The sequence below is a fragment of the Oryctolagus cuniculus genome, chromosome 5 (genome assembly GCF_051225735.1).
Source record: "Oryctolagus cuniculus isolate XC-2025 breed Fujian yellow rabbit chromosome 5, ASM5122573v1, whole genome shotgun sequence".
NCBI classification, from domain to species: domain Eukaryota; kingdom Metazoa; phylum Chordata; class Mammalia; order Lagomorpha; family Leporidae; genus Oryctolagus; species Oryctolagus cuniculus.
The window spans coordinates 17,091,146-17,379,503 of record NC_142871.1 but is presented as its reverse complement, the minus strand read 5'-3'; the positions used below and the strand labels follow the sequence as shown (position 1 = coordinate 17,379,503).

Sequence of the window (288,358 nt, the reverse complement as noted above, 5' to 3'; positions counted from 1 at the left end):
GTCCTCCCAAGAAGAGGACGTTAGGACACAGACAGCATGGGAAAGGCCCAAGAGGACACAGGGAGAGGGCAGCATCTACAGCTTGAACAGAGAGAAACCAACCCTGCCCACACCTTGCTCGCGGACCTCAAGCTGTTGGGTAGGAAGTTAGAAGTTAGCCTGTGTGGGTGAGAGGGGCCTGAGGAAACCGGGCCCTACAGCAGCCCAGCATCTACTCTTCAGAGCCCTGCCCAGACCCTGATAGCCTTCCAGGTGGCCCCAGCCCTTCCCCCATTGGGAAGCTCTCTGCTCTGCACCAAATGGGTCACCTGGCCTGATAACACTGAGCAATAAAACCTCTACATTCTCCTCTGAGCCAGGCGCCCTCGGGGGAAGCCCCTCTGCCCAGCGCCAGCAAACCTGGGGAGGAATTTCCTAACTTACACTCTCAAACCCTTTGTCCTAGAGGAGGAGGAGGTGGAGGGAGAGGAGGGGAAGGAGAAGCCAGGAGCTCTTTCCCCTTATAGGACCGAGTCTAAACAGAGACTGTGCGCTCAGCTGTCTGCTCTCTGCTGAGCTGCCTGCCTGCCCTGCCAGGTGTAGTCTCTCCATTTAACTATGTAACCTCGCTTTGCCCCAGTCTGGGTGACTGGGCACCCTCTCTCTGTCCCTTCCATTCTGATGGATGCCCTGTTCTCAATGAAACCTTGCTACCCTGCTCTCTGTCTCACGCCTGAATTCTTTCTTGTGCAGAGACAAGAACCTCACAGCTTCTCTCCGGTGACAAAGCCTCCAGAAGTGTGAAAAGCAAGTCACTGCTGATTAAGCCCGCAGACTTACGGCAGCCCTAGCAGGCTCCTACCCCGCCTCTGCCCTCACGCACCTGGAAGCGGAGCTTTGTACAGAGCTCCACCCAGAGAAAGGGCTGGTTCCTAGGGGAACACACCAGTGGCCTTGGAGATAGGGAGCTGATGGGATATCCAGGGTGGGCCCTTTGTGCAGAGCCCCTGAGCCCCATCCTGGGCATGGGGAGAGTGTGATCGCCTGTGCCCTGATGGACAGTCAGGTGTGGGGGTCGGGGATGGCACAGCAGGAAGCAGCCTCGGCCCTGTCAGCCTGAACTCAGGGGACAGGGCTTCCAGTGAGACCACGGCTCTAGGGGTGTCTCCAGGAAAACGCCCTCACCCTCCTTGTTGTTTTGCACTAAAATGGCTGATCTTTTAATTCCACTATCCATGCACTTTTTGAAGTTCCCTCCCATGCGTACTGGAGATCCGAATGAGCCACATATTGACAATTCTGTTACCCCTGTTGGGAAGGTCAAATGAGGTAGCCTACAGAAGAGCATAAAATGTATTTAAATGAAAAGTGAGGAAGCAGGCTTTTGTTTCCACTTCACTACTAGGACTATGACTAGCCAGGCTTCTCTCCCATGCAGCTCCGGCCCAGCAATGGCTGGAAGCCAAGAATGGAGTATTTGTCTTGCTCTGCTCAGGCACCTGGTACAAACCCGGGGCCCCCAGACATCCAACCTGGCAGTCACACAGCTGGCAACTTGCCAAGGGGTCCTGTAAATATGTTTGTATTTTTGTAATCTGTTTGTTATGAGACATTTTTATCTCAACTTCAGAGTGTATGAGAGTGTGAGTATATGGGAGAGGAGAGACAGAGGCAGGAGCACGTGTGTGGCTGTGTGTGCACGTGTGTGTATGTGTGGGCGTGTGTGTGGCTGTGTGTGCACAAGTGTATGTGTGTGCACGTGTGTGGATGACTGTGTGTGCATGTGCATGTGTGTGTGTGGATGTGCATGTGTGCACGTGTGTATGTGTGTGACTGTGTGTGCACGTGCGTGTATGTGTGTTTGTGTGCATGTATGTGTGGGCTTGTGTCCTAACTCTGAACAGACCATGTTAATTCATCTATGACTATAATTTGGGCTCCATCTTGCCCGTCTCCTTCATTTAAACCGCCACTTTCCCTCTTACTCTCATTACAGAACGCTGTGCCTTGGATCAATATGGGTATAATTAGAATGAGGACAAAGGCCCCCTTATTTCTGAGTTTAAGACATCAGAACAAAGGAATCACATCAAGAGCTCTGTTCAGCCAGGAAATGCAGCAGATTGAGTGCTAAATGACACCAGACAAAACAAGGGAAGGTTTTTGAGAGATCATTGGTGGAGTTTGGACTCAAAGACTTCTATTTAATTCAAACCACATAACAAATTATGGTGATTTCATTAAAATAAATATCCCACATGGGCCATCTTTTTCCTCCCATATCACAGCACTGACATCATTTTTGCATATGATATCAATGGCATTTTCCATATTCTGCTGAAAGGCCCCAGTTCTATCCATAATGAGACTCAAGCAGCTTCAAGCCACCACCGCCCATTTCCAAAGCCATCGTGAGGGCAGCCGCCCAAAAGTGTGTATTCCAGAGAGCAGATGTCTCCCTGGGTGTGAGCTGCAAGCTGACTTGGGAAAGTTCATTCCAGATTGCTGTGGACATCAGTGCTGTGGCCAGGCCACCTAGCAGAGGATGGGGCTTCCATAAAGCAGGTGGCTGGAAGCCAGAGCGACCCAGGGGCACCATCTCTTGCAGCTGACCCTAAAATCCCCTGGAAGGCAGCCAATGATGAGATAGATGGTCAAATAAATCCCTTAAATGAGACTGGGAAGAATCGTTTGTCTAAAGATTCGGAAATGTTTAGAGTTAAGCAGAACAAGGAGAGAGCCCTGGTTGTGTTGCTTGCATAGCTATGTGGCTTCAGGGACACTGCCTTGCCCTCTCTGAGCCTGTTTTCCCAACTGTGGGCAGGGTGGTAACATTCCTCCCTCCTAGGGTTGTTGTGAGAATTATGAGATAATGCAAACATGAAGGTCTTCAGAAAGTTCACGGAAAATCTGAAAACACTATGCAAAGATTTCAAGATGTGTTTGCACCAAAACAAATGTCCTTTAATACTATTTTCCACAATGGCATGCTGAAGGAGCTCCCACTGGCCAGCCTACTGTTAGCACTCTGTAAATTCTAGCTGTTGCTTTTCTTACTGTAGGTGGGGATCTTAGGGCTGGACTGAACTTGAATTTCTGCTCCAATGGGGACCTGCCACCCTCCCACTCCCTTCTGGGGCTGGAGGAAGGGGGTGTCAGGTGCATATGACATTTTCAGGGTTTGGTGATTCTCAGAAGAGAAGGGGGAGAGGAGCCTGTGTGTGTGTGTGCACGTGTGCGTGCGCACACACTGGCATCCACAGAGGCTATGCAGGGACATGGCCCTTTCTCTGCAAACAATGTGGATCTGTGCCTGAGTCCACTCCTGAGCCCATTCGTGAAGTCAGTAAGATTTGTTTTCACTTCTCACCCTGCTAGGGCTGCACGCTTTTTACATTTATAGCAAGAACCTCCCTTCACTTCCTCCCAGATCCAGTGACTCTCTGGCTCCTGCCCCAGGGAGATAGGAAGCGGTCTATAGATGCTAATCCATTTCAGAGTGGAGTAATGCCCCCTGTTAGCCCTCCCAGGAGCACTTGCCTTTCATAAGAGAACACATGGGAGAGAAACAGGATCTTTCGACTACTGTATCGGGAATGGTATTAGACTATGTGGATTTCAGCAGGGTAATTGACAACGGCTCTCAAAATACCCACGTGGAATAAATGGAGAAATGTGGACCAGAAAAGAGCCCAGTTCTATTTATAACAAGTTCATGTCCCTGATCAGAAGTGCTTATTAATGAAACAAAGGCACAAGAGGGGTGGTGTCCTTGGAGCAGGTCACAGAGCTGTTTCCTGGTTAGCATTTTTATCAATAACTGGAATGAGAGGAGCGAGCTTGCAGAGGGCTGAATTAGGGCTGACACGTTTGGATGATCGTGGCTATGACGTGCTCTTGTTCAGCCTAACAGCCTGGTGAGTCCCAGTGCGTCCTGCTCAGTGCAGGTGATCCGCCAGGGGCTGTGCACACCTGTCCCCACAAGACACAGGTTCTCATCTCCATATTGTTGGGTAAGGAAGCTGTTGCATTGCTATGAATGACACAACTGGGACTTGAATTTGGACCCATACAACTCAAACCCTTGTGCTATTTCATGGCCTCACAGTGTAAGATCCATACTTCCTTTAAAATATAAGTGTCCAGGGCAGGTGTTATGGTTAAGTAGGTTGCGGTAGGCTAACTGCAGCTTGGGGAGCCCACATCTCATAGTAGAATGCCTGGTTTGAGTCTGGGCTACCCTGTATTTCCAATTCAACTTTCTGCTAATGTGCCTAGGAAGTGGTAGGTGATGGCCCAAATACTTGGGTTCCTGTCACCCAGAAGGCTTCAGCCTGGCCTAACCTCAGCTGTTGCAAGCATTTAAGGAGTAAACCAAGAGATGGAGGGTGTATGTATGTGTGTCCCCCTCTGTCACTCTTTCAAATAAATAAATACATCTTTTAAAAAAAGTGTCCAAGTTGGACAATGGGAAAGAAATGTGTGTAGCACAATTTCTGGCACATAAATACAGAAATACTTGTGCAAATTCAAAAAGGAGTGGGAGGGTGGGGAGAGGGAGGGGCCATATCTGCTTTACTCTGTGCCGGTAATCAGTCACTGAGAAACATCTGGAGATACTTAGTTTGGCAAATAGGGACACACTGGTTCTCTCGAAGTAGTTAAAGACGCTAAGTAGAAGCAGCATTAAATGTGATCCAAGAAGGCGAGTTTTAATTCAATGAGTGGAGGTCTCTAAGATAACAAGCATGTTTTGCTCCACGCATCAGGCTACCTCTTGAGGTAGCAACTTGCCCCCAGTGGTCCTTGGGCCATAGTAGATCACCAGTCGTGGATAAGATGGCAACAGGGCCAGGGTGCAGGACCTCTGCTTCCTGAAAACCTCCCAGCCAGATCTCAGCTACTGATGTAGCCTTCAGGTTAGCAAAGCGTTTTGGAGGGGAAGAGATGTTCTCGATCCTTATAGTACAGCACAAAGCTTTCTGCCTCCGTCCTGCACTGGATTTGGGGGGGAAAATTGTACGCATCAACTAGATAAGGTCCCCATCATTCCAAACACCAGCAAAAAAATGGCCTGGTTGAGTTGTTTGTTTGGAAGAAAGGGGCTAAAGATCGCTGGAACAGGCTCCTGGGGAAAAGAGGAACCCTCGAAAGTACAGCAGGGAGTACTTAGAGCAGCACAGACGGGCTTTGTTCTGTAGCTGCAGGCTGGTGCCAGCGAGCAGTGAGCAAATGGAAAACCAGCCGGCACGCCATGTTTCCTACCCATGCCCTCTCGCCTTACAGCTCCAGACACAGACCTTCTTACTGGGAGTCTCAGGATGAATTTGGGATCCATGAAATGTTGGGTGGCTGGTTTATTTATTTATTTACTTTTAATTTTCAAGGCAATAAACCAGGAAGGGCTTGAGACATCCTCCCAGTAACTGGAATACTAACAATGCAACACACCGAGACCACAGGCTGCTTGATTATTTCCTAATATTCTCTTTATGCCGGTTCCAGCCCAGAGACCCTGCCAGACGCAGGCAGCTTCCTTCATGGCGGCGTGCAGAGTTTCCATTTCCCAGCTGAGAGCCAGCATCCAAGAGGATCTTCTGATTGGAAGCTGAATGAAACAAAAGATGGCCCAGAACTTGACTGCGGCCAGGAAACAGAGACTCGCAAGCCAGAAAGCCTCTGCAATATCCCAGAAATCCCCGGGGGGCAGAGGGAGGACACGCTGGCTGCTCTGCAGTAAGCCGGCTTGCAGGGCGGCCTCCCAGCTATTTTTAATCACTGAGTTCTTCAACGTCTTGATGAGGTTTGTAAGAGCACAGCCCGCGTTATACTCTCACCAGTGCGCCCTTGGTCTAGCCCTCTTCCCATTCACCTACACAAGGCTTCATCGGCTCATCCATCCATCTAGTCATTTACTGCTTCGTTTCCTTCTTCACTAATTCGATGAACGCATTTTGAATGTCTTAGTTCGTCTTGTGTTGCTATCACGAAAAATACTCAAAGCTGGGTGATCAGTAAAGAAAGAAGTGTATTTGGCTCATGATTCTGGTGACTGGTGTCCACAAACCTTGGTGCTGGCATCCTGACAAGGGCCCCCTGGCTGCACCACAACGTAGTGCAGAATGGGAGTTTCTGTTAGGACTGCTCCCGAGAGACCTGACCCACTCCTGTGGATTTAATACCTTCCCAGGAGACAACTCTGTGCATTCAAGAGAGTGGAGCCTTCCACTGGGCACCACCTCTTAAAACTTCCCTCACCTCGACACCACTCTGGGGACGCAGCTTCACTCAGCACATGAATCTCTGGGAGACAAACCACGCCCAAACCGTAAAATTTAACATAACTCATTCATTTCTTCAGTATGTTCTAGGCATCCACTACAAACCAGAATAGGGCTGGGCTAAAGAGAGCAATAGAACAGTCTCAGCTCAGCACCATCACCCTTACTCGCTGATCTCTGTGCTTCCTAACAGCTCTGCACTTCCATCTGCATGCTAAGTGCTCTCAATGGCTCCATCTCCACGTCTGCTTCCTGGAACCATGACCCAGATTCTGACATGCCTGCTGGATGCAGCCTGGACAAGAATATCCCACTGCCACCTCAACTTCAGCCTGCTCGGATCTGAACTCACGTCTCACCCTCTGAACCTGCTCTTCAAGACCTCCCATTCCTGCTCCAGACACCATTTTCTCACCCCATGAGTTCACCTCAAAGGTTTATTTGATGATTTTGGCTTCACCCAAGAGTGACTCCCACCTCCAAAATATCTCTCTCAAACACTGGTTTCATTTCCACTGCTACCATTCAAGAGCAAGAGCCCATTGTAGTGGCCTCCTAACTGCTCTTCCACCTGTCTATCTCCGCACTCTGGTCCATCCCGAACTGTGCCATCATACTCTTCTCCCTTATTCACATTCCCGAAATTCACGTGCTGACCCAATACCTCTATGCTGTAACCCTCAGATGGCATTTACAGTCCTCTGCAAGACAACACTGTCTTCCACTGCTTCTCACATGTTCCATGTATGCCTCAAACCTACAAAACACTCTGCCGGACACTTGCTAGGCTTCCCCTCTGATATTAATCCTGTTTAGTGACCCCTCCCAATGTCTTTTTAAAAAGACTTAGTTATTTATTTGAATAAATTAAAGGGAGAGAGAGAGAGAGAGAGAGAGAGAGAGAGAGAGAGAGAATCTTCCATCTTCCATTGGTTCACTTCCCAAATGGCCACAACAGCCAAGGCTGGACCAGGTCAAAGCCTGGAGCCAGGAACTCCATCTAGGTCTCCTGTGTGGGAGGCCGGAGTCCAGGCATTTGGGCCATCATCTACTGCCTTCCCAGGTACATTGGTAGGAACCATTATTTATACCAGAGGTGAAACATCTCTTTTTACTGAGTCCTTGGTGAAGAATGAACTGAGAAGAAGTGTTAAGATGGTGACATGTGTGGTAGACCAGCAAGGAATCAAAAAGGTAACGGTGCTTCTGCTACCCTGAAGAAGGGCATAGCAGAGTTAGTGACTGCCTTACTCTGAACCTTGGGCAAGTCACAGTCCAAGCCTGTTTCCTTTTGTTTGCAAAACTGAGAAAGAGTCATAGCTGGCACATCTGTGGTGAGCAGCCTCGGAAATGACTTCAGTTAAGGGCTTATCAAAGTACCTGGCCCTGTCATATTAACTGATTCCAGTGCTTGCTGCATTGTGACTGCAAAGGGGTGGATCTGAAGTCTTGGTTTCTAGAAATGGCAGAAAGTATAAAAGCTATGTAGGTGACAAGCTGTTGAAATGGTGATAAAATTGAGACAAGCTAAACTCACAAATAGGAGACAGTCTGAGTAGGCAGCAAAGGAAGTGATTCATTAAGAACTCATCCATACCTCTACCAAGGATGTTAAAGGTAGGAACTGGCCATCTGGAGCATTTGAATACAATGATAAAGGTAGTTTGGGCAGGCATTAGTAGGCAATTGGTTATCATAAGAATCTTGTAGGGCGTGACACAAACAGTAGTGAAAAGCTGCTTCTTGGGGCCAGCACCATGGCGAAGTAGGTTAATCCTCCACCTGCAGTGCCAGCATCCCATATGGGTACCGGTTCTAGTCCCAGCTGCTCCTCTTCCAGTCCAGCTCTCTGCTGTGGCCTGGGAGGGCAGTGGAGGATGGCCCAAGTGCTTGGGTCCCTGCACCCGCATGGGAAACCGGGAAGAAACTCCTGGCTCCTGGCTTCAGATTGGCCCAGCTCCGGCTGTTGCAGCCATTTGGGGAGTGAACCAACAGAAGGAAGACCTTTCTCTCTGTCTCTCCCTCTCACTGTCTGTAACTCTACCTTTCAAATAAATAATAAACAAAAAAATTTTTAAAAAAGAAAAGTTGTTTCTCTCCTGAATGCAATTTCCTTCTTTGTATCATCAGTAAACCTCATTTCTTAATTCTTTTCCTCTAGTTTGAATACAATTTGGCCCCCAAACTCATGTAGAGATTTAAACCCCAAATCCATAAGCTAATGATACTAAAGAGGGTATCAGCTTGATTCAGTGATGGGCTCTGAGGATGGGGGCTGTAGGAAGTGTTTGCATTGGGCTGGGTTGTTGCATGGAGCCCGGTGAAGGAATCACGAAGCTTTCATAAGGAGAGACCGCTTAGACACATGGTGGGTGTTCCCCCACCTCTCTGCTTCCTGGCTTGCCAAGTGATCCTTCCTCTGGGCAAGTTCCACCAGCCACCACCCTCATCAGACGCCAGACCAAGAAGTCTGCCCCGTCGAGAACTGTGAATCTCCAAACTGTGAGCCAAAATAAACCTCCTGCTGTGTAGTAGCTTCTCTCCATTCTGCTGGGTACAGGGGTGAAAGGCTGATCGATACCCTCTCCTTTCTGGGGCTCCCCTGTCTCCTCCTCCTCAGCTGTCACAGGGTCTTTATGGTGTGTGATGGACAAACTGCAATGGCCAGAGCTTCCCATGCATCTTCTCCTTCTACCTCAGCTCCAGTGGAGAATTTGCACTTCTCTGTAGCGTGGTGATCTGGGGGAGTAAGGAAAGGAATCAAGGCCCCCTGCCTACCCAGGGAAGACATCCAATCAACCTGTGCTTACAAAGAGGAATTCTAGGGGCCAGCATTACGATGCAGTGGCTCGAGCTGCTGCCTACAAAGCCAGCATCCCGTGTGAGCACTTGTTGGAGTCTGGGCTGCTTCACCTCCAGTCCAGCTCCCTGCTAATATTCCTGGAGAAACAGAGGCAGATGGCCCCCAAGTGCTTAGATCATTGCCACCCATATAGAAGACCTGGATGAGAGTCCAGGCTCCTGGCTTGTGGCTACTTGGGGAGTGAACCAGAAGAGAGATTCTCTCTCTCTCTCTCTATTTCAAAAAAATAAAATAAATCTTTTAAAAAAGCAAGAATAGTTTGAGGTTATCTACATAAACATTCATCAGGTAGTTCTGGAAGAAATTCCTTCCAGTCAACACGACCCTGGTCTCCTTGTTAGAAACATTTTTCAGAGTGTTGGAGTGCTAGAGGCTGAGCAGGTGGTTTTTCAATCTATCTTAGTGCAACTGTTATTATAGATAAGTTCTCTAAGGCCAAGTCTATTCTAGAGACCTTATTAGTGGCTCCGACTGGCTTGATCCATTGGCAATGACCTGAGAAGTCAGCATTCTCAGGACACTCTTTGCCTTGGTAGGTGATTCAATACAGGATGTACTTTATAGAGCTGACTCCCATTCAGAATCAAGAGTAGATAATTAACTCTAGGCAATTAACTCTCCATATGTATTTTGGCTAATTGGCATCTGAGGGTAGACAGATGTCAGGTTTAACTTGGGAATGCCAAAGACAGCACTTTTCAATGAAAGCAGGTGGCTGAATTAGGGTTGCGATTTGCTAAACAGAAGGCGTGGGTTCATTATTTTGGATTTGTATTTAGTTGGATATGGAAGGAATGGTAAATTTCCATACAGTTTAACCCAAAATTTCTATGAGTTGTTGTGAACAGCATTACAGGGTGAATAGCATTACAGGGTGCCACTGGTATGGCCTCATGTAACCTTCATTATTTATTTATTTATTTTATTTATTTTTGAAGATTTATTTATTTATTTGCAAGGCAGAGTTTTACGGGGGGTGGGGGTGGGGTGAGGTCTTCCATCTGCTGATTCATTCCCCAAATGGCCGCAATTGCCAGAGCTGGGCTGGTCCAAAGCCAGGAGCTCAGCTCATGCCATTGTGGCCATCAGGGAAGTGAACCAGCGGAAGACCTCTCTCTCTCTCTCTCTCTCTCTCTCTCTCTCTCTCTCTCTGCCTCTGCCTCTCTGTAGCTCTGGCTTTTGAATAAATAAGTATATCTTTGGAGAAAAAAAAAAAAGAAATGTACTTCTGTGTGTGTACACACTAACACACACACACACACACAGAGTCCACAGAACTAATTTTAAGCAATACTACTTCCTGTTAACCTCCTAGCATATACTAGCTGTAAAATATAGCCATAGGAAGCTAAATAAGTCCATTTTCTGTACATGGATTTTTGGATGGAAGCCAATTAAAACTCCAAGGTCTTTTTCACATAAATTGCACTTAAGTTATTGATTTTTTTAAAAAATCAAACACAGAACTTTACATTTATTCTTGTTTCCACCCAGAGTTCTATTCGATTTCCTGGCCTGAGTCCACAAAATTGGCCTCGTTTGCCCTATACTCTAAACGGCTGAATTCACAAAGGACAGCGCCACATTTCAGCTTGTGGGACATTTATCAAAGTCAATAGATTTTCTTGAATTGACAATGAACAACACATTCTATTTAAAGTTTCCCATTTTCTTACTAACTTTAATTTCTTGTTTGGGTAGTTATGAACTAGAAGTGCCAATCCATGTGTCTTGAAGTCCTTCGGTATCTACAGGGCAATGTCTGTGCTCCATTCACCTTCAGACGTCACCAGCCCTCCCTGAGAGGGCACTGATGCTAAATGAGGGAATGAAGAGTGAGTTCCTATATAGATTGGCTTCAAATTTAAAGACAATTTTCCACATAAACAAGATTATGCCTTATAGTTATCACTTGATAATGCTGGCACCAAAAAAAAAAATTAACCAATTAGTGTAGCGTATAGATCAATTTTTCTCAGATGGGTTTCCTCCCTGCCACCCCCAGCAACAACAAAATGAACTGGAAACTTGCCAGCAGTGTAAATGACAGAGCCTGACCCTAGAGAAACTGAATGGGAAGTTTGGGTTGTGCCCGTGATCTGTGGTTCAACACGCTCTCCAGGTGAGGCTGGTGGCCTCCTGAGAGAACCACTCACAGACAGCATTGCTTCTTCCAAGTCCACACACATGACTGGTGCTTGATAATGTGCCTTGCTCAATACATGTAATCCGCGGTTCCAAAAACTTTCTTGGAGCATTTACTAAGTGCTAGCCACTGGGCTAGACACTTAGGATAAAGATAATAGAGATGAACTCACACTTTACTATCATATTTTCCATATATTTCCATAATATGCATTCACAATAAAAATGTTGAATATTAAAACAGAGTACATTAGCATAAGGGAGAGAAAAAGCATATGATACCACCACCCAAAAGGAATCTCTGTCGTTCCAATGAACTCTAAACAGTGGTCCAGTAGTGATCCTGGGTTTGGTTTGGGAAGACTCCAAAGCTTGAGCAGCCTCTACAAGTTCAGCACAGACAGGCCCTAGAGATGCCAGGAGTTGGATAAACGGTGCATGCTGATCAATTTCCAGCCAATATATAAGTTGACCAGTTATTTCAGTTTTCCCAGGACTGTCCAGGTATTAGCACCACGAAGGCTCAAGTCCTCAGGGACCTAGATTTTATGAGTATGTATTACATGTAAAATATGGAAGTTGGCTTCAATTTTATACCCCAAGCAATCAAACTCATTGCATTATTGGGTTGAAAGAATGACTAAAGTGGGTGGGACCAAGGATGATGATTGAAAGGAAGGGAAGCTACATCTGTGATGCTTAATTCTTCCAAAAATTGAAAAAGAAGAGAAAAAGCAGGAAGCAAAAATATTAAAAATTAAGTTGATAATTCTGAGCGATAAAATATGTGCATAGCATTGTATCAGTCCCTGTTGTTTATTTCAGATCTCAAAAAGGTAGATACTTTCTAAAGGGCAAAATCTTAAAAGTAAGCAGTTGTCGTGTTTGAGGGGAAATAGTCATGTTTCAGAGATGAGCTATAAAGGGAGGCAGTAATTCTTCTGACTCATTTTAATAAGATTGACTTTTCTTTCAAATCTTCATGTAAACTGAACTTGTAGAACAAAATGAAGCAGTCATGTAAGTTTTGTTTTGTTTTGTTTTTTTTGGACAGGCAGAGTTAGACAGTGAGAGAGACAGAGAGAAAGGTCTTCCTTCCGTTGGTTCACCCCCCAAATGGCCACCACGGCTAGTGCACTGCGCTGATCCGAAGCCAGGAGCCAGGTGCTTCCTCCTGGTCTCCCATGCGGGTGCAGGGCCCAAGCACTTGGGCCATCCTCCACTGCCCTCCCAGGCCACAGCAGAGAGCTGGACTGAAAGAGGATTAACCGGGACAGAATCTGGCGCTCCAACTGGGACTAGAACCCGGGGTGCCAGCACTGCAGGCAGAGGATTAACCAAGTGAGCCGCAGCGCCGGCCAGTCATGTAAGTTATTATATCCATCACCCCATCTACCCACTGCTAGGAGATGCCACAACAATTCCCAGGATGTGCACAATGTCGTTTGGTCTATGGCTAGTAACAAAACTGAGTAAATCTTGTTTGCTCTCAGGGATGCAAAAGTGAGCATGTGCTCTGTTCTGGTTGCTAGAGCTGCAGAAATAGGTGCACCATAGGGCTATGGGCCAAGGCAAACTCCACTTTCCCATGTGTAGAAAGAAAATCACAGAAACCTTGTGAACCATCTCAGGCTCTGGGATGTGGACTTTGGGAAAGTTGTGCTGGTCTTGGGCAAACAGTAGAAGAAGTGCCCCCGGAACATCTGGGCTGTTTGCGCCTCTGGCTGAGTTGGCCCCAGGATACCCCAGCCAACACAATTGATTTCCTGGTCTCTGTGCAGAGATAAAACCATCCTCAAGGAAGGATGCCAAAAATAGGAGGTCTTAAAATACAAAGGAAACAAACACTGTTTTTTCCTGACATTGATCCTCCTGGGGTGGGCCACTAGGAGAGAATCCCGCCCCCTTAAGGGAACATGTCCCCCAGCAAAGGGGAGACATTGCAACTATCCCTGTGAGCTGCCTGATTTCGGACTCACCATTTCTGAGCTTCAGAGGCTGCTCTCTGACCAGGGTCAAAAGCTGCCCAACAGCTGGATCCCAAGCTTCAACATCATTTCCAGTCCTTCCAAACATGTCAGTGATTTACCACCAGAAATCAAGCTTTAAACTGTGACTCTTTTCCTGTGTCTGCTTAGAAGTGAAAACTACTCTTTTTGTGCATGTTCAGCCTTGATGGCAGCTGAGCGGATGATGAACCGGCCAGGTCAATCAGGGATGGAATGTATTTTGTTGGCCCATTGTGTGTTTGTTGCCTTACACTTTGTCGGGATCCCTTTCTTCCTGTCTGTCTGCAAGTTGATGTCTTGCACTCAGCACTGTCCTTCTTGATTCTCCAAAGCTTTGATTTCTTGCTCTCAGCCACTCTTATGTACATTTTGGGAAACATGAAAATGTGCCCATCAGTCTGCTTCCAGAAGAATTGCCCCTGGGTGAAGCCAGGCCAGCCCTTGGCTCTGTCCTCTGCATGGACCTCAATTCCACACCAACACTTGCCCAGCCCATTTTGACAGAGTCTCCTACTGGTGTCCAGACAGCTGCCAAGGAGGGAGAGAAGGAGAGAAGAAAAGAAGAAGGGGAGGGAGGGGAGGGAAAGAGGAGCAGGATGGGGTCCCTATGAGTGAAGGAGAGGAAGACCAGAGGAGTATGTCTGTGGCCACAACACAGGAAATTGGTTTCCAGTGTGGCCATAACTGGTTCTGAAGGCAATTCCTAGGGAGAAGTTTGAAAAACTAAACTTATTTGGATTACAAATATGTTTTTTCAATTTGAGAGGTAGAGAGAAAGGGCTTTCCTCTCTCGGGCTAAGGTTGGTGACCAGGGATTCAATCCATGCCTCTCATGTGGGTAGCAGAAACCCAAGTGTTTGAACCACCGTCTGTTGCCTCCTGGGCTTTGCATTAGTGGGCAGCTGGAGTACAGAGAGTACAGTGTTGGTACAGGTACCAAACCCAGGCATTCAGTATGGAAGGTGCATCTTAACCAGTGTCTAGGCCATGTGTCTGACCCTCATTTGGATTTTGAAGTGGTATTTTGGTAAGGAGATAAAAGTGATAACCTAAAAATACTCACAAATGCCTCAGAGTCAATCCTCCCATAAACTTGACGAGGTTGCCAGGAGTCTATAGTGCAGGAGCTGTAGCAGAAACGTATAGACTCTTGATTTTTGTGGCATTGACACACCATGTGTCTTTGACTGTAGCTCCAACTTCAGTCAAATTGTGAAGCCTCTTGACAATGAACATCACAATTGGGGAAAAAGATCAAAAGTTAGACTGTTGCTTAGTTAACAAGAGGGAAGAACCTGAACCAGCCGGCATGAGAGGGAGACTCACCTGAAGACTCTACCTCTTTTTCCTAAAGCATATTTACAACGAGAAAGGCAGGGTAGGAAGCACAGGTCCAACAGAAGACTTCAAAGATGCCTGCCAAAGTCAGTTCAAATCAGCCTCTATGAATTCCCAGTGTCATTGTGTTGTAGATGTCACACACACACACACACACATACACACAGAGTTAGGGTATGTGTGCCTGGTTACCATGTAGCATTTTAAAGCATGTTCTGGAGCAAGAGGGGCAACTGGAAGATGCTGTACCCACAAACAGATTATACTCTTCCCACTCTTGTCAGTGTCTCCCATTGACCAAGCCACATTAGCACCAGGGAACAAGGGATGCCCCTTGGCACAGTCCACAGCATTAACTCTTAAAACACAGACCAGGTAGACAAGAGTGGAGAGTGCACCTAGAAGAGCAAAGGGGGACCATCCAATACCCTGCCCAGCTCTCAGAATTGTGTGAGCCCCCATTAACGCCCTTGGAGGCAGGAAGGATGGCTGTCTTTCTGACCAAGAGCAGGTGGAGATGCCTGGGTAGACGGCAGAACAGGCTCATTCCAACTCATAGCAACACTCATAGCCTGCACTGCTGTCTGAGGGAGCCAGTGATGTCTCTAACAGTCAGCAGAGGACAGGAGGAGACCCCTGTGGGTATCTGAGGGGCCCAGGGTCTTCCAGGGCTACAACACCTGACCTAGAGCCCAGGGGAGGACAGCTGTGCCTCATACTAGTGCCTGTAAAAATCCTAACTCTCAAAACTTCTAACCAAAAGCCTTCCAGGAGCCTTTAAAATCTTGCCCCAGGCTCCAAAAGCAAGTCCCAACCCCGTATTTAAACACAACAATCCTCTCAGAACTTTGTGTCTCACCCAGTCTCTTGCTCTCATGAGTTGACTACACATGGGTGTTTTTCAGTCACCCTCAAGTCTTGCTCAGAAAAGACTTTCGGTTCTGATTCTCTGAACCCCTTCACAGCACATGGGCTGTGCTATGGTTTGGGTATGGCATGAGTGCATCTCTTAAGGGTTCATGTGCTGGAGGCGATGTTGGGAAATGTTACCTAAGAGACAGAGCCCTGTGGGAAGTCCTCAGGTCCCTGGGGAAGCTATCTTGTTTAGATAGCAAGACCATTCTTAGAGGACCCCCGAGTTCTCCTGAAAGCAAGCTGTTATAAGAGCAAATTCAATTCCTGAATAGATGTCTGGCTTCCAGGTTTCCAAGTGTGACTTCTCATGGCCACATGGTGCATTGCCTCCACTGTGACACCACCCACCGTGAGGTCATCATCAGAACCAAGCCAGGGCTGACACCTTGCCCTTGACCTTCTAGAACTGTAAGCCAAATAAACCTTCTCTTTATAAAGGTAGCCTGCCTCTGGGATTTCATCATGGCAATGGAAAATGGCTCAATCCTGCAGGACCCCTGCCCGGTGGGGCCTTTCCTCCCAGCAGCTGTCCCTCTACCCCCATTAGGAAGCTAGAAAGGGCCACCACATCCTCACATCCAGGCTCTTCTCTTCGAGGAGCTACAGATTTGCACAGGGTCACACAGATGACAAGCTGGGCCAGTTCCTCACTCCCGGACCTACGTCCCTGACTCAGAGAGCTTCCTAGTAGGCTGCACAGCCCATAGCTTTTCTAAAGAAAATATCCTTTGATCAAAGTGCTAGCTTTGAGGAGCAGGCATTTGGAACAGAGATTAAGACACTGCTTGGATTACCCAGATCTCTTACTGGAGTACCTGGATTTGCATCCTGGCTCCACTCTTGATTCAAGCTTCTCGCTTGGTGTGCACTTACGGGAGGCAGCAGGGGATGGCTCAAGTAGGTGGATCACTGCCGCCCTGTGCGAGAGACCCAGACTGAGTTCCTGGATTTGCCCTGGCCCAGCCCCAGCTGTTGCAGGCATTTGGGATATGAACAGCAGATGGGAACTAACTCTCTCTCTCTCCTCTCTCTCTCTCTCTCTCTAATAAGTAAAATAAATATTTTTTTCTTTAAAAGCAGTAACTTTGGCCCTCTTTCATGCTTGGCTCATTCGGAGGAGGTCACAGCACTCCGGATATTGCAGCACCTCTCTCTCCTGTTCCCTCCCTCTCCCCGCTGTGTCTCGGCCCCCACCTTCCTCCTCTTTACCCCTCCTTCTCCCGTTTTCATTCCTTGCTGCCTCTCCCTCTCCCTGCTAACTACTTGCAAGAGATTTTGAGGAGTGGGGAGTGACAAAGCACCAAAACGCAGGCAAGACTGGGGAGTGGAGAGAGAGAGGACAGACCCGGAGATGTCCTCCCACTAAGCTGACTTGCACGCCTGTGCTTTTCCTAAATTACCTCATATCCCAGGCAGCCTGTGCAGGGGGCTCGTTCTCTGGAGCAAAGTTCTCCACATCCCCATGACCAGAGGCCATCTGGGTGCTCCCTCCAGTGAAGTTCACTGTGTGTGATCCCCTTGCAGCCTTGGGAAATTCTTCCAGAGTGACTGTATCCCTTTGATGTTCAAGTCTGGAAGGACAGGGTGGGAAGGGAATTGGAAGGAAAGGAAAAGCTAAGCCTCACCCCCAGCCCTTCCCTCCCCACTCCAGGACAACTAGGCTCCCCTAAAGTATGGCCAGGTGCTCAGCCCTGGGGTCCTCTGTTATTCTGTTCACCCAGGCCCCTTTCAGCACTGAAGATGGCCTGTTCCCTGCAAGACTAACCTTTGACCTCTAACCTGTTCACAGATTGCTTTTGTCAATCTCTAAACTCCTTCTAGCTTTAACATTCTCTAAAACAAAAGCAGATTAGCTAAGGGTGCTATTTGCTCACACATCCCCACACATGCACACACACCCCAAGGCCTTCTTCATCAAAGGTGCCCTCATCATTACACTTGTCATATGTGTGTTTGCTTGCCAGACATGCATTTCGTTGTTAACCTAGAGATATGACTCTGGTAGTACTTACCTCAAGCCACATGGCTGGAAACTCACATGGGATGATCAGAAACAAATCTGTCAGGCAGATGAGACCATTCGGTGGCATGTACTGGGCACCATACCACGAACTCATCACAGCCCACGGGGCCAAGGTAGCTTCAGATTCTTTTCTAGAGACCATCTGATATTAATGATTGGTCTGAATGATGAGGTCAGCCAAGGGCCACTCAGTGGCCTCAGGGAATCAAGTTGGCCACCCGTGTTTCTCCTAGGCTAGACCAAAATCGCTCCCTTAGATGCTGCAAGAAGCTCCAGCTTTTTATGGAAGGCTTGATTTCACATCAGGCAGAGTGTCCCTTTGTGGGCAAAGCTGCTTATCGGGCCATTTTAGTTCATTAATTCAATTATTCAACAATTACTGCACATTGACCAAGTGCCAAAACTATCCTCATTTCTAGGCCTGTAGCCGTGAGCAAAGCAGAATTCCTATCTTGATGCTTGCAGAATAACGAAGAAGAGCATCGACTAGTTACCAAAGACTTGTCTAATTGCTCTGAAGGAGATAAACAGGGTCAGGGATGGATAACCACAGAGGAGGGCTGGTTTAGATAGAGTGTTCATTGTTCGTGGGCAATGAAGACCTCAAGAATGAGAAAATGTCAGCCCAGCAGGGGAAGGCGGAATGTTCCAGACAAAGGAAGCAGCCTGCACAATAGGCTGGGGGCCATGAGGGAGACCCCGCTTGCTGAGGACGTGAGGGAAAAGTGTGTGAGCCACCCTGCGGCTGGACTCGGTCCCTGTCACTGTCACTTGTTCCTGCAGCCATGCACGTGGTTTGAGGACTTTTTTGCAAAGAGGGGAGGTTTGGACAGAAAGGAATGCAGAAGAGCCAGCTCCTCCCCCAAGCAGGCCCCGGGTCTGGGTCGAGACGCCCCAGTGTGGATCAGCGTTTTACATTGAATATCAAATTTGGTGTTTGTGAAGTTAGGGCGGTCCCTGCCCACTGCACTAGTGGTGGGTTTCAGTCTCTCTGTGCTGTGCTTCCTTCCACTGTCTTCCAGCCTTCCAGAAGAGCTTGTTGAATATTCATCCAGACCTCAGCTGTCAGTGGGGAATTAGGGCAGGGCCTGCTTTGGAAGGAATTCAAGACAGGGCTGTGTGTCCTCCCTGAGCCAGAGAGGTGGACCCAGCTGCGGTCACCTGCTGGCAACACCTAGCCCATAGGCCACAGAGATCCTTGGTTCTGAGGCAGCCACTTGGCCTGTGGACAAGGCTGGGAGAGAAGACAGGAAGTGCTGCAGCCTGTAGAAGAACTCTTGCAGAGACCGGAGGGAGCGTGCAGAGGGTGATCGCCAGTGGTCTGAGCTGGGCAGTCACGCTGGGTCTCAGCAAATCTGTGAGCAGTGCCATTTGCAAGGCCAGAGGTGCTTGTGTTCCTTCCGTGCATTGTACAGCAAATGTGTTTCTGGCTTTAGCTCTCTTTTCCCAGTTCCTGACCCTCACCATCAACCGTTATCTGAATTAGAGCCCTGTCTGCTTGCTTTCGAGACTTGAAACAGTGTTAAGTTTTCAAAGAATTGGAAATGACAAGATTTCAGACAAAGACTGGGAGCTTTCAGACCTCTTGAAAAATCTAATTCTTTACTAATTTTTAAAAATAGGCTCTTTTGTCCAAGAGTGATTTTAGGTTCACAATAATATGGAGTGGAAAATCCAGAGAGTTCCCACGTAGCCCCCCACCCCTCCAAGCACACGTGACCTCTCCCACCATCAGCTTCTGGAGCAGTGGTACAGGTGCCGCAATCCATCAACCTGCAGCGACACATCATCATCAGTCAATTCCCTGGTCTACCGGTTCACTCTCAGCACGGAACCCTCTGCAGACTTTGACAAGGGTAACAGGTGCATGTGCCACTGCAGTGTCCTTCAGATCCTCTGGGTTCGCCCTGCTCATCCCTCCTTCCTAACGACAACCGCTGATCCCTGCATGGTCTCCATAGTTCTGCTTTCTCCAGGACGTCACGTAGTTGGATTTGTTCAGTAGGTAGCTTTTCAGGATGGCTTCTCTTACAGTGATATGTACTCAAGGTTCCTCTGTGTCTTTTCATGACTTGGTAGCTCATTGCTTTCGCAGTGCTGAATAATATTCCATTGTCTGAGTGTGTTAGTTTATCAATGTGTTCACCAACTAAACGACATCTTTATTGGTTCCAAGGTTGGGCAATTCTGAATAAAGCTGCTATAAATAACTGCATACAGCTTTGTGTGTGTGTGTGAAAATAAGGTTTCAACTCACTTGCATAAACACCAAGGAGTTTGATGCCACGTTATATAATAAGATTATATTTAGTTTTGTAAGAAATTGCCAAACTGTCAAAGTGGAAAATGTACTATTTTGCATTCCCACCAGCAATGAATGAGGTTTCCTGTTGCTAAACATCTTTGCCAGCACTGGGTGTTGTCAGTGTTTTGATTTTGGTCACTCTAATAAGTGTGCACTAATATCTCAGGATGCTTTAGTTTGCACCTCCCTAATGACCTGTCATATGGAACATGCTTTTTTTCCATCTGTATACTTTCTTTGGTGATGTGTTCCGCTCGCTTTGTTAGTTTTAGTATTGTTGGATTTTAAGAGTCTTTGACTATTCTGGATAATAGTTATTTATCAGGTATGTCTTTTGCAAATACTTTCTCCTCATCTAGGGCTTTAGAATTTATTTTGAGAATTCCTTTAGCAAGTAGCTATTTTCAATTACAAAAGGAAAGTGGAGATAGATTTCTCCTTCAATTTTGCATGATAAAAGGCTTAGAGGTGGTTAGTAATTGTGATTCCCAAAAGTGATAGGCAGGCTGCAGTAAAAGTTAAGAAAATTGCGTTTTGGGCAGGTATTGTGGTATAGTGGGTTAAGCCACCACTTACAATGCGGGCATCCCATTCTGGAGGGCCAGTTCAAGGTCTGGCTGCACCAGTTCCAATCCAATTCCCTGCTAATGTGCCTGGGATACAACAGATGGTAGCCCAAGTGCTTGGACTCCTGCCATCCATGTTGGGGACCAGTGCAGCTCCTGGCTCTTGGCTTCAGCCCCATCCAGCGCTGGCAATTGTGCCCATCTGGGGAGTGAAGCAGTTACTGGAAGAATCCCTCCCAGATACTCCCATTGCTCTACTTTTCAAATAAGTAAATCTTTAAAGAAAGTATTTGTCCTATTCTAAAAACTTCTAGCAACTTTAATTTTTTTGGCATATTTAACTTTTATTTATTTTATTTGAAAATCAGAGTTACACAGACAGAGGGAGAGACTTAGAGAAAGAGAGATCTTCCATCCACTGATTCACTCCCCAGATGGCAGCAACAGCTGGGGCTGGGCCACAGCAAAACCAGGAACTAAGAGCCTTCAAGGTCTCCCATGTGAGAGACCAAGTACTTTGGTCATCTTCTGTTGCTTTTATCCGGCCATTAGCAGGGAGCTGAATAGGAAGTGGAACAGCCAGAGCACAAAATTGGTGCCCATATGGGATGGCTGGCATTGTGGGAGGTGAGCTTACCTACTACACAAATGCCAGATCCGTAACTTTTATTTGTAATGTAAAAGTATAATATCATTATCATACTCCCTCCCCCTAAACCTGAGTTCCCCAATGTCATTATTTTGTGTTCAGTATTTTTCTGATTGTCTCAAAACCAGGCAATTTTAAATGTCTGCGCCAGTTCCACTAAAATTTCATTTTTAGGATAACTGTATTCACTTCTGTATAATACTTTAACCTGACCTTTCTTATGATTCATTAGTTATGGTACATCAAAAATCGTTTTTCAGAAGTGTGGTTTTGGGAAAAGTCTACCTCTTGGTAATTGTGTCTTCCTGACCTAGACATTCCAACTGCCCATGAAGCATAGAATAATTCTCAGGTCTATTCTCTTTTGTAAAATGTATTCAAGAGGTAGTGGGGAAACAGATGGAGAGAGAGAAGGAAAGATAGTGATACAGAGATACAGAGAGAGAGAGAGAGCTTCCACCTGCGGGTTCACTGAAGTGGGAACCAGCAACTCAGTCCAGGTCTCCCATGTGGGTGGCAGAGACCCCACAACTTGAACCATCACTGCTGCCTCCCAAGGCATGCATTATCAGGAGGCTGGCACCTGGAGTGTGAGTGGGGAATTGAACCCAGGCACTCCAGTGTGGGACACAGGCATTTTGACTGGCATCTTAACTGCTAGGCCAAATGCCTGCCCCCAGCTCAACACTTGAAACGGCTGCTAGGCAATAGAACTACACAAATAATTCTGAAACAAGCATTGTTCTTACACCAGTGTTATATGGATATAAATACTGACAGATAGATATATAGTTCATCTGAAGCCAACTCAAGTATTTCGATGTGTTTTAAAAATAGAATCTCTCCCAAATAAACACTTCACAGTCAGCAAAATTCCACCACTACAGCCAAATTTACTAATTCATTTTGAATTATTAAAAAGCAAAACTACAAAGATTTTATAAAAGTTTTGATCTTTCAAAATATATAACTCTAAGCAAATATTTCACTGTGCTATTTGTAATTCAAAGCAAACATTTCACACAAGAAGTCCTTCATAAGTAAATAGACATTACATACAAGGAAGCAATACCAATAGTGGCTAACTTCTCACCAAGAACAATGTATATCTGGGCGGCTTGCTACTACTATGAAATACCCGAGACAGCCTATCATATGAGGAAGAGAGGTTTACTTTGGCTCATGATTCTGCAAATTCACAGTCCAAGATTTGCCAGGCCCCGTTGGTTTGTCCTCTTGATGACAGTGTTCTTGCTGGTGGAGTCCCAAGGTGGTACAGGGCATCACATGACAAAAGACAGGGAGTAGGCATGCCCGTATAATTCCATGTGGTCATTCATCTGGCTGCACAGAGCCACCAGAATTCAATCATGGGGGCTCTACCCTGATGCCCTGATCCAATCTAATTGCTACCTAAAGACCTCGCCTCTAGCAACCATGATGGAATTAAGTTTCCACCCTTTCAGCACCACTAGCATATGTCTTTGGGGCCTAAAGTCCTGCGTGAGTTCAGCTACACAAATATTCAAATCTTAGCCAGAAAATAATGTGTAAAGGAGAGGGGAGAGCCTGTTATCTTAAGATGGTATAGTCAAAGAAAATATCCATCAAAAATAAGCAATAAGATATTGTCAGGGAAAAAAAAAAAAACAAAGCTGGCTGAAATTGTGTCTAGCATAGCCCAAGGTAAGAATAGTAAAGGAAATTGTGAGAACAGGAAAATGCCACTGGACAGCCGCTTCAACCTACCTGAAGCAATGATGAACACTGCGAGAGAGATTTGCTCTATTTTTTTTTTCTTTTCTCTATTTCTTAAAAAAAAGAACTAATTAAAGCAAAAGTAATCACGTTGTGTGTTTTATTAAGGGAAGTGTCAGAGAGCAGAATAGAGGATGGAAGCAGATGAAAAACACTTCTTTAAGCTTCTCATAGACATCGTACTGTGATGGTAGATTGTCATAAGTTAGGGATGCCTGCTGAAATCCTTGGAGCATCAACTAAGAATGAAGGATGTATAGCATGTGCTGGCAGATGAACAAAAAATGAAACAGTACAGAATGGGCAACTAATCTAAAGGAAGAGAGGAAAGGAAAAAAACACGGAAGTTGATGTGGTAATAAAACAAATATCAAATTTGTAATCTATATTTCATAGTGAAAACTCATTGAGAATATACGAAAATCAAAAATACATATGTACCTGATAACAGAGTTTCAAAATATAGGACCTAAAACTGACAGAAGTAAAAATTAATTAATTAGTTAACAAACCCAAACCTATAGTTTGAGAATTTCAACACTGTTCCTTCGATTGTTTATAGAATTAGGAGACAGTACTATAAACCAACCTGACCCAATTGATATTTACAGAATATGCCACACAGAGAGTATCCACAGTTCTGCAAATTCTTGTAAAATGTTGCTAGGTAAATCATATGCTGGGCCATAAAAAATTTTATAAATTCAAAATAGCTAAATTACACAAACTATGTTCTCTGAACATAATGAAAGTGAATTATGCTTCAATAGCCAAAAGACATCTGGAGAATCTCCATGTATTTGGGAATTAGACTGTGGGATGTAACTAAAGCAATGAAATAGAAAATAGAGGACCAATAGAGAAGATTAATGAAGTAAAAAATTAGTTCTTTAAAAGATCAATAAAATTGAAATCCTTAAACTATATGGATCCAGAAAAGGAGAATGCAGTTACCAACATGAAGCATAGAGAAGAAACATGACGAATCCTAAAGATATTAAAAGGAAATCAAGTGGCCAGCTCCGCGGCTCACTAGGCTAATCCTCCGCCTTGCAGCGCCAGCACACCGGGTTCTAGTCCCGGTCGGGGTGCTGGATTCTGTCCCCATTGCCCTTCTTCCAGGCCAGCTCTCTGCTGTGGCCAGGGAGTGCAGTGGAGGATGACCCAAGTGCTTGGGCCCTGCACCCCATGGGAGACCAGAAGTACCTGGCTCCTGCCTTCGGATCAGCACGGTGCGCCAGCCACAGCGCGCCGGCCATGGCGGCCATTGGAGGGTGAACCAATGGCAAAGGAAGACCTTTCTCTCTGTCCCTCTCTCTCACTGTCCACTCTGCCTGTCAAAAAATTTAAAAAAAAAAAGAATTAAAAAAAAAGGAAATCAAGTAACATCATGAGCAAGTTTAGCCCATAAATTCTGAATGGACAAATTCCTTGACCTACAAAACTCACTGATACTGAAAGGCTCTATATAAGGAAGCAAGCTGATCTCACACTAAACCTTTCTACAGAGAAAACTTACATCAAACATGTAAGGACAAGGTCTATCTATGTCACACATCTCTTGCAGAAAATTGAAAAATGTTGATCATTTCTTAGCCCATGCTGTGCTGCTACCAAAAAAAAAACCTGATATTGGGTTATTTACAGAGCAGAGAAATTATTTCTCATAGTTCTGGGGGCCAGGAAGTCCACCTTCAAGGCACCGCCAAGTTCTGGTGAGGGTCTGGTCTCTGTTCTCAGCAGGGCATCAGCCAACCCTGATGCGGCAAACCTGTGAACACAGTGGCATGTTGTGTTCCTAATGTTCCTGTCCTTGCTACACAGAAATGGTTAATCATTTCTAAATGCTGGAAGAAGTACAAGTTTTTCTTTTCTTTTTTTTTTTTTTTTTTTTTTTTTGGAGAAAGTATTGGAGGAGAGAAAATCTCCTCCTTGTAAAATATGTGAGTGGTCCCATAAGACATTATTTTCATCTTCTGTGCTCTATAGTTCTAATTTCAACATAAGACTATCTTTATGCATTTTGTTAATGTTGCCCTATTCTCTCAGATTGTCATTTGCAAAAAGGCCTGTTTTTTCCCCCTTCCCTAGCTTTTCTCAGGATATCATGATTTAAAGAACGACGTGGTGAAAGAACTGATTTATCTGCCCCAGGAAATTTGTTTCTCCTGTCTAAAGAATTATCCCCCCTTTTCCCTCCAGAACCTTTTTTTTCCAGGATTTTTAAAAACAAGTTAAAGGCTATAACCAGCTTTTCTATGCTAACTGAGCCCCTCCAGATTCCATTGTCGATATGATCCTTATCAATATGAAGAGTATTTACCATGTAGCAAAGTTCCTACGAAGAGCTGTGCTGATATTCTAGGAGCTGAAACCCTGCGGGCCGTTGCAAGCTGTTCCACAGGCACAGCCCTGGCACTTCATGTACTTCTTTCTTTTCTCAAGACAGAGCTTAAAGGTGGCCCTGAAAAGCATGAAATCGCAACCTTCCCACGCTTCAGTGTGGAAGCCCTATCCTAAAACATCACACATTATCCTTAGAACAAATTTCTCCCTGACTTTGGTGACACTCAAATGGACTGCTAACAATGCTGCTGGCCCACGTCCAGGGTTTCTGGACACTGCCTCTTAACATAAAGTGAGGCCACAGAGGCTGGGGGTTGCATTTGCGAGGATAATGGATACTTTAAATACTGTGCACTTCTATGTCTACACATACAAAGTAGAGCAGTGAATCGGGGCAATTATGCTTGTAATTCTAGCGTGCCCTTTCTTCCCCACATACATATTTTGGCTTCAGCCATCTGAGCAATTCAAACAAAAAGTATCTTTTTCCACCGTTGGATAATCACTTCATTTCTCTATTTTGTATGTGCCAATTCAAGGTATCCCCTAGTCCATAGGAACAGATGAGAGGAACTTTTGCCAGTAGATCATTTTGGAACCAATACTATATCGTTTGTTCTAACAGAGAACTTTGTACTAGGGTGCTTCAAAAAGTTCATGGAAAACGGAATCAAAAGATGTTTATTTTTGGTGAACTTGTTGAACTTCCCATGTGCTACCTCGTCTATGCAGTTCAACAGGCCGTAGACGGTTTTCCCTGGAGGGCAGGCGTCCCAGGCGGGGACGTGGTGTCTGCCCATCCTTGAGAAGGTGGCAGAGGCCGGGCAGCCAAGGATCTGACAGAAGCTGTCATCCCGGAGGCCGGAAGGCAATTCACCTCGGCCTGCTCCTTATCATGGGACGCGTTGACAGGCCCAGGGACTGGGAAGGGGGTGAGGCGCTTCTACGGCAGCCAGCGCTGAAAAGGAGGGCAGCGTCCCTCCCTGACATCCAGCAGGAGAGAGACCCTGCAGGCAGCCTCTTGGCCCCGCTGGGTGAGTCACGCCCAGCAAGTTCCTAGACAAAGTGGGGCCCCCTTGGCAGGCCTCGGTGCTGGGGTGTACACTGCATGTGATCACTTGGGGGCTGGGGGGCCCAGAGGAGTTGCCCATCTTTGTGTTCGCATCAGGTGAAGGACAAAGGTGCTGAGGTTGGTTAGAGGAGTCGGGCAGGCTATCTTGCCGTCGCTGTTTGTCCTTTCCTCTAAGGTAGCAAAGGAATGTTGCGTTACCTTTTAAAGTCATGTAAACATAGATAGGGACTCTGTTTCAGGACCCTTGACTGTCTCTAATTGGGTAAAAGTGAAACAGAGACCCATTAAACCTGACGAAGTTTTCCTGACGGGTAAGAAAGTTCTAGAACCTGGCAGCATTCAGGATCCAAGGTAGATCAGAGTGCACCAGTCCAGCACCTCTCCTGAGGTCATATTTATAGTCAGAGGAAAGGAAGTGACCACAGAAACACGGGTTGGCTGTGGTCAGCATTTGCCTCATATGGTCATCTCTTGGCAATTCTGAGATCCTAATTGGCTGGATGTTCAGCTGCTGTGATTGGCTGAGACTCAGTTGCTTGGTTACCAAGGCATATTCAGGTTATAATCTGTTCACACATCAAGCTAAATTGTAGTTTACTGTGTACGGAAGCTGCTTTGAAGCAAATTTATCACTCAAAGATTGAGCCTGGGTTAGAGCAATTTTATGTCATCAGATTTTATTTTAGAGCATTTTATGTCCATCAGATTATATTTAAAATATTTAGTTCATTCACAGAATGAGTATGGATATGCCAGAACCTCTGAAAACATAGGGCAGGGGAGTGTCCTGAAAGACCTCACATAGCTGAGAGAGAAAACAATAGGGTTCTGATTGCATGGTGGCTACGGTTCCAAGGTTTCAGATGATGAAGGCTCTGAGATGTTCTTGTTTGCCTTGACGCAGAGCAGGAAGTCTTGTTGACACCAACTAAATGCAGAGTGAGTGTGTATGGGTGCTTTTCTGCTCAGGAGTCAACCCGCTGACAATGAGAACAAGATTTCTTGCGTTCAAAAAGGGAAGACCTATGGAGGCAAAAACCAACAGATGCTGTGGGGCTAGGTTCATTAAGCTATGCAGGATGGGACACCTGGTTAGAGCAAGTTGAGGCTGATGGCCTGGAGAAAGGTTTATTCCTAGGTCCTGGGAATTGCCAACAACTTATGTGGCCACTAGGATGAAACAAAGCTTCTTGCGTGATGCTATGGTTTTTGTTTTCTGGTTACAAATCAGTATTCCTTTATGTCAGTTAGCCTTACAATGGGGAGATATGGTGACACAATTCACTACTGTGTGAGATCAAAAGTAGCATGGGACCAGAGATACAGGACTGTGAGGGGATGGGTGTTTGCTTAGAGTTCTGGCGGGGTGATCCAATGCCAGCACCGTCAGCAGCTTGCTGGCCGCCATCAGACATTCCTTCCTTTCCTCCAGGAATTATGTTTAGGGATCCTAGAAACACCACCCGTTGCTTAAACTTCCACCCCAAACTCCTTACCTGCTGTCCAGCTCTGTCATTTTCCTAAGTCTTCAAGCCTGTGTCCAAGGTCACCGCACTTTCACCCATTGGCTCTCTTCTTTAACCCTGAAGCTTCCACCTCTACTCCACGTCCACGTCCTCTACTCCACAGCACAACCTGTGCTTTTGCAGTCCCTTATGATCTCCCTCCTCCCCGTCTCCCTCCTCCTCCTCCACCTCCACCTTTTAGTCTTCTCTTTCTTTCCTCCCCCAACTCTACCCACATACCCCACACCTTCCCTCCCCATTCAGGTTCACTGGGCTGATTAACATCTCATCCTTCCTAACCCTTCTTTGGTCGTTGGTCTTGGACACTTTTTTTGGCCATTAAAAAAAATCCTTTAAAAAGTCATGCCTTTGCCTTCTACATTCTTGTCCCTCCTCTCCGACACTGCCACACTTTTGCAATTCCATTCTGCCCCCGACTCCTTACTGTGGATGCCTCCAAGCCCCACCTGCCTTTAGAGCTGTCCTCATCCTCTTTATAAGACCTTTATAGCTCCATCTAGAATCCTCATTCCAGAACTAATTCTTCATGTGCCTGCAGTCCATTCAACTGAACTCAACGCGTATCAGACAGCATCCTCCGTGTCCAGCTGCCTATGAGGTTGCTCTCACCGTTTGTCCTGATGGTGCTATTGGATGAAAATGTCCAAACTTCCCTCCTAAAACTACCTCCTCCTCCCACCACTGGCCACCTGTCTGTTGCCACTGTCTTCTTCCTGTTTTGAAGCTAAAACCCCTAACATTTAATTTTTTTTTCCAATTCCTCAGTTTTAACATCCAAGCTGCCACGTTTATTACTTAGCAGGGCTCCTCTGTAAAGTCTTTCTTTGGTCCCCTTGTCCTAGCTATGGTTTTTATTTGCTCTCTTACCTCTTTGCAGAGATACCTGTGTCTCTGATTTCTGCATCTCTTCTACTCCTCTTCATAGAACCAATTCTTCTTCCTGCACAGGGAAGCCTTTGATCCCCATAGCTGCCTTCCCCCACCTTGTATTTCCATGGCCCAGCATGATGGCTACAACCTCTACACAAAAACTCGCAATTCTCCCTGTCCAGGCTGCAAGAGACAATGGAGTCTGATTGGCCAGTGTCTGAACTCTGATTCTGTGTCACAGTTCACCAAAGGCTTTCATATCTATTCCTAACATGTCTCCCTCACAGTAACCCTGTGCAGTACACGGAGCAAAGGGACAGGTGGATAAACGACACACGATGAAACTGAAGCTTAGGATGGTGCAATGGTTGCTCAAGACTTCAGAGCTGGTACCTGGTGGAAGCAGGGCTGACGTCACTCAACTCAGGGCCCAGAGCCCTGCAATTCTTTGCAGCTGTCATAAGCTGAGCAGCGATCCTATAGCTTGTCTGCTGAGATCTTCCAATGGCTCCTGCTGTCTACAAAGCAGGATCTAATTTCGTGAACTTGGATTTCAAGGTAGGACTCCCAGGGGCTGGTTCCAAGTTACTTCTCCAGGCTTCAGTCTGGAAAAATAAACCAACTCCATAGTGAACAATATCTGCATTCTATACCCCCGGAAAAGCACCCTGTATAACTCTCCGCGGATCTCCTAGCTCCACGGGCCCAGTCTGCTTTGGAAACTGCTCTCCATGCAGCAGGCAGGGTGGTCCTTCAGAAATGTGCATGAGCTCACGTGGCTGCTATGTATAAAGCACTTGAAATAAAAACCAAGGCATTATCAGGGGGCACACGCGGCCCTGAGGGGTCTGGCCCAGTGCCCTCTTCAACCTCACCTCCTGCAGCTGTGCCCCTTGGATTCGCCAGTGTGTCCCCTCCACAGGGCCTTGGCACTGCCTGCTCCCTATCCCCTGACACCTACAAGGCACCCTCTCTCACAGCCCTCATATTTTTATTAGGAAACTCTCCTGACCACCCTCTCGTCACTCTCGGTCTCTTCTTGCTTTTAATCTTCTGGTCCATGCCTAATACCACCTACCATGTTACCCATGTACTCGCTTAGTGCCTGTCTCCTGGCCTTACATGACAAGGAATGTGAGCTCTGGGACAGCAGGGACTAAGTGTGCTCATTGGATTCCTGGATGCCAGCAGCTAGAACCACGCCTGGCACACAGCTGATGTTCAACAGACATTCACCATCCACGTCGATCGCTCGGTGAACACGGGGCTGCTTGTCATTGTCTGGCTCTGCCTCTTGGGCTGCTCTTTCTGCCTGGCCTTGGTGGAGCGGCCCCTCAGCAGCAGACCCTGTGAGAGAGTCTAACGCTGGGCTCTCCCTGCCCATCAAGACCCCATTCACAGAGCAGCCACCTCGCCTGTCCTCGGGAGCACCCTGATCCCTCCATGCGAAGACGCCTGTTCTCCTTGAGGCTCCAACAGCAATGTCCCTGTGTCCCTGTAGTGACATGTACTCAGCAATGTCCCTGTGTCCCTGTAGTGACATGGACTGCACCCCATCTGGAGGGTGGGAATCCCTGGGCATAGCGCAGTTAGTTGTCTTAGCAGCTCAAACTCCTATTTTAACTGTAACAACCCTGCTACTCAGTATTTGTATAAGTAAAATTGTGCAGGCTGGGCATTCCCACCCTGAAAGTCTGAAATCCAAAACCCTCCAAAATCGGAAACTTTCTGAATGTCACCCTTATGCCACAAGTGGAAAATTCCACACTCTGAAATGCTGTTTCATGCATGGAATTAGTAAAGTTACTGTATAAGATGTCCTGCAGGCTGTGTGTCTAAGGTGTATATGAAACATTAATGAATTTCATCTTTAGACTAAGGTCTCATCCACAAGGCATCTCATTATATAAATGTAAATATTCCAAAAATTGGAAAAAAATTCAAAATTTGAAACACCCTTGGTCTCAAGAATTTTGGTTAAGGGCTAATCAGACTGAACTTATAAATAGATTATAAAAGTATGATTGTGTACTCAATTGAATATGTAAATGGAAAAATAAATATAAATGAATGAGGATTGGGAAGATATCCAGGCTAAGTGTGAAATGGAAGGAAACCAGGAGGAGCAGCAAGTCAAACACACACACCCGTCTTTGGGTTGAACCCTTTCCTTGAGAAAATGACCTGGAGAGACGGCTGGTGGATTCAAGATGACCTCAACTTCCATCTGCTCATTCCGTTGCCAGCAGGTGGAGATAAGCCCAATACCCAGCCCTCTTCCCGTGCGAGGAGCCTGCTCCGCAAGTGCCCACAATTGTCAGCGCTTCCCCTTGCTCTGCTGACATTGTTCTGACAACCAGCGCCCCACCAGAAAGTTCGGTGACCCTTAGCAAGCGGAGGCTGTGGGCCCATTTCCCAGCGTCATTGGGCATCGCTCCAGGCTGTGCACTGACCTGGCTCAGGAGCCAGTGGTAGACAGTGTCAGCCAGGCAGAAGCAGGGTTGGGCTCCAGGCAAGGATACCTAGTCCAGTACAAACCCAACCTTTACCGCATGGTGCTTCCTGGCAGTCTCTGAGGCAAAAACTAAGGAGCAGGAGGAGGGAGCGGCGGTGCAGGGGGCCTCTTGGTGAGGGGCGGCTTTGGCCCCGGCACTACAGTTTGCCATGGTGCTTTGGAACATCAGTTCGCGTGGGATGGATGCTGCCACAGGGGGCAACTGGTTGCAGACCAGGAGGCCAGAGGAGAGCCACCCCGTCTGACCTGTCTGGGAACAGTGGAGATGGTTACAACAGCTTTCTGGTTTTGTTCCCCGCACCCCATGGCCAGCATCTTCTGCATTGACCTCAAGTTCATGTGCACTCATTTGCTCCCCACCATTACCTCCCACCACCTCCCATGAGAAGCAATAGGCACAGACACTAAGTGTGGCCTCTGTGAAAACTCAAGTCGTCAAGAGGACACAGATGTCTCCCTGCACCCCAACATCCCCATCTGTATAATGGGTAGGAGAATACTTATCTACACCGTGCCTTAAACGAAATTCTTTTTTTATTTGACAGGCAGAGTGGACAGTGAGAGAGAGAGAGACAGAAAGAAAGGTCTTCCTTTTCCATTGGTTCACCCCCCAATGGCCGCTGCGGCTGGCGTGCTGCAGCCGGCGCACTGCGCTGATCCGAAGCCAGGAGCCAGGTGCTTCTCCTGGTCTCCCATGCGGGTGCAGGGCCCAAGGACTTGAGCCATCATCCACTGCACTCCCGGGCCATAGCAGAGAGCTGGACTGGAAGAGGGGCAACCGGGACAGAATCAGGCGCCCCGACCGGGACTAGAACCCGGAGTGCCAGCACCGCAGATGGAGGATTAGCCTATTGAGCCGCAGCGCCGGCCTTAAATGAAATTCTTATGAAAAACTGCTGGTAAGCCATCATGTGTGCATATATCCTGATGTTTGCAACCTCCCAGACTACTTATTTGTTATCTTTCTCATCTTTATTTCTTAGTCCCTTCATAATTCTACCCCAATACGAGCAAATCATAATTGTAAAAACACAATTAAAACAAATATAAAGGCACAAACCTCTGAGAGATAGTTTTATACTTATGAGTATAAACTAAAATTAAATTTTATTTTTATTCAAAATTCTAGGATATTACTACTGTGTTTACTGTATGAAAATATCAGTTACTTAAAATTGCTTAAGGCAGATTGAGTTCTTTGTTCCAAATCAGCATTTTTGGGTACAGGATTGACGATTGTTCAGCGAGGCTGATTTTAACACAAGTGGGGGCTCAGGTTATTTGACGGGGGTGATTCTAAGTGCTAGCAAGAGTCAGTTTGGACCAGCTGCAAATCCCTTACCCTAACTTATGACAACAAAAAGAGCACCACTACTTAGGCAAGAGGTCAAGGTTAAAATGAGAAGCTCTATTAGTTCATTGGTGTGATTAGACTCTAGCTTATTTCCAGCTAAGAACAAATTTCAAGGATAAGACAAGTGAGTGCTTCTGTATCTGACATAGAATAGGAAGTTGTTCAAAAAAATGAATCTTTGGAAAGAAAGAAGGAGGAATAAATAGAGGAAGGAAGGAAGGAGGGAGGGAGGAAGGGAGAGAGGGAAGGAGGAAGGGAGGGAGGGAGGGAGTTAGACACTGCATTTATCCTCCAGGAGTTTCTGAGGTTTTAGGAGCTTTGCCGACACCAGGGTCAGCTTCTGTCTGGTATGGGCATCCCTAAATAGATGCCCTGTAGGTACCCAACACAACCAGCCAAGGGGACCACAGCGGGCACTGGATACCAGGTGGGTGTGGGTGTGTGGAGTTTATTGCTGTGGCTGTGTGTGGCTGTGCAGATGAGACAGAAGAGAAGTTCTGTGCAGTCTCTCAGACAGCGTCCTGCTCAAAACAAACAGGTACCGAATCTGGAGAACTCTGTCAGGTGCTATTTGAAGTGCTGTAAGCCTCAGGGCAACTCTCTGATGCCGGGGGGTGGGGGTGGGGGTCCAGTTGCTCTCCCCTTTTCACAGAGGAGAAACTGAAGTTTAGAGTCATTAACTTGGCTGTCACGGGACTCTTGGCCAGCAGATGACGGAGCCAGGATTTGAACCCAGAATCCACTCTCTGGGCCAGATGCCTGTGTCCCCTGGCCAGGAGGTTTCACAAGGCCAACAGAGAGGTTTCCTCTTCTCAAGCGGTAGGCATGGTCAGAACCACGTCCTTGACCTGGCACCCTCACCTGTCAGCTCCCTGGGGTGCAGCACGCCTCCACCTCCCTTCTCTTCCATTCTTCCAAAGACTAAAGATGTCTTCCAGCTGAAGTTTTTCACTTTCTCTCCCTGTCACTGGAGGGGTGGTCCTTAAAGCCAACTGCAGGGAAGGGCCCATGGGACTCAGGGGCCCTGTGGCTAGAGCCAGGCCCATCCTGTCTTCCCAGAGGGACACAAGAATGGAGACTCGGAGCACCATGGGCGTCCAACTACTGCTTCTCTTCTGACGCACACCCATGTGCACCTGCCAGCAGGTGCATGCAGGAAAGAGGCCAGGCCTGCAGGTTCCTACAGAGACCCAAGTGGGAGGAGTCATGTGGGAGCTGCGGCCCGCTGTGCTCATCTAACTTTTTTTCTTTTTTGACAGGCAGAGTGGACAGTGAGAGAGACAGAGAGAAAGGTCTTCCTTTTACCGTTGGTTCACTCTCCAATGGCCGCTGCGGCAGGCACGCTGCGGCAGTGCACCACCCTTATCCGAAGCCAGGAGCTAGGTGCTTCTCCTGGTCTCCCATGCAGGTGCAGGGCCCAAGCACCTGGGCCATCCTCCACTGCACTCCCTGGCCATAGCAGAGGGCTGGCCTGGAAGAGGGGCAACCGGGACAGAATCCGGTGCTCCAACCGGGACTAGAACCCGGTGTGCCGGCGCCGCAGGTGGAGGATTAGCCTATTGAGCCGCAGCGCTGGCCACTCATCTAACTTTGGTCATTCTCTGACTCCGCACACTAGAAACTGCAGGAGAAGGAGGCTGCCTTGTGTGTGTGTAGTTCTCCAAATCCTCGAATAAGGCCTGGTGCATGGGAAGGAAGGAGGGACGGCGGGTGTGAGCCCAGTGCTTCCAGGGGGTTATACTCTTTTATACCAAGTAGAGACCTGCACCCTCCCCACTGGTGGAGGGAGAGCGTCAGGTGGCCAGGGGGCTGGAGGAGACAGAAGTGGCATCTGGTTGGGCAGATGGTGGAAAGCTACATGGAGGCTCTGGCATTGCAGATGGGCCTTGAATTTCAGTAGGCAGAAGGACAGGTGAGAACAAGGCAGAGCCGGGGACAGCACAGGACTACTCAGGCAGCAGGAAGTGGTTTCCTTTAGCCGAGGCACAAAGTGCACACAGAACAGCCAGGCCCAGAGCAAGGGCGGGCACTTGGGCCCGGACAGGGGGTGTCTGCCACGGTACTGGCTGTTTAGGGAAGCAGGAAGGCCTGGGTGAAGGCGGCTGGCTGCTTCTGCCGTTTTCCTGCCTCTACTTCCCATCTGGTTCCAAGAACCAGTTCCTCTGTGTGGAGTGGATGAGGGGACTTTCCTAGCCTCTCTGTGCTTGGAACCAGACTCTGTGGAGCCTGCAACAATGGCTTCAGATTTGGAAACAGAAATCAGGCTCTGGGGTGACCTGCTTCAGAGGGGAGGAAGAGAAGGCATTGTGATTTATTTGTGGAAAGACAAATGCAGAGTGTCACAAGTCTAATTATATCCAACTCCCGTGGGCTACTCTCTTTTGCTGATAGCGTAATATTTTGCTCAGAAAACATTCGTTCCCGCCTCACCAAGTCTGAATGATTCAGCTGGATTTCTCAGTGGGCAGTGCTACGGCGTAAGGATGATTGACAAGCTCTGGGAATAAGGCAAGATGAGTTCAAAATATTCTCCACGGGAAATATGAAGATGCCGCAAACAAGGCTAATGGTCCCTCTGACCAGGCCTGTCCACTCCAGCCTCCAGCCTTCCTCTCCGACTCTTCCTGATCAGTCTCTTGTATACCTCTCCAAAACGTTTTCCTATGTATTTACTCATGCTTTACATTCATGCACCTAAATGCACTGCTTGTGTGGTTTGGATTAGTTTTAAAATGCTGAGGGCACAGCTGAACAGAACACTGAGCGTGCACTGAAGTGGAGACACAAAGCTCTTCCTGTTCTGTAAACACACATATGTGTCTACTTCTATGTGTGGATGAAGTTTGGAATTTTTGTGCCTGTTCAGGAAGACGTGGAAAGATGCTGGTGTTCCTGTGTTCTCCTGCATGGATCCTTAGCCCCTGCTGGAAATCCTGGAGTGCCCACCCCTCACAATTATTTGTGCATCTAATAGTCGTATGCAGATGGAGTCCCTGGGACTGACCTGGCTGTCATCCTATCTGCTCTGGAGAGAGCCCCAGAGGTGGAGAACCCGCCCCTCATCTGCTGCTCGAAGACAATGCCTGACACTAGCACTCACCATTTCAGTGAAGAAAAATGGTCTCTGTTAGCCTCGAGGTGCAGGAGTCCATCCCCAAGGCTCGCTTGGGTCTCTACTAGCGACCCTGAGCAAATGCTCTGGTCTCCTTTCAACTCAAAGTTCTCTTCTTACCCCAGGAGACACGGAGCCTTCCGTCACAAAGCGGGCTGCTCTGATGATGCAGAGATTAGGGAAGTTGAGGTGAGTTAGTCCTAAGTTTGTCAATGCAGCAGATCTCCCCAATCAGATGCTAAGATGCACCTTTTAAGCCTATCTGTCCCTTTGCTTCTCCTGTAACAAATCAGAGTGTTCACCCCCAGAGCAGAAAAACCCAGCAAGGTGGGCTGCATTTACAGAGCACCTGCTGCCGAGGGGCCAATGCATGAACTACTGCTTCCTAAAGTGACACTGCCGGCGAACCTGGGGTGGCTTCATTTTAGAGAACAAGCCAAGGGCGCACCCTCTCCCATGACCATGGTCTCCCTTTACGTTTCCATATGGTACCAGGCGTCCACATGGGTCATCGCCGAGCATCACAAAACCAGCTCCCGCCTTTGCTGTGAAGCCCCGTGATAAATGGCTTTCGGGTCAAGTTTTATGAGGATGATAAAATCCTCTAATGAGTTTCAGGTGCTTCTTTCCCGCTGGTCATGAGGCCATCTTCAGGGCACTGCATGGAGATTATCATAGCTCAGGAATATTGATAGGACAGCTGTGCCCAGTGTTAGTCTTCTAACATCTCTTTGCTTCCAACCTTCAAAGACATGATTTCTGACTTGACTTTGTCATCCTCAAGAGCTGTCTTCCCCACTGTCACTCCTGTGCAAGGAAGTGACACACCTCTGCCTGTCACCTCATCCACACGTGGCTGGAGCCTGGTGATGGAATTCCAGTGACCTCCCAGATGCACCGTTGGATTTGGAGCTCAGGTCGTCCTGGGCCTCTAAGACCTGCTTCTTGTATGGGAGTGAGGGGTGAGGCAGCTCTTAAGGTTTGGGAGTCTTGGAGTGTCAGATCTGATATGGCAGCAGCAAGAAAATACATTTCAAAAGAGAGAATGTGGTGCTACCATAAACTAGCATCGTCTGCTATTCCAGTCTTGCAAAAGAAAATGCACTGGTTATGCACCACTGTAATGTTTGCTTAATTTCTAAAGCTTTATATTAAAGTGTTTAAAAATTATATAAAAGTAGTTCTCTCCAGGGGCTGTGAGCCCCAAGAGTGAAGGGAATGGGGCTGGTGTCCCCTTCACCATGCCTCAGAGTGTCAGGTGCACCACAGAAGGCACAAGCACTAGCAATCTGGTTGATCCCAGCTGTAGTTCTCAGAACACCAAGAATGGGCCATCTTGCAGTGCCTCGTGGAGCAGCAGTTTTCTCTGGAGCCCTGCAGCTCCCTCCAGGCAGAGCAGCCAAGCTCCTGCCCGGCACCACGGCTCTCAACCTCGCCCCTGGACGAAGAGAAGAATGGTCGCTCTGTTCCCAAAGGTTTACCCAAAGTGGCTCTTGACAGCCCCTCTGCCCGCAGCCGGTGGTGACAGGGATCCTGCAGTCACACCCTTCAAGAGCTGGGGCCTCACCAAAGACTCTCTGTGTGTCTCTTGTCCATCGGGGGAGGTTTTCCTCTTCCAAAGAAAAGGCCTTTCAGACCATTCTGTCTGCCCTTGAAGCACAATTTCCTTCCACTGGGGCTGTCCCGTGCCCTGACGGCATGCGCTGGCCCCCAGGACCCGTGCTACAGGCATTACTGCGACATTGCTGAAGACCTCTGCACTCAAATTCTGTCCCAAGCACCTTCCAGCTGAGTGGTGCTAGAAAAACTAATCCAGCCCCTCTACTCCATTTCTTTATCAGCAAGATGGAGCTGACGATGATGATGAAGACATCACGTTCATAAAGTTCCTTTTTGTATTAAATGAAATGACACAAACCACTTAGCGATATCCAGCAATCCAGAAATCTCTCTATAAATAAGAGCTGTTATTAAATTCTTGTCTCTGCCTCCCATGTTCTTTGCGTGTCCTGTAGTGTGTATTTTTGTGCATTTTTCAAAGTATGAAAATATGCAAGCCAGTAGCATTTAGAGCACGTTGGCCATCCTAGATAGAACCCAGTGAAGCCGAGGAACTGTGTGTGAGATAGCAGAAATCAGCCTGCCGAAGACGCAGTGAGCTTTTGTGTAGTTTTTGTGTTGAGACCAGGGTATCAATCCAGTCTAGCCTCAACATGATCTTTCTCAGCATTACACAACAAAAGTCAACATCAGAATTATGAACCTGATCTGCTACAAGGTGGAGATTGATAAGGAAAAGACCCAATTAGTTTTAAAAGGCACAAATGAACCTCAGGATTCTCTCCATAATATATTATGAAGGGAAGAACTTTTGGTGACCCCAACGTTCACTAAGCTGTAATACCCCACTTCAAGAGGTTCTATTTCATCCTGAAGTGAGTGAGGGAAGAACAGCTGGGGTCTGGAAGATTTCTGGCTGTGTGTGGTTGAACCAGCATACATCACAGCTCTGTCTTCTCTATTCTACAGAACCATATCATTAGTCATTATCTATGGTTGAGGCCTCAGGGTAGGGCACATAAAATATATAATCACCAGATACTCTGCTCCACTGAAAGCATTTTCTCATGTTGCTCTATTAACCCTGAAAATACTCCCATGAGACAAATGCGTACTAACTCCTTCCTGGTGCTACAGAATGAGGGCCAGAAAGCAGCTCAGAGGCCACTGAAATTCAAAACAGGAGCTGCGCTTTTCCCTAAGGACCGGTGTTTGGGTCTGCGGCTGCCTGTCACCTCTCCCTTGCCACATCGCCTTTGAAGATTTGCAAAGATCTGCAGTTCTGACTTCCCTGGAGCCTGAACATGGTGGATTTAAGGGAGAATGCCCATTTCAGAGAGGGTGTGCACCATCCCAAGGGAAGCCCAGTCGCCCATTCTCCCATTCATCCAGCTGATCCTGGACTGACTCATCCACAGATACTTAACGTTTACAGCCCACGGAGGGGTTGAAGAGCTGCTGGCTCTTTTGTTGAAATTCATATGTATAAAGACAGGGGCTCCATGACAACCGACTGCTGCACGGAAGGGATCCATGGAGCATCACAGGGTGAGGATCATTGCGACCCCGCAGCTAAAGAAGTAGGTAGAATCATCAGGTGCTGCCATCTGAAAAGCAGTAGGCTTTGGTGGGATCTACTCATACAACTAAACTCCAGCAATTATATTTAAGCCCCTGTTCTCCTCTTACCCACCACTGCTACCAAGAAGTTACTTTCACTGCCAAGGCATCGTGTGTATGTGTGTGTGAGTGGGTGGGTGGGTGTTAAAGATCAGCTGCAAACACTCCCAGACTGAAATCCGTCCCAAGTTACTCTTTTGTCCATGCCCAGATGTAGCATACATCACTTTTCAGCTACTGTGGAGAAATTGAATTCTGATGATGCAATACAGTAGCATAAAACTTTGAAAGAACACCTAAACTTGGAAGGGACAGGCGTTTTTTTAGATCTTTGACATTAGGAGCTAGCTGGGCTGTTATTGCACAAAACTCAATATGAAACACCAAGAAAAGGGCATTTGTGGTCTTTGCCTGTTTGCTATGGGTATTTGCTATGTTTTAGGTATTATGTTTAACTTATTTACTTATTAACACAACGATGCCTTGACGTATGATTTAGGAGGAGACTAAGACCACTAGAGGTTAAGAAACAATCTCTTCAAGGTCACCTTGACCAATAATGGGAGGCAGAATTCTGAAAATGACTCCAAAGATTCCATGGCCTGATCTCTAGAACTCATGAATGTAATGAGATACCAGCCCCGTGATTATTTTTTCACCCTATGGTTCAGTTGACCTTAAAATAAGGAGGTTATCTTGGCCGGCACCGTGGCTCAGTAGGCTAATCCTCCGCCTGCGGCGCCGGCACACCGGGTTCTAGTCCTCGTCGGGGTACCGGATTCTGTCCCGGTTGCCCCTCTTCCAGTCCAGCTCTCTGCTATGGCCCGGGAGTGCAGTGGAGGATGGCCCAGGTGCTTGGGCCCTGCACCCCATGGGAGACCAGGGGAAGCACCTGGCTCCTGGCTTTGGATCAGGGCTGTGCGCTGGCCGCAGCGCGCTGGCCGCAGGGGCCATTGGAGGGTGAACCAACAGTAAAGGAAGACCTTTCTCTCTGTCTCTCTCTCTCTTACTGTCTAACTCTGCCTGTCAAAAAAAATAATAATTAAAAATTTAAAAAAAGAACGAGATGCACCACGTTAGGACTCTAGCCCTTAGCAACTGAGAGACAGCGAGTGAGTGTTCTTTAAGTTGTAAAGAGAAGTTCATTACAGCATACGCATACCTCTATTACGTCACCGGATATTTGCTGAGTCCCACATGAGCCCCTGTTTGCTGGAACCACGTGTGGCACAGTAATGTGGTATGAGGAGAAGGGACTGTAAGAAGTTCTTACAGCTCTGGAAGTTGAGAAGTCCAAGAGCCCGGTGCTGGCACCGGGAGAGGCTCCTCTTGCTGCATCACAATACGACTCTGGCCAACACAGGGTGACAAGGCAGGAGCGTGCGGTGGGTGTCATTTCATGCCACTGGATGTCATGCAGTGGGAGAAAATGAATGCAGTATTTAAGAGCCAGAGCTGACACCCTAACCCAGTTCCATTTGGCTTCAACCAAGTGGATAAGAAAACCGCAACATAGTCACAATACTGACTTAAGGGGGTTAATGCAGAATAAAGAATCAACTCATCCTCAAAGCAGATCAGAAAAATCAGCTCTTGGTTTAGTGTTTGCTTCCACCCTGATCCTTGCCTTGGTCCTGGGGAAGATCACGTTTCTGCAGATGAACCATGCTTAGTGCTACTGGATCCTTGTTGTCATCATTCCCTTCACGATAGCACACCCACTGCCTGGGTTTGCAAAGCACTTTTGCACCTGTTTTCTCATTTTCTGTTCATGACCGCTCCACAGAGCAGACCAAACAGAACAGTTATCCTTGCTGTCCAGATGAAATCGCCAAAGAGCAAGACACAACTACTTTTTCTAATAGTCACCCCTTTAGTAAGTAGGAGGGCCAGAAACCAACCCTGGCTTTTCTCCAAATGCAAGCTTTTCCTCGAGATTAGAAAGGGAAACTCAGAGCCGCAGAGCAACATGCCCTGGGTCACAGGTCTACTGGCCTCATAATTCCTGATTTCCCCAGCGCACTGAACTGGAATTCCTTCTACCTTAGCTATCTGACTCCAGCTGCCGAGTCTCCTGCAGCCAATTACCCAGAGCAATCACCCACAGCCTCCTGGCAAGTGACAGGCTTCTGACCTGGTTCCTTCTCTAGTCAGGGCCCTCAGTCCCAAGGACCTTTTCCCCAGTGCCTCCCTCCTGCCTCAGGGCCTTCGCGCTGGCTGCTCATGTTCTGTCTGAAACACTGCTTTAGGGACAACTCCCCAGATACAGGAGTTCCCTCGTCTACAGTCCCGTAACACAACATCCTTGTACACCTGCACTCTATACTGATGGGGCACGATGTCATTGAGCTCTGTGTGCCCCCGTTATGTGGCAAGTCCACGAGGACTGGAACAGCATCCCTTCTCCTCAAACCACATCACTGTGCCACACATGGTTCCAGTACATACATGGACTCAGCAAATACCCAGTGACCTAACAGATGTATGCATACGCTGGTATCTGGGTGAAACAATGCGGCCTTCTTCAGATAGGAGGGCCATGACCTTGATGGCTTCCTCTCCACAGGGCCAGCCTGTGAGGCCGCTTTTGACAATGCCAAACCATGTCTTTCTACCACCACCACTGCTATGCCAAGCTCAGGAAGTGAGCATAAAACCTTTCTAGTAAACATGTTACATCCCCATCCCCTAAAAAAAAAAAAATCCCGGCCAGCACCACGGCTCACTTGGCTAATCCTCCGCCTGCGGCGCCAGCACCCCAGGTTCTAGTTCCTGTTGGGGCACCGGATTCTGTCCCAGTTGCTCCTCTTCCAGTCCAGCTCTCTGCTGTGGCCCAGGAAGGCAGTGGAGGATGGCCCGAGTGCTTGGGCCCTGCACCCGCATGGGAGACCAGGAGGGCACCTGTCTCCTGGCTTTGGATCGGTGCAGCGCGCTGGCCATAGCACCCATTTGGGGGGTGAACCAACAGAAGGAAGACTCCTCTCACTGTCTAACTCCACCTGTGGGAAAAAAAAATCCCTCCGCAGTCCTGCCTCCCTGGAAAGCACCAGCCACCACAGCGCTTTCCCCCCCTCCACAGGCTGGTGTGGCTGCTGTATCTCACCTCCCCACACTAGCAGCTTTACGGGGAGATGTGCTGAGAACGAGTCCCCTCCCCCTCCCCCAGAGATGCCCACAGGACCTGCTGGGCAGCCCATGGCACCCAGGACCGGGTCTACCTCCTTTCCACGGTGCGATCAGCACTCAAAAACTACTGCACATATTAGCCATTCAGGAGTAACTTGACATTTTCCTTTTCTTGGCGAGAGTCCTTTGGAAAAGTGTTTGAAGAGCAGTGCTACACAGTCTCCAAGCTCCTTTCCGGTTCTGAGAAGTTCTGCCGCTCTGAGATTTATTGCATTTGCACTTGAGACGTGGTGGCCTTAGAGTTACAGCAGCATCTCATTCACTGCACCAAAGCTGACTTGTGCCGGATTCGAGAGAGTTCAAGGGCAACCTCCCGAATGCCCTCTTCTGCAGAGGGCGTAAGTGATGCACTAAAGTTTCTTTTCATCTAGTTTCAGCTCTTTATCCCCTACACTTCTGCCAAGTAGTTAGCAGTCTATTAAAAAATACTTGCGAGGAGAGGCTGTGACATTAGAGAAACCGCCAATGAATCATTTTGTTATATGAAAAGCTACCTTCGATTATATCTATTTTGTTTGCTATGCTTTTTTAAAAACAAAAAATCATGTGCATGCAAGCCTGATCATTATGAAATTAAATGCCTCACCTGCCTTATTCTATCATTGCCAATAACCACACTTGGAGTGCACACGCAGTTAAGTATTATCATCCTGATGGCAGCTTGGAGAGAGGACGATGTGCGGACCATGTGTGGCCTGGATATTCTGACCAAACTTCTCCCGGGGTGTTTGGGCAAAACCTACTACAGGAAGTGGAATGGGAGGTTCTCCTTGGAGGATGGGCACGTTTCCTCAAAACCATGGGGAAATTCACATGACATGTTTGGGGAATATTCCTCAGTGGTAGGTGTGGTTAATTGAAAGCTTGTGGTGGAACAAAAACACTGGTGATAATGATGGTGATAATTATGACAGAGCCGGAGAGTTCCTAATAGGGGCTGGATTAGTAAGCTTTGAGTACTGGATTAAGGAATGTGAACTCGATTCTCCGTTATGGAACCACTGATACATGTTCGAGGGATGGCCGACATGTGTAATTGAGGTACACAGGCCCTCTTCTGTCCAGGGGAGATGTTTCTCATCTTTCCTGTGCCCTTTGAGGATTAAGAGTGCAGTACCCCTGGCTCAAGTCCCTTTCTTTAACAGTCCTGAGGCTTCTTTGAGCACATAGTATGAAATGAAATATGCATAAATGAAAATTCATGCATCCACATTATGGGGATAACCCACATAGAGATGTTTAAAACAATCAGTGTAAGGGCATATCGAACAACAATGTGCCTTAGCATGCACATAGCCCATTAAAGTGTATGAGCCTTTCTTACCAGGAAATCTGTGAAACAAGTAAGACTGGCCAATATCATGATGGCTCACATCCATCACCAACTTCTAGGGAAATGTCTTTGTCCCAAGCCTGTCCTCATTACTCTTCCTGTTTTAGGCTAATTTGACAATCCTTGTAGGTATCTGGCTGGTCCACATTCCATGCTCATCCACAGTGGGTTGATTATTTCCTTGCATCGGAGATGAAACCGGCTGTAATCCAGAGACTCCACTCCCAGCGAAGCGTGCAGTTTCTCAGAGCTGAGTGTCTGAGCACAGTCTTCCTCAGCTATAATCTGGACAAGTCTGGACAACGCTGACATTTCACTGGGTGTGTGCTTCTCCAGTGCACGCTCTGCCAAGCCCCCTGCCCCAGCTCCATGTGACGGTGTGGTCAACAGCTTGCTTTCCTGCCAGGGCCGCAGTAGTGGGCAGGTTATACACCCCCTGACTTGGAAGCACAGTGGCCGGAGCTGACAGCGGAGGGGGAGAATGTGCGGCTGCAGGCCCTAGGGCCAGGCACCCCACTCCTTTGAAGTCTTCATTCTTCACTTGTTTTCTGGCCATACTCCCAGGCCAGCCAGCTGGGTGTTGCTTTTAGCCATTTGAGGGCCCTTTTGTGCTGTTAGCTTTGTTAGTTCAGGTTGTGGCAGCAAGACAGGGCATATGTGGGATTCTGAGAGTGGACATGTCCCTCTGTGGGAGCTGAGTGATGAGGACTTGAACTACAAAGCCAGAGCAGAAGGCCTGGAAGGGAAGACATGGGTGGCAGTGCTCCTAGGAGTTCGAGTTTCCCAACTTCAGGGATTCGAGTTTTCCTTGTCAGACTGCAGGAGATGCTCCATGTAATTAGCCCATATGGAGGTTGACTTCGTTGTTCCTTTTCTTTTAACTTGCTGAGGGTTTTTTAAAAGACCCCTTCTGTTCTTGCAAGTTAGAAGGATCCGTTTCCTAAAAGAAACTGGAGTTCAAAGCATCTTTCTAGGACCGTGGAAGTCAGCTCCCGAGAACGTATCTGGTTGCTGGGAAGTGGCCGTGGAGTTGGGTTCTTCAGAATCCAAGTCCTCCTGTAATTACAGTAAAAGTCGCTTTGAAACCAGTATACTGAGTGTGTCTGAAGTTAATCGCGTTACAAAGGACTCCAGTCTTCCCAGGCAGCAGGGGCTCTGTGATTGGTGGGGTTTCAATCTTTTCTCATATTTCTGTCCAGTTGTCATCTATACGAAAGTCACTTATTCAGTTACAGGGACTATGTTGAAAGAAGTTAACAAGATGAAGAAATCCATTTTTACAAGAATATTTTTGGAGATAACAAATTGGTTTTTAAAAAACTCGTGATGTTTCTTTGGCTTCTTTCACTTGTCCTACCACAGAATTCCAAAGAAAAAGTGGAGCATTCTGGAGTTCATATGTAGTACATGTGATGTTCATAACCAGGCTTTGCAGAATTAGGCTGGAAGGAGAATGCCCGGGGAGCCAGGATTTTGACAGTGTGAATAAAGTTCAGGATTTTGCAGAGAAGGGAGGGCTTAGAAATGAAAAGAAAGGCTGGAAAAGCAGACCTGTACAAAGAGGCAGAAATACACAAGCAAACCAACTGTGATGGAAGTTGGGTTTTATGTTGATCCTAAGACAGTGATACACAAAACAGGAAATTTCACCAGTATTTAGTTGATGCAAAAATGTGGATTCTAAATATTTAGGGTACATCCACTGAGTAGACATTGAACAATTAATAATATATATTAAAATATTTCAATTATTCTCACCAATTCCTTAATTTATCCAGGATACTCTATGTTAATAGAAGCAGACTCAGGTGATGAATAAAGTCTTCCTGAGTTTAGTAACAAAGGAATTTGTAGGAAAAATGAGTTTGAGATATTTTATTACCTGATTTTAGTATTTATTTACTGATTTGAAAGGCAGAGCAATAGAGAGAGGGAGAGAGAGAAAGAGAGATTCCATCCACTGGTTCACTCCCCAGATGCCCACAAACAGGTGGGGCAGGGCCAGGCCAAAGCCAGGAGCCAGGAACTAGTATCTCACGTGGGTGACAGGGAGTCACCACTTGAGCCATCACATGTCGCCTCCAGGTATGAATTAGCAAGCAGCCAAAATCAGGAACCTCTGACATGGGATGCAAATATCTCGAGTGACAGCTTAACCGCTGCCCCACACCCACCCCACAGACTATCAGTCTCGCCTCTCCACTTGCTCTTCCATTCATCCCTCTCCCACATTGTCTTCCTGTTCTTCCAAGACTGAGTTTTATTGCTGCGAAAACTGCCTCCTTCAGTGTTAACCTCTGTCTAAATGACAGGTCTTTACATTTTCAAATATCAGTGTTCCTCCACCCACAATGCATTTCCCTTTTTTTGAACATCTCATGAGATTTCTCTTCTCTTTTCTTAAATTTTGTGTTTGCCTTGCAGGTTTGAATTTCAGTAAACTATCTTTGAAAGTTCATGTTTTGACTTGTTAAACATGTAAAGTGAAAACCCATTCTGGGTCATTTTATTCCTAGTTCCAAACATTGCAAACAACAATTCACAGTTGTCACAAAATCTACCCTTAAAAGCCTGTTTCCCTGGGACACTTTTATCTGGAGTTTTGCTTAAAATAAGACATTTAAATTTTTTTTCATGAGACATATGAGGGTACTTTGAGAGGTTTGTGGGCAATGAGATTAAAATATAAGTTTATTAGATCACAAATCATTTTGAAATCCATGTATAATTTTTTCAATATAAGCATTTTCCATGAACTTTTTGAAGATCTTTCATTGCTGCCATTTAATAATGGAGTAAATATTTTTTATAACTTAAAAAATGTTTTATTTGAAAGGCTGAGAGACAGACAGAAATCTTCCACCTGTCAGTTCATTCCCCAATTGCCTGCAGCAGAGGGGCTGGGCTAGGATGAAGCCAGGAGCCAAGGCCTCCATCCGGGGTCTCCCACATGGGTGGGGGTGTGCACTGGAAGGAAGCTGCATCAGAAGTCAGAGTCAGGACCAGAACTGGAATCAGGCACTCTGATATGGGACGTGGGTGTCCCGAGCAGTGTGTTAACCGCTGTGCCAAATGCCCACACCCTTGTGTCTCCCTTTATAAAGGGATGGTGTCTCTCAGAAAGGAGGAGGAAGCTCACATCTGATTCTTCATCAGAGCTCTTGGAAAACTGAGATTGTGCCCTTTATGGCAGCAGTGGCTTTTGGTTAACTCGGACAGACCCTTCCAGCAATGCCACAGACCTGCGTGTATGGATGCACCGATAACATGCACCTCAAATCAACAGTTTGATTCCCTTTTACCTCCAAATGCCGGACTGCTCCTTGCTAATTACAAATCTCTGGATACGTGACCTCAGCTAAGCCTTCGTTTCTGGATAGGCCTAAATGCACCAAACAAACTTGTTCTGGCACTCTTAAAACTACCCTCAGGGCAAAAAAAACAAACATAAGTGTGAAAAGCGATTTGCTTGTCAGTGAAGTCCCCTCGTCATGTTCTCTTCTCTGCCGTAGACTCTTCCCCAGGTCAGCTGCAGCCCTGGCCCTCCATCCTGCTAGGAGGGGTACAATGGGAAGAGCTCAAGAGGCGACACCTGTATCAGCAGGCTGGGGTGGGAGGAAGGCCCTGCTGTTGAGTTTGTCAATTTCTGTATTGTAGATGTCCCCACCCTGGCTGATCTGAAGCTCCCAGTTTAATGTCAGCTGTTCACAAGAGCCCTGAAATTCTGACAATCAGCTCTGGAAAACTCTACAAGCCAGCTGCAACACACTATCTTCTTACCATGCATAAAACAGCTTTTTGTAGGAATGATTCAACATAGTATGTGCTCTTTCAAACTTCAGATTTTTAAAACTGTATGGTTTTCTTACAAGGAGGATTTATACAGTGTATATGCCATATGTTACACCATAGTCGGCTGGAGTCCAGAGCAGCTCCCCAAAATGAAGCTCTAAGATTTCTATAGTAAAAATGAGTGGGAATACACATTGAAGAGGACTTTCAAAGAAATTACAGGTAATTTCCAATCCATCCAAGTGAGGCTTTATTGCCAAATGAGTTGAGGTCAGGGCAGAGTGCACCACAAATGATTTAAGCAAAGCTTTCCATGTTCAGGGTGGCTGCACTTGAGAACTGAGGCTGGCAGACTGGTCTGTAGTTGTTCAGAGCATCTTCTAATCAGAGTGCCTGTGTGGGTTTCTCCATGAACTGCTGATCAGGAGAACTTTAGGGTTTGTGCAGTCGCAGGAAAAGGTGACCAACGTGGAGAGATGGAGTTGGCTAACTCACGTAGATGTCAATATCTTGGCTGGGGGCCATCACTGTGGTGCAGTAGGCTAATCCCCTGCCTGTGGTACCGGCATCCCTTATGGATGCCAGTTCTAGTCCTGTCTGCTCCTGTTCTGTTCCAGCTCTCTGCTATGATCTGGGAAAGCAGTAGAGGATGGCCCAAGTGCTTCAGCCCCTGCACCCGTGTAGGAGACCTGGAAGAAGCTCCTGGTTCCTGGCTCTGGATTGGCTCAGCTCCAGCCATTGCAGCCCTTTGGGGAGTTTGGGGAGTGAACCAGCGGATGGAAACCTTTCTCTCTGTCTCTTCCTCTTACTATCTGTAACTCTACCTCTCAAATAAATAAATAAATCTTTTTAAAGAAAATGTCCTGTCAAACTGCAATGGCACACAGTTGCTCTCAGGGACAGACGGGTCTGGGGTCGCAGATCTGGCTCCAGCATCCTGCACTGCTCCTTACTCGTTACAAAACATTGGCTGCGTTATGTAAGCTCTCTGAGCCTTAGGGACCTCATTTATAAGATGCAGGAAAGGCACCTAGCTGTGAGGATTAAGTCAGATAATGAATGCAGTTCACTTAATGTAGAGTTCAAACCCCAGGAGCAATGGTTATTGTGTCTATTAACTGAGAAGTATTTGTTTTACATCAGCAGCATTGGAGAAGAGAAGAGAATGAGGGAACAGACTTGAGGTTTTGCCATCCATTTACTGTTTAACTTTTTTTCAGCTAATTTAATTTTTCATGGGTAAACAAACATAGGCATATCCCCCCCCCCCAAGTTATTTTGGTATTTAAATGCTAGCATTCAAGGCATTGAGTTCTTAGGGAGAGGAAAAGTATTTTCTATTGATCTTTGCTCAGGTACTTGATTCTATGTTTTTAAGAGGAGGAGGGGGAGGAAGAAAGAATGAATCTTTCTTTCACTCTTATCTGAAAAGCTACCCAGAAGCAACTGGAAGTGAAAGAGAAACAAACTGGAGATCTATAAGAATTTGGCTTCAGGAAGTGCTTTTGTTTGGCCAATACATCATTAAGAGAATTTGCATTCATCCGCCTGCAGGTATGCACCACACCCTGCCAACTCTGGACTATGAACACATTTTGCGACTGACTGGCCTGGCTTCTGAACACATTTGAGATTCTCCAACTAGAGAGTCGCTCACAGTGTGCACTGAAGGAGAGGCTGATGGTCTTTGGGATGGGACTTGTCTCTGTTGTACAGGACTGTCCCAACATTGCCCACCTTGGCATCCAACCATGAGACACCAGGAGACTTTTTCTTCCATGGTGATGACCAAAAAACACCTCTTACACACACACATTTCCAATGGAGTCTAAAGGGTGTAGTATTATCCAATAAAGAATTTCTAGCATAATTCTTTTTTTTATTTTATTTTTATTTGACAGGCAGAGTTAGACAGTGAGAGAGAGACAGAGAGAGAGAGAGAAAGGTCTTCCTTCCGTTGGTTCATGCCCCAAATGGCCGCTACGGCCAGCACACTGTGCCGATACAAAGCCAGGAGCCAGGTGCTTCCTCCTGGTCTCCCATGCGGGTGCCATCCTCCACTGCCTTCCTGGGCCACAGCAGAGAGCTGGACTGGAAGAGGAGCAACTGAGACTAGAACCTGGCGCCCATGTGGGGTGCCGGTGCCGCAGGTGTAGGGTTAACCAAGTGAGCCACGGCGCTGGCTCTCTAGCATAATTCTTTAGAGGAATATAGTGGGAGGCAGCTTCTGCTCTAACATATCCAACAGAGGAAAGAATAGCTCAAAAACATGTTGCATGTATGCAACGGCCATACATGTCAAATGTATGCCCTGTCAATACTTGGGGGAAAGCTAATTCTGATGCCAAAGCTAAAGTGCTGCTTCATGTTCGTAGACGACAAGTTAGGATGTTCTCCCTTCTGACGCTCAGGCTGTCTTCATGATGAGAGGTTTTGTTTATATCTCCAAGATGTATTGACCTTCAGTAAAAAAGTTTCAAGTTCTAAGTTCTATTTGTGAAGCTGTCAATATTTGTAAAGCACACATCTTACTTGGCTATGTTGGGTAGAATCACAGTAGCAGACAGAGAAACAAGTAAAATCCCGATATGGATCGTGGCCTGCTTACACAGTGTATTCTCCCATGTGTCTGGGATCCGGCTCATTTTTGTTGTCCTTGTGGCAACTCTTAGGGCCCCCTTTGCTGACATCTGGTGATCTTAGCCTGTGCCACAGCCTCCTTTGCAAGCAGGGAAGTGTGCTGTTTATGAAGATCTGATAGGCTCACTACGACTGCCACTAGTCTGCTGAGGGATAGGATAATCCTGCACCCTATCATCCTTGGTAGATAATTAATTTGCTCTTGCCTCCTGGAGACCAGGCCTTCCCTTCCTGGTTAATGGTGTTGGCGAGTTTACCTTCTCCTGTGCAGGCCAGTAACGGAGATATTCTGAAGCATCAGCATTTGCAGGCAACCTCAAATTCCTCTACGTACCTCTTAGGCTCAACTCAGCTAGCTACCAATAACTATGAACATTCCTTAGTTTACCTTCTCTGTTTGATGTTAATATAGTTTCTTTTATTTATTTATTTGAGAGGCAGAGTTGTAGAGAGAGAAAGAGAGACAAAGAGAAAGGTCCTCCATCCACTGGTTCACTCCCCGTATGGCTGCAACGGCCTGAGCTGAGCCTATCTGAAGCCAGGAGCCAGGAGTCTCCTCTGGGTCTCCCATGCGGGTGCAGGGCCCAAGCACTTGGGCTATCCTCCACTGCCTTCCCGGGCCACAGCAGAGAGCTGCATTGGAAGAGGAGCAGCTGGGCCATGAACCAGTGCCCCTATGAGATGTCAGCACCGCAGGCAGAGGCTTAGCCTACAACGCCACAGCCCCAGCCCTCTAGTATAGTATCTTAATTTCTATCTTGTCTTTGGGGTGGGAGAGGGGATAATTAGAGGCATTCAAGAAAGGAGCACCAGCATTGGTCACTCCTAGCTGCAGAGAATTTTAAAACCCATGGGCTCTATACACACTGGCTTCCCTCTTTGGTCTTCCATCTTCCCTACATCAGGCTCTACCATAAGCCCTTTCTCTTACCTCACTTTCTAGAACATGGTTAGGATATTCTAGAATTTGTGTAGTTTTTTTAAAAAAAAGTTTACTTCTTTACTTTCATTTTATTTGAAAGCCACAGAGCCAGAGAGAGAAAGACAGAGAGACAGAGATCATCCATGTACTGGTTCGCTCTCCAATTGACAGTAACAACCAGGGCAGAGATCAGGCTGAAATCTGAAGCCGTAAACCCAATCGAGGTCTCCCATGGGGGTGGCAGAGACCCCCCACCATGGGAGTACTTGAGTACCGGGTACTTGAGCCGTCACCTGCTGTCTCCCAGCTGTGCATAAGTTAGGAAGCTGGATCAGAAGCAGAGGAGCCAGGCCTCAAACCAGGCCCTCCAATATGGGATGTGGCTGTTTCCAGCAGCATCTTGACTGCTGTGCCCCAACACTCGCTCCAAGCTTTTTTTTTTTAAGACTCACAAATCCAAACTTGAAATTGGAATTTGTCCCCAAAAAACAGATCTATGCTACCTGAGTTTTTCCTGAAGTAGTCCTATAATCCAGTAGACATATTTCTGATCTTGTGTAATCAGAAATTTAGTGCAGTCACCAACAACATCATAAAAGTTATCGCAAGTCATAAAATTGAGCAGGGTGTGATGGAGCCATTTAACCCTGCGAACCCTGCAGATGGTAACTCCCATCTGTGCACAGATTGGTGATCCTGAAGTGCAACCCTGGATAAAACTGCAAAACTGGGCCTCCTGTCCCAAAACCAGCTGGGAACTGGAAGGCAGAGCTCTGTGGTTGCAGCAGGCTCTGTGCCCACAGCTGTGTGGCCTGGAGCCCGGCTCTGAACTTCCCTGAGTCTGTAACTGTGTATAGTGTAGGATGTGTAGCATTTGTCTTCCAGGGTCTGTATGAGGAATAAATAAGACGCTATGGGAGATGGTCAGTGATCTCAAAAGGCAACAACATCTCTTCTGGCGACATCTTAAGTGCTGGAGCCAGACTTACAGGAGAGGGAAAAAGGCAAGATCTGGGCTGGGCGAGGCTTGGGCCGGTTGCCCTAGGACCCTTCTTGCCTTTTTCCCACTCAGCATCACAGGATTGCGGGAGTAGGGGTGGGGTGGGGCGGGGGGCACCTCTACAAGCTGGGTCTTCCAAGTTCCTTGGCCAGCTGGGCTCAGTCAGTGGAGGGGCCTGGGTTCGAGGGTGAAGGGAGGGAGAAGTCAGGGTGTTTCTCCTATCTCCAGCAGTACCTACAGCAGCGGCTACTTCTCCGGCTCGCATACGTGGCTGCCATCTGTACACACTCCCTCTCCCTGCCCCTCCAGTCTGGCAGTGGTGGTGGCTTCCTGATGTTAGTTTCCAGGCTGCTTCGCTTTCTGCATGTTTGGTTTATTTCCATCACCTATAGACCCAATTCTCAGAATTAAAGTGATATATATATGTATATATGTTATATATAATTAAAGTTATATATATATATATATATATAGTGAGAGAGAGAGAGAGAGAGAGAGAGAGAGAGAGAGAGAGAGTCTGTGTTTCCCTTTTGTTGACCTTGATTGATACAAGAGTTTTAGGAAGATTCACCAGAATGATTGTCTTGCTACTGGATGGACCATTAGAAAGCCATTGCACTGGACTCATTTCCTGAAAGGGGGAGTAGCATAAAGCTAACAGGGACTGCTGCATGATAGCATTGTCACAGCCTGCAGATCTTACCTTTTTCCCTCTCCTGTAAGACTGGCCCCAGCACTTAGATGTCGCCAGAAGAAATGTCTCCTCAGTGGGCCACACTGCTCCCCCAACTGTGTCACTCCAAGTCATCGGTGCTAAGACAGGGCTGATGGTGGGCAAGGAGTAGAGCAGCAGAGACAGCAGGAAGCCCCAGGTGTCTCCTCTTCCCCCTCAACGTGCTCCCAAGCCCATCCCTCGGCCACAAATGCCCTCATCCAGTAGCTTCTCCGAATCCTGGGTCCTTGAAGTGTCAAGTAAGGACTAGTGCCTGCCTCCCGGGCATATGGAGACCATCACCATGATTTAGTTGTCTCTCCTCATCCATCAGAGATACTCCAAGCCCATACCTGAAACTGCAGCTAGGACCAAACCAAACACTGTGATTTTTCCTCTGTCTGCATACCTATGGCTTATTTTGTAAATCAGCTAGAGTTAGAGAATAATAAAATGGAACAATTATAACAGTAAGCCTTAATAAAAGTTGTGGTCAACACTCCCCTTGGGCCTTGAGGCTTCCCTCCAGTAACAGGAGGGTTACCTGAACAGGAGCACTGCCATACCTTGTTACCTTGGTAGTCATCTGACAATCAACATGATGGCCATAAAGCAACTCACAGGCAGGCAGTGCATACAGTGTGGGTGATGGAGACGCTGGCCAAAGCCGTGACTCACATGCTGCGTGGGAGCGATTGGGACCGCTGGAAACTTTATCATGCTACTCAAACAGCGTGCAACTTAAAACTCATAAGTTGTTTATTTCTGAAATTTTCCACTTAATATTTTTAACTGGGGCAGGCACTTGGCACAGGGGTTAAGATGCCACTTGGGACACCCACATCCCATATCAGAGTGCCTGGGTGAGTCCCAGCTCTGCCCCCAATTCCAGCTGCCTGCCCATGCACACCCTGGGAGGTGATGGCTCAAGGTTGCATCTCTGCTACCCTCGTGGGATACCTGCACTGGATTCCCAGCTCCTGGTTTTGGCCTGGTCTAGTTCCAGCTATTGCAGGCATTTGGGCAACAAACCTGTAGATAGGAGATTCCTCTCTCGCACTCTCTCTCTCCCCTTCTTCCCCTCGGCTTTCTGTCTCCCTGCCTTTCAAATAAATAAACTTAAAAAATACTTTAAAACAGTATCAGACTGTGCTTGGTCTTGGGTGACAGAAATGGTGGAGAGTAAAACTGCAGATAAGGGGGACTACTGTGCTGCTTCACCAAATGCACTGTACATGAGCGAGGGGCTCTGCCCACTGCCACTGCAAACAGCAATGCAGGGAGCCGGCGGGGCATGCATGCATGCGTGTTAACTCCAGGTACTGGGAAGGGCGGTGATTAAGCTTCCAAGCCCCAGTCTCCTGTCTTTGAAAGGAAGCTGCCACCTGTCCTGTCAACCCCACAAGCTTATGGCAAGACCAAGTGTAAGGATGCTTTGAAGATGCCAAATGTCTGTTTCAGTCTCCCCGCAAATCTACTGTGGCCAATGTCTTCTGAGCACCACCCAGTCCCACAGCTCTGTCCCTCATGGAGACCCAAACAAATTCTAACACAGAGCACAAACTCAACATTGCAGAGGATTGAAGCACTGTATGGCCCCCTGCCCGCCTCCTTATTTTATTTCAGATCCTTATAATTTTCACAACCACACAGAAAGGAAAACATCAACAATAGCCAAAATGTATCCAGGTTTCTTCAGGGACAAAGGCCATCTCTGGAGCCTCTCTCACACCTTCTCCCATTTAAATTACACACACAGCAACTCTGTGAAGGAGGCACAGTCATCGCTATGCCCATTTTACAGATGAGAGAGTTGAGGCACAGAGAGGCTAAATAATTCCCTAAAAAGCCATCCAGGTAGCAACTAGCAAACAAGTAGAGCAAGAGCCCTTGAAATCCATCACCCACGGAGCCTGACACCCAGACCGGCCGGTGGGCGGCTGATGGGAGGCTTCGACGTGCCCTCCGCCCGCCCGACCGCCGCAGCGCCTTGATTGAAAGTCACAATCGCACTAGGTAGCTGGTGCCTTTAAGCACCTAATCTGGCCATCGCAAAGTTCTTCTCGCCTCTTTTCTCACTTTTACTTTCTGGAAGTAAAGGTCACCTGGCGCATTCCCCGAGGTGCTTAGGGTAAGGACGCCTGAAAACCCGGCGAGCTCCCCACTGTTGTCAACGTTTTATGGCCCCGGAGCTTCTGCGCCCGAGTGTGGACTTCCACCATCATCGCTGGGATGAGTTTAAAGCGAACACCTGGGAAATGGCCACGTCCAAGAGAGAGCTAAACCCGAAGACGCCGGGGAAAGGAAGAAAAGTGATGCGTCTGCGAAAACAGTAGCAGGGATTTTTTAAAAAAAATTTTCCCCCAGAGGCTGTAATTTGACTGCTCGCTTTGGCAAGGCTCCAGAAAGACAAGGCCAAGTGCTTAGCAAATCTCTGTTTCTCTTTCTCCTGCCCCCTCCTCCTCTCCACCTTGCTGGGCCCCGGGGCCCCGGGGAGGCGGGACGAACGATCCGCTGCTTCGGCCGGAGGAGCCGGCATCTCCGCGCTGGGAGGGGCCGGCCGGGCGCGGCCGAGCCGAGGAAGAGGAAGTCGGAGCCAGCAGCGGCTGCGGGGCGCTCGGGCCGCCCGAGCCGGCGCAGCGCAGCCCGCACAGTCCCCGCCGAGCGGCCAGCGCGGCCCAGCGCCGGGAGCCGCCCCTCTCCGGTAAGCGCCGCCCGGGCCTGGGCACCCCGGGGACTCTTCAGGGATGGGGCCGGGGACCCTGGGACTCCGCAGGTGGGGGCGGGCGGAGCGCGGGGCCGGGGCCCTGTGGACCCCGTGCGCGCCCCCTCCTGGGGTGGAGTCCGAGGGTGTCGGGGAGCCCAGCGCCGCCCGGGTCGAGACGAACCGCGGCGGCCCCCAAGTCCTCGTCCTCCCCGCCCCCGGCCCTCAGCTCAGCCCCTGCGGCTGCACCGAGGAGTTGCTGCGTGGTCCAGGTAGTGTGACGACCCCCTGCCCGGGACCCCGCCGCAGCCACCCCGTGTCAAGTTCCCGCACTGCAGTGCGGGCGCCCCAAGGTGGGAGTTGCGGGGCCCGGGGCTGCGCGAGGCGCACTGGGCAGGAGCAGCCCTGCCTTCCAGAAAACTGCGCGCCCCGGCTCCGCAAGTACGATTTTTAGGGGTGTGTGTGGCTGGGTGGGGGGGTAGGTGTCGGGAGTCCCGGGGGCAAACAGTGACACCCAGTCGGCTGCCGCTTCCATCGTCCCGGGGTGCGAGGACACCCGCGCTCTGCGGGGGATGCCGAGCCCGCCCCCTCTTTTTGTCCTCCGTGGGGTCCTGTCCTTAAACACTTAAGAGAAAGTGGTCCTGCCGGCCCGTCTCGTTCTGTTCCTGGGGAACAATAAGGCGGCGCTTTGCGGCTCACTGCTGCCCGGGTCGTGCGGGGGAAGCCGGTCTTCCCCGCGCTGCGGCCCCTCGCGCTCCCCGGGTACCACCGTCAGGTGGCCGCGGCTACTGCACCTATTTCTGAAATCGTGGAGTGTGAGTCCCGTGGAAGGCCGTGGGATCGGGGGTGAATCTGGGCAGACAGCGTGCGCCCCTGAGAGTGGTGTGGGGGTTTGCAACAGATTGGACCCAGAGCTGTCTCCTGCTTCCAATTTAAGCCAGGAAGGAAACCACCATGTTAACTCTAGGTCAGATCTGCCCCGTCCTAAGAGTAATGCTGTAAAAAAAATAATTCTGCATATATATATATATATATATATATAATATGCAGAGAGCGAGCAGTGTTAAAATCAGCATTCTCTGCTTCTCACTTTCTGTAGCTGGCATGCTGTTAAAGAATTGATAGATTCTGTATTCAAGTGCTGTAAGAACATCTCCAAGCTCACCAGAAAACTGTCCCAACTTTGCCGGTGATCGCTCTATGGGATCTTAGCAAGCTACCCGACCCCTGGTGGCCCAGGCCAGTTGGTTTCTACACCATGTCTGTGCACCGGTTTCTAGAGCCCAGGGCTCGCTGCTCAGCGGGCACCAACCTCCCCCATTTGTTCTGCAACACTCACGGCTTCCATGCCATAGCCTTGGGTTGCGCTTCTACAAAGCTTTGAGTCTGGAGTCCCCACCCCCGAGTTGACTTTTTGTCCTCTTTGAGGGCTAAGCTGCAGCCCCAGCTGAGGAGGTTTTCTTCTTTGGAGTTCTCCCACCTCCCTGGCTTCCTTCTCCAAAGGTCATCAAACGCAATCGCTGCCTGACCTTTTGTAGCTCTCCAGCGCTCTCTGCCCGCTGGCCGAGCAAAGGGAGAGTCGCACAGCCCGAAGTCTGCTATCCCCTGAACCAGCTGTTTTGCTCTGTCTTCCCCATGAGTTCGCTTTTCTTTAGCGCCTTTAGCAGGGGTGATTGTTAGCTAATGCAGGTTCAGACACTTCCCTGGGAGCTGCCAGTTGTAGTTCAAAGAGGCTAAATGATTACTTCTTAACTAATTGATAGGAAGTGGTAACATACTTTCTCAAAAGCCAGGATTGCCTGGGCTGTTCTCCCCCTTTGAGGATATGACTTTGCAGCGATTGCATTGAACTTTAATAATTTACGATGGACACGTAAATATAGGAAATATAGGAAATCCTTACGTTCACCTAGAGCTCTGACTCCTTTGTAAACTCAAAGCAAGCTCTGGGTCTGCACTCTGGCGCTTAATGGACACAGCGCATTCTTGGACAGTTTCTCCCCGCCCCTGCCATGGTTTCTTTGCTGGTGGTTGGTCTTTCATCTCTCTCTCCTCCTGGGGTGGGAAAGCTTAAATGGCTCTTACATGATTTAGCCTAGCCCCCACATCTCCAAGGTTCACAGAGTGTCAGTAGTTAACAAGTGCCCTGGAATTAGCCCACCTGGGTACGGGGCAGACTGCATCTCTCCTCAGTTCTGAGAGCTTTGCTCTTCTAAAGGAATTGGCTAGACATGGATTATACTGTAGTTACGGAAGGTAACAATCAGAGTTGATCACTGCCTCCAGATTTTCCCACCTTTCCCTATTTCTTCCCCTGTACATTTCTGAAGGTGTGGGCCTTAAAGGCTCCCGGGAGCTGCTGAGTTAGAGAGTCCGGGGGCTGTGTTTGGCATATGTGGCGTGCTTTGAAGAGGATTGCTGCCGGTCAACAGTGGCTGCAGGTGTGTGATTCTGCTGGCGCGAGGTCATCCGCAGCTGTTGAGGGGCAGAGCTATGATTTAACCCAGGCCCGCTTCCCCGTGCCCTCCATTGCACTCCTGCAGGGCCACGGTTTTTAAATTAGATGTAGTGGTGCCCTGTAAGAATAGAAGGTCGCTTGTCTCTTTTGACTTGGGAAAGATATAGATTCTAACTCAGAATGTTATATATTCAGGAAAGGATGGGATAGGCAGTGTTTTCCAGGCTCTCCGTGCAGTCTGGTGCTTGTGTGTGGCAGGCATCTCAGATACGAGTGTTTTGTCACAGGCAGGCATCAATCTCGCTTGATGAAATACAAAGCTGACCCTGATCCCCTTGGGCCATGCAGAGCCACGGGCGTCTGTGCCAAGTAGAACTTACTCAAGAGCTGGCTTTCAAGTGATGACTCCGTGCTCAGCTTTCTATTGTTCCTGTTCTTGCGAAGCAACGGGTGCTTTAGCAAGGAAGATGGAAATATAGGGCCAGTCACCCGGGCGATGGGCTTGGCATCCCCGGGGGCTGCAGAACAACTTGGAGCACACCTGAGTGATTCCTGTCCCGGTGACCAGGAGGTGACTGTAGACCTGGAATAGTCCTCATGTTTGACCGTGGGTATCTTTTCAATCTGTGTACATAAGGTTGCACCAAAAAAATGTTTTCTGCTAAGATATGAGTCAAGTAAAATTTTCCAAACCTAAACATCTTCCTTTGGTGGGTACTGAATTCTTGTTTAAGGGAAAGCTAAAACCCACCAGATTCATGGACCCCCAAGTGCACAACTCTTTTTCTTTCCCTCTGCCCCATACAATCTTCAAGGAAAGGTGACTTGGAGAGTGCTAATGTTAGGCTGAATCTAAAAAAGAAGAAGAATTCCAGCTACGCCCACTTGTAATAACTGATAGGAGGAGAGTCAGGGTTTTCGTGGGTCTTTAATTAAGAAAGTTGTTTTGGTAAGCCTTCATAACCAGGATGCTGCGGCGTCTGCGGCAGCCTCCTTGCGCCGGTGTTAGGAAGTTCAGCCTGGTTGGTGCAACACTTGGCCAGAAGCTAACAAGCCCCAGTGTGTGCAGAAGGACAGCTTTTTAAAATGCCAAGGAAAAGCGCTACAGTGGGCACTAAGCTTAAATAATAGCTAAAACTGTAGAATTCTCAGTTATACCCTCAGTTAAATTCCTCTCAGAACTGTTAAATCCATAAATCATCATACTACTAAATGAACTCTGATATTTGAAGTGGTAAATAGATCTAGTGCTGTGTGTGTCTGCTCACCATAAGCACCAACTTCAGTAGTCTGGGACTAAGGAGATGAGAAAGGGACTCATGGAAAGAAGTCCAGGATCCGGGAGGTAGCAGAGGATTTCCTGTAAGAAGCCAGCTGGGGAGGATTCCAGGCTTGGGGGTATGCCTCTGTCATGTGCTCTTCGGTTTGGAGGATTTTTGCTTGTTTGTTTACAAGCCTTGAATCTGTAAATGTGAATATTTGTTTGCAAGCCATACAAAAACAGACTGCAAGCTAGACTTGGCCACCTGCCACAGTTTGCTAACTCTGTCCTAGGTGAACCATTCTGTATTTGTAGTTGCCTTCAGTGTTTTTGTGGAGATCCTGAATAACAGATTTCATAGTGACTGCCCTATATCAGGACTCCTATGTCACTCCTTGTCCTGGTCGTCCTTGTGTGTTTTCTGTTTACATGGGGGCTTCAAGTCTCTGTTAAACAGAGCAGTCCGTTGGCATCAGAATGCGGTGCCTGATTTCAACATTGTGCCTTGAGTTAGATGCTGAGTGGGAGGGAAGCTTGGCTGGCTTCGAATAAAGCCCCCCTTGAAAGTGAAGTGATCATTGGTGACTGCATATGAAGTGATGTGCAGACCCTGAGCATGACGCCTGAGGCTTGTACCTGCTCTTGCACCTGTGCGTATACCCTGTGTCCCTTTTAGAGCCCTAGGTGGGCTGTGCTGTTGGTCCCTGCGATGGGAGCCTCCCACACAATGTGTGAATGCATCTTCCCTGGAGCCTTTCCTCATTGCGTTGGGCAGATGCAGGCACCTCTGTCTTGATGCCTGCATGGAGCTTTATTATTAGTGGAGCCTTCAGAGTTTCAGAGGAAGGTGGTGATCTCCCATCGACAAAGAGTTCCTTTGCATTGTTCCTCTTGGCAGCTTCATCTTGCATAGAAACAGAACCAAGCACAGAACTGGTCCAGGGCCTTGAATGTGATTCACAGTATAACTTGGTGTTTATGGGCTTTGGGGTCAGGCTAAGCCAAAGGTAGTGCTGGCTTCTGCACTCACCTGCTACAAGTTCTCCCATTTTTAAAGTAGCTAAAAAGAAGAATGACCATTTAATTGCTAGGAATAAATAAGGTTTTCCTGTGTCACACATTTAGTTCTGGGTCTGATGAGTAGTAATTGCTCAATACTCATTTGTATTCATTCCAGAGCTGTTTATTGAGATCTTCTTATGCCTAGAATAATGCCTGACCAACACAAGAGAGAGGCCTCCTTAGAGATGTGATCAGCAAGATGGGGGAATCAGAGTAATGGGTGGGTTGCCTTCAACTGGTGGTCCAGGAAGCAACACTTGAACTAAGACTTGAATGATAGTGGTGGGTTCCTGTTTCCTCAGATCTAAGATCCCTTTGAAATGCACCATTTTTAATGTGACACCACATAAAATCTTTGTAGAAAGAGATGCTTTCTACAAAGTTGACACCACTCCCTGTAGGATGGATCCAAAAGTTGTGAAACCTGTGTATCTTGGCATCAGTGAAGTATGTTCCTACTCATGCTCAGTAAGTGCCTGTTGCATACATGAGTGTTACTCTACATTTGCATACAAGACCCTGCCACGATGGTTTACACTGTGGCTGAATTTCTCTCTTCTGTGTCTCAGCTCTGGGATGTTGAATGGGACCTGGCAAAGAGTAGAAAAACACATGGTAAATAGAAGTCTTGTAAGACATGTATGATCTAATGTGTTTTAAAATAAGAAAATAGTTTTAAACATGAAGTGACCAGAGGGCATCAGTCAACCCCGTGTGAGCTCTTGCAGAGGGATAATTCCTTTTGGCAGCTGTCTGCAGAGATGTGTGAATCCTTGATGCACAGAAGTGCCTTCCTCGGGGCACTGAAAGCTCTCAGGGCTGACTTCTTCTGTTTCCTAGATTTAATTTCACATAAACGCTTGCCCTCCCCTGCCTGCCCGGGGGGCTGAAGGTCCTGTGATGGAGCTGATCCTTCCTGGCAGTGGAATGGAAGGGGCTCCGTTTCAGGGCAGCCCCCTGCCTGCTCTGGCAAGCCTCAGGGTTTTCCCATTCTGAGCTGAGTTCTCTTCCAATATTTCCCCTCCTTCCTCTCTGTTGAGAGAGTGAAACACTGTTGAAGTCTTAGCTTTTCTGACCATGCTGTAAACTCTGGGTCCTACTCAAGACCTTTCTTCCATACCCAGTTTGGATCTTCCCCTCTCCCTCTCCCCCGCTCCCCCTCCCCCCCCCTCCATCTCCAGCTCTCCCTCCTTCCCCCCAAGATTCCTTTAACTTCTGTTTCCGGATGACTCAGTGGGAATGTTGACAATGCTTGGCTATTTCTAGCTGCAATGCAGGGTGCCTCCATGCTGTTCTGATTTTCCTTCAACATGTCACCCATGTCCCCACCTGGCACACCAGCCTTCTCCACATGGGGAGCTTGTCCTTCCATCCACTCTTCTGGAATCTGTATCTTCAGGGTGCTTGTCGGCTCCTTCCTGCTCTTCCAACTCTGCTACTGAAGCCAGACCAAAGTCCCCTTCTCGCACGCTGTCCAACAGAGGAGTCAAAGCCCGCATCTTCCTGAGCTACCTCCTTCCTCCCTGCATTGTCCCATGTGGGTGAAGGCCCTCACGTCATTGGAAGGCTTCAGATCAGACACCAACACTGGCCCAAATAGGCATCTCTGGACACAGGTCCATGTAAAGGAAAAGGCATTCTTGGGCATTCCAGGGGATGGTTTAAGGCTGCCTCCTGTCTGGGACCAGCAAGTTGGTTGCAGTGGGAGTGGGGGGGTGGGAAGGAGTGATGAAGAGGTGAGGCCACCAGGAAGCAGGGAAGGGCCCATCCCCAGCCGTCAGCGTTCTGCTCCCCTGGCTGCATGATTACAGACAGTCCTCAAACCCTGACATCTGTGTTTCTCTGCTGTGCTGTGAGTGGGGAAACACTGTAATCTGAGCATAAATATACCGTCCAGCGTTTGTCCCGTTTAACCACGTAAGCCTGTTATTAGTCTAAGCATCTGTGTTGTGCTAACATATTATAGCTGCCTCCAAGGGTGATGTGTTTGCTGCTCTGAAGTAGCTTACCGTTCACATATTTTCAGGTGTCTCACTTTGCAGATTGGAAACAACGCACACACCGATGAAGGAGCGTGAGTGAGTTGTGACGCAGAATCCAAGGGTCACTGAGGGGTGGCGGGGTGGGGGGCGGGATATTAGGAAGATGGAGGCTTTAAAAGTTAAGGAGTCGTGAGGGTGGGGCTGTAGCGAACAGGTGGGGCATGGTGCATGGAAGGCCGACTACACCGGGCTGTCAGGGAAATAGCACCGGGACGCACTGGGAGCTTTTGGAGTGGAGTCAGGGAGGGAAGTCGTGGTGGTCTTGGGTTTTTTTTTTTTTTCCATTTCTCTTTACTCTCCTTAATATAAGTGCTATTTCTTCCTCCTCCTTTAACAATTAAGTGGTCAGATTCAACTCTAAAGAATGCCGTTTAATCTCAGGCCTTAACGGTATCTGACCTTGAAGCCAACACCAAGGAGGTATGTGGAAGTGATGATAGGGTCCTGGTGGAGCCCCTGTAGTCCATAGGTGCACCCCATCACCAGGGAGTGCTACCTCCACAGGGACATTCCATAAAGTGTCACTGGGAAGCTCTCTTGTTTCTTGTTTCTTCTAGAGCTTATCTGAACTGGAGGACAGTATTGTAATTATCTGTATGTTGAGTGTGATGAGTTTCATGATAGCAATGACTTTCAAAATCCAGAATGTTCCTGCGGAGCAAGAGGAGGCTGGTTTTTTTTGTTTTGTTTTTTGTTTTTGTTTGTTTGTTTTTTTATTTTTTTTTATTATTTTTTGACAGGCAGAGTGGACAGTGAGAGAGAGAGACAGAGAGAAAGGTCTTCCTTTGCCGTTGGTTCACCCTCCAATGGCCGCCGCGGCCAGCGCGCTGCGGCCGGCGCACCGCACTGATCCGATGACAGGAGCCAGGAGCCAGGTGCTTTTCCTGGTCTCCCATGGGGTGCAGGGCCCAAGCACCTGGGCCATCCTCCACTGCACTCCCTGGCCACAGCAGAGAGCTGGCCTGGAAGAGGGGCAACCGGGACGGAATCCGGCGCCCCAACTGGGACAAGAACCCGGTGTGCCGGCGCCGCTAGGCGGAGGATTGGCCTAGTGAGCCGCGGCGCCGGCCAAGGAGGCTGGTTTTGCTTTGTGATCTATCACATACCATGGTGCAGTGCTCCTGTAGTTCAAGCAGTATCTGGGTAGGAAGTTCATGGGAGTTTATTCTTAATTTCTTTAGAAATAAAGAAGAACATACATTTTACTACTAGCTGAAGACATAATAGCTAGCAATAGGTATTCTAAGATTCTTTTTGTATTTGTATTATGACTATATGTAGAAAGCATACCTACTCTTTTTTAACAGGTAGAGTTATAGACAGAGAGAGAGAGACAGAGAGACAGAGAGAAAGGTCTTCCTTCTGTTGATTCACTCCCCAAATGGCCTCTATGGCCGGCGCCGCGCTGATCCGAAGCCAGGAGCCAGGTGCTTCCTCCTAGTATCCCATGTGGGTGCAGGAGCCCAAGCACTTGGGCCATCCTCCACTGCCCTCCTGGGCCACAGCAGAGGCTGGACTGGAAGAGGAGCAACCGGGACTAGAACCGGCGCCCATATGGGATGCTGACACCACAGGTGGAGGATTAACCAAGTGAGCCACGGTGCCAGCCCCCATACCTACTCTTTAATGAGAAGATTCATATTTGATACCTTGATTTGCATAATATATATAACAACCAAATTAAGATTTTCTTCCTTTCTTTGCTTATAGCACCAAACCAAGCACTGGTCCTAGGGCATGAATTATGGGAAAAATGGTGTGCTTGGAAAGGATGTTTTTCTTAGCTCTGAATACTCAGATGAAATGTGGGAAGGATAGAATAGAATTAGGCAGTCTGTGTGTCAGTTGGAAGTTATTTGTAAATGCCTTTTAGAGTAGGCTTACAACTGTATAATAAAGATAGTGCACCTCATTCATAATAAGCCCTTGATAAAGAATGGCTATTTTATGTCTGCTGAGTGGCGCATTTAATTTGTTTCTGGTTGACACATAGTATCTGTGCATACTTCTGGGGCACAATGTGATGTTCTTTGGCTGGGTCAGTAAGTAGGTGGGGAAACAGCTGGGAAAAGCCACCTGGGTGCTGGAAGAGCCTTAAGACTCCTGAGGCAAGAGTCCATAGTGGGGAGGAAACACATTTTTTATTTGTTTTGCTATAGTAGGGACCCAGTATTCATTGTACCTGGAAACTCAGATTAGAATTAATCTATTCAACAAATGTACGTAAGCTCTGGAGAAACAGTGATGAACAAACCAGACCAAACGCAGAGTGACCATGTGACCAGGCGTGGGACGGGACGGGGTGGGGTGGGGTGGTCAGAAAGGTCTACCTGAGGGGGTAGTCTTGGGGCCAAGGAGGTGCTGCTCCTGATGGATCTGAGGGAAGAACGGTCTAGGTGGGGAGAGGAGCAAGTGTGGAGGGCCTCAGAGAGACAGCAGCTTCAGGAGTGTAGGTGTGGAGTTGGGGGGACATAGGCGGGGCTGGGTTGTTAGGGCTGTACAACGTGAGCGTTCTTTGCCATCAGCGTGGGATGCCAAGCTGGGAGGGTGTGAGCTGGAGATGAACATCGCCTGAATACTGCCCACTGAACACTCTGGCTGTCGTGCCGAGAACTGTAGCGGAAGGTTCTTAGCTGGAGCTGTTGGGAAGCTATTGCCGTGGTGCAGAGAAGGCAGCTGGCAGAGAGGAGATAGCGCAGCCCGGTGTGATTCAGAACTGGAGCGCCAGCGAAGACACTGCAGCTCGAGGTTTGGCTGGGGGGCAGGGCCGCTGTTTGCTCTGCCCTCCTTGCTGGCTTCTCCGTGCTCACTTGCATCTCTCTTTCTCCTTTGGCATTCCTGTTACCTCTGTCCTAGCACTTAGGTTGCAATACTTTCCCTTCTAATTAAAATGATTTGAGAGGCAGCGAGACAGAGAGAGAGCTTTCATCTGCTGATTCGCTCCACAAATGCCCACAAAGCTGGGGCTGGGCGGGAGCTGAAGCTGGGACTGGGAATTCAATCTACATCTGCCACATGGGTGGCAGGAACCCAGTCACCACAACCATCATCACTGCCCTCCAGAGTTTGCATCGGCAGGAAGCTGGAATCGGAACCAGACACTCCAGTGTGGGATATAGGAGGGTCTTAACAGTGAGGCTAAGCACCCTCCCCTGATGTGATACTTTTGATAGCTATTTCCTTTTTTCTTTTTAAAGATTTATTTATTTATTTGAAAGGCAGTGTTACAGAGAGGAAGAGGGGCGGGGGTCCTCCATCCACAGGTTTACTCCCCAAATGACCATAATGGCCAGAGCTGGGCCAATCCGAAGCCCAGATCTCCCTCTGGGACCCCCACATGGGTGCAGGGGCCCAAGGACTTGGGCCATCCTCTGCTGCTTTCCCAGGACATAACCGAGATTTGGATCAGAAGTGGAGCAGCTGGGATTCGAACTGGCACCCATGTGGGATGCTGGCACTGCAGGCAGCGGCTTCACCGGCTACGCCACAGTGCCGGCCCCAAAAACTATTTCATTGTCAGCCTTCCCTTAGCAGACTTCATACTCCTTGAGAACAAGTGTTTGAACAAAATAGTTTTCCTTCTACTGGTCAAAATGATCTTTAAGAAAGTTAAGCAAAGAGCAGCAAACTCAGTTTTCACCAATTACTTGAACAAAAATCCTAACTAGGAAGGTAAATATTTAAATGAAAAAGAAGATGAGGAAAGGAGATAAAAGGAGACAGAAAGTCCAGAAAACCCACCAGAGAAGTAAAGAAGCTGTTAACACTTCATAAAGGTTTCTTTAGGAAGTGTTTTCTTTCAAATGTAATGAGAATCCAGTAGTTGTATTGGTTTAAAAGTGTTTGGGTCTGGAATTGCAGTGCTCTGTTAGTACGTGTGTCCACGCATCCCTGTCACTGGTTTATAGCAAACTTGCAAACTCAACGGGAGTTGTGTTTATTCTGGAACAGAACTAGCTCTCAACGAGGTCTCTCTAATGTTCCAAACCCTTTGAGCAGCTTGTGCGTTTCTAGGCAGGCTATCAACCCTTGGCCAAGCCCATAAACATGCCTGATTATGTATGGGAGAGCATCTGAGGCCTTGGGGTAAGGAGCGGATCTCCTGGGGCACAGAGATCGGGCCAGAGCCGTCGTTCTGCTGTCCCTCGAGAGCATGGTCCCTGGCACACTGGTGATCTGTAATCAGTTGTTTCACTTGGATTCTGGTCCAAGTCTCTATTTCCACTGTCAAGCGGAGTTCAGAGGTCTGGTGTTCAATGCCGGTGTGCGGCTTCTGGGTAAAAACCTTAATTCTAGGTTGCCAGTTTAGAAATGTGAAGACGAGGTTGAGAAGTCTGTATTTATTATTCTCATATTCAGAATTCTTACTAGGAAGAAAAAAGAATATGGCATAACTACATGGCGGCGGGGGGGTGGTGCTTTAAGAAGTCCTATTACTGCTGTGTGATTTATAAATTCATTTTGTTAAGACAAATCTCCAAAGGAGCAATTCATATTCAAAGAGAATGGATTCTGGCGGCCTTGTTTTAGTTACTGTGCTGTTTAAAAAGTAATCAAATGGTGTTTCCCTTAGAGTATTCTGATTGGAAATTTCTGGCTCAAATAGGCCTTAATGTGTTTCAAAAGAAGGCAAGAGGGAAACTAAGAAACCTGGGATCTATCAATTTGGCTTTCGCACAGCTGACTCGGTCACCCCCTCCCCACAGCGCTGCACTCGTAATCTCTATTTCCAGACCTACCTCTAACTTCCTGGCCTGGTTTTCCCCCCAGCCTTTTCCAACTCTTAGTTAATAGCCCAGCCATTCAATGGTCACAGCAAGCCGTTTTCCTTCCCTTTCCTGCCTCATCCAGTCGGTAGCAATAACTCCTTAAATAGTTCTCAATCCATATTCATTTATTCACACCCCTTCCTGTCCTTTTCGGCTCAGTCTCTTGCCTACAACAGTTTGCTGGGCCAGCATTGATTGATGTTTCCAGAACACAAACCTGACCATTGAATGCATTTTAACATGAGCCTATTCTAATGGCTTAGCTCATAGGCAAGGGTGACAATGGAACTTAAGGCAGAGGTAAAAGTCCTGCTGAGAAAGCCTTAGTGTTTCTCTGGTCCCACCCTCCTGTCAAACTTCAGGTCCCATCCGCAGAGGAAACCGTGTGGCCTTTGTTCCCAACACATCCACCATCTTAGAACCTGTCACGGTCTTCACTGTTTGCTACAGGTCCTCCCACTTTGTTCCCTCCCTGGATGACCAGGGTAGGTTCTATCAGGTCTCCTTGTGTGCACTTTGCCCCCTACTGTCTGTTTGCTACACAGCAGCCAGGTGGTCCTGTTCCTTGTTAGCTCAGCCTCCTCTGAGGGTTTTCCACCTGGCTCAGAGCCAGGAGCATGTCCGTGGGGCAGCCTGTGAGCCCCTTCCAGTCCGGCCCCTGCTCTGTCATCTCGCTCCTGCTGCTCTCCTTACTCACTCAGCATAACCTTGCTGGCCTCCATGTTCCCCACAATTCCACACACCAGCCTCAGATTGTTCCCTTCTGCTTGGGACATTCTTCTCCAGACTTCAGAGCCTGACTGTTCCCCGCTCAAGTGTCCCCTTAGCGAAGAAGGCTTCCTGACCCCACTATACCTTGCAAGCCGCGGCCTTCTGACCATCTGACCACACCTCCTTGTGTGCATAGTGTTTCTCAACTCCTTGCAGAGGGTGTATTTTTGAGCATCTGTCCTGCTGTCCCAGAGACGGGGACCTTGTGTTGCTCACCACTGTATTCCTAGTGCTTTAGAACTGCCCAGCAGAGAGAGCACCTTAAACCTTTGTGACTAAATCAACGTCAGTCCAGCAGTTGCCATCTCTTGGTTCTGAGTCAGTTATGCTATATTCTGAGTGCTGGGTGTCTGATTCAGTTATGCTATATTCTAGAGCAGAGAGCAGCAGCCCAAGGGACCGGGGGTGGATGGGCCGTGGTGGTGGGTGGGAGCAGAAGGGATGGAAAACCTCCCCTAAGACTCCCTCTTCCTCGCTCCTGCCCTCAGACTCCTGGGCTTCTAAGGAAGCTTCTCTAGGCAGTCTACTTACCTCTTGGCTGAAAAGCCAGCTCTTACCCTGTGTTCTCAGTAATGTGGTTTGGTAGGTAAATCTGTAGACCCTGGAACCAGACTACCTGGACTCAAGCTGAGTTTCACCACTTAGCGTTGACATGACCTTGGACAAACTGTTTAGCCTCTTCAAGCCTAGAGCACCATCTTACAGATGATGGAAATAATACTACTTCCTGGGGTTATAATGAGGGCTAAATCATCCTCTAACATGTGTGGGGAACCTAGTCCTGACAGAAAAATTTAGGCTAATGTTAGCTATTATTTCATCAAAATTTCTGTGAAATTCAACATCTTTCAAAAAACCCCAAATCTTCTTTCTCAGAAAACCAAGTGTCTTTCGGTTACCATTTTATTAAGTTCCTTGTGTATTAATTTCCTACCCTAATGTAGGCTATCGGCTTATCCATGTCTCATATGAGAAATAAATTTTGTATGCTTGTACAAAGGAGATTGTATTTATCCACCCATTTCTTACCTCCTATGGCTGGTGTGATTGACACACCGTAAATTACTGTTTGTTGTCTTTCTAAGCTCCTTGGCAGAGGAATTCATCATTTAATTAAGGAGATTCCCAAACAGCCATAAGTAGAGGATATAATATAATGATCCCCCACATACCCATCTGCCAGATTCAGCAAGTATAAGCATTTTGATGATCTTACATCACCTGTTTCCCCTCTTTCCTACATCCCCCACTTTGGAGTAACAAAAGCAAATCTAAGGTTTCATGTTATTTTGCCCACAGATATTTCAATATCTATTTCCAGCTGATAAGGACATTTTTCTTTATAGCCATCACAAAATTAACACACCTAATCAAAGTGGCAGTGGCTCCTTAATATCAACTGGTCAACCGGGACTTTGTCCATAGTCAAATTGCCATGTCAGAACAGGATTTTGTTATTTTATTTTTGGACTTTTTGCCTTTGGTCTCTTTTGTTCACTGCCATGTCCCAGGTACATAATTGACATTATAATGTTTGAATGGATGACTGAGTTGTGTTCTAAAAATTTGTCCTTAGAAGACAGTTCTATAAAAAACATTATAAATTGTGATTGTAATTTTTTAAAGTTTATTTATTTACTTGGTTTATCATTTACTTGAAAGGCAGAGGTACAGAGAAAGAGGGAGAGAAAGCTATCTTCCATCCACTGCTGCACTCCCCAGATGTTCACAATGGTAGGGCTGAGCCTGAAGCTCCATCCCAGTTTCCCACTTGGCATCCAAGTACTTGGGCGACCTTCTGCTGCTTTCCCAAGCACATTAGCAGGAAGCTGGACAGGAAGTGGAACTGGCACCCATATGGGGCCAGCATCACGGGCAGAGGCTTAACCCACTTCACCACAACACCAGTCCCTGGTGGTGACTGTGGTCCTGAGCTAATGTAAGAAAGCCCACTTGACTCATGAAGCAGCTTAGGCATGGCTATGTCTCATGTTTATGAGTGTGTAGGACAAACAGCAGTGCCTTTGAGTGAGCCGCTACCTTCAGAGTTTTAGCTGGGATAGGCTGGAATCTGACTTTCTGTGTCAGATGGGTCTGGAATCCCGCTGCTTCCACCCTTCTTGAACAGGGAATGAAAGTCGCATGGTTCATACTGGTAGAATAGCGTGCACTGTCTTATAACTATGAACAGTACTGTTTGTCAGCTAGTTCTGCATTTGTAAAATGGGAGACAGTGGGGAACTAGAGCATAGGATTGTTATGAATGTATAGCAATGGTAGACAGTGTTATCCTGTGCTTGGCTTTCAGCAGCTACTTACTGGACAACTGTGGTCTTTCCCTTGTCACCGAGCCACTGTTGTTGGTCACCTCCAAGGCCGGAGTGGAAAGGCTCCCAAAGGTAGCTTGGGGGCAAGAGACTATCAAATGGAACCTCATCCTCAACACTGTTACCTCCTAGGCCTCTCTGCCCCTGTATCTAAACTCTTGCTTTCTCTTTAAGGTTTTGTTGTGGTCACTGTGGATTAGCAAAAGCACTGTTGTCATTTTACTTCTGGTCATTACCTTTTGACAGCTAGTTAAGGGTCAGTTTGATGAGGTTCTGAGTGTTAGAACAATTTAGTTTTCTTTTGTGGTATTGAAAGGATCAAAAAGCAATGCCTATAGTTCTGACTTCTTTTTTCTAGTGAACACTGAAGGGGGCAATGAAAAATAGGTTCTATGCTACCCCGGGCATTTGGGGGGTTACTGAAACCCCTAATAAGTGACTGAATTATTTTTAAAGGTTTGCTTATTTATTTTGAAAGATTATAGAGAGAGAGGGAGAGACAGAGATCTTCCATCCACTGACCCACTCACAAGATGACCACAATGGCCAGAGCTACGGTAGGCCAAAGCCAGGAGCTAAGAGCTTCATCCAGGCCTCCTACGTGGATACAGGGGTTCAAGCACTGGGGCCATTTCCCATTGCTTTTCCCAAACCACTAGCAGGAAACTGGATCGGAAGTGGAGCAGCCGGGACTTGAACCAGCGCCCATATGGGGTGCTGGCACTGCAGGCTGAGGTTTTACCTGCTATGCTACAGTGCCAGCCTCTGAATGACGGAATGACGCTTCACTTCGTATTGAAGTAAGGTTGCTGGCAGCCTCAGTGGGCTCCTTCCTATGTGTTGAGGCTGCAGCTAGTCTTGTTGGGAACACACTGGCAAATGACTTCACGTAGCATGTCCAGATGCGAGTTCTGCCTCACTCCCCGACATCCACAAGGAGTGGCTCTGTCTTTCCTAGACCCTGGCTTGCTCAAGGCAGGAGAACTGGTATATTTGAGGTGAAGAAAGCTTACCTACAACCCCAATCCCTCCCCGGGACCGAGGCTGCAGAGTCTCAGCCCAAGCTCTGAGGATCTTGTTGCGGAGTGCGCCCCACTGGGCGCTTCTCTGCTTCAGAGTCTGTGCCCCCCACCCCAAACAGACCCAACAGGTCTCCTTGACCTGGAGATCTCTGCTCACTCTCCCATGGCCTGCATCACCCTCTGAACACTGGCCTCTGCTTTGCCTGTCCTTCTCCTCCCTCACGGCCCCTTCAAAAAGCTTATGGAAAATGAGATTTAAAAATAAAGGGCCAGCCATTGTGGCCTAGCGGGTAAAGCTGCCACCTGCAATGCTGGCATCCCATATGGGTGCCAGTTCAGGTCCTGGCTGCTCCACTTCCAATCCAGCTCCCTGCTAATGACTTGGGAAAGCAGCAGGTGACGGCTCAAGTACCTGGGCCATGCCACCCATTTGAGAGACCTGGAAGAAGCTCTTGGCTTCAGCCTGGCCCAGTGCTGGCTATTGCAGGCATCTGTATAGTGAGCCAGTGGACATAAGAACTCCATCACACACACACACACACTCTCTCTCTCTCCCTCTGTCTCTTTAACTGTAACTTTCAAGTAAATAAATAAATACGTCTTTAAAAAAAAAAAAGTTTAGGGGGAGCAGCTCTTTAGTCTAGTGTTCTACATTGGAGTGCTTTGGTTCATTTTCTGGCTCCGGCTCCTGACTCCAGCTTTCCATCAATGCAGACCCTAGATTGCAGTGGTGGTTGTTCAAGTAATTGGGTTCTTGCTGCCCACGTGGGAGACCTGGATTGAATTCCTGGCTGCAGCCCCAGTCCAATGGGAAATGAACCTGTGTATGACAATGTTCTCTCTCTCTCTCCCTCTCAAATAAATTTTGAAAATTTAAGTTTATTTTGGTGCAACGAATTTTAAATCCATGGATACAAGGGTGTAAGTCCATGGAAAGAAAAGTGAGGAAAGGTAAAACAGTGACTTAAAAGAGGAAGAAATTGGCCTCTTCCTCACAGAGCTGAGTGGAGTCAGGGCTAATAGGTGGCTTTCAGCAACTTGGGATCTAAGCTTCTTCCATTTTAATGTCCTGAGGGCTGTCCTGTTAATTTGGGACAACCCTATACCCAGATAAAACCACAACTTCTGGACTGGCACCGTGGCTCACTAGGCTAATCCTCTGCCTGCGGCGCCAGTACTCTGGGTTCTAGTCCCAGTTGGGGCGCTGGATTCTGTCCTGGTTGCTCCTCTTCCAGTCCAGCTCTTTGCTTTGGCCTGGGAGCGCAGTGGAGGATGGCCCAAGTGCTTGGGCTCTTGTACCCGCATGGGAGACCAGGAGGAAGTGCCTGGCTCCTGGCTTCGGATTTGCACAGCACGCCAGCCATAGCGGCCATTTAGGGGGTGAACCAACAGAAGGAAGACCCTTCTCTCTGTGTCTCTCTCTCTCTCTAACTCTGTCAAAAAAATTTTTTTTAAATTAAAAAAAATCACAGCTTGTGTTGTAAGGAGAGTGGCAACTTGGGGACCCACTCATTCCTGAGAAAAGAGGAAAGGACCATGACAAGATGTGCCAGGCAGAGGTGGAGTGGCTCTGGCCACTCTCTGGGCTGAACTAGACTGCTGGGGGGCCCAGCCCACCTGGGGTTGATTGTGGTTCTGGTTGGATGTCAGGGTGTCTTCTCTAGAGGAAGAAGCCATTTCCAGGTTTAACATGTGGGGGGAGATGTCCCCCACATGCACAGATCAGTATCAGATGCCAGTGTTTAACAACTGGGGATTTCCAACAAACACTTCAGTTTGCCAAGTGTTGTTTCCTGACAAGTTCAAGAGCATTTTTTTTTAAGTACCAATTTATGTATTTTTTGACAGGCAGAGTGGACAGTGAGAGAGAGAGACAGAGAAAGGTCTTCCTTTTCCGTTGGTTCACCCTCCAATGGCCGCTGCAGCCGGCACGCTGTGGCCGGCGCACCGCGCTGATCCGATGGCAGGAGCCAGGTGCTTCCTCCTGGTCTCCCATGGGGTGCAGGGCCCAAGCACTTGGGCCATCCTCCATTGCACTCCCGGGCCACAGCAGAGAGCTGGACTGGAAGAGGAACAACCGGGACAGAATCTGGCGCCCCTACTGGGACTAGAACCCGGTGTGCCGGCGCCGCAGGTGGAGGATTAGCCAAGTGAGCAGCGGCACCTGCAACCAATTTTTTTTTTTTTTAAAGATTTACTTATTTGGCTGGCGTTCTTTAGTCCTGGTTAGGGTGAGGGATTCTGTCTCGGTTGCTCCTCTTCCAGTCCAGCTCTCTGCTGTGGCCCAGGAGTGCAGTGGAGGATGGTCCAAGTGCTTGGGCCCTGCATCTGCATGAGAGATCAGGAGAAGGCACCTGGCTCCTGGCTTCGGATTTGCACAGCACACTGGCTGTGGCGGCCATTGGGGGTGAACCAATGGAAGAAGACCTTTCTCTCTGTCTCTCTCTCTCTCACTGTCTAACTCTGCCTGTCCAAAAAAAAAAAAAAAAGATTTACTTACTTATTTGAAAGTCAGACTTACAGCAAGCGATGGTGAGACAGAGACAGAGAGATCTTCCACCCACTCACCCACTGATTCACCCCCCAGATGGCTACAATGGCCAGGGCTGGGTCAGGCTGAAGCCAGGAGGCTGGTGGTTCTTCTGGTCTCTCATGTGAGTGGCAGAGGCCCAGGCACTTGGGACACACTCCACTACTTTCCCCAGGCCATTAGCTCAGAGCTGGATCAGAATTCAAGCAACCAGGAATCAGAATTCAAACAACTGGTGCCCATATGGGATGCCAGCTTTACCTGCTATGCCATGACACCAGCTCCAGGGGCATTCTTTTCTGGGGAGTAAACTCCTGAAGACCTTGGTCATCTCAGGACGCCAGTCACTCATGGGACATCAGGAAAGACCTGAGCACTGACGGGGAGTGCTTGCCTCCTTTGCATCACATTTTGGAAGAACGTGCTCATTGGACAAGGAGGTGGATGGATGAGACTGGCCGGGAGGACTCCATGTTTGGACTGAATTGATGGCTCCAAGGGTGAGTGAGGTTGCAGTTTTCTCCATCTCCTTTGGTAAATGCAGAAATTCTAAAGACCTAGAGGGAGGAATGATTTAAACATTACTGAGAGGATTACAAAGACATGCAAGAGTCAGAAATAATGATTTTTGCCAAGATTAAGAATTTGAAGTTAAAGTGGGTATTTTCAGAAACTTAAATTCTGTGAGTTTTGTTCTATTGCATATTCCCAGAGAATTACAGGAAATCCTTTGTAACAAGGCATCCTGAGTTTGAGGGATTTGTTCAGTTAAAACAACACTCTTTGGTGGCATGCTTTTGGGGAAGATTATAGAATCCATTATGCTCCGCTGAGTTTGAAGAATAGCAATCACTTTAATCACACTTGTTTTCATGGTGGCCTGGAGAAGAATTAAGAGACTTCCTTTTCTAAACGTTTTTGCTAAGACAGCACTTTTATCCTCCAGTTGAGTCAACACAATTGCTGTTTCTACCGGAATTTCAGAATCAAAATTGATGTCCTTGTGAAATTTACAAGTAAATTGATGAGGAGTAATTAACCAGTTAATTACTCTCGTGCTTTTAAATGTTTCCCACTTTCTCAAATGACTGGGGGCTTTTAGGGAAAGTCTGTTTGTTCATGTGTGAAACCTTTCGAAGCACAGAACTCTGCCTCTCCTTGGCAGTGTTCCCCATTGAATCCGGTGAGGTCTGGGTCTCATTTAAAGGTGTTTGCCTCTTTCTGGGCTGCCTGAGAAAGTGCAGATCCGTGATGCTGATGGTCAGAGGTGAATGCAGCTGCCAGCTGGGCTGAGCCCCTTTGGAAGCGAGGCAGGAGAGCCTACCCAAGGGCTTACAAATGCAACGGATTTCCTTCCATTCTCCCAGCACTGAGACAGACAAACCCTCTGCAGCTGTTGATGGGCATATCAGCAAGCATTGTTTGGTGGGAGACCTGGGGTGTGGGAAGAGGCCACGTAGGGAGAGAGAATGTATCCGAACAGGGAGGGCAGAAAGCGTATAGAGTGTGCTGGTTAATGTTTAACAACCCATTGCATGGAAGGGGGCTGTGTGTATGAGTGTGAGTGTGTGCATATGTACAAGATATGAGTTTATTACACATACTGACAAAAAGGGTGCATGACACACAATTTGGGAATAATAATAATGATGTAAATTCATTCTTGTAGGAGCTTTTGTTAATGATTGCCAAACTTCATTTGACTAACCAACCTATTAATAAATGAATGTAGCTTTGACAGGGATATTGTTTGATTTTTTTTAATATGAGTAAGGCAAAAGGGAAACAATGACAATGTATGTCAGAGCTTCACTCATTCAGCTGCGTGACTCCTGTGTGTCACTGGGTCATTGTTTTGGAATGCCCGAACATGATTGCCTCATTTTTGGGTGCTGTTTCTATAAATAACAGCTACAGACAGAACACACTTTTATGTCTAATCTGTATTGATGCTTTCTCCATCTCTTTCTGAAACATACACAAATCAAGTCTTGATTTGCAGCATTTGCCAATATTCTTGGTGTCAGTATTCCCACTGCAGCTGACATTACCCACACTTGACATTACCAGCTGCAGAGTAGGGAAGAGATGTACAATCACAATGTACAATATCACATTGTAAAATCAAGCAACACTTTTGGAATAAGACTAACTGTTTTGTTTGAAAGTCATAGTTACAGAGAGAGGGAGAGACAGTGAGAAGAGAGGTCTTCTATTCACTGGCTCACTCCCCAGTTGGCTGCAACAGCCAGAGCTGGGCCAGGCTGAAGCCAGGAGCTAGGAGCTTCTTCTGGGTCTCCCATGTGGGTAGTAGGGGCCCATATACTTGAGCTATCTTCTACTGCTTTTCACAGGCCACTAACAGGGAGTTGGACTGGAAATAGAGCATCCAGGACATGGACACAAATCTGTGCCTCTATGGGATGCTGGCCTTGCAGGCAGCAGCTTTATTAGCTACACCACAGTGCCAGCCCCAAAGCTGTGCTTTTTACCATGTAGGCACAACAGCTGTCAATTACCTTAGAGGTGTAGACAGCAACAAAATGCAATAAAACAACTTTAATAAGTGATGTGCTTCTAGCATTCTGTTTTTAATACAATGCATTATTTAATTTTAAGCTTATTATTAACTTTTTCATGATGATTTTGTTTAACAACTGGCTCACAGAATTCCCGGGATTTAACAGTGGGCTTGTGGGAGTCGGGAAGGAAGAGGGGCTTGGGCACTGAGGGTGCTGACTTTCCCAGCACAGGGTGGCCCAATGGAGAGCACTCATGAGGGGACATGGTGACCAAATGAAATGTATTTTGAAAAGCAGTTGCAATTTTCCCTCCAGTGTGGGATAAGTAAATCAAGGTGGCCTTCTGGTAACTACAGCATTTGAAACCCAAGGGTTGAGTGGAGCTCCTGCCTGGCTATTGTGGGAGACCCTGCCTATTGCCTGGACACTTGGGTGAGATCAGGTTAGGGGGAGAGCAGGCAGAGTTTAGCTGGTGAGAATCTGTGTGCAGAAATAACAGGGAAGAGACTATGGAGAAGAAAAAAAATACTGACTTGCTCCAGGGACAGACCCTAGACAGGTTGACTTAAGTGAGGCCCTTTCTCAAAATTCACCAATGAGGCATCTATCCTGGGGGAGGCCAGGGAGTTCAAAGGTCCTCTCTCTTCTGAGCACAGAGCTCCTCTTGTGGGCACCTGCTCTGCAGGGGAGTTTCTCTTCTTTGCTTTCTCTTCCTTGTACCTTACTCATACCCATCATCCAGCTCCTGCATGCTAAAGGGATGGTTGACTGGGGGACGAAAGCAGTTTGGGAGCAGGGAGCTTGTGCAGCCCCAAGGCTGGCTTCTGTGGAGCAGGAGTGACAGGAGGTGGAGAAATAAAAAAGTCAAATGCGTGCACGCTTCTGGATGCTTGCCCTCATCAGCCATTGAAGGGAACGCTCTTGTCTCTTCTCCTGCCACCCTAGGGGGCTCACCAGGACAGCGAGCAGGACCCCGGCCCTGGTGGCATCCTCAGGACCTGGGGCTTTGAGAAGACTGCTTGTTTGCACTTGAACTGCTTATAGTTTGGGGTGTAAATTGATTTCTTCTTCTCAAAGAAGTGTTTTGAGTTACGAAGAGAGTTTTTGTAGATTTTTCGGCATCTCGTTAATAGCAACTGTGATGCTGCTGCCTGTTCCATATTCATGTCAGGTTTCATTTGATCACGAGCACACAGTCGTGTCTTTTACAACTTCATATGTTCATTTTTATTGCTAATTTTATTGTTTACATTCTTGTAGCTCTTTGTTTTAATCTGAAAGGAGATTGTGTGTGTGTGTGTGTAGGGAAAGGAAAATACTGATTCAGGTTTTGTCCTTGGAAGTAATTCTACATTTTAAAATCTATTAGTTATTTTCATTTTATTTGAAAGAGAAACAGAGAAAGCTCTCCCACCCACAGTTCACCCCCCAGATATCTGCCACTGCCAGGGCTGGGCCAGGCTGAAGCCAGGAGCCCTGGAATTCAACCAGGGCCACCCACATAAGGGAGAAGAACCCAGTTACATGAGCCGTCTGCTGCTGCCTTCTAGGGTGCCGTTAGCAGGAAGCTAGAATCCGGAGCAGAGCCAGAAGAACTGCATTCCCAATGGGATGCAGGGATCCCAGGTAGAATGTTCGCTGTGCCAACATCTGTATTCTAACTCTTGATTCATCACAGCCGAGGACTGGCCATGGGCAGGAAACCCCAGACTTGAGGAGAAACCCCTGCAACTCAGGTGTAGCTCAGCTCAGTGACTCCTAGCCACGCCCCACTCAGCCCTGGCAGGTCCTGATTGGGCAGGAGATTGCTGCAGCCACCTGGCCTGTCCTTTGTCCCCCAGACCCCTGCATTATTTGTGCAAGAGGGGAAGGGCTCTGAGTCAACACTGTCACTCCCTCTGTGACCATCGGCACTCCACACCCACTTAACCCAAGTGGAGGGTGAAGGGAGCCAGTTGTGTGTTTCACTTTGCTTGGCTCCTAACTTGCCAAATCTTTTGGACTCAACAGTTTTTTTTTCTTTTTAATTTTATTATTCATTTCACAGGAAGGGGCGGTAACAGAGAGAAAAAGGAAAAAGCCTCCCAGCCGCTGGTTTGCTCCCCGGATGCCCACAATAGTTGGGATTGAGCCAAGGCAGAAGCAGGGAGCTGGGAATGCAATCCCAGCCATCACTGCTGCCTCTTGGGGTCTGCATTAGCAAAAAACTGGAATCAGAAGCCAGAGGCAGATACTGAACCCAGGCACTATGATATGGATGCAGGTTCCTTAATTGCTAGGCCAAATACCCTCCCCTCAACTTGCCTTTTTTTTTTTTTTTTTAAGTTGTTGGGGCAAGTGTTCGGTGTAGATATTAAGATACCTCTTAGGATACCCACATACCACATCAGAATGCCTGGATTCGAGTCCTTGCACCACTTATGATTCTAGTTTTTGCAAATGTGCATCCTGGGAGGCAGCAGGTGATGGCTCAAGGACTCGGGTCCCTACCATCCTGAGCTCCTGGCTTGGGCCTGGCCCCACCGTGGCTGTTTCAGGTGTTTGGGAAGTGAGCAAATCAGTGTTTGGAAGATCTTGGTCTCTCTTTTTCTGTCTCTCTCTGCATCTCTGCTTTTCAAATAAATATAATAAATACATAATTTAAAAATAGTTATCTACCTTCTTTGTACTTGGGGGGAGGAGGGAAAGAAAGAGAGAGAGAAAGAGAGAGAGAGAGAAAGGGGGGGGAATATCCTCTGTCTGCTGGTTCAGTCCCTAAATGGTTGCAACAGAAAGGGCTAGGCCAGGTTGAAGCCAAGAGCCAATAATGCCATCCGGGTCTCCCACATGGGTGGCAGGGGCCCAAGTGTTTGAGCCATCACCTGCTGCTTCCTAGAGCATTAGCAGGGAGCAGGAGTAGAAGTGGAACAGCTGGAATTTACACTGGTGCTTCCATATGGGATGTAGCATCCCAAGCACCGGCTTCACTTTCTATGCTACAACATCCCCACCACGCTACACACCTTGATCTCTTTACCTTAATGCCTGTTGTCACTTAAACACCTTAGAGATCACTACTTGGTCTTTCCATGTTGTGTGCGGCTGTGTTGGTGTGGTTGATCTTGCACTGTAGGTGACAGAGGCATGTTTGAATCCTGCACACATTTCACTCTGTTTCCCTTACTGATTGGTAACATGTGCCCATTCTTAGAGACTTCTACCAATGTCAGGAGCTTCTGGGATGTACCGATACTGTAAGGGGTATCAGGTGTTAGGAGGGAGGAAGGAAACATACTTTGGTTGAATTAGTGCATCTTGGGAAAAGCAAGTGAAAATGTGCTATGGGTGTTTACTGTATATGCATGACACCATTGTAGATGCTGTGCTGGAGTTTGGGCCCAAAGGTAAAGAATGCTCAACTAGTGTGTGTCCTACCTACAGTCACAAAGAGGAAGCATTCCAGTGACAGACTTTTTATTTATATTTTCTGAAATTTGCAGAAATCAAAAGGCTGGAGACACCAGACTATTTCAGTGTGTGGACAGCTCAGTGAGTCACCCATCCTGTCCCCCAGCTCACCTCAGTACCCAGGGGACAGAGTGTGTCAGATGGCACAGGGCTATAGCTCTAGCATTTCCCCACTTGTCTGATCCTTGTGAGAGAAGGGACTGGACTGGGCACAGGAGCCCACCGTGCAGACAGCCCAATGAGACATTGCCCAGAGCCCTGCCCCACCCCGGTCAGCTGTCCCCTCCCCAGCACAGAGTTAGCAAGGGCCTTCCTGGCCCATCCTCAAGGTACCTGCAACGGGTGCTGCTAAAGGAAGACCTCTACCCAGAGAATACGTTGCATGTGGCAGCCTGTGCCTGAAGTTCACTGCGTATTCGACTCCTACAGGAACCTGCATACTTGCCCTTGAAGTTGGAGTAGGAAATGAGCAAGTGTGTGTTTCAAGACCAATGCTGTGCCTGCAACAGTGTGAGGTTCCTTCGGGGGCTGGAAAACAAAGGGGGAGTTGTACAGGAGCAGCTGGGTGCCACCCAGCCTCCACTGCCCTCGGAAGCAGAGAGACTTGGTCCCGCCTTTGTTTGGCCCGACCTATCAGGGAGGAGGTGGCGCTTCCTTTTGTGCCCCACAGATTTGGGCTCTTGATTGGCATCTTGCTGTGGGAGAGGCTTGCTGAAGCCGCTTCTGTTGTTTGTGTCACGTATCCTGTATGTGGAGGACACCGTTTCCAAGTTCCGACTGCTGTACGCTTTGTCACGTGACGCTGAAGTCACAGTCGATGTTATCGCTCCCTCAGCCACACAGGTGCAGCCGGACAGCAAAAACAGATGGGAAGAGCTTTGTTTTTGTTTCTCATTCTGCAAGATAAATAACTGGGGGACAGCACGTGACCTGGTTCTGTGAGTTCTTGTGCTCTTGGGCCCCGTGACAATGCTACTCTGTGGTAAGACTTTGAGAGTGGAGACATAACGGTCCTCCACTTTACACAGAGGGAGCAAGCGCATCACGCATTTAGGAACCATTGCCCGCCCGCCTGTCTCTTTCAGCTTCCCATCATCCAGTGTAGAGGCAGGTAAACCAGCATCTCTGGTTTCCCAGTGGGAAGCTCAACATCTCAAGGTCATTGTCAAGTGGGTGGTGGAAGGAAAATCAGAGCCTCATTCCTTTTGCTTTTAATCCAGAGTTCTGTCCCTGCCTGGCTTGGAAACCCACAGTGCTAGCCCAAGCCTTCCCTATGCATGGAGCAGAGGGTTCTGTTTTCCACACTTCATAGGGGTGTGCTCTCTGCTACCATGGCCCTATCGCCCTCTCTGTCCTCACCCAGGGACCATGCAGGCATCAGATGTGTCTCTGGGTGTCTGAGGCAGTGGTGAGCCCTTTACCATGCCCACGCCCACGCCACTGCACGTGGCATCAGGTTTTTCAAGGTCACTGGGTGTGTACAAAGAACTGTTGCTTAAAAACACCCACACCAGGAGTAAAATCGAATCTTCTATTTCTATCTTTGATCCCCGGTTAAGCTGAATAGATTCATTCACAAAATGGTGTCGCAGTTGAACTGGATGGATAATGAACACCATGTTGGATTCACTGGTTACATTATAGCCTTCTTAAACTTCTGGAACCTAGCGATTTATCATCAGAGTCAATTGCTGCCGCCAGGTACAACCCCCATATGAAACCCTGCCTGAGACCCAGTGCCTGTAGAATCTATTGCAAGTTTCCTTGTTTTCAGCTTCACATCTTATTCTTTGAGATGGCATGCTTTTAATTACATTATAGACAAAGGCTTAATCATGCCATTAAATAAAGAGTTCAACCAGGAGCTTGGATCCTGTGACCAGACCCCAGCCCCTCTTCTTCCAGCTTTCCTACCCAGGCTGGTGCTGCTTAAAGCCCCCCGCTCCAGGCATTCTGGAAGGTTCCTTCACTCAGGCCCCCTCCAACTCCATCCTCCCTGTTCCTTGTCCTCAGGATCATGTTCTCGCCACCTCTTGCCCAAGGGACCCCCACTACCAGAGAATAAAATCCTGCTGCCTCCCACACACTTCACATCTGGGCCTCAGCTGGCCTCTCTGCCGGGTTCTCATAGGGGTGCTGTGGAGAACAAACGGGCTCATTTCCAGAGCACTTGACCCAGGACCTGACACAGATGCCGGCTTCCATTATGAGTACAAAGGACTGAGTCGTGTGACTGTCATCCCCCTTCAGACTGTCCCTCCTGGTGGGTAAAGGACATCTTCGGTATGATGGGGCACCTGTCAGTGTGGCCTCAGTAAGGAAGTCGCTTTGAAGGAACTCAGCCAGCAGAATTTTACTTTGCAAAAGAAAAGAAAGGATACTCTTACTACCATGCTAGTGACTCTTAGCAGGTGCAGTTCTTCATCCTAAGTCAGACAGAAAATTTAGATTTTGGTGTGGATTAAGGAAAGAGAGGGACATCTGCTGAAAACTTTCTGTGCACCCACACATTTGTGGGGTGTGTTGGATCACAGTGGCCCCGCAGTCGGGCTTCCTTCACAGGGTGGGCAGCGTTGGCTGTGGTCTCCGAGGAGGAAATGGAGGCCAGAAAGAAGGAACCCACTTCAAAGCCACCTCACACCTCAAACAGTTGGTCTGAGATAAAAGCCTTGATTTTTCCATCACAACGAAATGTACCGGCTGAGCATTGATTGGAACACAGATTTTGTTTAAACTGTGGCATGATTTCGAACACTGCCTTAGCTTGCCAGGGCTGCCATGGCAAAGTACTGCAGCTTGGTCTGCTCAACCATCACAAATGTGTTTCCTCACAGTTCTGGGGCCGAAGTCCAAGACCAAGGTGTTGGCAGAGTTGGTTTCCTCCAAGACCTCTCTCCTTGGATTGTGGTGGCTGCCTTCTCCCTGTCTTCACATGGTCCTCGCTTGGTGTGTGTCCATGTCCTAATGTCCTCATAAGGGCACAGACTGGATTAGGTGACCACCTTAATGACTTCACTTAGTTACCTCTTTAAACACCCCATCTCCAAAATAGTCCCATTCTGACTTACCAGGGGACAGTGGAGTTTTGAACATGGACTGGATGTTAGATGCTGTTGTGAAGTTATTTTCTTTTTAAATTTGAAAGGCAGAGTAACAGAGGGGTAGAGACAGATAGAGATCTCCCATCCACTGGATCACCTCTCTACATGTTCACAATAGCCTAGGCTGTGCCAGGATGAAACCTGGAGCCAGAAACTCCATCCAAATCTCCCACATGGGTGGCAGCAGCCCATGCACTTGAGCCATCATCTGCTGCCTTCCCAGGAGCATTAGCAGGAAGCTGGATTGGAAGCAGCAGCTGGGACTCTAACTGGCCCTCTGATACAGGATGCTTAACCCACTGTACCACGATGTGTGGCCCCATTGTGGAATTCTTGTTAAGTTCCTTCCATGTAATAATGGGTTATGGTTCTATAGGAAAGTGTCATTTGAGGGGATACATGATGACATATGTTGGGGTGCAGAGTGACAAAGCCCAGCTCCTTCCTTCCAAGAGGTGCCATGACAGCAGAAATGTCTTTGAGGTGATGAGAAAAGAGCAAAGACGCCATAGAGGGAATGCAACAGAGCAGCAGCCTGTGCTGTCTAAATCTGTGCGAACTCCTGCAAGGCGTTAGGCACACGCAGTTGTCGACAGTAAGGAAAGGTGTAGAGAGAGGGGGCAGATTTGCCCAAAGAAGGGGTGTTGGCTTCAGGGGCCTCCAGATATGATTCAGAATTTGTGACCTTGCAGAGTTTCAGTGTGATCTTTCCAGAAGAAGGGTTGCCCACATCAACTCTGACCGGAGTCCTGTTGATGAAGGGAGACATTATGGCTACTGTGACGAGCACCATCTCTGTTCCCTACCTGGGCTTCCCCAGAGCAGGCAAAGCTCCTGCCACTGCAGCACCCGAATTGGCCAACTCTCTTATTCTGACTCCATAGGGCTGCAGGTGGACCCTGTTGAATTTCCCATTTCAGCTATGATATTAGCCAAGCACATGGGATCAGACTAAGATAAGGAAAGCTCTTTGAAGAGGTGCTTAGCCACGACATCTCAAAAGGCTCAAAAACACACAAGTGATTCAAACTCAGTGTTTGGGACCTTGGGGCAACAATATTCTGCCAAGTGTTAGGGTGGTTCCTTGTACATCTGTGTGTGTATATGTGTGTGTGTGTGTGTGGTATTTTACCCCCAACATAGGTCAAGCCATGTACAACTATTTGAAGTTGAATATCTTTGCACTCAATCATTAGTAAACTAAGGAAAGTTTACGAAACAAAATAGCAAACAAATCATTCTTTATAATGAATGGGACACTCTGAGAGGACAGGAAGGTGGAAAAGCCACTGTCTAGACTCTGTGGTGTGTGCATTCCCCAGGAACAGAGCAAGGGAGGCTGTGCTCACAGAGCCTGCCCCTGGAGATGGAGTAGAACATGTTAAGCCAGCAAGTCCCCAACAGACATGTCTAGACCTCATCAGATTCTGGACAAAATATTTATTTGAAAGATGAAAAATATTTAGATCTTACTAGGCATTTTTGTGGCAGTCAGAAATGGAAAGTTTTTAATCACTTTTCTTCCTGAGTTGTATTTATAAGCTATCAAATCTTCTCTTCTTAAATAACTTGTATGTATGAGACATTCAAAAGTATCATTTACCTCTTTTGAGTTTTGCCAACATTGCAACAACCTCTGTTCTGATTGAAAATCTTTGTTCATTGATAAGTTTATCAGGGTGTCTCCCAAGAGGAAGAGTGAACATTTCATAGACCATTATGGTGCCAATGTCAAGGGTGAAGTGAAACTTGAACTTATAAATAACAGTGGCCCTTTTTTTAAAAAAAAAATCAACATTAACATCATTTTTGAGAAGAAAACTTAAACATCTGGTTTCCTTCTGGGAAACTGCACTGTTTTTTTCTTTAGTAAGTTTTTAAGGTTTTTTTTTTTAATCTGCAACTGGAAAGTTAAAAAGGAATTACTACATACCTGAAAAATCTGAACTCAACACAGAGATTTTTGTTTGTTGGGATTGCAGGGTTAACAAAGTTGGACACACATGTGTCCTGCCTGGCAGAATTGCATAGAAATATCTGTGTCAACATATGTTTGCCATAATTTAAAAAGTTTTCCATCACCCTCTTGCCTTGAGCACTGTTGGAGTTCACTGCCATGTGCGATCATTAGAAACTTAAATCCAAGATTACATAGATAATAATAAACAACTGCTGCTTTGTTGCCTTCCAAACATGCAACACGAGGGTGGGTTTATGAAATACAGGCCTTATTCTGTGTCTTCAGGACAGATACAGGTTTCTGTTACATCCTTGGAACCACATAACCGTGGGATTTTTGAAATAGAACCCTTTCTTCTTCAGAATAAATATGACACATTTAACTTTTCTGATATCTGACATATGGGCAACAGATTGAACCCAAAACAAATGTTTGAAAGGTTTGGTAACACTGCAGGCAGTGGCAGAGGAAATGCTGGTGCTATAGTGGAACTGAACAATGAAGAAATGGCTTAGGCATTTGAACTCCCACTTCCAGAGGTTTGAAATGTAATATGTTTCTGGTCGGGATTTTCTGTGTTACTGTAAATTGCCACTGCTGTTTAATATGTGTATATTTTTCTTGGTGTAAATTTCAAAAAGGCTTTTGACCCAGTAGAAAGCCCTTGACTGGAAGAAGGGCGTAGAATAGCAGCTTGTTGTACATAAGACTTTAATCCTTGTTTCTCTTTAGATTCCTTTGAGATCAGTTTTCAAAGAGTCCTCAGCAAATGAACGTTTGTTTGGGGATGGTATGTAGTAGGAAAACACACACACACACACATTCTTGTCCTTGCCCTGCTGTGCTATACCCTCTACATCTGGATTATGTATTAACTGGATTCAACTGGAAAAACTCACGGCTGAATCCATTTAGCTCAATGGAGTTGGTTACTATTCTGCCCCTGCTATTAATGATGCTGTAGTGTATCCCAAAGGATAATATGATTGCACAGATCAGTATGTCACCCTGAAGAAAAGAATCTGCACTGTAACAGTATTTCCAGGTGACTTATAGGCACACTCACCTTAGAGATGATCTGCTGCAGGTGTCCAATCCGGATGTAGTGTTGTCTTCTGTAGACAGGAGCAATGAGGTCTTGAAGGGGGCTGCAAATGGAGCCCTGAATCCAAGAGAAAGTGTATGCTTGATTGCATGATGGAAGGAGAAGGGAACCTGCTGAGAAACTGAAGGAGAAAGAACTAAGGGTGCCAGCTGGAGACTAGACTGCTGCTAGCCACAGTGGACCAATGGCCACGGGAGCCAATTTGCATGTGAAGGGTAGGATGCCCTAAGAGCAGTTTAGGCCTTGTGATGACTTCAGTGCATCCAGGAAGTACACACTCCACCAGTCTGAAATAAAAGGCTGGGCACAGGAACACCTTGCTGCTTGAAGAGTATGCCTCCAAAAGCCAATTGACAAAATGTGTCAAAGTCTAGAAGGTTCCTACCCTTTGACTCAGCAATTCCATTTTTAGGCTATCCCCTAAAGAAACAACTCTTTGTGTACACCTGAGTCTATGAAAGGTTTTGTAATGATGAGACATCTAAACAACCCTAAATTTTAACGCTAGAGGATTGGCTATGTTGTGGTATATTCATCTGAGGGACTGTTACCAGCAACCCATATTTCCCAAGAAATATCAATTATAAAAGGAACATATTAAGACATATGAGAAAGGAAAGGATAAAATCAACATAGAATAAGCTATTTTTAAGAATTCAATACTGCATAGGAAAGAATGGCGGGAAGTTGGACCAAAATAGCAGTGATAATAATAGCTATCTTTGAGCTTTGACAGTTTGACTTTTATTTTACTTATACTTGTATGTATGTGTGATGATTTTTGTAATTCTTCAGGATTTCTGCAACCAGAAAATAATTGCTTCACTTGTTCAGTAAAAATTAAAGAGATTGATCGGAGCAGCCTTTTCCTAATGAGTGGCCATAGGCCATTTGAGGGGGGGATTGGCAATAATAACATTCTTCACCTTTGAGCAGAGCCATCCACAAGGCTCTTCTCAGAGCAATTTCTACCTCGTTCAGCGGGAAGCCAAGGGAAGAGTGGTACTCGGGGAGTAAGTTCTGGATATGATGGGATGCTGCTGGGGGAGTTTCAGCCCAAGGCTGCCATATTTAGCAAGTGAGCAGAATTTCTCTGGCTTCTGTGTAGACAGAATGGGGGCATATGTAGCAGAAGGGAGCTCAGTTAGCGGGAGGTGACCCTAGCCATCCAGTGAGAGATGATGGCGGTGTGGATCAGGGTGTGAGCCATGAAAGTGGTGAACTGTGGTCGAATATATGCTGAGATGGAGCCAACAGGATTTGCAGATAGCTCAGTTATGGGACATTGGAAAGAAAACAATAAGGGCAGCAAAAGGAAGACCTTTCTCTCTGTCTCTCTCACTGTCCACTCTGCCTGTCAAAAAAATAAAAAAATAAAAATAAAACAATAAGGGACAAGGTCCAGGACATTAAATATTTATTTATTTAAAATTCATCACTACACAGAGAGGAGAATACATACAAATGTACACACACACACACACGAGAGAGAGAGAGAGAGAGAGAGAGAGAGATCTTCCATCTGCTGGTTTACTCCCCAGATGACTACAATGGCTGAGGTTGGACCAGGCTGGAGCCAGGAGCCAGGAGCCTCTTCCAGGTCTCCCACATAATTGACAGGGACCCAAGTACCTAGGCCATCCTCCACTGCTTTTCCCAGGACATCGGCAGGGAGCTGGATTGAAAGTGGAGCAGCTGGAACACCAACTGGTATCCTTATAGGATGCTGGTGTCGCAGGTGGTGGCTTTACCTGCTACGCCACAGCACTGGCCCCAAGCCCAGGATATTAGCAGGAACATCTGAGTGAAGCTGACTCCATTGTTAAGGGAGGGGAAAGGCAGGTTAGCAAAGGTGATACATTAGGGTCTGATTTCAGTCATGCCAAGGCTTGAATAGGCATGTCCACTTCTAGTGGTGTTGCCAGGCAGCCACTCAGGTGGGCACATTGGCTTTTCAGGAGAGGTCTTGGGGAAGAAGCACAATGATAGTTGAAAATGTTCATGGGGAAAATTGCAATTAAAAGATATGCTGGGGCTGGCGTTGTGGTGCGGCAGCATAGCAGGTTAACACTCTAGCCTGAGGTGCCCATATGGGCGCCGGTTCAAGTCCCCATGGCTCCACTTCCCATCCAGTTCTCTGCTATGGCCTGGGAAGGCAATAGAAGATGGCCCAAGTCCTTGGGCCCCTGCACCCACGTGGGAGAAGAAGCTCCTGGCTCCTGGCTTCAGATCGGCGCAGCTCCGGCCATTGTGGCCAATTGGGGAGTGAACCATCAGATGGAAGACCTCTCTCTCTGTCTCTTTCTCTCTCTCTCTGCTTCTGCTCTCTGTGTAACTCTGACTTTCAAATAAATAAGTTTATCTTTTTTTAAAAGATTAATTTATTTTGGTTCAAAATAATTGTAACTCGCTGTGTCATAATATGCATTTTCCATGAACTTTTTGAAGACCTCCTTGTCTACACTTAGAAACCATCAGCAAAACAATGGTCTTCCCAGCCTGGGGCTCGATAAGATCTCTGAGCAAGAGAGCACAGAGAAGAGGGGCAGGGCGTGATGCCAGGCTCACCAACAGTGGGTCAGGAAGAGGGAGAAGACCATGCCCATGGTACGGGGAAGGAGCAGCCAGGAAGGAGGGAGCCCAGGGTCTGAAGTCTCCCACAGGTGCAGCCCAAGAGCTGAAAAGTGACGATGCAGAGACGGTCAGTACGGCCCACAGCGAGGTCACTGGTGACCTTGAGAGGCAGTGACCGTGCCCTTGGTCAGAAGAGAGTGTGAGAATGTACAAATTGTATCAAATTCTGTGGGAGAGGAAGAGAGGCAGAGAACCTGTTCTCTGCCCACAGGAAGATGACACTCATAGCCCCTTGGGTCTTTTGTGGCTGTGACACCTCCCACCTTCTGGGACCCGGGTCTTGCTTCAGCTTCCTTGACTCTGCAGCCATTGTTGGTCACATGCTGGCTGACCAGCCACTCTCTCCCTGTCTCTTTGAATTAAAACCAAGGAGCCAATTCCACCTGCCCACTGCCTACTGCCCTGCTTCCCAGGTCTGCCGTCAGGTGATGGCAAGGAGGGATGGTCTGGGGCCACAATCGACACTATTCCCACTGAGAGGCACTCTATCCCCCGTCCCCAGGGGCCTGGTGGGACAGCCATGCCTTGTACCTCGTATAGTCTAGCAAAGATTTGTGGCAAGGACACTCATGCTGGGATGGCAGCATCTTTAGGTCTCCTGGCAAGGTGCCCAAGGTAACTGAATGAGCATGAGCAGTGGGAGTTGTGGGGAGCACGTGCTCTCAGTCCGCCTGTCAGCGCACCTCTTGCCCAGCTACAGTGGGGCCTGGGACTCCCCACTTACAGCTGTTGCACAGCAGGGCTGGAGGGTGATGGAGGGTTGAACAGCGCAGGGGAGACAGGAGGATTGGGCTAGCACAGAGGGTCCTTAGAAGGCGAGAGGCCCCAGGGAGCTGGCAATGGGGCTTTGCCAGAGCCAGCTTCTTGTTGGGGCTTTCCAGCCTGAGATGCCCGGAGTCGGCTGCCAGCTTTCTCTGCTGCCTCCACCAGCCTGGCCGCCAGAGTCTCTGTTCTCTGGTGTTCTGAGAATCAGAAGAAACTTAGAGCTTTTGGGTCTCGTTTCTGAAACAAGTGTGTGGCATTTCTGACATTCTCTGAAGAATTTCTGCTACAAGTAGCAAAAGGTCAACAGCTCGAAGTTCTCTCCTGAAAATGCCTGTGTTCTAATATTCAGCAAAAAATAAATAAATAAATAAAAGGTCAGAGTACACTCAATTGTTTAATCTCCCTTCTCTATTATAAACAAACAAACAGGCAGCACTGAAGGGAAATTAGCAAAAGATTAGCTGTGACTGTCTCCATAATAAGTGATGGTTTTCTTTGGTTTCTTTACTCTGGACTTTTTACACTGTGCTTCTGTTATTTTTTACAATTTCTTTTAAAAGTCCATCTGGACATTTCTTCTGAAGTTTGATTGTCTTTTTGGTTCTCAGATCAGCTCAAGCCATACTCTGAGGGATCCGTTTCTGTTCATTTGAAAGAAAAACATTGAATAAGCAGAAATTCCTCAACTCACACAAAGTCTCACACGAATCCACCTGCTTCCTGCTCCCGAGATTGCCTCCTTCTGAAAGCTCACATGGTAGTTTCTACTCTTTCTACTCTGTGCAACATTTGACGACACTGAACGTGGCTGCTCTCAATGTCTTGGGTGCTGTGACTGACAGCTGGTGGGGACCACGGGCCAAAGTGGGGATGGAGAGCAGAAGGCTGAAGTTGCTGCCTGGGAAGGCCATGCCTCTTGACCCGGCTTCCCTTTCTCCCTCCACGCCTTGTTCCCAGCAGGATAGCAGGGGGCACAGGCCAGTGGGTGGGGAAGGCTGTCCTGGAATCATTATGTAGAGGTCAGGACAAATGTGCATTTTCTCATGTGATTGTCCACTAGCCCAGGGAGGCACACAAGGACACTCTTGCTCCTCATCTAGTTATGACAAGGCTGTTGACTGCCAGGAAGTTCCAAAGCAGGGACCAGGAATTCTGTCACCTTATTTCTTTATACCAGTCAATGATGGGTTTCAGATCTTTTTAAGCCATAAACACTACACTAAAACAAAATCGTATATGGAAAAATATATAAATATGAAAACCAAATTGAGCTTGGAGCAGGACTAGGAAGGGCTCCCCTTTCTCACAGGAAGGAGTTGGAGAGAGGTGGGTACCCTTTATGAATGCACAGCTTCAAGGAGCAAAGATCAACCCATGGGCTCAAGTCACTGTGAGTTGTAAAGAATTGCATGAGTCAAAGTTAGCAAAGGGGGCGGGGGTGGGAAGATGGAGAAGACATCAGAAGCCTGGCAGGTGTCTCAGCCGAGCTCATTATTGGATAATCCCAGTGGAAACTTTCACCAAGTCAAATGTTGTTAAATGTTACGCAGAGGTGGAGCAGAGTAGAAATAGGGATCTGAACTTCCAGCAAGAGGAGGCCAGCATCAGTTCTAGAAGAGTCTCTGTAGGAAGCAATGAGTCTGCTCAGGGAGGTTGATGCGTGAGATGTATGTGGATTGAGAGCCTCTGCTTGTTCGATGTTTTCCTTTGGAAATGAACAGAAAGAAAACTAGGCTTTAAGACAGTATGGCCTGAACTGATTGGAGAAACGCAAAGAAAGAAGTCCGGGAGAAGGCAAGATGAAGGATTGGTGGGAGTGGAAGAGGAGACAGGGAGGGCTGTGGGCTGCAGCGGGGCGTGCTCTCAGAGAGGGAACCCCATCCCCTCAGAGCACGTGTGAGGGCAAGAGGGAAACTGGCCTCAACTGTTTGCTGAGGCAAGGTCCAAGGAGCTCGGCTGATGGTTAATTAGAGGCAGTGCATTCGTGGAGAGTAAGTGTCGAGGTGGAGACATGGCGGTATGGGGTTGGGGTGAGGGATAAGGCTCTGCAGCCTGTTCGGACACTGTGTTAGTCTGCCAGGGCTTCCATAATAAAATGCACTGACTGGTGGCTTCACAGAAATGAATTTTCTCACAGTTCTGCGGGCTGGTGGTCGAAGATCAGGGGCCAGCATGCCAGGTTCTGGCAAGGGCTCTCTTTCTGGCTTGCAGACGGCTGCTTTCTCGCTATGGTCTCCTGTGGCAGAGCAAGAGACCATAAGCAAGCTTTCTCTCTTTCTGGTGCCTCTTCATTTGTTTTAAAGACCACTAAACCCATCATAGACCCCACCCCAATGACCTCTCCTAGACCTGATTATCTCCCTAAGGCCCCCATCTCCAAATACCACCATGCAGGCATTAGGGCCTCTGTGTAGAGATTCTGGGGCACCATGAACAGTCCATAAAGGCATCTCATTTAGCAGCACTTCTCTGCAGCCCAGTGTGACAAAATTTATCCATAACAATTGCAATTTGTCCTTGGTTGAAGCCACTTCCTACCCCTACCCCAAATGGTGTGTCTAGAATCCCTGGAGGGAGAGAGTGTGTGTGCATCATATGTGCACACACCTCAAAGGCCCATCTCAAAGCTTTCTTTTGCATCCTCAACTTATTGAGTTCAGTAGGTTTTGATCAAGTTCCAGGTATCTGTGGAACACTTTACCTGTCCAGCTTCCAAAGCTTTTATCAGTCTTGAAGCTTTCAACGTGACTTTGTGGCTCTCTGACCTGTTTCCTTCCTAGCCCTGAGTTCTGTCAGACAAAGAGGCTTTGGAGTCACTGCTAGTCCCCTGGCCTTGGGCCACAGTGGCCACCATAGCCCCAGTCCCCATCATGACCTGGGCTCTGCTTGCTCAATCCTGACACTGGGTACCTGTAGGAGACAATCTGGGGGCGGCAGGGTGGGGGGACAGTGTGAAGGTGCTGTTCTTGTGTTTCAGGAGAGAGCTGGTGGAGTTTGGTGTGCGTGGGTGGTGTGGGGGGCTAAGCTATGGCTAGGGAATCTACTAAGGATCCCGAGGCTGGAGGTGAAGCCTTGTGGTGAAGCCTGGTTCACTTCTCCTCTCTACTCTGTGCAGGAAACACCTGGGAAGCTGGTGGGAGGGCAGATTCTGAGTCAGTATGTCTGGGGCATGGCTCTTAGACGGTGCCCGTGAGGCTTGCGCCTGGTTGGGGTTGGGGGCACTTTGGGCATCTCAGAGGGCCACCTTGAGCTGTGGCTGGAGGAGGTCTGGGTGCTGAGGAAGGCTGAGTCCCTGAGTAAGGATGTCCTTGACGTGGGAGCTGAAGCTATAGAGAAGAATGGCCCTGCTGTGGAAGGTGCTGTGGCCCACAAAGCCCCTCCCTGGGACCCCAGCCTGAAAACATCACACATGGATCTGACTTGAGAGCTGTGACAAGTCTTTGAAGGTTTTTCTTCTTTCTCCCAGTGCTGACTTTTTTTTTTTTTTTTTTGGACAAAATATCGCCCAGTGAAGCTAGTTGGCTTCTCTGTTGATTCTCCACTATTGTGAATAGTGAAGCTTTTGTCATGGGAGAGACCATTTATGAGTATAAAGAGCTTGTTATTTGCAAGGGAGCAACTTATGCATGCTGGGAAATATTGGCTACAGTGACTGTGAATTTCAGACTACTTAGCTGTGTGTGTTCATACAGTAGGCATTGATTTTTAAAGCAGAGATGTGTGTGTGTGTGTGTGTGTGTGAGAGAGAGAGAGGGAGGGAGGGAGGGAGGGGCATATGAGAGTTAAGTGGCAACTTAATGATTAGTTTGATCTTTTTTTTTTTATATGAACAAGTAAGATGCATAGGGCGATAAATAACTTGGGCTTGTTCAAGTTCAAAGTCGTATTTGGTTCATTTAAGATCTAAAGTACTAATTGAGACCATATTATAAGATTCCGTTATGCATAGCATGAAAGTGGACCAGTTTCACTGTGAAGAAAGAAAATGGAGCTGTGGGTTTCAGAGTAGAGTTTGCTTTTCCGTGGGCATCTCTGTTGGTACAATATCCCATTCCTGAGAAAGATCATCTTTTGCATAAGTAATTCATAGAGGCTACAAATTGTAATTTTTAAAAACCTTTTACTCTTCTTTCCTACAATTGCTTTTGCATAAGGCCTGTCTTCATTATCATGAAACAAAAGAGTCATTTACTTGTGTGCCGAGTGAACATTCGAAGAACTGACGGTTCTGCCAGCCCCGCGGGCTGTGACAGTCACCTGCCCTGAGGAATGTGGCTGGGAACAAGGTCTGTCTTTTGAACAGCCTGCCTCCATTTACTTGCTTTTCAGTGATGGCAACAAGGCCTTTGATGGTTCCAAACACAATGTAAACTTTTTTTCATAAATATATGCAGATCAGCAAAATGACTAAGTGAGAACTCCCAGCCATTTAGCTGGTGGAGATACTGGGAAGGATAAAGAAGACTCCTCCAGGGCAGTAGATCCACCAACACCGAGACGTGAGTTGCCCACAAAGCAGTAGGTACAGACACTGTATAGGACAACAGACAACTCTGTAAGCTGCCAACAGGGGCATCACAGGGCCTATCCTCAGAACGCAGGCTTAGAGGCCGGCAGAGACAGCCTGCTTAGGTACTGAGCAGCCCTTGATCCCGCAGAGCCTGAAGTTGTATCCTTGACTGTGTAAACCACCTTGACCACTCTTCCATGAGCCAGCTGCAGCACAGTGTTTAATAAGCTTTTGACTGTTGGGTTTTAGGCAAGGTTCTTGTTCAGATATGAGGCATCCCAACACACTGGAGTACTGCCATGTAAATGGCACGGTGAGAACACTCTGCCTAAATTAATGGTATAACACTGTTCTCAAGAACAGATCAATGTGCCCATCTACAAAATAGTGTGGAAGTACAGAGAGGGCTACACACGATTCATTGCCAAATACAGAAAGTGAATTCTGAGTGAAATGGCAGGTGAAGTCATTGTTGAGCTGAAGAATGACATTCCCGGAGCCCCAGGGGCTTCATCTGAGATGGAGGGAAGAAATCATGTGTAAGAGCAGAGGAGGAATTAGTACAGGGAGGGCATGGCCTCTACTTTTGTGGATCTTTGTCCCAGACACACCTTGTTTTGTCCTGTCTCTGATCCTTGCTCTCTCTCTCTATTTAGAGTTCTTCCTTCTTTCCATCTGGAAAACCTGCTTGAGCAGCAGGACACAGCCCTCCTGCAGCCTTCCTGGGCTCTCTCATTCTGATTAAAGGGCCCCCAGGCACTTAGTAGGCCTGCCTCTTGGTATTCTATTCTCAGTGCCTCTAGGAAGGCAGAGAGTGTGGCGCACTCATGGTGGAAGGGCAGCCAATACCCAGGAGTCAGTGGAGTTCTCTATACCAAGGGATTCCTTCATTCAGGCTATGCTTGTGGTGCATCTGTTACCATGAGCCAGGGGCTGTCCTGGGAATGCAGATGATGAGAAAGAGAGGATAGCAGTTACCCTCAAGGAGGTGGGAGTCTGGTTGGTACACAGACAGGAATACCAGGTACTACAACCCAGGAGAGTGAAGGCCAGGAGATGGAGGGGGTGTGCAGGCTTTGGGAGCACCTGGAGTCCAACCCAGACTTCCTGGAGCAAGCTGCACATGCACTGGGTTTTGAGGGACTTGGGGTTACATGTGAATGAAAAAAATGTTTATTAAACATGTAAAATACACCTAGAAAGTCTTGTCTGGCATAAGTATACAAATGGCCTGAATTTCAGTCCTTTTCCCGTATTATTAGAGAAAGTCTGTCAGCCCTGAGAAACGCGGTCACCATTGCCTTTCAAAGGCTGATCTTGGGGGCACGGCTGGGACAGAGGCCTCCCCAGGGAGCGCTGGGAAGAAAGCTCAGGGGCAGCAGAGGCCTGAGGTCCACTGCAGAAATGCGCCTCGGTCCATTGTGTGAAACACTTTGAACGGTTATGTAAGTGATCTGACCACGGGGGTTGAGAATGAGCCTAGAAAATATATGAGGAAAAGAGAAACTCCCACCACCTAAGTTCCACCAGCCAGGGGCCATCGCTTAGATCATTTCTCCTGGAAATCCTTCCAGAAGCTTCCCTGCAAAGCATGCCCTTTTCCCTACTCTCCTGTGCCTTCCGGTCTGTAGCCTGCCTTGTGGGCTTGATGTAGTGTGATCACATTGGCTATTTCTCATCGTCTAGACTTCGTAATGAAGCTGATTTCAAGTGTCCCATCCGTCATGATAACTACAGTTCACTTGGTGATCCCAGCTTAGGGACATGGCTTGGCAGTAGGGAAAATTGGGGGTTAAAAGACAAGAAGGGGATGAAATTAAGAATAAGTTTACCAGCCAGCGCCGCAGCTCACTAGGCTAATCCTCCGACTTGCGGCGCTGGCACACCGAGTTCTAGTCTTGGTTGGGGCACCGGATTGTGTCCCGGTTGCCCCTCTTCCAGGCCAGCTCTCTGCTGTGGCCCGGGAGTGCAGTGGAGGATGGCCCAAGTGCTTGGGCCCTGCACCCCATGGGAGACCAGGAGAAGCATCTATAGTTCCTGCCTTCGGATCAGCGCGGTGCGCCGGCCATTGGAGGGTGAACCAATGGCAAAGGAAGACCTTTCTCTCTGTCTGTCTCTCTCACTGTCCACTCTGCCTGTCAAAAAAAAAAAAAAAAAAAAAAAAGAATAAGTTTACCTTCAAGTGATATTTAAAAAATGCAAGGTCGGGACCGGTGCTGTGGTGCAGTAGGTTAAAGCCCTGGCCTGAAGCTCCAGCATCCTATATGGGTGCTGGTTCTAGTCCCGGCTGCTCCACTTCTGATCCAGCTCTCTGCAATGGCCTGGGAAAGCAGTAGAAGATGGCCCAGGTCCTTGGGTTCCTGAGCCTGCATGGGAGACCCGGAAGAAGCTCCTGGCTCCTGGCATCAGATTGGCCCGGCTCCGGCTGATACAGCCATTTGGGAAGTGAACCAGTAGATGGAAGACCTTTCACTCCGTTGCTACCTCTCTCTTTAACTCTGTCTTTCAAATAAATAAAATCTTTAAAAAAATAAAGAATACAAGATATCTTAAAAAATTCCATATAAAATATGTGTCAGAAAAACTGTGACATAAAAATTTTCTTAATCATTTTTGTACCAACATAAACTTTTCCTCAAGGTTTTTGGAGTGCCCTTGTGCTTTATAAGACTTTGTGCCATGAAATTATATATACAACTAATCACTGATTTTATTTACCAAAATGCTTCTGGGGAAAACTATCTGGTTATGAGTTAGAGTAGATTTAAGACTAGAATTTGTACACATTTCTAGTATGATTTCATTTAAATTTCCCTTTTTTTTCACTTAGTTGACATTTTGCTATCTAGGTTTTTAAACTATTCAATGAAAATGCCTGTGCAATGTTTTTCTTTTAAGCTCTATTTACTTTTACTGAGCTGAGAAGCATACTTTTTGTCTGGGAGCAACCACATAACCAATTTGTTCTCCTCGAAGACTCAAAATCCAGTTTAGCATTTTTTAAAAAGATTTATTTTATTTTATTTATTTGAAAGAGTTACAGAGAGAGGTCGAGCCAGAGAGAGAGTGGAAGCATTCTGCTGGTTCACTCCCCCAAATGACTGCAACAGCCAGAGCTGAGCTGATCTGAAGCCAGGAGCCAGGAGCTTCCTCCAGGTCTCCCACATGGGTGTAGGGGCCCAAGGAGTTGGACCATCTTCCACCGCTTTCCCAGGCCATAGCAGAGAGCTGGATGGAAGTGGAGCAGCTGGGACTCGAACCAGGGCCCATATGGGATGCTGGTGCTGCAGGTTGGGGCTTTTTTTTTCCCCCAAATATTTCTTGTTTTTGATTTTGTCCTCTTCTATTTCTTTTTTTCTTAAGATTTATTTATTTATTTGAAAGAGTTACACAGGAAAAGGAGAGGCAGGGAGAGAGAGACAGAGAGAGAGAGGACTTCCATCTGCTGGTTCACTCCCAAGATGGCTACAACAGTCAGAACTGCGCTGATCTGAAGCCAAGAGCTTCTTCTGGGTCTCTCATGCAGGTGCAGGGGCCCAAGGACTTGGGCCATCTTCTATTGCTTGTTCAGGCCATAGAGAGCTGCTGGATGGGAAGTGGAGCAGCCAGGACTTGAACCGGCACCCATATGGGATGCTGGCACTGCAGGCAGTGGCTTTACCCGCTATGCCACAGCACCGGCCCCAGGTTGGGGCTTTAACCCACTGTACACCATGGTGCTGGCCCCCAGTGTAGCATTTTTGAGGAATGACTTTGGGCTTGTGGGTTCAAAGATGAGGCATAGTTTGTGCCCTTGAGGGAGGAGTTCAGGGCTCTAATCCAAGATGCAAGCAATAGTGTTGTCTAGAAGAGCCCTGCCCAAGGCTGCTGCACTGACAGTGGTCATCGACCCTGGAGCTTGCAGGGTGTGAGAGAGATCATCAGCCAGGCAGGAGGGCTGGAAACAGGTGGGAAGGACAGGGTCTGGAGAGCTGAGGGGCACAGTGCGCACACTTGCTTACTGGTCACTGAGCTTTGCCAGCCTGTGCAGCCTGGGGTTTGCTGGAGTCAAAGAGAAAGCTGGCGAGGATCAGGTGGACACAGGGCTGTGTCCTGCTGGGTAGTAAGCCAGGAGCCTGTTGCAGAGCTGTTCTCATTCTGAGAGGGAGGATTTGGATGTAGGGGAAGGGAAGGGCATCTGGTCTCCTCTTCAGTCCTTCCTGACCCTCTCTCCCAGAGCCTTGGAGAAGACACAAGGAAGAGAGCCAAAGGTTGGCTTGGAAATAGAAAGCTCTGAGGGCATTCACTACTGATGGCCTCATTTCCCCCGGCCTAGGACAGTGGGCTGTCTTCAGAGAACAGAGGGATTAGAAGGGTTAGGTGAAAGATACACCTGCTGCAAAGAAAAACAGGAATTGGTCAAAGATAGAGACAGGTACAGTGTCCCTGACACGCTGTGGGTGTTTAGTTACGACTTAGTTTAAAAAAAAAAATGAAGAACTGTTGAAGAGCCATGAGAACCCACCTGAGGTTGGTCACCATGGATCTACCCTGGTTTCATTCCATGTGTGAGTGTTTCTTCCATTTTAGGCTGCTGATATATATCAGTTAAATTAGAAAGGTGGAAAATAACCCAGGATGAGGGTTTTCCTGGACAATTGCAAAGTGCAAGAATGGTAAGGACATTGCTGAGAGAATGGTTATGGGGTCAGGCATGCAAGATCTGACCCACTAGCAAACAGGAAGGCTCCAGCTTTGAGAGAGGGTGGAAGTGGGCAGGGTTGGAAAAGTGACACTGTCCGTTCTTATTATGTCCATGATAAATAGCATAAGCACACCCATTTCATTTTTAAATGATTTTCATGTCTTATTAATTGTAAATTTTTGTAACATTAAAGGAGAAGCAGTCTAAACTTCCAAGAACAGAATATAAACTCAAATTCAAGATGGCACCAAGGAAAGCCATCCATGGGAACTTGTGGTGGTATCACATTTAACCCAGGGAGATATGGTTGGAGAAGGCCCAGTGTCTGGCATAATAGTCACAGTCAGTGCCCCGTCCTTCTCCCTTCTGAGCTGGAGGGCCCTGATCAATGTCACTACAACATGAACTGCCGTGTGCCTGACACAGTGCGAGGAACGGGTTCTATGCTGAGCACCACCAGTAACGAGAGGAGTGGGGGAAACTGCCTGACCATCGGATGGTTTTCAGTTTGGTTTGGGAGAAAAGGTCAGCTGAGCTACATGCCTTTTGTTTTTTCCTAGAAACCTTTTATTTAAGGAATACAAACTTCATGCATTCTGTAAGTTCAACTTTAGGAACACAGTGATTCTTCCCACTGTATCCACACTCCCACCCCTTTTCCTCCTCCCTCTCCTATTCTCATTCTTATTTTTTTACTAAGATCTATTTTCAATTAACTTCATACACATATGATTAACTCTGTGGCCACAGTATTTTTAGCGCACCTATGTTTTGACTGTGACTCATCACTAGAGGTCAGGTGTGGCATTGTTTATTTCTGGTATCATGTTGGTAGGTACTCAGAAAGTTTCAGATTTTTTTGGAACGTTCAAGTGTTTTGGATCATTTTGGATTTTGGCTTTCCAGATCAGGCATGCTCAGCCTGCATAGTAAAAAGTCTAGGAGACCTTGTATGAGCTGGGGAAATTTTAAACGGAAGCTGGAGAGGAAAAAGGTGGACAGTTCAAATGATGGATAGTGTGTGTTATCCTGTGCATGATGTCGTCTGAGATTGAACCACATTCAAGGCTAACTTGAAACATGCATAGAGACTTCTGAAACTTAGCTTTGGGATAGCATTTAAACATTAAATGACTAGAAAGTAAACATTTAAAATATTTTAACTGAAAGAATAAATCAATTTCCCCATCATTAGAGCTGATAGTTTAAATTCAGACATATGGAAAAATTTATCTTTGAATCCTAGACCTAACCCAACTTCTGGGAGAAAATCCATTATGGTTAAAAAAAAAAGTAATGAAATAAGTGGACAGTAAATCTTGATTTTGCAGAGAGTACAGCAGATAGTTGAAGATATGGCTTTTGGACTATTGTAAACACTGGCGTTTTTGCCTGAGACACGAAGCTGTGGTTCACAGCTGACTTCAGGGCAAGGTTGGGTAGGAATTTATAGGACCTTTTCCTTCCAGGACAAGCTAGAAGGGGGAGGGGATCGGAGTATGCAGAAACTTTAAACAATCCAGGTTTTAAAGTAGTTGAGGGACTTTTCCCCTGAAAAAAAATAATTAGTTCTCAATTCTACTTAACTTGAATATCCAGGGGCACTATCATTAAAAATGATAGAAGATGAAAATGAGGGTGGATATGGTTCCTACCCTTAATGGACTGATAACGGAAGACTTTGAATTTCGCACCAGTGGTTTGCATTACTTCATTAAGCTTACTCCAGTACATTCCAATTAGTTTCCTGGAGAGCAACTAAATTGGAGCTTTCACTGCCTTTGTTAATTTTGTTTTTTGGAGTTTGGGAGTCTATGTGCTGTGAATTTTGCTCTTAATAAATGCTATTGAATTTTTCTAATGTCCTGAAATAACTGAAAGGGAACTTCAGTAGTCTTCTAATTAAAAACATTAAAAAGCCATGCATGTGCATTTTAGGGGAGTCCTAGTTTCCTTGTTTCTTCTTTTGGAATTTGTGGAGCAACTATGTACAATTTATAGTTCAAAACAATTGAGAACCAAATGTCTGCTTTGGTCTAATTTTGTCCTTTTCCCTGTTTCTGATCTCAGCTGTCTGCACTTGTAGTTCCAAAATCTCAGCTTGCCCGGAACTACATCATTATTTTAATTCCTTTCTGAGCCCAGATACATGGTTGGTCCTCACCAAACACATTTCCACTGTGCTGTGGATGTGATTTTCTTTCATTCCCTCAGTTACCAGACTGGATTTTCAAGATGCATAATTGATTTAATAGCTTTACAGGAGCACAAGTAAACTCTGCCACATTAAATATTCATGATATTTGCAAGCTACATCTTGATGTCAGGTATTCTTTTAAAACATCAAGTGGTCTTAAAATAAGGACACTTGGCAGATGAGCAGTGATTGGGCAGGGACCCAAGAAAGTGTTAAATGTATTAAGATCCCTGGTTTCACGCACTGTGCAGTACTCATCCCAGGTTTTGATTAGGTGCTTGGTAGTTACTGACTTACAAAAGGCAAGACTTTCAGCTTTTCCTATGTGGGCCTTAAAATAAATGTCCTGTCTTTGGTGTTAACAGAGGGTCTCCTGAAGTTGAAGGGCATGGCACAGTTATTATCTTTATGGTTGAGTTATCATTCGTAGATAAGTTAATGGCTTCCTGTGCAAATAATTGTCAAGTCAGCATAAAGAGTCAGCCCTTTAAAGAAGCAAAAATTCAGGGTTATTAGACACACTTCAAAGTGTTTGTGCTCACTGAAGACCCCTTGTTTTTAAATTTTTTTTTGCATGAATAACAATTTCAGCAGAAAATAGCCAGATTGTGATATGCCATGCATGGCTTTTTGAAAAAGTTAGTGCGACTGTAACCTGCATACACAGTCACACCTGTGGAGTGGGAGCAGCTTCAGTGTGGATAAACTGGTTCTCCAGCATAGCCCTGGTTGCAGTGTCCACTCTAATGGCCCATTGCCGTGACACACATGGCTCAGTGGGGACCCTGTTTTGGTTCACCAGGTCCTCTTCCTCTTGTCCTTTCCTGTGATCATCCATTCTGCACAGAGTACAGGCTCTGCCCCTGACCAGAGCCCTGGATCTTCCTGTCCTTGGTTTTGTTTATAAACTTGCTTCAAATCAGAGTTTAGATAAAAATCCCCTGTTTAATCAGTTTCAGTTAGCCTCACGTGTGTGGAGCTCTAAGTGCTCCTAATTTTGAGATTTTCTCTTTGTTGAAAGTTAGACACCTCGTGAATAGGAGTTGATTTATTCTACTCTAAATGGACGTATTGTTGTACAAGGTTAATTTGGAAAGAGCACCAAACATAGAAACCTCATTCCTCAAGTACAGCACCACTGACAACTGCGGTGTTAGTATTGATTGTCACCAACTGATTGATTTTCTCCAACAGCTGTTGAACCCCTGGCCTGAAAAATGAGGACATTCCCATCCATCATTCATCTCTTCTTCTCTTGACTGAGATGATAACCTGTCCTGGTTTACCCAAAACTTTCCCACTCTTAGCACTGAAAGTCCCATGTCTGGGAACCCCCTTGGTCCCAGAAGGGTTGGGAACCCTCCCTATGACCTCCCAATGTGCTAGACCATGAATTTATGTCACAGTTTAATACACTGATAATTCCTACTGTTATAGTGTAATGATGAATGTCATTTTGTCTAGGTGTTGTGTTTTAAAAATTTATAGCCAATATGCAAATATGATTCATTGTGGAGCCAACTTGATATAATTGAGTTGTAAAGGAAGAACTCCCAACCTGGCTCATCTAAGTTTGTTGCTTGAAGATTTCCCATCAGCTCATTTCCTTGTAGACTTTTCTGCTTTTTTAATTGTATTCAGCTTCTACTGTTTTGTTTTGTTTACTGTGTTAACCACTTCTTTGGATTCCTTTTTTTATTTAGTAATCTATTCCATTTGAGTAACTTTTAAAGTATATATACACACATGCATAGATGAGAAGCTGTTGATACATTGTTTAAAAGTCCGATGTTACCTTCACCCTTGATTGATGATTTCAGTCCAGATTCAAAATTATTTCTTGCTTTTGAAAGTCTTGCACTTCTGATACCTGCCATCTAATGTAGCTAATAAATCTCACTTTAGCCTGAATTGTATAACTTAGTTGATTGTGTGCATGACTGTCTCTTCAAAGCTTTTAGGAGTTTTATTTTATCCTTAGTTCGAAATCACACCGTGTTCTTGTTGTTAATTCTTTTCTGGGCTGAAAAGTCTCATCTAGCTCAGGATATGTTCTCCCTACTAATACGTATGTGACTTTTTCTCGGACCCCAGTAGATGGATTTTGTATACTCTTGGAATTGATTCTCCATGTTGTTCCTATTTTCTTTAAAAAGATTTATTTATTTATTTATTTGAAAGGTAGTTATAGAGAGAGATGGAGAGAGACAGAGACAGAGAGACACTTTCCATCAGCTTATTTACTCCCCAAATGGCCACAATGGCCAGGGTTGGACCAACCTAAATCCAGGAACCAGGAGCTCCATCCAGGTCCCCAGTGGGTGGCAAAGGCCTAAGCACCTGGGCCACCTTCTGCTGCCTTGCCAGGTGCTGTTAGTAGGGAGCTGCATCACAAACAGCAGCTCTGAAGTGGGACGCTGGTCACAGGTGGTGGCTTACGGCTCTGGGCCACAATACCGGCCCCTTGTTTTCCTTTTCTTTGTTTTTTTGCCGTATGTTTTAGAGATTCTTTTGGCTTAAACTTTGAAGCCTACTGGATGAGTCTTTAACAATATAAGTTCTGTTATCTGGGCCTGGAATTTTCTGTTTTGACTTTTATTCATTCCAGAATCTCAGAACTCTCTCAGTCTCTGTCTCTTTCCACGAAAGGAGTGTGAGGATCTATGGATTCCAGCACTTGAGAAGGCATTGATCTTCACAGTTGATCTTGAGTTGCTTCGAATTTCTCTTCTCTGGCTTCAGACACTCACTAATTTTCAGGCAGAATTCCTTTGTGTTTTCCACCAAAACCCCAGCCCACTCTGAGTTAGCCGTCTTAGTGCCTTTGCAATGATTTAGACTTTGCCTCCCAGTGCTCTTCCACTGATTTTGAATGTGTTCCTTCTAACCCTCGCCCTTTCCCTAAAAGCTGTCCTAGCTGTCCCCCCCACCAACCCGTTTACACAGAAGGCTCTAGGACACCTCCCTCAGCCTGAAGCAGTCTCCTCTCAGCGTTCATGGACCCTTGCTGGAACTTTTCTTGTCATGCACCTTCTTTCTTTGGCTGAGGGTCACCCCAGCTCAAAACAGAGTCTTGAAATAAAGGCAAATTAAGGTGTCAAGAGGACAAGCAAATTCCCAGACATGGGAGGAAGATGATGGAGAGTTCTGGTGATGAGGTAGGGATTCCCTCACCAAGTACCTCAGTGTATAAATGGCAGGTCCACCTCTTACCCAGAAACTTAGTTGAACTAAACTTTTTCAAATGATTTTATGTTCCAAAATTCTTCTAAGTAAGAATTGGCCAACAGATGACTGAAAATGTAGCAGGGAATAGAATTCTATAACCTGGGTGCATTCCTGACATTTCTTGTGGTTTGGCTTCAGTAAATTACTACTTTACGTACAGCTTTTAAAATATATTTAGACTTAAGTTTAAAGAGTGAGAACCACATGTGTAAACATTGCCGAATACCATTCTTTTAATGAATGGGTAATATTATTTATATTCTTTCTACACTTCCTCTAGAAAGCTCATTTATTAGGGGAAGGCTTTGACTTGGATTGTATTCACCTTAAAAAGTGAAAGGCATTCACTTAAGTATATTTTAGTTCAGCCACAAAATTCTCATTATTGCTACTGAGGAATACTTGCCCAAATTTCAGAGTACTTGGTTTTTGTATTGAATTTTCTGTCTTAAAATAGCAAATGATAACACATCTACCACTAGAGTAGAGAATAAGTATGCTTAGGGGATTAGAGGAACACATTTTATTTATGCTTTACTACAGGAATTTCTATCTTTCCTTGCTTTTTTTTCTTTTGTAAAACAATTATGTAGTTAATAGTTCCCTGAGACAATGAGCGAGGTAGGCAGGTGGGCAGGAACTGATGACAAAGGATTTCCTGGCCCAGGCTGAGGAGACCGGGTTGAGGCATTGAAGTCATATGATCTCATCTGTCCTGTTGATGGCAGGAGTGAGGAGAATCCGAGGCAGAGCAGAGGGGAGGCCGTGGTCTGATCCATGTCAGAAAGTAAGAGTCATAAACCAAGGCAGTAAAGGCAGTTGCTGTCCGATTCTAAATTTTTATTCTCTGTTAATAGTGCTGCCGTTAGATTATTTTCCTAGTTATTCTTAAAACTTAGCCCTTTTAGAGCTATTTGATGACCTTAAATGTTCTTATGCAACTCTATCATTTTACAAGTGGCATAACCTACAGCTTAAAGAAGTGAAGTGATTCCTCCAAGTTCATTCATTCATTCGTAGCAGAGCTTGGGTTTGAATCCAAGGTTCAGATCCCAAAGCTAAAGCTTTTCTGTGTTGCTGACCGGTTGGTCCTCCCTATTATGTACCAAGTACATGCCCAGGCCAGCATCCCACTTGTAGGATCTTTCACATGTTCACACTGAGTGTGGTATGGACAGGCTTACTACTTTATATTTTTAGTCATCTTATGATTGCTCTTCAAAATGACTTAATTCTCACTTTGCCTCCTCTTCCCAAATACACATTCTTGGCCGTGATATTCAGAAGATGATCTTGTGACTTACTTCTCAAAAGAAACAGAAGTCCCTGGACAGCACGCTGGCCCCTGGGCTGCCATCGAATGTGCTGGTAACTAATGCCTTCCTTCCCTTTGTTGTAGCATCAAAAGTGCCCCCACAGTTCACACTGGGCCCTTGGCCCTGTATCTGTCACCTCCTCTCTTTTTGGGGACGCTTGATTATTTTCTACTTCAAGGATATTTCAAAAGATCCATGAAAATTGGAATGAAAAGGTACATTTATTTTGGCAGCAAAAAAGTTTGAAATCCATGTATATAGGAAGTTCCAAAAAGTTCATGGAAAATGAATATTATGAAAAATCTATGTCCAGATTTTTTAAAAATTTTGCACCAAAATAAACTTATCTTTTCATTCTGATTCTCCATGAACGTCATGAAGTACCCTTGTATTTTCAATTCCTTCTCCCAAAGAACTGTGCATGTCAACATTTACACATCTGGGCTCTCCCACTTAAAACCTGGCTTAGAAAACCTCTTCCTTTAGCTATTTCTACTTCCCTTCTCTCAGGCCTTGTCCAGGATACATGTTCCACTCATCAGCCTGAACTGTTCACATCAGTAGTGATTTCATGCCACTGAATCCAGTGAGTCCGTTTCACTCAGTTTTTCATTTAAGTTATTTACGAGCCACTGTCATGAGCTGGGCATTGGACAGGCCGTGACGAACAAAGAAGCGATCTCATGGGGCCTAACAGATGGTACAGATACTACAGATACTCAACTAGTACCCATAGTGGCTGAGTAGTTAAATCACTAGTACCCATAGTTGCTGAGTAATTAAATCACTAGTACCCATAGTGGCTGAGTAGTTAAATCAGAAAGTGCATCTACATATACTGATTTTATGGTGGTAGAGTCTCTGTTTCAGTTTTTTAGTAGGTGCTATGTTTCAGTTCCATAATGAAACCTGAGGCAGCGTATTTTCCAGTATTTCTAGGCTCCGTGAGAGTCCTGTCCTTTCATCTGGGTTTAGCACTAATATTGAATGACCAAACCTCCATGTTATTATGGGCTGTTTTAGCTTTTCTACGCTCAAATGTCTCTGCTACACATGCAGAGAAGCACAATCAGTGCGTAACTATTACTTGGCTCGTGGAGTTAGAAACTGGAAACCACACATACGCATTCTGAAGAAAGTTTACCCTAAAATAAGGCAACACCATTTAAGGCGGTCTGAACCGGCTAGATAGAACACCCCAGTGGTTTCCTGTGAAGGAAACCAGCAGCATTAGCAAAAGAGATGCTCTGTGAAGTTCAGACTCCCCGAGGCATTTTTGAAATGATAATCACATTAAATTTTGAATCTTTTTTAAGATCAGTAAAATAACTGTAATACCTACTAGATATGCTAATGGAAGTTTAATAGAAAAAGTTTTCTCAAGGACAGATTGAAAGTGACAAGCTGTCTTGGCATATGTCTGTTATCACCCTCCTGCTTCCCTCAGGGGTTACATTATTCAATTTTAACATTTCCCCTCCTTTTAGAAGTAAAAACAGTCCACATTAACAAACCAAAGATTTCCAGGAAGTACTGGTGGCTGCACCGCCAAGGAACGTGTAGATGAATAAATCCTTGCTGAGCTGTGACTCTAAAATGTCTTGTTGGAAGTCAGCCCTCCCAATTCATGCTTCATCCCCCCGAACCAGAAAGTTCATTGAAAATGCCTCAAGATGGATGTTAAATAAAACTCTGTGATACATTTGCTAGTTCGTTTTTTAAAAAACTCATATGTCAAAGCCTGTTTTTCTTGACTGATGGGGAAAGATGGAAAAAAAAAAAAAGCCTTCAGTGAAAGGAAATTACCTTTCTAAATATAACATTTTTAAGCAATGCAACAGTTTTTTCCATATGTTGCCTGAATAAAAGTAGTGTTTTTACAGAAGCCTGGTTTTCAGAAAAAAAAAGTTAATATCCGACCACTAAATAGGTAAGTGAAAATTACGGCGCTTCAAAAGGTTGTGGAAATGCAATTAAAAAGTAAGTTCATTTTGTTGTAAAAGTTTTTAAAATCCAGGCATGCAAGGGATCTTCAAATAGTTTATGGAAAATGCACAATCTGAAAAAAACTATTTATGTCAAAAAATGTACCCAAACTTTTAATTCCATTTTCCACAAACTTCTTTGAGTACCCCCTGAAAGATTCAGATTTCTAAATTATTAGTTCATGAAATGAAAAGCATTAGAAAGCTGATGTCCTCTGTCTCCCTTTATCCGTTCTGTTTTACTTATAAGACATTTCAACTTTTATGACCACAGCCATTGAAATTCTATTCATTTTAAGAGAATTTCACTCTGGTGAAATTTTTCACTGCTTGTTAATGCATTCTGAGTTACATAAAGTTACTGATCTAGATTGAAAGAATTGGCCTACGCCACGGCTCACTAGGCTAATCCTCCGCCTTGCGGCCCCGGCACACCGAGTTCTAGTCCCGGTCGGGGTGCCGGATTCTGTCCAGGTTGTCCCTCTTCCAGGCCAGCTCTCTGCTGTGACCAGGGAGTGCAGTGGAGGATGGCCCAAGTGCTTGGGCCCTGCACCCCATGGGAGACCAGGAGAAGCACCTGGCTCCTGCCATCGGATCAGCGCGGTGCGCCGGCCGCGGCAGCCATTGGAGGGTGAACCAACGGCAAAGGAAAACCTTTCTCTCTGTCTCTCTCTCACTATCCACCCTGCCTGTCAAAAAATAAAAAAAAAAAAAAAATAGATTGAAAGAACCCCTGGAATTCTAGTCCATAAAAGGAGGTGTTTCTAAAATTTTTCTCCTTAAGAAATATTCATCCATTTCTTTTTTTTTTTTTAAGATTTATTTATTTATTTGAAAGTCAGAGTTACACAGAGAGAGTAGGAGAGGCAGAGAGAGAAAGAGGGAGAGAGGTCTTCCATCCACTGGTTCACTCCCCAGTTGGCCACAATAGCCGGAGCTGTGCCAATCTAAAGCCAGGAGCCAGGAGCCTCCTCTGGGTCTCCCATGCGGATGCAGGGGCCCAAGGACTTGGGCCATCTTCTGCTGCTTTCCCAGGCCATAGCAGAGAGCTGGATTGGAAGTGGAGCAGCCGGGACTCGAACCAGTGCCCATATTTATATGCCAGCACTGCAGGAGGTGGCTCTTACCTGCTGCGCCACAAGGCCAGCCCCTCATCCATTTCTGTGGCTTCCTCCATTTTATTATGTGTAGAATCTGCCAAAACCACACTACCTTCCATAGTCACCTTTCTTCTTATTTTTGTTTGCACTTGACCTTTGGATAGCATTTCCCAAGATGTTCCTCCATTGGTGTGCCACCACGCTCCACATTTAAATCCTAGCAATGTATTACTCTATACTTTCAAAGCAAGGTGTGTAATTGTTACTGCCTCTGAGCATTGTCTCTAGCCAGATCCATGATGGCAGGAAGTTCCAGGAGGCCAAGGACCGCACCTGTCCTCAGCACGCTGGGTTCATAGCATCTACACTGGTACAGTTTTGGTGCTAAAGTGTGAGACGTATCTGAGATAGATTAGTAGTAGCCCAGTGGCTTGAGTGATAGGAAACTGAAGTTAGGCAAGTGTTGATAAGTGTGTAATAGCAGGCCTGTCCAGCCCGTTTACCAATATCCCTTAAAACACCTGATGGCTCAGGAAGTAGCTCACTGTTTGCTGTGTACCCCAGTGCCTGCGGTGGCACTTGGAATAGTGAATCCACGCAACTGAAGCTCACTCATTCCAGAAACATTCCCCACTGCACATTTTTTCCCAGTGTCCCCTTGGTCATTGAAAAATAAAGGTAAACGGAATTGGAATTTCCAGCTCTAGTTGACCAGTTTTTCTTACTAAGAGGGCCTCTTTGCTGAAAACGTGAAAAAGGACAAGCAGGGGAACAGGAGAAAGGGCTCATCTGTCGAACACCTGATCTCTGATGAAGGATTAGAATCACCCATCCTTTGTCAGGGAATTATGCCAACAGTTAGTCTTTTTAAAATACATAGGAAGCAGCGAAATCCAAGGTCTGGGCCATCAAAATCTAATGTACAGAGTCCTTGGTTTCCTTTTACAAAAGTTCATGGTTGATTCACAATGAAATATAACCTAGATTTGGGAAGCACCTGGTATCAGAGTAACACATCCTAATAATGTATAGAGAACTTCAGTCAATCCTACTAGTATGAGTGTATGGTCCTGTAGAATCCAGGAATTGATGCAAACTAGAAGCTGAAGTTGTCTTAAAAGTTCAACCCATTTCATAAATTATATGAGTACACAATGCCTAATGAGACATGCAAACTTTGTATATAACATCTGGATTCAGTGGGTAGAACTTGCTTTTTGACAAGTCTTTTCTAAATATAGCCATAAAAACACAAATTAAAACTTTATTTAAAATAAATAATTTTTAAATTTATTTAAATTCTATTTATTTAAATTTATTTAAAACTGGTTGGTATTTGCAGTTTTTCCATGAACAGTGCATTTTGTCAGATGATACATATTCCGTGGAGATTCCCTACTTTTCTCATACAGTAATCCCCGGGACCTAGCATAGTGCATGGCATACATCAGGCAGTCCCTACATAATCCAGTCAAATTGTGGGTAAAATTAGTACATGTATTGTTTGGGAGACCAACAACTATAACTATTATAAGATTCGTACCCTTTCTCCATAGTTTCTGCTTCCAAAATCTAAGTATTCTTTTTCTCTCATTATTTTGTTGTTTTGCTTTTCCATTCATTAGTGGTTGAGATCTGCTGAGTTCTTTCAAAAGTAGGCATGACCAATTAGAGTTAATAAAGTACCAACTTAAAATTGACTTGAGTTTGCAGGGAAAGCTACGATGTGTCTGTCTTTGGTGGTCTCTATGAAAACAGATGTATGTCAGGGCCAGCAATGTGGTGTAGCAGGTAGAGCTGCTGCCTCCATTGCCAGCATCACATATGGGCTCCGATTCAAGTCCCTGCTGCTCCACTTCCTGATCCAGCTCTCTGCTATGGCCTGGGAAAGCAGTAGAGGATGGCCTGAGTCCTTGGACTCCTGTGCCCACGTGGGAGACCAGGAAGAAGCTCCTGGCTCCTGGTTTCAGATTGGTGCAGCTCCAGTCCTGGCTGCTTCACTTCTGATCCAGCTCCCTGCTAATGCACCTGCAAAGAAGAGGAGGATGGCCCAAGTGCCTGAGCCCCAACACCAACATGGTAGACCCTGAGGAAACTTCTGGTTCCTGGCCTTGGATTGGCCCAGCTCCAGCTGTTATGGCCATTTGAGGAGTGAACCAGTGGATGAAAGATATCTTTCTCCCTCTCCCTCTCCCTCTCCCTCTCCCTCTCCCTCTCCCTCTCCCTCTCCCTCTCCCTCTCCCTCTCCCTCTCCCTCTCCCCCCCTCGCCCCCTCTTTCTCCCCCCTCTCTCCATCTCTCTTGTCTCTCCCTCTCTCTGTCTGTAACTCTCTATCTCAAGTGAGTAAATAAATCTTTTTTTAAAAAGTGCCTTCTCCAGTAACAACAAAAATGAGACCCCTAGAAATATATTTGATGAGAGATTTACAAGACTTCTGTGTTGAAAGTGGAATAAAGTAAATTTTTATCAGAAGATGTTTTTAAAGACCCAAATAAATGAAGAGAGTATAACATGTTCACAGCTCATCTCTTTATTGCACAGAAGTCAATTTTCCCAACAATGTATGTTTAGTGCAATCCCAATTAAATCCAGCATGTGTTTGGTTGAACTTAGGTGGACTCTAAAATTTGTAATAGAAGAACAAAGATCCATAAGTAGACAAAACAATCCTGAAAAAGAAACAGATAGAAATATGTAGCAATATTATTTATATTAATATGTCATAATGTTTTGGAAGTGTGATTTTGGTAATAGGGATAAGCAATTATAGACAAGCTCATATTTTAGTAATAGGGATAAGCAATTATAGACAAGCTCACATTGATTTACAAACCTTATAGATAACAGCTGAATTGCAAATCAGTGGAAAGAGTAAAATAATATTTGACTAAATGTTATCCATATGGAAAAAAGTAAAAATGGATCCCTGTCTCACACCATATATAGTAATCAGTTTCAAATGGTTCAAGGACTTAAATGTGAAATGCCACAATTAAAAGCTCTTAAAATAAATACAGAAGAATATCTTCTTGTCCTTGGGATAGGGAAAGAATTTCTTAAGGCACAAAAATCACTATTCATCAGGAGATATATGCATATCATATTTGAGAGCACTCATTTTTCAAGAAAGATAAGATAAATCATAATCCATAGTAGACCTATAGATTTATACATCGAAGAATGTACAGTGAACCCTAATGAATTCATAACACAACTCAATAATTGAGCAAAACACATGAACAAGCTTTTCACAAGGATAGACACATGAATAGCGCACAGCATAATAAAAAAAATACAACCTGGTTTGGAATTAGGAAAATGCAAATTTAAACCACAATATCATTTCACACCTTTAGAATAGCTATAGTTAAAGTTTTATAGTATTAAGAACTGGAGCAAAAGGAACTCCCATAAACTATGGGTGGAGTATAAGTTGGTGTAATTACTCTTTAAAAAATTTGATAGTAACTGTAAAATCCAACATGTGTATGATGAACACACCAGCGGTTTCCGTTAGGTGAGTACAATGTAGAGTCCCCTGCTCATGAATATGAGGGAAATGTATAGCGTTATTTCTAAGGAGAAAAAAAAAAAAAAAACTAGTACAAAGATTTTCAAACATTTGAGCATATTTATACAAGGGGACTTCAAAAGATTCATTGAAAATGGAATTAAAAGATAAGTTATTTTGGTGCAAAAGAATTGAAATTCATGGCCGGTGCTGCGGCTCACTAGGCTAATCCTCCACCTAGCGGTGCCGGCACACCGGGTTCTAGTCCCGGTCGGGGCGCCGGATTCTGTCCCGGTTGCCCCTCTTCCAGGCCAGCTCTCTGCTGTGGCCCGGGAGTGCAGTGGAGGATGGCCCAGGTCCTTGGGCCCTGCACCCGCATGGGAGACCAGGAGAAGCACCTGGCTCCTGGCTTCGGATCAGGGCTGTGCGCCAGCCGCAGTGCGCCAGCCGCAGTGGCCATTGGAGGGTGAACCAACGGCAAAGGAAAACCTTTCTCTCTGTCTCTCTCTCTCACTGTCCACTCTGCCTGTCAAAAAAAAAAAAAATTGAAATTCATACTTAGTTCTATTACAATATGTATTTTCTATGAACTTTTTGAAGCCCCTGACATGTATGGATTTCAAAATTGCTTACCACAGCATAAACTTAGTTTTAGTTCCATTTTCCACAAACTCTCAGATAAAACAAAATCTCCGGTGAAATACTAACTGTAAGTGCAAACAGTTGAACTGTACAGATAGCAGAACAGCATGGAGTGATCTCACAGGCAGAACATTGGGTGGGAGAAAGGAAGTCACATTGGTGCATGCATAAGCCTGGTTCCTAGTTCAAAAGCACACACAGTTTATCAGAAGAGGATTTCTCCATTTAGCTCATTCACAGGCTTCACGTGGCAGGGTGACCACCACTGTCCTAGCCTCTTACACCCTTTTCTCTTCGTGTTTATTCGAAGTGGGGAATAATCTGTTTCCTTTTTAATAAAAGTATATCAGATTCATTCTCATTGGCTCGGATTGGCCTGGTTTGGGCGTGTGTCTATCCATGAACCAATCACAGTCATCAGGAGACAGGTGTCATGAAATGAGTGGCTTAGCCTAATTCACGTGATTCACAGCTTGTGGACTGGGGGTAGGGAACAGGAGAAGAAAGTGCTGATGTGGATGCCAGCAGAGAGTGGATGGACGCTGGGTTTCTAAAACAATAGATGATATTATTCTGCCCTCTCGGTCAAAGCCCAGCCAACTTGTATTACAGTAGTCATTGTTATTTGCTTATGGTCTATGAATGAAGTGCAGCAGTTCGAAGGGCAGGTAGAAGTGAGAAAGGGGTTTTTACGGTGCGGTTACGAGTTACCTACCTAGCAAACTAGAGCGGACGGATGTGGAACAGCACCCCAAGATGGCAGGGATGTGCAGTAGCAGGACTGATCCAAGCAGATTCTTGGGGACTCACGTCACCAACTTCTGTATCTCCTCAACAATGCTTGTTTTGTTTTTGTCTACTTGACTCTCTCTGTTACTGATTTTAAAATTGCTTTCTAGAAACTTTGGGAGGAACACTGCTAGATTTGTTCTGCTTTGGCATTATTACTATTACACACTGATCTAGAGTCCTGAGGTTTCTGGTGGCCTCTTAATGGGGTTTCCACCCTCACTTCATTTCTTTTTTGAATTTCATGTGTTTTACTCAAATTGCAAAGATAAATTTTATGTTTGTGAACAAATCTTTGTGGTTCCTGTGTATGAGACAGTTGACGTTTTAGGGAAAATGTTTATGCTTTGAGTATTTGCATAGTCATTGTCATAAGTGTCGCTCCCCCTCTCGCAGAGGAACGACACTAGACCCTGCGCTGTTCTTTGTCTGCTCGGCCCTTCCCGGGTTAGCTGCCAGCCCCTCCACCTCCGTGGAGGGGCGGCACCCCTGCCACTTTCCCCGCTTCTGCGGAGGAGCAGCACACTGCCGGCCGGCCGGCTCTCTCGGGGGCTGCTCAGGTGTTCCTTCAGATGTTCCCGGTGCATGTTGTCTCTCTCCTCCTTTATAGTCCTCTTCCACCAATCCCAACTCTGCTACCCACACGCCGAGTACGCTGCTCTCCTCCAATCAGGAGCAGGATCAGCTCCTGCAGCTTATCAGTCAAACTGATGAGGCAGCTGCGTAGAGATTGTTTGGTCTCTCTCTCAGCGCCATATTGTGGGAGAGCAGATGCATAGAATAAGTCTTAATTCCAGTAACTTAGTCTAGTCTCAGTTGCTCCCCACAATAAGTACAAGTGTTATCAGTCATGATGTTAAATCGTTCCTTGTCTAAATCACACATAACTCAGGCCATTAGAAGCTACTTTTATGTAGTCACCTAGCATAACAGGCCTTTTCTTTTATCCTACCTGTAAAAAGCAAAGCTGGTCCCTTTCATTGGTAACTTTTGAATGGTCATCCTTGAATAACTGGAAGTGCTCCTATAGTTACTGTCAGTGACATACAGCTTTAAGACTCTGCTCATTCTGATTGTTGTCTAAAATTAAAGGTAAGCTTATTTTAGGCACTGTAGCTAAAAGGACATGGTGATATATTGGACTGGTGTTTCCTTTCCATAAAATCAACCCTGACATTTTATTTATTTTTACACTCAAACTCACATTCGTTGTGCTTTGCCTATATAACTTATTTTAAACATCACCTTGCTTGTACTCCAAACTAAGTATATCATTGTTCTTTGGCCAAAAGCAATAAAACGAGACTGGTTTCTTTAAGATTCAGTGATGTGCCATCTACATTTTCTTTTCAGAAATAAAATACCAATGGCTATTTATAAATTTCCCCAACCTTCAAGAGTATAATGAAGTTTTGTGTTCTTTTTGACATAAAATTCTATTTGTATTTAATGCCCTGAGCACAGCCTATTAGTGGATTTTGCACTTAAGGCCAGATAACCAAAATATTCTTAATGTGTTTTCTTCTAAAAAAATTTCTATTTTGAATTTGTTAAACTGGCTCTGAGGCTCTCAAGTAGTCGCCTGGAAATAAACATTACTGATTATAAAAGCCCTTTTACTGTTCTCATAGTTCTATAATGGCCAAAAATAGAAATTCATTGGTTTACCTCATATTGAATTTCCTGACTAGATAGTGCTTTTTCGTCTTTTTAAAAAGTACTTTGTACTTCTGGTTTCTCATGAGGAAGTCATTGTCCTACCCTGAAGACTCCCTGAACTGTCTCGATGGGTCCTCTGCGAGCGTCATCTTTCGGAACATGTGTCTATTTTCAGGCCGTCTCCATTTTCACTTGTTTGTGACTGGTTATTGCTTTTTCACCTTGTCTTCCAAGTCATGGCATCTTTCCTGCTTGCAATAGGTTTCTGAAAGAGATTTCCCTGTGTTGTCTTGGTCTTCAACCTTGTACCTAATGGGATCTCGTGAAGCATTTCAGTACAGGGATGTGATGTGCGTTGACCTGATGGGGTGATTGGCATAGCTACCACCTCCGATGTTTAACATTCCCTTGTGTTTGAAGCAGCTGAAATGTGCTCCACTAGCTATTTTGAGATACACCATTCCGTGTTGCCCGTCACAGTTCCCCTGCTGGGCACAGAACAGAAGTCATTCCTCCTGTCCACCCAGAACCGTTACCCATCCTCTCTCCATCCCCCCGCTTACCCTCCAACCTTGTGAGCCCCCGTTTACTCTTGCTCCTCTGAGAGCCCTTGTTTAGCTTCTGTACCAAAATGAGAACACTCAGGGTTAGTCTTTCTGTGCCTACATCTTTTTCTTTTATTTCCAACTTTTTAATAAAAATGTAGCCCATGGATTTGGATCTTGTTGAATTCTCCTTCCATTTCTATGTTATGGGTAGATCATTACACATAGGTGCTGAGTTTTCCACATTTATTGTGGTGTCTTTGATGATATGAATATGTGTTAGTCTCTTGTAACCTACTGATAGCGTAATAGATCTACTTATATAATATTCATAGAGTAAATCCTGTTTGTATTAGGTGTGTATATTAGAAACTTAGTTTTCTCAACACTTTATGTAGGGTTCTTATGTCTTAATCTAAGTTAAACAAGCCTCTTAATTTCTGTCTTATTAGATTTGGTTATCAGACTCATGCTAACTTCAACAAATTGAAGAGACTCATTTATTCTGTATCCTGAAAGATTTAAATATATATATTTAAAATATATATATATATATATACACTTGTATGGTTTGGGAATTATCTAATCCTTGAAGTAACCATATGTTATGTTAGCTTCTCAGCTTTTATATTTTTGGTTCAGTTTTGATAATTAAAATGAAACGGATTCCAAAGCTGATTGGTTCACTAATCTTTCCATTTCTGTGATACAGTCCTCAAATAGTTCTATCATGTTGTATGCTAAGACTACACCTTCCAGAAAAATGTCTATGCGGTATCTCATTCTGTAATGCACCGGCTTTTGCTTTTTAAGTACTTCAGTCATGTATTTCTGCTTTTCTTGTTCTGCCTTTCCAATATTTTATTTATTGTTGTTTAGGAACTTAACTGAGCTTAAACATTTAGTTCAGTTCTTTGCTCCAATTTAGAAAAATCACAAGTGTCACAAATGAAACTGCATTGTTTTTTGAGTTTGTACTCTTTGCATTTTTTTTAAGATTTATTTATTTATTTGAAAGGCAGAGTTACAGAGAGGCAGAGGCAGAGAGAGAATCTTCCATCTGCTGGTTCACTCCCCAGATGGCTGCAAGGGCAGAGCTGCGCCGATCCAAAGCCAGGAGCCAGGAGCTTCTTCCGGGTCTCCTATGTAGGTGCAGGAACACAAGGGCTTGGGCAATTTTCCACTGCTTTCCCAGGCCATAGCAGAGAGCTGGATCAGAAGTGGAGCAGCCAAGATTCCAACCAGCATCCACAGGGGATGCCGGCACTGCGGGCAATGGCTTTACCCAATACGCCACAGCGCCGGCCCCTGCATTGTTTTTATTAATGATTTTCATCCTTTGCTCCCCTTTTCCCTGCTTTCAATGCTACTGTGGATCACTTTTTTGCTCTTACTTTTTTATTTTGATTCATCCCTCATTCAAGTAATTTTTTCCTTGAAGATACATGTTTCTTATAAACCCCAAAACACTGATGTGTAATGGTTCTTTGTTTTGAAAAACAGACACCAGAAAAATTGAGACCACCAGATATTACCAGGTATAAACATTGCTCCCAACTTCCTTGGAAAGATGGAGACTGAGAGGTGTTGTAGACATGGTGATCATGCAGAGGAACTCAGGGGTAGAGTGGCTGTGCCTTGGAAAGTGATGCTGTCTTGTGGAGGACTTAGGTTTCAGAAACAAGGGCACCATGCTGGAGATGGGCTGAACTCACCCACGGCTTCTATCCCTGCTTCACGGCCTCAGTGTTCACTGCTCATCCATCCCGGGAAGTTCTTCTTGGCTTCTGGCGAGTTGTTGCCATCTCCTTTGGAATTTTCTGAGCATTTCAAGGGAAAGGGAAACTCCAGGATGATTAGATATCAGGAGCTTTCTGACACTGTATGCTGTACATCTTTTTGTTTTTTAAATTTTTATGCTTATTGCTTTAGGTCTATTATTATAGACCAATAGAGTAGGCATGGCCTTTTCCTGGGAAAAGTCTGGTCTTTTTACATTCAGTCTTTTTATTTTTTGTCCAGTAAAATTCATCCTAATGTTTCCTACATGTTCCATTAAAATAATTCTGAAAAAATAACAGTTAAGTAAGAAAAAACCAATTTTTTTGTTTCAACTACAGGTGAAGACTGACATAGGGGATCTGCAGGTGAAGATACTGGAAAACGGAACTTCAACTATAAAAGTGAGCAGCTTTCATTTTTTTGCCAGTTGGGTATAAAATATATGTTAAAAATTTAATATATTCATAATTTAGGCTTATTACTTTTTATATCAGTATACTCAGTAGGCAAAATTATTATATATTCAATTAGTTTTGCAAAAAAAGTTGATAAAGCTATTTTGCAAATTTTTACTATTTTTTGCAACACAACATAACAAATAATGTTACCAGAGGCTGAAAGATTGGGAGAAAATGCATGTTTCCAAATAACATGCTTCCTGCATGAAAGAGGACTCAGAAAGAGTAAATGGCCCATTTGGGAGTCATGGCTTCCCGCTGGCCTTTAGGTAACATTTGAAATGCTTTAGATAATGTTTGAATGCTTTCCATTGGCCAGAAAATTCTGTCTGTCCTATTTAACTTCTTCTTAAAGATTTAAAATCTGATTCTGATTCTGTGGTGCTGGTGCTTGAAAAGCCACCACGCACAACAAAAGGGAAGGGAAGAACAGGGGTCCCTGTGCCTTTCAGCTGGATGCAGGCAGGGATTGCGCTCTCCTACCCTGACCACATCACAGGCTCTGTCGTGACCTGAGCAGTGCCCAGTGGCCTGTGAACACCGTCTAGAGTGGTAGGAATCCAGGGAGATCATGGAAAGTGAAATTAAAAGGGACATTTCTTTTTATGCAAAAATTTTTGAAATCGGTGCACTATTTTTTTTCATAATATGCATTTTTCACAAACTTTCTGAAAGACATCTCATATGTGAAGAAACCCAATCTGGTGAGCATAGTGTTATCTATAAATGAACTTTATACTTTCAATTTTAAACCAGGTCATTTTTTTTTTTTTTTGCTTTTTACATAGGCAATAAAATAAAAACAGAATTAAAAGTATAAATGCTCAGTGAATTAGAATTGTGTTGCCTTTAATGAGCAAATTTACAAAGTCTCGTTGGAGTCATAAATATTTAATACGTTGAATTGTTCAGACTTCTTGCAAAGGCAGATAATACTTTAATGGAGTAAAGATCATTTTGCTGTGTCAGAGTTCATTAGTGTTTTGTTAACTGGTAAAGGAAAGGTTTTGTCTTGCAGAGCTTCATCGCTGGCCAGAAAGTCCCAGGAATTTTTTGGCCTAACTGTTGACTGGGGTGCTGAGTAGCTTAAGAAACCCCGAGTCTGTGGTTCTGCGTTTACTTACCATTAGGCACGGGGCTCTGGGTCTGTGTGCTTACAGTGGCCCATGAACATTTAATTTCTTTTCAAGACAGACAGTAAAATGGAAATGATAAGAAACATGTACTATTGAACCCAACTCAGGTGATACTTTTCTTTATACCAATGCAGTTATAAAGTAGTCCTATAACTTTTAGTATTTGTTTATGGAGGAAGGAGCCCTCAGTGGCCACAGTGCCCAAGGCACCTAAGAGTCAGCCCTGGGCCCCACACGTAGCTTAGAAAGGCAAAACCCATGTGGCTGAGATTCGGTGAACTGAATGTGTTTGGTCTTTCTTTTTGTAATAAGAATACAAATGTTCCTTTTTTTTTAATAATTGTCTCATCTGTAAATAAGTTCATAGGTATGGCTGTTCATCAGAGAGACACATGGTTTTATCTACCAAGAAATGACATATTATTAGGCTACAGAGCAGAGGTTATCCATTCTGTTTTCCTGACATCAAATACTTTTCTCCTTAAACATCTGTTAATATTCTGCTTTGTAATGCAGTACAGAAAATAAGGGAAAGGGAACAAGCCTGACTTAGGATGCTTCGGCTCTGCTCTGGCCAAGTGTTTGTCCAAGGGGCACATGTTCCCTGAGCGCAGTGGTCATCTCTGCCTACTCCTTACTCTGAGGATCTAGAATTTTAGTTCCTCTGTAGTTGCAGATCTGTATGACTGAGTATCCAACATTTCCAATGACTGTGACTGATCTGATTTTGTTTACTTCCAAAGCCACGATCTAGTTATGGAGAAAACATTTTGTTAGTCTTCAGCTTTGGAGAATGTAGAAACGGTGCACAGAATATCTTCTGAAAGTCACTTGTTGATGTAAAGGAAGTATAGGAAATGTCAGAACTTCTTTTTCTAAACAGGTGCCCATTCAAATGTAAACTCATTAAGCTCAGGCTGTTTCTCTTTGTTTTCTGCTATCTACTGTAGAAAAGGACAGACATGTAAGAGAAGCACAACTGTTTGTTTAAAGAAGTTCCACCTTGACAAAAGTCACGTTGTGCCTCTGAGATGCTTTGCTGGTGATTGGGGTACATCAGAGGACTGCTGAATCATAATTGTCAGATGGCAAGTGTCTTGACATACATGCAGAAATGCGGGCAGCTCCTTGACAGAAAGCAGTCCCCCACCAACAGTTGCACAGAAACTGCTTGCAGGGGCTGGCCTCACTGGGGATAGCACATGAGTATGCTCTGATACCACAAAACCACGGGCACCAGTTCAGCAAACATTCCCATGGACTTACCCCTAAGGGTAAAGCTAAAAACTTGCCATGGGACTCCAAATTCCATTCAGCTGGGTGGTACCAATTCCATCATATGTGATAAAGTGATCATATTAAGTGTGGAATTGATCATATAGATAGGATTCCCAAAAGGATCACATAAATAAGACCAAGTGTCTGTTAATAACAATAGATAGAATTAAAAAGGAAAGTTCCAACATGGGAAGCAGTCCACACAGTAGACTCATAGAATGACAAATGCCCTAAACAGCACTCTGACCTCAGAATCAGCCCCTAAGGCATTCAGATCTGGCTGAAAAGCCCATGAGAGCATTTCAGGCATGGAAAGCCAAGACATAATGGCAAAAAATGTTCTGCATGCAGGATCTCTCTGAGACCCCAGTGGAAAGAAGGGGCCATCAAAGAAGGATGTACTTTTCTCTGAATGGAGGAGAGAATTTCCACTTTGCATATGGCCCTGTCTAAATACCAATGGAGTTTGTGGACTCAGATGGCTTCCATAGCCTTGGCAGTTCATGTCAAGAGCCTCAGATGGTCACTGATGTAAAAAATAAGACTGTTATTAAATCAACAACAGGAGTCACTATGTACTTACTCTCCATGTAGGACCTCTGTCCTTAATGAGTTGTACCATGAGAAATAACTGTAAAACTTGCTTTCAATCTGTAGTTTATACCTGGTATGTGTGTGTGTGTGGGTGCAAACTGTTGAAATCTTTGTTTAGTATGGAGTTGGTCTTCTGTATATAAAGATAACTAAAAATGAACCTTAATGAAGAAGGGGATGGGAAAGAAAGGGAGTAGGAGGTGGGATGGGAGTGGGGGTGGGAGGGCGGGAATGGGGGAAGAACTGCTATATTCCTAAAAGCTGTACCTATGCAATTCATATTGATTAAATAAATGCCTTCTAAAACAAACAAACAAACACACACCACAGGTACCACTTTATCCAAGTCATCCAGGAAAGCAAGGAGATACCCCTGTCTCTAGCTGGTCAGGACCCAAGACTAGGGATGTAAACAGAAAGAATCGTGACCTTAATTAGCTCATTCTAATTTATAGAAACCTTTGAAAGATCAGAGAAGTGTGGGCCAATTTTACACAAACTTGGGCTTTTTGACCTTAGGGAAACTAGAAATACATTATTTATGGTGATATGACTCTGTGTGTGTGTGTGTTTGTGTGTGTACATTCATTCAGCTTCAAAACTCTGCATTTTTCATGTACCACATAAAATGTAGGCAAATATATAGATGACAGAAAGCTTTTTCTCAATAAAACCATTCTGACATTTTATCCTCTGTACTCTCTTGTCCAGGATTTTGCCAATCCAGCTGTTTTTTGGAGGGTGCCATCTGTTTGCAATGCATAGCATAGGGCTGCCTGAGGATACAGAGATGACAATCAAGGGTCTAAGGCACATGCCAGCCACTGGCCTGAGGGTACCCTCACCTTTATTGCTCTTGCTAGCATTTTCTGAGCCCTGTACACTGTGGAGTGGGACAACACGATGGTGAGGAGCTTTAATTGTGTAATTGATTCATTTGGGAGACAGAGAGTTCCTATTTTTTGATTCATTCCCTAAGTGACTGCATCAGCCAGGGCTGGGCAGGGCGGAAGCCAGGAGCTAGGAACTCAATCCAGTCTTCCCCGTGGGTGGCAGGAACCCAGCCACTTTAACCATCACTGCTGCCTGCCAGGGTCTGCGTACTCAGGAAGTGAGACTGAGGAGCTGAAGGCAGCCATCGAACCCAAGCACTCTGCCGTGGGTCGCAGGGGGTGGTGTGCTCCTTGGTCAGGATGTGAGGACTGGGGAATGCTGTGTTTTCCTCCTGGAGTTTGCCGTCCAATAGCACAGCTGTGCATTGTGATCCATGGTGCCTGCAGCCCTCCCCTGTGGCTCTTCTCCCAGAGGTGAGTGGCACTCTCCTGTTTCTTCCTCCTGATCACGGCTAGGACCACACAGAAAACCTGTCTCTTGTCAGGAACTGCTTTTGTGGATCTCTGAAATGTATAGACTCGAAGCTAAAGGCTTCCTGGAATTGGAATACTGTAGCTTTTTGCCCCTAAGACTTACACACACTCAGGGAAGGAATTGACATTGTCCATCCTTTCACTTGCCGTTCAGGTGACCTTGATGCTGGGCCACAGGGCCCGATAAGTGTCTTTTCTCAGTGCTCAAAGATTTGTTGGAAGGCAGCAAATAGAAGAAGAATTATCAGTGGCCATAGCATTAGTGAGTCACGTTGTGAAGTAAGTAACTTGTTGTATTGAGCCAGACATTGCTAATAATATCACCATCGGCAGAGTTCTTGGCAGGGTGCTGGGGGAGACTTGAAGACAGCATGCAGTCTTTCAGAAGTCATTGACATGCTTTCCTTCCATTGCAAAACCCCTGGTTATCACTTAATACGGTAGTGTTGTGACACTGATCTTTTTAAATAAATAAAGATTAAGGACCGGTGCTGTGCCATAGTAGGCTAAGCCTCTGCCTGGAGCACCAGCATCCTATATGGGCACCAGTTTGAGTCCTGGCTGCTGCTCTTCCTATCCAGCTCTCTACTATGGCCTGGGAAAGCAGTGGAAAATAGCCCAAGTACTTGGACTCCTGCACCTGCTTGGGAGACCTGGAAGAAGCTCCTGACTCCTGGTTTCAAATGGGCCCAGCTCTGGCCATTGCAGCCATTTGGGAAGTGAACAAGCAGATGGAAGGTTTCTCTCTTTCTCCCTCTCTCTGTCTATAACTCTACTTCTCAAAATAAATTCTTAAAAAAGCAATAATAAATGAACATACAGAGATTAAAAGTGCCATATAAACTATAGTAGTTATAAAAACTCATCCCAAAATGATGACATTCAGAGAGATGTGCAGACTTGACTCTACCTAAACTTCGGGCATCTCTTTCCGAAAAAAAAAAAAAGTCTCCTAGAAGTTTGCATACTTAAGCCGCCATAGGGACTGGATACCTATTCTTGGGGGGAGACTTCCTTATTTGTCACCCTTTGTTATAGCTGGGGAAGGACCTAAAGGGTCCCTAACCTTGCAAGAGAAAGGATCTAAGTGTTAAAAGGAGCCTTAAAGTTGTGGCTAGTTATTATATTTGTTAGTCCTGTCCTCTCACAGTGGGATGACCTTCCAAACAAGTCACGGTTCTTGTCATGGGCAGTGAGAATTAGGAGATTCTTGGGACAGTGCATCCTCAGTTTTGTGAATTTGTGGTAATCCGTGTCTGTCAAAAACGTGGCAGGGTGGGGAGGAGGGTGCTTCATGGTCAGGTGAGTTTGGGATTTCAGCAGGATTAATCAGTTTCTTTGTATGAAGTTGTTACTGGACCACTCTGACCTGCACAGTTCAGTAAGCAGGTGCTGTAGGCAGGGTTTTCCAAATACATTTATGTGTGGAATACCCCTTCCCCACATCACCCATCCCCATTCCACCTTCCAGTTCTTTAACCTGTTTCTCTTTGGTTCTATGGCAGATAGTTTGTAAATGCAAAGTTTGGGTCAAATGTGGGAAAGAGAAGTGGGCAGCACAAACACAGACTTGGGCTAGAGGAAGAAATGTGGATGAATTGAAGCAAAAAGAGAGACCTGTCCCTGTTGGATGAGCCAGGAGAAAGAACATTTGGAGGATAAAGCTCTCTGCAACAGCTCCATGCACTCGTCTGTGTAACCAGTCATGGAGCCAACCCTTGCACCGCTGGTTCCAGGGTCCCTCCCTTGTTGCTCTACCCTCAGACTGACCTCGCTGTTCTGCGTCTATGTCTTGGGGAGCATCTTGAAGTCGTTAGCAAAGCCACTGGCTCCAGCATCAGAGAAGAATGACGCTTAGTCATCTCAGCTTCTAGCATAGAAGAAAGTTTCCCTAGACCTTTTGCTAGTAAGCTACCTCCAGTGTAATAACGTTTGATGGCTCCTGATGGACTTCTTATGCAGTACATTATTGGACGCCTAAGTTGTTGTTAAAACATCATTGTAAGTGGCCTGTTTGGCGATGTTGCTGAATTCCAACTTGGTACAAAGCACTGAGCTAAGTATGTGAGGGATGCAAAGGCAAGAAGGCAAGGCTGTTCCCCTTGAAGAGTTCATAATATGAGTCAGAGAAGAGGAAACACCTGCAAAGAATCTTTACATGAAGCAGTGTGTGATCGAAGAAGTCATTAATGTAGAGCCCCAAAGGAATGAGAATGGTGAGCACCTGAAATGTGCTAAATGTCTAAGTCACTCCTCTGTGAACTGCCAAGTCTGAAACTAATGCGTATTTCATGTTGGTCAGGTCCAAAGTTATCAATTATATCAAAAGTACTACTTACTATTCACATAGTCTATATCCTTGCTTCTCTTCTTGACCTTTTTCTGAGAGAGCTGTTTTGAGCTTATGCTGTGGGTGAATTGCCAGTTTTTTCCTTTTATTCCATCAGTATTCTCTTAATATGCTTTACAAAACTATCTTCAGTACAATTATCCACTTGGCGTATAGCTAAGTGCAAGGTAATTGTGGCATTTTGGAAACCAGATCCTACCCCTATACAAATTGGGTCGTGGAGATTACTGAAGGGTTCATGTTTTTAACACCTGCAGCTGATGATGAACTTGGATGGGCCCACCTACCCGGGGCTTTCTCAGGGTCCATTCTAATAGTCATGGAAAGGTCACCTAAAATGTAGAAAGAATCAGATGCCCTTGGTGGTGCCAGCTGTAGATAATGGTTCCAGTACCTGGAACAGACAATTAGTTATAATATTTGAAAATCTTGTATGAGCACAGGATCAGAACCCTCAAGCTTCAGACATTGGTAAAACACAATAATGTATCAGATCTGCACAACCAAACCTGCGGTCCTGTTGACCAAGCCACAGCAACACCGCCCTTCCTTGCATGCCAGGTCCCAGCCATCCCTGTCCCAGTGCTTTGAGAAGCCTGGGCTTTGTTGCCTTGCATGCCTTTTCTGTACCATAGAGAATGCCTGTTCTGGAGGAAGATCATATTTGTGATAAAGCCCTTTCAGAGTTCGGTAGATATTAAAATAATTGTTGCATTTTAAAATCAAAAGACATGGAGTTGCAGTTGATCTCAAGTCCTGTGTAAGTTGCGTATTTTCTTTTAATATTCTTTGCCTTAAAAATGTGAAGTTTGGTTTCTTAAACTGTTGTAACTTCATATATCCTCTTTTGATGTGGAAAGTATTGGCATTGAAAAAAAATGGGGCTTAGCAATTCCTCAGGTTCTCGTAAATGGCATATTAAGACAGCCAGGCCCTCAGTCACGTGGTTGCCAAATTGGTTTTCTGTTTCTCACTTTCTTCCTAAGCTCTCTGTCTCATTTCTAACTCTTTGAGTGTTTTCAGGTGGGGATCTCCCGGTCGCCTCTAAGACTGCTTATTCTTAAAATAACATATGCCTTCTAATACTGTTGTTTGAGGAAATGCAATTTTATGCAGCCTCATCACTTCAAGGACAAGTTTAAAATCAATCTTCCGGCCGGCGCCGCGGCTCACTAGGCTAATCCTCCGCCTTGCGGCACCGGCACACCGGGTTCTAGTCCTGGTTGGGGCGCCGGATTCTGTCCTGGTTGCCCCTCTTCCAGTCCAGCTCTCTGCTGTGGCCAGGGAGTGCAGTGGAGGATGGCCCAAGTGCTTGGGCCCTGTACCCCATGGGAGACCAGGATAAGTACCTGGCTCCTGCCATTGGATCAGCGTGGTGCGCCGGCCACGGTGGCCATTGGAGGGTGAACCAACGGCAAAGGAAGACCTTTCTCTCTGTCTCTCTCTCTCACTGTCCACTCTGCCTGTCAAATAAATAAATAATTTAAAAAAATCAATCTTCCTTCCTCCTTCCCATTCCTCATGCCTCCTCAGTACCCAGTTTGTCACCAAATCTTACAAAATTGCTCACCATTGGCATTATCTGTTCATTTCTACTTCCTTTTTTAAAAAATTTATTTATATGACAAAGGTATAGACAGTGAGAGTGAGAGAGACAGAGAGAAAGGTCTTCCTTCCCTTGGTTCACTCCCCAAATGGCTGCTATGGCCAGCACCACGCTGATCCGATGGCAGGAGCCAGGTGCTTCTTCCTGGTCTCCCATGGGGTGCAGGGCCCAAGTACTTGGGCCATCCTCCACTGCCCTCCCGGGCCACAGCAGAGAGCTGGACTGGAAGAGGAACAACCGGGACTAGAACCGGCACCCATATGGGATGCCGGCACCATAGGTGGAAGATTAACCAAGTGAGTCATGGTGCCAGCCCATTTCTACTTCCATTGCTTCATGAAGGAAGCAATGAATGGTCAAGTGTCTACCACAAACTATAGACGGTATTTTTTTAAGTTGTAATTTTATTTACTTCTTAATGCCTTATGCTAATCCAATTCCACAGGTTAGCTGACTGAAGCCCTCAGAAACTTAAGTCCTTGTTGAAGTCACACAGTGAGCAATCTTTAAAACAGTTTAAGGTATAAATGCCCCACTGCAACTCCAAGACCAACATCCTTTTCACGACCGTGATGTGTGCACCTGTGTTAGGGCTGCATTCTCTGTCTCTGGGTCTTCTGAGCTCACGAACCTCCTGTTTGGTCTGCCCGCCCTCCTGGGCCACCCAGAGTGCAGAGGCAGCGGATCTCATGTCTGATCTGAAATTCACAATGATCTGTTGCTTTCTGTAGAAGCTCCTGGACTTTTCTTTCCATCCTTGGGCCAGCTGCTTTTGCTCAAGTGCTTTTGGTGCTGTGAGAAACCTCTCTGCTCCTTGGAGTCAGTGTAAGAGGAGGACAGTGGGCTCTGGGCTCACCTCCTTACTGGGAGGTGACGGGAAGATTACTTGCTTCCTCATCGCCAAAGTCGTGATGGTAAGCTCACGTCTGTTTCAGTAAGGGCAGTAGGGAGTCTGTACGTCTTGCCCACCAGAGTGAGTGCCTGGTCCTTGGCAGGCTGTCGGATGGAGCTAAGGAGGAGCAGCAATAATGATACTATCTTGACCTTATCTATCCTTTTAAACTCAGTTCAAATTCTTTCTTCTTTTTAAATCACTCCAATCTAATTTTATCCGTTTCCTTTTCCTAGTCACTATATCAGTTGGCCTCTCAACAATTCATTTAGTGATAATAATGATGTATTTCCTTTTGATGCTGCTTTTGGGTCTTAAAAAATCCTTTCTGAGGGGCCTACTTGGTCGCCTTTCCTGAGTGCTTATTCATTCCTTCTCTGATGGACTTGAGTAATTCAAAGACAGAGCTGGGTTTCAGGCATGCCACATGGCCTTGAACCTTCTGCATAACCATTCTCACTCATTTTTCACCCCAAATTAAGAAATGCTAGATGCATCCGTAAGAAATCAATAAGCCAAGATGGTTTTAAGTGTAGAGGGTTCCCAGCTAGGGCCTCCATCTAGCATAATTAGCCCTGATTTCCTTGTTCATAATTTTGAACATGAAGAATATAGCAGAGTAAAATTTAAAACCCAAAAAAATTTTGCTATCCAATATTTCTGATAAAACTGTCTTTCAAACTCTGGGCAATCCTGGAACATGGCTGTACACACAATCATGTTTTGTTTCCTTGGAGTGATGCTAAATTAGGGACTATTCTCAGTTTTTTCTTAATATTTTCCAGATTCAATTTTTTTCTGGATATTGCAATGCACAGTTGGTTAAAGCCACAGATGTGGAGCTTGTGAATACAGAGCACTGATTATATTTAGCCAAGGAAGAAAGACATCTCCTTGATCTGCCAGGCTTAGCATTGCTAAATTAAACTGCGCTCTGAGTTCTTCGGGGGTATCCCTTCCTGCGGGAACAGCATTCTTCCTTCTCAGGGTCAAAGTGGGGAATGAGTAGTTGGAAACCAGATCCCCCAGCTGTGGCAAGGTGTCCTCCTGGGGAATGCGTGGCTCCGCAAGTGAACTTGTTGCTTTGGGCCTCCTGTGTCTCTCGCCTTGTCTGTGGGCTAATACTAGGTGGAGCCCAGTGTGCACCCACCATCATTAGAACCCTGTAGGAGGGGCTGGCGCTGTGGCATACTGGGTAAAGCTGCCGCCTGCAGTGCTGGCATCCTGTATGGAAGCTAGTTAGAGTCCCAGATGCTCCACTTCTGATCCAGCTCTCTGCTATGGCCTGGGAAAGCAGTAGAAGATAGCCCAAGACCTCGGGCCCCTGCACCCACATGGGAGACATGAAAGAAGCTCCTGGCTCCTGGCTTCAGATCAGCACAGCTCTGGCTGTTGCAAGCATCTGGGGAGTGAAGCAGCAGATGGAAGACCTCTCTCTGTCTCTGTCTCCCTCTCTGCCTCTCCGTAACTCTGTCTTTCAAATAAATAAATAAATACATAACCTCCCCCTCCCTGCAAAAAAAAGAACCCCATAGGAATAAACAACCATTCACCAAGAGCCTTTTGGGACATGCTCCATTTTAAAATTGGTTATGCCTGTGCTTGTAGGATTGAGCGCGTGCGAGAAGAGAATAGTAAAATACTGGATTCTCAAGAGGGAGTTAGGGCTTTCTTCCTTTGGAACTCAGTGAACTGTTTCATCTACCTAGAAACCATCTTCAACTTTGTGGTTCTTAAGCCAACAAATGCAATTTCAAGGCTTTCCATTTTTTATGATTATTCGTGAACATGAGCTTTCCTATCTGAGAAACTTGAAGCGCTTATGAAAATGATTATGATGCTCACAAGGTCATGTCAGAGCACAAAGAAAACAGCTGGGAAGAGACTCGTTGACATAGCCTGCTGACCTGTGCTGAGATGTTCAACACATTCATTTGTTTGTCTTCCTCCATGATTGCTCTTCTGACCCTCTTGAAAGACGGCCAAGAAAAGGTTTTCTTTTAATTTTTTCCAACAACTTCTCAGAAGTTCATTCAGAATCGTAATTAGACAAATCACCCATGCTTTGGGAGTTGATTTTAAACATCAAATGTTTGAATTTACATAAAGAGAAAATTCTATCCCCAAGCCCATCAGCTTTTAGCCTTAAAGGCAAATATGTGGTTTTTCTAATTTTTGTATACAGTTGGCCCTCTGTACCCTCCGGGTCCATATCTACAGATTCAATCAACTGCCAGGCAAAAATATTTTTAAAAAATTAGGCATGTAGGGACTGACATTGTGATGTAGAGGGTTAAGCTGCCTCTTGCAATGACAGTATCCCATGTGAGAACTTGTTTGAGTCTTTGCTATTTCACTTCCATTTCCCTGCTGGGAAAGCAATGGTGCCCCTGAACCCATGTGGGAAACCCAGATTAAGCTCCTGGATCCTGGCTTCAGCCTGATCCAGTCCTGGCCATTTTTGGTGTGAACCAGTGGATGGAAGATCGATCTCTCTGTCTCCTTGTTCCTTTGTTTCTCTCTAATTCTGCCTTTCAAACAAATAAATAAATCTTTTAAAATATTATCTCTGTACCGAATATATATAGTTTTTTTATTTTGGTATTATTCCATAAACAATGTAGTGTAAAAACCATTTGCAGAGTATTTATACACAGTACTGTGTATGATAAGTAATCTAGGAATGATTGAAAGCAGGAATCTGTAGGTTCTATGCAAATACTGTACCATTTTGCATGAGACTTGAGCATCCTTGGAGTTTGGCATCTGAGGGCAATCTGAGAACTAAGTCCCTATGGATACCAAGAGATGAATGTGCTCAGTAAATGGGCTGAATAGTGGAGTCTCTTGATTCAACAAAATGTGACTTACATGTGAACCATTGAGAGCAAATGACCCACACTCTGTATCTTTGATTGAAGACTGACAGATTAATGCATTTTATTTTAGTTGACTAGTGTATGTTCAGGAAGAAAGAATTAGAGACACCTAAGACACCATCCTAATATTCAAAGCACATTCACATCGATTATATCTTTTATCTCCCCCATTGCAAGATTTCGAACTGTCTTTAGTACTTAATCAGATAGCACACTTTCCATTGGAGTACTGACTCTTACTCAAACTTGGTATAGTACAAAGTCGTCACCAAACCACTCTGGAGGGAGAGCGGCCTTTACGACGTGTTGATCAGTGACCCAGCAACATCCCTAAAGCCTCACTTTCTTCCCATTTTTCTGCCCTGCTCCTTGGGTAGGTGCCACTACATGGTCACTGGCTGGCTGTTACACACAAGTGCAGTAACAATTCCATTGTTTATATGCATGGCGAAAAAGAGCCAAACCTTCTGCCCAGCTAAATATAGTCAGTGCTCTGTATTCACAAGCTCCACATCTGATGAGGCTGCTTACATCATGAGAGCCGTAACAGCACGGAGAATGCCAAGCAGTGACTGGCTTAGATAAATCAGGACCCAGCTGGAGAGCCAGGGACAGGGTCGCCTGCACCTGTACCCCATGGCAGCATGTAGAAGGGATGAGGTGGCTACCCCGACAAAACACATCACTGAGGTCAGAGAAGTGGAAAATCAGTGCCGGGTGAGTCACCAGCTCTGCCCATTGTCCTCACTTATCATCCTTCTTTTATCTTCTAATTAAAACCCACGTCTGAATATAAATTATCAACCCCTGGAGCTCATCTCTGCAGACTTTTCATCATTAGACAACATTCCTCAAGTTACTTCGTGGCACCTTGGTGGAGGGGAAGGGAGTCTTGTGTTGTGGACAGGTGCAATGGCGTCCTCACCTTCTGGTCTAAGTCGCTGAGATCTCCTTGACCAGAAGTCCTGGGAATGCAGCTGACCCTGCCGTCTAGAATCAGTCATGTGCAACACCTGCCCTGGTCCACTGCGCTTTGTTCTTTGGTGTGTGGGAGTCATACTACATTCAGTGTAGACTTGGCGAGATGCTCTATTTTAAGTAAAAATTTCTCAGCTAAAAATGCCTTGTGTTCTTTCCTGTATGTTTAGGATTCAAGTGTGGGCTATAGGGACAAGGCTGGGGGAGACTAAACTGCTAAAGGACTTCCTAAGGGAAGCTTCTGACTTGGATGGTTGGGTGGGACTGGGTTCTAACCAGGAAACCCAGCTCCCTGTGGTATTTGGTGCCCAAGTTAAATGGACCAATGTTGGCAATTTGGGCATCCTTTATAATGCTAGGTCTGTTGGAAAATGTGTTCCTGACTTCAGACTTGAATTTGGGCTCAGAATGATGTAGAATACAATCTGTTTATAGGTTGCAAGTTTCTTGCATAAGCCTTTCCTGCTACTGTCACTGCAGGACAAAATGTCTTTGTTGTTGTCCTTTTGCAACAATACTATGTCATTAGATGAGAAAGCTTTAAGAAAAAAAGGACTTTTGTTCCTGACTGTGTCAAGGCTCTAATGATTTGATTTAATAATTAATGTCAAGGCTGTGTGGGAGCTTTCTTCCTGCTGGATGGTTTTCCTTTCTTTCTTTTTTTTTTTTTAAAAAGATTTATTTATTTATTTGATAGTCAGTTACACAGAGAGATGAGAGGCAGAGAGAGAGAGGTAGAGAGAGAGGTCTTCCATTCCTCTGGTTCACTCCCCAAACAGCCACAACAGCTGGAGCTGCACCGATCTGAAGCCAGGAGCCAGAAGCCTCTTCCAGGTCTCCCACAAGGGTGCAGGGGTCTAAGGACTTGGGCCATCTTCTTCTGCTTTCCCAGGCCATAACAGAGGGCTGGATTAGAAGTGGAGCAGCTGGGACTCAAACTAGTGCTCACATGGGATGCCCGCACTGCAGGTGGCAGCTTTACCCACTACTCCACAGCATCAGCCCCTGATTTTTCTTAATTCTTGAATGTATCAGTGTAAGTCACTGGGAAAAGACTGTTGTTTCTTTTCTAGAAAGTAGGTGATAAAACCCCACTATTGACATTTGTTCCTCTATTCTTTAAGGTTTGACAAACCAGGGAAGTTGATGGAGGTAGAATGGAGGACCCCACTAAGGAGCTCAGATAATAGGAGGAAGGTACAGTTAAGGCTAAAGAGTTTGTAACGCATAATCTTGGCCTCAGTGGTCCTGTGTGCCCCAAGAAGGCCGAACTTCTACATCCCCCTGTAGGATGATTATTCAACAGGTGCAGAAAGAGGGATCTTGCATCCTCTGGTTTGCTCCTGCAATGCCTACAATAGTGAAGGTTGGGCCAGGCCAAAGTCAGGAGCCAGAAACTACATCTGAGTCTCCCACATGGGTGACAGGGACCAAAGTACTTGAGCTATCACCTTCTGCCTCCCAGGGTACACATTAGCAGGAAGCTGGATTGGAAGTCAAGCAATAGTTTAACTCTAAGAAGACTATTTCCATAAGCTGTTCAATTAGTCAAATCCTGCACTTTCAACAAATGTAAAAAAACCAGCATTGTGTTATCTCAGTGCAACTCTAAGACCGGGATTGTACCAGGGGGACTTCTGTCTGTTACATGCACCCCAGTGTTATAAAGTGTCTTGGAAAAGAGTAGACTGAAGCATAGAGCCCAGCGACAGCCTCCCAAAGTCTATGCATTGTTTTTGTTTGTATTAGTCCACACTTTCATTTTTGTAACAGATAGATCTAAGCCTTGTTTTATTAATTTCATCGGAAGTTTTGAATTGAATTTACATTAAAATTACTCAGGAGAAAGTACAACCTGGTTTTCCTCCCACAGCCTCTGCTGCTGGAGAACTTGGATAGAAACTGAATTCAGAAGTCTGGGAAGAAATGAAGTCATGGAAAGCAGAACTGACTCTCCCTTAGAACTACCCAGGATAGTAAATTCACTGACAATAGCAAGCAAAACTACCTACTTATTGTAGAGTACTGCTCCTCCCTTTAAAAGATTTCCCAGTCAGTGGGTATAAAAATGATAAGGTCTCTTGTCTATTTGCAAGGTATGTGTATAGACACAGAAAGCTGAAGTATTTGAAGGTTAACTTGGATGCAGAGGGGCCTGAAATACTTATATACGAGGTTACTTCAAAAAGTGTATAGACAAATGGAACTTAAAATTTATTTTGATACAATTTTTTTAAATCTTTGCATAGTTTTTTGTCAATACTCATTTTCATAAGCTTTTTGAAGACCCTCCATTTGTATGGATTTTAAATTTTTTTCTACCAACATATCTTTTAATTCAATTTTCCGTGAACTTTTTGAAGTAGCCTTGTACAAATAATTCTTTTGAGGACTATAATACTGAAGACTGACTCTGAAAGTTGGTTGAAAGTTCTTTTACATTGGTTGTTTGACGTGGGAGCTTTGTATGAATTACAGAAGGCTCCATGTGCCCAGGTATTCCTATATGTTGCTGCCCGCACAAGCTGAATGAGAACCTCACTGTGGTTTGTGCCTGCCAAGAACAGGCATAAACCATTGGCTACTCTACCTGTAAGATTTGCTAAAAACAAAAATTATGGGAGGCTTCAACAACCAGAACACCTTCCAAACAAAGTCCACAGTGATTTAGGTCTTTATGGTTCTCTTAAATATTTTTCAACTCCTCCTAGTCCAGTTCTGAAAAATGAATTATGGTTTTCTTAGAGAGCCAGCAGTTGTTCAGTTTCTAGGTGCGTGTGTGTGTGTGTGTGTGTGTGTGTGTTGAGTTATTCTATACAATGTAATGGTCCATTTGAGAAATTATATATGAAGCTTATATATTATATAGAAATTATATCTATGAAGCATCATTTCTGTTATTGGGTAGTCTGAAGCGATCTTTGAGCCCTGAACTCTTCCTGATGCATTAGAACATAGTGGTCTCCATGGTTTCTGGCTGGCAGGTGACCAAGTCAAGAGTTCAGCATTCCAGAGAGCTGGGCACAATGTTCCTAACCAGGCCTGACTTGAAATACCAACACAAAGGACTTTCAAATCAAATGCTTCATTTGCAATCACTGAAAATAAGTGGATTCTTTGCAGGGAAAGAGTACAGGTTAAGACATTAGTGCTTCATTTATTTAGGTTTTTGTTTCTGGAAAAATATCTGGTGATGCAAGGTGCAAATTTTTCTCCAATCCCTCTACTTTGTACTATGTAATACAAAACAGAGTTTGTCTTATTTGACTTTAAATGCAAATAAAATGGGAGCCAAATTATTGTGCCCAATATATTTTGTACATCTGGCAATAATCTTAGTATTTTATGGTAGTGATGACTCAAAGCAATTGTTAATCCAGATTTATTTTTAAGCATTTTAATTTGAGCTTTCTGCTCAGGGCTTGTTCCTCCCCCACCTCATTCTGTAGGAAAGTCTAAATTAAGATCATTGTAAACAACCGATGGTCATCTTTGAACTCAGACATTTGCCCTGCTACACTGTGGGTTCAGGGAAGACAAAAAGAGGTTTCTGATTTAGAGTGAACCCTCAAATAAAGAAAGAAGAAAGAGTCAGACTTGTAGATAGCTTGGATGTGTTTTTATTGCACAGAATGAGTAAGAACAAGGAGAAAAGATGATTTTTGTCTAGGTGTAGGGGTGTTGAAGAGACTTCTGGGATGGCTTTCAGTTTCCTATGAGGTCATTCTGTGACCTAGTTTACTGCCTGAATCTTCTCAAATCTGTAAAGCTTTCATCTAAGGGGAGAGGTAACCCATGAGCTGACATGTGAACTCATAAGATGCTCTTTGGGGTTAAATTTTTGCCTAAATTACTTTCAAGACTTTCCTTGTTGTCAAAGATACTTGAACTATTCATTTAATCCTTTTGGCATCATCCTGTGAAGCAATGCAAAGAATGATTCTTAAACTTCAATCAGATTCTAGCGAAAGTGTTCATGTTGACATTGCTCTAACCCAGATTTTGATACTAAGATGTATTTCTAATTTCCTTTTGAAACCATTCCTGGGATAACTAAGGGATTTTTTTGTATTTAAAGAAAACAGTGGCTTTATTAATTTTTCTCGCTGTCCCTCATTGAGATGGTTGCTTATTTTTCTTCATAAGCCACATGAATATTGATAGAAGAAAAAAGATACTGATTTTCACATGTGTTTGTGTTTTCAAAGTAAATAAAAAATGAGAAATCAATTGCAAAAATCAGTAATATTTGTTATTTTTCTAATAAAAAATTGACGTAAGTAGGTCCTTTTTTGATAGCCTCTCACTGACCTTTATCTCATTGCCTTTATAAGGAATATTATTCATTTAATCATTTTTGTGAAGATATGTATAAAATAAATGTGTTCGTAGCACGGAATACGTGTAACAACAGGGCAAAGGACTGGAAGAATAATCCAGAATGACAATAGTGAAGCCCCAGATGGGGCCACCATTTACATCTCCTTAGACCTGCTCCTCAGTCTCTACCCACTGTTGACCACAAATTCCTCCCAGGATGAGCGCCCCCTAGAGTTTTGCCATCATATCAATTCTGAAGCTCAAGGTGATCAAAAAAAAAGTATTTGCATTCACATGTTCATTCAGCAAAACTTTTGGGTATCCTGTGTACCCTAGGGCTGTAAGGAAACCATGGATCCCTTATGCATACATAGCTAAAGGGCGGATTTGCTGTTGATCCCAAATAGTAGCTCATTTGAAGGAAATGGCATGACAGTAGCAGCTCTTACATTGCTTTTTTTCCTCCATTCTAAAGAGAGTTCCTTTCATGAGGACAGGGCAGAGCCGTTATGGGTAAAAGAACCGAAGCCCAAGACCACTTAGGACTTGGTTGAGTGAGGAATCAGACAGTGACTGGCTCGGTCTGTCACACAGCCAGCATGGTGGAAGGACTCCATGTGCCAGGTTGAAAGCTGAAGTACAAGGGTTCGGGTAGAAGTGTGACACCCACAGAGAGCAGAGTCTTGTGGCGCAGGGAGGGGATGGCTTTTAAAACCACAGTAAGTGTCTAATTCTACACCATGGTGAGTGCCATGAAGGAAAAGCAGAGGCACTCTAAGAGAGTGGGTTTGATCAGCGGTGGTTAGGGAAGATCTGAAGTTGGGATGGGAAGGAAAAGAAATAATGAACTGAATTAATGAAAACCAGAGAGGGAGAGCTAATGAGCAACGGAGATCAGGTTGGAGAGAGAGAGATGAGAACTCTGCCATGCACAGCCTTGCTGGCCATGTTTAGGCATTTGGCTTTTGTTGTAAATGCAATGAGAATGTATTTATAGGTTTTAAGCAGGAGAGTGATGTCATCCAGCTAAGCTTTTTGGATATCCACACTCCATCTGTAGAGAATGAATTGCAGACAGTGGAGGGAAAGGGGTAACAAGTAAGAGGCCTCGTGCTTTAGGCCAGTCAATAGACCATGGTTCTTTGCCACAGGAGGTCCTGAGACTGAAGAACTTACTCTCTTGGCCACGTAAAGGATCCTCAGATGGTGTCAAGGAGCCACCATTTGAGTAATAGGAAAAGAAAATGATACCAGAAGTCTCATTTTTCCAGTATTTTCCTCGCTGATCTCATTGTTTATAACTTGTGCAAAGATTCCCTCTGCAGGGGTTACCTCTATACTGTGCAGGCCTTTGGCGCCTAATTGCATGGACATCCACTGAGCACATTAGCTTTACTGGGTGCCTTGATGTTCTGTGGAAATCCTGGCAATGACTCCTATATCCTTTCCCTTCTCTATTGTTCCTTTACGTTTCTGGGGTAAGCCAGAGGAAATTGACATTGCCTGGTGGTGGGGATGAGTGAACATCAAGATTACAGGTGATCTGCTCATTGTCTTAGAAGCTGAATCCTGGGAAAAGATCACATTAGTTGCTCACTGAATCTGTAAACCCGTATTCCATCAATGCCATACTTCACCAGTAGCAGCATATGGGTGAAATATGACAGTACGAAAAATTAGGTGATGATTGAAGGAGAACATAGTTATGTGTTGCTTCTTTTTAGATGTCGATTTCATTTCCACACAGGCAATTTTACAATGACAAGAAAGTGAGAAATCGTAAGTTTTCAAGGTTGGGTGGGAAGAAAGGGCACCGTCTATAGAGACAAAGAAAGGTGAGGCTAAATAAAATAACTAATGCCTCTGATACTCTTCTTTCTCTTGAGGTTTCCACAGGTACACTCCCAGCATGGTGTCTGCCTCTGAGCAGCAGGAAATAAATAATTCAGCATTTTCTGCTATATATCAACTCTCTGCTTATTTTCCCCCTCAAATTACATATTCTGGCAAGGCTTCTCACTTGTTAAAGCGTTTAATTATTGTGTTTGGCAGTCATGGCTGGTTGCATTATATAAACAAATGCCTACTTCAAACATTGAAACTGATTTTTTTTCATAGTCTGCCAGAAAGCGAGACTATTTGATGTGCAGTTCGGATGGTGTCTTTCTGATTATATAATTTAGGTCTGGGAATAGAGTTTTGGCATTTATCTGCAGCCCTTATGCCATAGAAAATTAGCCTGTAGTATCCTCTCCTAAGGGCAAATCATCAAGCATACAATCTCCAAAAACACATTTAAGGTCATCTCTATCCAATTAGAAGACCTTTTTATCTTTGACCATATGCACATGTCTTCGGTACTGAATTATTTTTAACCTTCTGTGTAACTTGTGACCTCTGCAAAGCTGTAGCTCACTTGGCCCCCATGCTGGTCATGGCAGGATCCACTGGGGATCCTACATACTTGCTAGCTGACCCTTCAGTTCAAGAACTATATACACCTGTATTTGAGTAAAATGTTAAGATACCATTTTTTCTCTTTTTAAAGATTTATTTATTTATTCAGAAGGCAGAATTACAGAGACAGAAATCTTCCATCTTCTGGCTCACTCCCCAGTAGCTACAATGGCCAGGACTGAGCCAGGCCAAAGCCAGGATCCAGGAGCTTCATCTGGGTCTCCCACATGGGTCCAGGGGCCCAAACACTTGGGCCATCTTCTGCTGCTTTTCCCAATGCATTAACAGAAAACTGGATCAGAAGTGGAGAAAAATGGGGGCACGAGGCCGGTGCTGTGGTACAGCAGGTTAATTCCCTGGCCTCAAGCACCGGCATCCCATATGGGCGCCAGTTCTAGTCCCGGCTGCTCCACTTCTGATCCGGCTCTCTGCTATGGCCTGGGAAAGCAGTGAAAGATGGCCCAAGTCCTTGGGCCCCTGCACCCACGTGGGAGACCTGGAAGAAGCTCCTGGCTTTGGATTGGTGCAGCTCCGGCCATTGCAGCCAATTGGGGAGCAAACCATGAGATGGAAGATTCTCTCTCTCTCTCTCTCTCTCTCTCTCTCTCTCTGCCTCTCCTCTCTCTGTGTAACTCTTTCAAATAAATAAATAAATATTTTAAAAAAATAATGGGGGCACGAAATGGTGCTCATATGGGATTCTGGCATCACAGACAGTGGCTTAACCTGCTATGCCACAACAGTGGCTCTGAGAACCACTTTTTTCTGAACTCAGTTTACAGAAGGAAGTCTCTCTCCCTCCCCTCCACACACACATAGTATTTAGCCATGAAGATTTATATAAGGAAAATGGAAACCCTCTGGGTGTGTGTCATCTTATCAGTCTTTTTTGTTTTTAAAGATTTGTGTTTATTTATTTGAAAGAGTTACAGAAAGAGATAGAGACACACACACACACACACAGAGAGGTCCTCCGTCCGCTGTTTTGCTCCCTAAATGGCCGCAACGGCCAGAGCTGAGCTGATCTGAAGTCAGAAGCCAGGAGTTTCTTCTGGGTCTCCAAAGGACTTGTGCCATCTTCTACAGCTTTCCCAGGCCATAGCAGAGAGCTGGATCAGAGGTGGAGCAGCTGGGACTAGAACCGGCACCCATTTGGGATGCTGGTGCTTCAGGCAGGGGCTTTAACCCGCTGTGCGGCAGCGCCCACCCCCACCCTGTCAGTCTTCATGCAAGCCTTCCCCACCTGTCTTCAAGGCTGGTCTGTGGAGCTTTTGTTCACAGAGTTGACCCTGAGGCACAGCCAAAGTCTGAATCATCAGAGAAAGTTAAATTACGGTTTAGATGCTATACTTACTAAGGTGGGAACTTGCCTAACTCAGTCTGGAGGGGAGGGGAAATTAACAAGGGTTGAAAGAAGTTTTTATCGTTAACCCTTAAGTCACCAGAAAGTTCACTTCGGCTGACCTTCTCATCTCTTGAGGAATTTGGCTAATTGCTGCTTTACTCTAATAATGATGACGGAATGAGTGAGCTCAGTCTAAGCTCTCTTTGCCCTGCCTCAGAATCAGCAATTATATAACCTCATTTGAGAAATAGTTCTGCCAAAATGAAGACCAGAGACTCAGTTCAAGCTATCATTATCAATCATTGTACATTTATGGCACCTGCATTTCACTTTTATTTCAAGTTGCTCGGTGCCAAATTATATCTTAGACATTTCCTAGAAAAGATGCACACTAATGGGGAACTCTGTTACCTGAAAATATGGTGGCACACACACAACCTCTGTATGAGCTCTTGTAGCCACCCAGGTGAGAAGTATTTAATAACCACAGGCAACATTTGGGGAGCACACCATGTGCCAAGAGTGAGGGGTAAGTTCTTTGCATGGACTTGATCATTTTTCCTCTATCGCCCTGTGATAACACCCCTTGAAGGTCATCTCCCAGCCTTCACCATTTATTGATCCACAAGATTCAGGAGCTGCTGCTGTGGCTTGGGTGTGGCTTGTCCCCTAGGGGTTCACGGGATAGAGGCTTGGTTGTCAGCGTCACAGCTGGGGCCTAGCAGAGGTCTGTAGGACATTAGGGGTGCTGCCCTTGGCAGTGACTGTGGGGCCACAGCTTCTCTGGCTTCCGGTTTTGAGCTGTGCTCTCTGCTCTCACTTGCCTTGCACCACTGCCATCCACCAGTAGGTAATGCAGCTAGGGGGACCCCTTGCAAGAAGCTGTGCCATTGGTGTTTTGACTTTCTGCCTCCCAACTGTGAGCTCAAGAAATCTCTTTCCTTTATAAAGTCAGCCTGTCCTAGGTATTTCATTATAATGACAAAAATCTAATAATACACGTGCCAAAAGTTGCACAGCTCCTAACTAGCAGAAACAATGCGCGTGCTCAGATCTGTCAGACACCAAAGTGTTTGCCTATAGCCAGGTGCTCCATCTCCCTTGCAGGTGGAGTTTTGGCAAAGGGAGCTCCTACAGCCTCCTCTCTGTTTTCCACACTTCCAGTCTATCCGGATCATCTTGAACCTTTTATCCCCTTTCCTGAGATGGTTTTCTTTTGGCCTGTTGTCTTTAATGAGCATGAGGATTATTTACATCTAAAAAGATGAAATTAAATATGAAAAATGAAGCTAGATAAACATTTCAGATATCCTGATCAAATACCGATAAAACTTAGGTGAATCGAGGAAAACACTAGTATAAGTAAAGTTACTAGCACAAGATCAGATAGAAAAGGAAAAATATCCAAGATTCAGGTCACATGCCTCACAGTAGGCCCCACGGTGAATGCCGTGAACTAGAGAATCCTAGATCTAAAGTAGCACAGCTTTTGCTGTGAAGGGGAAAATTTTTTTGAAGGAGAAAAAAAATAAAAAGGGAAAAGATAGACAAATATATAAGAGTTAAGACCTTTTAAAGGCAAAGCAAAATGAAGCAACAATATGGGAAAATATGCATAGCAGAAATTAGAAAATTATACACACATGCATCTATATAAATGTGAGCATATCAGATTCTAATTGGGTAAGTGATCCAAAGATATGAAGAGCTATTTCACATGAAAGAAGACAAATAGAGAACCATATATGAAGATATATTTAACTTAAATAAATTTAAAACTGAAAATATTTTATACCTACAGATGGAACAAAAGTCAAAGGCCACCCCAGACAAGATTGTGTGGGAAAACAGGATGTGCTCGTGTGTCAGTGCCAACAGTGTAAACTCTGTTCAGTCTTTTTGGAGAAAACCTGAGGGTCTGCAATGAGAATGAAATCCCTCTGACTCTGCAGAGCTCTTCCCGGGGATTGATCCCAAAGGAATGGTGGAGACAAGCATTGGGGCAAGGGCAGTGCTACCAGCTGTGAACAATGGGGTTCAAAGCATTTCTTTTTTTTTTTTTTTTTTTTTTGACAGGCAGAGTGGACAGTGAGAGACAGAGAGAAAGGTCTTCCTTTTGCCGTTGGTTCACCCTCCAATGGCCGCTGCGGCTGGAGCACTGCGGCCAGCGCATCACGCTGATCTGAAGGCAAGAGCCAGGTGCTTATCCTGGTCTCCCATGGGGTGCAGGGCCCAAGCACTTGGGCCATCCTCCACTGCACTCCCTGGCCACAGCAGAGAGCTGGCCTGGAAGAGGGGCAACCTGGACAGAATCCGGCGCCCCGACCGGGACTAGAACCAGGGGTTCTGGCGCCGCAGGCGGAGGATTAGCCTATTGAGCCACGGCACCGGCCCAAAAGCATTTCTAACCTCAAGGAGTAGTGCAATTCAAAAACACTAAATAGTACATGTTCAAAAATGTCTTCATAAGTTAATTATAATGGATAAAAGACAGCCTGATCGCTTAAAACTAGAGGATTGGTTACTTTGCTGAATAACCGCAGGACTTTACTGCCCTCCAACTCCTGCCTGTCTTCACAGCCCACCTCTTCCCAAGGGGTCTCATCCCTGCTCCAGCCACCTTCACTTCAGCTGCCATCGTCTCTTCCTTAACTGGTCTCCATTTCCGTCTCCATTTCCATATTGGTCCTCACAAACTCCCATCTATTTCCCAGGCTCATTGAGAGTCTTCTTTTCAACACACAGCTCTGATCGTGGGATTCCTCCATGGAGAACATCCAGTCCAAGCTCTTTTTGCTAGAGGCATACGTAAGGTCCTTTGTGAAACCTGATTCCTGATGACCTCTTATAGTCTTCTTTCTTGTTTCTTTCCTTCCTAACCCTTCCCCTCCTCCCACCACACACACACACAGGGTCTCCCTTAATGCATTGCTTGTAGTTCCCCCAAAAGGGACCCTGTGTCTGCATATGGCACTCCCTCTCTCTCAAATGGTACACCTGCCCCACCCCGCCATCCCACTCGTCTAGATTGGATGGCTCCTTTGTATGCCTATTTGTTCTTCTGGACTCCATTCAAAAATCATCCCACCCAGGGACATTTTCTTGCTACAGGCCCCTTCCCAACACACACAAACACTAGACTAGGTGAGGGGGCCCACCTGTGTTCCCCATAATAGCGCAGACATGGCTGGCCCATAGAATTGTTTTCATTGCAAAAGAAATTCTGAATTCCACAGCCTGTTGTCTGAGCAGTCATTTTCTACTTAACTTGGGTCAAAAAGTATTAGCTTGCTTAATCCCTGACATGTTAATTGTCATACTATCTTTCATACTGTTTTATAATAGTAGCTACCACCGTTTAAGGCTGTGGGTCAGAACTGTATGTCCATGCTTGTTTCCTTGCAGCTGCTGATGCTGGCACCGGTTTGAGGATGGCCCGATTTGTGAGCCTCCAACAGGCATGGTAGAAAAGGAAGGGGGAGGGGAGAGTCCTCCAGTGGCATCAAGAAAGGTCTGGACCACTGAGAGGTAAAAGGGAGGTCACCACGTGTGGGAGTTTACCTGATTAAAGGTACTCCTAGCTGGGATTGCACTAATTTTGTTAAGTAGAAACCCCATTTAGCTGTTTGTTACTTTAAAAGTCTAGTAGCAAATGTTCTCAGTAATAATGAAGAGGGGAGACATAAGGCCTTTTCTTTATTTTTTTTAAAAAAGTATTTGAAAGAGCGAAAAGGAGAGGGAGACGAAGGTGAGGAAGGGGGAGAGAATGACAGGTGCACCAGGAAAGGCTTCTGTGACCATCCATAGAAGGACACACATCCCACACATCTTCCATCTGCTGGTTCACTCCCCTAGTGGCTGCAGGGTAACTGGGACTCTAGCAGAAACTCCAACAGGGGGTGTTGGCATTGCAGGCAGTGACAACCTGCTGTACCAAACACCAGCCCCTATGAGGCCTTTTCCATTTGCTTTCTTGTCTTTAATACAAATAGTAATTTTGATGCCTTACATCTGGGTATGAGTATTACCTGGTGGCCAAACACAAAATATCCATACACGTCCTCCACTTTTTGGAGGAAAGCATTTAAAACCATTCAGTCCCTGACTAAGCTTCAAAATTCTATAAGCTTGGAGAAATCTAGCTCCTTAATAACACTTGATTTGTAAACAACAATTATTAAGAGATCCATGTTCATTTCAGATGCCCTGGTAAACATAATTTTTTTATTAGGTTCAGCCTGAGTTACCCATCTTGACCCAATCTAATTGATGTAAATGGTAGGAATTAATTTTGTGCAAGAGGGATAAAGACTAATCCAAGTCACTCAACGCCTTGTAATTTACCCACCCGTGTACTCTTCAAAAAAGAGGGAGAAATGTTGGCACATTCTCTGACTTCAGGTTCCATATTAATTTAATGGAGGGCTCTAAAATGTAATAGGGTTCAATTTCAGGGTAGAATTACAAGAAACAAAGATTTTGTTAATGCAGATGGTTGTTTCCAATGACCAAGTGTTGATTCTGTTCTAATTATTCACGGGCAAAATGAATGTTGGATTAAAAAGAAAATATTTCTTAGAGGCTTTTAAGTTGAGTTAAAAACCTGGATTTTACCATATTAGGCTATCATTGATGCAGTTTTTAAAGCCCCCTATCTCTGAGTAGCAATTAACTGTAAACCAGTAATCAGCCTAAACTCAATCTACTTTTTTTTTGAGAAAATGAGAAATACAACCATGAAAAAAAATAAAAGGATGCATATGTGAATAATTTTCTACAAAATTAGTATTTTCAACAAACTCCTCTGAAGCCACATAGGTAAATGAAGGCTCCATCCTCTTAGAAGTTCTCCCTGCCTTTCTTTGGTATAAGGAGAAAGTAAATTTTTGCCTTTGTTTGGTATAAGGCGAAAATAAATTTTTTGCAGTGTTTTAAGGGTTAGGTGTGAGAAGACTCCATTGCCTTAAGTTTATTTCTTAAGTTGCTATGTTTTAATGCAAGTTTGAGTTGTTAATATTTGTAAATCCAAGTTTTAATCTTATAATTAATTTGATGCTGCAGAGTTCTTTCATAATTTGTAAATTTTGTGAGTTTTATGGCTATGTGCAGAAATAAGGACCTTCCAGGAGCAGAGGAAATGTGACCATTGAGTTGCAATAGGAGACAGGCATGGGCCACCCATCTTTCGCCAAATTGCTCCCTTTGAAGAATCTGTAAAATAAAGTAATATCATAAAGTGGACAATGTTTTCCCATGGGAATTAGTTGATAATTACAGGTTGCTTTCTTTACCAGAATTTAGTGTCTGATTAGAAACAGCAGTGTGTTTTTGCAAATTACAACATCTGTGCTAGCAATAAAGTCACACGAAGTATACCAAAGTCCCCAGTGCACAATATTTTATCTCATTCATTCAACAAATACTTGATGAACATGCACTAAGTGCTTGGCACTATTCTAGACCCTGGGAATTTGAAATGAGTCAAAAACTCATGCCCCTTCCAGCAATATTATCACACGATACTCATAGGGAGAGGCCTGTAAAGAAACCGTCATTGTAAACTATAAATGCCAGACAGGGAGAAATACAGGTGTTTTCTTGAGGAGGTGATGACTGAATCCAGCTCTGAGAGATTAATAGTAGTTGTGTCAGGAGCTAACAGGCAGTGTGGAGAGGCTGTGAGCCCTGAGGATTGGAGAAGAGCCGTGAGTGTGTAGAGAGAGCCAGTAGGTTAGCAACATGGCAGGGAGTAGGACGTGTGGGGCATCATAGCCCGAGTTAAAGATTTTGATCTCATCCTAGGAGAAGTGGAAAGACATGGAAGAGTTTCCATCTGAAGGGATACGTATGGCATGACATCATGCTTGCAGTCCGGAAGGTTCTGTTTCAATAGTCCCGCCCCATCCAGGAGAACATTCTGAAGAATATAGCAGTACAGGTGGGAAATGACCAGGGCAAGGATTTTTTTTTTTCCAAAAAGCATAGGTACCAAAAATAAATATCTTTTGATTCTTTTCTTTTTCATGAACTGTTTGAAACCCATACATAGTACACAAAAGGCTCCATATCAAAGTCAGTTACCACGTTTTATCTTCTTTCCCCTAGAGCTGTGCACAGCTATTTCCCCTAAATGCAGTTATTTGATCCAAAGGCCATTGCTAAGTCCAGAGCAGACTCTCTGTGGTATCTAAGGGAGAGAGCCCAGTGATCTAGAGCCAACTCGAGACCCTTAGTGTGGGACCCTCAAACCTGGGGATGGGCCCCCGAATCCAAATGTTGCCCTTGTCAGTTTCCTCTTGGCCTTAAGTGCAGGATGGGATTTGGAACACTGGTGCTTTGAGTGCTTGTGCCTTGCAGTAATTGTTTCACTGCTGATGTCCAAAGAGTGAGTGAGCACAAAGGCTCTCCTTTTCCTATAGAGTCTTCCTCAATACACCTGCTTCAAAAACACTGCACCTGTGGGGCTTAGGGGCCAGCCATGGCCGCCTGCCTGCTAATACCCACTCCCCCATGGTTAGGCCACCAAGCTACCTGCTTATGGGGATAAGGCCTGAGCCCCACTTGCACCTGCAGACCCAGCATTTGAGAAAGAATTAACCACCTTGGGCAAAGTCATCTTAATGTGAATTAGCTGCCAAAGTAGAAATGGCACCGCGGCTGCTCGCTGGGCCACAGTCAGAGCCATCTGCAGGGCTGTAAAACTGACCATGGCCCAGCACAACCTGCTGCGAACTGTCCAGGTGAAAACAAACAGCCCACACTTAGAACAGGATCTGCCAGCAGCTTCACTCTTCAGGATTTGCTTTGTTCCTGGAATGCCGTGTGCAGGGACCGTTCTACTAGAGGTTGGGATTTAGGGAAAGAGCAGTAAAGACCCTCTCTTCCTACCCAGGTTCTAAACCAATCTGACATGAAAACGAATGAGTAAGGTGATGGAGACCAGGGTCTCACTTTTTTCAAAAGATTTATTTATTTATTTATCTGAAAGGCAGAATTAGAGAGAGAAAGAGAGAGAGAGAGTTCTTCGATCTTCTGGTTCATTCCCCAAATGGCCACAATGGCCAGGATTGGGTCAGGCTGAAGCCAGGAGCCTGAAACTCCATCTGAGTCTCCAGCAAGAAGGGTTCAGGGCTCCCAGAACGTGGGCCATCTTCTGCTGCTTTGCAGGGCTGACTAGCAGGGAGCTGGATCAGAAGTGGAGCAGCTGGGACACATACTTGAACACTTATGGGATGCCAGTGCCACAGGGACTCAGCCTGCTGCACCACAGTGGCAGCCCCTGGGGTCTCACCTTTTAGGCTGATAAAGCTGACAGGGGAGAGAGTGCGCTAGGCCTGTGAGCAGGGGGACATCCTCACACTAAACTCAAAACTGGAAGACTTCCTGCCCAGCAGGCTGGACTGAAGCAGTCCTCTCCATACTGGAGCAGAGCCCGTACGTGGAAATTTATGTGGCTGAGAAGTGAAACAGGGTGCATGCTTCGTGGCAGCCAGTGCCCTGCCCGAAGAGCAGAAGGGCACAGCTGGATCGGGCCTGCCCGGGGCGGCCTTCTGCTCGGCGCTGATCCCACCCCCATAAGTGTGTGAGAGGCCAGAGCGGGACCGGGAGCTCTTGCAGCACCACCCTGATGGCAGGAAACATCAGGAACAAGGAGGAAATTCTCCCCAGGCAGCCCCGCCCATGCCCCAACAAGTCCTTCCTGAAGTCCTGCCTCATTCTGATGGCTTGGTGCACGTTTTCACAGCAGACAACCAGGTCCTTACAGGCTGGCGTGCAGTACTGTAATCAGCGTTAGCTAAGTACCCTCCGTGTGTCCACATCCGCGCGGCGTCCTAAGAGACTGCAGAGAAGCACACGGCCCAAGCCAGCCCTCACCCACTGTATGGAGTGGGTTGGGACAGCATTTGCATCTGTGAGATTTACAAGACAGTTGGTAACTCCTAACTGCCACAGGAAATTAGGGCCAACACCTCTGAGCTGCAGGCTGTGGTGAGTGCCCCTGGCCTTCACACAGCCTTCAGAGCGATCTCGCTTTCCCAGAGATCCCACCGAAAGAAAAGGCATGTTTCCTTTTAACAAGAGCAGGGGGCGGTTATCTTCTCGGAAGACCGATCTGGGGGAAGATGACCTCACGCACTGGCTGTTAAGCTGTTTCCCTTGGCCTCCTGGGGGAAGAACGTGGGTCGCCTCTCGCGGGTCTCCTTCGGGAAGTGCATTTGTGTGAGCTGGGAAGGGTGGGGTTGACCCCGCAGGCAGGACATCACCCTTCTTCCTCTTCCTGTTCTTGCTTCTCACAGCAGTCATGGTCATTGCTTAGCTTCCTGTCGGGGAAAACCTTGAGTACTGAGCGCCCACCTGCTCCACCAGCAAGTGAAAGATGACAAAGGGTTGGATGCTGCTGTTCGGCTGAACCCTGAGCTGCTCCCAGGCCCCCTCTTAATAGCGTCCAAGGCAGAAGAGACCTGAAGCAGACATGGAGCCACTCTTTGTGGCATGGAAGGAGCAGGAATCTGCTGTCTTGGCGAATTGCATTCTGGTGCAAACCTCACAGGCAAGTTAAAGGCGGGAATTCTGGGCAGCGGTTGGAGAAAAGACGAGGTGGAACTGGGAGATGCCCGTGCAGCCAGGTGGCTGTGGAGGTAGCTGCAAGCAAGGCAGTTTCAAGGAAGGGGGAAAGTGTCTGGCAGGCTGACGGCTGTGGATATGAGGTGTGGGCATGGCTGGGCTCCTGGCTCAGTGTCCGTTCTCCTCACCCAATGAGCTGCGTGCTGGCTGCGTTCACCACACTGGCCACAGAGATATCGCCCTCCGTGATCTCATGCCTGACTTTAAGAAACCCCCAGTCTAGAAAAATTGGCTTCTTCCTGTTATCCTTGGTCTAAAGCCAGGACCAGTGGGGCCGCTGTTTCAGGGAAGTAGGTGGGGTTGGGACAGAGCCGGTGCAGTGAGACAAACAACGGTAGATGTCACCACCAGGTGCGGTAAGGGCTGCGACCAGGCATTCAGGGAAGGATAACAGCGTACGGGGCGCGTGGGGACGTCAGGCGTGGGGTTGGGGAGTTGCCCTGCGGTATCCTGTGGCTCCACCTGCCGTTTCCCTCACGTACTCCCCAGTCCCCGCTGATGGCTGAGTGCGGACAGTTTGCTGTGCTCCAGAATGGCTCTGGCCACAAAGCCCACGCCTCCCACCGGAACTTCTGATTGCTCCCTGGGGAGGGGGATGCAGCTGTGGGGCAGCGGGAGTGACCACGTCCTCCCAGAAGAGCTCTCCTGGGAGAACAGCAGGGGTTCTTTGGGGTCTTAATATCTAATCCTTTGATTTCAGTGTCACTGTGTTTTCTCCACGGATGGGCCAAGCTGGCCTAGGCTTATCCTGATGGAGCCTCTCCCAGAGTCCCTGCTGCTTCCTCATTCCCAGCCCAGTCTAGAACTCCTAGACACTGAGTTCTAGACAGAGATGATTCTAGACTCCTGTATTCCTGCCTCCTGATCCTGCCGCCTGACGGGCGACACAGAACCATCTGCTCGTCTCCTCCTCCACACAGAGATCAGACCCCAAGCTTGAGCACTTGTTCTACTGATCTTTCCCCCTGAGCCCCCTCCCCAGCTCTGCAGGGAGGTAGCATTGCTTCCTGAGCGACTCTGAACTCATCTGAGCTCAGCTAAGTGCTCTGTGGCCGAAGGAGCCCTGGACAAAGGAACGATGCCCCAATGAGGAAGCAGATGCACCTGCAAGGGGAGCAGGAGTTGCACCTGTCATCACGTGCTGCCCTCGCCACGTGGGCTTGCACTGGCTGAATGCTGCCCTGAAGTGTGGTGCTGACGGAGGAGAGCCATCAGCTCTCCACTCTTGTGTTGTCTTAAATCCCCACCCTCTATCCACAGTGACACCAAAGGTTATCTAAATTAGTTATCTGAAATGATGATTAGGGAAATGTGAGCCAAAAGACTATAAAGTTGCATCTGAAAGCACATATCTTTAAAATACTGTTTCTTTAATAAATTACATAAAGTCATTTAAAAAAATATTTCTTTATCTGAAAGGCAGCAACACAGAGACATGGAGATCTTCCATCTGCTGGTTCACTCCCCAGATGGCTGCAATAGCCAGGTCTGAGTCAGGCCAAAACCAGGAGCTTTTTCTGAGTCTCCCATGTGGGTGAGGGGCCCAAACACTTGGGCCATCTTCGGCTGCTTTTCCAGGCACATTAGCAGGGAACTGGGTCAGAAACAGAGCAACCAGAACTTGAACTGGCGTCCATTTGGGAAGCCAGCGTCATAAGCAACAGCTTAACCTATTGAACCAGAACTCCAGCCCCATGAGTAACCATTTTTTTAAAAGTGTCATCTGTCTTGGGGGACTATGGAAATCTTCTGCCTCTTGCAGAAACAATTTGATCTTATTAAATAAGGTGTGACTTGGCGGGGGGGAGAAAGTGAAGTTAGGTATAGATCATTCTGTCTCTGTAATCCACAAAAGTGATGACAGTTAAAAAAAAATTATCAAAACTGCCTCAGGCCACCTACAGTTAATTTAATCTTTTTTTTTAATTTTGACAGGTAGAGTTATAGACAGTGAGAGAGAGAGATAGAAAGACCTTCCTGCTGTTGGTTCACCCCCCAAATGGCTGCCACGGCCGGCGCTGCACCGATCCAAAGCCAGGAGCCAGGAGCCAGGAGCCAGGCACTTCCTCCCGGTCTCCCATGTGGGTGCAGGCGCCCAAGCACTTGGGCCATCCTCCACTGCCTTCCCGGGCCACAGCAAAGAGCTGGACTGGAAGAGGAGCAGCCAGGACTGGAACCCGGTGCTCATACAGGATGCCGGTGCCACAGGTGGAGGATTAGCCAATGAGCCACAGGCGCCGGCCCCCTCAATTTAATCTTTACTACCTATATCGAACGAATAGAGCATAGAGAGATTCTATGGATTCTTAAAGATTCTAGAACATTCTAGAACTACTTGTCCCTCCCGTAGCTGTAATGCAGTCATCAGTCTCAACCAATGTGCAGCTGCCATCCTGACCAGTAGGGGGCAGCTGTGAGCAGCATACTATTTGTATGTAACTCAGAAACTACCTACTCAGTATGAAGCAACTTCAACTAGTTCAACCAGATAATAATTAGGCCATAGGAGTTAATTTGTTTTTTAAGCCATTGCAAGTATACATGATTGTGAATTTTTATTGTTTTTTAGCCAACTCCTCATCCTCAAAAGCCAACATAACTCTGGAAGAACACTCAGAACATAAGAAAAACTTTCCATGTATTGCAAACAAATTCTGTTTATGTAGAAGAATGTTTCAGTTTTGAAAAGCAATTGTCTCAAAGCTGTTCTAATTGAAAATAGGCTGAGAAAAGAGAAATAGGTACCAGGTGCATGGCCTGCCTCGTCCCCTGCACAGGCAGTCATTTCTGAGCAGTGAAGACTTGGCCTTCTGGGAAAGGCATCTAGCTTGGTGGTTAAGGTTCCCGTGTCTCAATTACAGTGATACCAGGCTCTGGCTCCTGACCCCAGCTTCCTCCCAGTGCAGACCCTGAGAGGCAGCAGTGATGGCTGAAGTCATTCGGTTTCTGCCACTCACATGGGAGATCTGGATTGAGTTCCCAGCTCCTGGCTTCCGCCCAGCCCAGTCCTGAGTTATTGCAGGCATTTGGGGAGTGAGCCAGGAGATAGGAACTAGCTCGCTTGCTCTCTCTCTCTCTCCCTCCCTTCCCCCCATCCCTTTATCTCTCTGCCTCTCAAGTGAGTAAATAAAATTTAAAGAGAAAAAAATTGGACTCCTTTAAGTAAAAAGATGCAGAATCAGAAAGTTTTGGCTGAGGAGACCGGTGTTTCTCCTTAATCTCTACTGGCCATTCTCCTTTACTGAGCAAGTCCACTCCTCGTCCTCACTGGTGTCTCTGCTGTTGTGTCTTCTTGTCTGATCTCCCAGACTTTCCCCCGTCTCCCGAGGAGGTCTAACAGAACACAGGGATGAGTCTGTGGGTGGAGGACCAAGGCGAAGGCGGGAGGAACTGCCCGGACCTGTCTGCCTTGGGTGTAGCACCTCCAAGGAGGACAGGATTCCCCTGCGGTGGCAGCCTGGCCAGGCTGCCCACCACCCACTCCCGCAGAACTGCAGCTGCCCGGGGAGCATGCTGTCCACCACCATGGTGGGGGCCCTGGTCAGAGGCTGGAGGAATCGGAGCTCTCCCCGAAGGGCCGCGCCACAGAACCAAGGGGGACTGCGTACTCAGGGTATGTTGCTGCCACCTTGATGTGACTGGATGGCTTTTCTGGAAGGCGTCAGAGAGGTGATTGCCAGCTTGCCTGCTTTTGACCCCCTCCAAATAACTCGGTGAATTAGTCTGGTTTTCTTGAGTTACTGTGGACTGTGGCGGGCTCCCTCGTGGGAGGTCTGTGCTGCTTGCCTCAGAAGCCACACGGTGGTAAGAGATTGTTATCTGCAGTTTCTTTTCCTTCCAAAGCTTCTGTTTTCAGATGGAATCCTTATTCTGTGATATTTGTGTTGGACTGGTAAGACAGAAAAGGTGGACTGACTTTTGACCAGTTAATGTAAATCATATCACTTTATTAACTCTGGTTTGGGAAATGGAAAAAGTGGTTAGCTTCTGGGTTTCTCCATTAATTATTTTTATTTTCTGTTTGGCTACTATTGTCGTGAGGCCACAATAGAAGAAGTGGTGGCAAAAATGTAGCTCTCCTAGTGACTTAGTTCATAAGGGTCTTGTGGCCATCCCTGAAATAAATTTTCATTAGGATGAAATACTTTTGGAATACCTGACCTCATTCTTTTCTGTCTAGACCTGGGACTTCTAACTGCTACTTGCTTAGAAAAAGGGAACTCTTGATCAGCCCATGGGAAAAGCACAAAGCCAGCTGAAGAAGTAGTCAACACCCAGGGGCTCCCTGAGCTGGCTGGCTGCCCCGCAAAATGCTCTTATCTGGCCCAGAGCCCCAAGAATCTCCTAAGCAGTAGGCACCACAACTCTCCTTTCATTTCAACAAATATGTATTGAAAGCCAATATGTGCCAGCCATTGTTGAGGACCACCATGCTCTGATCTATAGCTAACCTACTTTTAAGAGGCATAAAAACTAAATATTGTCATTTGCTTTGTTCTGAAGTTGGCTTCCAACCATACTTTTAGGCCAGCTGACCATATTCAAGAAGATCTGATAAATATTCTTGGCAAGATAATAAATTAGTCATTTAACCAGGTATCCCAAAGGTAGAAGGCTATTCTGTGTTCTAAACTATCAAAGGGTTAGTGATTACTTGTGAAGTCCGAATATTCAGTAAGAAGAATGAGTCATAGGATTTCAAACACTGAACACCTGATTCGGATCCTTTGTTTCACTGATGAGCCTAAGGAAGTTGGTTAGTAGGCTTCAGGTACCATAGCCAGTGAAATGACAAAACAAGATCATATTTCCTAAACTCTCAATCCAGCATGTTCTCCCCAAGCCCCTGCTCTCCTGGCAAATTTGGTAAATTTCTGTAACAATATCCAGGGCCTTATAAGGTAACATAGTAATATGCCAACATGTGAAGAATTTTTTCATTATAGTATTGAGATATAATTCACATGCCACACAATTTGACCCATTTAAAATGTGTAAGTCAGTTGTTTTTGTGAAGTTGTAAAACATAGAATATAAAATTTGCCATTTTAGCTATTTAAGTATATGATTCAGTGGCATTAATTATAAATATATTTGTAATATATATGAATATATCATCAGATATATAATCATATATTATGTATTAAATCATTGTATTATATATATTATAATGTTATACAGCCATCACTACTATTTACAGAATTTGTCATCATCCCACACAGAAATTCTGTAACCATGAAGCAGTGACTCCCTGTTCTCCCTCACCCTGCTTTTGCTGACCTGGAATCTACTTTCTATGTCTGTACATTTGCCTCTCCCAAGATTTCTTGCAAAGGAATTCTACAGTATGTTTCCTTTTCACTCAGCACAATGTTTGTAAATCATCCCTGGCATGGTCAGAAGTTCGTCCCTTTTTATGGCTACCAAAGTGGTCTGTTTTAATTCTCTTTTACTCTGTGCCTTCAATCACCCTTTAATGTCTAGACTGCTTATGAATTCCTTTGAACATATTTTAATCTACAAGTATTTTTAAATCTAAAGCTTCTGAAGTGTGATACAGCTCTTAGAAATGGATTTCATTTCAGTTAGTTCTTTAAAGCAGAGACCATGAATTTATATTTTTTAAAAATCATTTTTAACACCCAGTCCAGGGCCTGGTATACAGTAACTCCTCTGCACCTGAGTGTTGAGATGGACAGATGAGTGGAGTTTAAGATCTTTACATTTAGGTATCAGGAAAGAGGTTTTAAATAAATAAAGGAATATGACCTTAAAGTTTTAGTTCTTTATTTTCTGAAACAATGGTATTTTCTTTTACATAACAATTTACAGTAGCTATTGTTTGACACTAAATAAAAAAAGGCCATGTGTTTTATAATACAAACACACACATAACTCAGGAAATCTGACAATGCCCAGTTCATGCCTGTAGTGAGCGTGTGATGACATGTATCATGGACTGGCTTGGAGTCTCCCCATTGCTAAGCAGTGTGACACAGGACAAATCCTTAAACTCACCGCTGCTCTTGGCCCTATCTGCAGGCTCATTCTTCCTCAGCACCGGGCTGAGGCACTGAGACCAGGCAAGTGTAAGCACAGCTCGCTGGGGCAAGGAGACTGAGCTCAGAGGTGGCTATCAGGGTTTCTCGTGGTTAACTTTAAATGCCAAGTGTGACTAGATTTCTGCCTGTTCTATCCAAATAAAGTAAGGATGCATTTCTTCATGGTGTCCTTCAATCCTGGGTATTGGCTCAAGGGGCCCCTGCAGGTGCTAAAATCCAAAAATGCATAAGTCCCCTATATAAAATGGTGCAGTATTCACAGAAAAGCTACCCATATTCTCCTGTATCCTTTTAATAATCTCCAGGTTACTTATAACACCTAACACAATGTAAATTTTGTGTGTAAATACTGGCTATATTGTGTTATTCAGGGAATAATGAGGAGAATGAAAAAAATTATATAGGTTGATAGAGACAGAATTTCTTCCCCCAAAATATTTCCTATCCACGGTTGGTTAAATCTTTGGAGGCAGAACCTGTGGATGTGGGAGGCCAACTGTATGTGTGTTAGTCTACTGTTCAGAGCACTAAAACACGCTGTTCCCGTATCTCAGCTGTTTGGAAAGGTGGGGTGTGGGGGAAGAGGCGGAGGCAGAGGGAAACCCTTGGTGAGGAGTCAACAGCATCACAGGGTCACAGTGCCAACAGATGCTTTCCTCACTGTCTCTCAAATACCCAATCACAAACAAGCATTTGAAATTTCACACGGCAATTGATAAAGACCCCACCACCACCACCTATGACACTCATGTGTGACTCAGCAGGTGCAGAAGTGTGCATCGTGACTTTCCCTGAGGTCCTCCCTCTCTATCTGGATGAGAAATCCCGAGTTAGATGGCTGTGGCTTGATACTCTCTAAATCCACCATGCCCGGTGTCCTGTACAAAGTAGGCCCTCAGTGAACATCATAGAGCGTGACTTTGAAAACAGGAAATACAAGATGTAATAAAGTCAGGAACCAGGCTTTCGTACCTGGCCTGTGTAATCTGTCTCGATGCTTTGCAAAGCATACCAGCTACTTAAGTTATTATTGCTTTTTTTCAATTCAAAGGCCTACAGAGTACTATTGGCCCAAATATAAAATAATAATTTCTGACTGTAGAGCTGTGTACACACTGTAGTCAAAAAGAAAGCCCTTCCTTCCTCATTTCTTACTGACAGCCTGTAATCATCTTTGGCAATTTTTAAGATTCTTTTTAAACCACTGTATCCTTCCTTATGCTGGCTGGGAGGAACTACCCCTTATATCAATGGAATGGTTCTCATTCCTTCCCAAGCCAACCACCCACTTGGTGAGGACAGGCCGTGGTAACTCTCAGCCAACATTCTTTTTAAGCAAGCGCTGTAAGGGAAAAAGATGATAAAGTCAGTTTATCCCCAAATATTTACTGAGGGCCTGCAAGAAGTTTGGTGCAGCCATTCCAGAAAACACGCCTGAGCCACTGTGTATGTTCTACCCAAACCCGATCTCCTCATTCACTTCCAGTCTGTGCTTGAAGGAACCAGGGGCCAGGGGTGGATCTGAGTTTCTGTCCAGCAAGGATGTGGCCAGCCCCTTCACTGGGAGCAGTCTGAGGTGGTCTGGTTAGGCCTCTGTGGATCCCAATGGGAATTCTGAAGCTTTCCCCACACAGCTTAGCAACTGCGGGCATGCGCAAAATGAAGGCTGAGCAGTGGCACATCGCAACTCGAGGCTTGGTTTGCTTCTATACTAAAAGAACTTTATCTCTGTAAACGAAAAATAAAATTACCCTCATTTTGTAATTAATGGTAATGACTAAAAATGACAATAATGCTTTAAAATAATTTTTACTATATCTGTCACTATTTTCTGATGGAATTTAATGGACTCATACTCTGACCTATACTTATTTTAATTAGTTTAAATTCAACCATATAACTCTTTCCCCATATTTTCTCATAATTAACTATATAATTACCACTTAGTAAGAGCCCCTTATTTTAATTAGAATAACCGTGGGGTTCATGATTCAATAACTATTCACCGAGCAGTTGCTATGTGAGAGATGAATGGGCATGCTGGAAAGAAAAGAATTCCTATGGCTGGTCCTTCCCCTCAGAAACGTGTTGGTGACTGAGAGAAAGCAAACGTGAAGAAATGCAGCGAAGGATGTGATTAGGCAGAATTAAGTAAATGCTAGATGTATAACAGGAAGAAATCATTCATTGCAAGGTGCAGTGTAGTTTCCCAAGCAGGTAGAATTTAGACTGGGGCTTCCAATTCATTGTGGATACTTTACACTCTGAAATCAGGACAGGTAGAGAAAAAAGTGTGCTCCTGTCACACTTTCAGTCCTTTGTAAAGTCGTGTAGGTTCTACTAAGTCAACCTGAAGAGGTGCAAGTCATTTAGTTGTGCGGTCAGAGCAGTGATAGTATATAAGCTTATCCAAAGGCCCCAAGGGCATGGCCACTTCCATAGCCAGAGAGCAGTGAGACGGGCATCCCAAAGGCAGGCACTGGCAGGAGCAAAGCAATAGAGATTTGAAAAGCGAGTGGCATTTGTGGGGAAAGTTAAGTGGTCTTGGATGGCTGCGGTCCCAGCAGGCCTGCATGTCAGGGTGAGGAGCTTGGGCTTGATCTGTGAACCCTAGGAGCACCATCAAGCCTCCTGGGCGGGGGGTAATGTGCATCTGGGATATTAGAAGATACGTAAAGACAAGGCTGGAGGAAACGGGAGACAGTTTAGCAGGTGACATTAAGGAAGTTACTGCGATGATTCAGGCTGAATCTGGTGGAAGTAGGGCCAGAAGGAAAGGGTAGGGAGGAAGGACATAAGGTTAACTGATGCTGTTTATGACCTAGGTAGGTGACATCATGCCTATTGTTTATAAAGCTCTATTATCTCCCGTGGGTTTAATTTACAGAGGTGATTGAACCCATGCGAGTTTGGTTTATGGAGGAGACTGAGTAACAACATGGAGAGACTAAAGCCATTGAAGAAGATTCTTACTAACGAAAGTTCCCTAAGAGGCGTAGGCACCCATGTCATTCAGGGTCATGTGGGGAAGCCTAGGCCACAGCCTTCACCGGGGCTTCTGTGAGAAAGGCAAGGTGGGCCAGGGTGAACAATGTGGGACCTGCTGGATGGACTAATTAGGGCTGCACTGGGAGTCCAGAGGGCATCCCTTAGTCCAGTGGCCCTGGGTTGATTTAGAGCAAGGGAAATCCTGGTGTGGTGTGTTAGTTAAATAAATGGATAATTCAGAGCCTGGGCTCTGTTAATTTGGCTCTGTGATTAACAGACATCAACAAAGCAAATACAGAAACTAAAAATTGTGAATTAGAGCATTGATCTCCATACTGGAACACTGGGCTGATGCTGTTTGTGCTTTTATCCCACGTAGTCCTCTTAGCCATCTGTGCTAACTGCTGAAAATCCACATTTTAAACATAAAGCAACCCAATGAGGTTCCTTGCTCAGGTTCACGGAAGTGAACTTGCCTTCTGAAGCCTGTGTGTCGTTGATTCCTACCCTCTGCTCCTGACCATTGTGTCCCATTGCACACGGCCTTCTCTGCCTGACTCACCTCCTCACTGTGGGCTCAGAACCTGAAACTGATCCTGTTCAACAGGCAAGGGTAGAAACTCTCCCTGTGCGCATGCGCGCGCACGCCCACACCCACACCCACACACACACACACCCCAATCCTGAGCCTCTCTGGACCAAGGAACAGAGGGAAATTGCCGTCTCTCACTACCTCTGCACATCTCTACCTCCTTTGTCACAATAACTTGAGAATGTACGTGTCTGTGTGAGGAGGCTTTGAAGACTCATGCAAAATGGAATTGCAAGATAATGCACCTTTTCCCCCATGAATATTTGGAGCCCTCTTGTGTGCTGGTACACTCTTCAGCATGTTTAAACAAACAAAACTAAAATTTGTGAATTCATCATTATCCCCTCTACTTCCTGGAAGTTGCTTCTCAAATTTTGATCTCTCTCTATCTCTCTGTCTCTCTGTCTCTCTCTGTGTCTCTCTGTGTCTCTGTCTCTCTGTATCTCTCTTTCTTTCTGTCTCTCTCTCTCTCTTTCTCTCCCTGTCTCTCTCTCTCTCTGGTCACCATAACTCTGGGACTTGGAAGCTCTTGTGTCAGCAAACAAAGCCCTCAGGAGATTCCTTCTTCCCCTGTATTGTCAGCCAGCGTGCAGATTGCCTGGACAACCCTGTCTGAGTTCCCAGATGGACTCCGAGCCCCTGCATCCATAATTACCCTCTTTGGTCACCCTGCAGCGTAATTCCCGGCTCAGGCCAACGATGCCCCATGTGGTCCACCTCTGGCTTTGTTCTGCAACACTGAGCTGCCTTCTCACCCCATCTTTCTTCACATCTTCACACACCACTTCCACCAAGAGCCAGCCCCATACTCAGCCCCTGTGGGAAGGCATTCGCAGGACGCACTGTCTCACTCTCAAATCACGCACTGTCTGAGAAGCGTCTGCTTTGCACGAGGCCACAAGGAGCCCGGGTCAGGGTCTCGGGTACCTTGTGAAGAGGCGGAATAAAAGGAAAGACAGAAACAGCACTTGAAGAAGATGGAAGCTATGCCACTCGCTAGCTTAGGAGTTATTCCCGGCCAAATAGGTGCTGGCTTTGTGCGTGGTTGTTGCTTCATTCATCTTCACCTTTCTCTCTCTGCTTGATGGCGCAGGGGGGTGGCTTTGAATCTCTACCTGGATCCTGAACTGTCCGAGGACAGACATCACAGCTGTAGCTGATAAGAGCCTTTGCCTGCTCTGTGCCCACCATGAGCCATGTGCATGCAGGGCTGTGCGCCAGGGAGTTATTCCAGCATAAAGATCGAAGGTGTCAGAGTTAGGCTGTCCAGGTACAGACACCAGTTTCGCTACCTACTAGTTGTAAGACTTTGAAAGTTACTGATCTGCAGTATAGCATCGAGGTGATGGCAAGATCTGCCTTTGAAGTTGTTGTGAGGATTAGATGAGCCTATGTGAAAAAGACAAAGGTTAAAATGGTGCCTGGCATGGAGTGAGTACTCCTAAGTGTTATCTGTAAGTATCATGTGGTCTTCACCAGTGAGTGACTTACACCCTTTAGATGTTTGCTAGTTAATTCCTAGTAACTGTGCCTGCCTTTCTCTCGTAAGTCATCACTCTGTCTGCTTCCTGTGCTAGTAAGCTTTTACAACAACCCAAATTACAAATCCTTGGTGTAAGCACTTCCCCTGGAATACAAGGGTCAGTGATATTTTGTTATTGCCATACTGACATTTTAATAGCCAGCAACAGCATTTCAAAGAATTGCGAAGACACACATATTGGAGTCCCTGTTATGTTTTTGTTTCCATGTGAACCCTCGATTTTTTTCAAAAGTTTATAAGCCTTTTGCTCCACAGTGAGATTCAGCAACTAGTTTCTGTTCCAAAGAACAATATTTGTCCTGCTTGAAATTCAACCCTGATTTCCATTTTCTTTACTGAGAGATTGCTGAATGCTTTATGCGTCTAGAAATCGAATTTAACTTGACATTTTTGCAAGGGTAATTTTTCATTTCTTGTAATTTTTGAAATAGTTCTTTAAAGCTGTGAGTATTGTGCCTTTCCTTTTGATTTTTAAGTGCTGAGTTGCCTTGAGTTGGTTTTAGATTGAGATAAGGCTGCAGAAAATGTTAAAATTCAACAGAAATTTATCTGTGTTCTACAGACTTGTATCCTGGATGAAGAAAGTATTTGTTTCATAAAGACAAAAGAACAAATCCCACCCCCTTTTTTATTTATTTATTTATTTATTTTTTATTTTTTGACAGGCAGAGTGGACTGTGAGAGAGAGAGAAACAGAGAGAAAGGTCTTCCTTTGCTATTGGTTCACCCTCCAATGGCCACCGTGGCTGGCGCACTGCGTCCAGCACACCGCACTGATCCGAAGCCAGGAGCCAGGTGCTTCTCCTGGTCTCCCATGTGGGTGCAGGGCCCAAGGACCTGGGCCATCCTCCACTGCACTCCCAGGCCATAGCAGAGAGCTGGACAGGAAGAGGGGCAATGGGACAGAATCCGGTGCCCTGACCGGGACTAGAATCCAGTGTGCTGGTGCCGCAAGGCAGAGGATTAGCCTATTGAGCCTCGGTGCCGCACCCTCCCCCCCCCCCTTTTTTTTTTTTTTTGAAATTTTGCAATGTGGGGCCTGGTGATGAACTCTAGCACGAGAGAAGGCAGCTCTGAGTAGATCCTGGCTCTTATGCTTACCAATTGTATGGACCTGCCCAAGCCTCCAATTGCCCATCTTTGAAATGGGAGCACTAGAAATCTTGTGAAGACTGAATGAGGCCTCACCTCCTGTATCAAGTACTTATAGCACTGCCTAACCACCAGGACATTCAGATCTTTACTATTGTTGTTTTACTGAGGTCTGACCCTAAAATTTCTATCAACCATATATATGGTCATTGAAATTTCCTTGCAACAAAATGGGCCCTCCTTGAATGGAGGGGAGTTTCGTAGGCGAGTGTGTGTCTCAATGTCTTTAAAATTTAAGTCACACATGCCAGGTAGAACAAAGAGGTGGGGATGGATTATAAAGATTGTACTTTAAACTTTGAATCATTACCTTTAAAAATGTCCATTTATCATTTTCTTAGCTCTTTTCTCAAAAGGTCAGGTGAACTTGGGGCATTCTCAATATCAATTATACGGAGTGTGGAAAACTGCTATGACAGCCCTGGCTAGATATCAAGGCTGCGATGAGGAAGTAGTCTGATCACAGAGAATATTTGAGGGCATTTTCCTCCTGTAAATATTTTTAGCCCATATGTCCTTTAAATGACTTCTTTTAACAGCTTCTGTGGGAAGTCCTGAGAAGTCTGGCAGTGAGATTGGTGCTCAGACTGAGACCTGCAGGGAGGGAGGGATTTGCCATTGCATAGTGTCTGCCTCCCTCTCTCCCTGAGGCCCTAGCCACTTTGAGGCCTGCAGGGATGGCAGCCTGCCCGCTCTGGAAGAAAATCTGCCTTTTTGAATTTGAAGTCAGAAGATTAACTTTAGACACTTGTTAATCTTGCCTTAACCACTTTGAACACATCATTACACACATGCATAGGCAAAGGCACATAAACTTCCTGTCTTCTGCAGTGCTGGTTGCAAGGGACCTTTTTCTTTAGCTCTGTTGATGTGATTTTGTGAGTGTGTTCAAAGCAACAGCATTTCTAGGCAAAATGTATGAAAGGCATCTTAAGCCAAACAAAAGTTTAAAAATGAATAACTGATTTATGAGCATAATTTTGCCAAGTGTCTTTTAAGTCCAGAGATGTCAGATATCATCAATGAAAAGGAAAAATGGCTCAAGGTAAGTATTCTTTAAAGTTCTTCTAGTATGCATGAGAACAAGTGCCCTAGGGGCCCAGCACTGTGGCACAGCAGATTAACAATTTACAATTTAATACTACTTTATCCCTTTTAGTATTTTTTTGTTCTACTTAATACTATTCGTTGAACTGTATAATTAACACACAATTATTTTTAGGTGTTTAAATTTAACTGAAAAATGATCCCTGTTAAATAGAAGAGTGAGAATGAGAGAAGGAGGAGATGTACACTTTGGGACATGCTCAATGGGACTTGCCCCAAATGGTGGAGTTAGAAATGTACCAGGGGATTCCAGTTCAGTCCCATCAAGGTGGCATGTACCAATGCCATCTCACTAGTCCCAGTGATCAATTCAGTTCACAATTGATCACACTGATAGGATTAAGAGTCAAAGGGATCACATAAACAAGACTAGTGTCTGCTAATACTAACTGATAGAATAAAAAAGGGAGAGAATGATCCAACATGGGAAGCAGGATACACAGCAGACTCATAGAATGGCAGATGTCCTAAACAGCACTCTGGCCTCAGAATCAGCCCTTAAGGCACTCGGATCTGGCTGATGAGCCCATGAGAGTATTTTAGGCATGGAAAGCCAAGACACTGGCAAAAAAAAAAAAAAAAAAAACCTAAATGAAAGATCTCTGTGAGTGAGATCCCAGTGGAAAGAAGGGGCCATCAAAGAAGGAGGTACCTTTCTCTGAAGGGAGGAGAGAACTTCCACTTTGACTATGACCTTGTCTAAATAAGATAAGAGTCGGAGAACTCAAAAGGCTTCCATAGCCTTGGCAACTCATGACTAGAGCCTAGGGAGATGACTGACGCCATAAACAAGAGTGTCAATTTGTTAAGTCAGCAACAGGAGTCACTGTGCACTTACTCCTCATGTAGGATCTCTGTCCTTAATGTGTTGTTCAATGTGAATTAATGCTATAACTAGTACTGGAACAGTATTTTACACTTGTGTTTCTGTGTGGGTGCAAACTGATGAAATCTTTACTTAATATATACCAAATCGATCTTCTGTATATAAAGATAATCGGAAATGAATCTTGATGTTAATGGAATGGGAGAGGGAGCGGGAGATGGGAGGGTTGTGGGTGGGAGGGAAGTTATTGGGGGGGGGGGGAAGCCATTGTAATCCATAAGCTATACTTTGGAAATTTATATTTACTAAATAAAAGTTTAAAAAAAAAAAAAGCCATGGCTGGCAGCGCCAGCTTCCCATATGGACTACAGTTTCGCGTCCTGGCTATTCCACTTTCAATACAGCTCCCTGCTAATGTGCCTGGGAAAGCAGTAGAAGGTAGAAGGGAGACCCAGAAGAAGCTGCTAGCTCCTGGCTTCCACCTGACCCAGCCCTGGCCATTGCAGTCTTATGGGGAATGAATCAGGATGGAAGATATCTCTCTCTCTGTCTCTCTCTCTGTGTAACTTTGCCTTTTAAGTAAATAAAATAAATCAGTTTTTAAAAAATTATTTAAAAAGAAGAGAACATGACCCTGATAGTGGGATGGGAGAGTTAGACATAAACTTCAAAGATGTTATTTACAGAGATGGCTGCCTCTTCACATGTTACCTATTAAATAGAAGACATTGTTATATTTCAGAAAAGAAAATTACTTTTGAATTACCAAGAAAACATAAAAAATTGTGCAATGTCAGTGAAAAACTCCTTGACTTTGATTATTTGATAGTTTGAGAGAGAGAGAGAGTAGAGAGAGAGAGATTTTGCTAAAGATTGTTACTATCAGAATTACTTTTAAATACATAAATTTTTTAGTATTTAAATATTTCTGTGGCACTGCAATGGAATAGAATGATAATTTGACTTGGAAGGAGTAAGGACCGTAACAATTTGTAAATTCTAGAGCTGAAAAAGATGGATAAAATAGTAAAGTCTCTGTTACTGTGTCCGCAGACCAGCGGGTCATGGTGTGGACAGTGCAGCAAGGGCTGAAGTTGGTTCGGGTCTGGGATCCCTTGCTGTGTGAGTTGGTCAGGTTATGTGTCTGGGAAGTATGTTTGTCATGGGCATATGTATCTCAATTTTTATTCCAAGTTCTCGCCCCCTACAGAGATAAGAAGTCAAAGCATAGGCATAAGTGTTGTGCACTTGTGAGAGAAGGATTTATTTAAAAGTAAGAGAATGGATATACATCCACAGATGAGCGTGGATCACCTTACATGGAGACATACCCAGCATGAATGTGCCAGAGAGCTGCCTGCAAGGAGAGGGCATGGGAGGGAGCAAGGGCCAGAAGCCAAAACGCAAAAGGGCAGCAGTCGCCTTTATGGAGTAGGGGGTGGTGCCCTGGTTGAACAGACAAACAAGATGGAGTCTGGGTGGAGTTTAATGTGCATCAGGCTATCTGGGAGTTCCTTGGCACTTCCACAGAGTCATAATGGCTTCTCCTCCCTCCTGGTGCATCATAGGAAGGTGGATGTATTGGACTGACAGGTTAGGAGGTAGTTTCACTTAGGGCTAGAGGCAGCAATCAGGAACGTCTTCCAGCTCACCTGTTCCTACCTGATTATCCTGCCTGTGTCTCCCATATCAACTTCAGCTCATTCTCAGTTTCCTGGGACTCTCTGGAGTGGCTGAGCTTAGGGCTTTGAAAGTTGACAGGAAGACTTGGGGAGACTTAAGGACACCCAGCTGGGAAGTGAGGCAGGTGCCTGGGGGTGAGGAGGTGACTTCAGTGTTGTTGGGGACAAGTCTCTCCTATTTCAGAATCTTGCCCATGGCTGGCCTGGGACGGGGAGCCCTTTGGAGAGGTTCTGCTTGGTCATTCAGAATTTAGATGACCTCAGCAGGGGGAATCAGCTCTTTGTGTACAACTGGAAGAGAGTTTGGCTTCTCCTCCTATTGAAACATCTGTTTACTCTGGCCAGCCTGGCAGGTGGGAGACTGACACAGACAGTTCCCTATGGTGCAAAGGGAAAATGCTGTTTTGTTTCCTAATACCAGAGCAGCTTTCTGATGGTGAAGAATCAAAATGTCCCCATGTAGGTACTTGCTTAGGAACCTAATTCCAGTCCTTATTCATTGAGCCAAGAAATCTGCTTCTTAGAAGCTTCTCAGGGCATTTGTTCTTCTGCTGGGTGGTTTTTAATAGTGGTAGGGTAAAGGGCAAATCTTGGCTAGTGCATCAGATGGGATCAGCTGGGAGCCACCTCACATTATATCAATTCCGATTATGTTGTAAGGACATTGTTACCACATTAATGGTTTTACTCCCTAATCTGGCCATGTATTATGAAAATAAGATATATAGCAAAACCTTACTTATTCCAACTAATTGAAATACTCTGTTATATATATGTGTGTATATATATGAGGACACTTCCAAAAGGTCATGAAAAAATAGAAATAAAATTGTGAGTGTATTTTGGTGCACAAATGTTTTTAAATCCATGCAATTTTTCATAATGTGTGTCTTTCACAATCACTTGAAGACCCCTGGTATGCAGATTCCAAATTTTTTGAACCATAAAAAAATACTTATCTTTTAATTCCATTTTATATGAATTTCAAGTACTTTTGTATGTATATGTGTGTGTGTGTTTGAGCATGCGTGTGAGTAGGAAAACAGTATACTCAAGGAAGAATATTTTGGATATCTTTAATAAATTTAGACTGATTTATAAGGACTACAGTAGTGAGAGCTATTAAAGATTATTTCAGTAAATGTTAAAGAATACAAGTACCTCTGAAGTCCTTTTCTAGGCCAGGCAAAAATTACGTTCTGAAGCATCTCATTTATTCTTCTCCAAAAGTTGGATAGAACGTGTGTGTATTTAAGTGGGTTAGATGGGTTAGGATGGATGTATTTCAAGTCTTGTATTCATCTCTTGCTTTAAAAGAAGCCAAGTGACTTCTAGTTGGCATTTGTATCTACGGATGATTTGCAAATAAGTTGAATTGATTACAGTTGTTAAGCTCTATCCCTGGCCCAAAAATAAAAAGTTAGGTTTATTTATATATATGTAAATATATATATTAAAAAATATATCAATCTGAAGTGACTTCCAAATATTAAGTCCTCTGAGGTCTGCCCTATGTAACGGGGATCTTGATGATTGAATGTCTTGTCCCCATATCCCCTTGCTAATGAGGAAGAGAGCTGTTTGATTATGAATCTCTCTACCAGTTCAGGTCACACCGTGCGCCCTGCCTGCCTGCACATGACAATGGCCAAGCCCTGGGCTTTGCTAAGTACCAGCAACAACAATGCTGACAGCCCGCTGACATTCTGAGCACCATTAGTGTGTGTGGCAGGCGTGGCCAGGCCTTACCCTCGCTGAATCACTTAAGCCTCAGAACACCCCATAAGGCCACAGAAGTTAAGCAGTTTTAAATGTGGCAAAATTAGTCATAATTAAACACGATCCTTACTTTCAAAACAGTTTACTCCATTAGAGACATTCATGAAGACAGTGGACCCTCTTAACTAAACAAATCAACAAATTCCTTTGAATTTTAATGTAAACAAAAGAAAACTTTGAAAATGTCTAATTGCTCTTCTCTTCTAAGGATAAATACGGGCGGTTCTCCACGGCCAGCTATTTTTGCGAACTCCTGCTTTGTTTAGCATTGATAGAGCCAAATTTTAGATCACAAGTTTTAGTCAATAGCTCATGGTGAGAATAATATTTACTCTGGGCAGTGAGCAGGTTCCTATTGTTTCAAACTGGTTGTGTGCTGGCGAAGATAGAGTGGCCATGATGAAGTACCGATAGTACAGTGAGGCATGAGGATGGGGTAACAGGCCTGAAGCAAGACCCCTGGTGTCCCAGCCACCTCGGCAGAAGAGGCCACTCCAGGCCGCCTGCCCAGGCCAGCCAGCCTCCCCAACCCCTCCCTGTGCAAGAGCAGCCGACCTCCACCATTGTTCTGGGATATGTCGGAGACTGAGTAGGTCACTGATTCCCAAAGTGTGTCCCCAGGACCAGTGGCATCAACCATCCAGGTACTTGTTAGAAGTACTCGGGACCACTCTAGCCCCACAGAACCAGACAGCCTGGGATGGGGTCCAGCAGGCTGTGCTTTAAGTATCTCTCGGGTGATCCCGATGCTCAGCCGGTGCCGTGGCTCATTGGCTAATCCTCCACCTGCGGCACCGGCACACCAGGTTCTAGTCCCAGTCGGGGCGCCAGATTCTGTCCCGATTGCTCCTCTTCCAGTCCAGCTCTCTGCTGTGGCCCGGGAGTGCAGTGGAGGATGGTCCAAGTGCTTGGGCCCTGCATCTGCATGGGAGACCAGGAGAAGCACCTGGCTCCTGGCTTCAGATCAGTGCAGTGCGCCAGCCGCAGCACGTTGGCCGCAGCGGCCATTGGAGGGTGAACCAACGGCAAAGGAAGACCTTTCTCTCTGTCTCTCTCACTGTCCACTCTGCCTATCAAAAAATAAATATAAATGAATGAATAAATAAATAAATAAATAAAAAGAATTATGGGGCTTGATTACCTTGGGAGATCCTCACTGTAGGCTTCGGTTTCTTCAATAAAAGCAAAGATTTATAGTAAGTAGGTTTATTCTCAGGCTTCCTCTTCATCCCCAAGGCATATATCCAAACTCTCTGATTCTATATATCTATGATGTAAATGTGCAGAATTGCATAGCAATTAAGAGGGCAGGCTCTGAAATCTGATTATCTAGATTTGCATCCAGATGTCTCCACTTTGTAGCATCACACACTCAAGCAATCTTGGACTTGCTGCACATTGAGTCCTTCCATTCATAAAAGGAAGATGGTAGCAATGCTGTCCCAAGAGAGTCTTGTTTCTGAAGAGAATGAGGGAAATTAGTCTAAAGTCTAGCACAGTGCCTGGCACTTAGAAAGCACTCATGCAGATTAGCCAGTTGCATGCTTATCTCTTAAAAAAAATCATGAAAGCTTTGAAGATGGAAATTATAGGTTAAATACCTTTATTTCCTGTACTTTACCTGTATATTAAAAATGTTCCTAAATACTTGCCAAAGAAGATAATGCATAAATGATGCTGAACATTTGTATTGCTAGGAAAGCTCACATTGGAGTGTATCTCTGGATTGCATGGGAGCAGAATCTTAAAGGAATACTCAGGAACTCTTTAGGAAGGCGTGGATTGCCATTACCCATGTGGCTGTGGGAACGCATCTTAGACCTGTGATTGCTCCAGACTTCTCCATGTTAGAGGTTCTTTTAAACCTTTTGACAATTGTCTGTCTATAATGGGAAAGAAACTCATATAATTGGGTGCCTGTTAGATGCCATGTATGACCCATGGGGATGAAATATAAGTAGTAAGGTACTAGGTCCAAGACTTGAAATAAGGTATATCGTACTCCATAACTCGCCTATTGGTGTCACTAATTCAGCCATTATACTTTTAAAATTTAAATTCTCATCAGATGAGACATGAATATCTTTTTCTACTTCAAAAACACAACTGACCTTTCAAATAAATAAATACACATTTTTTTTAAATGGGACAGGCATTGTGTTGCAGTGGGTAAAACCACCATTTGGGATGTGCCTGCATCCTGTATCAGAGTGGCTGAGTTTGAGTCCTACCTCTGCTTCCAATCCAGCTTCCTGCTAATGTGCACCCTGGGAGGCAGCAGGTAATGGCTCAAGTCCTTGGGTCACTACCACCTATTTGGGAAACATGGATTGAGATCTGGGCTCCTGGCTTCCTGGCTGTTGCAGGTATTAAGAGTGAATGAGCAAATGGAAGATATCTCTCTCTGTTTCTCTCACTCTATCCCTGTGCCTGTCAAATGAATAAATAAATCTTAAAAACAAAACACATGCACACACAACTGACAACACAATGGTTGTCAAAGGCTCTGTGTATGGGCACTGGGAACCTCTCACTGTAAATACTACTTTTCTTGCTTGCATCTGCAAAAATCAATCTCATAAGCACCCAGGAATGTGTTTTGCTCTTCATGGTTTTCCCTCTTCCTGGGTAGGCCTGTAGCTGAGAAAATGGCCAGTGTACTTAGAGAGACATCAAGCCGCCAGGTTTCCAGTCTCATGATAAGAAAACCACGCTGTGCCTTCCTCGCCTTACCTCGCTCCTTCCCAGAACTTCGTTCAAAATGAAAGCAGGTCAGGATACAGGTAGCCCACCCTGGGATCTTAGATTTTGACTCAGTCGGTACTTAAAGCATAATTTTATTCTATCAGAAGAGCTCTGTTTTACTTAAAGAACAACTTCTTTATAATATTTTTAAGAAACTGGTCTAGAAAATGTCAGGGTTTTGATAAAATTTTACTTGACTTGCGGGGTATGGTCACATTCTTGTGGCATAGCTGTGGCTCTCTAACCTGGCAAGGCCTGTGCACCAGGTTAGCAGAAAGATACTTGTACACCAGCCTCGCCCTCCAGAGAACAGGTCGCTCTGCAAATAATATGTGATTCCAGGTTCACACCTTGGTTTTTGATGGCTTGCGTATTTCATGCCACTTTTCTACATAAGACAGTGTATGTACTTGGTGCCTTTGAATTTCCTAATATCTGATTATTATCTTTGACAACACAACAAAATGAATTTCAATTTTTTTTTTACTCTGGCTGTCGAGTGGAACCTTCATGCTGGTGAAGGTGGGGCATACATTTTCATGAGGAGTTTAAAAAGGACTTCAAGTGCAATGATAGCAAATATTGACTTTCTCTCAGCCCTTGAACTTCAGAGTTGAAAGTATCCTCAATAGTTGATGATCCAATTCCATTATTTACCTGTTAGGATGCTGAAAATGAATCTCAATGGACTCTTTGATGGGGGTGGGGGAAGAGATGGCAAGGATCCCACGGGCAAATCCCTAGCGCCCAACCAGCTACCTCCACCCTGGCCCAGAGGCCAGGAAAGGTTCCCCATGGAAATGCACTCTTCATGGTACCTGGTCTCTTTCCAGCAGAGATGGGCAGCATCTCGTATAAGTCTCAAGGGCCCCTCTTGTTCCTGCAGAAAAGCTCAAGTCTAGAGACAGATGTGGCTTTTCTCGTGATGGAAATACCCTGGACCCCACATGATTCCTGGCTGGTTCTAATTAGAGTCCTTTATTCCTCTTTTGGGTACCTGCTGTGAAGAGTTTGAAGTCTCCTTTATCACTGAACCCATCAAGACTTTTCCTCTTTGGGATGCTGGGATTAGGGGAGGTTGAGGGATGGATGTAGAGGGCTGGAGGCAGCCTTGACCTCCATTGGAGCAATGGTTCTCTACTTTGCACAGAATTCCAGGGTCATCAGCACCCGTCCCTGGCCCCCATCCCTGGAAATTCTGATCAGGTGTTCTTGGGCAGGGCCCGGCAGTCTGGTAGCTTGTTGAGAATCCGGCAGATGGTGGTGTTTAGCCAGGCTGGGTTACTGGAACAACATACCACAGACTGGGTGGCATAAACTCCAGGTATCTGTTTTCTCCCAGATCTGGTGGCTGGCACAGACCAGGGTGCTGGCAGGGCTGGTTTCTGGTGAGGCTGCCTTCCGTCTGTGTCCTCACCTAGCCTGCTGTGTGAAGATAAGAACAGAGCTCTGACATCTCTTCTTCTAAGGTCACCAGTCCCTTGGGACTAGAGCCACTCTGGTGACATCATTTAACCTTAATGACATCCAGGTACAGTAACTTTGGAAATTAGGGCTTGTGCATCTGATTTTCCGGAGACACAATTGAGTCCATAGCAGTGACTCAGGAGCTGTTAGATCACCCTGGAGAAAGGCTGGGTTAGAGTGTGTGCCCTCCACAGCTCATTTCATCTGTCAACGCCATTACATTAACCGATGCAATAACACATATGAATAGATAGAAATCCCCGAATGTCTGCAAAATGGGAGACAAAGTACATTTTTTTTTAAAGAAGGGAGGTGTTTTTTTTTTTTATTTATTTGACAGAATTAGTCAGAGAGACAGAGAGACAGAGAGACAGGTCTTCACTCCCCAATTGACCGCCACTGCCAGAGCTATGCCGATCCGAAGCCAGGAGCCAGGTGCTTCTTCCTGGTCTCCGATGTGGGTGCAGGCGCCCAAGGACTTGGGCCGTCCTCCACTGCCCTCCCGGGCCACAGCAGAGAGCTGGACTGGAAGAGGAGCAGCCGGAACTAGAATCCGGCACCACAGGCGGAAGATTAACCAAGTGAGCCACTGCGCCGGCCCAAAGTACATTTGGGGGAGATGCATCAGAGCACACATTTTCCTATACCGTGATTTAGCGTGTCTTCAGAGGAACTTCCTGGGAATGAGATCATGGGGGTGGGCGTTTGTTGGGGCAGGGAAGACACCCCTAGGATGCCCACACCCCATGTCAGAGTGTCTGGGTTTGTCTCCCAGCTCTGCTCCCAGTTCTAGCTCCCTGCTGGTGCACCCCCTGGGAGGCAGCAGGTGCTGACTCAAGTACTTGGGTCGCTGCCACCCCCAGGGGAGCCCCAGATGGAGTTCCTGGCTCCTGGCTTCTGCCTGCCTCCAGCCCAGGCTGTTGAGAAAATCTGGGGAGTGAACCAGCAAATGAGATTTCTCTTCTTCTCTCCACCTTTGAAAGAAACAAAATGGATGAATACGAATTATAAAGTGAAAGGATGGAGTGGGGTTTTTCCGAATAGAAAAGACTCCCTACCTACCCTAACACTTTCTTGGCCATGGGATTTTGCAGGAGGCTGCCTGGGGTCCCTGAATCCAGCCCTGGCTCGGCTCCTCCCTGCGAAGGAGGCCCCTCGGAGATGGGAGGTGGGTGCAAGCGGGTGGGCGCCCGGGCCATCGTGGAAGTGGAGAGGCAGCCTGAGGGCTGCTAGACTGGCCTGGTCCGGCTCCTCTGCGGTCGCTTTTTCCCTGAGGGGAGCTTTAAGCCTTTAGCTTTGTCCTCCACATCAACATTGGGAGAAAGTGGTTGGTTTTGTTTTTCCGCCCTTCCACTGGGAAGATCTCACAAAGCAGAGGCCCCTGTCTGTTGGATGTTTTGTCTCCAGGGTTCTGAAAGAAAGAAACGCTGGTATGGTATGCCGGGGCTGGGGGTGGCTTTTCTCCTTTCCAAAAAAAAAACGCTGAAGATTAACCCGCGCCTGCAGCCTGGGTCATCTGCCATCGGTATGAGGGACATATGTGCACAGCCGAGTTTGCAGACCGCTGTGCCCACAAATCCAGTTTCACAGTTTTTTGTTTTCGTGAAGCCAGTCTCCGATTCTAAGCCTTCTGTCTTATTTATTTGGGTTTTTTGTATAAATTTAGTTTACTTATTTGAAAGACAGAGAGAGAAAAACAGAATTCTCTTATCCACTGGTTCTATCCCCAAATGCCCACAACAGCCAGGCCTGGACCAGGCCAACAGAGGCTGGAACTCAACTAGGGTCTCCCCAAGACTGGCAGGGATCCAAGTACTGGAGCCGTCACCTGCTACCTCCCAGGATGCAAATTAGCAGGACATAGGAAGCAGGGTTAGCCAGGACTTGAACCCAGGAACTGGACATGGGTTCTGAGTGTCCCAAATGATTATCCTAACCATAGCACCAAATGTTCACTCCTTTTTTAAAAAAGGCCATGAAAAAACTAGTATCTATGACTTTAGGACATAGTGTCTAAATGTTGGCATTTGAAGTGGATCTTGGCTTATGTCTCAGAAGAGCATCAAAAGCAGGAAGGCAGGTGCATGGCAGAAGCCCCGAGTGCTGCCAGCGGTTCCGTCTGTCATTCTTTGGAGGTGTGGTTTGGTCTGATGCTCTGAGACTTTTAAATGTCAAAAACTGTGGCACCTTCATCTGAGTGTTGAGTTTGACAGGGTTACCAATTAAACTGCTTCCTGTATCTTAATTCTTTCATAGAACACCTGGGCAAATTCTGTGTTTTATTGAAATGTAGATTTGTAAAAGAACTGGTAGGATGAGAGACCTTGAGGAACATAAAGAATAGGAGAAAGAAACCAAGAGTTCCTGAGCCTAAAGGGTAAAGACAATTCCGATTTCCTGACCTGCCAGGAGTAGTCTCCCACCCCTCCCCTGGGACGAGTCTTCCCTCTCCCTCACCGGATCTTTCCATGTGGAAGATGGGTCTTACAGCACTGCTTTTTTCTTGCTTCCAGTAATGAACGTCGAGTGATATTTTTAGTTTTAGTTTCATACGGCTTACAAATTGGAGTGAAATAAATTATTCTTGCCATTATGTATAATGGGCAGTGTCTAAATGTGTCCACGGGTATAGTGCAGAGTCATACCTCAAGGGCCAGACAGATCATGGAGAGGAGTAGAGGAGGAGAGTATCGTGCTAAAGGGAGTGGTGGGGACTGTGGTGAAGTGAGCAAGCTAGGCTCTGCCCATTGGTGCTGAGTGCAAATGTTAGCCTACTGGTAAATGATGTTTATTCTTTTTTTCTGATTAGGTCTCTCAAGCCCCCCCCCAAAAAAACTTTTTATGCAAAATATCCTAAGTGTTTTACCTGATTCATCAATTTAAAGAAATTTAAAGGAAGCATTGACCAAAAAACAAGTCTGTCTAGCCATTCTCTGCCTGTCTAGCCTCAGTTCATGACTCCTGGGGAAGTCTGGCTCAGGACAAACCTTAGTAGCCCCAGGAGTACAGGTGAAGTTACTTTAACAGGGCAGACTTTGCCTTATCGTTCATCCTTTGCCACCAGCACGAAGATGGGCTCTCACTTTCTTTGCTCTGCTCCTGGGCAGTGCCTCCTGATTTCCTGCTGTCTGCCTGCCCCTTCCCCACCCTTACCCCAGACTGCTGATCCTCCAGGGACACCTGCCCTGAGACCTTCAGAGCTCCCATGCTCCCTGGGGGAGTTCCTCCATGGTGCCCACACTGCTGAAATGCACCACCACTCTCCTCTTTAAGAGGGTCCAGCTCCACAGCTAAGTTGCCTCAGATGTTATCATCGTTCTAGCTCCTGCTTTTTCTTTTTTTTGCCAGCCAGTCTATTCTTTGTTAGGGCACTCACGGGCTGCCCATAAGATGGTGAGGCCAGGATGAGGGCCAGCCACAAGCGAGATCAGACACCAGAACTTCTCCAGACCCGCAAGCTTTGCCCATCCTTCTAGTCTTCCAACCCTTCTTCTCCGCCGAGACTATCCCTACTATCAGCTCCCTTACCCCAGCCTCACCCTCAACTACCCGCACAGAATCTATAACGCATGCCTGAAAAATATCTGGATCTTTTTCCAGGAGCCGTCTTAGCCAGTCCCCTTATAAATCATCTTCAGTCAGCCAGTCAATCAAAGCAGGTCAGCCAGGTTGGAGGGCAACTTCCCAGTCTTCCAGGCTCAACCCAACCTCTATTAAGGTTTACCTAGGACAGCCCCTGTACAGTGAATGTGTTCTAACCATTGTATCTACATGCAAACTTAAGGGATAAGAGCTCCTGGCATAGTTTAGAACAAGCCACACTCTACATTAGTTGTGTGTTATAATGGTATGTAAGTTTTGTAGTTGTACAGATACTCAGCTGCTGCGAGAATATTCCAGTGGTATCTTAGATCAGGTAGCCAACAGCTTATAACCGCCTCCTTGTGGTACAATGGGCTGCTGCTTAATCAGCTTTCCAGCTCCAGAATGTGATTTTGCAGGAGTGGAGATGATACCAATGAGTCAGCAAAGGGCATGATTTGAGTGCTAGACGAGAGTCTCCTAGTAGATGATGATGATGCTGAAAAGTGTTGTAGGGAGTTTTTCTATTGATAATTTGAATGGAGATGTCTGCCATAAATTTGGCCATGTATGGAATTATAGGTGATTTCAAGCCATTCCCTTTTTACAAAGACCGCATACTCCCATTTTTGCCCCAATTCTGACTCTCATGGTTGTATGAAAGCAGCCTAGACTATCATATGGAACCACGTTTAAGACCCTCAACTTCAGGACCTCAGGAGAGACTGTCTGCAGAGTTAAGAAGCGGTCACAGTATTGACATGTCATCCCAAATCACAACATCTTGGGATTGTAGACTTGGAAAGTTCTAAGTGTCGGAAACTCCAGAGTTCTAGTCCTACTAGTCGAAAATGGGAGATGCATGGCCAAGATGACGATGCTGTCCAGAAGAGCTGAGATCCCACAAATCTCAACTCTGGTTCTTGTGTCCTTTCCATACGTCCATTTAGAAGCAGTAAATGATGGCTTAGATTGAATAGAGTAAGTTCAGCTTTGGGAGGGTTTTTATTGTTAAATCACTAGGATCATCACCAACAGTCATTGTGAAAACCTAATTCCTCGACACTCTGAGAGCACCTTAATTCACTGGGTTTGCCTTGTTGTTACACCCTAATGTATAGAGACTTCTAAATAGGTGTCTTATGTCTGGAGTCATATTGGCAACTGGGTGCTTGTTCCTGGCAGTCTCATGGGGCTCCTCAGGACAGGCAGCCACTGGTCCTGGGAAACACGCAGGCTCAAATGCACCTGGTCAGTACAAGCATCAAGACAAACTGAGTGCAGTGACCACCATGCCCTCCCTCCTATCTGTCCTTCAGTGACCCATCTTTTAGAGCTCCTTTGATGTTTATTTGAATGTGATTATACCTAGATGACATGCTAGGCAGGGAAGTTTACATTGTGATTTACTCTAACCACACCTTATAAGGATCCAGTCCAAGTAATTAGGCAACAGCAGAGTCATGGTTACAGCTTGAGCAGCTCTGCCCAGTGTCTGCAGGAGGAAAGAAAGCAGAGAAGAGAGGAAACTGGTGTGTACAGATTAAAGGGTGGCTCGCCCCTGAGTACAGCAGGAAAGAAGACAATTTCTAGAAGGGACATTGTCATGGCAAACATAGCACTTGTGGTATGTTACAGCATATCTGCAAACATTTCTCAGAAAAAATCAGTCAAGGTTGTATGGTCAGCGTGGGTACAATGCCAGGTGTACCAGCAGCCTATGCCTACAGAAGTAAAACAGCCTGTACTCTCTTTTCCTTCTACCTAACTTGCCTTCGTTGACTTTTTCTTAGCCTTCAGACATCAGTTCCCACAGCCCTTCCTCAAGGAAGCCTTCCTGGATGCCCCAGAGCAGGTTCACACTGCCTTTGCAGGCTTTCATAGTGCCTGAGCACATCTCCTGGAGCAACCAGTTCAGGTGGTCATTCTGTGTCTGCCTGGCCACACTCCATACTCTTGGAGGACAGAGTGCTATTATTACTGTACCTGAATGGATGACGTGGGAGGAGCAAAGGGAACATTTCTTTTCCAGTGGATATTTTCTAAAAATGGTAAATCTCCAGCATTTTTCACAGTAGGTAGTTGGCATGAGGGTTGTAAAGATTCTGAAAATATTTTGGTGAAAGGAGTAGGGAAGTAAGATCTCAGACACGTGCAACCACAAAGATCAACTCTCCTTTGTAGGCCCCCTTCCAGTTGAACCCTGCCTCCAGGAATCACTCAGGCAATTAATAAATATTTGAATAAAGAGGCAAACACGTATGAGAAGCCCAATAGCATCTCTCAAATAATTAAGGAATGACACCATGGAGCTGAGATGTGATTTCTCCTGTACTTTCCTATAGTGGTCCTTAAAGAACTTCAGCTCAGGAGGGAAGTGTTTGATGTAGTGGTTAGGATGCTTGAGGCACCCACATCCCATGTCAGAGTCCTTGGGTTCAAGGGTTGGCTCCACTCCTGATTCCAGGCTCCTGCTAATGTGCTCCCTGGGAGGCAGCAGGTGATTCCTCAAATAGTTAGGTTCCTACCACCCACATGGGAGAACTGTACTGAATTCCTGGCTTCCATCTTAGGCCTGGCCCAACCCTGGCTGTTGCAGACTTCTGAGGGATGAACCAGCAAATCTTGATCTCTCTCTCTTTCTTTCTCTTTCTCTCTCTCTCTTTCTCTCTTTTCTCTCTCTCTCTCTTTCTCTCTTTCTCTCTCTTTTCTCTCTCTCTTTCTCTCTTTCTCTCTTTCTCCTCTGCCTTCCAAGAAAGTACATAAATAAAAAATTTAAAGAACTCAGGTTTTATGTGAGAAAGTACCGTAAAGATTAGAACTATCTCCAAAATTGAGCAGGGATGGGATGTGTGGTTACAAACTGTATCCAAGCAGAGCCTAGACCAGATAGTGAGGTGTTGTGAGTGGTCATTCAAACCCCACATGAAGAATTATTTTAGAGCACCTGAAAACATCTTTGCAATATTTGCAGACCATGAACATAAGATTTTCATCCATCTATGCATCCTCTGTTAGAAAATAAGCTCCATAAAAGCAGACGGTTTTTATCTGCTTTCCTGGCACTGCTGTATCTTTAGTGCCTAAAAGAGTGGGTGGCACACACAGCTGCTCAGTAGCAGGTATCAAATTCAAACTATGCTTCTGGCATAAAATAGCCTAGAACAATATTTTGTTGACCTCAATCAAGCAAGTCACAAATCAAACAGGAGCCAACATCTGGCATGATAGCACCATGAAAAAGCTAGGGGCGGGGCCAGGCATTGTGGCACAGTGAGTTAAGCCTCTGCTTGTAACATCAGCATCCCAAGTCCAGGCTGCTCCATTTCTGATCCAACTTCCTACTAATGCACCTGGGAAGGCAGCAGACGATGGCCCAGATGCCTGGGCCCTTGCATCCACATGGAAGACTGGACGAAGTTCCAGGCTCCTGGCTTCCGCCTGGCCCAGCTCCAGTCATTGTGGCCATGTAGGAGGTGGACCAGCAGATGGAAGAACTGTCAGTCTGCCTTTCCAATAAATAAATAAATAAATAAATAAATTAAATAAATAAAGTCTTTAAAAAAAAAAAAAAAGCTGGGGTCAGCATTTTGACTACCTGCCATCAGTTCTTCTGGCACAAGATTCTGAAGTTAGTGTGAAATGGTGTCAACCAGGGACCTGGCAAGGAACTGAATTAGCTCAGCTGGTTCATGTGAAAGGCTCATGAAAGGTGTGGGTGTGGCTAAGGTAAGGGGGCCTAAGCTTTCACTGCTCTTGGCTGGGACATGCCAGGAGGGCCCCCAGGGGACCAGCAAACAACATAGTTAGGAAACAAAGTGAGGCCTCTGCCATGGAGGTGCTGCCTTGGATGCAGCCAGTGCTGAACACCTGTGCAGAAGAAACCCCCCATTTCCCTCCTTTCCTGCCTCATAGTCCATGAGCCACCCAGGAAGTGGGGATGCCTCATAGTATTAGTGCCGCCCCTTAGCCACCCCTGTCTGGTCACCAGCCACCCAGGAAGTGGGGATGGTGGGGGGCAGGTGAACGCCTAGGGACAAAACAGGGCTGGGGGCATATGGAGGCTGTGGAACATGTGACTTCACTTCTGTCCTAATTACACATTATACAAATTCATTCAAGAAAATGAGACCACATCCAAGTGGGTACAGAAGGAACCCACGTGTAAGCCCACCTCTCAGACTACGGCTAGTAATGTTTTGGCTTTTTCTCCTTCTTTGTCTCTTCTCCCATATGCTTGTAAGGGAGTTGATCATTTTAATTCAGAATAACCTGAAATAAATGTGGCTGCACTTGTTTCTTGACCTAGTTAAGATTAAACCTGCAGTAGAACAGAGCCCTCTTTCTCTTCCCTTTGTTCTGTTAACATAAACAAGTTGCTTCATGTACCTCTGTGGGAACTGGGAATTAGGCAAGTGCTTAGACTCACAAAAACTTGCCGCAAGTTTGACTCGGCTTGGAGACCAAGTAATTAAGTATAAGATGAAAGGTGAGTTCAACTGGGCTTACTCTTTAAGACTGGGATGGGAACTCTAAGTGAACACAGCCTAATTTAGCTGGTGTTTACTGTCAACATAAAGTTACCAGCCACTTTCAGTGTGACTGGAAGGACAGTTTGGGAATAGTGGGTAAAACAATTAAGAAAAACAGAGCAAATGCCTCTGTCCACAATCTGGGTAGTTTACAACCACAGTGTCCCACATAACTGCACAGCCCTCGTCACAGCTGTCAGTTTTTGTTTGAGGCTTGGCCAGTCCTCCTTGGTAGGAGCTCCAAGGAGGCAACGTCCATTCACTGCACCAGCGTGGAAGCTGGGGATTAGCAGGTTGCAGCAAGGGAGGTGAATAGTGTGGATGCTCTTTGTGGAAGTCCAGAGAAGGCATGAAGGGGAGAAAGGTCAGCAGGTTGTCACTGTGGGCCCTGAAGTCCTGGAAGGGAAAGATCAGACCCTTGTAGTTAGCTCAGTAATGCCAAGGATGGTGGCTCTTATGGCCTTCATTACAGTAAAAAAAAAAAAAACAAAACCAGAAATCCTGGAAAGTAACATCATCCCAGCTCATTTACCAAGGAATCCGTTCTGCTTTCCCGAAGGGCAGTGTGTCTTTGGCCCCATGCAAATGTCTGCCTGGATGGGATTGTCCCCTGACTTGGGCCAAGTACGTAGGAGCTCCAACCACCCCACTTCTGTTCCAGAACTCATATAGTCTCCCCTAAGACAAACTCATCTGTTTGTGATCACGCATCTTAGAGGTTAAGCTGTCAACCACTGTGACGTTGAATGTGGCTGTGGGAATGGGGGAGAAGCTGATTATCATGACCCTAAAGGATGATAGTTGCTGGGGGAGGGTCCCGGCCAGCCCAGAGACCCCTGTGTATTCCAACCAACTTGTGTGTCTGCCTCCAAGCTCATGGCCACTCCTGCACTGCTTTGGAGAGCTGCTCCCCACCCCGAACCCACCATCGCTGGATCTGCTGAAGGGGAAGGGGCCAGCGCTGTGACATGTGGAGCTGAGCCCTCGCCCTTGCTCCATCGCAGCCTTGGAGCTGCGTCCAGAGAAGAGGAGGAAAAACCAGCAGATGGGGTTTGCCTCTCTCCTTGCCACCACGTGCAGTTACTTAGAAAGCTCACGTAAAGGTTTTCAGCCTTGAGAGTTGTAACTCCGAAACTGGAACAGAGTCGTTAATTATTGTTTTGGGAAATACCGATGCAGGATTTCAACAGAGCATCCAAGTCCCTTCTGCAAGTTCAAGAACATTTTTAGAGTGTTTTCAAAAAAGTATAGATTGTGTTGAATGCCTTTAGTTATGAATGGATTAGATGCGTGTTATCTCCTGGAGAAGAATGTGTCTGGAAGCAGACTGCATTCTTCCAGGGATAATTCTCTCATTGTGCTTAGCACAGTGAGTCCTCCAAGGGTGTCCTTAGAGATGGGGCTTGGAGATTATTGAGAATGCAAGAGGCTATTTGTAACATATTTGCTTGCTTGATATCTAAAAATTGTTCAGTGCAGAAATAACTGACGCTTGATTTCATCATCTTTGGAAAATAAGGACTAAATATCCTAATTAAAGAACAGAATGGAAAATAGAGCTAACGATTGTGTGAGCAGCACAGAAATGAGACTACAGAGGAACTCCTGACACAGAGCAAGGTTTCGGAATCCCAGGGTGTGTGTCCCCAGGCCTTCTCGATTCGGGTCATGCAGGCTGGTGGTAGGTATGCAAGTATGATGGGAAAGTTAAGTCGTAAATGCATTGCAAGGCAGCGGGTAGAAGGGCATGTAAACAGTGCTATAAGCAATGGGTTTTGGTTTTTTTCTAAAATTCTTCTGATCCTGTGTCAGTGCCGGCATTTTAATGCAGTAGAAGATGAAAGAAACTATATTTTCAGGTAGACAATTTGAGTACTGGTAACTATTTAGTATGTATATTTTGATTCCTATTGTTAGATTCAATTCTCCAAGACTAACCAAAAATACTGTCATTTAATCTTTCCTGTACTTGAGTGCTTTTGTCTGCCTTGGACCTGTGTCTTTTGCTGAGAGTAAATACTTTGCAATTTGACACAACAAACTCACTTGTCACTAAAATTATTTTACTTGAAACTAGTTCTTAGGAAAAAAATCGGGTTAGCTTTTTTTTTTTGACAAAGTACCAATTTAAGTGTACTTCAAATAGTCCATTGAAAATAAAACTTAAAGAAAAGTTTTAGATGCAAAAAGTTTGAAATCTGTGCATAGTCTTCATTCTGTGCCTTGACTTTTTGAAGACCCTCTTAAATGCATGTACTTCAAACTTTTTGCAAAAAGAAAAACATAAATTTTAGTTCCATTTTCCACAAACTTTTGAAATTAGTGGGTGTGCTTATCTGTGGGAGCACAACTGTGTATATGTGTACATCTGTGTGTGTGTGTGTGTGTGGTTTGCTCTGTATAACAAAGCAAGGCAGAATTTGCAGTTGGTGACATTTTCTGGGTATAGAATAGGCCGCCCAGAGAAGCGAGTAAAGATTTTTTTTTATTTGACAGGTAGATTTATAGACAGTGAGAGAGAGACAGAGAGAAGGGTCTTCCTTCCGTTGGTTCACTCCCCTAATGGCTGCCACAGCCAGCGCTTCGTTGATCCGAAACCAGGAGCCGAGTGCTTCCTCCCTATCTCCCATGCGGGTGCAGGGGCCCAAGCACTTGGGCCATCCGCTGCTGCCCTCCCGGGCCACAGCAGAGAGCTGAACTGGAAGAGGAGCAACCAGGACTAGTACCAAGCGCCCCAACCGGGCCTAGAACCCAGGGTGCCAGTGCCACAGGTGGAGGATTAGCCAAGTGAGCCACGGCGTCGGCCAATGAGTATAGATTTTTTAATAGCAAGTAAAACACAGAGAGTGTTAGTCCGTTGGCTCGTACCTTGAGGAGGAAAGTCATTGTGTCCTTCTAAGGGATGTTACTGGGGCTGTGTGGCACTTTTTGGCATGTAGCTGACTTTAATGTGTATTGCTTGTATTCTGTGGTATGCTCTTAGAAAATGTAATCTCATGCTTTCTGTTTTTAAAGAAAAAAGCTCTAGTAGGTTAAAAATACATTAGAAATGTTGAGTCAGCATGCATTAGAAAACAGTTGACTTTATCCTTTGTCTTGGAAAATGCGTCATAATGGCCATATTTTAAATCACAAGGTGAATGGCCCCCTTCCCACAGTGCTTCCTCCAGCAGTTAAATTGAAATGCAATGCGCTGTGTGTGAAATATTTTTGTGTTTCTCAACACCCCTAATAATGTCTATATTGAATCTGAGAATGTAAGATTCTTTTCTAAATCTGCCTCATCTGATGTTATAAGATGAAGCCAAATCCTCCCTTGCCCCCCAGATGTGTGCACAGCTTTCCCTTCCTCCTGTCTCCATCACTGCCCAGCTCCCTGGGATTGTTGGCCAGGTGCAGAGACAGCAGAGTGTCTCCAGGAGGTGAGGACACAGGGTCCCTGGAGGGACCAGCTACCACTGCATCCCCCACTCCTGCTCCCCGGCCCTACTGGACAAACCCATGCGTCTCCTTCCAGGCTCTGGAGAGCTCCTTAGGAGGACTGACAGGCTAATCCACACCACTGTGCCATAGACTCCAGAAGGCTTCCCAGCAGGTATTAGAGTTTTGACTGATGGCTTTACCTTCAACCAAAAGGAGCCGGTGTGTAACACAGTCGGAGCATCCCCAGGCAAAAACTTGAAATGCTGCAAAGTCTGAGCTTTCTGAGCGCCATCATGATGCTGCAAGTAGGCGAGGCTACACCATACAACTCTTTTCCATGCACGAAATTATTTTACGATTATATAAAATTATTCTGTACTTTATATGTGAAAAGTAAATGAATTTTATGTTTGGACTTGGGTCCCAGCCCCAAGATATCTCATTCTGTAGATATCTCATGTCTTCCAAACTTTGAAAAAAAAAATCTAAAATCTGAAACATTTCTGGTCCCAAGCATTTCAGATAAGGGACCCTCACTTGGTAGTGAGAGTCCAGGCCCTATAGCTGACTTCTAGGAAGTGACTTTTTTTTAAATGATGGGGACTTCCTGTTCCTCCTCCAGGAAGACTGGCCTGTTTTCTCGTTTCTATAGACACATCCTAGAGATGGATTCAGTTATTTGCAAGTGATATGAGAGGTCTCTGCTTACATAAATTGACAGTGTGAGTGCAGCAGGAACTGCGGATGAACTAACAGATGGCTGTCCCATAGGACTTACTGTAGCCTGTGCTGTCACGTCAAAGCCGTGTTTTAGGACTGTCACCTGCCCAGTGGGGAAGCTTGGTAAAATGCCCACCAGCCACACTCAGAGCAGCTGTGCTTTTTCTTTACTGGTATCCTGTAGAGTGTGTCTCAGAAACGGCCTTGGAAAATCCTGTTTCGTGGGGTGGGTGTCTGGAGCAGTGATTGGAGCTCCCACCTGGGGTGCCCACATCCCCGTCAGAGTGCCTGGGGTCAAGTTCCAGCTTTGCTCTTCATTCCAGCTTCCTGCTAATGCACACCCTGGGGAGCAGCAGGTGATGGCTCAAGAGGTTGGGTCCCTGCCACCCATGTAGGTGACCTGGATTGAGTTCCTGGCTCCTGACTTTGGCCTGGCCCAGCCCTGTTGCTATGAGCATTTGGAGAGTGAATCAGTGAATGTGAACTGGCACTCTCGCTCACGCTCACTCTCTCTCTCACTCTCTCTCTTTCTCTCCCCCCCTTTCCCTTTATCCTTCTCTCCTTTCTCCCCCCCCCCTTTTTTTTTTTTTTTTTTTTTGACAGGCAGAGTGGACAGTGAGAGAGAGACAGAGAGAAAGGTCTTCCTTTTTGCCGTTGGTTCACCCTCCAATGGCCACCACGGCCTGCACGCTGCGGCCAGCGAATTGTGCTGATCCAATGGCAGGAGCCAGGTACTTATCCTGGTCTCCCATGGGGTGCAGGGCCCAAGTACTTGGGCCATCCTCCACTGCACTCCCTGGCCACAGCAGAGAGCTGGCCTGGAAGAAGGGCAACCAGGACAGAATCCGGCGCCCCAACCAGGACTAGAACGCTGTGTGCCGGCGCCGCAAGGCGGAGGATTAGCCTAGTGAGCCGCGGCGCCGGCCCCTTTCTCCCCTTCTCTCTGTGTCTTTGCCTATCATTCAAATAAATAAAAAGCTTTTTAAAATATGTATTTGAGAGAGGTAGCATTATAGACAGAAACAGACAGAACAGTCTTCCATCTGCTGGTTCACTCCTCAAATAGCGCAACAGCTGGAGTGGGGCCAATCTGGAGGCAGGAGCTTCTTCTAGGTCTCTTACAATGGTGCAGAGGCCCAAGCACATGGGCTATTTTCTACTGCCTTCCCAGGCCATAGCAGCGAGCTGAATCAGAAGAGGGGCATCTGGGACACAAACTGGTGCCCATATGGGATGCTGGCACCACAGGCAGAGGCTTACCCTACTATGCCACAGTGCCACCCCTAAAAGTTTTTTAATTAAAAAAAAGAGTATGTTTGTTAGGTTATCCGTTTGGCTAAGAGATTAATATGCTGCTTGAGATGCCTGCCTCCCATTATCAGAGTGCCTGGATTCAAGTCCAGCTCTGTTGCTTATTCCAGCTTCCTGTTAATATATGCTCTGGGAATGTGGACAGCCCACACTGACTTCCCGGATCCTGGCTTCAACCTGGACTAGCCCTGGCTGTTGCAGACATTTGGATAATAAACCATCAGATGAGAAATTGTGTGTGTGTGTGTGTCTGTCTGTCTGTCTGTCTCTCCTTTTGCTTTTCAAATAAATAAAAACAGAAAACAATTAAAACCATGTTTCTTGGCAAAAAAAAAAAAAAAAAAAAAAAAAACTCAGATTCTGTAGTGCCTCATTAGAAGATAATAGTAGCTAACCTGAGATCTAGGGACATGCACAGAAAATCAGTGGGTAAGGGAGCAGCCAGGAGTCTGTGTGTGCTCTGCCCGCATCTGAGAGCTGAGACCCATGTACCTTCCACCACGATAGCAAATCTGCAGTGTAGGCTCCCTGCCCCCACAGCTGGCAACCCAGGGTAGGGGAATGACAACAAGAGCACAATTAAATAGGAGACTGCATGATGCTTTCTGTAGGCATCGTATACAGCTGCTTCAGAGCCCACGTGGCCGTGGAAGTCTGAACGGGAGCGGCTGGGACTGGAGCTGATTCCTGGCCCACTACAAGGGGGAGCCTCTGGCTGGGCACTGGAATGGTGGACACACAGACATCGTTTGGGGCAAGTCAGGTCGCTGTGGAGGTCACTGGGGGTGAGGGTGGGGGCTGACACAGCCCTGGGAGCCCAAGGAGCACCCTTCGTCTCTCACTGCTTTTCCAGCATCCTCCTTGCCATGACTGTCATCACACTGGTGAATTTTGTGGGGGAGAAATGATCCCATCAAGTTCTCTTCTGCCATCACATGGCTCAGTGAGGTCACTCTGTGTATGTTCAACCGTATCGGAAGGAAACAGGCATTAGAGCAAATTGTTAGTTGTTAGTTTACAATCACTTGGTAGGCATGAAAGGGACAGGCGTTCTCAGGATGCTCTGCTGATGGTATTTTCCATAACCACAAACGAGCGCTGTAAATGGAACTTCTATTTGAAGGATTTTAATCCTTTGAAAGCATTGACTTCTAGGTGTCTATACATGGCCATAAGTCAGATGTTGAGTTTTAGTTGCACGGTGCAGTGGTATCAGTTTTCAGTCGCATTTTTGTGCTTCCTCTAAAGAACTCAATATCTTTTTCAAATAGAAATCTTTTGAATCTTTAGATAAAAATAGATACAGCATTTTAAGATGGACAGGTGGCCTTAGGGAAATAAAATTTTAAAAAACCCAAACAATGTGAGGTCTTACTTACATGAAGTGTTATAGAAGTTGGATACATTCTGCCTTTCCTATTTAGTTTTTATAAATATGAAATTGTGGTACTTGGCTGTTCCCCAAAGTTTCAATTTTAGATACTTAGCTTCAGATAGATTCTTAAAAACAGGTTTTGAAAAAGTCAACCTTTAATGTACTCTCAACTTTACTCCCTTAAAACTATATTGTCTTGTTAACAGAAACTAATGATCCAAACTGGTGTTCCTCCGCCCCTCCTCCTCCGCCCCACCCCCAAACTTCACTTTAAAACTGACACTAAAGATGTGTCTGTTGGCTTTGAAACGCGCTCACAATTCAGGAAGTGAAGTTGAAAATACCAGAGCTCCCAAGAGCTTGCTTATTTTGTGAGGTTTTAATGAGAACGGTGGCCCCAGCCAGGAGGGAAAAGGCAGAGCGGCCGTAGGCGAGTGTGGGCTGCATTTGATGTTCACAAAAGAATGGAAGTGGCAGGGTGTTGCTCAGTGAAGTGTGCGTTTCCAACTCACCCACACTGCTGTCTATTGTCCTGCTTCTCAATCGAATGATGTCATGTTTCACTTGAGGCTCTCGCGGATGCTGAAGGCTGTGGTCTGCACACTAGGGGGAAAAAGGCAGCGAGAAAGTTGCCAATCAGGTTTTTGTGAAGCCTTTGTGTGTTGGGTTTTGAGAGATAAAAGCTGACTCATGCAATATTTCCGCGGAAGGCGCTGCGCGGACTGGCAAAGGCTGCCTGATTAACCTGACGGAGCACCCAGTGAGGTCACCGCATCCGCGGAAGGCAGACGATGTGCGCTGGCTTCCGTGGAGCGCAGGTAGGTGCCCGCGGGGATGTGTCCGGGGAACGGAAGCTGGGGCTAACTGGCTGCTTGGCTGCGGAGCGGCTGCACACGTCCGTGCAGCGAGAAGCTGTCGCAGGGCAGCTTCCCGGTCTTGAGCAGGGACAGAGGCTCCGCTGGAGACGGTGCAACTGCCCTGCTGCAGATGCCACCGACTCACAATGGAGTTGGTGCCCGAGATGGGTTTCCCTCTCCATCTGAACTGCAGTCTGTCTTAAAGGGTCTTTGTCTGGTTCGGTTTAGTTTAGATCTTTCCTTGATAGTAGCTTGAACTATTTGGAGAACTCACGTCCGGGACTCTCCAGAGAAATCTAAGGTCCTAACTTGCCCTGCACCTAACACTCAACATTTCAATACGCTTTCTTCTTGAGGCTCCTGCAAGCCAAGCCGGAGGGACAAAATAAACATTTGTGAAGTTTATGCTTAGCAACTGCAGGGATGAAGTTTAGTCTGGGTCCAGTGGCAACCAAAGTTGGCTAAGTAAATAGAGTTCCCATTTTTGAATATTTATTGATAAAAAATACTTTTGTTAGGGGCAATGATTAGGGGAAAGGAGGGAAGAATTGTGTTCGGTGCTGTTGACTGTTGGAATCTGATTTTATTTTGTTTTACTAATTATTTGAATTTAGTGATACTAACATTTCTGGAAGATGATATCCGGTATTACTTGCATTAATTACATGTTAAATATGAAAAAACTATTATCATTTAAAATATTTAAATATTTGATACAAATTGAGGTTATGATTTTTAATTTCCTTAGGTAACTTTTTCAGATTATAAAGGCAATACATTTATTGAACAAAAGAAATATCTACAGATAAAAATCAAAGGAAAAAACAATCCTTTCTGCTTGGTGAAATGTTAATATTTTATTATGTAGCCTTTAAGTCTTTTCTAATGTTAATAATAAAGAAGTAGCATTTTAGACTCAAACTTGGGCTCATTTTTTAAACTTGGGATCATATTATAGTTTTTTAAACCACTCATTTTACCCAACTGTATGTACTGACTGTTCTTTACTCCCTAAAGAACAGGAAATTTAATCATTATGTATTACACCTTCTGGATAGATTTATTTACTAAGATCTCCATTGTTCGGCACTTCATTTTCTCTTCTTCCTCCTCCTCTTTTTTTTTTTTTTTGAGAAAATGTGTAATGTGCTTTGTGGAGGATTATTTACGCAGAGTGCCATTGTTGGTCACTTGGCATTCTTCTCTTCTTCCTCCTCCTTTTTCTTTAAGAAAATGTTATTTTGCTGAATGCCTCCCTCCCAGCTGTGCAGAGATGTTTTTGAAACTGAGTGTGTTTGATGCACACAGAGCTTGTATATACAACTGGCATTGTTTAGGTGCTGCCTGGAGACTGCTATTTTCACACTAACAGGAAGGTGCTGTTCAGAGTGAAGTGGGATTATAGATTATTACTCAATCCACATGAAAGGCACAGTTTCTTAGCCTTTGCAAGTCAATGCTATGTTGCATCATCTCAGACCTGGCTCTTACGGGGTCACTGCTTGTGTGGGGACTTCAGCTAGGAGTGGACACTGCAGTAGTGGCAGCCAGTGATCTGCTGGTCGTGTCAGGGCTGGAGTCAGGTTAGGTGGGTGCCAGGGAGGTCCCCTAATCCAACAGCCTCACTTCCAGGCACGGAAATGAAAGATTTAGAGATCAATACAAACTTCACTGGTGCAGAGCTAGGGCGTACACGCAAACCCTCTGATGAAGGGAGAGTCTCCCATTGCAGGTGAATTGCCAGCCATTCCTCCACGTTTGTTCTCCCTATACACATTGATTAGGGTTCCGTTCATTCCCTGCCCAGCACACGCGCACACACACACACACACACTATAGGCCCTTTTGGCACATGGTACCATGTGCTTTAGACAAGTAGCTTACGTTGAGTTCTTCATTTCCTGGCCTCTAAGTTCCTTTTCTACCCTACTATTTAGTCAGTCTATATCCAAATATAAGGAATAATGGACTAGAAGGTTCTAATTCACTGTTCATTCTTGAGAACTTTACCTAACCTCTCTGGAGTTTTCTTTTTCTTTTCTGTATATAATTTTTTAAAAGTCATATAAGAACTTTAAGGCTGCATTGGGGATTTTTTAAAGATAACTTTGATAAAAACATAGCAATTGTACAAGGAAACTTCAAAAAATTCATGGAAATAGAATTAAAAGATTTTTATTTTGGTGAAAAAATTGAAATCCATGTATACTTTTTTCTTAATATGTACTTTTCATGAACTTTTTGAAGACTGCTCACATATGCATTCAGTTTTTTGCACCAAAATTAACTTTTTTTAAAGGTTTATTTATTTTGAAAGAGTTACAGAGAAGCAGAGAAACTCCCCAGATGGCACAACTGCCAGCGCCAAGCTGGGCTGAACCCAGGAGCCAGGAGCTTCATCCAGGGCTGCCATGTGGGTGCAGAGACCCAAACACTTGGGCCATCTTCTGCTGCTTTTCCCAGGCCATTAGCAAGGAGCTGGCTTGGAAATGGAGCAGCCAGGACATGAACCCATGCCCATATGGAATGCTGGCGTCACAGGCAGAGGGGGCTTTACCCACTATGATGCATTGCCAGGCCCTAATTAATCTTTGAATTCTGTTTTCCATGAACATTCTGAAGTACCTTTGGATTATGGCAAACCTAATCTGTTATAATTATCTCTCCCTGTAAAACAAATCACCCTAAAACTCAGTGACTTGCAATAACAACAATCTAATCTCTTAAGATTCCTGAGCCAGCAATTCGGAAGAGACCTGATGGGTGGCTCTGGCTTGGGGATGCTCTGGGGCCTTCTGGGAGGCTTCTTGCTCCCAGGTCTGGTGCCTTGGCTGGGAACACTCAGGCAGCAGGGTGGGAGCAGCCAGGATGCCTGGACATCCGTCCATGTGTCAGGGTGCTCTCCCCACAAAGTTCCTCCAATACAGTTTGACAATAACTAGACTGTCATGTGGTGACCCGGCCCCTGGCCAGCCCTGGGGACTGCAAGGTTGTATCCCTCTTCATACTCTACCATACTCCAGGGCATTGGTATCAATCTCATAGTAAAGGCAGGGCCCTGCCACATCTGGGTTCCAGTGGAAAGGGGAAAAGAATGTGGCGGAACAATGTCTAAGGTCTTGAGAGGTGGATTCCTAGAGGGGCGGAGGTCATTTCCATTGGTGAGAACTTGACCACATGGCTGTATCTAAAGGCAATGGACACAGTGAAATGCACTCAGCTGAGCCTCTGTTTACTGAGGGAACAGGGATAGTACATTTGGTGGACAGCGGTTCCCTCTGTAGCATTCAGAGTGAGGAATAATTTCGTTCATGCCCCACACCAAGTCACCACAAAGCAAGCAAACAAAGTAAAAACACAGCTGCATTTGCATAAAAAGCTTAAGGAAATTTCCTTAGGTCCCCTTTCAACAAAGGGCCCCATGTCACTGCTTCGCTAAGGCAATTCATCTCGAGCCTTAGCTGCGTTCACTAGCTACTGAACCCCTCAGCTGAGGTGTTTGTACCTCTAGGTTTCCATTGATTGGGGTCCTAGTCCATTCCTGCTGCTATAACAAACTGCCATGGACCAGGCAACCTGCAAACTACAGAGCTGCACAGCTCATCTTTCTGTAGGTTGGGAAGTCCCAGAACAAGGCACCAGCAAATGGAGTGTCCGATGAGGGCCCAGTCCTAAACAGTACCGTGTACGCGTCCTCCCAAGGCAGAAGGGGCAAGCAAGCCCCCTCTGGCCTCTTTTATAAAGGCACTAACCCCATTCATGAGCACGAGCCCTCATGACCTCATCCCCTCCCAAGGCTCCACCTTCTTAGACCTTTGCCTTGGTGATGAGCCCTTGGCATATGAATTAGGGGAGGACATGACCATTTCAGAACATAGCAACCAATGCGGGAGCCAGGCGGTAAATTATCTGTGTATTTAATATCAGACTTGATAGCTTGAAGGAATCTTTGTTCCTTATTCAACCTCTCATCTCTTGTTTGAACAAAAGCCTGTTGCAGAATATCTTTTCCCATTCTTGATGTTCTTATACAAATATTTTCTTCATTAACTCTTCAGTGGTAACAACATTTTTTAAAGTGATGTTAAGCACCTTTTTTGTATACCTGGTGGCCATTTGTCCTCTGTAAAGAGATGGCTATTTGGTTACTTTGCCCATATTTTAATGAGGTTATTTGTTTTGTTTGCTGTTGGGGTTTTTATTATTATTTTTTTTTTGCCAGATAGAGTTAGTGAGAGAGAGACAGAGACAGAGACAGAGAGATAGTTATAGACAGTGAGAGAGAGAGACAGAGAGAAAGGTCTTCTTCCGTTGGTTCACTCACCTGCGCTGATCCAAAGCCAGGAGCCGGGTACTTCCTCCTGATCTCCCATGCGGGTGCAGGGACCCAAGGACTTGGGCCATCCTCTGCTGCCCTCCCGGGCCACAGCAGAGAGCTGGACTAGAAGAGGAGCAACCGGGACTAGAACGCAGGGTGCTGGTGCCGCAGGCGGGGGATTAGCCAAGTGAGCCACGGCGCTGGCCTGTTTGCTATTGGGTGTAAGAGTTATTGATACAGTTTGGCTATTAACCTGTGTCAGGTATATGGTTTGCAAGTGTCTTCTCCATCCCATAGATTGTCTTTTCATTTTTGTCAGTTGTTTCCTGTGCTGTTCAGAGGCTTTGTAGTGTGATGAAGTTCACTTGTCTATTTTTGCTTTTCTTGTCTATGCTTATGGTATCATATCTAAGAAATCATTGCCAAAATCAATGTCGAGAACTTTTCCCCTCTTTTTTTTAAGATTTATTTATTTATTTATTTAAGAGTCAGAGTTAGAGAGGGAGAAACAGAGAGAGACATCTTCCATCTGCTGGTTCACTCCAGCAAGAGCTGAAGCTGGGCCAATCTGAAGCCAGAAGCCAGGAGCTTCCTCTGGGTCTCCCACACGGGAGAAGCACGTGGGCCATCCTCCACTGCTTTCCCAGGCCATAGCAGCGAGCTGGATCAGAAGAGGAGCAGCCGGGACTCAAACTGAGATGCTGGGGCCGCAGCATTGGCCCTTTCCCCTCTATTTTTTTCTAGAAGTTTTACAGGTTCAGTTCTTATGTTTAAGTATTTAATTTGAGTTATTTTTTATATGGTATAAAATAAGTAAGGGTCTGTCTTCATTCTTGGCTTATGGATTTAAGGAAAATTAGTAGATACATACAGTGGATTATTCAGCTGGCACAAAAGAAGGAAATCCTGCCCACTAGGGCAACATGGATGAACCTGGAGAGGACATTATGCTGGGTGAAATAAGCCAGAGACAAGAGGGCAAATGTTCCACAATCCCACGTATGTGAGGAATCAAAAGTAGTCAAACTCAGAAGAATAGAGTCAAACAGTGGTCAGAGAAGTATCGGCAAAAGATAGAAACATTCAGTCCTACGAGATGAGTAAGTCCTAGAGATCTGCACAGTGTCTTGCTTATAGGCAACAATACTGTACTGTATATTTTAAAACTTGCTAAGAGTATAGCTCTTATGTTGTATTCTTGTGACAAAGTAACAGTGGTAAAGAAGGCAGAAGGACCCTTCTGGAGGTCATGGGTATATTCACGGCATAGACTGGTGACGGCTTCATGGGCATGTATTCATCTCCAGATCCATCTGCTTATGCACAACTGCTTGTAAATCATACCTCAATAAAATAAAAAAATGCCTTTTTAACTACTTATTTTGGAAAATTTTTAAATCTGCAGTAAAAAAAAAAAATCAGAGATAGTGCCAAGTTCTCATATGACTTTTACCCAAATTCCCCTAATGTTAACATCTTGTGTAATCATAGTACCTTGGTCAAAACCAAGAAATTAATGTGGTAACAAGATTTTTTACTTCTTTATCACCAAGTAGCTACTAATAATCATGAAACTCATGTTCTCTTAATTGAATGTGCTGAACACTCAAAAAAAAATTGATGGAGGACAGCACTGCGGCTCACTAGGCTAATCCTCCACCTGTGGCACCGGCACTCTGGGTTCTAGTCCTGGTCGGGGCACTAGATTCTGTCCCGGTTGCTCCTCTTCCAGTCCAGCTCTCTTCTGTGGCCCAGGAGTGCAGTGGAGGATGGTCCAGGTCCTTGGGCCCTGCACCTGCATGGGAGACCAGGAGGAGGCACCTGGCTCCTGACTTTGGATCGGCGCAGCACCGGCCATGGTAGCCATTTGGGGGGTGAACCAACAGAAGATCTTTGTCTCTGTCTCTCTCACTGCCTAACTCTGCCTGTCAAAAAAAAAAAAAAAAGATGGAAAATCGTACCTAGCCCTGTCGTTAAAGCAGCCGTCAAGTTGGTATTTTAGAAAACCAAGGAGTGAAGACTCATGTTGCTATGGAGTGGCTTTTAACTATTGAGTTATCCAGTATGTCAGCAGTATTAGTGAGAAGGATGCATCTCAAAGATTTGATGTTGTCTCTGGAATATATAAATGTGTGTTTTTTTAACTTTGACTCTTAAATTTGCTTTAAATCACAAACTTGGTTGTTTGCAACTTTGAGCCTCTGCCAGAGTCTAGCTCCTTATTAAATGAACTTTGTGGGCTGATAGAATAATTTCTTGCTTATACTTTAGTTTTTCTGCATCCTTCTCCCCTGGGAGTAACAGGGAACTCTGAAATCCTAGTTATTCGTTGGTACTGAGCACAGCTCATTCTCTTGATTTCCATGATCACCCTGCCAAGGAACTCAGACTAGGTATTTGCTGTCTAGAATAGCAATGAGCAGAATCTGAAAGTCCTGCGCATGGCTGTGCCCCTGCTGTGAGAAGCCTTCCTGCCTGGCCTTGGAAGGGTCTCCCTGGGAGATGTGACAGGGAGTTGTGGGCGGTGGAACCCATCAGACCCTGCCTTCCAATCATAAACATGGTCACAGGGAGCCATGGAAAATTTTGCAGCAAACCTAAATCAACCTGAAAAATCAGTTAGAGCCAGGAAGGGTTGCTTTGGATTCTGGCAGTGACATTCCAAAGGAGAGCAATTAAAATAATGGAAGTTGGATAGCAAAGGAAGAAAAGCCAAAGAATTTGAAATCTTTCACATAGGAAAAAATTAGGAAGAGGGACTTACAAAATAAGATGTGTGGAAGCTCTCCATCATTACTTCCATTCTATCGAGGGGGACACAAAAGGAATATTTTATTTTGGTGGCTTCTAGGCTAACCAGGACTTCTAGTTGTAAGAAAGAGATGCCAAGGCCCCTGCCCAGGTGCTTCTACCCCACCCCCTCCAGGTCCATCCCCCATCCTCACAGTGGGTGGAACCGGCTAATTTTAGGGTAAATTTGTGGTCATAAGATCCACCTGATATTGGCCATTAGGCCTGTTTATCAAGAAGTTCTCAGACATTGTTATATTATTAGCCCTATGTTTGGGATTTGGGAAGAGAGAGAGATGTTAGGAGAAGGGAAGCAGGAAATTTTCCAAATGTTAATACCACCTGCCACCACTTTTCACTCAAGGCAGAGGCAAAAGGTTTCATACTGTACAGTTTTCTGAGTATTTCATCACAGAAAATCAGTTACCTTGACATTTACTACACAGAGGTTATCTTCCAACTGTTTTTGCAAATTCATAATATAAATAGGCTTCAAAAAGTTTGGGGAAAAATGAAATTAAAAGTTATTTTGGTTCAAAAACAAACCTATGCTTAGTTTGTTCAGAATGTGCATTTTTCCAGTATTTGAAGATTCCTCATACTGTGTACTAGTGAATGAAGTAAAAACAAAAAAGACAAACTGAGCTGCATGAATCTTTCCTATTCTCTATTATTTTAACAAAGATTGATAAGGTAAATTTAAAACATGAAAAATAATGCATTTCAAGATCAGCTTTATCCAACTGACATATATATGCCATATATGCAATGTTTAAGATAAACTTTTAAAATATTTATTTATTTATTTGAAAGGCAGAGGGACAGAGAAGAGAGAGAAGGGGGGGGGATAGAGAGAGAGGGAGAAAGAGAGGGCTTCTCCATCTACTGGCTCATGCCCTAAATGGCACTAGCAGATGGGGCTGGGCCAGGCCAAAGTCAAGAGCCAGGAACTCCATCCAGGTCTCCTACATGGCTGAAAGGGATCCGAGGACTTGGGCCACCATCTGCTTCCCTAGTGCATTAGCAGGGAGCTGGATTGGAAGCGGCGTACCTGGGACTTGAACTTGCACTCCGATATGCAATGTGGGCATTAGGAGCAACAGCTTAACCTGCTGTGCCACAACAACCACCCCGTATATGTGATGTTTAATTTTCTAGTAATCATATTTTAACAAGCAATATGAAACTAGTACAAATAATAAGTTTGTTACTATTCCAGAATATTATTTCAACATGTCATTAACATGAGCATTATTAACATATTTTATACATTTTTTTACAAAGCTATTTAAATCAAGTGTGTGTTTGACACAGCACATTTCGGTTCAGACTGGCCACATCTTAAATGCTCCATAGCCACATGTGGCCAATGGCTACTGTGTTCTAAGATACATGTTCATCGTTGGTGAGTTGTATCAGAAAAAATAGACCAGACAGGGTGAAAATCTTCAACTCTTCTGAGGGAGGTGAGAACAAGGCTAGACAGTTCTTATGAGGTACATTTCCTTAGATGTGAAAACTGTAATTATTGTCTAAGCAATGAATCAACATAAAAAATGTTATCCATTAGCAAATGCACTCTCATATTACCTGCTATTATACAGCCTGACTTTAAATGTTTCACTTGTGTCATTGGTAATTTTGAAAAGTAATTCATATAGGCTAGCAGGCTTAGCTCATTGCTCTAGACACCAAATATCTGAAACCTTTTGTTTACATAGAGTGCCTGGTTGGCTGCTCTCTCAGTGGTTTCAAGCATGTGGCCTGGTATGGACATAAAAGCCTTCCTTGGCACACTGCCAACTTCAAGCTGCTACTTAAGACTTGCACAGAAAGGGGTACCAGCCTGGCCCCAGTTTCTCATCCCACTTCTTCCCACCTTAGAAGTGATTTGAAAGGCTTCCCCAGGCACATTAGCAGGGAACTGGATCAGAAGCAGCTGGGCGTCAAACCTAGGCTCTGATATGGGATGCTGACATCACAAGTGGCAGTATCACAATGCCGACCCCTATTGTGTTCATCTTTAAACTAGTCCTGATAATGAGTAGTGTGCCAAGGGTTAGGTAATACAGTTTCCTGCACTGGAAAGAGGATTGATTCTTGTCTAGTTAGAAAATCAGAACTTGCCCTGGAGATCAATGTTATCCAGAGGTAAAGAGAGACTACGTTGTTGGATCTCACCTTTGCCAGATGTCCTGGCCTTTCAGACAGAATATATCCACCTTTCATGTGGTCCTAAATCAGCCTCCTCGAATGCTTGAGACCTTAGAGATTCCTCTTGAACCTCCCATGTTTGTCATTTTCTACAGTGAGAGCAACCTCATGGTAACAGTTACGCTGGATGCCAGTGGGAAGAAAGCCTGGTCGTGTCTGCACCTACTTTGAAATGCCCATGATTTTGTGAACACCCTTTGCTGCAAAGCACACTTAAACACACAGCTGCTTCTTGGAATTCTGCCACACTCAAGTTGGATCAAGGCTTTTAGGTCAAGTGTATCCTAACAACTAACCAATCGATGTTTTATAAGCCATAAAGTTGTTATAGAACAAACAGGAAGAATACTGCAGAAGCCTTAAAAAATTTGTAGCAATCTCATACCATCTGGTAGTGGTTATGGTGAAAAATTATTTCCTACACATTTTTCTTACCATTCCTCCTTGCTGATCCATAGTTAGTTCCTTTATTTTATATTCGGAATTTTAATATTTGCTTTTAAATTTGCTTTCCTATCTGCCAGTGTATGGCAAGCATTTAATATGCCTGCAGCCTTTATCAGAGTTCCTGATTTTGATTCCTGGCTCCATTTCCAGTTCCAGCTTCCTGCTGATGTACACACTGGCAGGCAGCAGATGATGGATCAAGTATCTGGGTGCCTGTTACCCACAAGGGAGACCCAAATTAACTTCCTGACTCTTGGCTTCAGCCTGGTCCATCCCTGGCTGTTGCAGGCATTTGGGGAGTGAACCAGTGGGTGGAAAAATCTCAATCTCTCTGTCTGCTTGACTCTTTCTCTGCTTTTCAAAGAAAAATAAATAAATTTACAAAAAGTCAGTATGTTGAATGATGAGTCTTGATAGATTCTTTATATTCTAAAAATATTGGTACCATCTGACCTCTATTAGAGTCAAAACAAATTCACATTCTATTGAAAAATGACTGTTAATCTATATTCTTGTTCCTGTATTTGTTATTTATGACTTTCCAGATGTACAAGCCTCACTTTTCTGTTTTTTCTTTTTTTAAAGATTTATTTATTTATTTGAAAGTCAGAAGAGAGGCAGAGAGAGACAGGGAGAGAGGTCTTCCATCTGATGGTTCACTCCCCAATTGGCTGCAACAGCTGGAGCTGGGCCTATCCGAAGCCAGGAGCCAGGAGCTTCTTCCGGGTCTCCCATGTAGGTGCAGGGGCCCAAGGACTTGGGTCATCTTCTACTGCTTTCCCAGGCCATAGCAGAGAGCTGGATTGGAAGTGGAGCAGGCAGTTCTCAAACTGGCGCCCATATGGGATGCCGGTGCTTCAGGCCAGGGTATTAACCCACTGAGCCACAGTGCCGGCTCCACTTTTCTATTTTTCTAGCAAAATCCGTAAATGTAGGTGCTGGTATTAAGGTAACCTGCCAAATGTCACATTCTTTATCACAAGGCATTTTGCTCCTATAAACCTGGAATCGAATCCCAGCCCTATGGGGAGGAGAATGTTCATTGTGCCTTACCAATGAAGACTGGGACTTGGGGTTCCACCGAGTGCTTCTGAAAGTTTGATTTTCATGTAGGCCCCATTGGGTCCAAGGTCATGTGTTACTGCTGTGGGTAGTAAGTGACCTTTTGACTTGGCATTTGTCTCTCTCACGTCCTCTTCTAAACACTAACAGCCTCATTTGTCTCATAACTTAGCTCCAGCCTTTCCGATTTAATTGTCTAATTACACCATCATTTTATAACATTCCCTGTGGAGTGTTGTAGTTCATCAGATAGACTCTCCAATAGCATAGCTCCGTACGTGCCACAAATGGACTGTCAGTGTTTTAAGAAGAGCTTTAGAATGTGTTGCGGTGAGAGGGTGTGTTTTCAGTGAGGTGTGGGTCTTGCCATTTCAGGGTATTTGTCTTGCCTCGTATAGAAAATTGTCTGTGCACCTCCTCCTTAATCTGTGCACCAGTCAAATGTGGAGTGGTCAGCGTCCTTGAAACTAGTCATGATGCTTCCAGGAGACCGGCTTAAAATGCTGTGGAATACGGCAGAGTACTTAAAAACCCGAACAAGGTTTCTCAGCGTTCTGTAAGAATCACGGACAGTCCTTTTTAAAGTATATAAGAACCACTTATGGCGCTTGTTAAAGTGCTAAATTCCTCGTGGTTTGGCTGCAGAGCCTCTAATGTAGTCAATCTGGACTAATCTGCATATGTGAGTCATTGGGGGCGGGGAGGGGGTGTCACACTCTGAAACAAGGCCATGCTTCTGCAGCTTCAGTGTGTGTCCGAATCGCACTGGGGCCCCAGTGAAAATGCAGATTCCAGTTCCCTGGGCCTAGGGCAGAGCCCAGATCTCTCTGCAGTCGGAGCAACTACACTTTTGCATCTCAGTCCACCGTAGGTACCTTGGCCTTACCTTCTGTAGCTAAGGGCCGCCTTTTGGTGATTGACAACATAGGCTTGGGCTAGGTTTTAACCTTTCAGCCTCCGTGCGATAGCATTTCCAAATAGACAACTTCCCACCTTGCTTATCTTGTCCTTTTGTTGTTTTCTTGAATGCATGTAGATGGACACCCGTTGGGTCGCAAAGTGCCATCAGCTGTAGCTGAAGTTCCAGATCCCAAGACAACAGCCAGGCACCCCTGCTGCCCAGGACCCAAGACCATGGAGCTCTCCGACAGTGACCGACCTGTCAGCTTTGGCTCCACCTCCTCCTCAGCCTCTTCCCGGGACAGCCATGGTTCCTTCGGCGGCAGCAGAATGACCTTGGTTTCAAATAGCCACTTGGGCCTGTTTCACCAGGATAAGGAAGCGGGGGCCATAAAACTGGAGCTGATTCCAGCCACGCCGATTTCCAGCAGCGAGCTGCCGAGGGACAGCCCAGCCGGGCCACAGAACGTGGACGAGGATGGCGAAAGGCAGCCCGGCGCCCAGTGGAGAGAGGACGCAGGCGGAGTGCCCAAAGCCACTACCGAGCCGGCCACCAGCCCCAAGCTCCTCTACGTGGACAGAGTGGTCCAGGAAGTTCTCGAGACCGAGAGGACCTACGTGCAGGATTTAAAAAGCATCGTGGAGGTAAGGCAAACTTTGCTTTTGGAGTTGGTCATGCGGGAGAATTAACCTGGCCGAAAAGGAGCCACGCCAACCCAGGTGTTGGGGATGGTCATCCTGGGATGCAGAAGGGGTGTGAAAGTTTCAGCCAGTCATCATTTCAGAGAAATCCCAGGGTTCTGCTCATGGGTGGAAACCCTCCTAAAATGTTTTCTAACAAATCGTTTATGTGTTTGGAGCAAGAATAGTGATACTCTGGCCATAACAGAAGGGTACGTTTGTAAGTCCTACACTGAACGCTCAGAGGGCCACACAGGTGGCAGAACAGATGAAGATGGAGTAAGACTTCGAGCCTCCTGGTGCGCGGGTGTCAGGTGTACCTTACTGAGCCCGTCAGCTGCCTTGCCCTTAATCACAGCCCTTTCCCGGTGTGAGAGCGGCCAAAACTACGGAAGCCTGGGTCTCCCTTCCGAGACCTGGGGCAGTGCATTCTGCAGACCCTCAGGAGGGGGCCTGGAGCCCCTGTTCCATGCTGGGCCCTCCATCAGCTGGTGCTTGTGCGAAGGGAATGCACGGCAGTGAAAAACCAGAGATGGACGTGGCCTGGCCTCAGGTTTTCCTTTTTGTCCGTTTTTATATTAAACAAATTCACTTAAATTATTGTGCATAAATAATCGCCATAATTACACAATTCTTGCATAAGTTATTCTGTGTTGAGCTCAGCTAATGTGTCGGATCACATCCTGTGGAAATGCAATGATTCACTTGACTTTAATTTATAGGTAGTTTTTTAAGGATAAAGGAAGAGTTACCAGAGGAGCTCAGATGTTAATTCATTCATAATTTGTGATTAATATGACAAGGGAAAATTTATGTATGCAAAGCTACACTCCACTACTTTGTAAGATACCAAATTCTTTGTCTAAAACAGGAGCTAGCTATGAACAAATCAATCTAAAATATGTTGCAGGGCCTAGTAGAGTATTAGCTGATGAACGCGTTCTCCACAAAACTTATATTCTTGGAACTTCAGAGAAAGACATCCTAAAGCCTGAGTCCCACAAATAATGGAGCCAGACACTGGCTGCTAAAAATAGTTATGACACAACTTCCCAGCAAAAATAGAAAAGTCAACTGATGCTCAACCAAAACAATATGTGGCACCAAATGTAGCATAAAGGAGGCCAATTTTTTTTTATTTCAAAAATGATGTCATTTGTAGTTGAGAAGAATTACCTGTGAAATAGCCAAAAATTTTACAACCACTCAGGAACGTGTGGTTGTTAAAGCTTTCTTGGGTCGATTCTCTTTATTTCTTGGAAACTTTCTGCCTAATCCAAACTCACCTAGTGAAACCTTGAGTTCCTGAAATGTATTCCATGAGCAGTTATCCACCACCACCACTGCCACCACCACCACCACCCCAGGCTGGGTGGGAAACCTGGGGTGAGAAGTAAGGGAAGATACTAATGATAGAACACGGAAGACAATTTCTTTATTCCTCAGAAGTTTCAGTGTAAGGTTTATTTGAAGCTGTACAAGTGGTCTTGCCTTTTTTTTCTTTATCCACGGATTAACTATGTTTTGCTCTAGGAGTTGGTAAGCTTTTTCCACATAGGCCAGATACTCCGTCTAGGCCCTGGGGTCTCCATCACAGCTGCTCAATTATGCCATGGTAGCTCAAAAGTAGCTCCAGACGCAACACAGATGAGCAGCCCTAGAAGTTCCAGCACATCCTTAGGGCCCTAGTTAACCGAAGGTCTATAATTTGCTGACTCCCATGTGAGACTAAACATTTGTACCACATTTCATCGACTGAAAAATAGTACCTGCTCCACAGGGTCCTAGTGGGAATTAGATAATTTATGGGTGAGAAACGCAAATAGCAGTGCCTGGCATGGGTACACACTTAATTAGCAGAAAATATGATCATTGCTACCTCCAGTGGCCTTGGAATTTGCCAGTTGAGAATGGTCACTATGTGTGCTATGTTTTGCCTAAAGTCTCCCACAGAAATAATCAGATTCGCCAATTTACAACAGAAATTCAATTAGGGAACAGAATTGAACACAGGGAATTCCACCATTAATCTTTTGAACAAAATTGGATTGATTCTGATGAACCTGCCGAAAGCCTAGGGTGGCGAGGAGAGGAGCCGCCAGAGGGTATGGGCAGGGAGGGCAGCTGGGGAATAGTTTGAGGTGGAGAGGGAGGCACAGGTAGCAGAGGTAGATGCGCCTTTGTTCCAGAAGTCACTAGAACATTCTGAGTCATTCACCCTGTCCACCTGGAAAGCTTTGGGATCTCTCCCAGTCAGAGATGAGCCAGTGGAAGCCCCCCTTCATCTACGTTGAACACGGGCCACCTCTGTCTCAAAATCACAACTTTGACAGACTGTTTTAACAGAAGAGTTAAACTTATTTTCTATAATTCTTTTCTTTATGAGGCATAACCAATTATTTTCTGTCGCTCCCCGTCTTCGTGGAGGAACAACACAGGATCCTGCACTGTTCTTTTGTCTGCTCGGCCCTCCCCGGGTTTGCTGCTGGTTCTTCCCGGGTTGGCTACCGTCCCTCCACCTCCGTGGAGGGGCGGGCCCCCTGCCACTTTCCCCACTTCCGCCGGGGAGCGGCACACCGCCGGCCGGCTCTCTCGGGGGCTGCTCAGGTGTTATTCGGATAGATGTTCCTGGTGCATGTTGTCTCTCTCCTCCTTTATAGTCCTCTTCCACCAATCCCAACTCTGCTACCCACACGCCGAGTACGCTGCTCTCCTCCAATCAGGAGCAGGTCCTGCTGCTTATTGGTTGAACTGGAGGCAGCTGTGTAGAAGCTGTTTCCTCCTCTCCCAGCACCATATTGTGGGAAAGCAGATGTATAGAATAAGTCTTAATTCCAGTAACAGTATAGTCCGAGTTGCTCCCCACAATTTTCCCACCTGCAGTAACTCCACCCAATAAATACATAATATGGGTATTTTATTTATTTAAAAATTTTATTTATTTATTTATTTGAAAGGGAGAGGGACAGATGGAGGAAGGATGGGAGGGAGGGAGGGAGTAAGGGAGGAGAGGAGAAGGTGAGAGAGAGAGAGGGAGAGAGGGAGAGGGGGAGAAAGAAAATCTTTTAAGTACTGGTTCACTCCCCCAAATGCTCGCAGTAGTCCACACTGGAGCTAGGAGACAGAAACTGTTGCATCCACTCGTCAGCTAAAACAAAATGTTACAAAAACCAGTGACAGTCACACATACATTTTATTGAAAATGAGAAGCAAATGAGAGACAAATGAGAGGCAAGGTAACCGATCAGGACCGGCCACCGATCGGGACCAACACTCCTTACCAGAGTGCGGCCCCCAGCAGCGGGTTACACAGCTTTTTATAGTATTTTGTCTACTAGGGCTCACGATTTCTAACCAGACCCCTGGTGTGCAGTGAACAATAAAGAGGAAAACAGAATATGGTTGTAAGATAACAGTTAACAGTAACAAACCCGATAACAGATCCAAGATATGGCTGTAAGATAACAGTGGAGGACACATTTCGGTCAACCTAGTTCCTGGGAATTTGGGCCCACATAGTTTCACAAGATACACCCTTAGACATTAGCAAGCAAAGCTAATATGTACAGAAGCAAGAGATCTGCAATTAGCTTTTAGCCACACTCACTCCATTTTGATTCTGATTCTACAGAAACCCCATCTGGTCTACCACATGGGCAGCAGGGACTCAAGTCCTTGAGCCATCCCAGATGCACTAACAAGGAGCTGGATAAGAAACAGAGTTATCTAGGACTCCAACTAGAGATTTTATATGGGCTGTAGGCATCCCAAGTGGGCGGCTTAACCTGCTGCACCTCAATGCTGGCCTCTGGGTAGCTTTTAAAACACAAGGTATTGATTCCTAAAAATATCTTTTCCTTGATCTTTTTCTAACCTGTTTTTATAATTCTCTAACTGACTTCTGTAGTATCCTCCATTTTCCAAATGCAGAATTTTAAACTGGGATAAGGGTTGCTCATTATACTATGGTAATGTCTTATAATAGACAGATTTTCTTTTTAGTTGAATCCTTCTAAGAAACAACCATTTATTTTGGGAAAACCAACCTAATTGTTCAAATAAATAATCAAGTAATTTTTTCTTATTTTAAAAATATATTTTAATTGACCCATAATTGTATATAATGATGGGATTTTAAAGTCTGACATTTCAATATGCATACACACTTGTAATGGTTGGTTCAGGGTGACTGGTGTATCCAACACCACTTTGCATGTTTGCAGTAGCGCAGCTTCTGATTTTGTCCACTCTGGTTTATTGACTCATAAAAATAATATTCCTCAGTAGTCAGTCTCAGTTCTGTTTTCCCTCATTAGTGGTATGTTTTATCTCTATGTCCTGTAGATACATATCCTCACAGCTCAAGGTTGAGTTTTGTTCTCAAGATTTGTAAGTGGTAACATTTTGTGAAAGTTCACTGATATACATACACTGATATAAAAAACATTTATGCAAATGCGGATTTGACATGGTCCCCAATATCAGACAGAGGCTCATGTCTGAGAAAAAGCCCTCCTGACCTCAACTGGGCAGTCAGGTTCCCAGTTGTTGGCTACACACACTCCAAGAACATGTAAGTCTTTCTCTACGTAGAGACATTGTACTAAAACAGTCTAGAATATATGGTTTCTGTTTGCTTTCTCACACCATACACAGACTCAGAAATGAACTTTCTGAAAATGTAAAAAGTGTTGTTCGTATTCCTGTTGGTCTTATTTCCTTGCGTTTCTCTCCCACACCCTTCTCTCTGCACCCCCTGTCCGTCCCCTCCCCACCCCAACCACCACCATGGCAATCCCATCCTCAGCTCCTGTGCCCAACGTCCTAGTTATTGACTTTTGCATACTTGACCTCTGAGAAAGAGATAGAGATGAGGTCTTGACTATCACTGCTGCCCCGAGGAACAATGGAGCTGTTATTTAATTTTTATATATAGCTCTTTAGAGTATTTACAGATCAAATGAGATAATAAATATGAAAGCAGTTACAAGTAAAACACCCAGTGACACAATTATGGAGAAATAGAAATTTGTAGATGCTGGGAAGAAAATAAGGACCTCTTTCATGTTTAACGGGACCTTAGATTGAGCAGGGACTCTGATGGATAGGGTGGGTTTCTTTAATCTTTCCAAATGATCTATAAAAGAGTCTTTGAGAGTCTCATAAGAGCTGGCTTCAGATACAGTTCATGGCCTGTTTTATCCTTTTAGTAAAGTTTTTAAATAGTTGATAACATTATATAATGCTGTGTACATTCCTAGGACCAAATGGCCTCTTTGAACTCTAGAGGATGCTAAATGAAACCATCGTTGAGGATGTTGAGACCATGTGTATTTAGTGAAAAAAATGGGGCAAAATGTTAAATATGCTTTTGTTTTTTGCTGTCAACACCAAAGAGCTAAAATCCTTCCCAAGTACCTTTACCTATAAAATGCGTAAAAAAGCTATGAAATGAATATTATAGCCCTCACATTCAAAATTTTAGCAACCAAAGCTGCCTTAGTCAACATTATTCAAAAGTGGTGATGAAACAGGGATGAGAATGGTGATCTCCAATGCCGGGCTCTTGTGTTGAGTCTCTGGGGACCCTTTGTTTATTGAGTGGCTGTAGAGGCAGGGAGGATAGGTGGGAGGGGAAGGGTGGTGCTTTTCATATCCTTGGTGAATGGAAATGCATTGACAGCTGTGACCAATCTGCCCTTAGCACTAATGGCGCCAAATTAGTTGGAAGGACAACTGTCTTACTCTCGGGAAGCAAGGCTTCATCAGATTTGTACGGAATAAAAGCAGAACTCAGCCACAGGGCCTGGGGAGTTGGTGTGCAGTGCGTTCTCCGTGCCCTCTGCCTGAACACTGAGCTCTGGGCCGGGGGAGAGATCTGTCCCTGCAAACAGTAGAATCTGAGTGGGCTGGCGGGCGTGCTGTGGAGTTGGGTGAACACAGCTTCCAGGGGCCATGCTGGAGAAGGGGGTAGGGGTTTGGCATGGAAGGATGATGTGAGTCTCTGCTCTGTCTCCCCATAGCCATAACTAAGCAGTTAGTTATATGTTTCCCGCCCTGGGCCAGCACTAATTGCTCCGCACATTTGGCCAAAAAAGAAATGTTCCGTGCCAAGGGACAAGGCTGTTGAGGAGAGGGGAATCGTTACTTACTTCATTGTCTTTTTATTTGTAGATGTCCTCGCTTCATACCTCCCCTTCACTTTAAATAACATTTATTATGCTGACACTTTTTACAGGGTTCATGGGACTCGAGTTTCATGAACGCTGAGGGAAAAAACATGTTCAGTGCTAGAATGAAGGATTGGCAAGAATGGTTTTTAATGAAGGCTTGTTAGGTGGGTGGATTTAATAAAGAACTGACATGATAGTACTTGGCACGGTTGAATGTTCTTTTACATGGCATCTGAGCACTTTTATGTGAATGTGTCTTTATTTATTTTGTCCTCCAAGAGCTTTTATCATAAAGGGTGAAAGAGATCTGTCTTAAAACCATTTAAGATCTGTGATCATTGAGAAGCAAACCTGTTAAATAGTTTGCTTCTTACGCTATTCCTCAAAGAGTGCATCTCATCGCTCCTCCTAATGCCTCCAAATCTCTCTCGGTTCATTTCCATGCCTGTTTGTATCGTTGTTATCATGGTTGTTGTTATGGCCCCTTCTCCCAGCCACCCCTGCAGCAGCAGTGCAGTGTAGAAAACGGCAAAGGTGACTGATTCGGAGTCACCTATTTGCTCTTTCACCACCTTCCTAATAGGTTTACCCATTTGAGTTTCTGCAATTACCTCTGATTGATTGCTAATGGCCAGTGAAAGTAGTTCATGCATTTGGTAGCATTTGGTAGCATTTGGCAGCATTTGGTAAAAGCAAAGTGAACTGAGGTTTGCAGAGTTGCTACACAAAAGTAGCTCCCTGGGGCCAGCATGTGGCACAGCAAGTTAAGCTACTGCCTGTGATGTCGGCATCCCATATGAGTGCCTATTGGAGTCCCAGCTGCTCTACTTCCAATCCATCTCCCTGCTAACGTACCTGAGAAAGCAGCAGAAGATGGCTTAAGTACATAGACCCCTGCCATCCACAGGGAGACCCAGATGGAGTTCCTGGCTGCTGACTTCAACCTGGCCCAGCCCTGGCCATTGCAGCCATTTGGGGAGTGAACCAGTAAATGGAAGATTGATCTCCCTCTCTCTTCATTTCTCCATTCCTCTCCCTCTCTCCTCTCCTCTCCTCTCCCTCTCTCTTTGTAACCCTGCCTTTCAAATAAATAATCTCTTTTTTAAAAGATTTTATTTATTTATTTATTTGAGAGGTAGAGTTGCAGACCAAGAGCAGGAGAGACAGAGAGAAAGGTCTTCCATTCACTGGCTCACTCCCCAAATGGCTGCAGTGGCCAGAGCTGGGTCAATCTGAAGCCAGGAGCCAGGAGGTTCTTCCGGGCCTCTCACATGAGTGCAGGGGCCCAAACATATTAAGTCATCTTCCACTGCTTTCCCAGGCCATAAGCAGAGAGCTGGATTGGAAGTGGGGCAGCAGGGACTCAAACTGGCACCCATATGGGATGCTGGCACTGTAGCCAAAGGTTTAGCCTACTATGCCACAGCACCAGCCCCAATAAATAAATCTTTTTAGCTACTGGCTATACACAGAGTTCATGTGTATCATTGTTGGATGCTAAATATGTTATTTGCTCTAAATCTTATGGCCAGATTTTTTATAAAAACTTAGGGGAAAGAAATTCAAGTATTTAACCTTGATCAACTTCTCCTTGGCGCTTAATAGACAGTGTCATGTGACCCCTGAAGTTTTTTTCACCTTACCATTACCTCATTAGATCCCAACAGCTGTACAGATACTATGGAGTTACAGTTTCTAAACTGTCTGGATACCTGTGTGCCTCAATGAAACAAACATCATAAGAGGGCATTAGAAGCAACTAATATTTGAGTCCTTGCCATATGTCAGGCACTAGATTAAACACTTGTGTCCTTACCCTTATCCCCATCATACAGGTACCGTTAGAATTCCTATTTTATCAAGAGCATATTGAATGGACAGAGAGTATACAACTTGTCCTGGGTCATCTAGATGGTTAGTGGTAGAGCTGGAACTGGAACCTGGGTCTCATTCCAAAGCCCACTCCCATAACTGCCATTCTACACTGCTGTGGCACGTGTCCTCCGAGACTCTAACAGGGGTGTGAAAGCTTTTGTTGACCAGGGGCCATTCAAATGTTTAAAACATCATGATGGCCCAAACAAAATTATCAACTTAGGGCCAGCACCATAACTCACTTGGTTAATTCTCTGCCTGCGGCGCTGGCATCCCATATGGGTGCCGGGTTCTAGTCCCAGTAGCCCCTCTTCCAGTCCAGCTCTCTACTGTGGCCCAGGAAGGCAGTGGAGGATGGCCCAAGTCCTTGGGCCTCTGCACCTGCATGGGAGACCAGGAGGAAGCACCTGGCTCCTGGCTTCGGATCGACATAGCTCTGACTGTAGCGGCCTTTGAGGGTTGAACCAACGGAAGGAAGACCTTTCTCTCTCTCTCTCTCTCTCTAACTCTAACTCTAACTCTATCTGTCAAATAAAAAAATTATCACTTAAAAATTAGTCTGCTAGAGATTTATTGAATTTTGAGTCCCAGCTACAGTTGCTTTGGCGACACCACACCATAAGATTTTATGGACCTTACATGACCCACCCCTGCAACAGAAGACCCAGAATTCTCAGCCCCCTCTCTAAGCTCACTATGGCAGGCCCCAATGGCACACAGACTTCTGGATCAGATTGTTCTTGGTTGTGGGAGATACTCATTGCAGTGTAGGATGTTGAACAGCAAACTTGGCTTCTCCCTATCAGATGCTAATAGAACAGCCACCATCCCCTCTTGGGACAACTCAAAATGTCTCTACACCTTGCCTGATATCCCTGAGGAGCAGAATCACCCCCGGTGGATAACTTCTGCTCTAAAGATCTCTAAAGATTGGGAATACTGTATTTTGGCAAGGGTGGACAAGGCCACGACAACAAGTAGATGCCCAAATCCACGGCTCACGGAAGTTTCCTTCTGCTGTCACAGTGCATTGTGAGCTGGGGTCAGTGGGGATGCCCCCGCTCCATGCGATCATTTGGAACCCAGGCTCACGAGGCTCTGCCACCGTTAGCTTGCAAGTTGCTGTGCCCCTCAGCATCTTGGGCAGTTTGCATGAAGGCAAGAGCACATGCAGACCACATGGAGGCAGTTTCTGGTGTCCAAGTGTACAAGAAGAGGAGGTGACACACATCCCTTCTCTGAGCCCTCTGATGTGAGTGCATGTGGCCACACAAAGGAAGGCTAGGAGACGTAGTCCAGCCTCTGTAACCAAAGACAGAACCCATTTTTGTGATGCATTATGCATCCTACATAACTGAGACACTTCCATTGTAAAATCTACACCATGGTACCTGCTTCTCCATCACTAAAAATAAAAATAAGAAGATAGCAAGAAAGAATTTGGTGATGCTTACCTGCTAAGGAAATGGATTTTCTCTCTCTACTGAATAACCCCTTAGAATATCTTCAGTGAATTCACCTGTTTGTCACCTGTTTGTCCTCATACTGTTGCTTCTCTCCCCTTGTTAGAAAGTCATTACCCTCTTTCTCTACTGTTTTCCCATCACTTTTCCCTTGTGTTGTTCTACTCATTCCTATCCATTTGGCCTGCCAGGAGAGCCCTTGGGATAACTTAGCAGTGTAGCATTTCAGACTAAGATGCGGCTGCTGATCTAGCCTAGCCCCGAGGCTGGGATTGGGCCTGTCTTGGGAGTGTTCTGGAAACAGGGAAAGGGGCGGGGAATCGGTGAAGGCCATGGACGAAAGCCAGCAGATTCTTCACAGAATCGTGCTTGGAAGTTCTTGTCACACTGATAAAGTTCATAAGAAAAAGGAATGCCCTTCTTTTTACTGCCCTGGCCTTTTAAGCTCACCTCTGTAGCCATTCTGAGAAGCTAAAATGAGAGCTATGGTCACTTGTATAAATAAGAGGCAATGAAAAAATAAACTGTTCAAATTATTTCAATGTATTTTTTTTCAGGTTTATTTATTTGAGAGGCAGAGTTACAGAGTGAGAGACTTCTGATTCACTCCCCAAATGGCTGCAACAGCCAGAGCTGGGCTGGTCCAGAGCTAGGAGCTTCTTCTAGGTCCCCCGTGTGGGCTCAGGGGTCCCACGTTGGGCCATCCTCTGCCACTTTCCCAGGCCACCATCAGGGAGCTGGATTGGAAGTGGAGCAGCTAGGGCTCGGACTGGCACCCATATGGGATACTGGTGCCGCAGGTAGAACCTTATCCTACCGTGCTATAGCATTGGCCCCTTAAGTGTATTCTTTTATTGTGTTTTGTTTCTAAAGATTCATTTATTTATTTGAAAGTCAGAGTTACACACAGAGAGAAAGAGAGGAAGAAAGAGAGAGAGCGAGAGGTCTTCCATCTGCTGGTTCACTCCCCAGATGGCCGCAATGGCCGGAGCTGTGCCAATCCAAAGCCAGGAGCCAGGAGCTTCCTCTGGGTCTCCCACGTGGGTGCAGGGGCCCAAGCACTTGGACCATCTTCCACTGCTTTCCCAGGCCATAGCAGAGAGCTGGATCAGAAGAGGAGCAGCTGGGACTTGAACTGGCGCCCATATAGGATACCGGCACTGCAGGCAGCAGCTTTATCCTCTACACTACAGTAGTGACTTCCTTCTTGACACTTGGGCTAGGATGGCAAGTTGAAATCAGTCAGTAGACATCCAGGCTGTTGGAGATCCTGAATCAAGCTTTATAGGACATTCTTCTCTGGTTGCAAGAATGAATGATCTGAGAATCGATTATAGATAAGGATTGCTATGATTCCTAGACTCAAATGTCTAGGACTCAAGAAATAGAGGGGCCGGCGCCGCGGCTCACTAGGCTAATCCTCCACCTGCGGCACCGGCACCCTGGGTTCTAGTCCCGGTCAGGGCGCCGGATTCTGTCCCGGTTTCCCCTCTTCCAGGCCAGCTCTCTTCTGTGGCCCAGGAGTGCAGTGGAGGATGGCCCAGGTACTTGGGCCCTGCACCCCATGGGAGACCAGGAGAAGCACCTGGCTCCTGCCTTCGGATCAGCGCGGTGCGCCGGCCACAGTGGCCATTGAGGGGTGAACCAACGGAAAAGGAAGACCTTTCTCTCTGTCTCTCACTGTCCACTCTGCCTGTCAAAAGAAAAGAAAAGAAAAGAGAGGAGAGGAGAGGAGAGGAGAGGAGAGGAGAGGAGAGGAGAGGAGAGGAGAGGAGAGGAGAGGAGAGGAGAGGAGAGAAACAGAGGAAAAGTGCCAAGTTTATGAGTTTCAAAGTGCTTGCCACTGACTCTGGTATGGTAGGACGTGGGACATGCACGTTCCTAAAAATCTCCACAATGCAAAATCATCTGGGGAGAAAATAGAACTCATAGGTAAATTGGGGTACTGAGTACCGCCCCCCAAAAGCCTCATCAGTGACATTCAGGAAAGGTAAGAATTAAACAAAAATTGGGGCACAGTTTTATGCAGGTTAAATGGTTCAGAAATCTGTGTAGTAAATGTGATACTTTACCTTGAAAAAGATCTGAAGTTGCTTGTGGAAGCCACCAGGTCCCCACACTACCACCTTGGGTGCAAGAAAGAGTAAAAGGAAATGAGAGAGAGGTTGAGAAAAAAGATACAAGAAAAAAAGAACTAGGAGGGCAGGGAAGAAAAGTACAAGATAGGCCAAGAGGAAAGAGAAAACATGGTTGCAGGTATGGAGTACTGGGGGACGACTCCCTGCTGCGAGTGGGTGTTGCGGCTCTCGGTGGATGTCAGTGGCCTGCAAGGCATGTGGTCAGCCATGGTGTGTGCATGTGTGTTGAGTTCTACCTTCTCTGAAATGGGCCGCACTCAGTGTTTCTCATGGATGAATTCTGGCATAAGCAAAGACAGTCTGGAAATTTGAATTAAGTTCAAGTTGTTCCCTAACATTAATTAGGAACAAATTCATGTTTTCAAAACGTTACAGCAGAACTGACTGTACGTAGTCTTTGGAGTATTATGACTTATTACAAATTGGACTCGCCACCCTTCTCCTTTTTGCTTGGACTAGAAGATTAAACAGTACTATCCCTGTGGCCAGAAACACAGTCTTCCATTACTGTTAAATCAGAGGAAGAAAAACTATCATAAATATCCTTCATGCACTTTGTACTTCTATAAGAAAAATTGTTTAAAAGAATTTCATGCTCTCATAGTGGTTTTAGAATTAATTCATATTTCTGAAAACTAACAATTACTTAAAATATAAACAGTTGTAGGAAATTAATCTTTTACTGAAAGAATTTGCATAATTTGGTCAAATATTCTTGTACAAACTATAGTGTTTGATGACTATAAAACTCTTTTTTTTGTTTGTTTTTGACAGGCAAAGTGGACAGTGAGAGAGAGAGAGAGAGACAGAGAGAGAGAGAAAAGAAAGAGAGGAAAGAGAGAGAAAGAGAAAGAATCTTCCATCCAAGTGGTTCACTCCCCAAATGGCTGCAATAACCGGGCTTGGGTCGGGCTGAGCCAGGAGCCAGAAACTCTACTGTGGTCTACCATGTAGGTGGAAGGGGTCCAGTGCTTGGGCTATCATCCATTGCTTTCCCAGGCATATTAGTTGGAAGGCGCATCAGAAACAGAGCAGCTGGGACCCAAACCAGCACTCTAATGTGGCATGCCAGAATTGCAAGCAGCGACTTAATTCACTGCACCTCAACACCAGCCCCTAAACTTGTCTTTCAATTCCACTTTCCCATGAACATTTTGAAGACCCCTGGTCTAAAGGACAGCACGCTTGGAGGGGTGGCAGAGAAGAACATGGAAAAAGCTATACTCCCTGCAGACTGTGTCCATTCATTTGCATAATGAAGTATTTTCAAAAATACCTACAACTAAAAAGTCCTTTCTCATTCTATTAGGCTTTGCTTTTAAGATGAGGGTTTGACTTTTAATGAAAAGGCATTTCGAAAACTTCAGTTAACTCAGGTGATTGAGGGGCTATTATTACTGGCTTGCTGAAGAACTGCTAATATATTTCAAAGACTGCCTGTGGGCAAAATGCTGCTGAAGATTTGCTAAAACAGGTCCTGTTCAGTTGGTTTAGAATCACCTGCCTTTTGGGTATGTGCCATCTCAAATATTCCATTATACTGAGTGGGTAGAAAATTATAGAATTCAGGAAATTATGTTCTAAACAAATCAACCTTCAGTTGGGAGAACTTTCCCATGGCCAGAAATTTCTTTCAAAGAAAAGGTGTTGCTCGAACTTTGTGAAATGGATCACAGAGAATTTACCTAAGTCACACAATCAGTGAGAGCCAGGGTGTGTGTTCAAGCACCCTGTTCCAAAGAATCTAGAAAAGGAAGAGGTGGCTTGGGCTGATATAAGACTTGTCAAACTACATAGTTCAGTACTTAAGTGTTTCCTAGTCATTCATGTTTTAAATTTTTCCTTTGCCACTTAAAGGAAACATCACTGTTCTATACAGCAGCTTGCGTGGAATTGGAAACATCATTTTGTAAAACGATGGTCAAATAGACATACAATAGACCACTTGGACCATTTTTAACTGTGCTGCTCAGTGGCATTAAGTTCAATCACATTGTTGTGCAAGCATCAGCACCATCCATCTGCAGAACTTTTCCATCAACGCACACTGAAATATGTGTACCCATGAAACAGGAATGCCCATCCTCCCCGTCTCAGCCTCAGGCAGCCACGTTGCTGCCATCTGTATTTAACTCCTCCATGTAGCTAGTGTCAGTGGAATTGTGTAGTGTCTGTCCTGTGGTGAGGGCCCTCTCGCTTAGCATAATGTCTTCAGGGTTCACCCATGTTGAGCATATGTCAGATTTCTTTCCTTTTCAAGGATGAGAAACAACACACTGCGGGGCAGATGTTGAGGTATAGCGGGTTAAGCCACTGCTTGAGATGCCCATATCCCATGTCCAGGTGCTTCCGTTGTGATCCAGCTTCATGTTAACGCAGCAGATGAGAGACCTACATGCAGTTCTCAGCTGCTGGCTGCAGCCTGGCCCAGCCATGGCTGTTGCCAACACTTGGGGAATGACCCATCAGATGGGAGATCAACCTATCTTCTCTCTCTATGTGTGTTGCTCTGCCTTTAAAAACAGGAAAAAAATTAATTCCAAAGATAGTTAAGCATATATATATTATATATATTTACACATACCATTGTAAATATATCACGTTCTATTTATCTGTTCATCAATTGATATCTTTGTAGGTTACTTCTACCTGTGTAGAATGACATTGTATTAGTCAACTTACCACCACACAAAATACCTGAAAAAAAAAAAGCTTCCTAAAGAGAACAAACTTATTTTGGCTGATGGTTCCAGATGTTCACAGTCCAAGATTGGGTGGTCCCTTGGTTGGATGTGTTGAGGGTGTGCTTGTGGAATCCCTAAGTGGAACAGAGCATCACGTGGCCACAAAGGGTACATGCCGAAGCACCATCACATGGTGAGCCAGGAAGCAGAGAGAACAGCTGGCCAGACTCAGGCTGTTATAACGAACCATCTTCTGAGAGTGAGGGCCTCCCACTAGACCCACATCCCAAACACCATAATTGGATCAAATGTCCGTGCTCTTAGTACCATTATCTTAGAATTTCAATTTTAAATATCTGCATGAGTTTGGAAGCCATGTCCTTTCCCAAACCATAGTACCACACCAAATGTGGACAGAAATAACTCAAGTCTGACCATATATTCCAAGACAGCAAGGAGTATTTGATAGGTTTTATATTTTGTAACATTTTATATGCAAGTTTTATATTGGTAGCACTCCATATTGTATCTGACACTAAAGAGACCATCAGAAAATATTTGTTGAGTAAATTTTCTAGTCCTTTTCTGTCATGGAGATTGGGAGATCCCAGTGATTTCTCCCCATGGACACAAATCCTGGTGCTTCCACTTACTACCCTTGATCTTGAATAATTACTTCTGTAACCTGCAGTTTCTTCATTCAGACACCTCCTAGGATGTTGCAGTGCTTAGCACAAACCTGGCGTGGTGCAAACACTCCACAGCTGATGGCTGCTGCTTTTTCCATTTAAGATTTATTTATTTATTTGAAAGGCAGTATTACAGGGAGGGAGGGAGGGAGGGAGAGAGAGAGAGAGAGAGAGAGAGAGAGAGAGAGAGAGAGAGAGAAACTTTCTGTTCACCAGTGAATTCCCCCAAGTGGCTTCTACAGCCACAGCAGCACAACCCACTGGCCCCTGCTAATGGCTTCTGAAGCCCCAGACCCTAAACATTCCCAGTACTATTTCATTTAGAGTAAAAGAGGAATTGGGAACAATTGGGGTCACTTCCTTAGTAACTGCTTGAGACAAGTCTAAAGCAGTTCATGAAATTGCCCTTTTTTTCCCCTCACTACCACAGATAGAGGTGGTCTTTTGAGGAGAAACTGTCTCCCACAGAGTATTTTTCTGCATCCGTCTACCCGTGACAATTAACCGACCAGTTGAGACTTTGGAAGCCTACTTTGCCAGCTCATATTCTGAAATAGAGGCTGGTTCTGAACTTTTACACCTTATAAGGTGTAAGGAATAAGGAAAATAGGGTTCTGGATAAAATATGTAAATTTACTTTTTTTTTTCAAAATGATCTAGAATGTTCCAAGACCACCTTGGGTAAGAAAATCCACTAGAGGAAAATTCCTACTTCAAAAATAGGAATAAATAAAACATCATAGGAATCCCTTATGAGAAACACACAATTAACTGGTCATCAGCTAGATTTATACCAAGGATACAAGCCTTCATAAACAGGTTCAAAGGGACTATTATTTGAGCAATTAAGAGCTATCATCTAAGAAATCTGGGTAGGAAGAACAGCTGAAAAGTGGGCCTTCTTCTAAAGCAGAGACTACACACCAGGTTCACCTGGGGGCTTTTCCAACATCCACCCCTGAGCTGCACCCTTGACTGATGAAACCCCAGTCTCGGGCAGCTGACATCCATTTTCCTTTAAACTCCCCAGGTTCCAATAGACAGTCGGTGTAAGATCCACATTCTTGATGGGATTGTTTTCTTTGTCATAAAGCAAACAACTGACTTTAAAAAGATAAATTATTTATTTAAGAGGCAGGTGGAGAGAGAGATTCCAACTGTTGATTCACTCCCCAGTTGCCAGCAACAGCTGGGGCTAGGTCGGGCCAAGGCCAGGAGCCAGGACTCAATCAGGTCTCCCATGTGGGTCGCAGGAGCCATCCCCACTTCCTCCCAGTTAGAGATAGAAGCTCAATCAGGGATCAACTCCAGATACTCCGATGTAGGACGTGGACATCTCAACCACTAGGCTATATACCTATCCTGGAAGACTGTATAAATAATTGTTGAATTTTTAGTTGACATAAAATTATACAAATTTATGGGGTATTAGGAAAAATTTAAGTACATGTATATAACGTGTAATGATCACAATAACTGGGATATACACAGCCTCAAACAGTTATTATTTCTTTGTGTTGAGAGCATTCAAACTCCTCTTTACTAGCTAGTTCAAAACATATAATTAAATGCTTTTGACTGCACTTGCCCTACTGTGCTATATAGGACAGTAGAAGTCATTTCCCCCATCTTACTGCACACCCGCACTCATTAGCCATCCTCTCTCCGTTCTTCCCATCCCCACACCCTCCCTAGTTTCTGGCAGTCACTATTCTCCCTACTTCTAAGAGATCAACTCTAGTTTCCACAAAGAAGTGAGAATATGCAATATTTGAACAACAGACTAAAGGCAGCACAGATTACCTCCTCATTCCCGTGGAATGTAGCTAAATGATGAAAATCCTAGGCTTTCGAATCCACAAGACTTGAATCCAAGTCATGACTCCACCATCTCCCTGTGAAATCTTGGTCAAGTTGCTGTTGCCACCTGTAAAATGGGAATAATAGGATTTGTTGTGAAAAGTCTGTAAGATCATCCATGGAAAATGTTTAGCATAGTACCAGACATTTAGTAAACATTCAAATGCTATTATTTTTATTCTATGATTTAAAAAAAAGTTTATTATTTAAAGGCAGAGTGACAGAGAAAATGAGGCAAAGAGAGGCAGATCTATCTAATTGTTCATTCCCCAAATGCTTGCAATTTCCAGGAAGGGGCTAGACCAAAGCCAGTAATCTGGAGTTCCATCAAAGTCTCCTACGTGGCTGGCAGAGGCTCAAGTACTTGAGACACCATGTGGTGCCTTCCAGGCTCCCATTAGCAGAAAAGTGGATTGGGGGGCCAGCGCTGTGTTATAGCAGATATAGCCACTGCCTGCAGTGCTGGCATCCCATATGGGTGCTAGTTCGAGTCCCGGCTGCTCCACTTCCGATCCAGCTCTCTGCTATGGCCTGGGAAAGCAGTAGCAGATGGCCCAAGTACTTGGGCCCCTGCACCAGCGTGGCAGACCCGGAAGAATCTCCTGGCTTCTGGCTTTAGATCAGCACAGCTCTGGCTGTTGCAGCCATCTGGGGAGTGAACCAGTGGATGGAAGACCTCTCCGTCTCTCTCTGCTTCTCTCAGCCTCTCCTTCTCTCTGTGTGTAACTCTGCCTTTCAAATAAATAAATAAATCTTTAAAAAAAAAACGGATTGGAAGCAGAGGTGGAACTCAAACCAGGCTCTCAGATATGGGAAACAGCCACCCAAGCAGCAGCTTACCCTGCTGCACCACAACACCTGCTCCTTTATTCTGTGATTATTAATGTAACTGGTATTATTTGGACAAGACCAGCCATTTCTGATAAGTTTTAAAGTATCCTAATTCTGTTTGCTAATCTATGTTAAAGGTAGTATTTCAGAAGACATTTTAACTTTATAATTTTGAGAGGATATGTTATATTTTTGTTGCAGTTTTCAGTTTGCTTGACATGTCTATATGTGGTTGGAATTCACTTCTCAAACCATAAAGAATTGCAACTGCAGAATGAATTATTATTTTCGAATTTGTATTTGAGCTGAGTTAAACTGGGGTTGAATTCATAAAACCCCCAACCAGGCTCCGGTCGCGGGCTGACAGTCAGCTGTGTGCCCGTGGACAAATAGCCCATCTGACCTCAGCTTCAGCCTCTATAAATGAGTTTGATTCAAAAAGCCTGCATCTACAGATGACTGGCGAGCACATCTCCACCAGCCTCAGCTCTCAAGAACACAACCAGGAAATAAGCAAGTCCTTTGAGCCACCAAAATAGCTATTTCAAATGCCAGACAGTCACCCTGTGTCTTTACCCAAGGAGAGGCCCACGCTCACTGTAGAGCCTATTTACCCCGTGTGTTTAAAATAAGCTTAATTATTTGCTTTCCTAGCCCACAGCAAGTGGAAGGGGTGGGAAAGGTGGATGTGACAGCTCGGAGGAGCCAGAGGAAAGAACTTCTTAGCAGGCTAATTAGCGTGAGGCCAGCGTGAGTGGAGCAGCTCACCTCTGTGCCCGTGGTGAGTTTTGCTGGTGGAGTATGACCCCGAGCCTGGCTGCAGGTCTTTCATTTTTGCCAGGGAGCAAAAAGAACTTCGATTGTGTTTGTGATAGTATCTGAAATGGATTGCCTGGTGCCTGGCCTTCAGAAGTTAATTAGAATGGGCTTTCCAAATGCTTTTTATTATGGTAAAAAAAATGTGTACCTTAAAAGTTCGATGACTGGGAAGTGTAGAGTTCATGGGCATTTTCACGCTCGTCGGTGGACAGCGCAGTAGCATGAAGGATACTCAGAGCATTGCAGGACCATCACGACGGTCCATTGCCAGTGCCTTGTCAACATCCCAAACAGAAACCTGTGTGCACTGATCAGTCATTTCCTGGTCCCGCTCTCTCCGACAGCCTCCGGCCTACTCTGCCTCTGCATGCGTGATTCTAGGTCCCTCCTGTGAGTGGAGTCATGTAGATTTGCCCTTTTGTGTCCGGCTCAGGTCTCTGAGCACCTTCCCAAGGGTCATCCTTGTGGTGGCATGTATCAGAGCTTAATTGCTGTGATTAACTTTTTTTTTTTTTTGGACAGGCAGAGTGGACAGTGAGAGAGAGAGACAGAGAGAAAGGTCTTCCTTTTGCCATTGGTTCACCCTCCAATGGCCGCCGCGGCCGGCGCACCGCGCTGATCCAAAGGCAGGAGCCAGGTGCTTCTCCTGGTCTCCCATGCGGGTGCAGGGCCCAAGCACTTGGGCCATCCTCCACTGCGCTCCCTGGCCACAGCAGAGTGCTGGACTGGAAGAGGGGCAACCGGGACAGAATCCGGCGCCCCGACCGGGACTAGAACCCGGTGTGCTGGTGCCGCAAGGTGGAGAATTAGCCTAGTGAGCCGCGGCTTGTGATTAACTTTCGATCTTTAGTCAGGCAAAGTTCTTTTTCTTTTTTTAAGAACTTTTAAGAATTCATTTTTTAAAGATTTATTTTATTTATTTGAAAGGCATAGAGTTACAGAGAGGCAGAGGCATAAGGGGGGTGGGGAGACAGAGAGAGAGGTCTTCCATCTACTGGTTCACTCCCCAAATGGCTTCAATGGCCAGAGCTGGGTTGATCCGGAGCCAGGAGCTTCTTCTGGGTCTCCCGTGTGGGTGCAGGGGCCCAAGGACTTGGGCCATCTTCTACTGCTTTCCCAGGCCACAGCAGAGAGCTGGATCAGAAGTAGAGCAGCTGGGACCCAAACCAGTGCACATTTGGAATGCTGGCACTGCAGGCACGGCTTTATCTGCTATGCCACAGCACCAGCCCAGGCAGTTGTTATGCAGTGACTGATCCCTTCACAAAAGGGAGACGCCACCTTATAGAAAATAAGACTCACCCTTCTGAGCAAGCATCTCTCCAACCCAAAGAAAAATTGAATGCTTATTCTAAACATTAATTTGTTAGACTAATATACAATCATCTGCAGTGGCCAACCTCCACCCCACCACCTGATGAAGCTGAGGTTGTAGCCTAAGTCTGCTGTGAGAAAGAGCAAAATTGCACAGAGGCAAAATCGTTGTTTCTCTGCTTGCTACCTGAAGGATGTGCTGTGTGTGTGTGTGTGTGTGTGTGCGCGCGCACACGCACATGCATTCCAGGGGTTGGCAAGCAAGGGGAGCTATTCCTTTATACTCTAAAATATTTTATTTAAAAAAAAAAAAAAACAACTTTTTCCCTGGGTCAATAAGAGATGTTACAAGTGTTCCTTCAGTTTTACAATGGGGCTTAAAAGTTATGCTGTTAACCTTCCAGAAAGCTCTAAGTGGGAGATGAGTAGGGAGGGGAGCCGGCCTGTAGCAGCAGCCCACAATAAACGAAGTGGCTGACAAGGCTGCTTTGGTCCTGCTGTCCCTAAAGCAGAGGATAAAGCTCGGGCCCCGGGGGCTGTTTATGGCCTCCTAATGGCCTTCCAATGCAAATGCGCTGAGCGTCAGGGGTGAGAGTTAATCTACTTTTGATTAGAGAAGGGGCTCTTTTCTCATGCAAATGCAGGAGTTAGTTGGGTGGGTAGAGCTGAAAACAAAATGAGTAGTTTAAGAACTTTTGTCAGCCTGGAGAGGTGGCCGGGTGGAAGGGCTGCTCCTGAGACAAAGGAGGGAGCGGGAGAGGAATGTTGGGCTGGATTCCCATTCTCCGCCACTCAGAGAGCTCTAGCGGGAGCCCCCAGGATCTGTTAACCCTGGCCGTCCCGGGGCTCTGCTTCGGCTGGTAGCAGATTGCCCCAGTTTCCAGAAATTCCTTCCGTAGGAGCTCTGTGCTGGGAAGGCTGAAGCAGAACACCCGCTCATCATTTGCTGTGTTTTGGGAGAGGAGGCGCCAGAGAGATCTGATGACACCATGTGCCTTTTTCGTGCGACTGAAACTGCACAAGCTCAGAGGGGCTCCTCACCCAGACCCGCTGAGGACAGAGAAGGATCCTGGGAAGAGTGGAAGAGGAGGGAGCCAGGTGTCGAGTGGGACCCATGATCCCAGCCATGGGAATAGGATAGATACAGAGAGACCCAGAGGCAGGCATCTGAACATCGAAAGGTTAAGATGCTCTGTGGATGCCTGCGTCCCATATGGGAGGGCCTATGTTCAAGCCCTGTCTCTATACTTTTAATGACTTATTGTATTTATTTGAAAGGTAGAGTGACAGATCTTCCATCGGCTGAGCCTGGAATTCCATCTGGGTTTCCCATGTGGGTGCAGGGGCCCAAATACTTGAGACATGTTGCACTGCCTTTCCGGGTGCATTAGCAAGGAGCTGGATCGCAAGTGGAGCAGCCAGGATTCAAATGGGCTCTCCGATATGGGATGCTGGTGTGTTAGGCAGCAGCTTAACTTGCTCTGCCACAACACACACACACACACACACACACACAGGCCCTTGAGAGCCAGGGACAGGAGACATTCCTGGCAGAACAGTAAGTGAATGTGCATGCTGGGGCGAGAGGCAGGGAAGTCAGAGGAAGAGAGAAAGTGGTGCAAGATGAGCCTAGGGGCCAGCGCTGTGGCTCAATAGGCTAATCCTCCGCCTAGCGGCACCTGCACACCAGGTTCTAGTCCCAGTCGGGGTGCCGGATTTTGTCCCGGTTGCCCCTCTTCCAGTCCAGCTCTCTGCTGTGGCCCAGGAGTGCAGTGGAGGATGGCCTAAGTCCTTGGGCCCTGCACCTGCATGGGAGACCAGGATAAGCACCTGGCTCCTGCCTTCGGATCAGCGCGGTGCACCGGCCGCGGCGGCCATTGGAGGGTGAACCAATGGTAAAAGGAAGACCTTCCTCTCTGTCTCTCTCTCTCACTATCCACTCTGCCTGTCAAAAATAAATAAAAATAAAAAATAAAAATAAAAAGATGAGCCTAGGAAGGTAGGCGGGACCTTGCAAGACCCCTCTCCACACTAAAGGCAGTGAACAGTCCTTGCAGGAGTGTATGTAGGAGGGGTAACATCAACTTAGAGTTTTGGAGTTGGAGGGGTTAAGACCCACACTGGAGGCACTGTAGGGATGGCCTCTCACAGTCCAGGTGGGAGAGGAGAGGAGAGCAAGACCAAGACTGTGATGAGAGAGAAGAGGAATAAGTTGCAAAAGAGAGAGAGGAGGAAGGAGAGGCAGGACCCACTGCCCAAGAGGACCCAGTAGGCTTTGGGGTGTCGTGGGTCTCCCTGTCATCTTCAGACCCTCTCTCACCATGATGGTCAATAACAAGGAAGGCGGCCTTCCGGGCATTGTTAATATGGTGGCAGAGAAAGATCGGGGATAACTTTAATAATAATTCACCAGTGTGCAAATAGAGTTGATTTCCTTTTGAACCAAAAGTGGCTCCATTGGACTTAGCCTACTTCTCTCCAGAGGAGAAACTAGGACCCATAAGGCCCCATGGCAGCTACTGCCACCAATGAGTGTGTGCTGAGCACTTGTCCAGGTGTTTGGAATGAACCATGGTGTGAACCCCCAGGGTGTTGTATGACCCCTACCTGACAGCCAAGTTCATGGAGTCCTGAGTGTAGTCTGAGCCTCAGTCCCAGGCTGCCTGGCTTGACGGCTGGACCGTTCCCAGCATTCCTCACTGCCACGAGGTCTTCCGTGATGAAGTCAGCATCCTTTCGCAAGTGTCCTGCTCTTTCCTCAGATAAGAGAGCAGAGATCTGCTCTCCTGGGAAACCCCATTCACAGCAGCTGGAAATCGCTGTTACAAGAAAGAGCTCTTCTGCTCGTATTGTAGAATTGCTGCTCTCAGCAGCTCACTCTCTCGGGGCTGGTGCTGTGGCGTAGTAGGTTAAGCCTCCGCCTGTGGTGTCAGCATCCCATATGGGCACCCGTTCAAGTCCCGGCTGTTCCACTTCTGATCCAGCTCCCTGATAATGCACCTAGGAAACCAGCAGAGGATGCCCCAAGTACTTGGTCCCCTGCACCCATGTGGGAGACCCAGAAGAAGCTCCTGGGTTCAGCCTGGCCCAGCCTCGGCTGCTGTGGATGGAAGATCTCCCTCTCCCTCTCCCTCTCCCTCTCCCTCTCCCTCTCCCTCTCCCTCTCCCTCTCCCTCTCCCTCTCCCCCCCTCCCCTTCCCCTTCCCCTTCCCCTTCCCCTTCCCCTTCCCCCTCTGTATTTGTGCCTTTCAAATAAACCTGAGAGAGAATTCACTCCCTCAATCACTTCTTGAAACCTTGCACTGCAAGTATATTCTTTTCCTACCCCCCACTACCACCTGCTCCCTTGTCTGTCTCCCTCCCTCCTTCCCTCCCTCTTTCTCTCCCCCCTCCCCCCCCCTTCTCAGTTAAGGGACAAGATGTCTAAGCAACAAGATGGCCATGGATGTTGTGGTTTAGATTTATAGGTGGAAAAAAGCCAGATTTCCCTAAATCACACCCATTACCTGTGGGCGTGAACTGGGACCAGGTGTCCCTGACAGTATGGTAGAGTGAAACCTTTGATGTACCCCCTGGCCCAGCACTCTGCAGGGAAGTCCAGTTTTTGGGGAACAAGCTGTCATGCTGGTGCACCCGTACTGCAAAGCAAGGACCCCGATGCCCACCCATCCCATCCTCTGCTCCACGCCTCTTTCTGCCCCACAGATCATCCAGCCTGTGACAGTATCTGCATTGATCAATAACCTTTGGTTAAGATCGTACTTTGATAGCAGGGACACGGAGATAGCCGGAGAAGCCGTAAGCTGTGTCCCTAGGGCCCCTGATTGTTTTGGGCAGTTTAGCCTGTGCATTTCCATATTTACCAGGGGGTTACCCAATGCTGATGGACCAAAATCACACACATCACCCTTGAAAAACTGCCCAGAAAGAGATCCATCCATGTGTATGGGCTGTATGTTAATACAGGCAGCAATGTTTCATTGTAGTTATCAAGAGGATAGCTTGACCTTGAGAGTGTTATTTGTAGATGGGAAGTTGGCCTAATGTCTTCCGTTTTTTTCTTCTTTCTGGTTAGTATCAGCCAGGTAGGGCCTCCTTTTTTGAACAGGTTGAAACTTTACTGTATTTCAGGGTTACTGTTCTAAGTAATTGAGCACAAATAACCCAAGGTTTTTGTTTTTAAGGTCTTGTCTCTTATGCGTCAAATGAACACTCATTAAGCACCTCCTGTATGCAGACTAGTTGCAGTGAGAGTTATCTATGTCACTGTTGTTGTGTCAGGAAACAGATGGGAAAATATTCCAGTTTATTAAATAAGGCATATGGTAAATTACCATGCAACATACGTTGAAGTTAAGCATGCGAAAACTGGTCGTGTACCTGTTTGCTTGGAGCATTACTTGGTGTCCATATCCCAAAATGCCTGTTCCTCTAGCGTTAAGAATCTGCAGGTGACGTGCAGGTTCTAATTTGATTTGTGGACAGGAAATGTTTTTGCTGCAGGAATCAGTTGTCATTTTGGTGTCTAGTGAAGGCTTCTGGGCCTTCTGTGTCTTGAATTTGTTGTCAAACAACACCCCAAACTGGTTGGAAGCCTTACTGTAGAACCCCCTTACTGGGTCTGCTAGCCCGACACGCAGAAAGCCAATCACTGACCTCGGGGTGGTGGGAGAAAGTAGGTGTTTATTGCCAAGCGTAGAGCAAGGAGCCAGGCAGCTATCGCTTAATTCCTGGCTCCCAGAGGACTTAGGGTGAAGGTTCTCAGACATTGAAAATGGGGCTGACAGGTGTGTGATCAGCTCATGTCCAGGTTCCTGGTTGCTCAGTGGGGCTTGTGACCTTCCTTTGATAGGTCAGTGCTGCTGTACACATTAGGTGGCCAGGTAAGCTCCAGCTGGTCTGGGGGTTATGAGAAGGTGGCAGGTACATTCTGGCCAGACCTGGAATTCCCATATACATATCACCCCAGGACAACACTGGCCATCAAGGTTCTTATCTACTGGAGAAGCAAATGACTCCTTGAGTCCAGTGATTAGAACCTTGTAAAGCCAGTTGGCTCACTCCCTTGTCAGTGAATTCCTTTTGATTAAAGGGCAGGCAAGGACATCTTGGGCTAAAGCAGACAGACAGACAAGTCCAGCTTTTATATTATGGGGATTTGGTTTCAAGGTGATATGCAGAGTTGGGGAGGAAGCCACAGCAGCCCTGATAAAAACCCAGACTGTTGGGCTGGGCATTGTGGGGCAGAGTTAAGCTGCCACGTGGCATGCCTAATACATGTCCTGCCTCTTCCATGCAGTCAATGCCCCAAGTATGTGAGTTCCTGCCACCCACATGGGAGACCCAGATGGAGCTCCTGGCTCCCAGCTTAGACCTGGCCGAGACCTGGCTATTGTAGGCATTTAGGGAGGGGACCAGCGAATCAAAGATTTCTCTCTGTCTCTCCCTGTTTCTGTCACTCTGCCTTTGAAACAAATATCTGTGAATACATAAAACCCAGACTGTCCATTGTCCACAGGAATGGATGTGTCAGAGTTACTGTGAGATGCTTGCTACACAGGGAGTTCCCATGGAAAGCCTTAGAATGCCTGCCAGAGTCACCTATCCACAATGACAGGGACACCTCCAGCACAAGGTCCATTTCCCTTTCATAAGAGCTGAGCCTTCTACTGCACTTTCTCTCTTCATTTCCAATTCACCTGCACTGCAGAACAACCTCTAATTCTCCAGCTCTAAAGCACCCTACTTTCCATGCCCCCACCAGGCGATTATTTTTTTGAAATTTAAAAGTAGCATGGCCCTGAGTTAGCCGCAGCACTCACTGGTGATGATTCTGGCACATGGTTTTTCGAAGGCCCTACCCGACAATTTATAAAGACAACAGTGAACCCCAGACTAAGCTGACTTCCCCTTCTGTGTTGAAGAGAGCGTGCTGAGCTGGAACTCCTTTGAAGGAGAGAGCAGGGTTCCCAAACCAGGATACAGTCAGCTGACTTTGGCGTGAACAGGATTTGAGTCACTGATACTCAAGGGAGTGCTCACTTCCTTGGTAACTTCCAATGAAATGGGGATGTGATGCACGGTGAGATCACGCATATAAAGCAGAGATCGCATATGTAAACCTGAAAGTGATGATGATGGTGGCAAACAGTGAGGAGGAATTAACATTCAGATAATCGGGGCTGGTGTTGTGACTCAGTGGGTTAAGGCCTGCCTGCAATGCCAGCATCACATATGGGTGCTGGTTGGAGCACAGGCCACTCCACTTCTGATCCAGCTCCCTGCTAACGTGCCTAGGAAACCAGCAAAAGATGGCCTCAGTGTATGGGCCCCTGCCACCCATTGAGGAAATCTGGGTGGAGTTCCAGGCTCCTAGCTTTGACCTGGCCCAATCACAGCTATTTGGGGAGTGAATCAGCAGATGGGAAATCTCTGTCTCTCCCTCTCTCTATGTAACTCTGCCTCTCAAGTAAATAAATAAAACTTTAAAAAATCGGGGCCAGTGTTGTGGCAAATTGGGTAAAGCTACCACCTGCAATGCCAGCATTCCATATGGGCCGTGGTTCAACTCCCCACTCCTCCACTTCTGATCCAGCTCCCTGCTAGTGCACCTGGGAAAGCAGCAAAAGATGACCCATGTGGGAGACCTGGAAGAAGCTTCTGGCTCCTGGCTGCAGCCTGGCCCAGACCTGGCTGTTAGATGGCTGCATCTAGGGGAATTAACCAGCAGGTGGAACGTCTCTCTCCCTGTCTCTGTTTTCAAACAAATGATTAAATCTTTTTTAGAGTTATCTAAAATAGGTTAAGCAACCCAAATTCGAAAATCTGATATCACAAATGGTACAAAATCCAAACTGACACACTGCTCAAAAGTGCTGACTTTTTGAGTATTTCAGATGATTTTCAGATTAGGGATGCTCAGCCTGTAACTCCTATGCAAATATTCCAAAATCAGAAAAGCGCTGAAAGCTGAAACACTTCTGGTCTCAAGCATTTCAGGTGAGGGATCCTTCCCTGTAATATACATTTATTTTACTGATCTTTATTTTTACCCTCCATACAAAAAAAAAAAACCCTCAGGCTTTATTTAATTTTCCTTAATTACCATGTTTGAAATTACCCCAGCAGTTCTGTGATTGTAATTGAGATGAATCAGTTTCTTATTTGCAGGTACTTAATGTATTGCCAGGACTTTTCCTCCCTCGCTCACCACTGCATGGGGCACCCGCACCTTGTGTAGTAAGGATTACAGCCACACATGACTGCATCTGTCTGCTTCCTTATGTGCCCTGGGACCAGGAGCATGAAAACAGGCAGCTGAAATAGGATGCCATGTGCACTGAACCTGATGAGGAGGAACAGAAAGTGACTTGGAGGGAAAAAAGATCTACTCAAGGGATGGTTCTTGGCCGGTGCCGTGGCTCACTTGGCTAATCCTCCACCTGTGGCGCCGGCACCCTGCGTTCTAGTCCCGGTTAGGGTGCTGGGTAATGGTCCTGGTTGCTCCTCTTCCAGTCCAGCTCTCTGCTGTGGCCCAGGAGGGCAGCGGACGATGGCCCAAGTGCTTGAGTACCTGCACCTGCATGAGAGATCAGGAGGAAGTACCCGGCTTCTGGCTTCAGATCAGCGTAGCGCCAGCCATAGCGGCCATTACAGGAGAGAACCAATGGAAGGAAGACCTTTCTCTCTCTTTCACTGTCTATAACTCTCTCTGTCTCTCTCTCACTGTCTAACTCTGCCTGGCAAGAAAAAAAAAAAAAAAGGACGGTTCTTAAGAGCAGCAGTGAACTGCCTTCACTTACCTATTACAACTGGGTTAGTTGAACATCTCCTTTGACGTTTGCTTGAGATTCTAGCATTGGGCAACACCGTGTTCTCTAGGACCCAGTTAGCAGTCCTGTGAGCCAAGCGTAGGAGGCTGGCTGCATAGACAGAGAAGGGCTGAGGAAAGCAGAAATGCAGAACAAAAAGTTAAACTGGTTGTTTCAAAGTTTCTTTCCTTATGAGGTTTAAACACAGGGCATCTTCCTTAGCTTTCTGGCTCGGGGAAGCTGGGCCCCTTGAGAATCTCTGGTGCTGCTTTGGAAAAGTGGCCTGGGCTCAGTCTGAGTAGGTGGTGCCTAGCACTGCTCACGGCATCCTTTGGTCCGCTGGGGCATAGTGCAGGAGGCGTGTCCAAGACAATGGCCTCGTCCAAACTGAAGGTAGCAGCTTTCTGGTCTGTGACCACTGGGTTCCCAGCACCACACTCTGCTCCAGCTGATTCTGCTTCCCATGCTGGTTGCCCACTTGGGAGGTGTTTAAGCATCTTACATTTATGTCCATTGAAATGCATGTAGATTATCCCAGAAGTGTCTTCCTTTATTTTTTTTTTTGTACTTAGAAATAATAATAGCATTAAAGAATACTGAAAATAATGAAAACAGGAATTGGCAGGTTGTAAATAAGTATGGAAAGATATTTCAGTGAGCAGCAGGGTGTTTTCACGGCTGTGTGTCCACTTCTCTTGCTTTAAGAAGAGATTTGGAATATGTGAATGTTGTCAGCTTATTGTAATTTGAAAACTCCAGGTACAATTTTGTAAGCAGATATTTAACAAAGCAACAATATTTGTATGTATAATCAATGGTAATAAAATGATTAGTTTTAGTGTCATATTTGTTCCACACTTCAATTCTTTTATCAGTCCTCAGATTGTACTATATTTATACACACCAATCTGAAGTCAACAAAGACCACTGATTTCTATAATGGTTGTCAGAAGTGTGGGAAAAGATGGGAGTCCAGTTGCTTGGACCATGTTGGTACGGTAATGCTAATCATGTTTCTTAATGCCTTACCTCCTGGATCACTGTAGACTCTCAGTTCATAAACACTGCAGAAAACCAAATATCCCCAATTGTCTTTGAGCCAAGACGAGTGATACGCCTGCAGCATATTCTAGGTTTTAGCTGTTTAACAGAATTCTTCCGCCCACTCCCAACTTCCCCAGCTCTACCCCCATCCCAATTTTCTCTTGCCAAGAAGAGCTGCCAAATCCGGCCCCTTTGCTGGGCCAGCTGTCCCACCTCCTCCTGGCAGGAGTCTCCCAGCTGCCCTTCTTCCAGGAGGAAGTAGGGAAACCATAGACAGGGCAGTCACGTCTGTCTGTGTCAGAGCTCCATGCCCCACACTGTGCTCCCTGCTTTCTGTGTAGAAAGTGCTACCGAAGGTAAAGAGGTGGGCACCACCCGGTTCCTCTCTTGTCCTTCCACTCAGCTCAGAGCCACTCAGAGACTTCCACGTGCCCTCAGTGAGCTCGGCACCTGTGCTGTAAGCTGGGAAGACTCTGAAGTGAAAACTGATGTGCTAGTCACGCTCTCCCTCCTGTCAGCTCTTGCGCCTGCCTTCCACACTTCTTTCTTCCTCCTTTGTCTCCTCCCCCTCCTCGCCTCCTCGCCTCCTCCTCTCTGGACCTTTTCCTCACCCCCCACTCTCCCCACCCCGGCCCACCAGCAGATACTGTCAGAAAGATGGTTCTGCAGTGTCCTTATGTGCTGTTTTCATACAGTTCCATGTGGGGTGGGGTCTCCCCGGGACTGACTCTTTCCCACAGTAAGAGCTCTGGTTTCCAGCCAGGCGGGATGACAGAGGCCCCAGCTCCCATGTCTGGGGCCACACCTTCCTCCCACATGGACATGAGCAGAGAAAGAGAAGAAACTTCTGGAAGATTTGACTTCTAACATTTTATCTGCAGGCTTCCACAGGGAATTTTACCATAAGGCCTGTTCAGAGGCCTATTTGGAAGAGAGAAAGGGTTTCTTTCCCTTAAAATTGTACTGTTCTGTACTCTCAGAATGCTTTGTAAAAAATTCTTAGAGTGTTGAAATTGTTATCCTCTGACTTCTTTTTTTTTTTTAAGGTTTATTTTAGTTATTTGAAAGACAAAGTTACAGAGAGAGGTAGAGACAAAGAGAGGTCTTCCATCACTGGTTTACTCCCCAAATGGCTGCAATGGCCAGAGCTGAGCTGATCCGAAGCCTGGAGCTTCTTCTGGGTCTCCCACGTGGGTACAGGGCCCCAAGGACATAGGCTGACCTCTGCTGGTTTTCCAGGCGCACTAGCAGGGAGCTGGATTGGAAGTGGAGCAGCCAGGACTCGAATCGGCACCCAAATGGTATGTGGGTGCTGCAGGCCGGGCTTTAACCCACTGCACAACAGTAACGGCCCTCAGACTTGTTTCTTTCACCTGTTTTCCTTCTTTACTCTTTTGCTAGCACCTAAAGGGACACAAATCACATCCTCATCACTTCTGAACGCCTCTGGACCCCTTCACAGAGTGCTAGCACATAGAGTGTGTTCCCTCTTTAAAAACGGTATTAATTAAATATAATAAATAGTATAACTGTTGAATAGAATGCAGCCATTGTAAAGAATGTGAAAGAGCTATATTTTTATATAGGAATTATGTGTGTTTATGTGCATTGAGTGGAAAAAGCAAAATTGGCACTCAAACAATCTCATTTTGACAGATAAAACTATCCCCTGGAACGTGACCCTGCAGCAAGGAGACAGCACTGCTGGCCAGAGCTGCCCCAGAGCGGGACATCTGGAGAAAGAAAGGGTTCTTGGGGAGCAGGGAGTTCTGCCTTGGGTGCCCTTGGCTGTGGGAAGGAATTATAGAAGGAAGGCACTCAGCACCCACATGGCCAGCGCAGCATCATGCTGCCCTTGGCTCCACCCCGTGACCACAGGCGCACCCTCTTCCCAGGTTTCTTGGGAACAGGTGCTTTTCTTCCTTATTCTCTGGCCTGGTCCCTCTACCTCGGTTCCAGTGGGCATCATCTGTCATCTCAGGCCTGCCGTTGCCAGTCCCTCCCCCGTTGTCATCCTAGGCTTCCTCCCCCCACCTCCTCCCTCCCAGCGTGTACAACCTGATGATGAAAGGTGAACAGAGCAATGGCCCCATCCTGCCTGCTCCTGCCTCTCTTTGAGTTACTGCCCCACCATTCTCCTTCCTTGGTAGCCAGACAATCTCAAAATTCACTACATGCATCCATTGCCCCCTTCCAAGTCCATCGGCCACTCACCTAGCCGTGGCATTCAGGAATTTGTTCTCCCCCAACCTTTCCCAAGACGGTTTCTGGAAAGGGTAGGGAGCTCCTGGCAGGCTCTGGGCTGCAGGAGCCTCTTGGCCCTGCAAAGCCCCTCAGCCCTGCTCCCTTCTTCCATCAGGGTGGGCCACAGAGTTCCATGTGCTGAGGGTCTGGAGGCTCTGAGCGTGCTTGCTACACTCTCTCTCTCTCTCTCTGCAGGGCTCTTAGGTGCTTTCCCCAACAGGAGAGCCATGGAGGTTCCTTCCCGTTGACCCTGCCCAGGTTGCCGTTGGCTCCCAGGGAGGTCCTTTCGAGCTGCTTCCTTGTGGTCGGGCACTGGACGTGTCTTGGGCTCTGCCACATGGAAGAACATTTTGGCCCCACTGTTCGGCCAGTGTCCCCCAAGAGGGAGGTCAAAGCAGTACAGCCAGGCACTTCCAGCTCCCCACAGAGCTCTCCCAGCAAGCTAGTCCCAGATCCTGTCCTGATGACCCCTCTTGGGGTGCGCTTCAGTCCCCCTAGTCTCAATGCGTCCAGAATGGTGGCATTAACTTTAGCCCCAGACCATGACCATCTTCTCCAGAGTCCCCCTGGGAATGGGAAACCAGCAAGTGGGGATCTGGACAGATACCAAATGATTCTGAACCAAGTGGGCCTGAGCCGTGGGAGGGCCTTACTGTCTGGATCAGCCAGGCCGAGAGGCAGGACTCGGGTCCTTTCCCCGCCCATCTCAGCAGTGTCGTCAGTGTGTGCAGAAGTCCAGGCCAGTGGTTCCCAGCCACCAGTGAGGCTACAGTTGCTCTGTTGAGGTCTTCGTGGGTGAGACCCACGGGAGAAATCCCAGGCTATTTGTACCTTTGCACGTGGGAAGGACAATGAGAAAGGAACATAAAAAGCCAGTGGGCCCTTGTCTCTAGAGGGCGCAGCCGAGTGGAAGAGGAGACAGAGGGTCCTGTGTGCTCACTGCCACAGGGGTGACCAGACGTCCTCATGGGGGAGCAGGTGGAGCAGCACCGTCTTCCCGGGGTCGGGGGAGAGTGAGGAAGAAAGAGCAGCCAGGACCCTTTCTCCTGAAAGCCGTCACAGTTGTTCAGTCCCTCGCAGCGTGGCCCTCACCTCAATTGACTGCTTTCTCTCCTTCTTCTCATCCCTTGGGCAGCGCTGCTCTCCACTGCACAGCAGGACTTGGGCTGTGCCTCCCTGCATGGCCACATGGTCTCTAACTGCCCTCCCCCCTGCTGGCAGTTTGGTAGCTTCTTTTCCATTTTCTTTCACGAGGCACGAATGATCTTGGATCCCATTACCTGCTTCAGTGGCTGTCGCCGCTTGCATAGCAGGAATGTGTTCTCCATGGTCCACCCTGGCCAGCACCCAGCCTCCTCTCCCATTGTGCCTCCCACTCCAGGGTCTGTGGGCCCCTTCGTGTGCCCTGCCGCAGCCTCACTGCTCCTGAGACCCATCCCACCAGCCTATAAGTCTAATTGCTTCAGTGCCCTGGCTTTTTGTCACCTTGGTCTTTGTTTTCTCGCCGCTGTCCTCCTCAATGTTGGTGTCTCTTTCTTCCTTTCTCCATGCTCAAACCACACACCATCCTTAAAGATTTAGCGCTGCTGTCACCTCCTGTCCAAGGCCTCCCTCTTCCCTGGGATGGACCACGACCTCCCTCCGCCCCCTTGCCTGCTTCCCCTCCCACACTGGAGTTTTCCCTGCAGTGCTGTCATAGCACCAGATTGCACATCTTTGTTGACACTTGTCTTCAACTAGACAGGGAGCTCTTTGGTGGGAAGAGATCATGTTTTATTCCATTTTTTAAAATTCCTAGCATATAAGGCAGAAGTTGGCACACTTCCTTATATCCTCAAAATTAAAAAGGTGGTGGTGAGAGAGTGGTTTGTATGGATGACTATGAACATGCTTTTCTTTTATTTGAGAGGTAGAGGTAGAGAGACAGAGAGGTCTTCCATCTGCTGGTTCACTTCCCAAGTGGCTGCAATGGCCAGAGCTGGGCTGATCCGGAGCCAGGAGCTTCTTCTGGGTCTCCCACATGGGTGCAGGGGCACAAGCACTTACGCCATCCTCTGCTGCTTTCCCAGGCCATTTGCTTGGAGCAGGATTGGAAGTGGAGCAGCCGGGACTTGAACCGGCATCCATATGGGATGCCAGCACCACAGGTAGAGACTTAGCATACTGTGCTACAGTGCCAGCTGTATGTGAATGTGCTTTTCAACTGTAATTTCTATATGTAAGTTGTCCTAGGTTCAGTGGCATCCTAACGTAATGAATACCTTCCATAGCTCTGGTTATATACCCACAGGCTCAACCAATGGCAGATCAAAAATAGTTGGGAAAAAAATCATATGACTGTACTGAACATGTAACAGGCTTTCCCCCCATCATTATTCCCTAAACAATGCAACTTAACAATTATTTACACAGCATTTATGTTGTCTTGGGTATAAGTAATCTGTCAGTGACTTAGAGGACATGGGAGGATGTGCGTAGATCCTATGCAAATACCATCCCACTTAATATAAGGGACTTGGGCACCTACAGACTTTGGTACCCATGTGGGTCCTGGTACCAGTCCCCTGTGGATACTGAGGGGTCAATGTACATGAAATTTGGGAAGCAAACTTTTGGCTAAGCAGATCACTACTTTGTAGAAAAAGGTGGAGGAATAGAGAAAAGAGGAAAATGTACTCCTCCAAAACAAAGACAAAAAACACTCTGAAGAGTCTATTAAGGGAAATGTCAAAAATGAAGCAAGACCAAAAAGAATGAACCCTAAAACCACAGGCAGAATTTTGAAATATGAGCAAGAGTATTTAGGAAGACAACTCTTCCTGTTGTGCATCTACAAGTCAGGGAAAGAATAGAAAGAATAAAAACTAATATACACGCTATAACTGAAAATAAGTCATTTTCTTTTTTTAAGATTTATTTATTTGAAAGGCAGGGCTACAGAGAGGCAGAGAGAGAGAGAGAGAGAGAGAGAAAGAGAGAAAGAGAGAGAGAGAGATGTGTCCTCCATCCTCTGGTTCATTCCCCAGATTACTACAACAAACAGAGCCAGGAGCATTCTAAAGAAAGCAAGTTCTAAGGTTCTCCCTGTAGTGTCCTTGCTGCGTGGTCATCTACCACGGCTTCTCCAGCGACTTGTGGTTAGGCATGTGTGTGCAGGTGTGTGTGTGTTTTCCAATCTGCAACACGCTGATGCTTCTGTAACATACAGTTGGAAAAAGGATTACTGTAGATACTAACCAAAAAAGAATAATAAACACAATTGAAGCACTAATTCCATTCGATTCAACAGGCACTCAACTATTCTGTCAAACTCCTATCGAAGTTTCTGTGTGCTTACCTTCAGTTTTGCACTTGCCTCATTGTAGATCAGCCACAGTTTGCAAACAGGCGCCTGACTGCCACACTTTGCAAACAGGCGCCTGACTGCCACACTTTTGGATGGCACCATGAAAAGCCCTACATGGGCATTTTCAATAACAGTTACAAAGAATGAGAAAGTTCATGAGAGGAGGCTACTCGTGTACAGATTTTATAACAGTGGAAATCTTAAGAACATAATCTGATCAGAAAATAAATGTTAGGGGCCTAGCCTGTAGCGCTGGCATCCCATATGGGTGCCAGTTTGAGACCTGGCTGCTCCACTTCCGATCCAGCTCTCTGCCATAGCCTGGGAAAGCAGTAGAAGATGGCCAAAGTCCTTGGGCCCCTGCACCCACGTGGGAGACCCAGAGGAAGCTCCTGGCTCCTGGCTTCAGATCAGCACAGCTCCAGCAGTTGTGGCCATGTGGGGAGTGAACCATCAGATGGAAGACCTCTCTCTCTGTCCCTACCTCTTTCAGTGACTCTGTCTTTCAAATAAATAAAAAATGAATCTTTAAAAGAAAAGAAAAGAAAAGAAAAAAGAAAAGAAATATGCTAGGGGAAATTTGAAGTTACAAAATAGAAAATAATTTGAAGAATGAAATACTCTTTTTTAATGTATTCTGAGGCTCTTTGCCTTCCTCCCTTCCCACAGTATAGTGAATTCTTTGATCCTGCCAGAAAATCATTATTTTCAGTGCAAAAGTTTTAAGTTGACCCTTCATCATTAACAGTAGGATAGCCATAGGTGCTGACATCCAGCCAATAAAATTGATAAGCGGCATGACAGGCCCTAATCCATTTCACTGGGCTACTTACTCTGTCATTTTGAGCACAGAATGAACTGTTATTATCACGGAGCTTCAAGTCTCTCATTTTGGCTTCAGATGATTAGAGCTGCCAGCGTGGTGCATGCTACAGTGGTTCTCAGGAACTGGTTTAGGGTTAAAGTATCATATTTAAAAGACTTAATTGTGATCAGCGGAGGGAACAAGTTGTGGCCATATGACTTTGATGTGCTTTCTAGAGTGGCCTACATGAATTTGGACTCCTAACGACCTATTTTCTCAATAATTTTAGAAAACAAGCAGCTTTTAAAATCTAGTTTCTCTACCATGGACTTGGAGCGCTGTGAAACTCTTCCCGTTGGAGTGGAGCCATCATCGGCTGGAAGCAGGCCATGGCTCTTTGTCTCTAACCCCAGATGAAATTCTTCAAGCCCCTTAACTCAGATCTTTCCCGCACATGAAGAATTTTGGATCTGGTTTCTGCAAGTGAGCAAGCTTCACACTTGAAGTGAGAAAACGGATCGTTCATCCTCTCTTTAGGCCCCAGAGCAGAGCTCTGGAACCGGACAGGTGAATGGTTTGTGCCAGCTTCGTCTTGACCCCACTTCTCATCCTGCCCCTTCAGTGTGGGTACAGCCCTGCCAAATCCTCCTGTTTTATCCTCTGTTTTACATGCAATATAATGTCTGGTTTAATATTAAACTACTATCAAATATAAGCATTTAATCAATGCAAGTTATGTATTAATCCATGCTTTTCTGCCTACACAATTTAATGGAGATATTGAAAACATTATTTTTTTTCTTAAGAAGTATAGGTTTTACATGTTGTTCATCAAGTGCTTATTTTTCCAGCCTTGTTTAGATTTTCTTATGTGGGTATTTACTCTCTCTCTCTCATGCAGGTGCTTATTATTCCATTACATTCATAACTGTAAAGAGGGTAGGTCTTGCCGATGTGAAATTTTAATGCCAGTTTCACTTAAACCTGATCAATCTCGTTTCTTCAAAAGAAAAATTCTTACCACAAAGCTTGTTTAAAGGAAAAGCTTATGATTATTGGTTCATACTTGATAGCGAATTTAGTATGAAAGAAAGAATGAAAGCTTACTTGATGCAAGCTGTGGAATGTGCTACTTTAGAAAGTTAGCGATGAAGCCCTGTCTTTCATTGAAAAAGACAAAGAACATAAGAGACCGCATGTGGATGATTAAAAAGCTGCAAGGGGGCGGGCATTTAGGGCAGTGTTCAAGATGCCACTGGGAATGCCCATGTCCCCTGTCAAGTGCATGGGTTCAAGTTCCGCCTTCCTTGCTAACACACGCTCTGGGAGGCTGCAGGTGATAGATCAAGTAGCTGGGTCCCTGCCATCCATGTGGGAGACGCAGGTCAAGTTCCGGGCCCCTGGCTTTGGCCTGTCCCGGCTCCCGGCTATTGCAGGCATTTGCAGTGTGAACCAACAGATCTCCGTCTGTGTCTCTGTCTTGGTCTCTCTGCCTTTCAAAAGGAAAAGGTGTAAGAAACAATGACTTGATGGTTAAGTTTCAGGTTCTCCTTTCTCTCCTCGCACCTGCTGTGTTTGCCATGGGAGGCTGGAATGCAGTTAGGGGGCAGGGATTTGCATGGTCTGGTTGACTTTTCACAGGGTTGCCTCCTTAAGGGCTGCACATCACATGTTGCTGTTGGTAGGGAGCCATACTGCATTGTTCAGCCCCGGGCGGGGGATTGTGTTTATTTTTTATTTTACGTTATTTCAGCTGTTTTTACTTTTTTCTTTATTGTTTTCTTGCCTCCTACAGAGTTCCTTTTCCAGCAATGCTGGGGAAGGGGGAACACTCAGTTATGAACCCTTCAGCACACAAGGGGCGGGAAGCAGTTTTCCCCTTTCTCAGCAGTCCAGATCGCTGCTTGGCCACCTCAGTTTAACCCACTAGGGATCTGAACCGACTCTGGGTCTGTTTGGGAGCTGTTTCTATGTTAAAACCTGTAAAATCACTTCTGAGTTTTCCATGGCTGTGTTAGCACAAGTGAAATGTGCTTAAATTTCTTTTAGCTTTTGAAAAATAAATTGATATTTGAGATAGAATTTAGTTCTATACTTCAAAAACTGACAGTTTTCTGATGTAGAGAGAATGTTGAAAATAATTCTGTGACATTTCAGAGTTTTGATTTCCAGTGTCCTGTATACATTTTGGAATATCTTCATATATTTCAGTCAAGGAAACAGCAAATGCTGTTATGCCAAAATTCTGACATCAGTAGTAACTATGGTCATTATTTTCTATTTTATCCATGGAGAGAAACTTTAGTAGTTTTACAGGTAGGTACATTAGTAAATGCTACACTCTCCTTGCTCTGCACGCCCCTTATTCTACAAATAGGTCATATCATCATTAGCAAGAAACAAGCACAGTCTGAGTTAAGGGGCACGTTGGTGTCGTAGTCACTTGAAATACACAGGCAAGGTTAATCTTGCATAATTAAAGACTACTCGGTAAGGCCTGGCATGTGTAAGACATCCCTGTCATTGATTCCACAGGACTACCTTGACTGCATCAGGGACCAAGCCAAACTTCCCCTGGGGACTGAAGACAGATCAGCCCTTTTTGGAAACATACAGGATATCTACCACTTCAACAGGTGAGTGCATTTTCAAATGACTGTGCTCACATAGCAGCATCATGTATTTCTCTCTGATGCGGCCAAAGAAACCTTGACCAGTCATCCCCAATGTCTCTTTGTCCCTTTTGTGGACCATCATGCCCTGACGCTTCCTTCCTGAAGCGTCCTTGTTTCCTATGAGTCTCACCTTTCTTTGGTATTCCGTCCCTCTCCATCCTTCTGGCTCAGAGAAGACACCTGAGTGCCTTGAGGGGCAGTGACATCTACCAATGACATGAATAAGAAATGTGTGCTGGCCTAGTCTCTAGCATCCTCATCTAGGCTGGATTTTCTGTACATTTTCTTCTGCCTAGGCAGTGGGCTGGACACAATACACAATAAATCCTTTAAAAGCAGGCCACACAGCAGACTCATAGCATGACAAATGCCCTATACAGCACTCTGGCCTCAGAATCAGCCCTTAAGGCATTTGGTTCTGGTTAAAAAGCCCATGAGAGTATTTCAGGCATGGAAAGCCAAGACACTATGGCAAAAAATGATCTACATGAAGGACCTCTGTGAGACCCCAGTGGAAAGAAGGGGCCATCAAAGAAGGAGGTGCTTTCTCTGAAGGGAGGAGAGAACTTCCACTTTGCTTATGGCCCTGTGTAAATACTGACAGAGTTTGTGGGTTCCAGTTGTACTATGAGAATTAACAGCAAACTTGTTTTCAAACAGTACTTTATACTTTGTGTGTCTGTGTGGGTGAAAACTATTGAAATCTTTACTTAGTTTAGAGTTGGTCTTCTGTATATAAAGATAATTAAAAATGTATCTTAATGAAGAATGGGATGGGAGAAGGAGTAGGAGGTGGGACAGGAGTGGGGCTGGGAGGACGGGTATGGCGGGAAGAACTGCTATATTCCTAAAGCTATACATATGAAATTTATATTTATTAAATAAAAGCTTTCCATTTAAAAAAAGGCAGTGGCTGAGGCCTGAGTCTCAGAAAATAAAAAATAAATAAATAAAATAAATCCTTTAAGTCAGAACACATATTAATTCAATTTAATTATTTGACGTAAGTTAATTCTGATCTGTATTAAGAACTTTCTCTGTAGCAGGCACTAGGCTAGAAGACTGCACTAGTTAAGACAGGGAGTTGAAGGGATTGGGAGCAACTACACAAGTCTCACTATGTTACTGCCACACTTCCTGGACGATGTCAGTAGGCGGGTTCAGAGCACAGATCCTGGGTGTTGGACCTATGTGGTCTTGTACCCAGCCAAGCCCCATGTGTGTCCACAGGGAGTCTTTAAACCAAAGGTGATCACTAACTCTCCCTGCAGTTCTGCTCAGATCTCACTTTCCCAGTGAGGGTTAACCACTGTCCACTCACATGCCTTGCCTCCTCTACTTTTTCTTGTTTCACCACCCTCCTCAGCGTCCATTGGACTATGTGGTGGAGTTCTATATTACACCTGTTGCTCCTTTCCTCCCCCACACCACTTGCAGAACCTCCACAAAGACAGGGACCAGTTTGTTACTGCCCAGATGTCTACAGCAGTGTCTGGTTCACAGGACGCATTCAAACATTTGTTGAATGAATGAATAAGAATAGGAAACCCTTCCTCTGGTTGCAGTGGGGCTTCCATGAGCTGATAATATCAAGTGCCAGGTCCCCACCAGCAGATGATGGTGATTTTGTCATAGCGAAATTCCACTTTCAGATTGCACACTTCCCTGTCATGTTGCCACTCAACTCTAATGCAAGCTAAGCCTCATTTGCATATTAACATGGATGAGTCTCAGCTGCTTGGGGACAGGAGCCAAATCTCTTGCCATTTTTAAATTCCTAGCAACTAATGCAAGCATGGCATTGGGGAGACACATTCATGGGGTTGAATCAACTCATCTGTTAATTCGGAGAACCTAGGATGGGAGAAATACCAGCCTTGGACCAGATTTCTCTTTCATTTGTCTCCGTAGACTTCTAAAACCAGAATGTGTGTTCTGAGTCATGGTTCTCAACTGAGCCACATGCCGAAATCACCTGTGAAGCTTTTTTTCTAGGGTAGCTGGATCCTACCTCCAGAAATTCTGATTAGTTGATCTGGTGTGGGGTCAGAGCATCAAGATTTTTCGAAATGTCCTTGGGTGTCTGTAATGTACAGCAGGAGGTTGAATAAATTTAGGTAAAAAATAGAAACAAAGTAGAGAAAGGGCATTCAAAACTGTCTCAGAGACTCCTGAACCTACATGTTCATCAGTAATGCCCCGATGTTGCACAGACTCCCATTTAGCACTCATTGGAGATAAAAATCCTGGGAGCTCCTCTGTGGCTTCCACCTTGCAGAGCCCACTCATGGCCCTGTACACTGGAAAGAGGCAAGAGCGCCAGATGCTGGGGGTGGGGGTCAGGCCTGGGCCCTTTGTGGTCTGGATGCACGTTGAAGGTGCTGGTACTTAGCACTTCCTTCGTGCCAGGGACCATAAAGCTTTAGGTGCATCTTCCCTTTGAATGCATCATTCGGCCTCTCCATGTCCACAGTCCAGGCATTCAGCCGTGTGCCCTACCATGTCTGTATGGCTGTGTTGGGCTATTTCTGGGCTCCCTATTCTCTTTCATTGGCCTCTTTGTCCATCCTTGTCCCATACCACATTGTCTAGTAAGCCCACATTGCTCTTCATTGAGACTGGTTTAGTTTTTCTTGGCTCTGAATTGTCAAGTGATTTATGAGGTTCCTTGAAGCATGATATTGGGATTTTTATGAGAATTGCATTAAATTTATATGCTAATTTTGTCAGAACTAATGTTTTGTGCTGAGTCATCCCTATCATGACCATGTATCTCTTCAAGTCTTTTTAAATGTCCTTTAATAGAGTCTCACAATTTCTCCATCATATTCATACATGTCCCTTTTGGACATTTATTCCTAGATAACTTATAGCTTTCAATGTCTTTTTGATCAGGACATATTTCTAATTTTTAAAATTAGGTACTATTCTTATGTAGGATTAATTTGATTTTTATATATTGATACTGTAAGAACTATCTAAACCTTCCCATTGGTTCTAATAATAGTTTACAGTGTTTCTTGGATTTATTTGTAGACAATGATGTTATCTGAAAATGAGAATTTTTTTCTTAAGAAGATTCTCCTACCCTTTATGTCTTTATGTTATTGCTTTTGGTCAGTCTTCCAATAAAATGTTATTTATCTTCTTTTTCACATTAGCAGGAATGTTTTACCATTAAGTGTGATGTTTGCTGTGAGACTTCAATTAAAAATATTCCCATTTTTGTTAAGATTTTATTGTGGAAATTATGAACATTGAATTATATTAAGTGCTTAATATACCTGTAAATAATTAGCAACATGATTTTATTCCTTCCATTCATGATATGATTAATTATATTAACAGGAATTCTAATTTGAATCATATATTAACATTGCTAGAATAAACTCTACCTGGTCACATGGTTTGTATATTTATACACTGATGAGTTTGATTTGTTTATATTTTTAAAGAACTCTTTTTTATGCATGCCCATTAATGACAGTAGTATATAATTTCTTTCCTTGTACCATCTTTGTTTGCCTTGGTTTATGACTAGATTTAAATTATTATTTCATGAAATCTTCCATCATGAATTGTTTTAGAATACAGTTGAGGCTTGGTTTTGGTTTTCCCTTTGGTAGCCAAATCTCTTTTTTTCTTTCTCAAAATCCCTGTGATAGCCTAGAAATTTAAGACACTGGTTTGGTGTCTGGAATAAATCCCCACATGGTTGAGAAACTGGGTTGGTCAAAGAAACCACTTTCCCCAGTTTAAGCATACACACACACAAACACACACACAAACACACACACACACACCCATCATAAGCCTTCTTTTCCTGCCAACCAAAGAAGAAATTCCAACTTCTTAAAATATGGTCTGCTTCTCTTGGAAGAGGAAAAACTATCTAAACTCCAGTATGAGTATTTCTTTAAGAATGAAGAGTGAAGAAATTAGGAGCATTCCTCCATTTTGAATTTCTGTCTTTAAGTGGCTTCTTAGCAGATGAAAATCACACAAGCTCACCCCCTGCCTCAGAAGATCAGAGTGAAAATGTCCTTTTCCCTCCAACTCTCTCTCAACTCAGTATACAGATCCCTGAGCTAGGTCCAAGGGCATGAGATGAATGACACCATGCGTAGCTGAGGCAGTAAGTCATGTAACCAGGAAACAGACGGACACTCTGAGAACTCGGACAAATGTGCAATTAATTTTGTTTGAGGAGGTGAATAAAACCTGAGCAAGTTCCGGATTTCTTCAAACAAACAAACAAAGTTAGTTGGCCCTTGCTTGCTTTCCTCTTGGCGTGTAATTTAGGAAGTGAATCCTATGACGCACAGTGCAATAAGGCACGGGCAGGTGAGACAGTTTTCTTTTCCAGCGCATTTTCATACCACCAAAATGTGTCTAAGTGCTGTGTGATGCAGACATAGTTCTGCCCACAGCGTTTTTTCAAAGCTGGACTTTAAGGCTGGTGCTAATGTGTCGATGAAATTGGTGGAACATTTTCTGTTCCCACACACACAGCAGTCCGTGGAGGCAATAAGTGAAAATGCTGGCTGACCTGGTTAGGCAGTGGGAAAAGGAAGTGCTGCTCAGAGCCCACTGCAGACGGGAAGGGGACCAGCCCATTCCTGAGTCTCATTCAACATAGAGCAAGAGGGCCTGCAAGGCTGTAATACAATTCCTGCCTTCAAGTTCACATGTAATGGATTCTGTAAAAGGGGACAGAGCCTCCTCCAATTGAGATCTAAGCTCAAGTAGCAAAGCTTATTTTCTTTATCCTAGGCTTCCTCAAAAAGAAGGAAATATTTAGAAAAATCACTCAGGGAAAAAGAGAAAATGCTCGCATCCTGAAGGCATGATTACTGTAATTTATGATCACGGTGACCCAATCCATGCTCACACCTTCCCCGGTCGTGGAAGTCCTGGGCTGCTTGTGTGCAGTATCTTCCGTGGCTGGTCTGCCACACTGCAGGCCTGACTGGCTCCCATCATTCTCGCCTTTTTTTTGAAAAAGATTATTTACTTATTTGAAAGGCAGAGTGACAGAGAGAGACAGAAAGAGATCTACCATCTGATGGTTCCCTCCCCAAATGGGCACAATGGCCAGGAGTGGGCCAAGCAGCAGCCAGGAGCCGAGACTCCGTCTGGGTCTCCCATGAAGGAGGCGGGGGCCCAAGACCTTGGACCATCTGCTGCCTTCCAAGGGACATCACAGGGAGCTGGGTCAGAAGCAGAGCAGCGGCCGGCGCCACGGCTCACTAGGCTAATCCTCCGCCTGCAGCACCGGTACACCCGGTTCTAGTCCCAGTCGGGGCACCAGATTCTGTCCCGGTCACTCCTCTTCCTGTCCAGCTCTCTGCTGTGGCCCGGGAGGGCAGTGGAGGATGGCCCAAGTCCTTGGGCCCTGCACCCGCATGGGAGACCAGGAGAAAGCACCTGGCTCCTGGCTTAGGATCAGCGTGGTGCACCGGCTGCAGCGGCCATTGGAGGGTGAACCAATGGTAAAGGAAGACCTTTGTCTCTGTCTCTCTCTCTCACTGTCCACTCTGCCTGTCCAAAAAAAAAAAAAAAAAAAACCAGAGCAGCCAGGGCACATATGGGATGTTGCCATCAAAAGTGATGGCTTAACCTGCTGTGTGACAATGCTGGTCCTTTGCCGTATTTTTATAGGTCATTGTCTTCCAATAGCCCCGCTTTCTCTGTGGCATTCACGCCAGCCACAATGACCTCCTTTCTCTGCTTTCAACAAGAACATACCCAGCTTCTTCTGTGGGGGACTTGCAATCCCATTTCTTAAATGGCTTCTTCTTCCAAGTCTCCCTGCACACAGTGTCACCTCCTCAGAGAACCTTCCAGACACCTCGACCTACAGCAGATCCACTTTGGAGATGAAATTGAAACTTAGGACGAGCACAAGGAGCAGGAGGAGTTAAGTATCGTCAAGGAGGCTTTGTGTTACATCCTGAGAAGGAACTGGAGGGAGACTGCACACAGTTCTGTCCTGCTCAGAAGGTGGATGTGTGTTCAGAGACCTAGACCCCCCCAAAATTCAATAGCACCTCTGTACTTTTATGAAATAGTGATCTTGGGGACCTCCTAAAGGGTCTCAGAGACCCCAGGGGTCAGTGGACCACACTGGAGAACCACTGTTTAAGATCAACTCCCAGGCCAGCGCCGCGGCTCAATAGGCTAATCCTCCACCTTGCGGCGCCGGCACACCGGGTTCTAATCCCGGTCGGGGCGCCGGATTCTGTCCCGGTTGCCCTCTTCCAGGCCAGCTCTCTGCTGTAGCCAGGGAGTGCAGTGGAGGATGGCCCAAGTGCTTGGGCCCTGCACCCCATGGGAGACCAGGAGAAGCACCTGGCTCCTGGCTTCAGATCAGCGTGGTGCACTGGCCTCAGCGCGCCAGCCGTGGTGGCCACTGAAGGGTGAACCAACGGCAAAAGGAAGACCTTTCTCTCTGTCTCTCTCTCTCACTGTCCACTCTGCCTGTCAAAAAAATTAAAAAAAAAAAAAAACATATAAAAAAGATCAACTCCCATACTTTCAGATTGTCTCAAAAGAGGCCAAAAGAAGCCCTTAAAGCCTATCATCACAGAATTTCAGAATTACACTAGCAGATAAAGTTCTAAAAGCCTTCTGAATTAAAAACAAACAAAGAAAACAAAAAATGAAAAGAGCCACATGGAATGCAATGGAAGGATCTAAAGGATAGTGGATACTCGGTAGCAGTTCTGGAATATAGAAGGTGACGGATAGTGCCTGAATACTCAGTGATTTCCAAGGAAGAAACCGATATCCACTGGCATTATCAGCTACGTATGAAGAGATAGAACATTTTAAACAGCAAGAGTCTCAAAACATACCTCCCATTACCCTTATTCAGAAAACTACCAGATGTTTTCATCTCCATATACCGAAAATGGTACCTGGGAAGCAAGGGCACTTAACACAGCAGAGGCAAAGGCCATGGTCAAGACCATGTTGAGAGAGTGCCCAAGCCGGCGCCGCGGCTCAATAGGCTAATCCTCTGCCTTGCGGCGCCAGCACACCAGGTTCTAGTCCCGGTCAGGGCGCCAGATTCTGTCCCGGTTGCCCCTCTTCCAGGCCAGCTCTCTGCTGTAGCCAGGGAGTGCAGTGGAGGATGGCCCAAGTCCTTGGGCCCTGCACCCCATGGGAGACCAGGATAAGTACCTGGCTCCTGCCATTGGATCGGTGCAGTGCGCCGGCCACAGCGCACCGGCTGCAGCGGCCATTGGAGGGTGAACCAACAGCAAAAGGAAGACCTTTCTCTCTGTCTCTCTCTCACTGTCCACTCTGCCTGTCAAAAAAAAAAAAAAAAAAAGAGTGCCCAACAGTCCTGGAGAGCACCTTGTGCAGGACAGAGCAGAAGGGCACAGGGCTCCAGGGGAGGCCACCAAGAAAGAGATGCAACAAGGGAAAGTCTTATGTTTGGACACAAGGAGATAAGATTTATGCTTTTGGCACACAGTTTGAGAATTAATTCATGTGGATTTACATCTGAGGAAAGATGTTTTCTCCCCTAGCATATCTTTCTTCAAAGCAGTGTCTCTGTTTATAATTTTGTAGTTGTCACTATGGTTTTTCATTGAATGCTTGGCATTCCCAATGGATTGCAAGAAGCACGAGGTCATGGACCATTGATTGCTCATAATTTGATGAGTTTTGATGCCTGGCTCTGTGCTGATACCCAGGCAACTGTTTGATGAGTGAATGTTTGTGAGCATTATCAGTGGAATTCTGCATGATTTGGAAAACTACAAAAATGATACCAGCATGACCTAGAGCAAGTCCCCTAAGCCTTGGATACAATGACGGTAGTTCCTCAGTTATCCAATTGTATGATTCCTTGTAAATGTGATAAGAGTACTAAAACTTTCAAGTTATATAAAATGCCTTCAACCAGTAACCTGCAATCTAAAACTTCCTGGCTTTATTTTTTTATTAGTGAACTTCTACAAGATTTGGAAAACTGTGAAAATGATCCCGTGGCCATAGCAGAATGTTTTGTGTCCAAGGTAAGCACCATTCTCTTCCCTGGGCCAACCAAGGCAGATACAGAGCACGGATTGTTTTCATTTTCTAGTTAAAATGACTGGTTTGTTCCATATGGGATGAGGTTAGCCATTAATCTCTCTGGTTTTTGTTTTTTTCCACTAGCAAGGAAAAAAAAATATACTGTTAGTGGGGAGAGGGAGATGCTAACTTGGTCGTTGTCCTAGAACTTGTATAGTTACTGAGTGACGTTACTCTTTCCTAGGAAAAACTTGAACGGTGGGAGAGCAGAGTAGAGAAGAATGTTAGAAAAATAAATACCCATAAAGTACCACGCTAATTCAGTTATGCGAATCCATTCACATCCAGATAGTTTATATATCATATTTGTGGCACAAGCCCATCTATGTATCTTTTAGGGAATATAAGGGAGCAGAATTTCCTACGTCCTAAAAATGTACTCTCATTTCCCTACATTTCAGCTGCATTGATGGTTCAGAAAAATACAAGGAACAGGTTTGACTTAAAGCTCAAAGGGCAGTGGTTTCTACTTTGAATTCCTGGAAGAGAGACATTCTGCAACATTGTGGCAATCCTTGGCTTCTCGACATTCTACCTTGTTCTCTGATACAGCAGTACTTCAAAAGCTTCATGGAAAATGAAGTTGGAAATAAGTTTTCTTTGGCGCAAAAAAAAAAAAAAAATTGAAATCCATGCATATGAAAGGGTCTTCAAAGGTTGGTGGGAAATGTGACTCATGGAAAACCGTGCACGGATTTCAAATTTTTTTGCATCAAAATAAACTTTGAATTCCATTTCCATGAAGTTTTTCAGTCCCCTCATGTATAGAATCTTACGTGTTTCAGTCTCTTAAAAATACAATAGTTTCCATTTGGAAAATCTCTAGCAGAAATTGTTTTGCAACACAAGTTCCTATAGTTTCTGCAGTTGTGTCAAGGCTTGAAATGCACAAAGGTTTAAGCAAAGTTCAAGGTGGTGCTTTGGGACCAAGGGAGAATTAGCACCTCGTTTAGAGGCCTGGTGTCCCTGGGAGATGTCAGCCAGCCTGTCCTGGCTATAGACTCACTGCACAGAGTCGCTGCTGACCGCTGTAGACCCATCCGGATGCCTTCACATCCAAACATAACAGCCTGGGTTCTATTGAAGTTCCTTAAGGCAGTGATGGGCTTGTACATAAAACTGCCCTGACTTGGCTGCGGGGAGCACGTTAGCGTGTAAAATGTGCACACATGCTTGCACACTCCGTTCTTTTCACAAGTTGCCTGCCCCACAGATGATTCTCCTGAAGGGTAGTATGGGTTTGGAAAAGAGAAAGAAAATAAAAGAAGGAGAAATGGGTCAAAAGATATGCTGAGTGTCTCAGAGAAGATACGTTGGAATAACCACAGTGCATAAACAACACAGAAGCTCTCGGAAATGTCTGGGCTTTTACTGGTAAGTGTAATCGCCAGTTGATTAAAGACGTTCCAGCATACGCTCAGCACTGGCTTAATTATTCACATAAAAGTTTGTTTATGGGCCCCGCTGCCAACTCCCAAATCTCATTTTTCATTGTAATCTTGCCAAGTTTAATTAGAAGGCTGACCTCAGCACTCCACGCTTTCACAGGGAAGCAGGGAATTGGGAGGGAGTGCTGGGCTCTGGCACAACCTGCTTCTCACTCAGCGCCCTGAAATTTAGGAGATGTTACCTTTTCTGAAACACCACCAGCTGCTCCCCTCTGGGGAGGGGTGGAAAATTGCTTTAATTGAGAGGCCATTAATGAAAGAGGGAGAGCTGGCTGTTGACTTCTGCTGTTATCTGAATCGCCGGGGCATCGCCGGGGCTTACACACAGATTCGTCTTTGACCTTGCTTGCTCTGTGGTATGTGGAGGTTAAAGGAACCCTTACCACGCAGAGAATACAGCTGCTTCTCACCTCCGCTCACAGAATAAGGAGTTGGCATACTCTAGAGGGACAGAAATGAAAGTTCCCTTCAGGGCAGCCCAAGCCGTCTCCCAGGGAACACCTGGAAGGACCTCTCCTTGCCTGCCTTCCCCCCCCCCCTCCCATACCCATTCCTCTTGAGCAGGGCTGATGTGGAAGCCCCTTAGGAATCTGAGAGTGTGAGAGGAAGGAGGAGGAGACCTTGGGGCAGAAGAAACCCTAAAATCAGATAGATTTCTTCACCCTGGTTACCCATTCGATAAACATTTAACTATTTCAGTGCCCTAGCACTCTCAGTTCATTTCTACGTCATCTCTCATTTACAGTTCAAAAGAGTTGACTAGCCATGAGGGAACCTCTATTTTTTAATACTTTGTACACGTTTGTATAATATGTTCTCTTGAGTCTCGCTAAAAAGAATTTAGGGCAGCATATATAATAAAGTATAATGACTAATGGCATTTAAGTTCTAACTGCCTAGGGGCTGTTGATGTTTTGTGTAAAACCATTGTTTGTAAGGTCCGCAGAACTTTACAAACATAAGATCAAACTTGCATTTGATTCTATGTTAAGAATCTGTAGCTGATTTAAATCAAAACCTGCTCATTTAAGATAGGTATAGAGACAAGAGCTATGATGTCCCAAAATGCCTGGAAATTCAACTGTGCAGAGGTCTTGGGGTTTAATGAGGACTGTTATATGTGTCCATAAATCATATGATGCAATTGAAGTTTATTTTCATTGGTGTCGTTTTTTAATGTGGCATGTCAAATGCTCTTAAGGGTCTCAAAAGGTCAGGAAAGTCAGGCTGGTATTGTTCAATCCCAGGATGAGTGGGGCAGGAGGCAGGAAAGAAGCTGGAAGACACTCAGGGATTGTGAGCAGATCCAGGGAAAGCTCTGGTCTGCTATTTGCTTACTCAAGACCTCGGGCGAGTCGCTTTGCCTTTCTCCTCCGTGGAGCCAGTGCTGCTTTCAGGCATCAGCAGGTGAACTCAGTGCATGGAGGGGCCCAGGTGGAGGCGATGGCAGTGAGATGCTTGCCTGGTCTCAGAGGATGGATTGTATGCTCTTTCAGAAGTCAGAGATCAAGATATTTACACCCTCTGACTAGTAGTAGTTGGCAGCTAATTTAGATTTTTGAACCAACTATGCTGGAAAACATGGTACTACGCTTCATATACTGGTGAGGGTAAGGGAAATGCTCTCCCGACTGTGGGAGACAAAATGGAAAAAGGCCCTATGGGGAGACTTTGGCTACATCTGGCCTCTGGATTTACCCTTCCCCCAGCAATTCTGCAGTCGCTAGTCCATTCCAAGGACACAGAGACTAAAATCCAATAAGTAGGATGCCATTCTTTGCCATAGAATCTGTTACTACAAAAGACTAGAGACAGCCCACATGTCCTTAATCAAGAAGCTGGTTGAATAAGTGATAGTATATCCATAGAATGGAGTGCTTCGGAGCAATAAAAGTAGATATATATCTCTACACAGCAGGGGGGAGTGTGGAAGGAGAGTGGGTACAATAATGTGTAGCCCTGTGCTTCTAAAAGTGGGGTGCCTAGACCTGCAGCTTCGGCCTCACCTGGCCACTTGTTAGAAACACAAAATCTCAGGTCCTACTGCAGACCTCTCAAGTCAGAAACCGGTAACGGGAGCCAGCAAGCTGTTGTAACAAGCCTTCCAGGTAATTGGAAATCGTGGGTATAGCGTGATTTATTTACCTAGGGAAGAGGATATGCCTGTTTTTTAATAAAGGACAGCCTGTAAGATTAAAAGTTGGTTGCTGATAGGAGAAGGGAGGAAATTGAGTAGAATGCCAAAGAATAGGGATCAGACTTCTTTGATACAGATTTCTATGTAGAATTGAGTTAGAAGCAATTGATGTACTCATTTTATATAATTGTAAAATAAAAGCAAAGATTTAAAAATCAGCCTCCAAAAATTGAAAGCAAAATGGAAAAAAAAATGAAATGAATTATGTCCCAAATGGAGGCTAACCACACCAAGGGAAATTCCAACTGATTTGAAAAAATGAGAATGCTATGGATGAGATACAGCAAATACGTAGTTAACTGTTTTAGTAATGATACTATTTATGGTGGTGTTGCTATTGTTATTCTGAAATTATTGAGTGTGTCATAGAAGAAAGCAAAGAAGTATTTATGTCAGTGCCACTGAGAGCCAGAATTGGAAGTAGAAAGAAAATACAGACATAAGTATGATTGAGGCTCATTAAAAATGCAGTCGCCCTGAATCTGAATTATAAATATTAGTATGAACTGAAGATGTACTTTATTCCTAAAAAAAGAATACTGTATTCCTAACTCTGTCCACTGAGAAAGCCTAGAAGTGATCCTCCTGGTAGCCAGAACGTCTCTACTGCCCCAACGTGGTCTCCAGATACAATTTCCTATCAAAAGGAATGAAAGCTCCGGAAGAGGGAGTGCGGGTGGGAAACACGCAGGGAGGTCTGGAACACATCTCGCCACACCAGAAAGTGAGGAGCTACTGAAGCGGACAGGTCCAGCCAGGCATGCTCAGCAGGAAGCTTCTTGCCAAAGATGAAGTAACGGGGCACCGGGGAAGATAATTGACTGAAAGCAGCTGCAACTTGCTAATAAATAGGTTCACATTCATGAATTTGCATTAATATGGGGAAAAAAAACCAAGCTGGTCATCTTAGTAGAAAATGGATGCATGATTTTGAAAAGTAAGGGAAAGGGTCCAACATTTCCCCTGCCTTTCCCCTATAGACCATATCTGCAAAGTAACCGTTAGTTAATTTAAGGGAGTTCCTTTTTTTGGAAAGATCCTGACTAATAAAGAAGGAATAACGAAGTAGAAATATCCCCAGTGTGAAGCCCCTCATGAACTAACAGGTTGAGGTAATAAGTACCAGTGTTTGCGAGCATCACAGAAAAACAGGCAGCCAGATGCGTGTTCCTCTAGAAGGAGGTGCGCTTCAACCTGCGGTGAATTTGTGGAACCCAAATCCGATCAATCTTCTAGTAAACCACAAGTAGGATAGCAGACCGGGCAAGTTCAAGGGAGCCCCGGGCTTGACATCTGCAATATCGAGGCTGTGACCCTGCAGGAAAAACAATCTGGTTTCTTCAACAAGGAATGTGCAAAGGGAGAAGTGAGAGAGAACTCAACATTCAAGCAGCCAACAGAGGGACTGGCATTGTGGTGTAGTAGGCTGAGCTTCTGTCTGCAGCTCCTGCATCCCAGATAGGCACTGGTTCAAGTCCTAGCTGCTCCCATTTCCAATCCAGCTCCCTGCTGATGACCTGGGAAAGCAGTAGAAGATGGCCCAAGTGCTTCGGCCCCTGCACCACGTGGGAGACTGGGAAGAAGCTCCTGGCTCCTGGCTTTGGATTGGCCCAGCTCTGGCTATTGCAGCCATTTGGGGAGTGAACCAGAGGATAGAAGGCCTCTCCCTCCCTCTGTCTGTAACTCTGCCTCTCAAATAAGTAAACCTTAAAAAAAAATAAAGCAACTAAGAGAGACCAACCAGTTGCTGCGTGGGACTTTATTTGGGTTGCAAACCAAATATGCAAACTGGAAAAGGGAAAAAAAAATTTTAAAGGAAGTAAGAACAGCAAAGGTGATCTAGAAGGGTATTATGGAATGATTTAAGTGTGATAATGGCATTGTGGTGATGCTTTTCTTTAAAGTCCTTGTTTTGGAGAGACATGCTGATGTAGTTAGAGGTGAAGTGATAAGATATCTAGAATTGGCTGCAGAATGATGGGGAGGCAGGACAGTAGGTAGGATGCAGCCAGTGAGTGGATTACTGAGGTTGGATGATGGATACTTGGCAATTTATTACCCCCTCCTCCCTACTTACATGCATACATTTATATACGTTTGCATAAGTATATATCTGTCCAGCTGTGTGTTTGAAACTTCCCATAGTAACATAACATGTTTAACCTAATCCTAGTTGAATTTAATGGGAAGGATTTTAAGCAAAAATTCCTTTTGAATATGAAAAAATACACAAATTACCTTAAAAATATGCACTCTTTCAGCATCAGATATGAATCCAGCATGAAGGGTCTTGAAAGTGTGTGGGAGCTTTCTCATGCCTGTGCATACCCCCAGCACATCCTCTCCACATGATATTATCTCACTCCTGTTCCCCTCCCACACTGCACCTCCACCAGAGAACCAGGAGCACCCGGAGATAGAAACTTTATTTTGATCCTCCCATGTCATCAGGCTCAGTGCAACACAGCAGGTGCTCATGTGAGTACTGGACTCACATGAGGTCAAGTGTACGTGAATTGTAGGTATAAAGCAAGGTAGGTGATGGCGCTAGGCACTCAGGAGACAGGCCAGTGTGAGTAAAGGCCCGAATGCTATTTCTTTATATTATTTTTAAATGATTATTGATGTCTGTGCTTTTTTTTTTCTTGCCTATAAAAATTTCTCTTGTTTAATTACAGAGTGAAGAGTTCCACATATACACCCAGTATTGCACTAACTATCCAAGGTATGGATCCAGTAGGAGCAGGAGTACTTGTGCCTCCAATTGGTCTGATGTGCGTGGGTGTCGGACATCCTGTGCCTGCCACTATGCGGAACGCTAAGGGGAAACGCAAACCTCACTGAGAATAGATTACAGGGAAACCCAGGTGTTGATGGACTCCTTTGGGTCTCAAGGTTCCCTGCAGAGCCAGTGCAGGGAAACATTGTTAAAAGAGACTGAAAAGGCTCCCTAGTGTCTACAGAGGGCAAGTGAGCCAGTTGCACCTGACTGTAAGCCTTGTCTCCTACCTTGTCCTGTTGCACCATGTTTCTACGATTGGGAAGCACTGCTTTGGGTTTAAACGCCCGTACCCTAGCTGGGGAGAAAAGATGTTCTGTTCTTGCTCTGTGGGTTTTATGAACCCTGTAAGTTTTGTGGAGTTCAGGGGAAGGCAGATCTTGATACGCCACAATGAGACAAGGGGTTCCTCATCTCCACAGGTCGCTGGTTCTGCTGGGCGAGAGCAGAGGACTGCGTAGGGAGTTCACTGCACAAAATAGTTATCATTTCAGTAAAGGGCTTAATGGCCTCAGATCATGGGCCACAGCTGTAGGCATTCCTCTTTTCTCCAAAAAAGATATGTACTCGGCTCTCACTGACCCCTGAACACTGTGTTAAATGCTACAAATACAAAATGTTGAACTGAACATTTGCAACATCTGAGAGCTAAAAGAAAATTTCTGATCCCAGGGATCGGAATCTAAACCAATAGATGGGCTTTTCTGGGTGGATTGTGTCTGTGCACAGTTCCTTATAAACTTATCACACTTTTTGAAGAAAGGACTTCTTCATATAAGCTTACAAAGTTGCATATCCAGGTTTTCTGGTTTACTAGGGAAGTACAAAACCAAGCTGGCTGTCTTATATGCTTATATATGACGGAAATGCAAGATGCTTGAGAAGAGGAGCAGTGAGGCCAGGGAGCACCATTCAGGGCCGCTCCCTGGCGCAAGTCTTGTTTTGCGTCTGGCTCTGAAGAGGCATTGTTAGCAGACAGGTGCTCAGAAGGGTGCCCTGGGACCAAGGCTCTTCTGTGCATAGAGTTATCGCATTTCCCCTCAGCCCCTCCCCTCCAGTGGATTTGCTCTCCTGTGCTGTGTTCCTCCAAGTCCCCGCCGTAACCACCCACGAGCGCCAGGTGTCCCAGCCCATCTGACAATCCTCCTTCCCTCTTGGGATCCAGGCTGTGATACTGAGTGTCACCCACACATCTTCAAGTGTCCACTTTCTTCACACCAGTCACGCCCCAGTGACTTTGCTGTGACAGGTACATGCCCCTCCCCTCTCGTTCCCCCACCCGGAGTGACACAAGCACAGCAAGCAGGCCATTGTCCTCAGGTGCCCGCCCAGGAAGCCTGGAGCACAGTGTGCTCATGGTTCTTATTTTTGAGCAAGAGCTGCAGCCCTTAGATGGCCAGGAAGCTACAGGGCAACCAGTTCTGACTGTACAGAACCTTAGCGGGGCTCAGGGGCAGGATGAGGGAGAGCTTTGGAATGCCGACTCCAGGGGAAAGGGCATGAGTTTGTACAGATACTTCTCAAAGTGTCGACCCAAAAGGAATTCATTTTTCCTTTTTTTGTAAGACTTTTTATTTATTTATTTGAAAGGTAGAGTTACAAAGAGGAAGGGAGAGACGAGAGAGAGAAAGAGAGAGAGAGAGAGGTCACTACCACCCACTGGTTCACTCCCCAAATGGCTACAACAGCAAGGGCTGTGCCAGGCTGAAGGCAGGGGTCAGGAACTCCATCTGGGTCTCCACGTGGGTGACAGAGACCCAAGCACTTGGGCCATTTTCTGCTACCTTCCCAGGCACATCAGCAGGGAGCTGAATCAGAAGTGATCAGGTGCTCCTATGGGATGTAACCCCCATAAAAGGAATTCTGATGACTTAGTTATGAGACTTCATTTCTCTTCCCACCAAGGAGGCATATTTTTGTTGTTTAGCTCTACCTGATTTTTCTCAATGAATCCTGCAAACATTATTAGTGATTTGGAGAGGGAAAGGTCTGAAATTATTTCTGCCTGTTTTCTTCCAAGTTACAAGGCCACAGGATTTTACTGTGTGTGTGTGATGACACACGTTAGCTTGCTCCGTGCGTGTGATCTAAGCCTTGTTTCAAGCATTCCCTCAGGATGCTTCGGGGCTGTGCACTTGATCTCTGTGGGAGCCCAGCTGGAGGAGGAATTCTAGCCCCTTTGCTGACCTCTCAGCAAGGCGCTCCCCATCCGGCCTTCTCAGAAACTCTGTTTAGAATGAGGAGAAGCACTCCGAGCAGGCAGAGAAGGGGATCTGCTCAAAGGTTCCCAGAGGGCTGGGCCAGCCTTGTGGCGCAGCAACTTAAGTCTCTGCTGTGACATCCCATACGGGTGCTGGTTCGAGTCCTGGCTGCTCCACTTAGAATCCAGCTCCCTCTAATGCACCTGAGAAAGCAGCAGCAGATGGCCCAAGTGCTTGGGCCCCTGCCACCCACGTAAGAGACCCAGAGGAAGCTCCTAACTTTGGTCTGGCCCAGTCCTAGTCATTGCAGCTAGCTATTTGGGGAATGAACCAGTAGATGGAGACGCGCGCGTGCTCTCTCTCTGTGTCATTCCATCTCTTTAACTCTGCCTTTCAAATAAATAAATAAGTAAACATTTAAAAATAAGAAAAGAGATTCCCAAAGAGAAGTCAAGCATGGGAAGAGCTCTCAAAGGAAGGGGGACATCACACATAGTCCCACAGGTTGTGCCTTATATAAAGGTGACCATTGGAGGGGGTGGCAGTGGGGTGGCAGAGGCTGAACCTCCTGGCAAGAAGAAACTCCCTTTTCTGTTTATTCATTTGTTTACTCGTTCATTTGTCCATTCACTCATTCATGTTGAAAAGCTGGCTGGACCGGGCAAGGTCAAAGCTAGGAGGAGCCAGGAGCTCCATCCAGGCCTCCCATGTGTGTGGCTGGGGCCCGAGTGCTTGAACCATCACCTGTTGCCTCACAGGGTGCACATTAGCAGGAAGCTGGAATTGGCGGAGGTGGACTGTAACCGAGGCACTCTGATGTGGGATGTTGGCATCCCAAGCAGTGTCTTAATCCCAAACAGCCACCATGGGAACTCTTTGTGTCTTAGCATAAAGATGCCTGCTTCTTATAATCCAGCTTGTAGAAACTGAGTACAGATGTACAGGATAGGCACTGCACAAAGACGCCCCGATAGGATGAAACTGGGGCTAAAATCTGAACCAAATCCCCTTTGCCAAGCCAAGAGACCTGTGTTGCAAATCCAGAAGAGAGGAGCTTGCTGCTTAAAAGCCCCAGGTGCACAGCACTGCTGTGCCTGGTACAGCGCCTTTCCTAATTCACCCACCCAAAGGGACTCCTTTTCCTAATTTGCCCAAAGGAGTTCTGGTCAGGCTATAGCTCCATGGCTCCCCTACTCCTCTGAGTGCATGTGCACCGACACCAGTGTTTAGAACTCAAATGCTGGGTAGACGTTTGGTGCATTGATTAGTGTCCTGCTTGGGACACTTGTACCAGAGTGTCTGGATTCTAGTCCAGGCTCCACTTCCAAGTCCAGTTCCCTGCTCATGTGCGTCCTGGGAGGCAGCAGATGATGGCTTAAGTGTTCAGTCCCTGCCACCCACTTGGAAGATCCAGACTGATTCCCGGGCTCCTGGCTTTGAGCGGGCTAAGTCCTCGATGTTGTGGCCATTTGGGGAATGAGTCAGCAGATGGAGATCTCTCTGTGTCTCTGTTTTCTCTCGCTCGCTCGCTCGCCTTCTTTCTCCCTCTTCCTCTCCCTCTCTTTCTCTGCCCTTCAAGTAAGTCAATAAAAATTTTAAATAAAAAAAAAAGACTCAAATACTCATGTACACAATTTGGATTAAAATCATTGGCTCTTCCTGCAGATCCGTGGCTGTGCTGACAGAATGCATGCGGAATAAGACCTTGGCTAAATTCTTCCGGGAACGTCAGGAAAGCCTGAGACACTCCCTGCCTTTGGGGTCCTATCTCCTGAAGCCAGTGCAGCGGATTCTCAAGTATCACCTCCTTTTGCATGTGAGTAGCTGCCTGCACTGGTGCGCTCCCAGGGCTGCAGGTTCTGTGTTTCTGTATTAACATGGGGGGGGGGGGGGTGGATACCAGAAGAGGCTTCGGACATATGGACGTGTTTTCCATCCTCTTACTTTACAACCGACTGATCTGCTTTGAGGATTTAGAGATATTTATATTGCAAGCCTGCAGCCCCATTGACAACAGCCAAGTAAAAAGATGAAGTTTAGCTCTGATGCTGATAGGGGTTGGGAGCACTACAAACCAGGCAGTGACTGTTTCGGGCAGGGAGCTATCACCTCAGTGAACAAGGGGTTTTGTTAATGTCTTATTTCCATGAGCCCCAACTCAGCTGGGAGAGAAAGCTGTTTGTCCTGTGTTAGCTGTTGTCTGAGAGCAAGGGGAAGGGGTTGAAGACAGAGAGGACATGTGCACCATGAGAATGATGTCTGGGCTGAGCCGTATCCTGTATCTTTTTATACCATCTCTCAGGACTTGCACAAAATGCATGGAGACCTTAGAAACAAAGACAGTGCCCTCCAGGTGTTGTTTCTTATCCTCCCAGGAAGTTGCTTTAAAGATTACTTGCACTCTGTAAGATTTGCTAACCTTTGTGACCGGAGGAAGGCGGTGTACCTGCATGGTTAGGAACAGGGCTGTGCGCGTCCAAATCCTAGAACTTTCCCGCATACACTGTAGCTTACTGGAACTCAGTAAAAATAAGCTGTTTTTGTTTTATTAATTTTATCCCACATTAAAAAAATCCCTTCTTAAAGGGATTTTAATCCAGAGCTCCCCGCTGTGCCAACATGCCTGCAACATGTGGGGATTTTCTTCCTACCAAGATTCCAGGTTTCTAACTTGGATAACCATTCCCAGGTTTGTGTAGCTGATGCATGTAAAAGTGAAGAACTTTTTCAGTCCAGCTTTCCCAGAAATTTCATAGCTTTTCTGTTTGCCTGGATGACTCATTGTTGGAGAATCTTGTATTCTGTGAAGCCACACCAGGGGTGTTCTTTATTTTTTCCATTGATCCTAATGACCTCTGGGGTTTAGTGGGGATTAATTTGCTAGATTGGTGTCCAAATCATTCTTAAATCAATAGTGGCTATCCTGGGACAAATCTTGACTGAACTCTGTTGACTACGACGAGAGTGTCCCGACATTATCTAATCATCGTCTTCTAGACAGTAGGGTGGCTGCCAATCAAAAGTCTGCGATCTCAGGTGGTTGATCTTGTGAGAGGACACATCAAGCGTCTTACAAAAAGTCAACTAATAGGAAAGAGGGCTCTTATGCTCTCAATTAAGAGCCGGCAACAGAGACAGAAGGGAAGAAGAGGGCCTGGGCTCATCCAAAACTAACTTCTGGTCACCTTTGAAGTATTTTTGCTTTTATAGTTGACTTTGAAAGTTCCCTCTCTGTTGTATGCATTATTTCAAAGTTGGATAACCACCATGAAGCTCCCTAAGGAATATCCTCCTTCCTTCTCGGTCTGTTTATTGATGGACAGAATCACCTTGTAGGTTGAAAGAAGAAATTAATATTTTTTAAAAAACTTTTTGCTGTGAATCTTGTACTTAACTAAGAGTTATGAGTTTAAGTGAGTTCATGGACCTTTTTGTAACTGAGTTTAAATACAGAAAGAAGAATGTAAATTCCTATTTGAGTACTCAGTAAAGATTTACAAAGTATTACGATAAGGTGATGGAGCTGATCTGCCATTGGTTCAACATTTGACAGCTACCTGGTTATGGATGATAAATGTCATTGAAATGATCTGATGATTATTTTTTAAAAAGATTTTTTTATAGACAGTGAGACAGAGAGAAAGGTCTTCCTTCTATTGGTTCACTCTCCAAATGGCTGCTAGCCAGCACTGCGCAGATCCAAAGCCAGGAGCCAGGTGCTTCTCCCTGGTCTCCCATGTGGGTGCAAAGGCCCAAGCACTTGGGCCATCCTCCACTGCCTTCCCGGGCCACAGCAGAGAGCTGGCCTGGAAGAGGAGCAACCGGGACTAGAACCGGTGCCCAGGCAGAGGATTAACCAAGTGAGCCACGGTGCTGGCTCCCTGATGATTATTTTTGAATACTGCTTTTGATACTTATTTAGGATTACTGTTATTCTTGTTTTTAAGAAGGTAGAGCTTCGATTTCATAAGCATGTATTAACCAGTACTCTGTTAGGGGATGGGGAGAAGATAATCAAAAAGAACAGTAATCTCTATCCATAGACTCTTGGGGAGTCGGGCCAGACATCTCATGTGCTCAAAAGAATTAGGACAGAGACTGTGTCACTCACTTTTCTCCCCAGGATTGTGGGACTCAAGTGCTAAGACCGTGCAAATGTAGCAGACGTCTGGTGCTCAGAGAACTGAGTGCCTCCCCATGTGATCTGTCTCAGCACTCTGAAGGACTCTCTTAGTGAACTTCACTTGTATGTTAAAACCTTGACTACCCGAAAATGCACCCTCTATAGAGGGATTTCTAAAAAGCTGTCTACTGTACTTTTTAATCTGTAACATATTAAGTCCTGGAGAGACATTTTCTTCCTGTGGAAGGAAAAAAAGTATGCTTTTCATCTTATAAGAGTCAGAATTACAAAAAAAAATCTGAAATTACAGTATGGAGAGCTATATGAAGGGACTTCAGAAGTTCATGGAAAATGGAGTTAAAAGATAAGTTTATTTGAGTGCAATGAAAATTTGAGTGCATAGTTTTTTATAGTATAAGTTGTACATGAACTTTTTGAAGACCCCTCAGATTACATTGACTACCAGGAAGCTCTGAACTCTGAGCTGTAAGGCCAATTTTTAGGGAGCTGGAGTTGTGGTACAGTGGATGAAGGTGCTGTATCCGTGTCGGCATCCCATGTGGGCACCAGTTAGTGTCCCAGCTGCTCCACTTCCAATCCAGCTCTCTGCTAATGCACCTGGGAAAGCAGCGGAAGATGGCCCAAGTCCTTGGTCTCCTGCACCCACGTGCAAGACGTGGATAAAGTTCCAGGCTCCTGGCTTCAGCCTGGCCAATCCCAAGGCATTGCCATTTGGGGAGTCAGTAGATAGAAGGGCTTTTTCTCCTTCTTTTCGCTGTCTCCTCTGCCTTTCAGATAAATAAATACGTCTTTTTTATTCTTAACTTACAATTTTGCTACAGGTGTTTCTGATAAGTTACATGAAAGTCTTAAAGAATGATGATAGTACATAATAAGTAACAAAATTAAATTATAAGAATCTAATCATAGATGTGTCTTTTGTTTCACTGGCTGTATAAGAGAAAATGGAAGAGAGCTAGTTTGTTGTGTGTTGTTTTAAGGAAATAGAAAATCACCTTGACAAGGACACGGAAGGCTACGACGTGGTGCTGGACGCCATAGACACGATGCAGCGCGTAGCCTGGCACATCAACGACATGAAGCGGAAGCATGAGCACGCAGTGCGGCTGCAGGTGAGCCTGAGACACTGCGCCCAGCAGCACTGCAGGTGCATCGCATGTTACTATTCTCTAATCAAGTGTCAAGGCCGCTCAGGCTGGCCACCTGGTCTGGCACTGAAGACACCCACATCCCACGTTGGAGAGCTTGTATTGGAGTTCTTACTCAACTTCTCATTTCAGCCTCCTGCTAATGTACATTTTGGGAGGCTGCACATAATGGCTCAAGTAGCTGGGTCCCTGCCAGCCACCTGGGGGCCCTGGATTGAGTTCCTGCCTTCCAGCTTCAGCCTGGCCCAGCGATGGCCATTGTGGGCATTTAAAAAGTGAACGAGTAGATGGGAGCTTCCCACACCCCTGCTGTCTCTCTGCCTCTCACACTTACGAAACTGTGTGTGAGTGTAATTTTAAAAGGGCGTGGGAGCAGGTGTTAGTCTGTCCCCTCAGATGCCAGTTGAGATGCGTTTGTCCCACACTGGAGAGTCTGGGTTTAACATCTGACCATGGCTCATGGCTCCAGCTTCCTAAAACACAAACCCCCTCGGAAGCAGCAGCGATGACTCAAGCATTTGGGCTCCTGCCACCCATGTGGGAGACCTGGATTGAGTTCCCAGTGCCCCACTTCTGTCAAGCCCAGCTTGAGCCATTGCAGGCTTTTGGGGAGTGAACCAGCAGATGGAGCTATCTCTCTCTCTCCCTCCCTCCCTCCCTCCCTCTCAAAGTAAAAATATTCATAAAGCATAAATATATGTTATAAATCCTTTATAAGTATATATTTAATATTATAAATATTAGACAACATCCTAATCTCCCAGGCTGTGTCTAACTTCTGCAGTTAACAGAGTGTTCAATGCTTAATCATTCGAGTGTTTTGCAGACATGACGTCAGATGTCTGTGGCATGTTCGGAAATGGTTGTCTGTGCTGTGTGTGACTTTGCTCAGCGTTCTGCAGCGCCTAGGGCAGACTCTGGCTCAAATGCTTCTCCATTGCTATTCATTTCTATTTTCAACCAATGAAGTGTTTCATTGTCTGCTTGTGAATATTTTCAGTTTTTGAAATGAAATCAGGCTCCCTTAAAAATGTAGACAGTGATGCACACTAAGTCCCAGAGAGGAGGGTGCACGCCCCTCTTCCAGGGAAGAATGCCCACCCGAGGGGCCCCTCTGCCTGGCTCTGGAAGGAGGCCATGGTCGCTGCCAGCCCCGGCACAGGGACTGTTGGCACAGAAGTGTGTAATTGGGGCCAGCGCCGTGGCTCACTAGGCTAATCCCCTGCCTGCAGTGCCGGTACACAGGGTTCTAGTGCCGGTTGGGGTGCCGGATTCTGTCCCAGTTGTTCCTCTTCCAGTCCAGCTCTCTGCTGTGGCCCAGGAGTGCAGTGGAGGATGGCCCAAGTGCTTGGACCCTGCACCCGCATGGGAGACCAGGAGGAAGCACCTGGCTCCTGGCTTCGGATCAGCACAGCGCTGGCCGTAGCATCCATTTGGGGGGGTGAACCAACAGAAGGAAGACCTTACTCTCTCTCTCTCTCACTCACTCTCACTCTCTCACTCTCTCACTGTCTAACTCTGCCTCTCAAAAAATAAAAAAAGAAGTGTGTAATTGGAAGCCATCCACTAACAACTGGCCGCGTTTCTCCCAGGGCCCTTCCCATAAAGGCAGGTTTAAGTCGTAGACCCCTGGCCGCCCTTCGCTCCCACCTAGATCCTCCAACCGTGTGGCAGACCTCGGGTCACCATGCCGGAGGCTCCACAGATGGGCCGCCGAGGCCTCGCTGCCTCGCTTCCCACTGTGTGATCCCAGGGACCCCTGCCTTCCTCAGGAGATCCAGAGTTTGCTCACCAACTGGAAGGGCCCGGACCTGACGAGCTACGGGGAGCTAGTGCTCGAGGGGACCTTCCGCCTCCAGCGAGCCAAGAACGAACGCACGCTCTTCCTGCTGGACAAGCTGCTGCTCATCACCAAGAAGAGAGACGACACCTTCACCTACAAAGCCCACATCCTGGTAGGTCGGCCCGCGGGGCGTGGGCGGGGCCTGGGGGCGCAGCCGGGGCGTCCTCTCCTGGGTCCGCCTCACCGGCTCCCTGCTCTCCGCTCAGTGTGGCAACCTCATGCTGGTCGAGGTGATCCCGAAGGAGCCACTCAGCTTCAGCGTCTTCCACTACAAGAACCCCAAGCTGCAGCACACAGTGCAGGTGAGGGCAGTGCCCGCCAACCCCACCCTCACAGAGGGCCACCGGGCGGCCTCGGGCACATGGGCACGGCGGCGGAGGCGGCCGGGGTCTGACCGCCCAAACCTACTCCCCATAGGCGAAATCCCAGCAGGACAAGCGCCTCTGGGTTCTGCACCTGAAGAGGCTGATCCTGGAGAACCACGCGGCCAAGATTCCAGCCAAGGTAAGAGCGCAAGGTCAAGGAAGCAGAAACGGCGAAAGTGGCCCAGTCCTTGCCCGGCGGCCTCAGGGCGAGAAATGCTCAGGTTGGAAAGAAAGACCAGTGAGAGGGCGGATGAGGAGGGCTCAGGGGTGTCAGAGGCCAGGGGTGCTGTTGTGATGGGTGTTTGTCTCTTGGGGACTTGAAAGAAGAAAAAGTAGGGGGAAAACCGGTCAGGAAGCATCTAGAGAAGTGACGGCTGTGGAGGAAGTGGTGTGTTCCAGAATGCACCGGGCACTTTTGGGGAAGGAACCGGGGGAAATGAGATGCAGCTTGGCCAGGAAGGAGGTTCCAGGTGCCGGGGGGAGGCTGTGGACTGCTCGTGCCGCGGGATGAAGCAGCGGAGGTGCAAGCCAGGTGTGTGGGAAGAGACACGTTCAGCTCAGTTCTGTGCAGCTAAAGAAAGGAGGGACGAGGTCTACGGGCTCATTCTTGGAGGAGGAGGAACGCCTTTGTTGGGTGGGAGAAATGAAACCCGGGCTGAGAGAGCAGCATAAACCAACATGGAGAGGAGTGAAGGGCCGAGCGCCTGGGTTCCTGGTGCCTGGGCAGGAGGACACGGGGTGGGAACGGAGGCCGTCGGCAGGGGGCGGGGCATGGGGGGCCATGGGTATGCACAGCGTGGGGTCTGGATGCAGGGTGTGGAGAAGCGACCGGTGGTTTTGGAGGCAGAGGATGGGCACCGTGTGACACGTAAGTTGCAGGAGTGAGATTGGAGGCCGGAGGAGAATGAGTCCAACGCCGTCCTCAGGCCACCGAGGCAAAGGCAGCACAGAGGTGCCCACGAGGCGTCAGGGGGAGGCAGGGTGGGGCTGAGGGCGCAGGGCTGTGGGTTCCCAGGCAGGCTGCCGAGGGGGCAGGAGCAGGTTAGATGGGAGTGAGAGCAGGCGAGCCGCTCTGCTGCGCCCCATGGTGGGCGGGGCCGGCTGCAGGTGGAAATTCAGGTTCTGGGGAGCTGCGGATCAGGAGGCCCCCTCCCTAGAGATGGTAATTGAAGCCCTAAGCATTGACAGGCAGACCCACAAGTATGTGCCAAGGGAAGGAAACGTTTGGGAAGCCCCAACACCCGTGGGAACTGCAGGGGAGAGGGCGGCTCGGGGAAGAGGCAAGGAGAGAACGCCGAGAAGGGGAAGGCAGGCAGGGACCAGCAAGCGGGAGTGGATGAACCATCCCAGCCGCTGCGAGCCTCTGAAAGGGCGATTTCAGATGCGGCGGCTGAGACATGAGGACAGGTGGCTCAAGTGAGAGAAAAAGAGGACAGGAGGACCAGGCTGCAGGTGGACTTCCCTTCTGGGACGTTCAGAGAAGGGAAAAAGTGGTTGTCTGGGGAGAGGCGAGATCGGGGTAGATTATCCATGTGGATGGCGAAGTGGGCCATGACCAGCAGGGAGGAGCAAGGTGACGCAGAAAGTGGGGTCGCCTTCTGCAGAGCAGGAGGCCCAAGATCCCTGAGAAGGGACAGAGTCTCCCTCGCCCTCTGTCTGCCCTGAAAAGGCATCAGGTCCTCAGGTCCTCGGGGCTGGCAGCAGTGACGCTGCGCTCAGGAAATGACTGTCACAGGTGTGGCCTTGGCCTTGAGCCTGAGTCTCCTCAGGACGTTGGGAGACACAGGGCGCCCAGGCAGCGAGGAGGCTGTGTTGTCTTCGTGGTGAGTCGCTGGCCTGCTGGCAGCCAGGTGCCCTCGCCGGGCCCCACCTGTCGTCTGCCGGTCTCCTGGGAAAATCACAACTGCTCAGCAGTCTGAAAGGTACCGGCAGACGATGACAAAGTGACACCCCTCATCTCACAGTCCTCTTCCTGCCCAGTGTGCGTGCGTTCCTGGCTCTGTCCCCTTTCTGTGACACGGTTAATACAGATACAACGCCCAGCCTTGGCCAATCTGTGAGTTGTTTTTGCAGCTACAGCTCGTTGAGTGCATATGCACTGTGCCACGTGCTTTATATTCTCATTTCAGGAAAACACCTTGTGAAATTGGTCTTCCTCTTCCCGTTTTAGAGAAATGACAATCACAGGGACACTAAGTAAATTGCCCGCATTTATACGAGTGCACGCCAAACCCCGATTCAAACCTACATCTCTCTGGTCCAAAAGGTATCCAGGCCATACCGACCCCACAGACAAAAAACACCCCTTCTATATGCTTTATCCACTATGCTGCTGTAATAATTTTCTATCTTTTTTTAAGCAGGATTAAGTTGAACTTTTCACATCTTTCATCAATATGATTTCTTTTTTTTTTAAGAAAGCTTTTATTTAATAAATATAAGTTTCAGAGGTATAGCTTTTGGAATATAGTGGTTCTTCCTCCCATATCTGCCCTCCCACCCCCACTCCTGTCTCACCTCCTACTCCTTCTCCCATCCCATTCTTCATTAAGATTCATTTTTAATTATCGTTATTTACAGATCAACTTAGTATATACTAAGTAAAGATTTCAACAGTTTGCACCCACACAGACATTCAAAGAATAAAGAATTGTTTGAAGACGAGTTTTGCTGTTAATTCTTACAGCACAACTCATTAAAGACAGAGGTCCTACATGGGGAGCAAGTGCACAGTGACTCCTGTTGTTGATTTAACAACTGACAGTCTTATTCATGACATCAGTGACCACCCAAGGCTCTTGTCATGAGTTGCCAAGGCTATGGAAGCCTTTTGAGTTCACCAACTCCGATCTTATTTAGACAAGGTCATAGTTAAAGTGGAAGTTCTCTCCTCCCTTCAGAGAAAGGTACCTCCTTCTTTGATGGCCCCTTCTTTCCACTGGGGTCTCACTCACAGAGATCTTTTCATGTAAACTTTTTTTTTTTTTTTACCACAGTGTCATCAAGATGATTTCTTAAAGCTTTCAAAACATATTCCTATGAAATAAAATAAATGCATAGTGGGAAATTTTAAGCATCAAAAAAAGCATCACCAGTCACAGCATGTCAACACAGCTGTTGGAAATGTAGTTGGTTCCACCCAAACTCATCCTAGTCACTTAAATTAATGATGGTCCTTGGCTGACACCTACTGGAAATTCTTGGGAACAGCAATTTTTTAGAAAAATAAATGTCCAATCTTACAGGAAAAAAATACCAAGTTCTTGATGTCAGCGGTTACAGATAGCAGGGAATATCTTGAAAATAGCCATGTTGTCCACCATGTATATTCTTATAAATTAATTGAGAGTAAAAGTGAAAGTATTTTTGCATTTTCTAATATTAACAAGGTTCTGTAAATATTCTCAGAAACAGCCAACAAGTATGCTTGAAATTAACTAACTGGTAATGATCTCAGATCCTGTGCAGTTGGAAGTCTTACAGTGTAACAAAGATCTAAGCATTTATTTTCTCTAAAGTCAGCTGACTGTCCCCTTGTCCTTTAAAACTATGTATGATTGCCACTTAATCTAAAATTGCTTGTAAAGATAATTTTAGGATAGTGTTGGTAGGTTAAGTTACAGTACCATTGAAAGATGAAAATGACATTAAAGAGGCAAGAAAGGCTACCTAAACTAATTTTTCTCTTCCTGGGATCCTGGGGAAAGTGGTTCATGTTAGGACAATTAACTTACCCTGTTGTGTCCCTCAAAACCTTAGTAACTTAGGGCGACAATACCAGCAGCCAGCCCGGAGCGCCAGGCTTCGGCAGATGGAATTTGGGTGGGGAGAAGTAGAAGGAGTAGGGAACAGGGGTCAGCTGGTATCAGGTACCACCCCTTAGGAGGGCGGAGAGGAACTGCCAATCATTTGGTCCTAGGAGCAGTGCTGGAAGGCAGGTGTCACTGTCCCATCGTGCAGCTGAGGAAGTGCACCCCGAGGTGTGACATCCCCCACATGAGCAAGGGCCTGAGCCGGCAGCAGAAACCGAGCCCTGCAGAACTCTGGCCCCACACAAGAGCTCTTTCTCCCCACTCTGGGAGATTCCAGTGCACCCAGAAGAGATGAGAGGTGCAGGGGACATGGGGACACAGACAGCTGATGATGGCCGGTAGCATTCAGGAGGAAGAGAGCAGTGAGAGAAGATATCCAGCAGCCTGGTCACAGCCAGCCCGCCATGACTGAGGGCTCCACACCTGCCCAGTCAGCCAAGTGCAGATGAAAAATATCCAGGGAGAAAGCTGCGTCCATGCCGAACGCCTACCGACGTTTGCCTTGTGGTTGTTTCCCAAACAACAGAATAGCGACCCCAGACCTGACTTGTACGTTGTATGGGCTGCTGGAGGTCAGCTGGAGCTGGGTTAAAGCATGCAAGAGATGTGTGCGTCAGTGCAAAGATCGCGCCGTTACCTCTAAGGGACTCGACACACACAGGGTGCTTCTGGAACCAGTCCCTCATGGTGCCCGGTGACATGGCGCAGGGGCTGGTGGTAGGGATGCTAGGCTCCACGCCTTGATCTTTTGGCTCAGTGGACCGGGGTTGGGCAGCAGGAATCTGTATTTTGTAAATAACTGCCCAACCGATGCTGGTGATGAGCCAAGCTTCGGAACCAGCCTCCTCCCTCCCTCCCTTTCCACAGTTGGGCATCTGTTGTGTGTCCTCGATTGTCCACTTGAGGGCGCTCTCATCTGTTTGCCTCTCCTGAGCTGTGTGTTCCTGCCGAAAAGAATTAAGATTGAGCTATTTAAAGCTTTGTAAAGATCTACTTACTAAGTGGAATAAGATCTGTGTTAGGATTAGTAGCTCAAGGAAGAAAATGAAATCATTGCAATTACACCTACCCTTTCTCTTTTGCAGGCAAAGCAAGCCATCCTTGAAATGGATGCCATTCGTAAGTGTTGCTTCCTTAACACAACTTGGAATTTTATTGTGTGCCTGTGTCTATCACATCTTCCATCGTAAAGTTTATTTGAAAAGTCAATGGAAAGAGAATAACAGCTTTCATAAATAGGACAGGCAACATAAGCCCTTCCTAGCACAGTGCTAGGTGTTCTACAGTGGTTCTTCCTGGTGTGGCACTGAGGCACTCAGTGGCAGCCACGTGTTCTTCTTGGTTTTAGATTTAGTTATTATTTGTTTGAAAGGTGGAGGAACAGAGAGGGAGGGAGAGACAGAGATCTTCCATCTACCAGTTGACTTTCCAAATGTCCATCGGGCTGGGCCAAAGCCAGGAGCCTGGAACTCCATCCGGGTCTCCCGTGTGGGTGCAGGGACCCCACTACCTGGGCCATCTTCCACCTTCCCAGGCACATTAGCAGGGAGCTGGATTGGAAGCAGAGCGGCTGGGACTGGAAGCAGTAGTCAGATACGGGAGACGCCGGCGTCGCAGGCGGCGACTTTACCCACTGCGCCACAACTCCAGCCCCAGTGCACCTTACCTCTGAAGAAGCCCTCCCGAAGTGCAAGTACTGCCTCCTTTCCCTCCAGCCGGCCGCCTGCTAACTGTGCAGGGGAGGAAGAAACCTGGGCCAGGTGGAAACATGAGCGCTGCCACGGCACAGGCTGGGGTCAGGCACCGTGCTCTTCTGAGCGGGCCCAGCTGTGTTCAGCAGAACGCACTGTAGGATTTTGTCCAAGGACACTCTGCAGTGAGGGTGAGAGTGAGGGTGTGGGTGGGCGTGTGCCCCTTGAATGGAAGAGGGGGAGTTGCACAAGCCAGCCACTCTGGTGCCTCCTCCCTTCCACGCCAAATAGCTTGCTTATTCCCAGGCTCTGGGCTGGCGCCTGGATGCAGGAAGATTCCAGCAATGCCCAGAACAGCCTCAAGCCACTGGTGGGAGCAGCACACATTTCTGCCAGACATGTGCACTGGCCACCTCTGCCGGGCCTTGAGTTCAGCCTGGGCTCAGTGAGCAGGAGAGGCTCAGCCTCATTTCTGGTCCTGTCGCTGACACGGGGCAAGTGTACGTGGCCTGGTCATGCTCAGAGCCCTCTCTCTGACAGTCAGCCGCTTCCCCGAACCTGAGGCGCTCTGGCTTATGGCTGTGTCCTAAGATTATTCCCCTCAAACTCCAGGACACACACGGTCACAAAGTCAGCTTCCAAACCTCAGAACCAGACCAGAGTTTCCTCACACAAGGTGTGTGTGTTCCTTAGTTTGGGTGGGAAAACACAGAGTCGACGAAATTAAGTGAAAATTCCTTTTCTGCTTGAAGAAGCCAAAGCTCTCATGAAACGCTCAAAGCAGGAACGTCTCAGAAAATATTACAGTCACAGGGTCAGCGCTGTGGCGCCGCGGGTTAACTCGCTGCCCGCGGCACTGGTGTCCCATGTGGGCACTGGTTCCAGTCCCGGCCACTCAGCGTCCTGTCCGTCTCCCTGCTAATGGCCTGGAAAAGCAGCGGAGGGTGGCCCAAGTGATTGGGCCTGGATGGAGTTCCTGGCTCCTGGCTTCAACCTGGCCCAGTCCTGGCTGTTGTGGTCATTTGGGGAGTGGACCAGTGCATGGAAGCCCTCTCTCTCTTATCTCTCTCCCCCCACCCCTGCCCCCACCCTACCCCCCCTCCCACTCCTGCCTTTTAAATAAATAGAGAAGATAAAAGGGCACCAGCACAGGATGGGGACAGCCACGGGGGCAGGAAGGGAACTCAGTGTCTGGAAAGCCGGCTGGTGATTGACAGCACTTCCTGTCCTGAGGCCCTAGGGAAGGGAATGGGGAGGGGAGGGTGGCAGGGTGACTCTGCTGGAGCCAACAGAAAGGCCCGAGCTACACATTCAGTGAGGGGCGACTTGAATCCACGTGTGATGAAAAGGAATGAACCGACACATAAAACAGCAGAAGGCACGGTTGGTGGGCAAGGCCCCGCCACCTCCGCTCACTGTGCCCACCCTTGTCCTGCAGACCACCCTGGCTTCTGCTACAGCCCGGACGGGGAGACCAGAGCCTCCTGTGCTGCTAAGGACGGTGCTGCCCCCTATCGGCTGAGAAGGAAATCTGGTAAGTAGCGTGTGGGCGTTCAAGTTCAATCCCACCAGGGGCTTCGTAGCCAAGACCCCTTCTAGGCTGATAGGCATCTTCTGTCGGCTTTTGAGATCACCGCGAGTTTGCAGTCAGCTGAGATGGCTCGACCTTGGGGCTGTCAGGCCTGTGTCCTAAGACTCTCACCTGAGCGCGTCATGTCTCGGGGCAGAGAAACACAGCAGTCAGCCACCTGGGCTGTGTTCAGCTTTATGTCGGCTGCAGATGCTTAACCCCGCTTGCTGTTGATGATGCATGCTGCCAGTGACCCACCCAGAGGACCGTTCATACCTGACACCCTGACCCTGCACTCCAGGAAGGCTTCTCCCAGCCCTTGAGTTTTGATTCTATTTGAGTCAGAATTTATTGAGCACTTACTTTAGACCTGAGGGCTAGGAACATAAGGGTAAATGATGCAGGTGATTCTGGCCTGCAAGGAACTCGCGGTGGGAGAGACAAAAAGATGGAAGTGAATCTAGTCTGTGTGATGGAGCTGGCAAAGGGGGGAGATGGCGGGAAGAGTGGAGAGATAAACGGAGGGCAGCCTCATCCTCTAGGGAGGAAGCATCACAGAGTCAGGGGTCGGTACCATTGATGGACTGCACACTGAGGAGACAGGGCAGGAAAGGCACATGCAAAGACCCTGAGACCTGAGCCAGCACATCATAGGGCAGTCATTCAGCCTGCCTGGAGCCTGGGGTGAAGGGGACAGATGGTTGAGGGGGTGGGCAAGGTGCAGTGGAAAGAGCAATAGCTAGAGATGCGCTACTAATTCTTGGCCATGAGGTCCTAGCAAGCCAGCCGTAGGGTTTGACCTGGATACCGCAAGCTATGGAAGGGTGTGAAGCAATGAGCCGTGAGAATATTGTAGAGAAAGAGCTCCGGCTCCACGTGGAGGAGGAAGTGGGCAGGAGGGAGGCTGCGTGCTGGTCTGGAGCAAGATGATGAAGGCTCGCACAGAAACAGTGGCGGCTGCAGTAATGCATGCCTGGAGCTCCACGGTACTGTGACGTCGAACCGGCAGGGATTTGGAAGGATGCTCTGATCTCTAACTTGGAAGGGTGACTGTGGGGAGCAAACCGGACTAGACTGTTACTGGAATTAAGACTTATTCTATGCATCTGCTCTCCCACAATATGGCGCTGGGAGAGAAGTAAACAGCTTCCGCACAGCTGCCTCCAGTTCAACTAATAAACTGTAGGACTTGCTCCTGATTGGAGGAGAGCAGCGTACTCGGCGTGTGGGCAGCCGAGTTGGGATTGGCAGAGGAGGACTATAAAGGAGGAGAGAAACGGCATGCACAGGGAACATCTATGGGGAACATCTAAGGGAACCCGTGCAGCCCCCGAGAGAACCGGCCGGCGGAGTGCCGCTCCCCTGCGGAAGTGGGGAATGTGGCCAGGGGGAACTGCCCTTCCACGGAGGTGGAAGGGATAGTAGCCAACCCGGGAAGAACCAGCAGCAAACCCGGGGAGGGCCGAGCAGACGAAAGAACAGCGCAGGGTCCTGTGTTGCTCCTCCACGAAGAGGGGGAGCGACAGGTGACGTCCATGCTAATGACAGGAGGTGCAAATGAGGGAGTGGGTTCCCCAGAAATCGGTGGGCTGAGACGGACACTTGCAGAGTAAGCCTTGGGACAGGCATCTGGCGTGGAATATGGACCTATCATGGCAGTTAAGCTAAGGAAGCTGCTGCCCGGTGGTGGAATTGGTAGAGTAGGAGTCTGGTTTCCTGTGATGTGACTCCTGAATGCAAACTTCACACTAATCCTGCCATTTGACAGCATTCCAAGTGTCTCCAAGCAGCTGGGGATTTAGGTAAATTTGGTAGAAAATTTCTAGCGTTCAATGAATCTGTCAATAAGCCAATAATTCCTTGTAGAGAAAAGATCTTTGATGTGATTTACCAAGTGATACTTTATTTTTTTTTCTCCCAGAGCCTTCTTCAAGATCACATAAAGTTTTGAAGACCAGTGGTAAGTCCTAAAATTTGTGTTGTTCTCTCATTCCTGTTGCTCTCCACTAAAGCAAACCATGCACAAAAATAAATGCTAGACAGACGAACAAATTTCATGATTGGGTTACACAAAGATTAACTTCTACAAGTAAAAGTATCTCATAAAATGTAAAGCCTAATGACATAAATATTTGAAAAATATGTGACAGGCATAGAGATTAACTACCTAACATATAAAGAAATCTCATATCAAAAGAAGAGAAACAAAGATCTCTTTATAAAAAAGACTATAATTGGGAAACTGCATAGAGAAACACAAATTGGCAATAAATTTTTTAAATGATTGCTTGTGTTATTAGTCAGAAGAAACATACATTTAAATGACATAAATGACAGGAGAAAAGCTATAGCCTGGCCAAAAGACAAGAGAAAAATCAGCATCACAAAACTGTTGGTGGGGATGTGGATTTTATGGTGCTTTGGGATCAAAACTTGGCAATGCCCATTTGAATTTAAAATGTGCATTTGTGTTTGACCCAACAGTTTCACCTGCATGAAGGTCTTCATCCACGTGTGGACAGATCCACGCGGGTGTTGGTCTTTGTAGCATTTGTAATGAGATACCGTATGAAATGCTGGCCCAGGGGGAATTGGTTAAAGCAGTTGTGTACATCTATGCACACAATGGAAAAGTCTATAGTTGTTGAATGAAATGCACCTCTTTCTATTAAGAGTATCCTCATATGTTCAACAGGAAGCATTACTTTTATATTGCATCTTTATTTTAAAAACAAAAACATAATTGTGTTAGGTTGGAGACAATGCAGCATCTGAAAATATGGGTAGCCCTGGGGTGGGATTTGTGGGGAGGGAATTACTTTATATGCTTCGGAAATTAAACAACTTTTACAAAAGAGGCACCTGTAATCTCTCAGGGTGTCTAGAAGAATGTGGTTGTGTAAACTTCTCCTCACAATTCCACTTCTAGCACTCCTTTGCACACTGCAAATGCCACTGACTTCTTGATAAAAGCTGTTATCTTTCAGTTAAAACCAATAAGATATCTAAAAACCCAGAGAAGCTAGTCTAATTATTCTGATCTTTGTGGTTTTCGTGGCTTGGGCATGTGTGTTATTTTAAGTAGCACTTCATTTTTTTTTTTTTTTTTTGAGAGTTTTAGAAACTTATGAACACAACATGCTTCATTGTTCGGGAATTCAGGGAGGCAGCTGACCCTTGGATGCATAGGAAGAGAACATATGGGGGGACTTTTAAAAGTTCGTGGACAATGGAATCAAACAAATTTATTTTGGTACAAAAAAATTTGAAATCCATGTATAGTTGTTGCACAATATGTATTATCCCAGGAACTTTCTGAAGATCCCTTGTATAATGGAGAATAATCAAGGAACATATTTGGAAAGTAGATCTAGGGGCCCATAAGTCACTGGGCTTAGTTACTTATTAGTTATTGTCCAGCAATTATTTGTTTATAAATCCTCTAAAAACACTAGTGCTTGCCTATAGATGAGATACATTTTTCTCAACCTTGAAACAAACTTTTCTTTTTCAGAAACAGCTCAAGATATCCAAAAGGTAAGTCCTATCCCATTTCTGACTGTTTATAATCACCCCTTCATAAGTGCCTTTTTCTTACATGGCTCATCCCTAACCTGTATTCCAAGGATGAACAGTTACTGTACATTTGGAAAATTCTGTGTTTAGGAAAAGTGCTTACCTTTTGAATTATTTACATTTCCCTTGAGAGAGGACTCATCCATGCCAACCTCCTCCTTCACCCCATTCCTGTTAGACCAAAGGGCACTGTTTATTCATTGACACTGTAGGAGTTGTGACCTTACTTGAGGGTGCATAATACCAGCACGCTACTAGCCATCTAGTGATCTAACACATTGGGCCTCCACCAGCTTGAGCCCAAGGCCTTTGCCTTCTGAGTGTAGCTCCCTTTTTGAAGCATTGGCCTTCAAGGGCAAGGATAAGAGCTTCCTTCTCAGAATCCAGTCCTATTGCTGGGTCAGAGGTGTGATGATGTGAGGAAATGAAACTTTACTGTGTCAAGCTTTGCTTTTTTCTTCCCTGAGAAAAAATAAGGAGAAAGAGAGAATAAGAATGATGTATCCTATTGGAAGGCGTATATCCAAATTTATGACCTATGAAAAGTTGGCTTTGAATCTTACCTGAGTGGTTTGTCCACTATGGTTACTGATCAATCTGCATATTTTTATGTCCTGGAAAACTGAATGTGACTTCCTGTTTTATGTTCTATATAAATAAGGATGTGGCTCTGCAAAATCTCTTGCTACAATTCCATTTGCCTCATAGCTTATGCAATCCTGTTGATCAAGGCTATATCTTTGAGTTAAAACCAATAAAACATCTGAATATCAATATGTCTTATCTTTAATGATTACTATGGCCTAGAGCATATGCATTTTTTTTTAGATAATAATACTTCTGTTTGGAGGCTTTTAAAACTTAACATTAAGGGATTCACTGTCCTAAGGTGCACCATGCTATTTTGATTTTTTAAGCTGCTCTGTTGTCATGATTGGGCTAAGTGCAGAACGCACCTGCTCTTTAGGCATCCTAACCCCTCTCAGTACTAAATGGAGGGATGGCTCCATCGAGGAGTTCTAGACATACGATCTCCAGAGTTTCTGGGAACATCCCACAACAGTGCTCACCTGAGTCTGTGTGGGGACTAACTAAGCCTTATAAAATCTCAAGACAAGAAGGAAATAAAACACCGATGTGGTCTTTCTAGTGGTTAAAAAAAAAATCCACTTCCTAACAGTAGAAGGCTGAATGTGTATCAAGGAGAGCTGTGAATACCTTAATATTATATTCTCCCTGAATACAAATCCTGAGCCTGTGTGTGTGTGTGTGTGTGTGTGTGTAGCAGAAGGTAAACTCATGTATAATATGTCAATTAAGACATGGATTCAAGGGGCCGGCATTGTGGTGCATCAGGTTGAGCCACCACCTGCGACATCAGCATCCCATATAGGCTCCAGTTTGTGTCCCAGCGGCTCCACTTCCTATCCAGTCCCCTGCCTATGGCCTGGGGAAAGCAGCATTAGCAGGCAGCTGGATCAGAAGCAGAGATGGGGCCAGCGCTGTGATGCAGTAGGTTAATCCTCTGCCTACAGCACTGGCATCCCATATGGGTACCAGTTTGAGTCCTGGCTGCTCCTCTTCCAATCCAGCTCTCTGCTATGGCCTGGGAAAGCAGCAGAAGATGGCCCAAGTCCTTGGGCCACTGCACCCACATGGGAGACCCAGATGAAGCTCCTGGCTCCTGGCTTCAGATCCGCTGAGCTCCAGCTGTTGCGGCCATCTGGCGAATGAACCAGCGGATGGAAGACCTTTCTCTCTGTCTCTTTCTCTCACTGTCTGTAACTCTACCTCTCAAATCAATCAATCAATCAATATTAAAAAAAAAAAAAAAAGGCGGAGCTGCCAGGATTTGAACTGTTGCTCCCATATGGGATCTGACATTGTAGGCAGCAGCCTAACCCGCTGTGCCACGACACTGGCCTGGTTGTATGTTTATAAACATTATACCAGTGTAGTCGGAGTAAGGTAAAAAGGAAGAGATACTAACAGGTGGGAAATATGTATCTAGAAGCAATAAATATTATATGTTAATATATGTGTGTGAAAAAACCAAAAGATTAAATGACTATAGAATGAAATTTTTTAAGTTTGAATAGAAAATAATGTGTAGGATAAAATATTATCCCTACCCTCTACTTCTCGCTTCCCTTCCTAATAGGCAGATAAATATTCTATGACAATATGTATCCCTGTTTCATTGACAAGTGATAGTTTGGCATTTCCAATAGATTACCATCATATTTTGATCAGAAAGTGTGTGCTTGGCATTAATTAGTTTAAACAAAGTCCTTCCTTACTGCAGACTTGATAAAATCATATCTAATCCATAAAGCAATATGGGAAATAATAAGTTTGGAGACTGTAAAGTGCCTAGATTCTAAGTAAATATTAGTTCCTGCCCTTTCTGCTCCTTTTGCAAAAGCCTGAATTGCTTTCTAACTCAATAATGCCTGCTGACCACGTCATTGTAGAGTATGGATCTGGTGTCAGAGGTAGGGTGTAAGTGCACTGTGTAAGAAGTCCCTGAGCCCCAAGTCTTCTCCCCGGTGCTGGGACGCTGGGACTCAAGTGCTGCGTCTCTGTTTTCCCAGGTCTCCCAGGAGGAAGGGTCTCCCCGGCTGACGTCAGCAGGGCCGTCTCCCGCCCAGAGGAACAGTCAGCCCAGCAGTTCTGCCATTCTCAGCGTGCTCCGCGGCGGGGGCGCCATCCGAAACATCTGGACTGACCACCAGATTAGACAAGCCCTGTTTCCCAGCCGCCGGTCCCCGCAGGAGAACGAGGACGAGGACGACGATTACCAGATGTTCCTCCCGTCCTTCTCCTCCTCCGAGCTGAACTCGACCCGGCTGTGTGAAGAGAGCACGTCGAGTCGCCCTTGCAGCTGGCACATGGGGCAGATTGAGTCCACAGAGACTTCCAGCTCCGGGCACAGGATCGTCCGGAGGGCCAGCAGTGCCGGGGAGAGCAACACCTGCTCCCCGGAGATAAGAACGAGGGACAGTGATGGCTGTCAGTACAGCCCCCGAAGGGAACTGCAGAGTGGCCCCGAAACAGAAGGGCAGGAGGGGGTGACTCCCTTTGGGTCATCGATAGAGTTGACCATTGACGATATAGACCATGTCTATGATAACATAAGTTACGAGGACTTGAAACTAATGGTTGCTAAACGGGAAGAGGCTGGATCCATGACCCCTAAGCCAGGTAGGGAGTCTGTTCGTCCCAAGAGCACCCCAGAGTTAGCCTTCTCAAAGAGGCAAGCTGGCCACAGTAAGAGCTCTTTGCTCACCGAAGCGGAGGGGACTCTCCCAGGTCGAGAGCCATCGAACCAAAGCACACACGACCTGCAGGTGATGGAGGAAAACATTTATGACACGATAGGGCTCCCGGAGCCGCCGGCCCTGAACTTCAAATGCAGCAGCCTAAAGCGTCCCAAGCGGAGCACGTTTCTGGGTCTGGAGGCCGACTTTGCGTGCTGCGAGAGTCTCCGGCCGTTCATTTCCCAGGACAGCCTCCAGCTGAGCGAGGATGATGCGCCCTACCAGCAGGCTCCCCCTGACACTGACTATCTGAGCTTGCTCTATAACTCTCCCAGCTGTAGCTTGTCTGCCGCAGATAAGGCTGCATCCGACAAGCTGTCCGAAGAGGTGGATGAAATCTGGAATGACCTGGAAAATTACATCAAGAAAAACGAAGACAAAGCTCGAGACCGTCTCCTCGCGGCGTTTCCCGTGAGCAACGATGACGTGCAGGATCGGCTGCACGCCGCGAGCACCCCGGAGCTGAGCAGGCACACGGTGCATTCCACGTCTACGCTGTCTCTTCCCGGAAGCCAAGGCAGGGCCATCCGAGCTGGCCGGGCCCACTACGCATTCGAAGAGGACCTCATTTCTAAAGAGGACTCCTTTATGAGTCTGAACCGGCTATCCCTGGCCAGCGACGTGCCTCCCACAGACAACCCCTATGACTTGGCCAACTATAGTCTGTCCCACACAGACACAGAAAACCCCGAGCCTGGCACGGATGCCCCCGATAGGACAAAAAGCAGGGTTTTTATGATGGCGAGGCAATACAGTCAGAAAATCAAGAAGGCAAATCAGCTTTTAAGAGTGAGAAGCCCGGAGTTGGAGCAGCCACTGGCCAGTCAGCATCACAAATCCACTCCCAGAGACCTGGCCGCCATCTTGGAGGAGAAGAAGCAAGGAGGGCCCGCCATCGGTATGTTCACACTGCTTTTTCTTCTCCTTGAAAGTGAGATGTACAGCAGGTTTCAGGTTCTCCATGTCCTTAGAGCGGATACACCTGCAGAACACTGTCACTCCAAGTATGGCCCCAGAGCGAGCCGTGAGTGATCCCTCCCCCAGATGGTAGCCACCGTAGCAGGATTTGGTCTCAGGGTTTTGCTGTGTATGTAACATTGTCACTGCAGATCTGATCCTTTAAGGAAAAGTCTTCTCTGTGGGAACATGAAAGAAAGCAGCTCGCTTTCACTCCCAGTGTCTGGAACTTTGCCTCCTGTATCAGTGTTTTGTTAGCAGGTGGAAGAGCTCATGCAAGTGGCTAAGGTCTGGGAGTAGGTGGAATAGCATTGTTCTCTGCTTTCAATCCCAGCAAAAAGGTCTACTCCTGCTAACAAAGACCAAGAAAAGATCACTTTTTGCACTTTTTGTAGATGTTCAATGTGCATCTTAGTTGTTTTCTCACAGATTTTGGTTACTATTTGATTTTTAAAAAATTGTTTCTGTAGTGCATATAACACCATTGCATTCTGTATTCTCATCTATGCATCCAAGAACTTGATTTGAAAGGCAGAGCTATGGGGTAGTGGAGGTGGAGGGAAGGGGTGGAGAGAGACGGAGATTTTCCAGCTGATGGTTCACTCCCAAAATGGCTGCAACAGCTGGGGCTGAGCCCGGCCAAAGTCAAAAGCCTGGAACTCCATCCAGGTCTCCCATGTGAGTGGCAGGCTCCCAAGCACTTGGGCTGTCAGCCACTGCTTTCCCAGCTGCATGAGAGGAGGCTGGATTAGAATCGGTGCTGATATGGGATGCTGGCCTTGCAGACAGCATCCTCATTGTTTTGTCAGACCTCTTTTGTGGGGCATACCTGAATGAGGGACTTAGGTGTGAGATGGGTAAAGTCAGGGCTACTGAACGGGGTGTTCACAGTTGACTTGTTGAAGGACCGCTGATCTCAGGGGAAGAGCTCAGGTCTGGATAAAGCACAGAACAGTCAGGAAAGAGCAGCCCAAGAGCGATGGCTTTCACCTGCAAACCCAGAGATTTTACGGGAGCAAGGCCCAGGAATCAGCATGTTTAAAGAGTGCATCCTTTCCATCGTATCTTTTTTTTTTTTTTTTTTTTGACAGGCAGAGTGGACAGTGAGAGAGAGAGACAGAGAGAAAGGTCTTCCTTTGCCGTTGGTTCACCCTCCAATGGCCGCCGCGGCCAGCGCGATGTGGCCGGCGCACCGCGCTGATCCGATGGCAGGAGCCAGGAGCCAGGTGCTTTTCCTGGTCTCCCATGGGGTGCAGGGCCCAAGCACCTGGGCCATCCTCCACTGCACTCCCGGGCCACAGCAGAGGGCTGGCCTGGAAGAGGGGCAACCGGGACAGAATCCGGCGCCCCGACCGGGACTAGAACCCGGTGTGCCGGCGCCGCTAGGCGGAGGATTAGCCTAGTGAGCCGCGGCGCCGGCCCTCCATCGTATCTTAAGAAACTTTGCCGTTGATTTTTCTGGTGAAGGGCCACCTTAGTAAAAGTGAGAGAATCAGTTCTCCAATGACAAGTAAAAGCCAGATGACTCAGCAGGGACAAGTTCAAGTCATTGGCTTCAGGGCACCAGGGCACATCCTACCGGATGAAGCTCTAACCTCTGTTCTTTGGAATTGCCTTCTTCATCTCCATGGAGACCAGCAATGAGAAAGTGGGTATCAAACCGAATCTACAACTTCCATGATGAGAATCAGTAGGGAATTTTGTTTTTGAGTTTGAGAGTACTTAAGAATTGATTAAAACTTTAATTTTTTAGTAAAATTGCAGGACATGAAAGCCTGCAATTGATGTGTGAGGGATTTTACAGTCTGCTTCATGAAATAAAGGTGTAAGGTGATTTTTGCATGAATGTGGGACAGAGTAGATTGCATATATTTTTCTCCTTGCAATAATATGCTGAAAGTCATCCGAGTCCCTTTTCCAGTGCCAGTGTTGCGAAGCTGGCATGTGGCCATACTCAGAGTGACTGACTGCAGGACTATTTGGGGCAGGGCGGGGAGAGGGGGTGCATAGGTGATCTTAGAAACAGTTGTTGGCCTTTGTAACTATTGGCTGAGTCTCGGCTGGGGCTTCTCTGAGTAAGAGAAAGTGTAATACTGAGGTTTCTGGTGACGATGGGTGATACAGCGGACAATTGTTTAAAATGTAGCTAGACCTGGCCTAAGTTGTTTAGAATATGGACCATCTTTCAAAATGCAAAACTCTTATCTTGGTGGAAGCATGTCCTTCAATACTGAATCAGTAAGGCAACAACTACATTTAGTGGTCTTCTTTTTACCCACCTTTTAAGCATTCATTGATGTCTTTTTTTTTTATTTTTTAAGATTTATTTATTTGAAAGTTAGTGTTACAGAGAGAGAACTCTTCCATCCTCTGGTCTACTCCCCAGATGGCCACAATGGCCATCACAGGGCCAGGCCAAAGCCAGAAGCTTCATTTGGGTCTCCCACATGGATGGCCTTGGGCCATTCCCTGCTGCTTTTCTCGGACAATTAGCAGGGAGCTGGATCAGAAATGGAGCAGCAAGGACACGAACTGGTGTCCATATGGGATGCCAGCATTGCAGGGGCGGCCTTACCCGCTACTCCATGATGCTGGCTCAAAGGATTCATTGATTTCCCGTGGGTTTTCTTTTGCTGCTCTTCACATTTGGTCTGTTCTCCTGTCTGTTTTCATGCCGATGTCTTCTTGGGATCCCATGGGATCTTTTTTCAACTCTGCATCCAGGTCCTTTCTTGACATGGTAGGCTGCTTGCAACATTCGCCCCACCGAAGAGAAGGCGACCTCTTCTGAGTCATCTTCTGAGGGTAGTGTCTTCCCCTGCCGCCTGGCAGGAGCACGTCCCCAGGGCCTTGCCAGATCTGACAAAAGTATGTCCACACCTCTTCCATCTAGGTGGTCAAGACCACTTCCTGTGCCCACTCGGCTTTCAATCAGTTGACATGATGACTCCTTTTCTCTTTCTTGTTTATCTGGGCACAGGACGTCGTAATCGAGTGGACCGATTCTCCAGACTTCTTCGTGTGGGCCTTGCCACTTTGCCAGGAGCTTGCTCTCGGTGCTGTGCGGAAGGAGGAGCAGCACCCTATTCGCCTGCTGAAACTCTCGAGGATCTTTATTGAACTCGAGCCGGGGTCTACAGGCCCTGGGTCAGATTTCCACCTATAAGTCACCCAAACAGGTCTAGTGCTCCCACCTTGTAGAGCCTGTTGTAGCATGCTGGCCATCCTGTTCAGTCAGCCCTCCCTCCTGATGGTCCTTGACCCTGGGAGGCCTGGGGGTTGCTGTTTCTTGGTGATGTCTGCGTGGGAGAAATTTTCCTCCTTGTGCAAACTAGGAAAAGGCATCAGCGGGCATTTAGCCTAGAGGTTAAGATGTTGGTTAAAGCACGCACGTCCTACATTGGAGTCCCCGAATTCCATATCAGCTCTGGCTCCTGACTCCAGCTTCCTGCTAATGCAGACCCTGGGAGGCAGGGGTGATGGCTCAAATAATTAGGTCACTGCCACCCATGTGGGAGACCTGGATCCTCTTCCCAGCTCCTGGCTTCGGTTCAGTCCAGCCAAGCCCTTGTGGGCATTTGAGGATGAGTCCATGAATGGGAGCTCTCTTTGTTTATCGCTCTCTCTCCTTCTCTTCCCTCCCTCCTTCACCAATAAACAAATAAAAATTTAAAAAATAAGAACAATCCTAAGAAGTATGGAAGGCACAAGTTAATGGTTTTGTCTACATCTCAGGCAATATAAGAAGCATTGATTAAATTGCATACTTGATGTTTCCCTCAGCAAGGATTACCTCAAAGTTCTACCTGGAATCATAAGAACTCCAACTTTCAAACCTTATAAAAGGGAAATAAATTAGAGACAGCTGTGATGTTGTCAGGGCATACTATTGTCCATGTTCTATAAAGACTGTCAGTGCTGGCAATAATGACTTGGGGACCTTGATGCAGCCAACACTAAGCTTCTTAGACCAGAGGTACCACTGGGGGCTGGCAGTGTCCATACCTCAGACTGACGGAATCTGTTTAATCACACTTAGTGCTCTTGAAGCTTGTCTCTTATTCCCATTGCTGTATGCAAGTTAGAGACTCTCTTAGGAGAGCAAGTTGAAACAAATACAGAAATTAGATAAGCACAATATATTGTCTACTAGTGAGATAATTTCTATTCAAATAGATAAATGGTCAATTCCTTGTTATCCAAAGAGAAACTGCGCCCAGCATGAGTTGTCTATCTACAGGAACCCTTTGAATCCAAGGTCAAGGCCATCTTCCTGCTTCCCCGTTTGCTGCTATGGCCTGATTTCTGGTCTGCCTTTCCACTCCCAGTGATTTGGTCTCAGGGAAAGCATATCCATTTTTAACATTATGCTTAAAACAAGGAGGGGGTGAAAACGATGATCTAAGTAATAAAGTAGTGATTGAGACCAGTTTCTGTCTGGAACGATGCTGTGTGCTCTGTGGTAGGTGGGGGGTGGGACGGGGTGGAGGTTGAGAAAAATGTACACTATTTTCCAAGATCACAATCTCAGAAAGAAGCTGGAACACTAAACTAGCCTCTGTAAAACAATTAGTGTCACAATTGCCCATACAGGCTTATGCATGCACGTGCAGCCAATAGCTAGCTACAGAGCAAGTATGTAAGACTTCAGAAAAGAGAAGCCATTAGAAAGGACTCAAGAGAGGATGGGCCTTATGGACGATCCTGAGAGATGGGGAGTAATTTACACAGAAGAACAGGAGAGTATGATAAGGAAGACAAAGTCATGAGAAGTGCTATGAATATTTTGGATAATATTCACACAGGGCTTCAGGTTACCCAGGGTAAAGCTGGTTGTAGTTAGAAGACTTTATGATTATGTTTTGATACTCTAATAGCTCCTTTGAGTTTGTACTGTGTTCTACTGGGTCCCCCAAATTGTCATGTTGGAACTGTGTGAAAGTGTTGAGCTCCTGAACTTTCACACGGGAAACCGTGGATCATGCCTAAGGGTCTGGCTGCCTTAGGAAATGTTCTAAGTTTCAGGAGGGCTGATGTGGGTATGCTGGTGGCCATTTCCACTTTCACACTCCCTGAAGGTATTACTAAATCTTAATAATATTAAGAGTCTTTGCTATATCCTTTAGGGAGTAATTTCTCAAGTTTCTATTTCTAGAAATTTCTAAACTAATCTCTGTCCTTCCAAGGAATTTGGAGTTGAGAACCCAAAGGACTGAATATAGATAGGATCTATAATGAGAAGGTAAACAGACTATTTACCTTGATTGCAGGGAGTGGGGGTGAGTGAAATGCAGGTGCTGTTATTAAAGGGTAAATAAAGCAGATTGCTTTCTGTCCTTGTAGGAAATAGAATCAAAAGAAATGCCAGAAATTCAACTAAAGATTATTTAGTTTAAGTTCAAGGACTAACAAAAGGTTACTGAAAACATCAACATTTTAAAGAACATGAATGTCACCTTGTCACCTGCTGGTGTGCTATGTGGGATTCCTTCCCAGACATTTGTAGATGTGGTCCCAGTGATCTTTGGGATACATGGAGTTCTTTGATTCTTGGGTGGCCCTGCAGGTACCTGGGTTGGGGGAGGGAGCAGCTCTTGAAGTTGGCATCTCTGGTCTGCGCATCTCCCCTGGTTCAGGGGACAATGGCATCTGAACTTGATCTTCAGTGGGGAGAGCTTCTGTGGAAACAACTGTGAAGCCCCGAACTTGAGCCACTACTGCAGAGCATTAGATCGTTATTTGTTAGTAACCATTCCTGTTGTCTGGGAGACAATGGCTTCACTGCCTGGCCTCTTGGGGTTGGGAAAGGGCAAGTGGATTACTCAGTCTCTGGGGGTTAAGTACTGGAGGGGAGGATCTCTGCTAGATGTTGGTTCTGCAGATAGTGGTGGTCACCGGCTGGGTTGCTGGGTGCTTGGCAGCAAGTGCGGGGACAGACTCCTCAAGGAGTGGGTGTCTGAGAGCAAATAGGTAGGAAGCATGGGAAGCGCAGGGGTAGCCGCTGGTCAGTCCTGCTTCTTTTAATGACTACTTTGAGTGATTTCTCATTGACAGAAGGCTCAGGTGCCTGTCTTTATGCCTGTTTTCAGCACTGACACTATTTCACACTTACAAGCAACACTGGAGATTTTCATTACATATAATGGACACCCTCAGACCTGCTGTTGAAATAAAATAATGCAGAATTTGATCAAAGTAGATGAATTTTTAGGTGGCATTTCTATTAAACTACAGATTCATTCACTTGTTGTGTTGCCTAGTGTTCAATGGTTACTCATCCTGAAACTCACTTGAAAGTACTACCTACTGTTTAAGTTGTTAAAGATATGTTGGTTAGCATGCTATAGTCTGACTTTTAGTCCAGGGATAATCCTGTGTGTACTTCTAATTTCAATATTTGCCTTCCAGGTGCCAGGATTGCTGAGTATTCCCAACTGTACGACCAGATTGTGTTCAGAGAGACTCCAGCGAAAGTTCAAAAGGACAGCTGGGCCAGTCCCCAAGAATCATCCCCTCTCAGGGCTGCATCACCCGCCCTGGTCCAGCATGGTGGCCAGGACTGGCTTTGGCACTCAACCTATAGTAATGGAGAATTAGCAGATTTCTGTCCCCGGCCAGAGCAAGACTTCAGGCCCAAATATCCCACTTTGCAGAGCAGTACAAAAAGTCCTCCCAGACAGTTGTCTGCAGCCTGCTCCGTGCCCTCGCTGCAAACCTCTGATGCTCTCCTGGGCTCCGTGCAGAGAGGCAGCGTGATAGTGAATCAGCCCAACAAGGAGAACTCATGCCAGGGCTACCTTTACAACTCGTTGGGCCGGAAAGGAATCAGCACTAAATCTCAACCTTATAACAGGTCCCAGTCATCATCCTCAATCTTGATCAACAAATCAGTGGACTCCATCAACTATCCCAGTGAGGTGGGAAGGAAACAGCTGGTGTCTCTACATAAGAGTTCAAGGTGTGAGGGCCACCAGGATGTGCTGCCGGGAGTCACAGACTCATGCCAACAGGGCACTGAAAAACACTCTGATCTCACTCTCCAAGACTCACAGAAAGTTCTGGTAGTCAATAGAAATTTACCCTTAAATGCCCAGAGAGCAACACAGAACTATTTTTCCAATTTCAAAGAGACTGAAGGCGATGAAGATGACTATGTGGAAATCAGGTCAGAAGAAGATGAGTCAGAGTCGGAGCTGTTTCATAATCGCAGGAGGAAATCTGACTCAAAGATCGTGGATGCGGACTTTTCTGAAGCCGTCTGCCACAGCAGCACCTCTTACTCTTTGAATAGCCCGTGCACTCCAAAAAAGCCAATGAACAGCAAACTTGGGCTCTCACCCTATCTGACATCATATAATGATTCTGACAAACTGAATGACTACCTTTGGAGGGGGCCTTCTCCCAATCAACAAAATATCGTCCAGTCTCTAAGGGAAAAATTTCAATGTCTTAGTTCCAGCAGCTTTGCCTAAGGTTCTTGGTAACAGCTGCCTGGCATAGCTTCTGATCATGCTCATGAATCCTGGATAGTGATGGGATGTTTTCTATGTACCAGGGTAAGACAATTTTGTAATGACCAGAGTTGTAAAAACTACTTTCTTTTATAGCACAACTTTTAGAACCAGGCTGATGACACAGCCAGGATTGTACTGTAGCCAATGTCAGCATCTAGCAGTATGTTTTCCCATGCTGTCTTCGTGTTTCATGTAAGTCAACCTTACTTGAAAATTTTTAGTCTTTTTTTTTTTAACATGATGACCATGGTATTATTTTCCCATATCTTGACAATGCTCATACTTTAAGGAATGCAATAATAATACTCTCATATTATCCTGAAGCCCTACGTAGTTTTATCCTAGTATCAAAGGCAACAAGGAGACTTTTCCACGGGTTTAAAAGGAAAGGAAATTAAAGGTATTTAAAGAATGATGCTTGTATCTGACATTTGTGTCTAGACCATAGACTAACTTAAACCAGAGATCTCTGACTGGAGGATAGTCTACCGCACCGTCAAAGGCTGCGACGCTGGCATTCCTATAGCACTTCATCCTGCTGCAGAATCTGTGCCAGTTGAAAAGTAAAACATAGCAGGACCAATTTGGTGTAAGCAGAATCCCTTTCCTGTGTTTCTGGACAAGGCCTGAAAAATGAGCTGCTTGTCATGTCGACTATGTCATTTCTGGGATGACATGAATGATTTCCTTAATGGCTTAAAGAAAACCACGTTCAACAAAATGCAAGTTGACTTAACGATTAGAAAAGATGGGGTGAGGCCTGGAAACAACTTTATTGTCCCTTCAAATTACACTTAAGGAGGGAAAAAAGAAAGCAAAACCTTCCATCTTGCACCTGTCTCTGATCCAGAGTAAACCATAAACCACAATAATAAAAAAAAAGCAGCTTAAAGGCACCCTGTCCAGCAGCTTTTGGCCTCTGCCAGATGAGCCCTTGTTCACAACCCTGTTGTAGGGACAGCCTTTTCCCGTTGCTTTGAGGCATGTCAGAAACATGGTGTTCCGTGTCTAGGTCTGCCTGGTAACGTCTTATTTCTATGTTGCCATCATGGTCTTTAAACAGCCTTTCATGATAGAGTTGCATAGGAACCGAACTCTTAAGGAAACAGAAGAACAAAAGCAAGACACTGTGGGGACAAACTAAAATCAAAGAGGCTAATGAGAACAGTGAAGGTAGAGGCATTACTACTTTATAGAAACATTCCAGTTGACTGAAGACTCCACTGATGTATCTCACCCGGAGCAGTTGTGGATGCTGAGGCTCTTTCAACCCACTCGGTTTCCGTTTGATTTTAGTTCCCTTTTATTCTAATTTAAAACTAATCAATTTCCACTTTAAAAAAATAACATGTATAGGGAAAGGAGTTTTCATTTAAAAGTAAGCAATAATGCTGAATCAGTGGTATCTTACCATGATTCTTTTCTGTTTAAGACCCATGCCTCTTTCTTAACTGTAAAACATAAAATGTGACCATCTGTTTTTGACATTTATGGTTTTTTTTTTTTTATCTTTTAAAATAATGACAGATAACCAAAGTTTCTTGCCTCTCCCAACTATTTTTCTTGTAGCTTATAAAACAAAGTCCATATTGAATAACATGGTTCTGGAAACATTGCTTCTTTCATTGCTTCTATTTAACATGAAATGAGTTTTTCAGGATTAAGCACTATTAAAAAAGACAAACACCATAGGAAAGTATGGTCTCCATGGAAAGTATGTGTGCGTTTGCCTTCTAAAAAGCTGTGTCCTGATCTGGTCCTAGGAGTACCATTTCCCATTTTTGCATTTTGGGACCCAAATCCTGTGTAGTCCACCTTACTGGGGTGTCTGACCCTCAGAAATTGTCCTTCACCTCAGTGTCACATTACATGACTGGTGTCACCTGTAGGGTACACTCCACTGCACGAAGGCAGATGTCTCACTGTACAAAATGTCCATGTGGTTCTTTAGGGTCCAGGACGAATCCGTGGCACCACAGATTATTTCTGTTGGCCAGGATGCAGATATTGCAAGATGTGTGTATATACAAAATTACGTTCGTATTTTTCCTCAAAGTTATCAATTAAGTGCTCCTGTTTAAAACAGTTTCTTTTGGAGGTGGGGCGGGGATGTATATAATTGGGTAAAAAGTTATATGTACTTAAAAGTATGTCAAGTTCTTTTTAGGTTCTGTCCTGAGGTTCAATTTTTTTTATATAAGTTCATTTTTCACCTACTCTATCTGATGTGGGGAAGAAATGTGTCTTGTTAAACATAGTTTAAATACTGTATATAATATAGTAAAAGTTAGTAATGCCCATTATTTAATAAAGTTTGTAAAGTGCAAAGTACATTAGAGTGTGAATTCATGTGTTTGTTCCAAGAACATCAAGATTTTTCCAAGCTACATTGGGTCGTGGTATTTGTCTTGCTTTCTGGACCATGCAGAGGCAAATCCCAGGTAATGATGATATAGTTGTTGTTCAGTGGCCCATGGCAGCCAGTTCTGCATCTCTGGATGACTTTTGAAATACTGAATGTAGTGTCTGGGAGGCTTTTGTTTTATTGATAGGTGGTTTGATTCTATGTCATCCATGAAAATCTGCAGTAACAGAATACATTCTTTTAATTTTAATTATTGAATCAAAAAATTTAATTTGGCAAAAATTAAGTTTTTTTTTTCATGGAACTTCATGTTCTAAATTTTCTTTGCTTGACAAAAATTGTATAGGGAACAATAGCATGCTAGTATAAATTGGTAATTATGGACATGCAAATATAAGCATAAAACCAATGAAAATATGATGGGTTTCACAAAGGTCACCAAAGATACATATTATGAAAATATTCAGTTTATAGATTTTAAACATTTTTGCACCAAAAGAAACATCTTTTTTTTTTTTTTTTAATTTTTTAACAGGCAGAGTGGACAGTGAGAGAGACAGAGAGAAAGGTCTTCCTTTGCCGTTGGTTCACCCTCCAATGGCCGCCGCGGCCGGCGCGCTGCGGCCGGCGCACCGCGCTGATCCGATGGCAGGAGCCAGGAGCCAGGTGCTTTTTCCTGGTCTCCCATGGGGTGCAGGGCCCAAGCACCTGGGCCATCCTCCACTGCACTCCCTGGCCACAGCAGAGAGCTGGCCTGGAAGAGGGGCAACCGGGACAGAATCCGGCGCCCCAACCGGGACTAGAACCCGGTTTGCCGGCGCCGCAAGGCGGAGGATTAGCCTAGTGAGCCGCGGCGCCAGCCCAAAATAAACGTCTTTCAATTCTATTTTTCTGTGAACTGTTAGAGCACCCTCATTTAAGCTTTCTAACTTGTCTCATACTGAGGAAAATAGCTTTACAATCTCCCTTTAGAATGTTCTAGGATGGGTGCCAGTGTTGTGGTGTAGTGGGTTAAGCCACCACTTCACTTCTGATCCTGCTCCCTGCTAATGTACCTGGGAAAGCAGCAGAGGACGGCCAAAGTACTTGGGCCGTGCACCCATGTGGGAGACCCAGATGAAGTTTCTGGCTCCTGGCTTCTGTCTGGTCCAGCTCCGGCTGTTTGTGACCATTTGGGGAGTGAACAAGTGGATGGAAGACATCTATCTCTGTCTCTCCCTCTCTCTCTAACTCTGCCTTTCAAAAAAAAAAGGGGGAGGGGGCAACACTGTGGCAAGCTGCCACCTGCAGTGCCGGCATCCCATGTTGGGGCCAGTTTTCAAGTCCTGGCTGCTCCTCTTCTGATCCAGCCTTCTGCTATGGCCTGGGAAAGCAGTAGAAGATGGCCCAGGTGCTTGGGCCCCTGTACCCTTGTGGAAGACCCAGAAGAATCTCCTGGCTCCTGGTTTCAGCCTGGCGCAGCGCCAGCCAGTGTGGCCATTTGAAGAGTTACACTGTCTGTAACTCTACCTCTCAAATAAATAAAATATTTAAATAATAATAATAATAACAGTGGTCTAGGATGACAGGTTTCCACATTCACCTGCCTCATCTTACTGTTCCACTCTGAGGTAGTAAATGGCTGGGTTTGCTACAAGTTGTAAGAGTTCAATTTGGAGAAGCAAATGAAAGCAGAAAAAACCACAACCTATGTAAATGTTACTCAGAAATTAAATTCTTAGGAGAAAAAAATTGGGTTTATAATGAGCTATAAATATGGCTATTGAATATGAATATTCAATATGAATTATTGTCTTTTGATGTCAAAAATATATTTTGAAGAGCAAATTTTAAGAGCATTTCAAGAACCCTGACATTCCTGATGGTATTTAACATTCTGTAACTGCATAGTAGTAAATACACCAAATCTTATCACTCAGAAAAGCATCACAATAAAAAACAGCTTGCCTTTCATGCTATCTTACATGTATATGTATGTGTGTATATATATATACATACATACATGTTTATTTTAACTTCAACTTTGACCTATGGACAAGATCTTGAGCTTTCTGTTGTATATTTTTCAATCCTTTTTTTGTTAAAAATCTACAAAGATGTAATCATTTTCTCATGGTTAGCTTCTCCCAGTTTCTCATCTTTCTAGTAGTTTAGAGCATGGAGCTACCTTGCACTAAAAACGTGTTATACATGCAGAATCTGAGAAGTACTAAAATAGGGGGTGTTTGGTTCCCAGTGTATTTGAAAGTTCTTTTACAGCTGATCAAAAGTTCGTTTTTGGAAGACTATTCTAAAAGCTGGCATGGGGAAGTATGGTCTGTTTTGTTCCCTTGAGGTAGAAACTTGTTTTTAACCAGTGCTGTACGGGCCTGGGAAATTCTTGGGTGTCCAGTTCCTGCTTAATGAACGAGTGGAGGTGAGAATCTGAGCACACAGCAGAGACAAGCACTCAAGTCACAGGCGCACAGGAGAGAACAGCAGCCACTGAATCGCTTTTAGAAATTCACAGAAAGCTCAGAAATCCAATGTCCACTGCCTATTTTTAGTGCTCTCAGGGGAAGGTGGCATTTGGTGAAGACTCTCCGTCCCTTTGCATCTCATGGCTGGTAAAATTCCAGGGACATTTACTCTGCAGATTTCCAGCAACTTTTTAAGCGAAGCACCCACAAGGGCCTGTGGGGTTGGGGTCACTGTGTCCTCCTCCAGATTCTCTGTAGCCCGAATTCCTTGCCCAGTAACTGCTTTGGATGCAGCGAGAGCGCCTACAGCCCGCAGTAGGGGTTGAAGTCAGATGAAGTGGAGGGCGATGGTCACTGCCAGGAGACAAACTGGCCTGCTGTCTGCTGTGTGCCCATGCGCAAAGTGCACTGTGTATCTGTGAAGAGCAACCAAGCGCCAGTTTCCTGACTGGCATCACTGCACACGCAGCATTCCATGGGAAAGGAGAAGCAGGCCGTTCCACCTCACTGGTTCTACAACGATGTCTGTTCAGCTCAGCATGAAAGAATAGGGCTTGGACAGTGATCAGAACTTCTGCAGCTCTCTGCTGTGGCCCGGGAAGGCAGTGGAGGATGGTCCAAGTCCTTGGGCCCTGCACCCGCATGGGAGACCAGGAGGAAGCACCTGGCTCCTGGCTTTGGATCAGCACAGCGCTGGCCGTAGCGGCCATTTCGGGGGTGAACCAACGGAAGGAAGACCTTTCTCTCTCTCTCTCTCACTGTCTAACTCTGCCTGAAAAAAAACTTCTGCTGAATGGACAAATCTAAGCCCCTGAATGCACTGCCTCATAGTCCCCGTTAGGCCATTAACCCAAAGCAGAGGGTGAGCAGATTCCCTCTTCCTTAGACCAGTTACAGCAGAGGTTCAAACTCGCAGGTGTGTTCTACACAGGTGTAAACATAAAAATCCAAATTTCTGGCTGTTTTAAAAGAAAAACCATCTGGCCTATGTAGGCCTGGATCCTAGCAAGGCAACACTGCGAGACCTGAGCAGGGGCCCAAAGATGACATTCACCCCCAAAGGAAACAACTCATCTTTCCAGAAGATGGTTCCCGTGCTCCCCATGACAGCCGTGGTTAAGGAGGCCAAGTGGAAGCAACCACAAGGCACTTGAACAGAAAGATTTTATGGAGACAGCAATTGTGTTGCTGCCTGGGGGGGAGCTTGTGCCTGGTCCACCTCACTAGGTCACGTTACCTGCCTGGACTAGAAACCTCTGCAGGCCTTAGGCATGTCCACTCTGCTCGCCTTCAACTGTAGGAGTTCACTGTAGGCATCACTGCTCTTCACACTGTGTGCCAGGGGGAGTTTTCCTATAGGACATCATCACCTGAGTGTCCAGAACTGAGATCGGTCCCCATCTGGCTGGCCTCTCCTCCCTAGCCCCTTGCCTGGTGTGTTGCCTGCTAACGGGTTGTCTGGTCACCGTCTCTCCCATCTTCCTGCTTCTGCCCTTAGCCAGCAAAACATGTCTATACACAACTCAAGGAAGCCCTCCTCCCACATATGCCCCTGCCGCCCTAGGGGTTTCCCCCTCACCTTACAGCCCGGGACAAACTCCCTTGGTCCTCAACACTCCCCCAAGAAATGACCTTCAAGAACTAGGAAGGGTCTGGGTCTTTCCCAGTTTCACAAGCCAACAATTCTCCTGCCTCAGGTTCCCACACACGGGCAGGTGGCGTGAGAGTCCTGGTCAGACCAAGGCTGGCAGCACAGGCTCTGCACTCGCGTTGCTTCCTCTCGTTCCACCCCCACCCCATGTTGCCCAGCAGCCCTGCTGGAGGCTACACACATTGGAAGAGGTGGGGGTG

The 288,358-nt window shown here is 45.9% G+C and overlaps 1 protein-coding gene across 16 annotated transcripts; it reads left to right on the top strand.

Annotated features, from left to right (window-relative positions):
* Positions 1–54,481: 54,481 nt before the first annotated feature.
* PLEKHG1 (pleckstrin homology and RhoGEF domain containing G1) lies at positions 54,482–284,014 on the top strand. Of its 16 annotated transcripts, none has more exons than XM_089333614.1 (19): positions 54,482–55,095; positions 61,903–61,950; positions 117,158–117,220; positions 146,777–147,030; positions 196,715–197,223; positions 234,891–234,991; positions 242,991–243,060; positions 249,442–249,488; positions 253,409–253,559; positions 256,868–256,999; positions 258,808–258,990; positions 259,085–259,180; positions 259,296–259,382; positions 264,141–264,174; positions 266,185–266,280; positions 268,238–268,276; positions 269,831–269,853; positions 272,487–274,110; positions 280,578–284,014. In XM_089333614.1, exons 4-19 carry the CDS (start codon positions 146,973–146,975, stop codon positions 281,639–281,641), a joined length of 4,314 nt encoding a protein of 1,437 aa, XP_089189740.1. In that variant the 5' UTR covers positions 54,482–55,095; positions 61,903–61,950; positions 117,158–117,220; positions 146,777–146,972; the 3' UTR covers positions 281,642–284,014. The 16 variants fall into 16 exon arrangements, with proteins under 16 accessions (XP_089189740.1, XP_051710201.2, XP_089189739.1 ...); XM_051854241.3 differs by lacking the exon at positions 146,777–147,030 and adding an exon at positions 184,701–184,808 and having other exon boundaries at positions 61,903–61,954; XM_089333613.1 differs by having other exon boundaries at positions 61,903–61,954; positions 146,780–147,030.
* The last annotated feature ends 4,344 nt before the right edge of the window (positions 284,015–288,358 follow it).

What these genes read in the sequence shown, in the direction of transcription:
- PLEKHG1 (XM_051854238.3), top strand. Translation starts at nt 150,615, where the DNA reads ATGCTGTCCACCACCATGGTGGGGGCCCTGGTCAGAGGCTGGAGGAAT. An exon ending in CCTACAAAGCCCACATCCTG is followed by an intron (nt 258,991 to 259,084) that starts GTAGGTCGGCCC and finishes CTCTCCGCTCAG; the next exon opens with TGTGGCAACCTCATGCTGGT. An exon ending in CGGCCAAGATTCCAGCCAAG is followed by an intron (nt 259,383 to 264,140) that starts GTAAGAGCGCAA and finishes TCTCTTTTGCAG; the next exon opens with GCAAAGCAAGCCATCCTTGA.